General features: G+C 41.2%; 7 protein-coding genes across 11 annotated transcripts; all 7 read right to left on the reverse strand.

The window, feature by feature from the left end:
- Positions 1 to 10,171: 10,171 nt before the first annotated feature.
- Positions 10,172 to 37,485, reverse strand: LOC117723174 (liver carboxylesterase 1-like). Of its 2 annotated transcripts, XM_034522629.2 has the most exons (14): positions 37,244 to 37,377; positions 34,072 to 34,276; positions 31,177 to 31,321; positions 29,021 to 29,154; positions 26,161 to 26,314; positions 24,289 to 24,393; positions 23,409 to 23,513; positions 21,896 to 21,934; positions 18,232 to 18,372; positions 16,465 to 16,545; positions 16,080 to 16,227; positions 12,493 to 12,624; positions 10,842 to 10,914; positions 10,172 to 10,546 (listed from the first exon to the last, which is right to left on the reverse strand). In XM_034522629.2, the coding sequence occupies exons 1-14, from the start codon at positions 37,293 to 37,295 to the stop codon at positions 10,369 to 10,371; spliced, it is 1,692 nt and encodes a 563-aa protein (XP_034378520.1). In that variant the 5' UTR covers positions 37,296 to 37,377; the 3' UTR covers positions 10,172 to 10,368. The 2 variants fall into 2 exon arrangements, with proteins under 2 accessions (XP_034378520.1, XP_076771735.1); XM_076915620.1 differs by lacking the exon at positions 34,072 to 34,276 and having other exon boundaries at positions 37,244 to 37,485.
- A 4,047-nt stretch (positions 37,486 to 41,532) lies between these two features.
- Positions 41,533 to 62,194, reverse strand: LOC117723470 (carboxylesterase 1C-like). The gene is given in 13 exon segments (XM_034523079.3): positions 41,533 to 41,887; positions 42,175 to 42,247; positions 46,385 to 46,532; positions 47,390 to 47,454; positions 47,457 to 47,469; positions 48,253 to 48,393; positions 51,318 to 51,428; positions 52,685 to 52,789; positions 54,574 to 54,727; positions 55,252 to 55,385; positions 58,550 to 58,694; positions 61,514 to 61,718; positions 62,022 to 62,194. Coding segments are annotated over 13 exon segments (1,647 nt in total). The 5' UTR covers positions 62,182 to 62,194; the 3' UTR covers positions 41,533 to 41,694.
- Positions 62,195 to 78,818: 16,624 nt separating this feature from the next.
- On the reverse strand, positions 78,819 to 103,354 carry LOC117722886 (carboxylesterase 1C-like). 2 transcript variants are annotated; one of them, XM_034522154.2, is made up of 13 exons: positions 103,190 to 103,352; positions 102,677 to 102,881; positions 99,779 to 99,923; positions 93,752 to 93,885; positions 93,074 to 93,227; positions 90,450 to 90,554; positions 89,085 to 89,195; positions 85,975 to 86,115; positions 85,100 to 85,180; positions 84,093 to 84,240; positions 82,506 to 82,637; positions 79,461 to 79,533; positions 78,819 to 79,173 (listed from the first exon to the last, which is right to left on the reverse strand). In XM_034522154.2, exons 1-13 carry the CDS (start codon positions 103,347 to 103,349, stop codon positions 78,981 to 78,983), a joined length of 1,782 nt encoding a protein of 593 aa, XP_034378045.2. In that variant the 5' UTR covers positions 103,350 to 103,352; the 3' UTR covers positions 78,819 to 78,980. The 2 variants fall into 2 exon arrangements, with proteins under 2 accessions (XP_034378045.2, XP_076771737.1); XM_076915622.1 differs by lacking the exon at positions 85,100 to 85,180 and having other exon boundaries at positions 103,190 to 103,354.
- A 9,948-nt stretch (positions 103,355 to 113,302) lies between these two features.
- LOC117722885 (carboxylesterase 1C) lies at positions 113,303 to 137,614 on the reverse strand. The gene is made up of 13 exons (XM_034522152.2): positions 137,455 to 137,614; positions 136,905 to 137,109; positions 134,013 to 134,157; positions 130,134 to 130,267; positions 129,460 to 129,613; positions 126,871 to 126,975; positions 125,550 to 125,660; positions 122,462 to 122,602; positions 121,585 to 121,665; positions 120,573 to 120,720; positions 118,722 to 118,853; positions 113,944 to 114,016; positions 113,303 to 113,656 (listed from the first exon to the last, which is right to left on the reverse strand). Exons 1-13 carry the CDS (start codon positions 137,612 to 137,614, stop codon positions 113,464 to 113,466), a joined length of 1,782 nt encoding a protein of 593 aa, XP_034378043.2. The 3' UTR covers positions 113,303 to 113,463.
- Positions 137,615 to 146,056: 8,442 nt separating this feature from the next.
- LOC117722882 (carboxylesterase 1D) lies at positions 146,057 to 176,786 on the reverse strand. Its single transcript, XM_034522148.2, has 14 exons — positions 176,628 to 176,786; positions 173,833 to 174,037; positions 171,730 to 171,874; positions 170,532 to 170,665; positions 169,077 to 169,230; positions 167,399 to 167,503; positions 166,312 to 166,416; positions 162,833 to 162,871; positions 159,479 to 159,619; positions 158,091 to 158,171; positions 157,020 to 157,167; positions 150,003 to 150,134; positions 148,942 to 149,014; positions 146,057 to 146,430 (listed from the first exon to the last, which is right to left on the reverse strand). Exons 1-14 carry the CDS (start codon positions 176,677 to 176,679, stop codon positions 146,247 to 146,249), a joined length of 1,698 nt encoding a protein of 565 aa, XP_034378039.1. The 5' UTR covers positions 176,680 to 176,786; the 3' UTR covers positions 146,057 to 146,246.
- A 5,420-nt stretch (positions 176,787 to 182,206) lies between these two features.
- LOC117722884 (carboxylesterase 1E) lies at positions 182,207 to 212,306 on the reverse strand. Of its 2 annotated transcripts, none has more exons than XM_034522150.2 (14): positions 212,043 to 212,306; positions 207,599 to 207,803; positions 205,439 to 205,583; positions 202,561 to 202,694; positions 200,718 to 200,871; positions 197,835 to 197,939; positions 196,935 to 197,039; positions 195,364 to 195,402; positions 193,308 to 193,448; positions 191,829 to 191,909; positions 191,445 to 191,592; positions 184,303 to 184,434; positions 183,282 to 183,354; positions 182,207 to 183,012 (listed from the first exon to the last, which is right to left on the reverse strand). In XM_034522150.2, exons 1-14 carry the CDS (start codon positions 212,092 to 212,094, stop codon positions 182,841 to 182,843), a joined length of 1,686 nt encoding a protein of 561 aa, XP_034378041.1. In that variant the 5' UTR covers positions 212,095 to 212,306; the 3' UTR covers positions 182,207 to 182,840. The 2 variants fall into 2 exon arrangements, with proteins under 2 accessions (XP_034378041.1, XP_034378040.1); XM_034522149.2 differs by having other exon boundaries at positions 207,599 to 207,806.
- A 29,145-nt stretch (positions 212,307 to 241,451) lies between these two features.
- LOC117723120 (carboxylesterase 1F-like) lies at positions 241,452 to 265,820 on the reverse strand. Of its 2 annotated transcripts, XM_076915623.1 has the most exons (15): positions 265,729 to 265,746; positions 264,514 to 264,643; positions 261,251 to 261,455; positions 260,106 to 260,250; positions 258,127 to 258,260; positions 256,211 to 256,364; positions 254,208 to 254,312; positions 253,505 to 253,609; positions 252,568 to 252,603; positions 250,489 to 250,620; positions 248,064 to 248,144; positions 247,731 to 247,878; positions 243,434 to 243,565; positions 242,081 to 242,153; positions 241,452 to 241,818 (listed from the first exon to the last, which is right to left on the reverse strand). In XM_076915623.1, coding segments are annotated over exons 3-15 (1,419 nt in total). In that variant the 5' UTR covers positions 261,253 to 261,455; positions 264,514 to 264,643; positions 265,729 to 265,746; the 3' UTR covers positions 241,452 to 241,646. The 2 variants fall into 2 exon arrangements, with proteins under 2 accessions (XP_076771738.1, XP_034378428.1); XM_034522537.2 differs by lacking the exon at positions 264,514 to 264,643 and having other exon boundaries at positions 265,729 to 265,820.
- Positions 265,821 to 274,318: the final 8,498 nt, after the last annotated feature.

Here is a 274,318-nt window from a genome sequence, read left to right on the forward strand (position 1 = left end):
ACACTAAGCTGGGCCTTTGCGATGCTATTAGCTATTGTAGATAAACTGTAGTAGCTTCTTAGTGAATTGACGTGCTGATACCCACCCCCTTTCCTTTGTAACACTGGTTCATGGAATATTAATATAATCACCGAATCTGCCCTTTGAGTACCTGGGTTGTGTAGTTTATCTTTCCTCCTACTGTAAATATAAGTATAAACATATAAATGCATACACACACACACACACACACACTGTAGAGAGGTTTTTTTTTTTTTGTTTTATTTTGCTTTTTTTTTTTTTTTTTTTTTTAACATACTCAGTTGAAGTGCAAGGCAGGCCTGTCAATCAACTCTAACAAGGTCTGAAAGGAAAGGATTAGGACTTTTCAGGTTGGGGCTGAGTCCGGGGTGAGCTTGTGAGGTTTGGATCTTACCCTGGCACCGAGATGGGAAATGCTCAGGCTTTCTAATCAGCTTCTCCAGATAAGGAGCCAGCGGGGAAGACGATTGGCCAGACTCAAAAGCCATCGGTGGTCAGAGGTCACAGAGTAGAGCCGCATTCTGCCTTCTGTAAGGTGGAGTTGGGGCTTACTTTTTAAATCCAGTCTCACAAATCTCTTGATGAATATACTCAAGCATTTTAATTCCACGTAATTACTGCTATGAGCAGATTAAGATGTCTCCGAATCTTTTTCTGCTTGTTGATGTTCTATTTTTTCCTGTTTGGCTATTTGCTTTTGGACTGAGAGGTTTTTTTGATTAGTTTTATCTTCACTATTGAACTTTTTTTTTATCCCTCTTTAAGGAGGCTTTAGTGCAGATTGTGGGCATACAGTACTCTGGTGTGTTTTACTTTCAAATAATACAGTATTGTTAGCACCTAAGGGAAGAAGACTTTTTTTCCTCAGGTAGGTTTTTCAGGTGAATATTGTGTACAACAAGGAGGACTCCTGACTGCTACATTCATGACTGGGACAGAAGAGACACCAATGTCTTTCTGTGCACCATGATATTCTTTCAAATATCCATCCATGACCTCGAAGGAAGCATCCTCCAGAATGTGCCTACCATTTTTCCTTCTTGAATCTCCCTTAAACTGAGCGTGCCTAGCAATGTGCTTCTTAATTGAGCATGCTCAGTGATATGCCCTTTTCTTAACAGTGTGTTCTGTAATGTGCTTCTTAATTGAGCATGCTCAGTGATGTGCTTCTTCATTGAGCATGCTCAGGAAGTGCTTACCTCTAAAGCGATTTCTATATAACTGTGTATGGGGGTCCCTGAATAAAATCCTCATTTTTCCTTTGTTCTGGGAGGGCGCTGCTTTGGAAATGACTCCCAAGTCTCCTTGCCTACTGAAGATGATCAACCTTTCTCTCTCTTTGAGTTCTAGACTGTGTTTGGTTTTGACACTGCACTCAGCACACTGACATACGTTGCATTCAGATCTAGTACCAATTATGAAGCATAAGAGGCTCATAATAATAACTTATTCTTCAAGCCCCCATTGCTATTGTGTTTTTCCTGTGTTGTAGATATTTTTAATCCCAATCCAGGGTTTCTATCTTGCCTTGATCATTCAGTTCCCTGATAAAAGACACACAACCTTTATGTTTACAATAAGCCTCAAACAGCACCCGAGCTAGGCAGATGTCTGCCCTCCATGCTATTAAAATCTATTTTACGATCAGTAACCCTGAATTATTACTTATTATATTTCATTTGGGCTGCTCTTAACTCCAATTGGCCAGCCCGGAGAGGCTCTCCTAACCCATGGCAGCTTCTCCTTCCTCCTTCTCCCTCATGGTTCTCCTCCAACCCCAAGTCCAGGAATCCTACACCCTACTGGTGTCTCTTCTGCCCAGCTATTGGCTGTCAGCATCTCTATTTATCTGTCAAAAATAACTTGGAGGCAGGGTCACTTGGATCTTTGTGCTGATTTCAGGTCTTGGGGGTCCACACTTAGCATTACAATACACAGAAGACCAAACCTCAACATCACTGCATGCATGTATGTGCACCACATGCAGGCCTGGTGCCCGTGGTGGTCAGAAGAAGAAGTTGGTACCCTAGAACCAGCGTTCCAGGCTGTTGTGAACTGCATTGTGGGTACGAGGAGTCAAACCTGTCCCTCTGCAAGAGCAGGCAGTGCTCTTAACTGCTGACTGCGGATTCAACTTCCTAGGTCCTTTTGTCAGGTCTTGATGTGACATACTCCTTAAGTCCACAGGTCACTGGCATTTTTTTTCCCCTTTGGATAATCAATGAACTGAATTAAATGAAAAAGTTGCATTTACTTTTTAAAAAAATTTTTTTTGTTGTTAGTGTTGTTAGTTGTTTATGTCCATCCTAGTTAGTGTTTCTTTTCGTCAGGTGGACACAAGCTAGAGGCATTTGAGAAGGGGGTGGGCTCAACTGAGAGAATTTCCTCAGCAGAATGGCTTGTGGGCAAGGCTGTGGATATAGTTTCCCCAATAAAGACTGATGTGGAGGGCCAAGCCTAAGGTGGTGCTTACTCCTCAAAAGGTGGCCCTGAGTTATACAAGAAAGCAGGGTGATAAAGCCATGGAGAGCAAGCCTGTCAGCAAACAGAGTTTCTCCATGGCTATGGCTCCAGTTCTGGCCTTGAGTTCCTGTCTGACTTCCCTCAGTGATGAATTATGACTTGAGATTGTAAACTGAAATAATCGTCTCCCCCCCACCCCGCCCTCCAGCCCCCGGCAACAGAAACCTAACTGGGACAAACCTGTGGATGTAAACATTTTGCCGTGCATAATTATTTTCTCTGCATGATAGTCTTCCTTTAATATTTCTTCTTGCATAGGCCTGACAATTAGTTCTCTCTCTTGTTTTTCTGCTGTCCTCAAAATACGTTTGTGAAGCTAGGATTCCAAGTTGAAGGCCCCACCCCTCCTGGGTATTGAGTCTTGGTTTTCATCTATGTCAGGTAAACACTCTACCACTGAGTTATAACTTTATTTATTCATTTGTCTCTTTCTTTGTTTTGAGACAAGTTGCCCAGGCTTGCTTTAGACTGCTGCCTCAGCCTCCCCTGTAGCTGTTATCATGGGGCCTACACCACCAGGCCTGGTGAAACCATTTCCTCTCAGCTCTCTAAAGTGGGTGAATTAATATTTTGTGAGTTGCACAGTATCAACTTAAAAACATAACTCTCATCTCAAAGGGTGAGTAAAAGACAGGACATTCTGAAGCCCAATATGAGCAGCCAGCTGTGTCCTGGGAACATAGATTCAGGTTATTCTAAATTCTCTGTTCCAACGTGGTAACAATTTGATGAAGTCTTTGTAGGACCAGAAAAAGGAACATCACAATCAAGGCATTGTTTTTTTATTTCAAAAAAATTTTATACACTATATTTTGATCATATTTTCCATCCTCTCCGAGTCCTCCCATATGCTTTTAAACTCCCAACCCCCCACTTAAGTGTTTTCTCTTTCTTTCTGGAAAAATACCAAACCAAACCAAATAAAACAAAAAAGACCAAGGAAACAAAATAAAACCCAAAATAAAAACAAAAAAACCCTAAAACAATAGTAGCAACACCCTACCCCAACATCACCACAACAAAAAAAAAGAACACACACAAAAAAATCATAGCTGCCATTTCGTGCAGGCCTGCCCTAGGGTGTTGTTGATATATGCAGTGATGCTCCATTGAAGAAAACTAAGTTCTCTCCTCCCAGTAGCTGTCTACTAATTGCAACTAGCTTCTAGGTCCAGGGTGGGACTTTGTGCCTATCTCTCGTTCTCTGTGCTGGGATTTCCTCTGGCTTGAAGTTGTGTAGGTGTTGTGCATACTACCACAGTCTCTCTGAGTTCATATGCTAAAGCAGTTTAAAAACACATTAATGGAAGTCATTTCAGAATAATGGGAAAATCTCAGCAATAGAGTTCTGGTATGACCTGACCATATATAACCATATATAACCTGACCATATAATAAGACACTAACATCTTAGTTGGTATAAACCAGGGTTCTGTTATTGTATTCTAATGGATTTACCCAATGACCACCAAAGATGTTAATTCACAAACAGAGGCTAATAAATAAATCAAGGGAGTCTAAAGACTGGTCCAAAATAATTTGGCTCTGGACCTGTTACATTCCAACCCCCCACATCACTGAAGTTATAGTCAATTTATCAGCACTGGAGGAGCCTCGGTGTAAGGTGAGGTTGTTTCTAGGAGCCTTTACTCCCAATAGTTTTCAATACAAAATCTTCCATAAGTATCGTCCATGATACAGGTCAGGAAGGACCTGAATAGGATTCCCTTCACTCAGAAACTAATGCCAACAATTGACACATGGAATCTCGTAAAACTAAAAAGTTTTGTACAGCAAAGAATTTCATGAAGAGGAAGCACACAGAGTAAGCAAGAGTCCTTGCCAACTGCACATCCCAGAGATGACTCATCTCTAGGATGCACAAAGAAGTCAAAATAACAAAGAATAATGAATACAAAAGAACTCCTTTTTTTAAAAAAAAAAATAGCTGTGGATCAAAAGAGGGATTTCTCAAAAGACTTAAACTTGACTAAGAAATATCTTTTTTTTTTTTTTTTAAAAAGTGCTCAACATCCTTAGCTATCAGGGAAATGTCTATAAAGACTGATTATTTTGCCTTACCCCAGTTGGAATGGCTAAGATTAAAGAAGAAGCTGGCAGCAAATGTCGGTGGGAATGTGGGGAAGTGGGAAGTTCTCTGTTGGTGGATGAATGCAGACCGGAGCAGCCACTGTGGAAATCAGCGTGGAAAATTCTCAAAAAGCTAAAAATAGATTTACCTAATGACATAGCCATACCAACCCTTGGCAGGTATCCAAAGGCCCGAGCATCCTACTCCACAGATGCATGCTCAGCCATGTCTGTTGCTGGCTCTTTCCAGGAAATGGAGACAACCAAAATACCCTTCAACTGATGAATGGATAATGAAAATGTAGTACAGATATACAGTGAAATATTATTCAATAGTAAGGATAATGAAATTGGCAGGCAAATGGATGAAACTGGAAAATACTGAGTGTAATAACCCAGACCCCAAAAAGCAAAAGTCACATCTTTTTTCTTATTTGTAAGTCCGAGCTCCAAGTCTTTAGCTGTGAGTGTATAACCTGGAGTAACTGGGAATAACTGCAGAAGTCAGGAGAAGCGGCAAGAGCCATGGTGGAGGGGTAAGGTGCTCTCTAGAGGGCGGGTAATGCGATGAAGGTTCTAAGAAGGGGAAAGGGGAGAAAGTCAAGAGGAGGGGAGGTAACACAAAAGAAGGGGGAGGTAGAAAAAGAGATAAAAGGCAGTAAAGACCAAATAAGGCCATAGGGATATGTTATTTTATAAGCTTACTTGAAATCACACATATGCATTATACATGTACTAAATGGAATTACATCACACAGAATGACAATGCTCTTCCCCAAAGCCATAGACCATCTAAACAATCCCAGTGTCTGAGCCTGGGAAACCTCCCTTCTAGATGTTATCCTAAGGAGGATGTACCAAGAGATTCCTAAAACAACATAAGCTATTCCCATTGCCTTCTTTGCCTCCAGGAAGTTGAAGATAAGTCCCTATTGCTAATAACACCACATATTTTGGACATAAGACTTTGGAGTATTGAACTAGATCCAATTGAACTGACCCCCAAAACCTCCTGCCTCATATCTCCCTAACTCTCAAGTACTGAAGAAGCTGTGCAAGCTGCCGAGGGAGAAAAACCAATCAATACTCCTATACAACTGAACGTTTGTGAACCACAACAATAATTGGTCCAGCGAGATCTCTCCCCAAACGCAATAGTAGTACTTATGTCTTGGGAAGCAACCAACAGCTGTCTAATTGGATTTATGGCCCACTCAATAGGAGAGAAATCATGTCTGGTTATGTAACTGTAGCCAACTACAAGTGGCTGGAGAGGGCATAGAGCCTAAGAACCCACTACTGCCATTTTCTCTAATATAATTTCTAACTGTATTTTAAATATGTTTATCTACAGATAAGTATAGCTCTCACCCTTTCTCAAAGAAACTTTCTTTCTACACAGACCCATAGTCAAGATGCAGGTAGATGATAAATGATTGTGGGGTGCCCAGACACCACTCACAGTTGTCACATCAGATGACATCACAGAAGCGAGGTTAGAGACTGTAGGAATGAGAGCAGGAGGGCAGTTTCTGCTAAGTAGTGTATTCCAGACATGACATAGAAGCTGAATTCATGAAATCCTAGTAATATGGTCACTTAAACAAGGCCTACACAGTGATAACACCAGTTGACCTGCCAAGGTGGATCTTACAGGTCCCCACCCCCAGATGAAGAGCTAGGGTGATCAATGGCTGCTGAGAGAGAACCAGTTTTCTACAGGGAGAAGACCCCTGATAGCTTATCAAATATGTAATAATCATCCCTAAACACAGGTATATAAGAACCACATTAAAAGAGTGTAGTCGGTGTTAGGCTATAAATAGAAATATTAATCTATACATACATGGTGTCTTAGTTAGGGTTTACCGTTGCTATGATGAAATACCATGAACAAAAGCAAGTTGTGGAGGAAAGAGTTCATTTTGCTTATGATTCTGCAGCACATTCATCATCAAAGGAAGTCAGGACAGGAGCTCAGACAAGGCAGAAACCTGGAGGCAGGAGCTGAAGTGGAAGTTGGTCATGGAGGAGTGCTGCTTACGGACTTGCTCCTTATGGCTCATTCAAGCCATAGACTTTCTTATAGAATCCAGTCCAGGGATGGATGGCACCACCCAGGATGGGCTGGTCCCTCCTCTGTCAATCAGTGTGTTTCAGGCTTGTCTACAGCCTAATGCTGTGAAGTCGTTTACTCCATTGAGATTCTCTCCTTTCAAATGAGTCAAGCCTGTTGGCATAAAGCAAGTCAACACACACACACACACACACACACACCACTAGTAAATAAAGAAATAGAAAATGTCATGAATTTGAGAAAGGGAGCACAATGGAAATGTTGCAAATACGTTATTGATGTAAGATTTTTTTAAAAAAAACTAAATAAAAATAAGAAAATTTCCATAATCCCTTCTTTGGCACTCTGCGTGTACGGCCCTTTCCCCGGGCCGCTTTCAATATCGCTTGTCCATGTAAGCTTTCCGTACGATCCTTTGGCTCCTCCCACCCCGGATGTTAGTTCTAATAGGTGTAAGGTTCACTCTGCATTTGCCTCTGATGTCTTGTTAATCGTGGTTTCTTGCTTTTCTGAGTTCTCCGCGTTGCATTAAATGTTTTACACCATGTGTAGGCATATGGAAATGGTATCGAACTGTATGAGTAGAAACAGACATGCCTTCTTTGTGGGGGTACAAAAGTCCTTGCGCTCACAAACAGCACTGGGGAAACCAGATATGTTAAACACGCAGGGCTGTCTTTTCAAAGGAAAAAGTGTAGAACCCATTTCCACTGGAAACGGAGGTGGCTAACAGCCTAGGCAATCCCTGCCCTATCTATAAGACCGGGCCATATCTGGCTCTTCCCAAAGCTCCCCAAAAACCAGGACCAGAGGTGGCTAACAGTTTAGGTGACCTTTGAGCTATCTGTATGATCAAGGCTCCTCCAAGCGCCTCCAAGCAGGACCGGAGGTGCCTAATAGTTCAGATGACCTCTGAGCTATCCCCAGGCTCTCACAAAAGGACCAGAGATGGTTAATAGCCTAGGTGACGTCTGCACTACCTGTATGACTGACACCACACCGGATACTTCCCTACGCCCTTAAGATAAGATATACCCTATCTATACAACCCATCTCCATGAAAGAAGTGACATGTTCTTTGAGAAGAGTGCCTACATAATTATGCCTCTTTGTGCCCACAGGTTTGTGTTACAACAGGAAACTTTCCCCCAAATTGTACAGTATTTAAATATGCCTAAAGTAAGCTGCCCAGAAGCAGACTTTACAGGACTAAAACTGAGCTACTGAGTCATGTTGAATCAGATTTCCCCCTTATCTCACACAAAGTGTTGGATTATTATTCTGCAGGCCCTGGTTTGCAGAGACTTTTCCTCCACAACTTCTGCTCAGTTTACTCTATGTGTGTGTGTGTGTGTGTGTGTGTGTGTGTGTGTGTGTGTGTGTGTGTGCCTATACATGTGCATGTGGGCTGTGTGTACTCCATCCCTATTCAGACACCATCCCATGGGTATCTGAAATGCATGTTGCTTCACACTTTCTAGTATCGCCAGATGCTCTGCATGCTCTAGTGTGCTTATATGAGGGCTGGCTTCTGATTTGAAAGGCTGTCGAAATGCACTGTTCCACCTTCAACTTCAGGCTGCCCTGTGCTTTTGCCTCTCACAGTAATTTCTTACTCAGTGGTAGCATCAGTTTTTAATGGTCTGGTCCAGTTTCAACCTTAGTGAATCCTTGGGGACAGAGTCCTCTCAGAGGTCATACCCCTCCCTAACATTAAAATATCTCTTATGACCTTGATCTAGGACAAGCTTCCCATTTCACACTGAGAGTGATAAAATTGCTGTGCTACTCCCTATGGGATGGTTGAAAATTTTTCTTCTTTAAGAGGGAAGGATCTGCGTGGGATTCCTGCCTGGAGGCAGCTTTTCTCATTTCTTTCATGAACTTCCGCTCAATAAAGGTCCATGGAGAAGAATTTCTGAGGGTGTCAACTCATCCTTGGGTCCGTGGTTCCAGGACATCGTGGTACTGGCCTTTGTTCCCATTTTCTGGCATAAAACTTAAACACTGGCGCCATGTATGCTGCCTAGCTTTATGTGAACTTACTACAAGCTAGAGTAGCCTCAATTGAGGAAATGCCTCCATAAACTCTATCTGTAGGGCATTTTCTTAATTACGGGGGAGGTCCCAGCCCATTGTGAGTGGTGCCATCCCTGGGCTGGTGGTCCTGGGTTCTATAAGAAAAAAAGGCTGAGCAAACTGGTGAACAAGCCAGTAAGTAACACCCTTCCATGGCCTCTGCATCATCTCTTGCCTCCAGGATCCTGTCCTGTTTGAATTCCTGTCTTGACATCCTTCAATCATGGGCTGTGATGTGGAAGTGTAAGTCAAATAACATGCCCCCCTTCTCTCTAATTTGCTTTTGGGTGTTGGTCTTTCACCACAATGACAGAACCCCTAAAACACTGCGTTCTGTATGCTAATGATTTGACTCAGACAGAGAGATTAGAGGTAGGATTTAGGGCCTCAAGGCCCAGCCTCCTGGGGGAGTAAGACTAAAGGTTGAGTTAATCACAGATGGGCAGTGGTTTAAGAATTCATGACTAACAATGAAGCTTCCAAACCCCTGCAGGCCAGCATTTGATGAGCATTGAGATGGCTGAATATATTCAGGGTCTTGGGATTCTATGATTCTTGAGATGTGTGGCTGTTCCAGGATTTATATCGAACCCCTTCTGGCTCCAAAACAACAACAACAACACAAACAAAACAAAAAACAAACTATTTTCAAGTTCAAAATTAGAATGTGAAGAACAAGATGTGGTAGTGGTCTCTAGCCGGATCAGGGACCTCCTCATTAGGGCACCATGGGCTGAGCAGTGTCATCTTTACCCTAGTGAAGTCTGAGTCCCTGCACATGTTCTTCCATCTTATATAATTACACATAACAGTCTGAATCTTGGTAGAATGTACTTCCAAGAAGGAAACACCTCCTTCCTGGAAAGGCCCATCCTGGAGGAAGCAAGAAGGAGAGGAAATAGGTAGAGGAAAAAATATAAGCCCCATATCTGCTGGGGTTGGGTTCATCGCTTCTCAGCTCAGTTCATGCTTTTTCTGAAGTGTATTCTTGTTTCTTTGTTTGTTGTGATTAAGTTCTTGACTACTCAGTCTACTCTTGTGTCCCATCTGAATTATTCTTTTTTTGGGAACACAAGAGCAGAGATTGCTGGGGGGGGGGGGGGGGGGGGGGAGGAGGAAGACCAGAGGAAACAGAGCTTTCCAGAACACTTACAAGTACATTGTTATTCTGTAATGCCCCTGGCTTCCCGTGTTTCATTGTTGAGTGTGGTTCAGATACATCCGAAGTCCCCATTAGTATGCTGGGGTTCAGCATGTATACAGGCCAAGCTATTCCTACAAGGGGCAGTCTCCCGGCTGATGGCTGATGGTCACTTCTCTTTACCTTTCTCTGGGGAAGAAGGGCTAATCTGTAGTTCAAGACACAGACACTGATTTGGTTTGGTTCCCCTCAAAAAAATTATTTTATTTATTTTACAAATTAAAACCACAGCTACAAACATTTCACTGGCTTCTGCCTACTTCCAACACAGTTCTTCAGCCTCTGTGATGAGAAAGCTCTCTGGGCTACAGACATCTTCTGTGGAATAGCATTGACTGGGATGCTAATGGCTTCCAGTGTTGTGCTGCCTTCAACTTCATTTCTGAGTGTCTCCCTTGGTTGCCTCCTCCACCTCCATAGCCTGGAGGTTGGTCCAGAAAGCTACTTCCTTGTCTTTGAGCTTCTGGGCTTGCTGGGTGGTGGCCCCAATCTGAAGATAACTTTCCTTCTCGTCATACTCTGGCCAGTGTGGCAGTCCCTCCCCATTTGGGTTCCTGAGAACAGAATCAAATAGGGCTTTGCAAAGCTACCCTGTGGTCCTCAGGTTTCTCTGAGGGTTTTAGAAATTCCTTGGCATATGCATTGCCAAGAGGCCACACAGCCCCTGAGACACCTACTCACGTTCTGCAGGGAAGCCTGCCCATTCCTTGAGAGTTCTCATTGTTAGAATACTACAGCCATTGTTTTGGTCATTTAGACGTTAGAAATTGTCCTTTCCCATCGGGAGGGAGTGTCCCCAGCACCCCACATCACCCACCAAACCTGCTTTGTATTTTTCACCAGCCTTACCCATTCCGAGCAAAATTGCCCCAAAACTTCATCATCATTGTGCTGAGGTTGATCTCCTCCTCTGAGGCACCCTCTGTGGGGAAGAAGACAAGAGTCCTTTCCTGCTCATGGTGTGTTTCATGGGCAGTGTTAGTATCAATTGGGAGTGTTTAGAAATGCAGTCTCCACTATTACCATACACCTGCATTCATAGAAGAGTTAGGCTGAGTGTTTTGTTTAAGCCTGGACTATCTAGGACTCACAAATGGGCACATAGTTCACCCATGAGTGGGCTGCCTTTGTTTCTCATAGTCATCTGCTCTTCTTCTCTACTCAGTGCCACAACACCAAACCCCAGAGCTTCTTCTGCTTCATATGTTGCTGACTTCTGGATCTTTTCACATTCTCTCATTTATATAGATTCTGAAATATATCAGAACTATTGGTGTTTTAAGGATTCACCAGGGTTGGAGGCACCCACAGACTGATGTACTATGAATAGTCATGATATGGGTCACAGGTCACCTACACATGCTGAGAGTCAAGATGCTGAAGATATTTGTGAGAAGCTTTTTTTTAAAAAAATATTATGTTATTAGGGCTGGAGAGATGGCTCAGTGGTTAAGAGCACTGACTGCTCTGCCAGAGGTCCTGAGTTCAATTCCCAGCAGCCATATGGGGGCTCATAACCATCTGTAATGGAGATCTGATGCACTCTTCTGGTGTGTCTGAAGAGAGCTACAGTGTACTCACATACATAAAATAAATAAATAAACAAATAAATAAATAAATAAAATCTTTAAAAAATATTATGTTATTATATGTTAAATATATTACATATATTATATTTAATGTGTTAAATATATATTTAATATATGATTATCTTTAATATATTATAGAAACATATATAAAACTATATATATTATATAAAATTTTGATATTTGACCTGTAGGCAGAGATATGGGAAGATATATATTAGACCCCATCCAAGCTTAACACCAACACTAATTGTCTCCCATCCTATATGCTCCTGGGATTAGAAATTCAAACAGTGGTATTCTTGCCTGAGACAGAGGCCTGCAGGTAACCTGCCAATTGTCTTAGTGATGTCATGGGTCAGGATCATGGGGGTGACTACTTTGGCTGGGGTACAGCTTCCTTTATGCCTGTTAGAGAAGGGGGAACAACAGACTGGTGGATGTAGTGCTGTCTTTGTTGTAGTTAGAACATGAAACGTCTCCAGTATGCTCGTGTGTTGGAACACTAGGTCTCCAACTGGTGGCCCTGAATGGGACAGCTGTAGAACATTTAGGAGGTAGAGACTGGGAGGGAGCAGGTCACTGTGGGTGACTCGAGGCTGATAGCCTAGATCTACTTTCTAGTAGCTTTCTGATTCCTAACTTCTAGAGCAGTGTGACCAGCAAACCTAATGGCCCTGCCACCATGCATTCCTCACTGTAGAAGGTGGTGGCCTTTGAAACTGTGAGTGTGAATAAACCCTTTCTCCTTAAGTTGCTTTGGGTGGGCATTTTGACATAGAAATTATGAAATAACTAACACGTTCTTGTTAGGAAACTAGGGTTAGAAAGAGAGACACTTACTTAAGGGCACCAAGCCAGGACTAAACCCCAAGGCTCTTAACTTGAAGTTCAAGCCAACAGTGAGCCATTACCTTTTAAAAATGGTGTCCCCCAAACAGAGTAAACTTCATCTCCGTGGTCTGCAATCACCGTCTTGGGTCTCATGCTGGACACGAAGCTTGGGCGATACTTAAACTCATACATGTAGGTGGGGGCTCCGGCATCTGAGAAGACATGGATTCAGTTATGCATATTACCAGGTACACACAGATGGTATAAGGATTCAGAAAATCCACAGCTAGGAGGGGAACAGCTTTAAGGGATCCTAGGAACTTGCTTGATACTTGGGGCTACTGTTGGTAGTTCTGAGATTTAAATAAGTTTTTGGTTTTGTTGTTGGTTGGATTGATTGATTGATTGATTGATTGATTGATTGAAATACCCAAGCTGCCTGCCTGAGCATTAAATGCAAGTCTAGAAAGAGCATGAGCAGTCTGTCTCTTAGGTTTCATGAGACCATGAAACTTGAGGTTCTTGTTTGAGTCTTGCTTGGATGCGAGTGTTAAGACCATCAGGCATGGAGGGAGGGTGAGCTTGCCTCTCTTCTGCCCTTTGTCTTCCTCTCTTACCACCAAAGATGTCTTATCTAAGCCCACACAGCATTGCTCCCTCCCACTAGACCATTGTATCAGCTAATACTTCTGCTTATGTACTAAGCCTTTCATCCCAGGGACCACAGTACCAGTGGTCAGAGGACAGCACAGACCCTAACAGAGGAGTGCTTCTGAACAAAAGGATAAGGCCTCAAATCAGAGTGGTAGAAAAAAATCTGACTCTTTTTCCCTATTGCTTTCTGTAAGAATCTTGAAAAACAGAAAGAAAGAAAAACATTTCTCATGATCCCACCACCTAGACAGTCCCTTGATGTTTAAACATATATCCTTCTCTATATAAACTGGGATAATAGTATCCAAGACATTTTATAGCATACTGCAATCATTTTTCATGTTACTAAATATTCATCCATAAAATAGAAGACAATTATGACAACCTTGCCTGAGGACATAAAGTTGGCTTTGCTAAATTTCCTTCTCAGCCACCTCCATTGTCCTGTGGTTTAGCAAGAATTAGTGTTTTGAACAAGTATCCTTTCTGGCCCTGTGATCTACTTATTAAACAGCCACTATAAGGTCATGAACAATTTGCTGAGAAAAGAGTAACCTAGCCACCTACAAGAGGGAAATGACTGCAAAAGGAACCGCGAGTCCTAGCCTGGAGAGAACATTTCCTTTAGTCAGTGTGACTGGTTACACTTAAGCCTCTTGCCTCAAACCACTGAGATGAGATCAATAAAATTTGTACAATTAGGACAAGTGAATCATAGGCAGAGTCATAGTGACCTGACCCCTGAACCTTCACCCAGCTGATATCCTGTTCTGAAAGATATCTGTACCCTCCCTGAACACCTATGCTCCTGTGTCATCCCCTTCCCCACATCCTGCATTTTCGTGTTTATAACCCCTGTGTTAAAAAGTAAAACTTATGATTTGATAATAAAGAAAAAAAAAAAAAGAAAAAAAGAAAGAAATAACACACAGTGTCCCCCTGGCTCTGCTGACTTAGCTCTGACAATCTATTTTCTTGTTCTCAGAAATGCTTTGAATTATAAAATGTTATTGTGGTTTTTGTTAGTATGATGGGTAAAATAATTTTTATTGATTTCATTTTAAACTGCAAAGTTTGTAGTGAGTTAAAATGTCCTTCAACATAATTATAGGTCATATTTATCTTCATATTGTAAAATGCTAGTTAATCTGTTGAACATTTTAAAAAATTGGATTCCTTTTTGAGAATTTCATATATGAGTACTGTATTTACATAAATTTTCCTTTCTCTCATTCCTCCCACTCTTCCCAACCTCCCATACTTTTTAAATACATCTTATTATTTAATTATTGTTCATATATGTATGTATATATGTATACATGTATAAGTATATATGCATATACAAATACTGATAAATAAAGTATTTTGAGAAAAAAAATTTGTACAATCATAAAACGACTCATCAATGGGAAGTAGGGCATAGATACTTGGGTAACAAGAGTCAGGAACAAGAAAGGATCCTGGGAGGCTCCGCAAATGGCACCTGGAAGAACACATCTCACTTTTAGGTGGGTGCAGGCTTCCATACCATCCAACCTTACCTACATAGCCTTGGGATAACATTGGGAAGTCCCAGAGAAGACCCACTTCAGCCCTCAAAGTACTCACACTTCTATGTGCTGAGCTGGACAAAGGCCAGGTGTGGACAATTGTCCCCCGATCCTCCTTCTACCCTCTGCCTCCGAGCTTTGGGTCCTGTGTAGCCTTTAATCCTGTGTGGCTTGTTCCACTTTTCCTCCAGCCCTAGTATAAGCTACCTTATAGCACCCTCTGACCCGGAGCAGGTTCTCTGAAAGTTACTTTCAGGCATCATTTTGAGTGGATTAAGGACTACTAGAAAACCATAGTAGACAATTTCGACACCTCAGCATGAGGACATAGAGTGGCCTCTAGAAACCATAAAGTATATTTCTGGGTGTGATCAGGGTCTTTAGGGGAGACTGGAGTATGACTTGGTACATTAAAGGGGGAAGGTCCACTCTCAGTATGGACAGGTGTCATCTGACTTGCTGGACATCACAGAGAAAAGAACAGAGAGAACATGATGTCCTCTCCCCTGGAGCTTCTTCTCTTGACCTTGGACTCCTTCCCAGAACACCAGGGTGTTCACATCTGGACTTTGAGACTTACACCAAGGCTCCTCAAGGGCCTCTGGCTGCCACTCTAGACTGAAAAGCACTATTAGCTACTTAGGCCATAAGGCTTCCAATCCTGTAGTCACTTTACCAGAACCCCAGAGTCTCCAAACTGTTTCTAAAATCAAAATTCTTGGTTTTAATAATCCTACAATATAATCCTCCCAATATAGCCCCTCTCATCTGTCTGATTGTCTGTCTGCCTGACTGCCTATCAGTTATCTATCTCCTACTGGTTAAGACTCTTGGCAGACCTTGCCAAACTTGCCAAGTGTTTGCACTTTATCTCTATATACACCAGCGTAAGTTCAGATCAGAGACCCAAGCAGATGCCACTATGCCTCATATATGCTTCTTGTTTACAGGCGCATCAGCTCCAGTACCTGGATCTCTTTGTCTGAGGCTTTGCCTATTGCCACAGGTTGCCTTGCCCATGTATGCAACAGGTCAGTGAATCAAGGAACTAACTTACTGAAATTGTGTTCAACCATTAGCAAGTATGTGCTGAAGGATGCACCTACTTCCTTTGCCACTCAGATAGGGTAACCCTGAGATGTGTCTTCTGCATGATTCTGAGAACTCCCTGCCAACTCCCTCCATCTACAGGAGGCAAATTCTTGGTAGTGAATCACTGACTGGTCTCTTTCCAATATCATATCCTCATCTCTCTATGAGTGTTTAATGAGATTAACTCTCATATTGACAACCTGCATTGTGTCCAGGCATAGAGATTCACGTAAAAGAGAAATAATGTAGAATATACTCCATACCACCTCCAGACCATATGAAATGAGCCTTTGAGTCCTGACCCTCATCATTTTCCACATTTGACTATACTGGGGTGAGAGTCCCTCTGTTGTCCAGCCCCAAGGACTTACCTCTGTGATAGCGAGCCACAATCACAGATGGCACAGCAAATAACACATCTCCCATCATGTCTAAAAAGAGGTCTTTCTTTTTGTCAGGGCAGTCTGATATTCCCAAATACTTCTCAGTGGCCACTGGAGTCAGTTCCTTAGAGATGTTCTGAAATAAACCAAGAAAGAGCCCACCCCCACCCAGTGAGCAATGTGTGTTTTCCAGCCTATTAGGAAGACCCTGATTAACTATGACCATCTTTAGTGCTGTGCTAATCCTTACTCTAGGGTGGAAACTCCAGAATCTAGTTCCCGTTTACTCTACCGTTTAATTGACCTGTGTGACTCAGGGTGAGCCCTCAGCCTTTCCTTGAATCTCAACCTCCCAGATTCCATTGATACTTACAGCAAGTGGGTAGGACTTCCACAGGAGGGATGTGGCTGTCTTCTGGTCCAGTTTGCCTTCAGAGAGTGGATAGCCCATCATCTGTTAAAGAATGGTTAGTCATTTGTCAATTGTTGGGAATTAATGGGAATAACCAAACCAGCTAACGAGTCAACCAAACTGATGCAGAATGGAAATGTTTGCAAGCCTTGATGTGCATGTGTTCTAATGAATTAGACAATAGTAGTTAACTTGATAGATTTATCCAGAAACTGAAAGAATGCAAAAAAGATTTAAAACATGTTTATCAAAAGTTGACTCTTAGTGTCTGTGTGTATATGTGTGTATAGTGTGCGGATGTGTATATAAGTGTATATGTATTTGTAAGTATCTGTGGGTGTGAGTATATGCTTGTTTATAAAGCTGGAATCCTATAGACAGTGAGAAAAAATCAAGGGCAGGTACTTAGAAGCCAAGCACTAGTGGATAGTGGTCACAGACATCCCACTACCAAATGGAATGACTGAAGAATCCACCAGCAACCATTATGGCTGTGTCATTTGATAACATCTGAAATATTTCTGTATTGAGAGTTGTAGAACTTATCATGTGATGATGTGTGCAAACCTCTGCAAGCAGGGACAATCCAACATCAGCACGGTTGTAGAAGTATGAGCCATCCCCTGCCATGCTTACTTGGGAAGCTCAGTGCTGCCAGGAGAAAACCTGAGGTTGAGCAGACTGTCCCTGGCTTCTGTTGAAGCAGCTACTACAGAATGCTTGCAGTTACCAATCTCCTTGATGCTATTAATGATGCTCCTTGAGCTATTAATGTCCCAGTCAAAGTAGTTTCCTCAAGGACCAGAGGCAATTTTCTCTAAGTTTTGAAGCCTCTTTGAAGTAAAAATAAATAAATAAATAAATAAATAAATAAATAAATAAATAAGGGATATTGCTCTAGTTTTCTCTTCTAGTCTTTATGGAAGGAAAAAAAATCCCTAATTCTGATATCAGTTCTACTTTAACTTTACAGATCTGAATCCTTCCACAAAGAGCAGGATGTTTCTTCTGCAGATGAGTGTGGACCAACAATTCTGTTTCTGGCCACACAGATTCACCCCTCCTAGCACACTGGCTCTTGGAAAACATCACAACATTGAAATCTCTCCCACTATTGGTGGAAGGGATCTGAATTGATTCTGTAGTCCATCTCTTCCCTATAATAGTCTTGCTACTAAATGAACAGCATTATTCTACTTGAATATGCATTTTCATTGTTTATTTTTAGCACAAGGAACTCCCATTTTCCTTTTGAATGCCAATAGAGCCAATCTTCTCTAGGATTTGTAATGAAACAACTTAGTGTGCTTGTGGAGATCTATGGGGCATGTGAGTCAAACTTCAAGGTAGAAGCAGCTGTGTCTCAGCCTGACTCCTGAACTCCCAGCTCCCTCTCCTTTCTGGGTGTCCTTAATTATTTCAACTGAACAATTTCCATCACTTCCTGGATTTTGGGCTAACAAGAACAGCTGGCAGTTATCATTTTTACAGACCTCTCACTTGAAGCTTGTCAGGATTCTTTAGAGAAAGGCAAAGAATGTGGAGAGAGGAGATCCTAGGACCGCACTTCCCAGGGCACAACAAGACCATCTTGGAGACAGTTTCCACGGAGATGTCTACTTGTGTCAATGGGAACAGCTTTCATGGATTCAAAGGAAAAGGAAGAAGTCCTGGGCACAAATAAAGATGGGTTCTAGAGTTAGGTTTATGAAATGACTATTTTTTCACCGTTGGAATAAACCAGCCAAACTCTTGTTTGTTGATTCCCACGATGTAGGGGACAGCGTTGAAACTCTTCTCAGCTAGGATCTCTTCTGGGGCCTTTGGCAGCACCACTCCATCAATCACAGTGGTCAGGAAAGGGTAGCTCTGGGGAACAAAGCAGCATGTGGTTACTTATTCCACAGAACCCCTGTTGTTCTGTGTCCTTTATTGTCTGTCTGATGGTAAAACCCACACTATCAAACTACATGAGCATGGGCAGTGACCCTCGAATTTCAAGGCCCCCAAAGTGATTAAGTTTCTGCAAGGGGATAGAACTCTGACTTGTGGGTATCACTGGTAAGGTGGTACATTCTGGAGTATTTGTGTGTGTGTGTGTGTGTATGTTATATACATATACACATATGCATATGTGTATGTGTATACATATACATTATATACGTCAATCCTATCAATCATATACATGCACATACACATATACACACACACACACACACACACACACACACACATATCAAAGTTCCATAGAGATGGGATCCACGAGGAAACATGAAATTCACTAATGAATTTTTAAAAGATTTATTTTGACTTTAATTATATGCCTATAATTTATCATTTAATTTAATTATATGCCTATAATCTGTGTGGGGGCACACACATGTAAGTGCATGTGCCCACAGAGGCCAGAAGAGGCACTGGATGCCCTGGAGATGGAGTTACAGGTGGTTGTGAGCCAACATTGGCCCTAAGAACCAAACTCAACCCTTGCAACAGTTCTAAGTGCTCTTAATCTCCAAGCCATCTTTTTATTTCTCTCACTTGAAGATTGATAACACCTACTACATAACATTTTGACTATAACTTGCTATAGAAGCCTATTTGTGGAATTTTCTGCTGACCGTGGAGCATTGTGCTAATTAAGAGAAGTGGATCACTTTGCACTGGGTGTCTCGAGGAAAGGCTTATCATTTTCCTGGTGCCAAGGAACATAACTGTTGATTTCTCTGGCTTCCTTTTTCACAGCCGTATTGTGTACTACACATTTTTAATATCCTTCTTCATGTCATGAACTCATAGATTTAGCTTCTTTCTCCTCTTTCTGTAGCTTCATCAGCCATTATAGGTGTCACATTAGTACCTTGTGGGATAGCCTCACTTACATGTAGACAAGACTCTTCTTGTGGATCTAATAATGTATTGTTGACATTGTCACCAAACTCATACCCAATAGTTCTGTAACTAAAACATGAAACAATCTCACCTGACACCTTTTTCATAAAGTATATCACAGCAATTGTGTATTTAGTTGCAGCAGCCCCTTCCCTACTCCCTGGAGCCCTTTAAACAAGAAATCAGTAGAATCATCAAAGTATGGGAAATTATTCAGTAAAACAAAAGAGAAGGAGCACTTCCTTGGGAGGTACATGGAGCACTGCTTTGATTCTAGATGGGAATTTGGGTCCCATGTGACTCAGACACTCAAGGCTCTGCCTGGGAGCAGGCACACATGCTTTAAGTTTATCTGGGGACTTAGAAACACATTTTTACAAAAAGCTCAACTCACAAGCACATAAGATCAACTTCACCCATCTGTCTATAATTTAAATGTGACCTCTCCCTGAGGACCAGAGCCCCTCCCCTCCAAGATACTTGTTGAGAGCCACAGAAATTGGAATTGGCTGTACTACATTGATAGACGTCTCGATTTTATATCTTAGCTTTGATTAAAAAAATATTTACAAGATTAAGTGGAGCCTGGTTTACATGTCACCAGCTAGGAAGCTGGTTGTGTGTTTGGGTAAATATGACATCTAGAACTCTGGTATGTTTGGGACTTGTGTTTTGGATTCAGGCTACCTGAGTCTGAAAATTGGCTCTACTATTCACTAGCTGTTCACTGGGGGCAGTAATGTACCTGCATATGCTACAGATTTCTTATCTGGGAACCAACTGAAGTAAGCAATTGAACATGGGCAATGTTTAGCACAATAGTTGTACTGGGAAAGGCTCAATAATAGTAGATATTATTTTCATTGGTAGAGTTATTTTATCAGTGGGGTCACTGTGACACTATTTTTGTGCCATCTTGCTAGCTTCATGTTCCATGTACAACATTTCTCTATTTGGAGAACAGAGGACTGGAAGATGCCCAAACTGAAGATCATGATTTCAAGGACGTAGGTCCTTGAATGAATGATGAATGAATGACTGGCTAGCTCTTGCTTTATGAAGTTCAATAAAATAAAGCAGACCTATTCCAAAGGTCCAGAATTCTAGTCCATGCTGGCTAACACTAGAGAGCAGTTTCCGAGTGCCACTAGTGCTGCCTTAGAAAAAGTACAGAATGCAGAGAGGGCTGACGAAGAAGGCTGCAGAGGAACAAGATAATCGGAATGGAGCAGGTGCATTTGACCTTGACAGTGGTCTTTGGGAATGAGGGATGTTGGCAGGAAAGGAGGGTTGGATTTCCCAACAGAGGTCAGGGCATGCAGAAACAGATTGGAGTGCTACTATGCAGGGCTATTCCCAGAAATGCCAAGAAGTTTGGGTATGGCTGAGTGAGAACATCAGAGAGAGGATCACAGGGCAGATCACGTTTTCTGGCACATGACAAGCATTCAGATATGTTTTGAGTGTAGTTGTTTTCAATGAAGGTAGGGAGGTTTGTGCTATAAACAAGGTCCTGTTTTAAGAAAGGAGGTAGCATACTTTGGCTTGTGTTGTGGATGGCAATTTTGATGATTCTATGACATGGGGGCAGGAGAGGAAGTAGATATAGAGAATAGAAAAGAGTTCAGAAGACAGGAAGTGAGGGTCCTCTGGACGTAGCATCTTCAGAGGGACCATCAGCAACAGTAAGGATTACAGTGACAGCCTTGGGCCTCAGCAATGCTGGTGTCTGTGCTATGACATCCAGACTCATTGTCACCTTTGGTTAGACAAGAGGGACAGTCTTTCTTCTTCTCATTATCTCTTAGTCTATAGCCCCCCCCCACCGGTTGTTATTCTGTTGGGTGCACCCCTCCCCTTGGAATGGGAAGGTTCCAGGAAGATCAGGAGTACTATCTGTTTACTGCTCTATCCCAGTTGCAGAGCAATTTCTTGCCTCATTGTAAAACCTTGATGAATGAATGAAGGAATCTCACATCATCCTTATAAGTGAATTGCTAAGACACCCAGGGAGAGAGCATGAAACAGGACTATAGATATTTGACATTTGCACAGCAAATGTCACGGGTCAAAGGGCACTGCTAGAAGGTGGGAAGGCAGGGCTGGAGCTGGAGAGCCAAGTTGGAGTTCCCGTTGAGTGTATCAGTCCTGAGCATCTCAATGAAGGCTCCTAAGATCCTTATTCAAGTACCTTTGCCCCTTCCAGGAAAGGTTCTAGTCTAGTTTCCTCCTACAGGGCCATATAGTGAGCAGGAAATGTAAATGAGAAGGAAACACCTGAGCCCAGGAGGCCAAGCTACTCCTTAGTCACACTGTGACTATGATGCCTGTGGTTTTCCTGGCTATGTTATTCTGGCAAGGAACTACCTTCTCTGGAATTCTTCGATACGCATGCTGAGAATAACTAGTATTTTACAAGAATAATTCTTTGCTCTGCAGTTAATTGATGCTTAAAGGTGTTGAGACTCAGAACCTATAATGGAAAAGCAAAGATCCTTACCTCTCTGGGGTCTCCAAGCAAATCAAGAGCAAAGAATTTCTGTGAAGGCAAAGGCAGAAGATGTGGTGAGCAAGGGTCCCTGTACGAAGGCTGACCTTTAGCTACCCTCCTGAGTTGTCAGGTTCTCAGTTCTGGCCCCTCCTTGCCTGAGCCCAGAAGACCTGAGCTCTACTAGACATGAGAACATGACAGTGGAAATAAGACAAAGATGAATAGGCACAAGAAAAGAGACAGACCCTTAGACCCAGAGTGAGGACCCCTAGCTTTGGAGATGACACAGTTGGTGTGCTCACTTTTCCTTGTGTGCTTTTATATTCTTGTGTTATGGAAGTATTTGTCTCCAAGCTTTAGAAACCAATCATGTTTTGTTCCAACAGTTTGATCATTTTATGAGAACCTGATATGCCAGGGCAGACAGGTAGTGCCCAGTGCTAATGGGATATTATGGGGTCCAGAATTATCCTCCAGCCAGCTAGCAATGAGAAAGAATGAAAGCAAGAACAGGAGGAAGGGAATTCAAAGTTTTAAGTTTCTCTGACCTCTCACTCACATCTTCCTAATGAAGGGACTAGGTCATATGGCCCCAGATGTTGTGTTTTCTGCATGTTTGCTCTGACAAGCTTCCCTATGGTAACAGCATTGTCTTTCTTTCAAGCATCCTAGCTGGGTGTAATGAATGCACAATCTATATTCTTAGCTCATCTGGGTAGACATCTGAATGGATGGATGGTCATATAGTATATGATGGTCATATTGGTGAATGCATAGAGAGTGATAATGATCAGGCAACAATAATATATCCTTGTTTGGTTGGAAAGGATGGTGTGGTGTAAATAAACAGTGGCTGGATGATGCATAGGTATTAAAGTTGTCAAAAAAGGGTAAATGAAGCAACACAGATAGATTGATATTGCATTTGTGGAAGTACATCATACTTAGATAGATAAGTGGCTAGATAAATGGATGATGGATGGATAGATGAAGAAATGAATGAATGTGTTGGTTATCCTGGAATTAGACCACTACTAACTTATAATTGATAGTTTCTTGTTTTTCATTGTTAATTATGTATTGTTATACTTGATTCTTCCTGATTGAAAACTTAAAGAAAGAGTAAGGGAAAGACTGAAATTAGGAAAAATACTTGCCAAGTTCTATTTCATAAAGTCAATTAACCAAGTGTTAGACAAATTATAACAGTTCTGAAAACCTTCATGCTTAGTATTTCCAGCCCTAAAATTTAGAATGGTTGTCACTTTTGTGAAGAGAGAATACTTGACTTATTACAAACATTCACCTATTATGATAGCAAAACTATTGTTTTGAGAACCCTGAGTTTTTCAACATAATATTTTTGAACACTTTTGACATTTGTATTATTTGACAGTAAAAACATCTAACTTATATCAGAGGCTGACAGTGTCCATGAAAAGTCCCCACGTAGTTGTTCAGGACACGAGGAGCACTGCACCTAGGACAGAAGTGTGGGGAGCATTGGCTTAGTCACACCTACCATCTTCAGGGTTGTTGCCAAGAGTTCCTCTTCCGTTTTCTCACGCAGACAGTGAACTATATCGGCTGATGTAGTGGCCGCACACCCCGTAGCAATGGCAACTTGCTGCAGCGATCACAGGGAACAACAGAAATAAATGGCATTGTCTCTCACCTCCATGAACACAGAGAGGGATTCTATCTCGAGCCCAGTTGTGGGATGTGATTATTCTCCCTCACAGGATTCCCCTTTGCACAGAACATTTGTATATGCTGTTCCTTTTTGAGATATCTTCTGCTTGCCAGGTAAATATGTCACTTCTTTCTGATCTCTCTGATTCTTACTTATTGATCATGTTCTCACTAACTGTTCACTTTGAATTCTTGGGATTTTATCAGAACTGTTTATTTTAATTCCTTTATGCATCTTCTTATTGTTGAAATCTTACCACTGATCACACAATTTAAAAAAATTAATATTTTTTACTAGAATAGATGCTTTCTAGGTTGCAAGGTTACCTAGGGCCTTAGGGAGGAATCATCTCAGATTCATAAACTGCAAGCAGAACACTGGAACTCAGATTCTAACAAATATGTAATTATAGGCCATTGATCTCTGTCCAGCCTAGCCTTCCTTGGTACACTTGGGCTAGTGTGCTCAGTGGGCATTGCAGTGAGCTGGCAATCCATTTTCTTGAGCTTGGCTCTCAGCATGGCCATGATGACTTAGTGATCTCAATACATCACTTGTGTATTCTCATCTCATTTTCTAACTAGACACTGAGAGAATGATGCTGTCTCTAACACTCTTCCAACACTTGTAGCTAGCACCTAAATAACTCAATGGAAAATTTCCTTGAAGGATCTTGCAGAGCTTAGAATGGGCTACCCAGATGACGTACCTCAGCCCCACGCCTTGTATTCTCCCTGAACAGACATGGCGTGAGGGCCACACCACTCTCAGAAATGGCCCTGTGGAAGAGGTTCTTGGTGAGTGGAGATAAAACCTGGGAAGGAAGAGAGGAGAGTTTATACTCAAGGGAGATGGCCACCGACCTGCTCATCTCATGAGGTTTCCTCCACCTATACATACCCCTTGCCTGCAGACTCTGTTTCTCAGTGGATGTGACAGCTCCTTACCTGCCTCTGTTTGCTTCCCAGCTTTCCTCAGAGTCAGGGCTAGAGTTGCAAATATGTGGCATGGACCTATTATGATAATCAACAACACTGGAAATAAAGGTTTTGCAGTTTCGAGCTACAAGCTCTATTTCAGTGTCCCTAATACTCAGAAAGTGTCCCAGAGAAAATGACCATGGGCATCCGTAAAATTATTTTAAAGACATTTTCTTGATGAGGGGTAAGGATTATACTTATCTGTAGGACAGATATTTAGAAGTTAGGGCTTTCTCCAGTGGAGTGACACTGGGTACATATCAAGTACAGAGCGAACACCCTGCAGAGCAGGTCCCGTGCTTAGGAGCAAACAGCCAAGAACACAAGAAGAAAGTCAAGTTTTTTTGGTTGTTGTTGTTTGTTTGTTTTGGTATGGGGATGCTTTTTATTTATTTATTTATTTTTTTGTTCTTTGTATTTTTGCCTTTGTTTTTTTTTTTTGTTTGTTTGTTTGTTTGATTTGGTTTCTTTTGAGGCAAAGAACATAAAGTTGTATGGGCAGGAGTTGGGAAGATCTGGGAGGAATTCGGGGAGGGAAAGAACCTGATCAAAATATAGTGTATGAAAAATAATTTATAAAAACCCAACAAATACAAACTAAATCAAGTAAAAAGAAACAAAATTCATGGTGTATGTGATAATAAAAATAAGAGACAACTTTAAAAGTTCTACTATAATACTGGGTAATCAAAAATGTTTTATAATTACCATGGGATACTATGCTATTGTAAAAGCAAGTACTAAAGAAAGGCACTTAGCATTTTAGGGAGTGGTTTTGGTGGTGAAATACTGAGGGAAGCTTTTCTTTAAAAGTTACATGATACATGAAAGAGATAGAGAGGTGGGGTGGGAGATGGTAAATAGAGGCCGGGGATCGAGGTAAAGTTGTCAGAGAAAGACAAGAGAAATGAATGTTAAGATGCCACAGAGACATCGCCTGGGGGCTGGGACTGTGAATATCTTCTTTCTCTTTTGACATTGTCTTTCCCCCCTCCTTTTAAATCTTTTAAAAATATAAAATATTATCTGGTGAGTATTCAACTATGAATCTGTTACATTTTTAAAAGATAATATGGCTGATCAACCCAACTCAGAGATGCCTGGAGGATTTTGTACAGCCCCCAGGAGGGTCATCTCACTGTACAGCTCCCATTGTTTCTCTATAGCTTCCTTCAGTGTACCCATCTCTACACCGGCAGGTTCACTCACATCATCGGTTGTCTCTACCTGTAAATCAAGTTTTCAGCAAACAATGAACTTCTAGCTGACTGCCGGCATCTCTTTATTTACCCCAAGTTAGGTGAACTGCAGAACCAAAGTGATTAGGAAGAAGAGAGAACTCAGCCAAGAGAGGAATAGGAATGGTATTGTCAAAGGCTCAGCTGGATATTCTTTTGGCTGAAGGACATAAAGCAGAGGTCTGAGCTTCTTGGGAGCTCTTGGTATTTAGTTCTGTGCTGCCTAATACTGAATCATGACAACAATCAATCTAAATCCAGGTCTTGTCAGCCAATGTGCCCCGTGGTTAGATTCAATGGTCTTCAAGAGCATCAGCAGCCACATCGACCCTAGACATGGGGTTTGGTTCAAGGAATACTTACAAGGACAGACACACTTTCCCCTCCTGCTGACTCGCCAAAGAGGGTTACAGAGCTTGGGTCCCCTCCAAAGTTAGCAATGTTGTTCTGGACCCACTGCAGGGCAGCCACTTGGTCAAAGTGACCCCAGTTTCCTCTGCTGTGTTCATCTCCTGTGCTGTAAAGAAAGGGTGAGAGTAAGAGTCGGAGCCATTATAGCTGGGCTATGATGGGTTGGAAGCTGGCAGTGGCTAAGGTGTGGATTGTCCTTCATTGTTTTATATGTTAAAAGCTTCATCTCCAATGTGGGGATGCTGGGATTTGGTGTAACCTTTAAAGGGTCTATTGTTAGGTGGTTGAGCATTGAGGTTACTAGCATGAAGAGTGTCCTAGTAGCATTCTGGTTAGCTTTTATGAGAAAGTTATAGAGATCAAGCTTGACCCTCTACATGCTCTCTGGCTTCCTGATATGCCCCATTGTCACAATATCGTCTGCCACAATGTGACACAGTCCAGAGGTTCCACGATTGAAATCATGGTGCTTGGACTTTCAGCCTTTAAAGCCCTGTGATAAATAAACTTCACTTAAAAATTGATATTTATTTTATTTTTAGTTGTGTGTGTGTGTGTGTGTGTGTGTGTGTGCAGGGATCTATGCATGTGAGGACGCTGGCGACAGCAAGAAGCCAGAAGCGTGGGATCCCCCTGGAGCTAGAGTTATAGGCAATTGTCAGCTGCCCAGTGTGGGTGCTAGGAATTGAACTTGGGTCCTGTGCAAGAGCAATATTTACTGTTAACCACTGATATATCTCTGCAGTCCACCCTCATATTTTACAAAATACTGAACTTTGGGTTTTGTTATACACATGGAAAATAGCCTAATACAGAAAATTGGTCCCAAAGAATTGGTCCACTGATATAACTATACTAGACTATGTGAAAGTGGCTTTGGGGAAAATGTAAAGAATTTGGAGGAGTGGGCTGGTCATCCTAAAGTGCTGTTTTAAGGGGATGCTATAGATGACTCAAGTGACAAGGAGGTTAGGGGAGTAATTATAAAAGGGTACAATCTCTGATTACAATAAAGACTACTCTGAACATCTGTTCTCTGAACAGAGAACTTGGATGAGCTAAATGCATGCCCTAAAGCTCTATGGGAGGCTAACATTAAGACTGATGAAGTACTTTACATGGTGGAAACAATTCCTAAACAGTAAAGCCTTCAGGACACGGTGTAGACATTGTTGACTGCTGGAGATTTTCAGTAGGACTAAAGAGCAAAGCTAGAGAGACTGGAAATACTAGCATGTGGTTAGAGAAGGAACAGAGAAAAAAGTATTTAGGGGCAGAGCCAAGAGATCACCCACTAAAGAGATGGGCAGGAGGCTGATCATCAGGATAACAAGAACAAGGCTTGAGACCACCCATCACAGGCACAAACGCCTTCCAAGACATGATGACTTCAAGGGAAGAGTTCAAGACCTTTCCTTGGATTTTCAACTCAAAGTCATCTCAAGATTTTGTTCCTAGCTGATAGGCTCTTCAACCATAAGAGCTATAAACACACTTGTTAGAAAGGTGGGAGCCCTCTGTGGAGGTGAATGTGGCCCAATATGGGACAGTCACTGCATTAGAAGCAGTGAGAAAACTAAATGGTCACTATAGCAACTTAGGTCAGGGACACAGAACTTGGATGTTTGTAGGAATAAGGAATGGATGAGTAGCTGGGCTCTGGATCTGAAAAGAAGAGCTAGGAAGATTTGCTGGCCACACAGGTGTGGAATATGAAATAAAGCAGACTCTAGATTTTCACAAGGACTTTACTATGAGAAATCAAAAGCATAAAAGCTAGGATACCCACTGGGGAGAGCCTAAGGAAAACAGGAAGAAAGATTTTGTGGTCTAGGTAAGTTGTCAAGAGTTTGCATTGTCTCTGTGAAGTAGGACAGTTGTAGATAGACATTGCAGGATACATGAGGACACAGTTAAAGATGGTATCTTGGCTTCAAAGGAAAGGCTTGTGTCTTAGTTATTTTTCTCTTCCTGTGAAGACTCCATGACCAAGACAACTTATAAAAGAAAGATATAATTGGGGGCTTGCTTACAACTGTTTCAGAGGGCCAGTCTCTATCATGGTGGGAAGGATGATGGCAGGCAGGCAGGCAGGCAAGGAGGCAGGTAGGCAGGCAGGACACTGGAGCAGCATTTGAAAGTTTACATCATACCCACAAGCATCAGGCAGAGAGAGAGAGAGAGAGAGAGAGAGAGAGAGAGAGAGAGAGAGAGAGAGAGAGAGAGAGAGAGAGAGAGTGTTTTAATGCAGGAAACCTGGTCCTGATCTCACAGATCTGATGGAGAGATTGTAGCCTGGACTCCCGAGTTTGCCAGATGTTAAGGAGGAAGTGAGCTGCATGCACCCTAACACTCTCCAGGGAACATTGTTCCCTGGGGTCAGATCCTCTGACAGCTTCCACCAACCCCAGTCACTCATTTCCTAAGACACACGCATTCTCGAAATTCTTTTGTGCCTCCTGTCCCAAGAGATGTGTGACACTGAACACAGTGACTGTTGTCAGGAATTCAGTGTGCCGGGCAGCACTAGTGGGTGGAGATGTGTGTTTCAGTGCTGTTTAAATGGCTGCCAGGCTTTGAAAGATGAATGAGTTTAAAAGCAGGTCTTTCAGGAAAGGAGAACAGTAAGAACAAAATCCCAGGGCACAAGTGTGGTTGAGGAAAGAAAAGATTGACGGGGTCCAAACTGAAGAAACAGAGACGATGTAAGGAGCTCATCACAGATCTCTCAGAGGATGAAATTATCAGGGGTGAGCCCTAATGTCCTGACAAGGCAATGTTAATGCAATCTGACAAGGGTCTGTCATCTTACCTGAGGAATCCCCAGATGCCCAGGCGGTATTGAATGACTACGACTACTACTTTTTCACGGGTAGACAGGGCCAGTCCATCAAAAGTTGATGCTCCACCAGATAGTAAACCTCCTCCATGGACCCATACCATCACCTGGGCAGGCAGCAAGGAACCATGCGGGTTATAAGAAGTAGAGAAAGAACAATATTTGATGACTTATTTATTTCTTGATCATGATTAAGGAAACCATTATCTAAAGTTTACGAGCGCCTACTATGGCTACAAAAGGTGTGTGTGTGTGTGTGTGTGTGTGTGTCTGTGTGTGTGTGTGTGTGTGTGTGTGTGTGTGTGTGTGTGTGTAGCCTTCTTAACTTCCTAAGCTTGCTCTCAGATCACAATCCCACTCAAGGCAGCCTAATTACTTATTGCTCTCCTTCTCTCAAGTCTCAAGGAACACATCTTTCAATAGTTCTTCCAACTGAGACTGTCATTAGGTATCTGCAGAAGCCACGGATGTCTCTACCCAACACACCACCCCTCTCCTGTCTGGACATAACATCTCAGTTCAGTGGTGAGTTAGCCTTCCCTGGGACTGAAATATTATCTCAAGAAATACACATGTCCCCAGTAGTACCACTTCCTAAGATGTCTCCTCAAGCCTCTCTGTCTCCCAAGCCTAACTACCAATCATACTTCCTAGAAATCTTTATACATTGACTTTACCTGAGAGCCCACTACCTACCAGGCACTGCCATATAGATTAAGGATCAGGAGAAAAGGGAATACAATTTCTGATTAATGGCTCCTGGAGATCACATTTCAAGGAAGAACCAAAAGGATAAAGTTGTATAATGTTGCTAATAAAATATAAGAGAACTAACAAACTGTAGACTAATTACTGTTCAAAGTACTTATTCATGCAACAGATAGGCAGTCTGCTTGAGGCTCCACAGAGCATGAGAGACAGACGTAAGACTTGACTCAGAGCCTATTGAATTCCTAACTCCTGTAGCCCACAGCTACATTTCAGTGAGTTAGCAGTGAGGCAACTAGGGCAAAAGGCAGATGTTCTTGCTTCCTTGTGTGAGCTCATTCAGGACTAAATCATGTCTTCAAAGTCACTTCTGTGTGTGCACACAGAACAGTATCCATCTGAAGAAGCAGAGTCTGAGAAAGTAAGAAATATCCCACTCTCTCACCTTCTTAAAAGCACATTCAGAATTAACTCTGTGTTCTAGGACTTGTGTGTATAGCTGGAGCATCTCCTGCCTTCAGACTCCCATATCCCCTGTTTTTTCTTCTCTTGGGTACCCTGCCACCTTGAGGGAAGGTCTGAGGCAAGGTCATCTCAGAGTGAAGACAAAGGCTGGTGGGCACTGACAGACTGAAGAACCTACCACATTTCATCTTCTGTCCCAAGGTTCACCTTCTCCAGACGCCCACCTCTATCCTGTGACCTATAGCTAGCAGCCTGCCCCATCCTCCATCCTGTGACCTGTCACTAGCAGCCTGCTCCATCTTCTATCCTGTGACCTGTAACTAACAGGCTGCCCATCTTTGAGCCTTTGTTTATGTGGAAATGCTGACTCACTGAGCCATCAGTTCTTGCCAAAGGCAACCAAGAAAAGAACCAAATTAGAGTGAAGTCCCAGATGTTTGGCAAAGGAAATGCTTCTGGGATTGTCCCAGTCTGCATACCTTCATCATGGGACCATGAAAGTGTTCACAGATGGACCCCGGTTTATTTGGAAGGCCATTTGTTCCAAGTCCATATTTAAAAACGTGGTTTGAAGGTCAGAGACCCAAGTTCTTGGTCCATCAACCCTAATTTATAGATCCCACTTCTGACTTAACTAGAAATTATGTTTTATTTCCCCAGAATTCAGATTCTCAAAACAGCAAATAAGAGAACAAGCATTACTTTCCTAATGTCCATTGTGAGAGAGCATGCAAGAATTAAGATGTGTTTACCAGATATACTCCACTCTCCCACATATGCCTAGAATATACTGAGTATAACTGAAGTACCCAAACCATATTTTTCTGTGGTCAAGAGAAGTCAGAGACATGGCTAACAATACCTATACTGCTAGAATCCTTTATCCCCTCTAATCTGCACTGGAAGATCCAGGATGCTGAAGCTTCTGGGTGCTCACTGTTATTCTGAGTGCTTACCGGCAGCCTGTCTTTACTTGTCAGGTCAGTAGGGGAGTAAATGTTTAGGTAAAGGCAGTCTTCAGAATACTCAAGAGATACGTTTTCTAGTTGATTAGTGAAGACATCAGAGAGGACTGGCCCCACTCCTGTAATTTGGGAGCACCTAGGAAGGGGAGAAAGAAGAACCCTAAGATTCAAATAAACAAGTAAAACCCAGGGAAGGCCTTCTATTATGTAGTGTAAGCTCACAAACTGAATTTCCGTTACTAGGCTTGAGACACTGGTATGGATAGGAAACTATCTGGGAGTCCTAGTAAGAATCCTGAGATTCCATGAAGACCATGCAGAGGCACTGGCACCCATTACAGTCAAACAGCAGATCCAAAGGGGATCTAATGTCAACTCTACGCCTTGTGTTTGTGAAACAGCAATCATGTCTGTACAAGTAACTGCTAGGGATGGAAACCCATCAGATCCAATGAGCAAAATCTCCAGCATTTGACTCATACAGGTACTGAGGTAGGCTGGTGTCAACTCTAGCTTCCCTTACTGTGGTAGGCATCTGTCTCCTCCATGTAGGGACAGTCTCCTCCACAGGAACATGATTTTAGGCTTAAATACCTGGGAAGATTGGTCACGCAGTCCTGGAATTCTTTTTCTGTGTGTTCTGGGGCCATGTAGTCTGGAAAGCCTCAGGACGCTGTAGCTCTCAGGGACTCACAGCAAGCCTAGGTTGAAGCGCCCTCTACTGCTGAGATGTGTGCAGTTACCACAGGCTTAAGGAACACAGCACCTACCCTACCTGAATCTCCTGGAGAATTCAGGTACAAAAGTGATTGCAGGGACTACTTGGGCCTTCTATGTGTAGACACTGAACAACACATCAAGAACAGCCACAGCAGCATAACCTCAATAAATATATAAAGTAAGGCTCCAGAGACTGACCAACAAATGACAAGGATGTGCAATCTCCCAGAGCTCTGCCTCTAAATAGCTGTTTTCTGTTCTAAGGAAGAACAACAGACTTCAAGGAAACACAAAGAAGTAGCTCATAAATTCATCCTAAAATGTTTTCTTTTAGGGTGGGAGAAGTAAAGTTGCCTATATGGAAATATTTCTAATCACTTGTGGTTAAGAAGATACAGTGGGCGTCGTCACCACAGAAAATTTAATGTTGAGATGAAATGTCTAAAAAAATCAAACAGGAAGACTGAAAAATACAAAGAATGAAGTGGAAAAAGAGCCAACAGCAAATGAACGAGAGAGCATATCAGTGTGCTTCAGGGCCAGCTAGCTCATTCTTCTTCTTCTTCTTCTTCTTCTTCTTCTTCTTCTTCTTCTTCTTCTTCTTCTTCTTCTTCTTCTTCTTCTTCTTCTTCTTCTTCTTTTTCTCTTCCTCCTCCTCCTCCTTCTCCTCCTTCTTCTCTCTCTGTCTCTCTCTGTCTCTCTGTCTCTGTCTCTGTCTCTCTCTCTCTCTCTCTCTCTCTCTCTCTCTCTCTCTCTCTCTTTCTGGTCATTTTTATAGTGCTAAGAGCTTTTGAACTCACTAAGCAGTTTACCACTGAGCTGTAACCACTGCCCCAGGCAGTTTATTTGAAAGTACACAGAGTGAGAAAAGAACAGGAATGAAGGAAGACGGCTTACAGACCCATTAGGAACATCAAAAGAGCAAACATGGCAGTTATTGGGGAGAGTCAACAAAGACAAAGAACAGAGAGGCTTTCTCAAAGAGAGTAACAGAGATTGCTGCAGCCGGGTGGGAGATACTAATGTCCAGATATAAGGTCAAAGGTCACATGTTTGATCAAACCCCCAAAAGTCACCTATGACATATTATAAACAAACCCAACAGCCAAAGATAAAAGGGAAAAAACCCAGTAAGTAAAGCAAGTAACACATAAAGGATTGCTACCAGCTCTACCATACAAGAAAGACTAGATAGAAGTTCCAGGTAGAAGATAGCATGTAACAGGGTTGCTAGCCTTCGTTGGTAGACATAAACCCAGAGATGTTTAGATAGCACTGCAATTGTGTGGAGTATTCACACCTATCTGTAAACTGGCAAAACTATTTTTATTTTATTAAAAATAATACTCACTGAATTTTTTATTAATAGGTAAGACAGAGATGCGTTCTGTGGCATCAAAAATTCAAAATGGAAGAAAAAAGTTGACATGTAGAGTGTGAGTTTTCCTTTTGGTTAATGGTAGAGTCTTGTCAATTTAATACTGTAAGTACAAGGTGTTAATTGTAAGCTCCACAGTGACTACAAAGCAAGAGATTATCATAGAGACACTGAAAAAAAAGTCAAAGGTACAAAGAACACTACTTGAGAAAACTACCTAACTACCAAGAAAGATAATGAGAGGGAAGAAAGAAAGAACAGGATGTGGGAGTGCCAGGTGCCTTTCTTGTGAGACTATCTGGGCACTCTGGACTGTGTTCAGCTCACTACACTCACCTCCAACATCAGCAGCTTCCACCATGAAAAGTTCAAGACAGGAGGAGAGACACAATCCTCACATCATACCTTCCTATCAGCATTGTTATCCAATGAATGGATCACCAATCATTCTTACCCATTACATAACTCATTTTCTTGCTTTTCAATTAGTCATTCTATCTCCTCTCTTAATACACAAACTCTATGAAGATAGGGGATCTTTATTCTGTTCACTGATGAATTATCAGAACCTAGAATATGTCTGGAATATAACCGGTGTTCAATAAATATGTGTTTGAGAAAAGACTCTAGAGCACTCTGACTGTTATGGAACATCTTTGGGACCTTAGAGTATAGTAAGGATACATAAACAAAGTCTAATCAATCAGAGACGTGCCTCAACTCTTTCCAACAGCTCTCTGTGGCAGATATCCTATGGAAAGAGAACCAGGCCCACCCCAATGGCTTACATAGGAGGGTAGGAGGTGGCATTCTTCACGAAGCTCCAGGGCTCTGCAGGCTCTGGAGGAGCAAATCTCAGGGGCCCAAGAGGGGGCTTGGCAAAGGGGACTCCCAGGAAGACGGCCACAGGCTGTTCGAATCCTTCTAAGCTGATGTACTTCCCCAGGACTTTGCCTTGAGTGGTGTCCACCACGGGTGGTGAAGATAGGTGCCCTGGTGAAAATGGGGTCAAAATAAGAACACACCAGAGTGGATGTCTTAGAGCTGACTTCAAGGGGGTGTTTACTATTTTTAGGTGTATGGTCATGAATAAGCTACCATAGCCACATAGACATCAATTGTTTCTAATATAAAATTATGATGAGAAAAACCATCCTTTCCAATTCGGAGGGATGGCAGAAGGGGTGAACTAGAACTGGAAGCAGAAAAGCATCCATGCCATGGAGGTTGGGAGATAGCCCAGTCAGTGAAGTGCTGGATGTTGGTGTTAGATGTTAGGCTAGAGGATGAAGGAGAGGTGGTCCCTTACCCCTTTATCACTGATTACTTATGGTCCCCAGCACTGAAAGGACCAGGAAAGAAACCAAAGTCAATCAGTAGGGTGAGGCAGAGGGATTGTAAGAAAGAAGAAGGAGGAGGAAGCTAGTCTGCATCATTCTTCGAAGCTCAAGGGCTGCCCTCAGTTGTCTGGTGCCTGGCTCTGGGTGACTAAGTTGGATAGGTGGTAGGCTATAAGGACCCCATACTGGAGGTGGCTAGGGTACAGGCTCTGCACTTGTTGGACCCTGTGAATGCCAGAGTCTTCAGATCGACAAGGCTTTGTGTTTGAAAGGCTCAAATACAGAAAAGCCAATTCATGGGTATTGCAGGACAGCTCAGGACTTCCATTTGCTTCCATACCGTTTGATGCGCTGAGAAAGCAAGACTCGTTAGGATGTTTATTACCACAGTGTCACCTGCCAAACTGTGTCTTGTTAATTTCTGCCATCTGAATCCAGAATCAGTCTTTGGCCATCAGAGCCCTGGCAACCCCCACTGGGTCTAGATTCTGTCTCCTTTCTGTCCCTGGGACACTGTGTCAGAGTAAAGGGAATGTAAGGCAGAATGAGACTAGATGAATCTGGAGTGGCACACTGTTTTGTTGCTGATTATCCTGGCAACCTCACCTTAATTCATCTTCAGGAAGTCCATTCAGGATTCTCTCAATCCCTCCATGTCCTCATCTGTAATGTGGCCATGTATGTTAGTGCCTCCTTAGCAAGGCTTCTTTGTGGATGATTATAAAGTGCCTTAGAATGTTCAGCCGGTGTCCAGTAATTCTCCATCTGTGTACCTCCCAGCTGATAAGTTGTAACCTTTGTATTTCTTTTACTATTTTCTCAACTCAACTGTCCACTTCCCACCTTCTGGTACTGGCTTCTACCCACTTCAGGTGGCAGAAGAGCATCACTGAGTTAACATAGACCACAGGTAGTGATTTGGGCTCGGATGTTGCTCTCATACTCTCTCTTCCCCTCCTCCACATCTCCCTGGACTTCCATGGTGCTTCACCCTTCCTCCTGGGACCACTCCAGTGGGTGTTCTCTAGCTGGGACTGTTTCCATCACTTGGAGTGGGCCCTGATCTGTTTTGCAATTTGATTTCCTATAAAGACCTTCTGGGGATATTGGCTGTTCTTTTTGGTATAACCAATTTTAAATCATTATTTATTTCTGACCACACACTTGAGTGCAGATGTTGCCATATTGTCTGTGCTCAATGGCAACAATTGGAGAAGGAGAGATAGAATCCCATTCTGAGAAGGCTGCTCTGAGACACTGACACCTTGAAACCACACAGGAGAGCATATTATCCATAGCCATGGTCAAGAATGCCAAAGTCCTTTAGCATCAGGACAGAGGGTCAGTTTGGCTCTGTATAGAGCCACACCAAGGAGGACCAACACAGGAGCAAAGTTGTAGAAAGTCAGGGAAGAACTGTATGTGCCACAAGAATGGAACTCACAGGCTAGGCAGGAGCCTAGCTGGGGTGACCATGTTAAGAACTACCAAAAGAATATTCCTGACTCCAGAATTGTCCCTGTTGTTTACTTGACCACTGAGCAAATTTCAGTCCTTTAGGTAGGGATTTGAGAGCCTCTGCATCACACACCTGTACATTTCAGAATTTCCCCCACCCCCATTTCCCATGGTCTCTACTTAGCAGTATTTGTAACCTATTCGTTCTTCCCAGGCAGGGCTAACATCTTGGTATCTGAATCTCTGAACTCTTCTCTTTCACGTATGCAACTCCTTTTCACCTCCCCTTGTTTACTCATCCCCACACTACAAGTCCCAGCTCCCCCTGGTGATCTGAAGGTCTCACGCTCTCCTCCAACTCCTTGCAGCCCCTAGCCCCTTCCCTCTATATCTAGGTGTGTCTGTGGTCCTTCTCCTACAAGGTCAGGCTCGAGTCTAAGGGCTACCTCTTATTCACCTTCTCACCCAACATACAGGTCATACCAACATCTCTTGGAGACTGAGGAACAAATTATCTTCTCAGTAGCCATTGGCTCTTAACATGTTGGCTTGACCATATTTAAAATTTTTATTAATATACCCAGTAAAAATATTACCCCTTTAAATCCATCCATTTATTGTGCTTTTTAGAACAGACACTATGCTAAGAGCTATAAAAACAATGAACTATGTTATCCTCAGTATAGCCCAATAAGGAAGGTTCTATTGCTTTTCATTTTCCAGATTCATCACTTAGACACTGCAAAGTTGAAGTGTCTTTCCCAAAGTCACAGGGATCAGAAGAGCTGAGCTAGGCTCTTGTCCTGCACCTTGGCTCCTGATTCAGTGCTGTTAAAACTCTGCTGAGTTTCTCTCCATATCTGCCTGGAGATGGAGTAAGACCTGGGAGGTAGCTAGGCGCTCTCTTAACTCATCATACTAGCTCAATGACCTCTTAGTACCTGCAGCTGGGGTATCATCATGGTTTTCTTTCCCTGGATCTCTGTGATAGGAGGAGCTTGCAGGGTTCTTCGGCTCCAAGCCCTTTTAGAAATTGTGCTGGTGATCCCTGATATAGAATGGAGCCTGGCATCTCTTCTCTTTATACACATTTTCACTCATATTAGCCCAGGCCTAGGAGCTTCAAAAGGGCTCCCACTATGTGTATTTTGGAAGAACTCACCCAAAGCCATGCAAGTGTTGAGGGAAGCCAGGGCCAGAGCAAAGAGCCACATGGTGGAAAGCCAGTTGCTCAAGGGCCCTGTGACGGGGTCTCGGTGCTCTTCTGAAGGGCTTTGTATAACCCTTCTTAGATTGTGAGGCCGTGTTACAATACCCATCCATGTGCAGACCAGTAGCCTAATCATGAGATGACACAGTGCTCTCCCTGTTCCAAAGAGTTCCCAGGAGTCTGATGGCAAGCCAAGCCAGACTCAACCTCAGTTCAAGTTCTTATAATTGGTTCCAGACTCAACTATCAGATTACAGATGATCTCAAACTTGTCCAACAACTTCTTACATAAGGTCTCTCCTGGTGGCCCTCTAAGTCCAGTCACCTTGAGCTTCCCAAAGGCAGGCACAGCAAACCGCACCTTCAGTCAGGGCTAAGCTTTGGTCTGAGACCTTCAGGAAAGGCTGGAAATTTGAGAGCAATGCACAGCTCCAGAACTGCTGCCCTGTGAGGTTAGAACACATCCACAACTTCCCTGGGCCAGTAGGTCAGAGAATTCTGTGTTCTCAAGACTGCAAGTGAAGTGAAATTGTGCACAGTTCTCTTTCTGATGCCTAAACTTGGATCCTATGCTCCTGCCAAGTGGCCAGACCATCTGCTATCTGCATGTATACTCAGAGAACTCACTACTTTTAAATATCTTTGGGACAGATGCTTATTGGGTTTTTTTTATTTATTTACATTTCAAATGTTAACCCCTTTCCTGGTTTCCCCTCCACAAACCACCTATCCCATCCTCCCTACCCTTGCTCTATGAGGGTGCTCTCCCACCCACTCATGGTCACCTCCCTGCCTTGGCATTCCCCTACACTGGGACATCAAGCCTTCACAGGACCAAGAGCCTCTCCTCCCGTTGATGCCAGATAAAGCCATTCTCTGCTACATATGCAGCTGGAGCCATGCAAACCCCTTCAGTTCCTTCAGTCATTTAACTCCTCCATTGGAGTCCCTGTGCTCAGTCTAGGGGTTGGCTGCCAGCATCTGCATCTGTATTTGTCAGGTTCTGGCAGAGCCACTCAGGGGACAGCTAAATCAGGCTCCTGTCAGCAAGCACTTCTTGGCATCCACAATAGTGTCTGGGTTTTGTGTCTGCATATGAGATGGGTTCCCAGGTGGGACAGTCACTGGATGACCTTTCCTTCAGTCTCTGCTCCACACTTTGGGACAAGTATTTCTATGCTAAATCCATTTTATCTCTTCACAGTATTCGTCATTTGTCAGAATTTGCCAAAATGTACTTTTTCTCCATAGTAAAATAAAATGTAAAGATTTGAAATTAGAAACTTGTGGGTCTTCAGTCTCTGATGCTTGTGAAACATGCATCTTCTCACCTTTCCCTACTTCCACATGTTCCAGAGAAAATGGCCAACCCATTTGATGATACTCATTTCTCATTTTTGTTTTGAGGCAGGGTTTCATGCATGGCTGGCCTTGAACTTCTGATTCTCCCATCTCTACTTCCTAGGTGTTGAGATTAAAGCCATGTATCACCACACTGAGGTTTTGTTTCTAAAGTGTCTTTGTGTTAAGGCTTCTTTCTAGTCTTGTCTGGATCTGTACCATCTCAGTCACACCAGCAGCCTCCCTTGTTCTGTGAAGGAAAACATGTTTTTTTCTTCCCTGTGTTGCCCTCTGCTGGACACTGGGAAATACTCAGGCCAATGTGACCATGGTGTTGGTTCTGGTTGATGTCATGGAACAAGGGAACAAGACCAACACTGGTCAGGGGTAAGGGAAGCTTTCTCAGAAAAAAAAAATAAAATTCTACTGTGATGGAAAATAGGACAAGTTGTTGCTTGACGAACTGAAGAAGCTCTTTAGGGATATGTGCTTGCAGGATTTCGGAGTGGCTGGAAAGGCCTGGCTTTGGTCTTTCCTTATCTCCTGAAAATGTGGAGATGCCTTAAATCACCTTGAAAGATGAAGGTATCATTTTAAAAGTTTTAAAAGTGCATCTTCAATGCCAAGGACATTAAAGCAGTGATTTGGAGAACTTTTAGAAATGTAGGCAATGCTTGTACTGCTCTGTTCATACAGGATTCTTCAATAAGATTGGATCAGAATGCCCAAGGAAGTAGATGTCCAAGTCTCATTCATGAAGATTCCAGTTAGCTAGAATGGACTCTGCCCTGGCCATGGGATTCTGAAAAATCCTCCAAGCAATCCTTCAACATTTACCTAATGGAAAAATCTTAAAATAAGCAAGGAAACAGAAAATTGGATAGCAAGCATAATTTATAGCTGGGCACCTAGTAAGACACATGTGAAAAAGAGAACCACACTCAGGATTCCTAGGGCTGTGAACAGCAGGCACACTATGGCTGTATACATGGGCTTCCTGGCTTTCCCTCATGTGTCTTGGGGCTCTTCCTAGGGCCCTAAAACTGCCTTCAATCGTGTGTAGATGGGAGCAGGTACACACATAACTCACCATCTTTAGCTCTGGGGAACCATGGCCACATGATACCACCTACCATCGGTACCATGGGCCGCCTTATTCTTCCACTAGAACCCTTCTGCTCCACACTGCCAATGGATGACCTCTGGCCAATCTGGTTGCTTCCCTTCCATGACATCCTGAGTACTTCCCAAAACAACAAGAGCACTCAAATTTTTCTTGGGATTGGTGTGTGTGTGTGTGTGTGTGTGTGTGTGTGTGTGTGTGTGTGTGTGTGTATGTCTCCACTTGGAGAGTATACTAATCGCACCTCCCTCCACCCAAATAAACTGCACAGTCTTCTACCATGCAGACTGGAGGTCTTAGTCACAGTGTAGGGGACATGACAGAGCTTTCAATCAGAAAGGAAATGCTACTGGCTTAGGAGTTTTGGAGTTAGTGGTGGGACCAGGGAAAGATTGTGATGCTTGGATCCTACCCTGGCACCAAGACAGGAGGTGCCCAGGCCTTCTATTCACCTGTACCAGATATGGAGCAAGAGGGGAAGGAAACAGGTGAAGCTTAAAAACCACCAGGAATTATAGGTCACAAAGTAGAGTCAGAGTCTGTGTTGCTCAGCACACAATTGGGGTTTGGCTTTTAAATCCAGTCTGGAGATTGTTGTTAAGTAATATGTCTAAGGCTTTTTTATTTCGCAAAATTATTCACAAGGTGAATTCATCTCATTACTTTCTGGAAAATTAGTTGATTCCTTGCACAATTTCCTTGTCAGCTTTCTTTGAGAGTGACAAATTCATTTCATCTCCAACACTCAATTAATATGTAAACCTCTTCTTAATAGTTTTTTGTTGTTGTTTGTTTGTTTGTTTTAAATATGAGGCCTGGCACTGTAAAAAAATTTTTAGGAATTGCCCTTTGTTATATAATGTTCATATCTTGTTATATTAGATATTGTATCTTTAAGCAGCATCATACCAATTACCCGAAGCTGAATAATTGCCTGTTACTGTAAATTATTCTCTCCTTTTTCCTATTTTTCCAGGTTCTTCCAGCCTGTTCTCCTGCCTCTCACAGAGGGTCTCTCTCCATATTTTCACTTTTTACTCCAAGTAAATTTCTGGTAGATGGTACCTTGTATCTGTTGATGAAGTGGCAGGTTCTGGAAGCAGTCTCTATATCTCTGTTATCATTTTAATTTTAGTGAGACCTCACATCCCAAGTCTTGGATTTGGGGTCTTCTCAGTAATCCTGCCTCTTCCAGGTACTGAAAGATCCCTAGTGCTTTCACCCAGGAATGTGTCCTGCACTCCACTTAGGGAAAGTAAAACATCACAGCTCTGTTTGCCTGGCCTCAATGGGTCTTCACAAGAGCTCTGGGAACAGCAGCTCCCATGCTATTTTTACAGAGGTAGTAGGATTTTGTCTCTTTATGTAAATGAGTTTGTGCAGTATTGTGTGCCTGGCCCCTCAGAGACAGGCTTGGTCCAGCCTTGTTATCTGCTGTCAATCATACTCAAGAGCACTTTGCTGACCTCTGTGGAGAAGTCAGTGATGGTTGGAAAGTCCCCTGTGTTTGTGGTTCTCAGGAAAGTTATGGTCCTACACTTGCCCAAAAGTTGTGTTTGGCATGGCAATGTGACAATGATGTCTACTTAGAGGTGAATCATGAGGTAATAGTCACATCTTACCTCTTCTCCAATAAGCTGTCTTCCCTCACATTCCAGAAAACATGCACCAAAACTTCCTCTGAAAAGATGTCTTTCTATGTCACCATCTCTCCTCATGCTCCTACCTCTACACTTATGAGGATAGATTCATCTTCAGCCCAAGACTCAACTCCTGATTTGATTTCTAAAAGGAAATTTATTTTCAAGTTGAGATACAAATATCCCCACTGTACAGTTGTGCAGTTTCCTCTGTAAGATCCATCTTTGGTGAATAGGCATCTTTTGTGGATTAGCTCCATCTTTGCTTCTCTGGTCCTGAGGCTGGCAGGACCTCCCATTCATTTGTGTTCAGTGTGTTCTGTGTGTTCAGGATGTTCTGTCTGAGGCGGATTCTTAGCCAGGAGCTCAGTCCAGAAAGCCACTTTCTCCCCTTTCAGTCTCTGGGCTTGCTGGGTGGTGGCTCCAATCTGCAGATAACCTTCAGTCTGATCATACAGTGGCCAGTGTGGCAATCCCTCCCCATTAGGGTTCCTGGGAAAAGAATCAAATAGAATTGCTCAGGACTTTTCTGTGGCCCTCCATCTTTCTGAGGTCTGAATGCATGTGTGGTTTATCTCAGCAGAGAGTCTGACAACCTCCATATAGAGCTTACATCTTTTGTTACCGCCCTTCTGATTCTAGAAAACTCTCGATATAGAACTCTGAGGTTACACAGAATGGTCAGGTCTTTTATCACTCAGACTTCAGAAGTCATCGTTTCTAAAAGATATGCCCGGGCACACCCTATCCAAAGTTTACATCTTTGCCACAAGCCTCACCCATTTCGAGCAAAGTTGGCCCAGAATTTCATCACCATCTTGCTGAGGTTGGTCTCCTCTTCTGAGGCACCCTCTGTGGAGAAGGGAAAAAACGTTTTGCTGCTGGAAGTGTGAACCAGATGTAGCTTCATCTAGGAGGTTGTTAGAAAGGCAGAAAGAGATGCTCAGTCCTTAACCACTCTGTCAACAGCTCCAGTGTGAGAAGACCCTGGACATTCACTGTGCATGTTTGGGGGTTGAGGGGAGTGACTGATCTGTGACCCTGCATTGGGAATATGAGTATGTACCATGAATCTCCTTTGTTGTTCATGTTGATCTGCCTTCCCTTCCTTCCTTGAGATCAAAATGTCATATTCAGAGTTCCCTTTGTTTTGGAGATTTTCTTCTGAGTCACTTACACATAGTATTAATATTAATAGACTATAAAAGATATCAGAACTACAAAAGACTAAGAAGAATTCCAGCTAGCAAATTCACATAAGTAGCCATAACCTGGGGTCATAAGTTTATGCAAATGATAAGGGTTAAGACACTAAATACATCTGTAAAAAGATTTTTTAAATAACACATTATTGGGCTGGAGAAATGGTTTAGTGGGTCAAGGCACTTGCCACAATTAAAATGTGGGAATCTGAGTTGTACTGCTCAGACTCAGAGTAGAAGGTAAGGAACTACTCCCACAAGTTGTTCTCTGATCTCTATAAACAAGAGTGTGCACACAGTCACACACACACACACACACACACACACACACACACACACATACAAATATACACACATATACTTACATACACACACTCACATTCACTTACACACACATACACAATGAACACACACAGAAAGGCCCACACATACATGTATGCACACACACAAATTTAAATTTAAATATCATGTTATTAACTATATCATAGATCTCCTGCAAAGGTGCTAGCCACACTTTCTGGGAAATGGAAGTAGAAAAGACAGTTATGGAAAGATGAGGGTAAGGAGAAGGGTGGAAATAAGATGATCAAGTGAAGAGAGGGAGGCAAGAAGAGGGTGAGGAAGGTAAAGTGGGAGAGAGGCAGTTTAATTAAGGGCCATTTGAGATGTAGTATGGAAACCTAATACAGTAGAAGCTCCCTAAAATGTATGCATACATGAAGTCAATCTGAATAAAATTGATGACAAGTAAGGGCAGAGATAAAACCCTAACTCGGCAACCCTTGTCATCAAAAGAAGCTTCCAGTACTAGGATTGGGTTACATCCAATTGAGATGTTTTCCAAAGGGGTCTCATGGGAAACCCAAAACAACCCAGTCTCTTGTCAAGACTCTAGGTTGCTCTCCACAGGTTAATGGGAGGCCCCATTGCTGAAGACAATACTCATACAACTCACTACCTTGACCACAGAGATGTCAAGGTAGTGCCTACAGAAAGCCTTCACCCCTCCACTTTAGTGTCTTTGGTACAGGAAGGTGTTCTTATGTTCCCAAAAGAGCAACACAAACCCCAAGCCAGTTACAACCCCTTTGATTTATAATGATGTCATGTCTGCCAGATGGCACAAAGCTTGTGGGAGAAAGCAACCAATATCTGATCTGACATAAGGTCCATTCCATAAGATGATAGAACCCATACCTGTCACTGCTTGAATGAAGAAGAACCTGAAACTAGATACCCAAGGCTCTGGGCAAAGGTAAATACTACTGTTGTAAAAAACTAAAAAAGTTAATAAATAAATAAAATTTAAAATGTAGCAACAAAAAGACTCCTGATTGCTTTCTGCCATACTCATAGATCAGTTTCTTGCACAGCCACCATCAAAAAAGCTTCCTCCAGCAGAATATTGGAACAAATACAGAGACCCACAGCCAGACATTAATCAGAGAATGTTCTGGAACATTAAATGGATTGTCTTTTTGAAATCCCTTACCGTAGGATTCAGGGAACAGTCCTGAAGAGGAGGTGGAAAGAATATAAGAGTCAGAGGTTGTGGAGGACACTAAGGAGACAAGACCCTCGAATCAACAGGGTGGACACACATGTGAACTCTCAGAGACTGAGGCAGCATGCACAGTGCCTTCACAGGCCCCCACCAGATGGCGGCACAGAGCTGAAAAAAGTGAACACATGTCCCCATCCCTAACCCAGTAGCCATCTTTAATTGATAACCTCTTGCAAATGAAAATTTAATTTCCTCCAAGGGAGTCTTACTGAGGAAACAAACTTCTTTTAAGGTTAGGCTGCGTACAGGAGATGGCCAATGTGAAACAAACTCAGTGACATCTCTGGAGGTTCCTTGTCTTCTAATGACATTTTAGGGCTCCTACTTTATTTAAAAAACAACATTTTACTTTTATTTTAATTTAATTTTATTGATATGTATTTTTGTTTTTTCTTTCATCCTACAGATCCTTTGACTATATATTATGTCTTTCAGGTCAATGTTTAAAGGAATTCTTGAGTGTACAAATGAGAAATTCTCTGTTTCTTGTGCATTCTCTTGGGCTCTTTTCCTTCTGCCTGTTTTGTTCTTTTCCAATGTGTTAGTTTTTATTATATTTATTTTATTATTATTCCTTAAAAGCCTGTTTGTTTTCTAATGAGTGACAGAAAGTGGGTGGAGCTACATGGGAGAAGAGGTGTGGAGGAACTTGGATGGGTGAGGGAGAGGAAACTGAAATCAGGATATAGTATGGAAGGAAAAAATATGCACATAAAATAAAAAAATATTTTTAAATGTAAATAATAGATAAAATTGTACAATTGTTATATGAAATCAAATTACATTGTTATTAACTTAAAGCTGGTTCTACGGGAATAGGGCCTCATGAAAACCACAATATGATTTTTTTTTAGCAAGGCATAAAATAAAAATAAATAATTCAAAGCATGTAAGTCATTCAAGCTATCAAGACATCTTAAAGTGACCGAGAGAGTGAGGTAGAAAGAATATATTTACAAAACTAACAGAAAAAACTGCCATGACTGGTGTTAATAAGTCTTTGCCTATCATGAATTCCCTTCAGTGTAAATTCTCCAATGAAAGGTCATGTATTGAATTAGGAAGCTTTTTAAAGACCTGAGATTATATAGTCTTAAAATAAACTTTCAGAACTTTTAATGCATATATAGCCTGCACTTGAAAGGAAATTAGATATTATGCACAAAGCGGAATCAAAGGAGAAAAGAAATGGGTATAGTTGCCTCAAAATTTAGTTTAAGTAAAAAGTATAAAAAGGAAAACAAAACATCATATACTTGTGAGAGGTGAGTTCACCAATGCATTATAACTATGGTAATTACAGATCTAATGCAAAGTACATAAATGTATAAAATAAATATTAAAGAAGCTGGAGGGGAGAGATTAAAATATCAAAGCAGTAGTGAACTGCCTTACCCCACTTTCAGCAATAATTGGGTCATATAGACAGAAAATCTATAATAAAACACTGAACTTGAACAAAGGTTTTAGACCCAGGGGCAGGATGGAACTGTAAAGAAGGACCACAGCTTAACTCCAACAAGACATACATTCTTTCTCAGCACTCACAGGCCATTTGCTGGAATGCATAGGCAGAGAGAATCTTGCCTACTTTAGGAAGAACTATGTGTAGCCTCCACTCTTTCTACGCAGGCCTGAGTCACTGAAGGATTATCCTGTGAGAGAGCCAAACCCATTTCTCACCTTCTCTAACCAGTGCACACTAAGATGGACAAAGTCATGCCAATGAAATTGAAGGTCTCTACACTTCCTCTCCCTGTGCTTCCTTCTACTCTTTCTGGACTTTCTCATTAGGAAGGGGCTCTGTTGAACCTTAATCCTGTTCCTGGCCCTGGATTTTTATTCTTTTTGTTGGTTGGTTTTTGCAAGGAAGTACTTCATGTAACACAGTCTGGAATTGACCTACTTTTGTAGCCAAAAAAGATCTAGTCTTTTCTCCCCAGTGCCTAAGTGCTGAAATTACAAACATGTACCACTAGGTCTGACTTATAAGGTTACTCAGGATTGAATGCAAGGTATCCTACATTCCAGTCAGACACTCTATCAACTGAGTTACATTCCTAACCTCCTGTTCTATAAAGGTATACCTACATATATGAACACAGACACACAGACACACAGACATATATCACATAGACAAACACACACACTTGTACTGAAAAGTAGGTAAACCAGAGATGTGTTATTGAGTTCATGTCCTCCAATTTAACACATAAGACTCACCTCTGAGGCTACGGGACATGAGCACAGATGGGATACCATACAATATATCTCCAAACATGTCCAGAAGAAGGTCTCTCTTTTTGCCAGGGTCATCTGCTCCTCTTAATTACTTCTCAATGACTGCTGAAATCACACTTTCAGAGATGTTCTAAAATGGATCAGAAAATGACCACTTCCACCTGGAATCACTGCATCTGCTGCAGTTAAGTTGAAGTCATAACTCTTAGAACAATTGCACTGTGTAAAACCAGCCTGCTATAATACGGAAGATTTTCTAGATCTACCTGCTGTATGTCGTTATGTTTGGAGGTCAAGTGCCTCATAATTATGTTCTTTCATTTGCTGTGTTGGGAGAGACCCATTTTCCTGGTACTACCTGACAGCATAGAAACTGTTGTCTAGTGAATAGTATGGCCAGTTGTCTCTAGAGGAAGTAAATATTCAGTATCATCCCATGTTCTATAGGTGAAAGACACCTTTTGTACCCTAGCAAGTAGAATAGGCTACATCTAGGGAATGGAATAAAAAGAGACATGATTCATGAGGTTGGCTAGTCAGCAAATATTTTGTTTTAGATGTACAGAGTCCAGAATATCTGTTCACTGATCTACTGATAATAGAATCTCATGCATCAGAAAAGCAGGGAACCTACAATTAGTAACAGGCACAGTGGCCACCTATCTGATATTCTTCCTAGCTACTTGGTCTTAGACCTCCAATGTATAAACCTGATGGTCTTTGTTGGTCACAGAATCACTCTTTTCAGGTATAAAGATTTCCAAATAAATCTTTTTTCTAGAAACTTGTCCTGAACCCATGGGGAGTTTTGATTGGTGAACAAGGAATGTAAGTTTGTTACATTAGGATGCAAAGAAGATGAAGTAGAAAAGTGGGAGGGTACCCCAGTCACCACCATTGTTTGTAGCGATTGAATCTGTCTGTGCTTAAAGCAAGTCATTGACTTTTTCCCCCCTAACCAATTCCCATGATTCCCTAGACACTTACAAGGTCAGCATAGAACTTCTTCAAGAGGAAACTGGCCGTTTTCTCATTCATTTTGTCTTCAGAGTGTAATTTCCCATCATCTGTTAAACACATGGTAAAACATTGGTGAATCCCAGTAAATTAAGAAGAACCAAATAGACCAAACAAGAAAACCCAATGAAATAAAGGTGCTTAGGAGACAGTGCTAACAGATATGGAAGTTTATGATTCTGAAAAAAAAAATCAGCAAGCAAAAGAAATAAATTTATATGAATAAAGCTAAGACATATAAAGAACACAGTCAAGTGACTGTATTTATTACACTAGGAGGAACAAGGTTCATCAAGGCAGTAGAGCATTCAGGTCAGGGTCATGTAGAAGCCAAAAGCTCAAGGACAGAGGACATAGGCCACACACCCTCAGACTCCAGTGACATGGGAAAGAAGAGCTAGCATTGTGTTTGTGTCTATGTTTCTGTGATGCCTCATGAGGTCCTTCTTCAGAACTCTAGGAATGTGCTGACCCTGTCCACATTTTCACTCAGAAATCTGCTCTGGTGTCAGTATGTCTTTTAGCACTGGAAGTCACACTGCAATCTGATACCAGGGCTCTAATATGCCTGCTTGAGAGGTCTCAGCATTGCTGAGTTTTTTGGTAGACAGTCAGGGCCCTAAGTCTTCTTGAAAATTTACTTTAGAAAGTTCCCAATTATTATATCCTCTGGCCCAGATATAAATTAGCACTCCAAAGGACTTCATCAAGGACTCTCAGAACAAATTTACATGGAAAGTTTTAAGCCTCTTTGAATGGTAGTCATCTGGGTGCATAACCCTTGATCAGGGCAGGGAGGATGATGGTTGAGTAAGAGGTCTGTATATTCTTACCTTAGGAATGATCCAGCCAAACTCTCGCTTGTTGATGCCCACTATGTAGGGCACAGTGTTGAAACTCTTCTCAGCCAGGATCTCTTCTGGGGCCTTTGGTAGCACCTCTCCATCAATCACGTTAGACAGGGATATATTGTACTGGGAAAAACATAAATACAGTACTTATGAACATCATACCTTACCTTTGATCCATATCAAAGAGTGGTTCAGACCCTCTTTGCTTGTCTGAGAGCTTGCTAAGCAAAAGACTCCTGTGGCTATGGCCACAGAAACCCTAAAGACAGTGGCTAAGCCTAAAAGACTTCAAGATCAGAACTGTGAGGTGGAGGCCACCAGTGGCAATGCAATGGTGGTAGGGAATTCTCACTTATTAATAAGGGCTGATTACCTATAATTATTCATATCTAAATCTGCTTGCTTGGGATATATAGTTGGATTTGAGAATTACTGAGCTTATCACTTGAGGAGTCTAACCTGAAACCTTGTTTCTATTTAGAGAAATAAAATAACATGGCAAGTACCAGATTCTCTTCAATAAGCTGATAATAGAAAATACCACCTAGGCATAACCATTGCCACCTTGAAAAAACTAATTAGTGAAAAGAGAATATTCTAAATCTCATGAGAGGAACTGATTTCTGAAGGAAGATGACACACTGGAAACACAAAGCTGGTCTTTTTGATATCTGGAGTGGTATCTTTGCAAGGACACGATAGACAACTGAAGAAAAGACTGGGCATTTCTAAGCAGTAGGAAGGAAATACATTAAATGAGTAAGGGGTCAGTATAAAAGGGATCATTCCAGAAAAGTCACAGTGGCCTGGATTTGATGGACTTCTCTGGAATAGTGTTAGAGAAGGGGGGTCTCAGAATGAAATTATTTTTTATGTATAATATATTTTACACATTTTTACACTTGAGTAAAGTTCCATTGTGTATGCATAATACATTTTCATTATCCATAGACAGACATGTGATTCAATTTCTTTGCTATTTTGAATAGTGCAGTAACAAATTTAGAAGTAGACAGGCAGAAAACAACAAAAATTTATCATTTGAAATGTTTAATAATAAGTCCTAATTCATTGATACGTATTCCTAGTTAGCTTTAACAGCCTAGTTTCATCTGAGAAGGGAGTCACAATTAGGAAATTGTCAGGATCATATTGGTTTGTGAGCATGTCTGTGGGTGAATGTTTTGTTGTCCACAGTGGGCAGCATCATTCCCTAAGCTATGAAAGAAAACTAGCCAAGTATGTGTCTTTCCATGAGCCATCAAACAGCCTTCCTCCATAGATTCTGCTATACTTATTTTCCTAGCTGAACAGGCCTGTTTGAGATCCTGCTTCATGTCTGCCCTCAATGATGAACCATAGCCTAGAGGTGTAACACAAATAAACCCTTTACTCCACCAAACTGCTTTAGATCTGAGGGTTTTAATCACAGCAACAGAAAGAAAAGTGGAGCAGAAATATATATGGCACCTTCCTGGAGCTCAGAGCTGTTTGAGGGGAGGGCACTATCTCAATGCAGAGAATGGACTTAATCCTGTAAGCAAAGTTGGGCTTTTAAGAAGGGAAATGGCTTTTATTCTCAAGGAGCAAAGAGAGTAAGAAGGAAAAGCAGAGGCAGAAGATTTCAGGAAGACAGACAGGAAGGTCCTGCATGAATGGGCTCCTGGGAGTCAAAGGAAGACACTGGCATCTGCAACATCAGACCCACAAAAGGGCCACTACTGCTCAGGAATACAGATAGCTGTCCTGTCACATTCTTTGCCCTCTTGAGTCAGGGAAGCCAAAGGCATCTTCTCTTCTGTTTATCTCATGCCCCACAAACAACTTATCAATAAGTCCAGTTGGAATTCTTTCAAAGGTTTCTTCACTCCAGCCACATCTCATCACCCAACTCCTCAGTCCCTGGGGTGATGCAGAATGCCTGCAGTGCAAAGACCTGACCCCTGCAGTGCAAAGCCTTCCCATCAATCTCCTTGCACTTTCCCAGGCATTGGTTTCAATAGTGCATTTCTTCATTGCACTTAGTGTTAAGGTTTATACCTACAAATTTGGGAGGCTGACATAGGCAGATCACATATTTCCAGAGTAAAAATTAGGACCCTGTCTCAAAACAACAAATAAACACAAGACATTAAAAAGAAAAAGACCAGTATTCAGAGCTCACTGATCATGTCTCATGTTGATTCATAGTCCAACTTTCTTGGCTGAAGCAGACCCTCCCACATTGGTGACTTCTTTAAGCCTGCTTCTTCCTCATTGCCTTTGAAAATGAAGGGAGGAAAGCAAAGGGAGAAATGTAATTATAATATCAAAAATAAAAATAATACAATTGGTGAGTGGTATGTATATATTGACAAAGAGACAAAAACGTTTTTTCATAGGTGAAGAATGATGCATTGTTTGGACAGTTGAAGGAATGAGAGATATGTGTTTATCAGCTCATTCATGAATGGGGGACATACTGAAAATGTAGTAAGAAAATTATAAATATATTTCTACACAATTGATGAAAAGATATGAATGAATGGGTTGATCGGCAGCATGAATGAATGAATCAGCACATGATAGATGAATGTCAGGGAAATAGACAGCTATCCTAGGACCATAATAGAGGCAACATCTCATACATTCTAGAGATGTTGGCTACTGCTGTTACAACTTAATTTCTATATCAACCAATAGATAATGTGACACTTTTCTGAAAAAACTCCTTATTGAATATCCCTAAAATTCATGATAGTTTTTGGTTTTAGGACTATGGAATGTCTAATTTATGAAAATGTGACAGTAATATTGAAAAAGCAAGCTTTGAAGGATTTGAAAGATAGTCATGTAATTCTTCATCATAGGATACATAATTGAACACATTTTGACATTTAAGGCATTTTATAATAGGAAATGATGTTCCCAGTTGGTGTCAGGACGTTGGCACTTTTTCCAAGAGCTAAGAAATTGTCCCCTTAGAGTCTATCCAGGGCAAGAACAGGAAAAGAACTAGCATTTGGGGCCAAGGATACAGAATAGTGGCTACTAGAAGGGATACACACGTTTTTCAGTTTCACAGTGATCTCCAAGAGCTCACGCTCTGTCTTCTGGCGCAAGCACTGAACCATGGCAACTGATGAGGTGTCATTACACCCAGAAAGAGTAGCAATTATCTGAAAAAATCACAGGCAGCATCAGAAGTCAAGAGTAATGACTATATTCTCTGTCAATGTAGACAGTAGATTGTAGCTTATTCTCCTCGTCCTCTTCCTCCTCGTTCTGCTCTCCCTCTTTCACCCCACCTCTCTCCTCACTCCCCCTCTCTTTTTTCTTTCATTCATTCTTATTTATGATGATGATGATGGTAATGATTATGATGATGATGATGAAGTTTTTGTGATAAGATTCTACTAAGTACCATGGCTAGCCCAGGACTTACATCTTAGATCAGGCTGACCTCAATCTTTCATTTCTTCTTTCTCTCTTAGCTTCCCCAAGTATTTGGATTATAGTCATTCATCACCAGGTTTTTCTCTCCCATTGTATTTTGTTAGGTGCTAGAGGGTTTGTAATATGCATAAATAGGCATTTCTCAATTTATGGCTTTTGACCCCTTTGAGACAGTTTGTAAAGATGTAAATGTATCCCTCATATCAGATATTTACATTATCATTCACAACATTAGCAAGATTACAGTTGCAAAGTAGCAGCAAAAATAATCATATGGTTGAGTGTCAGCCCTACATGAAGAACTGTATTAAAGGTTTTCAGCACTAGAAAGATCGAGAACCACTGCTCTAAATTAGCAGATGTAGATACTATATCCCACAGAGTATTGCTTTTGTTACTAAATGGAATAAATAGATGAGCTGGTTATGTCACATGCATGCCTTCAAGTGTATGTGTGAACATGTACACACACACACACACACACACACACGCACGCACACACACACCATTGGGCACAATGTTCTCTAACTTGAATGCATCAAAAGAGGCCATTTGAAATAAAGCATGAAGTCTGTTTGGTTTCATACACTACCTCTCCTACTCACTAACTACTTGCCCCAGGTGATATATATATCATATCTATATATCTATATCTATATATCACATATATATGTGTGTATGTAGATAGATAGATAGATAGATAGATAGATAGATAGATAGATAGATAGTGTGTATAAAACCCTTATATTTCAGTTTCTATGCAGAATCACAGGACGTCTGAGCAACATGATTCACATGAAGATATGTTAGAACTTGCAGAATGTGCCTTTTCTCTGAGACAAAAGGTAGTCCTTCTGCCCAGCTATTGTTACTTTAAGAATTGATTGAGTATCTCAGCTGCACCTCACAGTCAGAAAAGCCAGAGGAGATTCAAGAAAAACTCAGAAAGCAATGCAGAAATGCCCAGATTGAGACCTACTTCATTCACAGCCTGGATATTCTTCTTGGCCAGGTTTTTAGAGAGGACCACACCACTTTTAGAAATGCCTCTGTGGAAGAGGTTCTTGCCCAGAGGAGATAAGACCTGGCAGGGAGAGAAGATTTTATTCTCCTAAGATGGGTTTTGTGGTTAACATTAAATTGAAAAAGAAAATACAGATCACCTAGGAGATAAAACTGCTAGCATATCTGTGGGGGAGTTTCTGTAACAGATTAATTGATGTTGGAAGATGTCTTATGGCAGCACCATTCCTGTGACATGTGACTAGCAGCCTATCCAATACCTAGGCCTGATTTACATAGGAATGCTGACTTACTGGGTCATCAGCCCAAGCTAAAGGCAACCAGGGAGTAAAACAAGCTACAGTTAAATCCCAGATGTTTGATCAAAGCTAAAGTGGATTGCCCCAATCTGGAGCTTCCCAGTCTGCATCCCATATACCCTTTTGATCTTGCAAGTTACTGCAGATGAATTCTGTTGCACTTGGAAAGATATCACACTTGCTTGATTTCCTCATCCATGTTAAAAGACATGGTTTTGAAGACCAAAAGCTGTCAATGAGCTGGGCAGTAGCATTTTTGCTTCTGATCTGAATCCTCTCTATTGGTCCATGTGTAGGAGGAACTAAGGTGGGAGGAGTAAGGTAAGGAAGAGGAAAAGGAAGAGGAGAAGCAAGGCAAGTGATCGAGCAGAGATGTAGGAGGATGGAGAGCCACACAGGTATAGAGAACAGTCCTGGGTAACAACTTATATTTAGGTTAGCTAATTGGGAAACACCTCTAATTGTATGGTCATATTGTTACTGAGCATTACCAAACATATAAAGCCTTTGATTGATATTTAAGCATTAGAGTCCCACTTCCTACTAGGCCCTCATGGATGGCAGGATGGTCGGGGAACAGCCTAGTCTTGAGGAGACAGAGTGGAAGATTGACAGAGACATCTCCCAATCTGGCATCACATGGTGGCAGGGCCACTGTCTGCTGCTGCCTTAGCCATGGCAGCAGCAAAAACACACCTCCTCTGCTGGCTCCTGGCTGCAGGCCTAGGCTAGTCAGGAACATGGCGGCTGATTAAGAAAAGCCAGGTTGAATGTCGCCATTTTAAATATCTCCTGCAACATCCATGTGACCAATCACCTAAGCTCTCGTTGTCATGACTTCCCTTCTGTGGTAAATTGCATCATTAAACTGGGAATCAAAATGAACTCCTCCTTAAATTGCTTTGATGGCTATTTCTCCATAGTAAGGAGAAAAGTCACAGATCATAGGAATCATGGCACACATGCTGTTTAGGGCTCCTCCTATATCCTGACTATGCATTTGATGACCTAGGTGCTCCACGAATAAGAATGCTTCTTACCCATTCTAGCCCATCTCCTCGACAGCTTATTATTCTGATGTTTCCCAGGAGCATCTCAGCAGAGTGTGTCATGGATTCAGAGACAGAAACAGAGCAGAAACACACTACAAGTACCTCTCAGGGCAAATCCAAACTATTGGAAAGACAAAACCAATAAAAGGTTTGGTAACCCCTACCTGTACAAAGTGCTTGTCTCTCCACCCTTCAGAATTTATTCTAACAGTAAAGATCACAGAGGCCTGTGAATATTTCTCAGAAAGAACATGCATTTTTCAAATAGTAAAAATTAGATTTAGCCCAAGGTATTAATATACCATTAAGTAAAACTTAGATTCATTTCTACAATATAGTATTACTCAATTATAGACAGATAATAATACAAAAGAGGTCTTACTAATAAGAACAAAATTTATATGTTACTATATGACAAGAAGCTATTTTTGGAAAATGGAACTAAAAAGCCAACATCCCTGCATAGGAAGGGGTATGGTGACAAGAATACTTACAAGAACAGAGACACTGACACCTCCTGCTGACTCTCCAAAGATGGTCACTGAATCTGGGTTCCCTCCAAAGTTCGCTATGTTATCCTGGACCCAGCGTAGTGCAGCCAGCTGATTCAAGTGAGCCCAGTTCCCTGGACTGTGTTCACCACCTGTGCTGCAAGGTAGCAGAACAGATTGGGGACAGAGATTTCATGGCAGAAATCACAAGAGGCAGATAGTCTGGAGATGTTCAATGAACTTTTCAGAATCAGGTTGGACAGTACATCACACATCTGGGGGACTTTACCTGCTTGTATTCCCAACAGCATTGCTTTATGTGGGTCTCTACACTCATATTCTAGAAACCATGTACTGCACTGAGGAGCCATAGTGCATCCAACATTGCCCAAACAGATAAAGAACAAGACAAACAAAACCTCTGACTATGCTCAGCTCACAGTGGAGAACAGAATCAAGTAGACTAGAAGAGAGTATGTCAGCTAGCTGAGAAAATACAATGTGGCCAATGAGGGTCTGTAAGGTAACATTTCATCTGGGAATATCCTGTTTGAAGCAGTAACTGTTGGGAATGAGAAATGATATCTAGCCAATCTTGGGTGTTTGTTTCATTAATTGAGCAAAATGAACCAAAGCAAAGACTAATTAATATGCAAAGAGGAAAAAAATCTAGTCTCTTACCTAAATAATCCCCAAATACCCAGGCAATATTGAATGGTTACCACCACCACGTTTTCATGGGCAGAGAGAGCAAGTCCATTATACGTTGATGCTCCACGTATTATCAATCCACCTCCATGGATCCACACCATCACCTGGACAACAATAAAGCCACACAGATAATAGATTGAAGAATTGGGACCACCACTGAGTTTGTCTGAATTGGTTGTCCTTATCTGGGCTGTGACTGGAGGTCATTGATCAAACCACACCAGTTCCTAGGAAGGTTGTAAAAGCCTGATTCTTTTTTTCTCTTAAAACTCTCCAAGATGAGGTCCAGGATGCCATGCCCCTCAATAACCCCACCCTTTCTTCTCATCCTCCTAAGACACAGAATTGAGATTATCATGTAAAGGCCAAGGGTGCTGTCATCAGCCTGCAATCACATCATTTCACAGCAAGAACTTCAGGCAACTGGGCATGAACTGTTGGGAGCAGACTCGTAGCAGAAAGTGGCTATCAGCTTTGCGACCATCTTGAGCCATATACCCTGACATGAGACTTGTTTTTCAACAGCCTACAACAGCTGAAGCACACTCTGATATCCCACATATCTTGTTTTACTGTTTAGTGCCCCCCAGCTGCAAGGCGCATGTGGTATCCACGTCTGCAAGGCACTATCCACACACCTACAAGGCACGTGGCAAAAGTGTATAAATACCCCAGATTTCTTTTCAATAAAGGAGACTTGATCAGAACCTCTGTCTTGTCTCCATTCTTTGCATCTCTTCCCCTTTATCCCCCCCCCCCCTCTCTCGATAGACGCTAGACCCTGACCTGCAGACTGAAGCCGCAGAGCGGTCCTGGACATTTTAGCCTCCCAGCGTGGAGCTGAGAGGGCTGCAGCAACAATGAACAAGAGACAGACTTTGTATTTCAGCTCAGTCTCATCCCATTTAACTCATTAAACTTCTCTATGGTAAGGGATTGTCTGGGAAGACACCTGCTGTCCTGATGGCATCCCTTCCTAGAGCACTTGACCTTAAGCCTGAATCTTCCCACTATGCTACTCCCAGCTCACATCCATTTCATTCAAGGTGTCTTTGGTCACTTGGCTAGCATTATCTCAGAATCTACAGTGTTTCAGACTCTCTGATGAAACTTGAGTAGAAGAAGGGATATAATGTTTCATATGTAATCCATGTTTTTTGATTAAATAGCATGTAGATCAGGAAAGAAATGAGGGTGTGTAAGATAACATTGTGATAATGCAATCAATTTGAGAGAATATCTTAAGGATACAATGAACCAAGAACTGATCTATGCACTATAAATGATAACCTCTCCGTATGGTAAGGAATAATATTGTCCTGTGTGATAGATAAGAAAAGGAGGAGAAGCTTCCTGCTGAGAAACTACAGCCAAAAGGAAAATGATATAGGGCTTGATCCTGATGCTAGTTCCTATCAGCCAGATGCTGAGCAGATCAACACCTGCAGTCCATGACCAGAGTGTAATGAGACAGCTCTTGAGTCATGAGGCAGACCCTCCTGTAGGTCTGATTAGTGTGTCAGCCTGGATGTTGGCTCTCAGGCAGAACTGTGATCTAGTGTGACACTCATTGAACTTTTGTATGACAATTCCAATGTGAGGAAACAGGCTGAGAGGTTAAGTAAAGGTGCTGTTCTCTCATCTTTTACAAGGCAGATTCAGGTTTAATATTCAGAACTCATGGCTCTAGTACTTGTGTCTGAAGCTAGAGGGTCTCCTGTTTCCATGATCTCAAGATTCCATTTTCTCAATCTGTAGCCTCCAAGAGAGATGAATCCTGCATATCTAAGAGTGAAGACTGAGTCTGAGTATGATGGTTAATGATGTCTTGAAGAGGTTATGATGTAGTTATGTAGACCAGTTGGAATGGTCCTTGAAAGCATGGGTATGTGGGAACAGATTAATTGTTCCCTTTCTCAGGCCCCAAGTTTGACTGTTTAGGTACCTGAATCTGTGCATCAGGGTAGGGAGGGTAAAGCTTCCAAAGGTCTTATTGCCTGGCCTGCTAAGGTTCTACCATCTTCCTATTCTAAGGATTGCTGTTGGCTTCCTGATAAAGGGTGTCAATGGTCTAATGTTGAGTGGAGCTGATAACAACCATGGAGAATCATGAACAGATGTAAGTTCTCCTTGTGCAGGAAGGTATCTCAGACACAGCATCCTCAGGTATTTCTTGCTATTCACAGTTTACAAATGAGGGGCTGGATGCACAGAGAGATTGACAGCTTCCCCAAGGACACATATCCAGAAAAACCCATGGTGGGTAGTACTTCTATTTCCAAGTCCATTATAAACAACATCCTGGGTCCCTTTCTAATGAAAAGGCCAGATAAGGCAGGCTCTTGGGATGCTCATTTTTATATGACTTAAAGAGTGGGAGTCACCAAGTTTTGTTTTTCTGGTTACTTCCCAGGGACTTCTGAACACAGGTAACACCAAATTTTAGCATGCAATTCCACAGCTTTGTTCCCCATTCCTAGGTCTCACACAAATGTCTTCTAGGAAGTTTGTTGGGTGTTGATGTGGTACAAACCCAGGATTACCTTCTCTAGAAAACTCTTTCCCAAACTTATCATCTGTATGTGGTAGCCTGCCCCCTCTCCTGCACTGTGTGTCTATGTGAAATGCTGAATCATTTGGTCATCAGACTGTGCCAAAGGGATGGAAAATGAGCTACAGTGAAATCCCTGGGGTGCTGCCTCCAGGCAGAGAACATGCTTTTGAGATTGTTGTAGCATCCTCCCTCTTCCCTCCCCTTCATGGGAAAGTGAAATTTTCATCTGGCAATGAATCTGTCACAGGCAATCTGAGAATAAAGCCATCTCCCCGATGCTGCAGGTCCTGTCTATGAGCAACCACATGAAAACCAGAAGATCTGAGTCTCCCCTTCCTTGTGCTCTATTATTCTTTCCCATTGGAACCTCAGTTTCTCTATCTATATCATGTCGGCTTGTTTGGGTTCCCTCTAAGATTCCTCCCAGTTGTAAATTTATTGGAAATCATGACTTAACTGCCATGAGGATAGGATTCTCAGAAGTAAGATTAACCATTCTTTTCCTTCTGTCCCATGAAGACTTGGGAAATTACATGTGAGCTGTCTACAAAAGTCTGACACCACTGGGAAACAACCTAAATGAAAACTGGAAGCTGTTGTCCCTTATCACTCCTGGCCTATGTGATCTTGACCTTGCTGCCTTTATCACTTTCTAATCCCACAGAAGGTCTAGATGCTCAGACTTAAAGTCTGGAACAATCATTCTGTACTCACAGGCAATCGGCTGCTTTTTGTCAAATCAGCAGGGCTGTAAATATTCAGGTAGAGACAGTCTTCAGAAAACTCGAGAGGTATGCTCTCCTTTTTGGTGCTGAACATATCTGAGAGGATCTGTACTGCAACTCCATCTTGGGAGCACCTGGGAGGGGAGAGAACATTTGAGTTTCCACCAGAGTGAGCATGCCATCCAGACCTGATCATGCACTGAGAGATTTGAATCTATAAAAGTAGTTCCTATTATTTCCCTGGAGTCATTGCCATGTGAAATGTGGGAACCCTGGACATCTCTAGGGTCTCTAAGTCCTATGGAGGGAGAAGCAATTGGTACCTCTTCTCTTCTTGGAGTTTTTTGGGATGTTCTGGACTAAGGAGAAAGATGATTGTGTGGTGACCTGCCTTAGGAGATGTCACTTCCTGCAGTGCCTGTACAGGGCTTTTTCCTTCTGGGCTTTGAATGGTGATATTGGTGGCTTTGAATAGTTGACTATGCTCCTCCACCAGGTAAACATGCTATATAGTACTCAGAAGACATTCATGAACCAAGACAGTTAGCTGCAAATGATAGACAACCTATTGTAGGTTGAGGTAGGGGAGGGCATTGTAGTAGGAGAACCTCAGGAAAGCTAAATTCTAGCCTTGTCTCAGACATGATGTGCTGTGTGGCCTAATGTAAATTCCTTTCCTAATTTGTCCCCAAGCTTCCAGGTTCAGGTGGAGTGAGCAAAGTCTCCAAAGGTCTTGCTGTGTGGCCTGCTAAGGTCCAATATCTTCCTGTTCCAACATCTAATGTCAACTTCTGGAAAAGGCTCTTAAAGGTACAGTGTAGCATGGCATTGAGAGCAGTTACTGAGTCCTCCCAGAGTATTAGGAAGATATTCAGGTTCTTCTTGTATATGAAGCCATTTAAGGTCAGTTCAGCCACAGGCATCTATTATTGTTTCTGTTTTACAGCTGAGGAATTGGAGGCACAGAGAGGTTTAACAGCTGGCCCAAGGACATAGAGCCAAGAAGATCATGTTAGGTAGTGCTCACACTTCAGGTACATTACAAGCAACATTCCAGGTCTATTTGCAATGAGAAGGTGTGCTATCACCATCCCTGATGTGTAGAAGTGATGCTGTGTAGGGCCAGCAAGACACAAACCACATCAAAAGTAGAGATGCCTAAATCTCTGTCCTGGGAATGCCTAATTCTCTGTTCTGTAGGGAAACTACATCACTCAGAATAGTGCATGGTATTCATAAACATATAAATTCACATGCCAAATATAATCTTATTATATATTATATTATTATGTTATATTAGTGATTATACAGTTATATTTTATATTATATATTATAATATAAAATATATTTTTCCTACCACATATATGTATAATATTTATATTATATATATGTTCAAAGGATGCTGATGCATACATATGAATGTACCAGGTTACCTCTGACACTGTATTTATGAGCTCTGTTTTATTTACACAGACAAAGGCCTTGAAAGCATGAACTCAATTGTTAATAGCAGTTCTCTCTGAGCTGTTGAATTGCACATGATTGCAACTCTCTTTCACTTCTCTCTCTCTCTCTCTCTCTCTCTCTCTCTCTCTCTCTCTCTCTCTCTCTGTGTGTGTGTGTGTGTGTGTGTTTGTGATAATACTGTCTTACTTTGCAAGCATAATTAAATGTAGCACATAGCAGATATTATTTGTAGGGGAAAGGCATGAAATGGTAAGAAGACAGCCAGGCTTAGAATCCTGGAAACTCTCAGAGGAACCTTGGGGTAGACACAAATGCTGTCTGATCTGACATTTCTAGGTGTTTGAGGTTCTCTGAGGTGGCTGTGGGGTCATTTGGATTTCTTGGGCTTGTTTACTCAGTTGCCAATGGTGATGTATCAAACCCTTGATAACTGCTTTTGAGTAGGTAGCTATGTAGATCTGAGTATGAGAACTTGCAGGCATCTTTACTATTGTCTTTACCCACAAGTCCACACCCACAGCACTCCTAAGTAACAGTAAAGTTTAAATTAGAATAATATAGCATCTCACTTCTCATTCCCCTCATTGATCAATTGCTATTTTCCAAATCATTGAGGATATTCTAGGATATTATATACATGATGTACTAATCCACAGACCTCTCATTTTCTCTTCCCATTGAATAGGATAAAAGATTCATCAAGTATAGTTTTGTTTCCCTTAATGATGTTTGAAGCCCAAAAGATTACTGTTTCACCATAGGTGCTTAGCAAGTTTGTGTTAAATAAAGAATTTGGAAAACTACAAAAGTGCTTAGAAACAAGACCATCTTTAAGGACTCAGGATGCTCTCAGGGATGCCAGTAATTGTTGTTAATATAATTAGTCAAAGGATTGCTTTGTCTCCATCCTACCTATATCACTGAGATCTCACAGTGAGGTTTGGTGTGTTGCTATCTATGTATTGTAAAGCTAAGTAATGGCTCCGTTTGACTCAGGGAAGAGGAGATCCTCAGGTATAACAAGTGATGCTATGTAAACTTGTCTCCCAAATTATCCTTGATTTGTCAATAGAAATGCCTTCAGCTTATAGCTAGGAAGAAGAAAGGTTGGCAGAATTTCAGTTTCTGGGCTTGGCATCTGAGGCAGGAGCAGACAAAGCAAGAGAAGAAGGAGAGAATGTGGAGAGACGATGAGATACCATTGGGTAGTTAAATCATGAAAACGTGGCCATGAGGGCTGGACAATTGGTGTAAAAGCAGCCCAGGAAAGTTTTATCAGGGTTATTGATAGGGTAGTAGAAAAAATAATTTAGAGATGAGATATCTGCCCAGTTCTAGTACATTAAAGTCTTACTGTAAATATAAAGCTTTTATGTCTTCTATCTAGGAACTAAATGATCCAAGGCATGGTAGAAACCCCCAATTAACATTATGTATTTCCCACAGCACATACCTACTGAAACAGTTCCCAATCCCAGTGGCTTACACAGGAGGGTAGGAGGTGACATTCTTCACCAAGCTCCAGGGCTCTACAGGCTGTGGTGGAGCAAATCTCAGGGATCCAAGAGGGGGCTTGGCAAAGGGGACTCCCAGGAAGATGGCCACTGGCTGTTCAAATCCTTCTAAGCTGATGTACTTCCCCAGGACTTTGCCTTGAGTGGTGTCCACCATGGGTGGTGAGGATGAGTGTCCTGATAGTCAAGAAAACATGAGGATACATCAGAGGGGAAAGAGCAAACCTGGATTCATGGTTGGTTTAGTCACTTTTAGGCTTGCCCCATTGATAGTTTTTTGAATCTTCTAAGGTCTCATTTCCTTCTGAAATTAAAGAGAGTGCCAACTAAAAAGTCATGTGTTTGGAGGTGTAAAAGTAGCCAGCCTAAGTACAGGCGTTATTGCAGTGTTTTGTGCTTGGCCTGTGTACATTTCACCCACTTCATCAAAGACAGACTTGCAAATGTGCAACCCAATGTTTGTAATCTAGAAGAACTTACCCCATATTGGGCAAGCAGCAAGAGAAGCCCAGACCAGAGCACAGAGCCACATGGTGATGGAAGAACAGGAGCTCTGGGAGACAAGGAGGTGTCTGCTGTTCAAATAGAAAGCCGTGTTCCTGCCTCTTTGCTGTGGATCTGGCTCTATAGCCATTAGCATAATTACATAAAGCTCTCCCTCCTCCAAAGAGCTCCCAGATGCTTGTTAGGACCTCCAAGCCACACCTACTAAGAATTTACTCTTCTTTATCTTTAAAGACACTACCCACTCTCTGATCCAAAATGGCCATGAACTCATCCAACCTCTTATTCAAACACTTCTAGTTCAGCAGTTCAGTGCACCTTGAACTTCCCAAGGTAAGCACCAGCAAGCAGATGCATAGAGTCAGGAAGAAGCCTTGAGTTAGAATTCCCACCACAAGCTGGAAAAGTAAGAGCATGTTACATCCCCAGAGTTGCCCAGCTGGGAACATTGCACACTTCCCAGCTTCCATGCACTGTTATTTCCTAGAAGACAGGCTCTCAACATTGGAAGTTTGCTAATCTCACCCTTCAGCCAACATTTTTTTTTTCTGATGCTATTTCTGCCAGGTGGCCTGGCTTGCCAATGTACACCTTCTCTGTTAATGATCTCACTGCTTTCAGAGCAGGTGTGTTTAGACTGAATGTTTGTATTAGTTACTTCTCGGTGCTGTGATGAAACACAAAGAGCAAAGGCAATGTTAGGAAGAGAGAGTGTCCAGAGGGAGAGCAGTCTATGATGGCAGAGCAGAACCATGGTGACACATGGCAAGTAGGATGGTTGGAAAGGAAGCCAGGGGCTCATAATACGTACATGCAAGCTCACTAGCAGAGAGTGAACTAGAGATGATGAGATGCTTTAAACTCTCAAAGCCTACCTCCACTGACGTACTTCCTCCAACAAGGCTACATTTCCTACATATCCCCAAACAGCACCAACTGTGGATCAAGTGTTTGAATGCCTGAGACTATAGGAATAGTTCTCAGTCAAACACCACATTGTTCTCATGGCAAATAAACTCTATCCACCACAATCCTTTCTCTAATCATCTACACATGCATCTATCTATGAATTCTTTCTTTCTTGCTGATTTTATTCATTTTTATTTTATGTGTATGAGTATTTTTCTGCATATGTATCCACACACCTTGTGCATGCAATGCCCATGGTGGCCAGAAGAAGAAGTGCTCAAAGACTTTGGGGAATGGAGTTATAGATTATGAAACAATGTATGGCTCCTGGAAATTAAACACCTGTCCTCTAGAAAAGCAGCCATTGATTTTGATGGCCGAGACACATCTACAGCCCTTATCTATAAATTCTTTAAAATGACCAAACTGTCTGGCATTAAGGACACCAGAATGTACCTAAGTGGGACAAGCAAGATAAAAGGGGATATGTCCTGTTTGATTTCAGGTTAATTATGTGGTGTTATTTCTGTTTCTCAATCCCGGCAGCCCTGGAGCTTTGGAAGGAAGCATGTGTCTCTTTTACAGTGCCGCTTTCTGCAGGACATTTGGAATTTTTTGGTGCAGGGTGGTGTGATTATAAAGCTTTGCTTTGGCCCTGGTGGCACACACCTTTAATCACAGCACTTGGGAGGCAGAGGCAGGTGGTTTCTGAGTTCAAGGCCAGCCTGATCTACAGAGCGAGTTCCAGGACAGCCAGGGCTGTAGAGTGAAACCTTGTCAAAAAAACCCCCCAAAAAACAACAACAACAACAAAAAACAAAATAAAAACAAAACAAACAAAAAATCCAAAGAAATCAAGTCAAACTCTTTGTGGAGGCCTGGAAAGGGCAGTCTTGGTGGGGTGAGGAATAGTGGTGTCTGGAGTGGGTAAGTAAAATAAGACTTTTACTTTTTCTTTCCCAGGTTTGCTTGGGAATGGAGAGATTGGCTCCATGGTTAAGAGGTAGAGCCCTGGCTGCTATTGTATAGGGCCTAATATTTCCTAGTAGGGAATCCCTTATTTATTTATTTATTTTTCTGAGACAGGGTTTCTCTGTGTAGCCCTGGCTGTCCTGGAACTCACTCTGTAGACCAGGTGGGCCTTGAACTCAGAAATCCACCTGCCTCTGCCTCCCAAGTGTTGGGATTAAAGGTGTATGCCACCACTGTCCAGCAAGGGAATCCCTATTTAAGCATCCATATTGGGCAACTCACAACTACAGTTACTCTAGCTCCAGGGAATCTGGCATCCTCTTCTGGCTTCCAGGGGCACTTGCAAACACCAACACAGACACACACACAGACACACACACACACACACACACACACAGAGAGAGAGAGAGAGAGAGAGAGAGAGAGAGAGAGAGAGAGAGAGAGAGAGACTCATGTGCATGCATGTGTGTGTGTAAAATTTAAAATCTTTAAAAGAAATCCAGTTGCTTCCTTTACAAGAAGAAAATGGCAACCCATTTTGTATTTTGCAATGACAGCAAAGTAGAGGTAACTATAAGAGAGGCTATTTGCATACTGATGGGTCTGAGTGTCATGGCTCTTTGGCAAAGTTAATGGAACAATTCAGTGACCAAGATCCTCCATTTTTCTCTCTCATGACACATCAACAGCTCAGGTTTCACCCACCAAAGTGTCCTTATAAGAGTTAAGGAAATCTAGGAAGCCCTGCAGAGTGTTTGATTTTAGTATGTGAAGAAATACTCTGAAGAAGGCTGGAAGGGGATATGCAATCAAGTCCAAGCACCCAGAGAAGAGGGTCCTCTTCACCCAGAGAGAGAGGGAGATCTAAATCCAGCCCTTAGCCTTCAAACAATGTGTTTCTTCAACTCAAAAATTGCAACTGTCTAGGAAGAGAATTAGCACGAACTTTATAGACCTAAAGGCAAGAACGGAGACCGCCCTAGTGTGAAGAAGGATGGGAATGTGGATATCTGTAGACAGATGAAAGTGACAGACTATGTCTCCACCAAACTTGTGATCTCAAAGCTTATAAAGGAAATTTTCAAATTGAAATAGAGCTATGTTAAGGAGTAAAAAGAAAATAAAATTGTGGACAGAAATAAAAGAGATGGCTCAGAAATTATTATACAAAGAAACCCAAATGTTCTAATATAAATTTGGTGTATAAACCATTCATATATTTACTATAAGAACTAAAAAAACTGGAATAACTGGAATAAAATCTTCATTAATATGGTGGTGTGGTGGTTTGAATATGCTTGGCCCAGGTAGTGGCACTAATAGGAAGTGTGGCCTTGTTGGAGTAGGTGTGGCCTTGTTGGAGGAAGTGTGTCACTGTGGGGGTGGCCTTTGAGACCTTCCTCCTAGCCGCCCAGAAGATAGTCTTTTCCAGTCTGTCTAGAACAAGATGTAGACCTCTCAGCTCTTCCAGTGCTATGCCTACCTAGATGCTACCATGCTTCCAGCCATGGTGACAATGGACTGAACCTCTGAACCTGTAAGCCAGCCCCAATTAAGTATTGCCCTTTATAATAGTTGTCTTGGTCATGGCATCTGTTCACAGCAGTAAAACCTGCACTAAGACAGTAAGCTAGATATAAGCTGATACATGAACAATTCAAAATGTGGGAGGAATAAAGTATAGTGAGACATATTCATGAGTAAATTTCTGCTTTCCTTTAGCGTAATTTTTACTATCAATGTTGTATTATTACAGAATATATGAATATAATCAAAATCTCTATTAATAATTCTCATAGTAGCCAGGAAAGAAACAGGTACACTGAATGAACCATGGGTAATTAGTAAGCAATCAAAATATGCCAGGTAAAATAACATACAGTGCAGTCACACCAGCATCCTCTCCCTTGACCCTTGACCCTTGACTTCCTCAGTTACCCAAAGTGTTCTCTGATAGCACCGTCCCCTATGCAAATTGCACTTAAACCTGCGTCAAGGCCTGCCTTTTGGGAATCAAACTCAAGATATCCTGTTGAACATTTGTGTGTCTGTTATTAGCCATCTACATACATAGGATTGTCATGTTTTCCTGGTGAGTTGACCCTTTCGTCATATTTAAGGCTCCTATTTTTTCCTCTGTATTATTTTATCCAATATTAATGTTGAGACCTGAATTTCCTTTTGAGGATCTATGGGTTATGTCTGGTGCCCCCCTTTTACTTTTAACTTATCTAGACCTCTGTGTACTTATATTTACATTGCCTTAGAAGTTATCATTTATATACCTGCAATACAGACACAGATGCACAGACACACAGGCAAACAGACAATGACATAGACACTCAGACACATAAACACATATAGACAAGCACAGACAAAGATACAGACCCCCCCACACACACACTTACATGTGCATGTGTGTTCCACAAATGCTGTGAACAGTTTTTTTTCATGCATTATTGAGCTTTGTGAGAGGCAAACTGGGCCTCCTAAGCAGATCTACCATGTCTTTGGAAATGACACTAGTCAGAGTGCACTGTGTGGTTAAGGAGAGGGTGTCTGCATATTTTGCTGGCACCAAAATAAGAACCTGCTATTTTCTTGCTTACTAAATTTCCTAGAAAAGCAAGAAAGAAATGCGTGAGTATGGAGACCAAGAGCCACTAGCAGTTAAGTACAACAAACATAAGATTGGACTCGTTACACACTGTTGGGTCACAAGAGCATAGTAGAACACCATTTGGGAAAACCTTAACGTTTTCCCATTCTTAGATAACAAAACACTCAGTTTCCACAATTTTATAATCATACTGTTAGTTATGACATTTAAAGTTCATCATCCCATGTAACTAAATAACTGAGCTGCTTCCCCATCCTTTCAGCAGCGTTGTCACACACTAGAGGTAGCACATGTTCATTCTCCAGCATGGCCTCCCCTATAGCTAGGAAACAGCTATGGAAATCTCTCTCTCTCTCTCTCTCTCTCTCTCTCTCTCTCTCTCTCTCTCTCTCTCTCTTTCCCACTCTCTCTTCTCTCTGGATGTACTGTCTTGTTGATTCATCAACACTGACTTTATGGCCTAAAGCATCTTTGTTGGGGTCCAGCCTCCACACAGGATCGGAGTTCTCAACTGGAAGAAGGGTATCAGGAAGGCGCATAATAGATATACACAGACTACTTTTTGGGTACAAGGTGACAGGGAATTTTTCAAGGCTTAAAGTTTCTCTCTCTTCTCTCTCACTCTCTGCTTTCTTTCTTGCTCATTCACTCGCAGCTTGAGGCTGCACACACTCTGTATTCTCCTGTGCACTCTGCTTTTCTCCGGTGCACTTTTCTTGAACTCCCACACTCCTACACACCTCTGTGTGTTCCCCTCTTACTCTCACATACACTCTTCACACACATCTCACACACACCACATGCACTCTCCTTTCACTCACACATACACTCTCCATACACACCTTACATTTTTCACTCACTCTTCACATTCTCTCTTCACTCAATCTTCACATGCTCTTCTCATGCTCTCTCACTCGCCCTCTGCATGCTCTTTTATTTGCTCTCTCACTCACTCTCTCTCTCTCTCTCACCACATTCACCTCACATGCTACCTCACCTTTCTCTTGCCCCAGTCTTTTATTGATACTCCAAAGGCAGGTAGAAAAAAGACATTGTGTAATCATTGCCAAATCAAATTCAAAGGAATAACCACATCCCACAAAGAATCAAGAATTACAATTGTCCCCCAAAGTTTCAAGCTTCCCTATCCCCAGGCCTGTGGCCAAAATAGTAACAATTGCAAACTTATTATTATTTAAACTTTAACTTGTAACTTATACTTCAGAGCTCAGAGCTCCGAGGTCAGCTACTTGCATTTTCCTGTCAATCTCTAATGATAAATGACATGGGCAAAGCTGCCAGGCAGTGGCCAGAAAGAATCAAATTAACCTTTAACTCAATAGCTCCACTAACTTTCTACTTCTATGCATTGCACACAATGACTTTCCTCAGAGTCCCAATGACTTAGTTTTAGTAGTATAAGATTTTGTATATTCTATACTTCCTTATCTAGAAGCCACTCTTTTTTGTTTGTTTGTTTGTTTTTTGTTTTTCGAGACAGAGTTATCTCTGTGTAGCCCTGGCTGTCCTGGAACTCACTCTGTAGACCAGGCTCGCCTCGAACTCAGAAATCCACCTGCCTCTGCCTCCCAAGTGCTGGGATTAAAGGCGTGCGCCACCACTGCCTGGCTTATGGCTGAAGAGCTGGCTCAGGGGTTAAGAGCACTGACTGCTCTTCCAGAGGTACTGAGTTCAATTCCCAGCAACCACATGGTGGCTCACAACCATCTGTAATGAGATCTGATGCCCTCTCCTGGTGTGTGTCTAAAGACAGCTACGGTGTGCTCAAATAAATACAAAATAAATCTTAAAAAAAAAATAGAAGCCACTCTCAAACGTTGTGTAAAACTTATTTCATAACCTCAATAGATTTTTCCTTTCTTGGGATCCCAGTGTTGGCTCTATTTCACTGTGCGCAGGGAGTATCAGCAGAGGCAGTGGACCAGGAAATGGAAATGGGATAGACAAAATGGAGATGGGCACAGGAACCTGAAACTGATCCCTGGCTTCAGAGAGGCTCCCATCCCTTTGTTGGCTTGCGAGGCAAAACAGAGTGGTAAAGTGCTGACCTTAGAACAGCTAAGAAATACAACACAAAAGGCCTTTTGTCTAAATTCTACTAGGAATCTGTGAACTCACAAATCAAGTCTGATGGGTTTGGACTTGAGCTGTACACTGTACCTGCTACACCACACCGACACAGTCTGCTATAGGACACATCCCAGGGAGAGAGAGAATTCAAATGCTCCCCCGCCAACGAAGAAATTAGCAGAGGTTTATTGTACATTTTTAAATCAATTGAACTTTTATATCATTTTGTCTTTTGTTTCCTTTCATTTGTTTGTTTTTTTTTTTTTTTCCACTTTCTTTCATTTCTTTGTTTCTGTTTGTTTGGTTGTGTGTTTCCTGAGACAGGGTCTACTAGGCGTCCTTGGTATCCTGGGACTCACTATATACATCAGTTATACAGAAGGCTACCTTTAACGTTGCCTGTCTCTAGCTCCTGAATGCTGGGATTAAAGTCCTGTGACACCACAGCAGGAATCTTTTTGTTTGGTTATTATATTTTTCAATCTTTATCCTTTCATGAATATTTCTTACTGCCTTTGTTTAGTTTTATGTTTTTTGTTAGATCTTAAGACTGATCATTCTGGTTTTTACATCCATCCTATTGTTGACTTCTACTGTTCTCTTTCCTACCTCATCTCTCTCTTACTCTTTCTCATTCCTTCTTCTTTTTTGCTTCTTAACTATAACTTTGTATCACTTTAATCATCTTTAAGTCCTGAGGTTGCTAATAACATCCTAGCTTCATTTTTTATCTACATTCCTGCCTCTATATTTTCCTTCAGTTGATATAATATCTATATTTCCACAGCCCGTTTCCATTCTATCCCCAACCTTATCAAATAACAGCTCAGTCCATATCATAATATTCATGTTCCTCTTCCCTCCAACAGCTACGAAGCCCCAAGGAAGAATGTTCTGAAGTGGCTATTGATGTGTTTATAAAAACATAAAGAGTAAAAGAATAAGTTCTATGGTGGGTGTAATGAGGTATGGGGGAAGGAGATGTCTCTGTGGGCCCATGATGAGGCATCCCTTCCCCCTGAGGGACCAGCTACATGATGGTATAATATAGAATAGGGTTTACTCAGGGAATGGGGTGGTGAAGTAGAAGGCAGAGAAAGTAAGAGGGAAGTAGAGGCAGAGAAAGGCAGAGAGAGTAGAGAGTTAGAGGCTGGCCATGAGCACATGGAGGTTGGGGGGGGGGCAGGGAAGGGAATGGGGAAGGAGCAAGGGGATAGAGCAGGAGCAAGAGGGCAAGAGAGGAGCAAGAGATCAAGAGAACAAGAGAGGGAGGAGGAGGCAAGCCCTCCTTTTACAGTGGGTCAGCCCTACGCGGCTGTTGCCAGGTAACTGTAGGGGTAGAGTTTAGACAGGATGCCAACATTCCCCTGTTTTGGTTTAATCAAAAATGGAAAAAAATTAGAAAAAGGCAATGGTAGAGCAGGAATAGGATCAATGAGATATCTCACTCCTTCATGCTGACATTGGGGTAGCATGTTTCTAGGGAACCTAGAAGAATGGGTATGGGGGCTGTTTTTCCAGTCTTGGGAGAGTTGGCTGTTTCCTTGGTGTCCAGGGTTAGTGGAGCCATCTGAGGATAGGTCAGAAGCAATGGGTTTGGTAGAAGCATCTGTGTCTGAGAGGAGATTGGAGCATCTGAAGGTTGCTTCTCTGGAGCTGTCCTAGATGTGGTAAGCCCCTGGATTTGACAAGATGTTATCTGGGTGGATCTATTTGGTCCATGAGAGGTAGATCTGAGTGGATTTCCTGTAGCTTTTATGTTTACAAAAGAGATAACAACATGAGTTAACAACACTAACAGTCTGTAAGATGAGCCTTTTGTGGAGCAGAAGGAACAAGAATTCGTGATTAAAAAGTTGAATTGTGGGGCTGGAGAGATGGCTCAGAGGTTAAAAGCACTGACTGCTCTTCAGGAGGTCCTGAGTTCAACTCTCAGAAACCACATGGTGGCTCACAGCCATTTGTAATGGGTTCTGATGTCCTCTTCTGCTGTGTCTGAAGATAGCAACAATGTACTCACATCTATAAAATAAATCTTTTTTAAAAAAAGTTGGATTGTATAGGGGTGTGTTTTATTAGAGTTTGGAAAATTTATAAGAATTCGAATAATCTTAGGACAGTGGCATAGCAAGAGGAGGAAATATGAAGCACTTAATTAATGGGAACAAAGTAAGGAGATAACATTACACCTGTTAAAGCCTTTTCTAGCTGCCAAGCTACAGTTATCTTAGCGGACAATGTAGTCAGAAGTCTGAGAAAGAATAAAGTATAATCTATTAGTCATGTTATTTTTTAAAAAATGATAGCATCTTCAGAACTAAATGTTTTAGTTAGGATAAATGACAGAGGTGCTGGTTAGTCAACAAAAGGATGGACGGGGTATTAGGACTATCTTGTACCTCACTGGTACAAATTGGCATAATTATGCTCTAATTGTATTTTGAGAGAAAAGTTTCATTTTAACAGGAAGGGTGATGTGTAGGAGGAGCTAAGGTAGGAGGAGTACTGAGAGAAAGAAAAGGAGTAAGAAGAGGGGAAAGAGGAGAGGAGAAGCTAGGTGATGAAAGAGAGAAAGAGGGGGGAGACAGGGAGGCAGATATTCATGTATCTCCACCAGTCAAAGATAGTTGTTATATCTAGGTTGGTCAGTGGGTTACACCTCTGATTGAACAATTCCAAACTTATAACGCTTATGATTAACATTATTTTAAAAAAATGTATAAATGCAAAAAGGAAAAGGAGGCATGGGATAGGGGTTTTCTAAGGGGGGGAAATGGGGAAAGGGGATGGCATCTGAAGTGTAAATAAAATATCTAATAAAAAAAAAAGATAGCATCTACTAGCCGACAGTTCCCTGTGGTCTCTATGGTATCCATGGCAACAGGGTTGAGTCAGTCTGGCTTTCAAGAGCAGAAGATGTAGGACTTTTTCTCTGTGGAATGGATATGTGTGACATGAGAAATGGCTTACCTTGATTTAGCTAAGTCATTTGACTCAGGGTATCCAGTTTTGTCCACTGTGTTTTTTCAGTGATTACCATATCACAATCCAGGCAGTATCTTGTAGCTGTGTCCTCATCTTCTGCATTCTCGTGGGGTTAACTGTTAAGGGCTTCAGCAGATCCTGTCTGTCATAAACTTAGACTTCTGACAGGATTGAGGGCTATATCGATTGGTTATAATGGAATAGAATTTAATGGCAGCAGTAAAAATCATCATCCATCAAGACAGGATAGGAATGAAAATCTTGAGTAACTTTGGCAGGTTGTGTTGGTAGAGAAAAGCACATTTTACATTAGCGAAGAAACATTTGGCTAGAACTAGACTAAGAAAGCTGGCAGCAGCGGCATAAGACTGTGGTAACAGAAAATAAGTCTGTTCAGGCAGGTTCAGTCCTGTGACATAAACTTAGCACTTGGTGGTGAGAGCAGGCCAGGGATGTGGGAGCGTGGACAGGTAGGGAGCCTCTTTCCATTTATCAGACCACTGTAGTTACGTATGGAGATCTCTTAAAATAATTGGATCTAGTGTGCCATTTGGAGCTATTATCTAGTGGGTACTGAATCCAGATCGTATTGCAGAGGTGTACTAGTTTTGATGCCCTCAAGTTGGGCATTAACTCCAGAGATTTGAGATTTTCCAGGAGACATTCCAGTGAGGAGCCTAGAGATATGTTGGAAGACAATTTAGTGCCCATTGACTGATGAGGATATTGCTGAACTATTCATATAGGCATCCTGAGAAGAATTCAATTATGGGTCATGAGAGTACAGTCAAGCTATAAATGCAGGTCATCAGGTGAATAACTAGGGGCTACGAAGATGTCCTGGAATTGCCTGAAAGCAATCCAACCTAGATCTAGGAATTCTGGAACAGCTGCAAGAACCCAAGGGATTATGAACTGCTTTTGAGAAGGGAAGTCACCCAAGGCTCTGGATGGGGCATTGAAATGTGTGTGTTTGAGTTTTCCTTTTTGTTTGTTTGTTTGTTTGTTTGTTTTCTTTATTTGTTTTTTTGTGGTGTGGTAGCAGGAAATTTGGAACTGAGTGGTTGGTATGGGCCCATCTGACTGAGTAACTCACATGGCAGAGGCTAGGTCCAAGTGGTGGACCACGGCAGGCATCAGCAGATCCCATGGTAGAGGTCTATGACTCCCACAGTGGCCAGTAGGTGGCAGTGGTTCTGTGTGGCAGGGCCTCGGCTTCAGTGGCTGTAGCTGCACATTGGCACACAGGTTGTGGCCCAGCGGCAGCTGAGGCAGAGGAGCTGCTGCGGGTTGGGTGACCAACAGGTCAGTCAGGTCCACATTACTGTGGTGTGGCACCTGAGGCAGTGGCACCAGCATTGAGGGTTGGGTGGCAGTAGCTGTGCAGCTCAGTTGGTGGGTTGGGGCGGCACTGTGGTCTGCAGGTCTTGGCCATGCAGCCAGTGGGTTGGGGCAGCTGAGGCAGAGCCGCCTTGGCTCAGGGGGCCCGTGGGTTGGGTCTGTGCCACTGCAGGGTGGTGGCTGCTGCAACAGTGTGTTTACCTTGACCAGCTGCTTGGTGGAACTTCCTACTAGCAACCTGAGGCAGAGACCCCGTGCTTCAAGCTGTCAGAATCCTAGATGGGTGGGGAAAGGAAGCTCCCAAAGTAGCATCCTGTATCACAGCAACATGCAAGCTATTCTTGTGGCTCCAGTAGTCTTCACTTTATAAGTCGCAGTGTCAGGGTGGGGGCAAAGAGGAAGGGGTTCTCTCTTGGGTGCAGGAAAATGATTTCTCAGACAAGGCAAAAGCTGTTTTAGGGGCAGATGGGACAGTCAGGGCCAAAGCAGCATTTCCTGCAGCTGCGAGATTTTGTGAGGGATGGCAGGTGGTTGCCCGCATGGGAAAGCAAGTCTCTCAAAGGGAGCCATTGGCAAAACACAAGGGTCAGGGCCAGTCCCACTTTTAAGGCAAGGAATGGACTGAACCAGCAGCCACAAAGGGAGGGTGCAACCAAAGGAGGGGGAGTAGAAAATCTACTGTTTGGGTCACTAGAGAGAAAGTACCAGTTTAGCAGCCATGGATTAGACCAAGACATACCAGTAAATAGGGACAAGGTAGCGAAAGACTCACTTCTGGCTGAGACAACTGGGGACTAAGGCTCAGAACCTGTGCTCCTGAGCCACAGACAGCAGTTTGTCCAGGCCCTGCCTGGGATTCTCAGCCACGTGAAAGAAACTGTTTCAAAAGGAAAGAGGAAAAGTCTCACCAAGGAAAGGAATCCTAGAACAAGGGTCAGGGCAGCACAAGGGTAGCTTTCTTGGGACCTGTGGACTTTTATAAGGTTGGGAGTTTCTAAGGTTTGAGTAAGAGGAGGAAGGACCTAGGTTTCCTCATCAGTTTTTCCACACCTGAGGAAGAGGGGAAAAAGAAAAGTTAGGGGCTCCATATAAAAACCTGAGCCAGTCAGGGGAATATTACTTCATCTCCAAGACTAAATTTACTCCTTTCTAGGGTGGCTTCTTCCTGCTTTGAATTCCTATCTTTGCGTTCCTCACCAGACCGATCCAGCAACTGGCTTCAGGGACCTCATGATTCTGTCAAACTGCGCAGCTCCTACCAGAAGGTGTTCTTTCTCCTTACAACACCTTTAACTCTTTCTCCACCCTAGCTTTGCCTGATCCATTTAAACCATCCCACCTTAGACTCCGTGCTCACTGAGGTTCCACACTGGGATACTGGAGGCAATGGCATGGATCTGATATGCAGGTAATTGCTTATCTTTCCAAACAGTTAAAGTATTCTAGGATAACCTTGTCTAGCAATTTTAATGGCAACAGTGCTCCTGACCTAAGAAACTTAAGCTGTTTCATTCCTCCTTTTACACCTCCACATAGCTCATCTTTAGTTTTAAAACATATTTTATTGCATATTTTATGTAGTTACATTTCAAATGTTATCATCTTGCCTTGTTTCCTCTCTGGAAAACCCCTATCCTATACCCCTCCCCCTGCTTCTATGAGGGTGCTCCCCCTCCAACTCACCCATACCTACCTTACTACCCAGCACCCCCCGCCCCCCACTGGGGCATCAAGCCTTCACAGAACCACGGGTCTCCTCCTATTGATGCCAGATAATACCACCTTCTGCTACATTTATGGCTGGAGCCATAGGTCTTTCCATGTCTACTCTTTGGTTGGTGGCATAGTCCCTGGGAGCTCTGCAGGGTCTCATTGCTTGATATTGTTGTTCTCCCTATGAGGTTGCAAACCACTTCAGCTCCTTTAGTCCTTTCTCTAACTCCTCCATTGGGGTCGCCATGCTCAGTCCAAAGGTTGGCTGAGAGCATCCTCCTCTGTTTTTGTCAGATTCTGGCCGAGCCTCTCCAGGGACAACTATCTTAGACTCCTGTCAGCAAGCACTTCTTGGCATCCGCAATAGTGTCTGCATTTGGTGTCTGTATATGGGATGGATCCCCAGGTGGGGCAGTCTATGAATGGCTTTTGCTTCAGTCTCTGCTCTATACTTTGGGACAAATGTTCCTATGCTAAATCAATTCCATCTCTCCACAGTATTTGTCATTTATCAGAATTTGCCAAAAATGTACTTTTTCTCCATAGTAAAATAAAATGCATAGATTTGAAATTAGAAACTTGTGGGTCTTCAGTCTCTGATGCTTGTGAAACATGCATCTTCTCACCTTTCCCTACTTCCACATGTTCCAGAGAAAACAGCCAACCCATTTGATGATACTCATTTCTCATTTTTGTCTTGAGGCAGGGTTTCATGCATGGCTGGCCTTGAACTTCTGATTCTCCCATCTCTACTTCCTAGGTGCTGAGATTAAAACTATGTATCACCACACTGAGGTTTTGTTTCTAAAGTGTCTTTGTGTTAAGGCTTCTTTCTAGTCTTCTCTGGATCTGCACCATCTCAGTCACAGCAGCAGCCTCCCTGGTGCTGTGAAGGAAAACATGTTTTTTCTTCCCTGTGTTGCCCTCTGCTGGACACTGGGAACTACTCAGGCCAACGAGACTGTGGTGTTGGTTCTGGTTGATGTCATGGAACAAGGGAACAAGACCAACACTGGTCAGGGGTAGGGGAAGCTTTCTCAAAAAAATAAAATAAAATAAAATAAAATAAAATAAAATAAAATAAAATAAAATAAAATTCTACTGTGGTTGAAAATACAACGAGTTGTTGCTTGATAAAGTGAGGAAGTCCTGTAGCTACATGTGCTTGCAGGATTTAGGAGTGACTGAAAAGCCCTGGCCTTGGATTCACCCCATCTTCTGAAAATGTAGAGACACCTTAAATCACATTGAAGATGAAGGTATCATTTTAAAAGTTGTTAGTTAAAGTGCATCTTCAGTGCCAAGAACGTTAAAGCAGTGATTTGGAGAACTTTGTAGAAACTAAAGCAATATGTATATTACTCAGTTCATACAGTGATCTTCAACAAGGAGTCTGGATCTGAATGCCTAAGTATATAGCTGTTCAGGTCCCATTCATGAAGATTCCAGTCAGCTGGAATGGACTCTGCCAGGGCCATTGGAATTCTGGGAAAGTCCACAAACAATGCTTCATCTTTTAGCTAATAGAAAAACGATCTTAAAATAAGCAAGGAAACAGAAAATTGGATGGCAAGTGTATAATATAGTTGGACATGTAGTAAGACACTCATGAAAAAGAGAATCACACCCAGGATTCCTAGGGCTGTAAACAGCAGGCACACTAATGGCTGTTTACATGGGCTTCCTGGTTTCTCCTCATGTGTCTTGGGGCTCTTCCTAGGGCCCTAAATCTGCCCTCAATCGTGTGTAGATGAAAGCAGGTACATATATAACTCCCCTTCTGCTCTCAGGAACCCTGGCCAAGTTATACCACCTACCATTGGTCCAATGGGCTGCCTCATTCTTCCCCAAGAACCCTTCTGCTCCACACTGCCAATGGCTGACCTCTGGCCTATCTGGTTGGTCCATGACATCCTGAGTACTTCTCAAAACCACAACAGCACTCAAATTTGTCTTGGGGGTCTCTCTCTCTCTCTCTCTCTCTCTCTCTCTCTCTCTCTCTGTGTGTGTGTGTGTGTGTGTGTGTGTGTGTGTGTGTTAATGAGGGAGGTTGCAAAGATACCATGCAAAACCTTTATGACTATGATTACATGTACACACATTGAAGACTGTCATGACTTCTTGGAGAATGGACCCTATTTTATTCTATAATCCATTTCTTGCAGTATCTGTTAACATGATATTCATGTAGTCCCCACATGTTCTTCCAGTGTCTGTTTAGTATACTTGTCTCCTGCTTTTGGCTTTTCTCTCTGTCTTTTTCAATCTGTGTGTGTCTCCACTTGGAGTGTATTCTAATCACACCTCAACTCACCCAAATAAACTGCACAGTCTTCTACTATACAGAGTGGAGGTCTTAGCCACAGTGTAGGGGACATGACATAGCTTTCAATCAGAAAAGAAATGCTTAGAAGTTTTGTATTTAGTGGTGGGACCAGGGAAAGATTGTGATGCTTGGATCTTACCCTGGTACCAAGACAGGAGGTGCCCAAGCCTTCTAATAATTGTTATCAGATATGGAGCCAAAGGGGAAGGCGACAGGTGAGACTTAAAACCCACCAGGAATCATAGGTCACAAAGTGGAGTCAGAGTCTGTGTTGCTCAGCACACAACTGGGTTTTTGTTTTTAAATCTAGTCTGGAGATTGTTGTTAATTAATATGTTTAAGGCTTTTATATTTAGCAAAATTATTCACAAGGTGAATTCAACTCATTACTTTCTGGAATATTAGTTGATTCCTTGCATGATTTCCATGTCAGCTTTCTTTGAGAGTGACAAATTCATTTCATCTCCAACACTGTAAACCTCTTCTTAAAAGAGTTTTTTTGTTGTTGTTGTTTGTTTGCTTTAAATCTGAGGCCAGGCACTGTAAAAATTTTTTTTAGGAATTGCCCTTTGTTATACAATATTCATAATGTGCTATATTATATATTATGTATTATATGTTATATATTATGTATTTATTATATATTATATATTATATATTATATATTGTATATTGTATATTGTATATTGTATATTGTATATTGTATATTGTATATTATATATTGTATATGGTATATGGTATATGATATATGATATATGATATATTATACATTATATATTAGTTATATATTTTATACATCAGATATCATACATCATATATCATCATATATCATATACCATATATCATATATCATATATCAATCATATATCATATATATCATATATATCAATCATATCATATATCATATATCATATATTATTTATATATTGTATCATCAAGCAGCATCATACCAATTACACAAAGCTGAATTATTGCCTGTTACTGTAACTAATTCTCTCCCATCTTTTTCCTATTTTTCCAGGTTCTTCCAACCTGTTCTGCCTCTCACAGAGGGTCTCTCTCTGTACTTTCACTTTTTACTACAAGTAAATTTCTGGTAGATGGTACCTTGTATCTGTTGATGAAGTGGCAGGTTCTGGAAGCAGTCTCCATAGCTCTGATCTAATCCTAACCTTAGTGATACCTCATGTTCCCAGTCTTGGAATTAGGGTCTTCTCAATAATCCTGCCTCTCCCAGGTACTGAAAGATCTCTAATGCCTTCACTCAGAACTGTGTCCTGCACTCCACTCAGGGAAATTAAAACATCACAGCCGTTTACCTGGCCTCAATTAGTCTTCACAAGAGTTCTGGCAACAGAGTCTCCCATGCTATTTTTGCAGAGGTAGTAGGATTTTGCCTCTTTATGTAAAAGAGTTTGTGCAGTATTGTGTGCCTGGACCGTCAGAGACAGGCTTGGTCCAGCCTTGTAATCTGCTGCTAATCTTGCTCAGGAACACCTTGCTGATCTCTGTAGAAAAGTCGGTGATGACTGGAATGTCCCCTGGCTTTGTGGTTCTCAGGAAATTTATGGTCCTACACTTTGCCCACAAATGGTGTTTGGCATGGCAATGTGACAATGTTGTCTACTTAGAGGTGAATCATGAGGTAATAATCACATCCAACTCTCCTCCAATCAGCTGTCTTCCCTCACATTCCAGCAAACATTCCCCAAATCTTCCTCTGAAAAGATGTCTTTCTATGTCACCATCTCTCCTCATCCTCCTATCCCAACACCCATGAGGATAGATTCCTCTTCAGCCCAAGAACAACTCCTGATTTGATTTCTAAAAGGAAATTTATTTTCAAGTTAAGATACAAATATCCCCACTGTACAGTTGTACAGTTTCCTCTGTAAGATCCATCTTTGGTGAATAGGCATCTTTTGTGGAATAGCTCCATCTTTGCTTCTCTGGTCCTGAGGCTGGCAGGATCTCCCATTCATTTGTGTTCAGTGTGTTCTGTGTGTTCAGGATGTTCTTTCTGAGGTGGATTCTTAGCCAGGAGCTCAGTCCAGAAAGCCACTTTCTCCCCTTTCAGTCTCTGGGCTTGCTGGGTGGTGGCTCCAATCTGCAGATAACCTTCAGTCTGATCATACTGTGGCCAGTGTGGCAATCCCTCCCCATTAGGGTTCCTGGGAAAAGAATCAAATAGAATTGCTTGAGACTGCTCTGTGGTCCTCCATCTCTCTGAGGTCTGAATGCATGTGTGGTTTATCTCAGCAGAGACTCTGACAACCTTCATATAGAGCTTACATCTTGTTGAACAGCCCTTCTGGTTCTAGAAAACTCTCCCTATAGAACTCTGAGGTTACACAGAATGGTCAGGTCTTTTATCACTCAGACTTCAGAAATCATCTTTCCTAAAAGATATGCCCAGCCACACCCTATCCACCCTTTTAATCTTTGCCACAAGCCTCACCCATTTCGAGCAAAGTTGGCCCAGAATTTCATCACCATCTTGCTGAGGTTGGTCTCCTCTTCTGAGGCACCCTCTGTGGAGAAGGGAAAAAAGTTTTGCTGGTGGAAGTGTGAACCAGATGTAGCTTCATCTGGGAGGTTGTTAGAAAGGCAGAAAGAGATGCTCAGTCCTTAACCACTCTGTCAACAGCTCCAGTGTGAGAAGACCCTGGACATTCACTGTGCATGTTTGGGGGTTGAAGGGAGTGACTGATCTGTGACCCAGCAGTGGGGATGTGTGCATGCACCCTGAGTCTCCTTTGTTGTTCATGTTCATCTACCTTCCCTTTCTTCTTTGGGGTCAAAATGTCATATTCAGAGTGCCCTTTGTTTTGGAGATTTGTTTCTGAGTCACTTACACACAGTATTATTATTAATAGACTGTAAAAGGTATCAGAACTACAAAAGACTAAGAAGAATTTTAGCTAGCAAATTCCTATAAGTAGCCATGAGTTGTGATCATAATCTTATGCAAATGATAAAGGCTAAGACACTAAATACATCTGCGAAAAGATTTTTTAAAATAACACATTATTGGGCTGGAGAAATGGCTTAGTGGGTCAAGGCACTTGTTACAATTAAAATGTGAGAATCTGAGTTGTACTACTCAGACTCAGAGTAGAAGGTAAGGAACTACTCCCACAAGTTGTTCTCTGATCTCTATAAGCAAGGGTGTGCACAGAGTAACACAGGCACATACATGCACATATACACATATAAATATACACACATATACACATATATACACACACATGTACTTAAACACACATACACATATGTACACACACAGAAAGGCCCACATATACATGTATGCACACACACAAAAATTTAAATTTAAACATCATGTTATTAACTATATCATAGATCTCCTGTGAAGGTGCCAGCCACACTTTCTGGGAAATGGAAGTAGAACAGACAGTTATGGAAAGATGAGGGTAAGGAGAAGGGTGGAAATAAGATGATCAAGTGAAGAGAGGGAGGCAAGAAGAGGATGAGGAAGTTAAAGTGGGAGAGAGACAGTTAAATTAAGGGCTATTTGAGATGTAGAATGGAAACCTAATACAGTCTAAGCTCCCTAAAATGTATGCATACATGAAGTCAATCTAAATAAAATTGATGACAAGTAAGGGCAGAGGCAAAACACCAAACTCTTGTCACCAAAAGAAGCTTCCAGTACTAGGATTGGGTTACATCCAATTGAGATGTTGTCCAAAGGGGTCTCATGGGAAACCCAAAACAACCCAATCTCTTATCAAAACTCTAGGTTGCTCTCCACAGGTTAATGGGAGGCCCCAATGCTGAAGACAATAACCATACGACTCATTAACCATGGAGATGTCAAGGTAGTGCCTACAGAGAGCCTTCACCACTCCATCTAGTGTCTTTGGTACAGGAAGGTGTTCTGATGTTCCCAAAAGAGCAACACAAACCCCAAGCCAGTTACAACCCCTTTGATCTACAATGATGTCATGTCTGCCAGATGGCACAAAGCTTATGGGAGCAAGCAACCAATATCTGATTTGACCAAGGTCCACTCCGTAAGATGATGGAACCCATATCTGTCACTGCTTGAATGAAGAAGAACCTGAAACTAGATGCCCAAGGCCCTGGGCAAAGGCAAATACTACTGGTGTGAAAAAATAAAAAAGTTAATAAATAAATAAAATTTAAAATGCAGCAACAAAAAGACTCCTAAAGATGTTCTGTCATACTTGTAGATCAGTTTCTTGCACAGCCACCATCAAAGAAGCTTCCTCCAGCAGAAGATTGGAACAAATACAGAGACCCACAGCCAGACATTAAGCAGAGAATGTTCTGGAATATTAAATGGGTTGTCTTTTTGAAATCCCTCTCCGTAGGATTCAGGGAACAGTCCTGAAGAGGAGGTGGAAAGAATATAAGAGGTTGTGGAGGACACTAAGGAGACAAGACCCTCGAATCAACAGGATGGACACACATGTGAACTCACAGACTGAGGCAGCATGCACAGCGCCTTCACAGGCCCCCACTGGATGGCAGCATAGAGCTGAAAAAAAGTGAACACATGCCCCCATCCTTAACCCAGAAGCCATCTTTAATTGATAACCTCTTGCAAATGAAAAATTAATTTCCTCCAAGGGAGTCTTACTGAGGAAACAAACTTCTTTTAAGGTTAGGCTGCGTACAGGAGATGGCCAATGTGAAACAAACTCAATGACATCTCTGGAGGTTCCTTGTCTTCTAATGACATTTTAGGGCTCCTCCTTTATTTAAAAAACAACATTTTACTTTTACTTTTATTTATTTTTATTGATATGTATTTTTCTATTTTTTCATCCTACAGATCCTTTGAGTATGTATTATGGCTTTCAGGTAAATGTTTTAATAGAATTCTTGAGTGTGCAAATGAGAAATTCTCTGTTTCTTGTGCATTCTCTTTGGCTCCTTTCTTTCTGCTTGTTTTGTTCTTTTCCAATGTGTTAGTTTTTATTATATTTATTTTATTATTATTCCTTAAAAGCCTGTTTGTTTTCTAATGAGAGACAGAAAGTGGGTGGAGCTACATGGGAGAAGAGGTGTGGAGGAACTTGGGTGGGTGAGGGAGGGGAAACTGAAATCAGGATATAGTATGGGAGGAAAAAAGTCTATGCTCAATAAAAGGAAAAATATACATCGTATGCATGAGAAATATTTAGGTACATAAATAGATAGATCATGCAACACTTCAACGTTTTGTGCAAAATTAAATTATGGTAATCTAGACCTAGACCTTGTGGGTGATCCACCACCTCTCTTATACTTCAGGTCATGATTCTTAGAATGACTATGGCTGGGTACACATGACCTATCTTTATGTGTGATAGAACAGGAGAATGTTTGGGGACTACCTAACGGAGCTCAGTTCTGCTATAAAATGCCAGGAAACTAACATTAGGAGAAAAAGAGAAACTTGCTGAAGACCCCCAAACCAAGACAGGAGAACCCAGTCCTCCTGACTCCCAGAGCACACCTGGCCAAGACCCAATACCTTTTAAAAATGGAGTCCCAAATACAGAGAAGATTTCATCTCCATGATCTCCCTGAATCATCTGGGGTCTCTTGTCAGACACGAAGCTTGGGCGATACTGAAACTCATACATGTAGGTGGGCACTCCAGCATCTGAGGAGACATGGATTTGCATACAGTTCATGTTAGCAGACACAGACCTGGATGGCATTGAGGTCTCCATCCCTGAAGTTGATAGTTGGTTCCTAGTAAAATACAGAAGCAGCTTTTGGAAAGCCCTGTGACCTGCTTGTTTTGCACAGCTGGTTGAGGTAGACCTGGGATCTGAGTCAGGTGTTTATGGAATGCAGAATGAGTGGATGCAATGCAGGCAGTGAGGACTTGGATGTGTTCAGTGATGATCCATAGTGCGCTGTCATTCTGAGAAGATCTGCACCTCCTCATACTCATCCTGGTTTTGAGCATTTTCATTCAAAAAAGATACAAATTGTGACACAAAAAATGTAAAAAAAAAAAAAAATGCTGGGCTGGAGAGATGACTCAGTGATGAAAAGAACTGAATACTCTTCCAGAGGACCTGAGTTCAGTTCTCAGCACACACACAGCAACTTATGACAATCTCTTAACTGAAGTTCCAGGTTCTGATGAACTCTTCTGGCCTTTGTTGGCATCAGACACAACTTATGGTTCACAGACTTATATAGGCAAATAAACTCATACAGATAAAATAAAAATATATTTTTAAATGAAAAAAAATTGTACAATTGTTATATGAAATCAAATTATATTGTTATCAACTTAAAGCGGGTTCTATGGGTATGTACAACAAGGTTTCCATCCTTTTTGCGTGCTCACAGCTTATTTGCTGGAATATATCATGCGCAGGCACAAGAAATTCTTGCCTACTTTCAGAAGACCTATGTGTAGTCTCCACTCTGCCTATGCAGGCCTGCGTCAGTGATGGACAAACTTGTGGAAGATCCAAACCCAGTTCTCACCTTCTCTAACCGGTGCACACCAAGATGGACAAAGGCATGCCAATGAAATTGAAGGTCTCTACACTTCCTCTCCCCATGCTTCTTTTTACTCTTTCTGGACTTTCTCATTAGGAAGGGGCTCTTTTGAACCTTAATCCTGTTCCTGACCCTGGATTTTTATTCTTTTTGTTGGTTGGTTTTTGCAAGAATGTACTTCATGTTACACAGGCTAGAATTGAACTCTCTATGTAGCCAAAGAAGACCTCGTCTTCACTCCCCAGCTCCTAAATGCTGCAATTACAAACATGTACCACTAGGTCTGACTGATAAGCTTACACAGGATTGAATGCAGGGTATCCTACATTCCAGTCAGATACTCTATCAACAGAGTTACATTCCTAACCTTGTGTTCTATAAATATATACCTACATATATAAAACACAAAGACATACAAACACAGACACACAGACGCAGACACAGACACATAGACACACAGACACACAGACACACAGACACACAGACACACACACACACACACACACACAAACTGTGCTGAGAAGTGGGTAAATCAGAGACGTGTTATTGAGTTCATGTCCTCCAATTTAACACATAAGACTCACATAAGACTCACCTCTGAGGCTATGGGACAAGAGCACAGATGGGATACCAAAAAATAAATCTCCAAACATGTCCAGAAGAAGGTCTTTCTTTTTGCCAGGGTCATCTGTTCCTCTTAAGTACTTCTCAATGATTGGTGGAATCATACTTTCAGAGATGTTCTAAAATGGATCAGAAAATGACCACTCACACCTGCAATCAATGCAGCTGATGCAGTTAAGATGAGGTGATGACTCGTGGACCAATGGGCTTTGTACCAAACCAGCCTGCTATACTAAGAAAGATTTTCTAGATCCACCTGCTGTATGTCATTACATTTGGAGGTCAGGTGTCTGATAATTATGTTCTCTCATTTGCTATGTTGAAAAAGACCCCTTTGCCTGGTACTACCTGACAGCATAGAAACTGTTGTCTAGTGAATAGTATGGTCAGTTGTCTCTAGAGGAAGTCAATATTCAGTATCATCCCCTGTTCTATAGGTGAAAGACACCTTTTGTACCCTAGCAAGTAGAATACAAGGCATCTAGGGAAGGAAATAAAGAGAGGCATGATTCATGAGATTGGCTAGTCAGAAAATATTTTGTTTTAGATGTACAGAGTCTAGAATATCTGTTCACTGATCTACTGATAACAGTATCTCATGCATCAGAAAAGCAGGGAACCTACATTTAGTAACAGTCACAATGCCCACCTATCTGATATTCTTTCTAACTACTTGGTCTTAGACCTCTAATGTATAAACCTGATGTTCTTTGTTAGTCACGGAATCACTCTTTCCAGGTATAAAGATTTCCAAATAAATCTTTTTCCCCTAGAAACTTGTCCTGAACATATGGGGAGTTTTGATTGGTAAACAAGGAATGTAAGTTTGTTACATTGGGGTGAAAAAAGATGGAGTGGAAAAGTGGGAGGGGTACCCCAGTCACCACCATTGTTTGCAGTGATTGAATCTGTCTGTGCTCAAAGCAAGTCACTGACTTTTTTTCCCCAACCAATTCCCATGACTCCATAGACTCTTACAAGTTCAGAGTGGAACGTCTTCAAGAGGAAACTGGCCGTTTGCTCATTCATTTTGAGTTTAGAGTGTAGATTTCCCATCATCTGTTAAACACATGGTAAAACATTGGTGAATCCCAGTAAATTAAGAAGAACCAAACAGGCCAACTAAGAAAACCCAATGAAATAAAGGTGCTTAGGAGACAGTGCTAACAGATACGGGAGTTTATGATTTTGAAAAAAAATCAGCAAGCAAAAGAAATAAATTTATATGAATAAAGCTAAGCCATACAAAGAACACAGTCAAATGACTGTATTTATTACACTAGGAGTCGAATCAAGACAGTAGAGCATTCAGGTCAGCGTCATGTAGAAGCCAAAAGCTCAGGGACAGAGGACACAGGCCACACACCCTCAGACTCCGGTGACATGGGAAAGAAGACCTAGCATTGTGTTTGTGTCTATGTTTCTGTGATGCCCCATGAGGTCCTTCTGCAGAACTCTGGAAATGTGCTGACCCTGTCCACATTTGCACTCAGAGAACTGCTTGGGTCTCAGTGTGTCTTTTAGCACTGGAAGCCACAGTGCAGTCTGATACCAAGGCCCTAAAATGCCTACTTGAGAGGTCTCAGCATTGCTGAGTTTGGTGGTGGGAAATCAGGGCCCTAAGTTCTCTTGAAAAATTACTTTAGAATGTTTCCAATTATTAATCCTTCCTCTGGCCCAGATATAAATTAGCACTCCAAAGAACTTCATCAAGGACTCTCAGAACAAGTTTACATGGAAAGTTTTAAGCCTCTTTGAATGGTAGTCATCTGGGTGCACAAGCCTTGATCAGAACAGGGAGGATGATTGTTGAGCTTCTGTGGAGTGTATCTAAAAGGTCTGTATATTCTCACCGTTGGGATGGCCCAAGCAAACTCATGCTTGTTGATGCCCACTATGTAGGGCACAGTGTTCAAGCTCTTCTCAGCCAGGATCTCTTCTGGGTCCTTTGGCAGCACCTTTCCATCAATCACAGTGAAAATCGAGGTATTGCACTGGAAAAAAACATAAATACAGTACTTATGAATATCATACCTTACCTTTGATCCATATTAGAGAGGGATGCAGAGCCTCCTTGCTTGTCTGAGAGCTTGCTAAGCATAAAGACCCCTGTGTCCATGGCCACAGAAACCCTAGAGACAGTAGCTTAGCCTAAGAGACTTCAAGATCAAAAATGTGAGGTGGGGGCCAGCAGTTGCAATGCAATGGTGGTAGGAAATTTGGGAGAGAATTCTCACTTATTAGTAAGGGCTGATTACCTCTAATTATTCATATCTAAATCTGCTTGCTTGGGATATATAGTTGGCTTTTAGAAGTACTGAGCATATCACTTGAGGAGACTGACTTGAAACCTTGTTTCTATTTAGAGAAATAAAATACCACAGCAAGCAACAGATTCTCTCCAATAGGCTGATAATAGAAAATAGAAAATACCACCTAGGCATAACCATTGCCACTTTGATAAATCTGATTATTGAAAAGAGAATATTCTAAATCTCATGAGAGGAACTGATTTCTGAAGGAAGATGACACAGTGGACGCACAAAGCCAGTCTTTTTGATATCTGGAGTGGTATCTTTGCAAAAACACCATACACAACTGAGGAAAAGACTGGACATTTCTAAACAGTAGGAAGGAAATAGATCTAGTGAGCGAGGAGCCTGTGAACAAGGTTCATTTCAGGAAAGTCACCGTGGCCTGGACTTCATGGACTTCTCTGGGATAGTGTTAGAGAGGGCAGGGTCTCAGAGTGAAAATATTTTTTATGTATAATATATGCACATTTTTATACTTTGCTAAAATTCCATTGGGTATGCATAATATATTTTCATTATCCATTCTTCTCTTGATAGACAGACATGTGATTCCATTTCTATGCTATTATGAATAGTGAGATAACAAATATAGAAGTGGACAGGCAGAAAACAACAAAAACTAATTGTTTGAAATGTTTCATAATAAATCCTAATTCATTGATACATATTCCTACTTAGCTTTACTAGCCTAGTTTCACCTGAGAAGGGAGTCACAATTAGGAAATTGTCAAGATCATATTGGTTTGTGTGCATGTCTATGGATGAATTTTTGGTTGTCCATGGAGTACAGCATCATTTCCTGGAAGCTGTGTCCTAAGCTGTGAAAGAAAACTAGCCAAGTATGTGTCTTTCCACGAGCCATCAAGCAGCCTTCCTCCATAGATTCTGCTATATTTATTTCCCTAGCTGAACAGGCCTGTTTGAGATCCTGCTTCATGTCTGCCCTCAATGATGAACCATAGCCTAGCGGTGTAACACAAATAAACCCTTTACTCCACCAAACTGCTTTAAATCTGAGGGTTTTAATCACAGCAACAGAAAGGAAAGTCGAGCAGAAATATATGTGGCACCTTTCTGGAGCTCAGAGCTGTTTGAGGGGAGGGTACTATCTCATTGCAGAGAATGGCCTTATTCCTGTAAGCAAAGTCTGGCTTTTAAGAAGGGAAATGGCTTTTATTCTCAAGGAGAAAAGAAAGTGAGAAGGGAAAGCAGAGGCAGAAGATTTCAGGAAGACAGACAGGAAAGACCTGCATGAATGGGCTCCTGGGAGTCAAAGAAAGAAACCGGCATCTAAAACCATCAGATCCACATAAGGACTATTGCTCAGAAATATGGATAGCTGCATGTCAGGCCACATCCTTTGCCCTCTTGAGTCAGGGAAGCCAAAGACATCTTCTCTTCTGTTTATCTCATGGCCCACAACTTACTTTTCAATAAATCCAGTTGGAAATTCCTTCAAAGGTTTCTTCACTCCAGCCTCATCCCATCACCTAACTCCTCAGTCCCTGGTATGATACTGAATGCCTGCAGTGTAAAGATCTGCCCTCCTGCAGTGTAAAGCCTTCCCATCAATCTCCTTGCACCTCCCAGGCCTTTGTTTGTATAGTGCATTTCTTCATTGCACTTAGTGTTAAGGTTTATACCTACAAATTTGGGAGGCTGACATAGGCAGATCACAATTTTCTAGACTACTGAGTAGGATCCTGTCTCAAAAGAACAAATAATCACAAGACATTAAAATGAAAAAGACCAGTGTTCAGAGCTCACTGATCATGTATCATGTTGATTCATAGTCCAACTTTCTTAGTTGAAGCAGCCCCTCCCATTTTGGTGATTTCCTTAAGCCTGCTTCTTCCTCATTGTCTTTGAATTTGAAAGGAGGAAAGCAAAGTGAGAAATGTAATTATAGTATCAAAAAAATAATTCAATTGGTGAGTGGTATGCATATATTGACAAACAGACAAAAACATTTTTTCATAGGTGAAAAATGATGCATTGTTTGGACGGTTGAAGGAATGAAAGATATGTGTTTATCAGCTCATTCTTGAATGGGGGACATACTGAAAATGTAGTAAGAAAATTACAGATATTTTTCTACCCAATTGATGAAAAGATATGAATGAATGGGATGGTTGGCAGCATGAACGAATGAACCAGCACATGATAGATGAATGACAGGGAAATAGATGGCTATCCTAGGACCATAATAGAGGCAACATCTCATACATTCTAGAGAAGTTGGCTACTACTATGTTATAACTTAATTTCTATATTAACAATAGATATGTGACACTTTTCTGAAGAACTCCTAATTGAATATCCCTGAAATTCAAGATAGTAGTTTTTTGTTTTAAAACTGTGGAAAGTCTTATTCACAAAAATGTGACAAGAATGTTCAATAAGCAAGCTTTGATAAATTTGAAAGACTTCCATGCAATTCTTCATCAGGGGATATATAATTAGACTAAGTTTTGACATTTAAGGTGTTTCCAAAATAGGAAATGAAATTCCCAGTTGGGGTCAAGAGGTTGACACTGTTTCCAAGAGCTAAGAAATTGTTCCCTTAGAGTCTATCCAGGGCAAGAATATCAAAAGAAATAGTTTGGGGCCAAGGACACAGAACAGTGGTGAGTATAAGGGATACACACTTGTATCAGTCTTGCTGAGATCTCCAAGAGCTCACGCTCTGTCTTCTGGCGTAAGCACTGAACCATGGCAGCTGATGAGGTGTCATTACACCGAGAAAGAGTAGCAATTATCTGAAAAACATCACAAGCAACATCAGAGGTCAAAAGTAATGACTATATGTTCTGTCAATGTAGACAATAGATTTTAGTTTATTCTCCTTCTTCTCTTCCTCCTCCTTCTGCTCTCCCTCATCCATTTGCCACTCCTCTTCCCCCACTACTTCCTTCTTTTTTCTTTTATTCATTCTTATTTATGATGATGATGACGATTATGAAGTTTTTGTGATAGGGTTTTACTAAGTACCATGGACTTACAACGTAGATCAGGCTGACCTCAATCTTTCATTTCTTCTTTCTGTCTTTGCTTCCCTAGTTATTTGAATTATAGTCATGCAACACCAGGTTTTACTCTCACATCTTATTTCATAAGGTGATAGAGGGTTTGTAATGTACATAAATAGGCATTTCTCAATTTATGGTTTTTGAACCCTTTGGGTCAGTTTACAAAGTTGTAAATGTATTCTCTATATCAGATATTTATATTACAATTCACAACATTAGCAAGATTCCAGTTATTAAGTGACAGCAAAAATAATTATATGGTTGAGGGTCAACCTGACATTAGGAACTATATTTAAGGGTCTCAGCATTAGAAAGGTTGAGAACCAGTGCTCTAAATTAGCATATTTAGATACTATATCCCACAGAGTATTGCTTTTGTTACTAATTGGAATAATGAGATGAGCTGGTTATGTCACATATGTGCCTGCAAGTGTCTGTGTGCATGTATGCACACATGCCTACACACAGACACAAATGCGCACACACACACACACACACACACACACACACACCCCACTGGGCACAATGTTCTCTAACTTGAATGCATCTATAGAAGCCATTTGAAATAAAGGATGAATTCTGTTTGGTTTCATACACTACCTCTCCCACTCACTAACTACTTTGCTTCAGGTGAGCTACAAATGTGTGTGTGTGTGTGTGTGTGCACATGCATATGTGTATATACATATATGTGGATAGATTATAGATATAGATAGATATAGATACAGATATAGATAGATACATATCCTCATATTTCACTTCTTGTGCAGAATCACAGGGCGTCTGAGCAACATGATTCACATAAAGATACATTAGAACTCGCAGAATGTGCCTTTGCTCTAAACCAAAGGTCGTCCTTCTGCCCAGCTATTGTTACTTTAAGAATTGATTGAGTATCTCAGATGCACCCCACAGTCAGAAAAACCAGAGGAGACCCAAGAAAAACTCAGAAAGCAATGCAGAAATGCCCAGATTGAGACCTACTTCATTCACAGCCTGGATATTCTTCTTGACCAGGTTTGTAGTGAAGACCACACCACTTTCAGAAATGGCTCTGTGGAAGAGGTTTTTGCCCAGAGGAGATAAGACCTGGCAGGGGAGAGAAGATTTTATTCTCCTAAGATGAGTTTTGTGGTTAACATCAAATTGAAAGGGAAAATCTATAATCACCTAGGAGATAAACCTATTAGCATATCTGTGGGGGAGTTTCTGTAACAGATTAACTGATGTTGGAAGATGTCTTATGGCAGCACCATTCCTGTGATATGTGACTAGCAGCCTATCCAATACCTAGGCCTGATTTACATAGGAATGCTGACTTACTGGGTCATCTGCCCAAGCTAAAGGCAACCAGGGAGTTAAACAAGCTACAGTTAAATCCCAAATGTTTGATCAAAGCTAAAGTGGATTGCCCCAATCTGGAGTTTCCCAGTCCCATATACCCTTGTGATCTTGCAAGTTACTGCAGATGAATTCTGTTGCACTTGGAAAGATATCACACTTGTTTGATATCCTCATACATAGTTATGAGGAAATCATAAAACACATAGTTAAAACACATAGTTTTGAAGACCAGAAGCTGTCAATGAGTTGGGCAATAGCATTTTTGCTTCTGATCTGAATCCTCTTTATGGGTTCACGTGACCAATCACCTAAGCTCTCGTTGTCATGACTTCCCTTCTGTGGTAAATTGCATCCTTAAACTGTGAATCAAAATAAACTCCTCCTTAAGTTGCTTTGATGGCTATTTCTCCATAGTAAGGAGAAAAGTCACAGATCATAGGAATCATGGCACACATGCTGTTTAGGACTCCCCCTATCTCCTAGCCATGCATTTAGTGACCTTGGTGCTTCATGAATAAGACTGCTTCTCACCTATTCTAGCCCAACTCCTGGACAGCTTATTATTCTGATGTTTCCCAGCAGCATCTCAGCAGAGTGTGTCATGAATTCAGAGACAGAGACAGACTGGAAACGCACTACAAGTACCTATCATGGAAAATCCAAACTATTGGAAAGACATTACCAATGAAAGGCTTGGTAATGCGTACCCATACAAAGTGTCTTACTCTCCAATGTTCAGAATTTATCCTAACACTAAAGATCACAGAGACCTGTGAACATTTCTCAGAAAGTATATTCATTCTTCAAATAGTAAAAATTGTATTTACCCAAGGTATTTATATACCCTTAGGTAAAAATTAGATTCATTTTTACAATGCAGTATTACTCAACTATAGACAGGTAGTAATATAGAAGTGGGATTACTAATAAGGACAATATTTATATGTTAGTATATTACAAGAAGCCTTTTTTGAACAAAGCAACTAAAAAGCCAACATTGCTGCATATGTACAGAAAAGGAGGCAGACCTTATGAATGAAGGATAGATGATGCATGATGAATAAAGAGAAAGGTATGATATCTCATATAATTCTGTATATGTCCATGAATGTATATGAAACTTTAGAAAACACTGAAAAAAAATAAATGTAACAACCATGTGACAATCCCTGAGTAGGTTGTTATGTCAGACTTTATACTTCACTGGGTGTTTAATAAAGTTTTCTTCCTTACTTAAGAATCTTTCTTAATCCAGGAGGTTGTTATCTGTGAATGTGGCTGCTAGAAACCTAACTTGGGTTTTTTGGAAGAGTAGACAGTCGGTCACTGAGCCATCTCTCCAGCCTGCCCACACCTCTTCTTACATTCTAAATACTGATCATGTTCTTTCCTTACTAAATCTTATGTCAATATTGCATGAAATGGTTAATCATTTTTATTAATGTTGTGTGCAAATGCTCACACTTTAAAACATTGCAACTCAAATACAATACCCGAATAATATTCTAAATTTTTTCCTCTGAGAATTTAAGTAGAAAGCCAGTGTGTGTTTGTTCTGTGGCTAAATATCTGCTTAACTTTGAGGAAAGTAAGAATTTTTTTAAAACTCCCAGAAAATCCATAGCTTCTGTCACTGTCCCCATGGATCAATTCCACACACCGCAAGACACTTCATGTGCCCAGCCTATGTCTGTGATCCACATCTTCTACTCTACCCTTCCCCACTGGATCTTCCATCTCTCCTAACCTTCTTTTCTTTCATCTGTAAGATAACCTGATGCTGCCTTCTTAAGCTCAGGGGAAGGCCCACTCGGATCTTGGGTCTTGAATTTTGTTCATATAATGATGCAACTTCAACCAAAACAAGGACACTTGGTCCAACTTATTGCTCCTCTCCTCTCATTTGTAGTGGATACCCATCATTGCATCTCAGAATTTGTAGAATGAGACCTAATATTAAAATGATTAGGAAGGAGAATGAGATCAACCAAGTGAGAAGAGAAGCTGGAGGTGTTCATGGCTCTAGGACTAAAAATAAATAATAATAACTAAAGTAAGCTTATAAGCAAAAGAGAGCTAACTATACACCTGAAGCTGTTCATCATCTAATGCTGTGAATCAAGTCAACCTGTACAAATAAATGAAAAGATGTATTGGACTGGCTGCTTTCTAACAGGTTCCCTCCCATGTATTATACCCATTTATTCTAGCCCCCAGTAGCCATATCAATCCCCAGCAAGGGGTATGGTGACAAGAATACTTACAAGAACAGAGACACTGATACCTCCTGCTGACTGTCCGAAGATGGTCACTGAATCTGGGTTCCCTCCAAAGTTCGCAATGTTATCCTGGACCCAGCGTAGTGCAGCCAGCTGATCCAAGTGAGCCCAGTTCCCCGGACTGTGTTCATCACCTGTGCTGCAAGGTAACAGAGTAGATTGCTGACAGAGATGTCATGGCAAAAATCACTAGAGGCAGATAGCCTGGAGATGTTCAATGAGCTTTTCAGAATCAGGTTGGACAGTACATCACACATCTGGGGGACTTTACCTGCTTGTATTCCCAACAGCATTGCTTTATGTGGGTCTCTACACTCATATTCTAGAAACTATGTACTGCACTGAGGAGCCATAGTGCATCCAACATTTTCTAAACAGATAAAGAACAAGACAAACAAAACCTCTGACTATGCTCAGCTCACAGTGGAGAACAGAATCAAGTAGACTAGAAGAGAGTATGTCAGCTAGCAGAGAAAATACAATGTGGCCAATGAGGGTCTGTAGGGTAACATTTCATCTGGGAAAATCCTGTTTGAAGGGATATCTATTGGGAATGAGAAATGATATCTAGCCGATCTTGGGTGTTTGTTTCAGTAATTGAGCAAAATAAACCAAAGCAAAGACTAATTAATATGCAGAGAGGAAAAAAATCTAGTCTCTTACCTAAATAATCCCCAAATACCTAGGCGATATTGAATGGTTACCACCACCACGTTTTCATGGGCAGAGAGAGCAAGTCCATCATAGGTTGATGCTCCACCTATCATCAATCCACCTCCATGGATCCACACCATCACCTGGACAACAATAAAGCCACACAGACAATAGATTGAAGAATTGAGACCACCATTGAGTTCGTCTGAATCTGTTGTCTGTATCTAGGCTGTGACTGGAGGTCATTGACCAACCCACAGTAGTTCCCAGGAAAGATGTAAAAGGCTGATTGTCTGCCTAAACTTTCCAAGATGAGGTCCAGGATGACATGCCCCTCAATAACCCCACCCTTTCTTCTCATCTCTCACATCCTCCTAAGACACAGAATTGAGATTATCATGGGACATGTAAACTACAAGGGTGCTGTTATCACCCTGCAATCACTTCATTTCACAGAAAGAACTTCAGGCAACTGGACATGAACAACAGACAGACTATGTGTTTCATCTTAGTCTCATCCCATTTAACTCATTAAACTTTTTTATGTTCAAGGATTGTCTGGAAAAACACCTGCTACCCTAATGGCATCCCTTCCTAGTGCACCTGTTCTTAAGCCTGAGTCTTCCCGCTGTGCTACTCCCAGCTCACATCCACTTCATTCAAGGTGTCTTTGGACATTTGGCTAGCATTGTCTCATAATCTACAGTGTTTCAGGCTCTCTGATGAAACTTGAGTAGAAGAAGGGATATAATCATTTAGAATTCATGTTCTTTGACTTAACTAGCATGTAGATCGGGAAAGAAATGAGGGTGTGTAAAATAGTATTGTGATAATGCAATTAATTTGAGAGAATATCTTGGGGATACAATGAACCAAGAACTTATCTATGTAATATAAATAGTAGCTCTCCATTTGATAAGGAATAATATTTTCTTGTGTGACAGATAAGAAAAGGAGGATAAGCTTCCTGCTAAGAAACTACAACCAGTAAGAGAATGATGCAGGGCTTGATCATGATGCTAGTTCCTATCAGCCAGATGCTGAGCTGATCAACACCTGCAATCCATGACCAGAGTGCAGTGAGACAGCTCTTGAATCATGAGGCAGACCCTCCTGTAGGTCTGACTAGTGTGTCAGCCTGGATATTGGCTCTCAGGCAGAACTGTGATCTAGTGTGACACTCATTGAACTTTTATGTGACAATTCCAATGTGAGGAAACAGGCTGAGAGGTTGAGTAAAGGCACTGTTTTCTCATCTTTTTCAGGGCAGATCCAGGTTTAATACTCAGAACTCGGGCTCTAGTACTTGTGTCTGAAGCTAGAGGGTCTCCTGTTTCCATGATCTCAAGAATTTTTTCCCCTCTGGATGACTGTAGCCTCCAAGAAAGATGAATCCTGCATATATAAGAGTGAAGACTGAGTCTGAGTATGATGGTTAATGATGTCTTGAAGGGGTTATGATGTAGTTATGTAGACCAGTTGGAATGGTCCTTGAAAGCACGGGTATGTAGGAACAGATTAATTGTTTCCTTTCTCAGCCCCCAAGTTTGACTGTTTAGGTACCTGAATCTGTGGATCAGGTAGGGAGAGTAAAGATTCCAAAGGTCTTATTGCCTGGCCTGCTAAGGTTCTATCATCTTCCTATTCCAACAATTGCTGTTGGCTTCCTGATAAAGGGTGTCAATGGTCTAATGTTGAGTGGAGCTGATAACAACCATGGAGAATCATGAACAGATGCAGGTTCTCCTTGTGCAGGAAGCCATCTCAGACACAGCATCCTCAGGCATTTATTGCTATTACCATTTTCCAAATGAGGGACTGGATGCACAGAGAGGATTGACAGCTTCCCCAAGGACACATATCCAAAAAAACCCATGGTAGGTAGTACTTCTATTTCCAAATCCATTATAAACAACATCATGGGTCCCTTTCCAATGAGAAGGCCAGATAAGGTAGGCTCCTGGGATGCTCACTTTTTATGACTTAAAGAGTGGGAGTCACCAAGTTTTTTTTTTTTCCTTTTTTTTTTTTTTTTTTTTTCTTACTTCCAGAGACTTCTGAACACAGATAACACCAAATCTTAGCATACATTTCCACAACTTTGTCACCCATTCCTGGGCCTCACATAGAGGGCTTTCGAGAAGTTTGTTGGGTGCTGACATGGTACAAACCCAGGATTACCTTCTCTAGAAAACTCTTTCCCAAACTTGTCATCTGTACCTGGCAACCTGCCCCTTCTTCTGTACTGTGTTTTCATATGAAATGCTGAATCATTTGGTCATTGGACTGTGCCAAAGGCAGCCAGACATGGAAATGGGCCACAGTGAAATCCTGGGGTGCTGTTTCCAGGCAGGGAACATGCTTTTGAGATTGTCCCAACATCCCCACTCTTCCCTCCCCTTCATGGGAGAGTAAAATTTTTTATCTGTCAATAAAGCTATCACAGGTGACCTGAGAATAAACCCGTCTCACCGGCCTTATTTATGAGCATCCACATGAACACCAGGAACCGGTACTCAACATTCTCAACTTCACTAGGATACTTTCCACCACTTATGCATTGCACACTTCCCCTCCAAACCTTAAGCTTCAGCTTCAAAACATTCCTAAACCTCTTAGACTTAATTTGATTAGAAAAACCAATCCCTAATTCCACCTCAACTATACACACTAACTCATCCAAACTACTAATCAATCAAAAACATATAGTAAAATTATTCTTTATTTCATTCCTAATTTCCTTAGTTCTCATCACTATCCTATACACTATTAGTCCCGAGTAATCTCAATGATAATAAAAATACCAGCAGAGATCACCCAGCCACTACCATTATTCAAGTCACACAACTATACATTGCTGCAACCCCAATACCACCTTCTAACATTATACCTACATCATCAATATAATATATTATTCATTCATCTAAATTACCCAAATCAACCAACTCAACCTAATCATAATAATTGAGCAAATACATTAAAGACAACTCCATAATAAAAAACAATAAAAAAACTAAAAATTAATCAATTAGAACCCCAAGTCTCAGGATACAATAGCCATAGCAGTTGTATACCCAAACACAGCTATTATCCCCCCTAAAAAAAATTAAAAACACTATTAGCCCTAAAAATGAACACCCAAGACCTAAAACTATTAAACAATCCATGAACCCACTAATAATTAACCCAACCCAATAATAAATAGGTGAAGGTTTCAATGCTAGCCCAAGGCACCCAGTTAAAAATGATACACTTAAAACAAAAATATAATTAGTCATTATTTCTACTCAGCACTTAACCGTGGCTAATGACATGAAAAACCATCCTTGTAATTCAACTATAGAAACCGAATGACAAACATCCGAAAACCCCACCCTTTACTCAAAATTATTAACCACTCATTTATTGACCTCCCTGCCCCATCTAACATCTCATCATGATGAAACTTCGGCTCACTACTAGGAATCTACAAATCACCACAGGCTTATTTCTAGCTATACATTATACATTAGACACAACAACACCATTTTCATCAGTAACTTATGTCTGCTGAGACATGAACTACAGATGGTTAATTCGATATATACATGCAAATAGAGCTTCAATATTCTTCATCTGCTTATTCCTCCATGTGGAACGAGGTATATATTATGAATCTTACACATTCCTAGAAACATGACATATCGGTGTAATTCTGTTACTTGCAGTTATAGCAACTGCATTTATAGGTTATGTACTTCCATGAGGACAAATATCATTCTGAGGGGCAACAGTAATTACAAACCTAATTTCAGCCATTGCATACATTGGTGCCACCCTAGTAGCATGAATCTGAGGCAGCTTCTCAGTAGACAAAGCTACCCTAACCCGCTTCTTCGCAGTCCATTTCATTTTACCATTCATTATTACAGCTCTTGTAATTGTTCACCTACTATTCCTCCGAGAAACAGGCTCAAACAATCCAACCCGCCTAAATTCAGACTCAGACAAAATCCCATTTCACCCATATTATACTATCAAGGATATCCTAGGAGTCCTAATCATAATTCTAGTCTAAATAATCCTAGTATTATTTTTTCCAGACCTATTAGGGGACCCTGACAACTACATGCCAGCTAACCCACTCAACACTCTTCGCCATATTAAACCAGAATGGTATTTCCTATTTGCCTCCACTATCCTTTGTTCCATTCGTAATAAGTTAGGAGGTGTATTAGCCCTAATCCTATCTATTGTAATCTTAGCTTTCCTATCTTTTCTCCACACCTCAAAACAATGTAGCCTAATTTTTCACCCAATCACCCAAACCCTATATTGAATTCTAGTAGTAAACCTACTTGTCTTAACCTGAATCGGAGGTCAACCCATAGAACACCCATTCATCATTATTGGTTAATTGGCTTCCATTAGCTACTTCTCCATTATCCTCATCCTAATGCCAATTTCAGGTATTATTGAAGACAAAATATTAAAATGAAGTTCATGCCCTGATGGTATAAACATTACTTTGGTCTTGTAAACCAAAAATGAGGAGCCTATTCTCTCAAGGCATCAAGAAGAAGGAATGTATCTCCCCACCATCAACACCCAAAGCTGATATTCTAATTAAACTACGTCTTGACACAGTACATAAAATTACATAGTACAATAGAACGTTTATGTATATTATACATTAACTTATTTACCCCTGGCATATAAGCAACTAAATACTATTAATGCATCAAGACATTACACTAAACTCAACTTAAATTCTATCAACCATGACTATTAAGACCTACACATCTTAATTAATGTTTTAAGGACATATCTGTGTTATCATACATACACCATTAAGTCATAAACTCTTCTCTTCCATATGACTACCCCCTCCACATTTAGTCTATATTTCTACCATCCTCCATGAAACCAACAACCCACCCACCTATGCCCCTCTTCTCGCTCTGGGCCCATTAAGCTTGTGGGTAGCTAGACTTGAAACTTTATCAGACATCTGGTTCTTACTTCAGGGCCAACAATTGCGTTATCGCCCGTATGTCCCTGTTAAATAAGACATCTCGATGGTATCGGGTCTAATCAACCAATGCCCAACGTAACTGTGGTGTCATGCATTTGATATTTTTTAATTTTTAGGATGCTGTGACTCAGCATAGCCATCAAGGTATGAAGGTCAACTTATCTTGTAGCTGGACTTCTCATTCAAGTGTCATTAATCCTCATATCCAGTTCACCAAAGACTATAGATTAATGCTTGATAGACATATAATTATAGCATACCTGAAAACCACTTACCAAAACCACTTTCCCTCATCTTATTGCCAAACCCCAAAAGCATTAAGGACATAACTCGAATTCTATATGATCCCATTCCATTCTAGTGGTTCGCAAAAAACAACTTAAATTTTAGTATTCGTAAAATTTTCATAAAACTAAATTTCACTTGACTAAAGTTAATCTCATTTTACACCCCTACTGGATTCATATTACTAAGTTAATTTAGCTTAACAGTAAAGCAAAGCACTGAAAATGCTTAGATGGGTAGTTAATCTCATAAACACAAAGGTTTGGTCCTGGCCTTATAATTAATTGGAGGTAAGATTACACATGCAAATATCTATGAAGTGGTGTAGAGGTTCTCCTTTCTGGTGCCCTATTATTTTTCCCTACCAGAACCTCAGTTTCTCTATCTGTATAATGTAGGGTTATTTTGTTTTCCCCTAAGATTCCTCCCAGTTGTGAATTTATAGGAAAATCATGACTTAACTGCCATGTGGATAGGATTCTCATAAGAAGATTAGCCATTCTTTTCCTTCCGTCCTGTGAAGACTTGGGAAATTCCATATGAGCTGTATAAGTGCTCTCTACAAAAGTCTGACATCACTTGGAAAGAAACTCAAGTGAAAATTGGAAGGAAGCTGTGGTCCCTGAATCACTTCTGACCTATGTGCTCCTGACCCCTGCTGCCTTTATTACCTTCTAATCCCACAGAAGATCTAGATGCTCAGACTTAAAGTATGGACCAATGGTTCCAACACTTACTGGCAATTGACTGTTTTTTGTCAAGTCGGCAGGAGTGTAAATATTCAGGTAGAGACAGTCTTCAGAAAACTCAAGAGGTACACTCTCCTTTTTGGTGTTGAACATATCTGAGAATAGCTGTGCCATAGATGCCTCTTGGGAGCACCTGGGAGGGGAGAGAATGTCTGAGATTCCACCAGACTGAGCATGGCATCCAGGCCTGATCATGCACTGAGAGATTTGAATCTATAAAAGTAGTTCCTATTATTTCCCTGGAGTCATTGCCATGTGAGAGGTGGGAGCCCTGGAAATCTCTAGGGTCTCTAAGTCCTATGGAGGGAGGAGCAATTGGTACATCTTTTCTACCTTGAGTATTTTGGGATTTTCTGGACCAAGGAGTAAGATAACTGGTGACCCCCCACCCCCCCACCCCTCAGGAGATGTTACTTCCTGCAGTGCCTGAACAGGGCTTTGTCCTTCTTGGCTTAGGTGGTCCACAGTTGAGTATGCTTTTCCACCAGGTAGACATGCTTTATAGTTCTCAGAAGACATTCATTAACCAAGAGAGTTACATACAATGATAGGCAGCCTGTTGTAGATTGAGATAGGGAAGGGCATTGTAGTGGGAGAACCTCAGGGAAGCTAAATTCTGGCCCTGTCTCAGACATGATGTGCTGTGTGGCCTAATGTAAATTCCTTTCCTAATTTGACCCCAAGCTTCCAGGTTCAGGTAGAGTGAGCAAAGTCTCCAAAGGTCTTGCTGTGTGGCCTGCTAAGGTCCAACATCTTCCTGTTCCAACACCTAATGTCAACTTCTGGAAAAGGCTCTTAAAGTTACAGTGTAGCATGGGATTGAGAGCAGTTACTGAGTTCTCCCAGAGTATTAGGAAGATATTCAGGTTCTCCTTGTATATGAAGCCATTTAAGGTCAGTTCAGCCTCAGGCATCTATTATTGTTTTTGTTTTACAGCTGAGGAATTGGAGGCAGAGAGCGGTTTGACAGCTGGCTCAAGGACACAGAGGCAGGAATATCATGTTAGGCAGTGTTTACACTTCAGGTAGATTATAAGCAACAGTCCATGTCTCTTGGCAATGAGATGGTGTGCTATCACCATCACTGATGTGTAGAAGTGATGCTGTGTAGGGCCAGCAAGACACAAACCACATCAAAAGTAGAGATGCCTAAATCTCTGTCCTGGGAATGCCTAATTCTCTGTTCTGTAGGGAAACTACATCACTCAGAATAGTGCATGGTATTCACAAAATATAAATTCACATGTCAAATATAACCTTATTTTATTATTATGTTATATATGTATATAGTTACCACATACAATTATATTATATATTATATATTATAATATAAAATACATTTTCCTACCACAGACATATATATTGAAAGGATGCTGATGCATATATATGAATGTGCCAGGTTACCTCCAACACTGTATTTATGAGCTCTGTTTTATTTATACAGACAAAGGCCTTGAAAGCATGAACTCAATTGTTAATAGCAGTTCTCTCTGAGCTGTTGAGTTGCACACAATTGTAACTCTCTTTCACTTCTCTCTCTCTCTCTGTGTATGTGTGTGTGTGTGATAATACTGTCTTACTTTGCATGCATAATGTAAATGTAGCACATAGCAGATATAATTTGCTGTTGAAAGGCATTGGATGGTAAGAAGGCAGACAGGCTCAGAATCTTGGACACTCTCAGAGAAACCTTGGGGAAGACACAAATGCTGTCTGATCTGACATTTGTAGGTGTTTGAGGTTCTCTGAGGTGGCTGTGAGGCCATCTGGAATACTTAGGCTTGTTCACTCAGTTGCCAGTGGTGATGTATCAAACCCTTGATAATTGCTTGTGAGTAGGTAACTAGGTAGATCTGGGTGTGAGAACTTGCAGTCATCTTTACTATTCTCTTCACCAACAAGTCCACATCCACCACACTCCTAAGCAACACTAAAGTTAAAATCAGAATAATATAGCATCTCACTTCTCATTCCCCTCATCTGATCAATTACTATTCTCCAAATCATTGAGGATATTCTAGGATATTATATATTTGATCCACATACTTCTCATTTTCTCTTTCCATTAAATAGGATAAAAGATTAACAAGTACAGTTTTATTTCCCTTAGTGGTTTCTGAAAATCAACAACATTACTTTTTCACCATAGGTTCTCAGTAAGTTTATGCTAAGTAAAGGGTTTGGAAAACTACAAAAGTACTTTTCAACTAAAAGGACTCATGATGCTCTCAGGGATACCAGTAATTGCTGTTAATATAGTTAGTCAGAGGATTGCCTTGTCTCCATCCTACATCACCGAGATCTCACAGTGAGGTTTGGTGTGTTGCTATCTATGTATTGTAAAGCTAAATACTGGCTCTTTTTGACTCAGGGAAGAGGAGATCCTCAGGTATAGCAAGTGATGCTATGTAAACTTGTCTCCCAAATTATCCTTGATTTGTCAATAGTGATGCCTACAGCCCATAGTGGGAAGAGAGGTAACAGAATTTCAGTTCCTGGGCTTGGTGTCTGAAGCAGGAGGAGACAAAGCAGGAGAGGGAAAAGAGATAGGAGAGAATGTGGAAAGAGGATAAGATGCCATTGGGGAGATAAATCATGAAATGATAAATCATGATAAATCATGAGGGCTGGACAATTGGTGTGAGAACAGCCCAGGAAGAAGATGTAAAATTATATCTCAGGGTTATAGATATAATAGTAAAAAAATAACTTAGAGATGAGATACCTACCCCGCTCTAGTGCTTTAAAATCTTACTATAAATTTAAAGTTTTTATGTCTTCTATCTAGGAACTAAATGATCCAAGGCATGGTAGAAACCCCCAATTAACATTACATGTTTCCCACAGCACATACCCATGGAAAGAGTTCCCATCCCTGTGGCTTACATAGCAGGGTAGGAGGTGGCATTCTTCACGAAGCTCCAGGGCTCTGCAGGCTGTGGTGGAGCAAACCTCAGGGATCCAAGAGGGGGCTTGGCAAAGGGGACTCCCAGGAAGACGGCCACTGGCTGTTCAAATCCTTCTAAGCTGATGTACTTCCCCAGGACTTTGCCTTGAGTGGTGTCCACCACGGGTGGTGAGGATGAGTGTCCTGATGGTCAAGAAAACATGAGAATACATCAGAGGGGAAAGAGCAAACCTGGATTCATGGTTGGTTTAGTTACTTTAGGCTTGCTCCATTGATAGTCATTTGAATCTTCTAAGGTCTCATTTCCTTCTGACATTAAAGAGAGTGCCAACTAAAAAGTAATTTGTTTAAAGGTATAAAAGTAGCCAGCTTATGCCAGTACTAGGGTTATTGCTCTGCTTTGTGCCTGCCCTATATATATGTATCCCTACATATTTCTAGGACAGAGTTGCAAATGAGCAACCCAGTGTTTGTAATCCAAAAGAACTTACCCCATATTGGGCAAGCAGCAAGAGAAGCCCAGACCAGAGCACAGAGCCACATGGTGGTGGAAGAACAGGAGCTCTGGGAGACAAGGAGGTGTCTGCTGCTCAAATAGAAAGCTGTGTTCCTGCCTCTTTGCTGTGGACCTGCCTCTATAGCCATTAGCATAATTACATAAAGCTCTCCCTCCTCCAAAGAGCTCCCAGATGCTTGTTAGGACCTCCAAGCCACACCCACTAAGAATTTACTCTTCTTTATCTTTAAAGACACTACCCACTCTCTGATCCAAAATGGCCATGAACTCACCCAACCTCTTATGCAAACATTTCTAGTTCAGCAGTTCAGTGCACCTTGAACTTCCCAAGGTAAGCACCAGCAAGCAGACACATAGAGTCAGGAAGAAACCTTGAGTTAGGATTCCCACCACAAGCTTGAAAATTAAGAGCATGTTACATCCCCAGAGTTGCCTAGCTGGGCACACTTCCCAGCTTCCATGCACTGTTATTTCCTAGAAGACAGGCTCTCAACATTGGAAGTTTGCTAATCTCACCCTTCAGCCAACATTTTTTTTTCTGATGCTGACTATTTCTGCCAGGTTGCCTGGCTTGCCAATGTACACCTTCTCTGTTAATGATCTCACTGCTTTCAGAGCAGGTGTGTTTAGACTGAATGTTTGTATTAGTTACTTCTCGGTGCTGTGATGAAACACAAAGAGCAAAGGCAATGTTAGGAAGAGAGAGTGTCCCTAGAAAGAGAAGTCCATGATGGCAGAGCAGAACATGGTGACACCTGGCAAGCAGGATGGTTGGAAAGGAAAGCCAAAAGCTCACAATATGTACATGCAATCTCACAGCAGAGAGTGAACTAGAAACGATGAGAGGCTTTAAACTATCAAAACCTACCTCTGTTGGCATACTTCTTCTAACATGGCTACATCTCCTAAATATCCTCAAACAGCACCAGAAACCTGAAACTGATCTCTGGATTCTGAGGAGGCTCCCATCACTTTCTTGGTATGTGAGGCAAAACTGACCAGTAAAAACCTGATCTTAGCACAGCTAAGAAACACAATACAAAAGGCATTTTGTCTAAATTCTACTAGGAATCTGTGAACTCACAAATCAAGTCTGATGGGTTTGGACTGTAGCTGCAAATTGTACCTGCTACACCACACCAACACAGCCTGCTGTAGGGCATACCCAGGTAGAGAGAGAATTCAAACTCTCCCAATAAGTCAGCTGAGGTCTAATATTTATTTTTAAATCAACTGTACTTTTATATCATTTTGTGTTTTGTTTACTTTTACTTTGTTCTTTTCACTTTTCTTTTTCCTTTCTTTGTTTCTGTTTGTTTGTTTCTTTGTTTTCTGAGACAGGGTCTACTAGGTGTCCTTGGTATCCTGGGACTCACTATATACATCAATTATACAGAAGGCTGCCTTTAACTTTGCAGATCTCTAGCTCCTGAATGCTGGGATTAAAAGTCCCATGACACCACAGTAGGTCTTTTTGTTTTGGTTATTATATTTTTCAATCTTTATTCTTTCATGAATATTTCTTACTGGTTTTGCTTTAGTTTTATGATTCTTGTTATATCTTAAGACTGATCATTCTGGTTTTATTGACTTTCTACTGTTCTATCTTTTCCCTACTTCATCTCTCTCTTACTCTTTCTTATTCCCCCCTTTTTTTGTTTCTTAACTATAACTTTGTATAGTTTTAATCATCTTCAAGCCCCAAGGATGCTAAGAATATCCTAGCTTCATTTTTTATCTACATTCCTGCCTCTATATTTTCCTTCAGTTCATATAATATCTATTATTCCACAGCCTGTTTCCATTCTATCCCCAACCTTATCAAATAATAGCTCAGTCCATACCATAATATCCTTGTTCCTCTACCCTCCTCCAGCTACTAAGCCCCAAAGATGAAGTTTCTGAAGTGGCTATTATGACATTGGCATGTTGGGTCCATCCAGATGTTAGGGTGGCTTCCGTAGTAATATTCTCCTCTCAGAGTAGTATTTTGGTATTGAATTTGTTGCCCTGAATCAAGGGTGTAGCTACTGATCACACCCTTTATCCCTCAAGAAAGAACAGCAGCTCAAACTACTGTAGTCTAGTCTTCTGTAAGTGCTACAAAGACTTCAGCCAAAACAATATAGTCAATACTCATATCCAGCCCATGAAATACACAGTTGAGTAAGTCTTGGCTTAAAAATCTCCAAGAAATACCAAGCCTATAGTAATAAAGTTCAATACACATGAGTTAGATGAAATTTCCAAGAATTCAAATGAATAGTTATGAGAAATTTTGACAAAAGTAAGGCAGATACAGATAAACTCCTAAATGAATTGAAATCTCATGGGACCTTATCCCAAGACAAAAAAAAAAGCTGCAGGCAACAAAGAAATGCCAGGAGTGAGAAAAACAGTCTTTATCAGAAAGGATCCCCTGTTGGTTATTTAACACCTGGTAATCAGCTTTTATATTGTGCTTGTGTGTGTGTGTGTGTGGGATATGTATATATTGCCAAACAAATTATATTTTGTATATATTTAGGAATGTGTGTGTATGTGTTATATGTGTGTATGTATATATATTTAACAATTAAATAATCTGAGAGAAAACAAGGAGGTACATGAGAAGTGTTGGAGGAAGAAAAGGAAAGGCAAAAATAATGTAATTATATTTTAATTTTAAAAATGGTTGGACATGGAGAAGGCAGGAAAGAATACTGGTGGTACTTTGATAAAAGAAGTTATATATGGAATTATAAAAGCTAAATAAATGAATTCTTAAAAGAGCGCAGAAAACATTTGGATGAAATAAGAAATTCAGTGTGGTATATGAAAAAAATTTAATGAGAAATAATGAAAAATATCAAACTAAAATGTTAAACGTGAAATTACCCCACTTCAAATATATCATCTTTCTAATACAATGGGTCAAGTAGAACATAGACTATCAGGAATAGATCACAAGAAAACTGAATCAGAATGAGAAGACATTGACTAAGATTCCTAATGAACCTTTAAGTACTGGAGAGGAAGATAAACACAGCCAAGAGCCCTCAGTGTTGCGAAATGCTCTACACCATGCTTGGGGGCCAAAGTATCTCGGGCCGCTCAATCAATATTGGAACTGGCACTCCCAAAAGCCTTGGGGGCTAAATTATTCCGGCTCATACTGCCCCAAGCTGCTCTGGTCTGAGGGTCGGGGTTCAGCAAGAGAGAGAGGATGGACTCAGGGAATGGAGACCAGACAGAATGTGATTCAATCCCGTTTATTCTTCAGTATCTCTCCCTAGTCCAAGTCCCTAGTTCCAAGTACCAAGACTCAGGTCCTAATATCAGTCCTAAATTGCTAGTCTCTTTCCCAGTTCTAAATTACTTCTTCCAAGTGCTAAGTGCCTAATCTCTAGTTCTAAGTTACCTGTCTCAAGTCCCAAGTGCCTACTAATTTCTTCTGTCTACCTCTAGCCTTTTATATGTCTCACTTCTAAGCCATGCCTTTAAGTCACACACTTAGGTCTTATCTCTAAATCACATCTTTAAGTCAAGCCCTTAAGTCACACACCTTTAAGTCTCACACACCCAAGGGAAGATCCTGGGTATCTAAAAACAAGATGTTATCAGAGTGTGCTCAACTGTTGTAGGCTATTGTAAACAAGTCTCTTGTCAGGGTATATGGCTCAAGATGGCTGCAAGGATAATAGCCTCCTTCTGTCAGCTCCCCACACCTCAGGAAAGAACAAATTATACCAGTTAACCAAAAAAAGAGGAGGGATACCAAACATTACAAAATCAACAAATGAACAGGAATTCAATTCCCTAACCCAAGGACACAGATTAGGTGATTAGATAAAAAAGAAATTGAATGCAGCTCTTTTTTTTTGCCTCCAAGAAGATTGTGTTACCGTTGAAGACAAAGACAACCTAGAATCAAATGATGTAGAAGGCTTCTCAAGAAGGTGGAAACAAAAGGAAGAAGTTCTCTTTGTTCTGACAAATAAGTCACAGAAAAGGTTACTTTATATTGATTAAGGGAAAAATTCATTATGAAGATGTAACAATTCTAAATATTTATGTACCAAAACATCAGCACGACAAGTTTCAAAATGAAAAAAATGTTAATAAACAGATTAAACTCAAGAAAATTATAGTGGGTAACATAAGCACTCCACTGTCATCAATATATAGATTATCCTGACCAAGAAACAGAGAACCATCTGAAGTAGATGACATTAATATAAGTCAAATGGACATAATATACTTCTGCAGAGCATCCCATCCAAATGCTGAAGAACCCACTTTCTTCTCAGCAGCTCACGAGACTTCCTCTATAACAGATAATATAATACCCAAAACATAAACTTGTGGATATTGACCAACACCTATGGATGATAATGAATCATTAACAAAGTTGATAAGAAAAGTTGGAATTTCTCAAAAACTCAACACACCTAAACCTCATGGTCATGATGAAGGCAGTCCTAATGAGGTTTAAGAAAAGGAAGGGACATTTTGTACCTGCATATTTTCCCCAAAGTTGGGAGGAGCTAAGGTGGGAGGAGTAAGGAGAGGAAGAGGAGAAGGGAGAGGAGGAGCTAGGGGAGAGAGGAGCAGAGAGAGGGGAACATGGCAGTGGAGATGCTCATGTCTCTAGCAGTCGAAGGTAGTTGATATATCTAGGTAGGGAATGGGGTTACACCTCTAATTGTGTGGGCATCTTCTTATTGAGCATTACCAAACATAAAGCCTTTGGATAATTTAAGCATTAGAGTCTCATTTCTACCAGGTACCACGTGGATGGTGGGATGGTCTGGGCTCAGCCCAGCCTTGTGAAGACAGTGTGGAAGATTGGCAGAGCTCTCTCCCACACTGGCATCTTGAGGGTGGCAGGGCTGGTGTTTCAGGCCACCTGGGCCAGTGGCCTGAGCTGAATGGCAGTGACATATTCTCAGGCCTAGGCTACTTGGGAAGATGGCAGCTGATTAAGAACAAGTCAAGTTTGGGTGTTGCTGTTTTTAAATAATTACCGCAGCACATTTTCCAGTGGACTTTTATAAGGTTGGGAGCTTTCTGGGGCTTGAGTAAGAGGAGGAAGTTTCTAGGTTTCCTCATCAGTTTTTCCACATCCGGGGAAGAGGGTAAAAGGAGAAGTTAGGGGCTCTATATAAAAACCTGAGCCAGTCAGAGGAATATAACTCCATCTCCAAGATTAATTTACTCCTTTCTAGGGCGGCTTCTTCCATCTTTGGATTCCTACCTTTGTGTTCCTCACCAGACCGTTCCAGCAACTGGCTTCAGGGACCCCATGAACATCTCAAACTGCACAGCTCCTACCAGAAGGTTTTCTTTCTCCTCAAAACACCTTTAACTCTTTCTCCACCCTAGCTTTGCCTGATCCATCTAAACCATCCCACCTTAGTCTCTGTGCTCACTGAGGGTCCACACTGGGATACTCAGTGCAATGGCATGAATCTAATATGCAAGTAATTGCTTATCTTTCCAAACAGTTAGATGAAAGTATCCTAGGATAACCTTGTCTAACAATTTTAATGGCAACAGTGCTCCTGACCTAAGAAACTTAAGCTGTTTCATTCCTCCTTTTACACCTCCACATAGCTCATCTTTAGTTTTAAAACATATTTTATTGCATATTTTATGTAGTTACATTTCAAATGTTATCATCTTTCCTTGTTTCCCCTCTGGGACCCCCCTATCCTATATCCCTCCCACTGCTTCTATGAGGGTGCTCCCCCTCCAACTCACCCATACCCACCTCACTACCCAGCCCCCCCCCTAAACTGGGGCATCAAGCCTTCAAAGAACCAAGGGTCTCTCCTCCTATTGATGCCTGACAATACTATCTTCTGCTACATCTATGGCTGGATGTGGGTAGCTGACAGAAGACAGCTATCATTCTTGTAGCCATCTTGAGCCATATACCCTGACAAAAGAGTTGTTTTCAACAGCCTACAACAGCTGAGCACACTCTGATAACATCTTGTTTTATATACCCAGGATTTTCCCTTGGACGTGTGTGACTTAAAGGCATGACTTGAGAAGTCAGACTTATAAAAGGCGAGAGGCAGAGAGAAGAGACAACTGGAAACTTGGAACTTGGAGACACTAAGGACTAGAAACTAGGGACTAGGAAGTCGGGACTTGGGACTTGGACTAGGAACGAGGGACTTGGAAAGAGAGAAGAGAGACTTGAGAATAAATGGGACTGAATCACACTCTGTCTGGTCTCCATTCTTCGTGTCCGTCCTCACACTCTGTCTTGCTGAACCCTGACCTGCAGACCAGAGCAGCTTGGGGCAGTGTGGGCTCTAACAATTTAGCCCCCAAAGCTTTTGGCAGTGCAAGTTCCAACAATGATAGAGCGGTCCCCGACAGCTGGAGCCATGGGTCTTTCCATGTCTACTCTTTGGTTGGTGACTTAGTCCCTGGAAGCTCTGCAGGGTCTGCTTGTTTGATATTGTTGTTCTCCCTATGAGGTTGCAAACCACTTCAGCTCCTTTAGTCCTTTCTCTAACTCCTCCATTGGGGTCGCCATGCTCAGTCCAAAGGTTGGCTGAGAGCATCCTCCTCTGTTTTTGTCAGATTCTGGCCGAGCCTCTCCAGGGAAAACTATGTCAGACTCCTGTCAGCAAGCACTTCTTGGCATCCACAATAGTGTCTGCATTTGGTGTCTGTATATGGGATGGATCCCCAGGTGGGGCAGTCTATGAATGGCTTTTGCTTCAGTCTCTGCTCTATACTTTGGGACAAATGTTCCTATGCTAAATCAATTCCATTTCTCCACAGTATTTGTCATTTATCAGAATTTTCCAAAATGTACTTTTTCTCCATAGTAAAATAAAATGCATAGATTTGAAATTAGAAACTTGTGGGTCTTCAGTCTCTGATGTTTGTGAAACATGCATCTTCTCACCTTTTCCTACTTCCACATATTCCAGAGAAAATGACCAACCCATTTGATGATACTCATTTCTAATATTTGTTTTGAGGCAGGGTTTCATGCATGGCTGGCCTTGAACTTCTGATTCTCCCATCTCTACTTCCTAGGTGCTGAGATTAAAACCATGTATCACCACACTGAGGTTTTGTTTCTAAAGTGTCTTTGTGTTAAGGCTTCTTTCTAGTCTTCTCTGGATCTGCACCATCTCAGTCACAGCAGCAGCCTCCCTGGTGCTGTGAAGGAAAACATGTTTTTTCTTCCCTGTATTGCCCTCTGCTGGACACTGGGAAATACTCAGACCAATGTGACCATGGTGTTGGTTCTGGTTGATGTCATGGAACAAGGGAACAAAACCAACACTGGTCTTGGGTAGGGGAAGCTTTCTCAGAAAAAAATAAATAAAATTCTACTGTGGTTGAAAATACGAGTTGTTGCTTGATGAACTGAGGAAGCCCTGTAGCTACATGTGCTTGCAGGATTTAGGAGTGACTGAAAAGCCCTGGCCTTGGATTCACCCCATCTTCTGAAAATGTAGAGACACCTTAAATCACATTGAAGATGAAGATATCATTTTAAAAGTTGTCAGTTAAAGTGCATCTTCAGTGCCAAGAACATTAAAGCAGTGATTTGGAGAACTTTGTAGAAACTAAAGGAATATGTATATTACTCAGTTCATACAGTGATCTTCAACAAGAAGTCTGGATCAGAATGCCTAAGTATATAGCTGTTCAGGTCCCATTCATGAAGATTCCAATCAGCTGTGATGGACTCTGCCAGGGCCATTGGAATTCCGGGAAAGTCCACAAACAATGCTTTGTTTTTTAGCTAATAGAAAAACAATCTTAAAATAAGCAAGGGAACAGAAAATTGGATGGTAAGTGTAATTTATAGCTGGGTACCTAGTAAGACACGTGTGAAAAAGAGAATCACACCCAGGATTCCTAGGGCCGTGAACAGCAGGCAGACTAGGGGTGTATACATGGGCTTCCTGGTTTCCCCTCATGTGTCTTGGGGCTCTTCCTAGGGCCCTAAAGCTGCCCTCAATCATGTGTAGATGGGAGCAGGTACACACATTACTCACCATCTTTAGCTCTGGGGAACCTTGGCCACATTATACCACCTCCCATTGGTTCCATGGGCTGCCTCATTCTTCCCCTATCACCCTTTTGCTCCACACTGCCAATGGCTGACCTATCTGGCCTATCTGGTTGCTTTCCTTCCATGTTATCCTGAGGACTTCCCAAAATCACACCAGCACTCAAATTTGTCTTGGAATCTCTCTCTCTCTCTCTCTCTCTCTCTCTCTCTCTCTCTCTCTCTCTCTCTCTCTCTCTTTGTGTGTGTGTGTGTGTTAATGAGGGAGGTTGCAAAGATATCATGCAAAACCTGTATGACTATGATTATGTGTACACACACTGAGGACTGTCATGACTTCTTGGAGACTGGACCCTATTTTATTCTATAATCCACTTCTTGCAGTATCTGTTAACATGATATTCATGTAGTCCCCACACGTTCTTCCTGTGTCTGTCTAGTATACTTGTCTCCTGCTTATGGATTTTCACTCTGTGTTTTCCAGTGTGTGTGTGTCTCTACTTGGAGTGTACACTAATCACATCTCCCATCACCCAAATAAACTGCACAGTCTTCTACCATGCAGACTGGAGGTCTTAGCCACAGTGTAGGGGACATGACAGAGCTTTCAATCAGAAAGGAAATGCTACTGTCTTAGGAGTTTTGGAGTTAGTGGTGGGACCAGGGAAAGATTGTGATGCTTGGATCTTACCCTGGTACCAAGACAGGTGGTGCCCAGGCCTTCTATTCACCTGTACCAGATATGGAGCCAGAGGAGAAGGAAACAGGTCAGGCTTAAAAACCACCAGGAATCAGAGGTCACAAAGTAGAGTCAGAATCCGTCTTGCTCAGCACATAATTGTGTTTTGGCTTTTAAATCCAGTCTGGAGATTGTTGTTAAGTAATATGTCTAAGGCTTTTTTATTTAGCAAAATTATTCACATGGTGAATTCAACTCATTACTTTCTAGAACATTAATTTATTCCTTGCATGATTTCCATGTCAGCTTTCTTTGAGCGTGACAAATTCATTTCATCTCCAACACTCAATTAATATGTAAACCTCTTCTTAAAAGTTTTTTCTGTTTGTTTGTTTGTTTTAAATCTGAGGCCAGGCACTGTAAAAAAAATTTTTATGAATTGACCTTTGTTATATAATATTCATATCTTGCTATATTAGATATTGTATCTTCAAGCAGCATTATACCAATTACCCGAAGCTGAATAATTGCCTGTTACTGTAAATTATTCTCTCCCATCTTTTTCCTATTTTTCCAGGTTCTTCCAGCCTGTTCTCCTGCCTCTCACAGAGGGTGTCTCTTTACGCTCAATTTTTACTCGAAGTAAATTTATGGTAGACGTTACCTTCTATCTGTTGATGAAGTGGCAGGTTCTGGAAGCAGTCTTCATAGCTCTGATATAATTCTAATCTTAGTGAGACCTCACATCCCAAGTCTTGAATTTGGGGTCTTCTTAGTAATCTTGCTTCTCCCAGGTACTGAAAGATCCCTAGTGCCTTCACCCAGGACTGTGTCCTGCACTCCACTTAGGGAAAGTAACACATCATAGCTCTGTTTGCCTGGCCTCAATGGGTCTTCACAAGAGCTCTGGGAACAGCGGCTCCCATGCTATTTTTGCAGAGGTAGTAGGATTTTGTCTCTTTATGTAAAAGAGTTTGTGCAGTATTGTGTGCCTGGCCCCTCAGAGACAGGCTTGGTCCAGCCTTATTATCTGCTGTCAATCTTACTCAGGAACACCTTGCTGACCTCTGTGGAGAAGTCAGTGATGGTTGGAAAGTCCCCTGGCTTTGTGGTTCTCAGGAAATTTATGGTCCTACATTTTCCCACAAGTGGTGTTTGGCATGGGAATGTGACAATGTTGTCTACTTAGAGGTGAATCATGAGGTAATAGTCACATCCAACCACTTCTCCAATCAGCTGTCTTCTCTCACATTCCAGCAAACATTCCCCAAATCTTCCTCTGAACAGATACCTCTCTATGTCAACATCTCTCCTCATCCTCCTACCCCCACACTCATGAGAATAGATTCATCTTCAGGCCAAGACACAACTCCTGATTTGATTTCTAAAAGGAAATTTATTTTCAAGTTGAGATACAAATATCCCCACTGTATAGTTGTGCAGTTTCCTCTGTAAGATCCATCTTTGGTGAATAGCCATCCTTTGTGGAATAGCTCCATCTTTGCTTCTCTGGTCCTGAGCTGGCTGGACCTCCCATTCATTTGTGTTCAGTGTGCTCTGTATGTTCAGGGTGTTCTTTCTGAGGTGGATTCTTAGCCAGGAGCTCAGTCCAGAAAGCTACTTCCTCCCCTTTTAGTTTCTGGGCTTGCTGGGTGGTGGCTCCAATCTGCAGATAACCTTCAGTCTGATCATACTGTGGCCAGTGTGGCAATCCCTCCCCATTAGGGTTCCTGGGAACAGAATCAAATAGAATTGCTCAAGACTGCTCTGTGGCCCTCCATCTCTCTGAGGTCTGAATGCATCCATGGTTTATCTCAGCAGAGACTCTGACAACCTCCATATAGAGCTTACATCTTGTTGAACGGCCCTTCTGGTTCTAGAAAACTCTGAATATAGAACACTGAGGTTTCACAGAATGGTCAGGTCTTTTATCACTCAGACTTCAGAAGTCATCTTTTCTAAAAGGTATGCCCAGCCACACCCTATCCAGCCTTTTAATCTTTGCCACAAGCCTCACCCATTTCGAGCAAAGTTGGCCCAGAATTTCATCACCATCTTGCTGAGGTTGGTCTCCTCTTCTGAGGCACCCTCTGTGGAGAAGGGAAAAAAGTTTTGCTGGTGGAAGTGTGAACCAGATGTAGCTTCATCTGGGAGGTTGTTAGAAAGGCAGAAAGAGATGCTCAGTTCTTAACCACTCTGTCAACAGCTCCAATGTGAGAAGACCCTGGATATTCACTGTGCATGTTTGGGGATTCAGGGGAGTGACTGATCTGTGACCCAGCAGTGGGGATGTGTGCATGCACCCTGAGTCTCCTTTGTTGTTCATGTTCATCTACCTTCCCTTTCTTCTTTGGGGTCAAAATGTCATATTCAGAGTGCCCTTTGTTTTGGAGATTTGTTTCTGAGTCACTTACACACAGTATTATTATTAATAGACTATAAAAGGTATCAGAACTACAAACTATTTCAGCTAGCAAATTCCCATAAGTAGCAAATGATAAGGGTTAAGATACTAAATACATCCGTGAAAAGATTTTTTTAAAAATAACACATTATTGGGCTGGAGAAATGGTTTAGTGGGTCAAGGCACTTGCCACAATTAAAATGTTAGAATCTGAGTTGTACTGCTCAGACTCAGAGTTGAAGGTAAGAAACTTCTCCCACAAGTTGTTCTCTGATCTCTATAAACAAGGGTATGCACACAGTAACACACATACTTACATGCACTTACACACATATAAATATACACATATATACATACATACACACATGTGCACTTACACACATACACACATGTAAACACACTGAAAGGCCCACACATACATTTTTGCACACACACACAAATTTAAATTTAAACATCATGTTATTAACTATATCATAGATCTCCTGTGAAGGTGCCAGCCACACTTTCTGGGAAATGGAAGTAAAACAGACAGTTATGGAAAGATGAGGGTAAGGAGAAGGGTGAAAATAAGATGATCAAGTGAAGAGAGGGAGGCAAGAAGAGGATGAGGAAGGTAATGTGGGGAGAGGCAGTTAAATTAAGGGCCATTTGAGATGTAGAATGGAAACCTAATACAGTCAAAGCTCCCTAAAATGTCTGCATACATGAAGTCAATCTAAATAAAATTGATGACAAGTAAGGGCAGAGACAAAACTCCAAACTCTTGTCACTAAAAGAAGCTTCCAGTACTAGGATTGGGTTACATCCCATTGAGATGTTGTCCAAAGGGGTCTCATGGGAAACCCAAAACAACCCAGTCTCTTATCATAACTCTAGGTTGCTCTCCACAGGTTAATGGGAGGCCCCATTGCTGAAGACAATAACCATACAATTCACTACCTTGACCACAGAGATGTCAAGGTAGTGCCTACAGAAAGCCTTCACCACTCCAGTCTAGTGTCTTTGGTACAGGAAGGTGTTCTAATGTTCCCCAAAGAGCAACACAAACCCCAAGCCAGTTACAACCCCTTTGATCTACAATGATGCCATGTCTGCCAGATGGCACAAAACTTGTGGGAGCAAGCAACCAATGTCTGATTTGACATAAGGTCCATTCCATAAGATGATGGAACCCATACCTGTCACTGCTTGAATGATGAAGAACCTGAAACTAGATAGCCCAAGGCCCTGGGCAAAGGCAAATACTACTGTTGTAAAAAACAAAAAAAGTTAATATATAAATAAAATTTAAAATGTAGCAACAAAAAGATTCCTAATTGCTTTCTGCCATACTCATAGATCAGTTTCTTGCACAGTCACCATCAAAGAAGCTTCCTCCAGCAGAATATTGGAACAAATACAGAGACCTACAGCCAGACATTAATCAGAGAATGTTCTGGAATATTAAATGTGTTGTCTCCACCAAATCCCTCTCTGTAGGATTCAGGGAGCACTTCTGAGGTGGAGATGGAATGAATATAAGTGTCAGAGGTCGTGGAGGACAGTAAGGAGACAAGACCCTAGAATCAACAGGATGGACACACATGTGAACTCACAGACTGAGGCAGCACACACGGTGCCTTCACAGTCGTCCACCAGATGGCAGCCTAGAGCTGAAAAAAGTGGACACTTGCCCCATCCCTAACCCAGTAGCCATCTTTAATTGATAACCACTTGCAAATGAAAATTTAATTTCCTCCAAGGGAGTCTTACTGAGGAAACAAACTTCTTTTAAGGTTAGGCTGCGTACAGGAGATGGCCAATGTGGAACAAACTCAGTGACATCTCTGGAGGTTTTTGGTCTTCTTATGACATTATTATTTTTCTTTAGGAATGTACTCTTTAATTTGTTTCTAGTAATAATATCACACTGTAAGAATATACCTATCACCATGTTGAAGAGCTTAAATAGTAAGTCTATAATAAAAGGCAAACACTAAATACATTGGGAAACAGACTAGAGAGAAGATGGATGTGAACATTTGAAACTATTAGGGCATTTTTGCTATCAAATCTAAAATTTTTGCAATAAAGTATTTTAAAATGAAACAAATCTTTTCTGATAATGTAATCTATAAAGTTACTGTACATAAAATTATTCTTTTCTTATTTTAATATATTTTCTTTTTTTATATTTTATTTACATTTCAGATGCCATGCCCTTTCCCCATTTCCCCTCCCTAGAAATCCCCTATCCCATGCCCCCTTTTCCTTTTTGCTTTTATACAATTTTTAAAAAATATTAATCAAAGGCTTTATAAGTTTGGTAATGCTCAATCAGAAGTGTAACCCAATACCCAACCTAGATATATAAACTATCTTTGACTGGTGGAGACATGTGAACATCTGCCTCCATGCCCCCCCCTCTCTTTCTCTCTCTCTTTCTCTCTCATCACCTAACTTCTCTCCTTCATCTTCTCTCCTCCTTACTCCATCTCTTCCTCTCGGTACTCCTTCCCCCTTAGCTCCTCCTACATATCACCCTTCCTGTTAAAATAAAACTTTTTTCTCACAATACAATTAGAGCATACTTATTCCTAATTGTACCAGTGTGGTACAAGATAGTCCTAATAGGAGACTTAATAACACAAAAGGAAGGATTTAGAAATTTAGGAGGCAGTTTACGTTAATGAAAACAACATCATAGAAACTGGAAAATCACACCCTCATAGAAGCACAAAGAGGGGGGATGGGATAAGGGGTTCCTGGGTGGTGGGGTGAATGGGATAAGGGGATAAAATTTGAAATGTAAATATTACAACCAATTTTAAAAAGGAAAAAAAAGAGAAAAGTTGTTAGAACCAACATCTTGAAAAAAATGTCAGCCCTCTAGGAAAAAAAATTTTTTTTGATACTAAAACTTGTTCTGAGAATTGTATATTGCAGAATACACAGCCTTGGTGTATCTACTCATCAAGCATACTGAGCAGACCTGTCCAAACCTCCGATGTCCTGGAATTCCATCTGGATGCAGTGAAGACACAGCGTCAGAGGCTTGTCAATTTACTCTTCCCCCCAACCCCTTCTAATATCTCAATGCCAGTAATCAGCTTGAAGAAGTTAAAGAAGAGTCAGCGCCCCTATTCCCTGGGCTTGGGGAGTAAGGTGGTTAATATGGGTCTGTCTTTCTAGGGAAAAGTAGTGGATTTGTTGGAACAGGGAGGACTAGCTAGGACTTATTGCATAGCCATAACCTATTGGTAGAAATCTGTATAATTAATATCAAGATGAAGCTATAATTTCTTAAATGATAAAAAATTTACTTTGATTTCAAATTTAAGGTTTTCATTGGTACGGGCTTCTTATTGATATAAAAGTGAGATGAATATTGATACTCTCATGGGCATTGTGCCTGTATAACACATTAGGAATACAAGGCTTAGACCCAGTCCTTCTTTAACTTTTTTAACTGATTTGGGATGGTTAGCCTATGAGTTAAGGGACTATAGCAAATTCATGGTGTTGAGTTTATTGTTAGGGTGTTTTCCATATTTTATTTAGAAATAGCTGAGAGGAGTTAACAGACAACAGTCCAGGTTACCTTACATGGGTAGTTGGTTTTCTTATGACATTTTAAGGCTCCGCCTTTATTTAAAAACCAACATGTTACTTTTACTTTTATTTATTTTTATTGATATGTATTTTTCTTTTTTCTTTCATCCTACAGATCCTGAATATATATTATGGCTTTCATGTCAATGTTTTAATAGAATTCTTGAGTGTGCAAATGAGAAATTCTCTGTTTCTTGTGCATTCTCTTGGGCTCTTTTCCTTCAGCTTGTTTTATCCTTTTCCAATGTGTTAGTTTTTATTATATTTATTTTATTATTATTCCTTAGAAGCCTGTTTGTTTTCTAATGAGAGACAGAAAGTGGGTGGAGCTACATGGGAGAAGAGGTGTGGAGGAACTTGGGTGGGTGAGGGAGGGGAAACTGAAATCAGAATATAGTATGGGAGGAGAAGAGTCTATGCTCAATAAAAGGAAAATATACATTGTATGTATGAGATATATTTAGGTAGATAAATAGATAGATCATGCAACACTTCAACATATTGTGAGAAATTAAATTGTGGTAATCTAGACCTAGACTTTGTGGGTGATCCACCACCTCTCTTATTGATACCTCAGGTCATGATTCTTAGAATGACTATGGCTGGGTACACATGACCTATCTTTATGTGTGATAGAACAGGAGAATGTTTGGGGACTACCTAATGGAGATCAGTTCTGCTATAAAATGCCAGGAAACTAACATTAGGAGAAAAGGAGAAACTTGCTGAAGACCCCCAAACCAAGACAGGAGAACCCAGTCCTCCTGACTCCCAGAGCACACCTGGCCAAGACCCAATACCTTTTAAAAATGGAGTCCCAAATACAGAGAAGATTTCATCTCCATGATCTCCCTGAATCGTCTGGGGTCTCTTGTCAGACACGAAGCTTGGGCGATACTGAAACTCATACATGTAGGTGGGCACTCCAGCATCTGAGGAGACATGGATTTGCATATGGTTCATGTTATCAGACAAAGACCTGGGTGGCATTGAGGTCTTCATTCCTGAAGAAAACCATTGGTTCCTAGTATAGGACAGAAGCAGATTTTGGAAAGCCTGGTGACCTGCTTGTTTTGCACAGCTGGTTGAGGTAGACCTGGGATGTGAGCCTGATGTTTATGGAATGCAGAATGAGTGGATGCAATGCAGGCAGTTAGCACTTGGTTATGTTCAGTGATGACACATAGTGCCCTTTAATTCTGAGAAGATCTGCACCTGCTCATACTCATCCTTGTTTTGAGCATCTCGAGTGCTAAGATGTATTTCGGAAATGAGGGAGAGATATCAGTTTCCCAGAGAAAAACTTGTGGAGCTTGTTGTCTCTGCTGCCGCCTTGTGAGCACTTGCTGGGTTCCATTAAACTGAAAGATAAGTGTATTGATGAATAACATGGAGGTCAGTGGAGGAAACTTGTGAAGCCATGTTCAGGACAATTTGAGATGGTAATCTTAATTTTTAGGGCATTTTTTTTTATAATGTAGCACAGAAGTTCTGTACAAAAATATTGCTAACAATATGCGTTAAATTTTTCATTCAAAAAAGATATAAACTGTGACACAAAAAAATATATAAAAAAAATCTGGGCTGGAGGGATGACTCAATGATGAAAAGAACTGAATACTCTTCCAGAGGACCTGAGTTCAGATCTCAGCACACACACAGCAACTTACCACAATCTCTTAACTGAAGCTCCAGAATCTGCTGAACTCTTCTGGCCTTTGTTGGTACCAGACACAAATTATGGTGCACAGATTTATAGGCAAATAAACTCATACACATAAACTAAAAAAATATTTTTAAATGAAAAAGATAAAATTGTACATTTGTTATATGAAATCAAAGTATTTTTTTATCAACTTAAAGCCGGTTCTATGGGTATGTACATTAAGACGTACGTTCCTTCTCAGCACTCACAAGTCATTTGCTGGAATGCATAGGCACGAGAGAATCTTGCCTACTTTAGGAAGAACTATGTGTAGTCTCCACTCTGTCTATGCAGGCCTGAGTTACTGATGGACAATCCTGTGAGAGATCCAAACCCAGTTCTCACCATCCCTAACCAGTGCACACCAAGATAGACAAAGGCATACCAAGGAAATTGAAGGTCTCTACACTTCCTCTCCTCATGCTTCTTTCTACTTTTTCTGGACTTTCTCATTAGGAAGGGGCTCTGTTGAAAGTTAATCCTGTTCCTGACCCTGGATTTTTATTCATTTTTTTTGGGGGGGGTTGGTTTTTGCAAGGAAATACTTCATGTAACACAGTCTGGAATTAAACTCCCTCTGTAGCCAAAGAAGATCTAGTCTTCTCTCCCCGGCTCCTAAATGCTGGAATTACAAACATGTACCACTAGGTCTGACTTATAAGGTTACTCAGGCTTGAATGCAGGGTATCCTACATTCCAGTCAGACACTCTATCAACTGAGTTACATTCCTAACTTTATGGTCTATAAAGGTATATCTACATATATAAACACATAGACACAAAAACACAGACACACCTACACACATACATACATACATACATACATACATACATACACACACACACACACACACACACACAACTGTGCTGAGAAGTGGGTAAATCATAGACATGTTATTGTGTTCATGTCCTCTAATTTAACACATAAGACTCACATAAGACTCACCTCTGAGGCTATGGGACAATAGCACAGATGGGATACCAAAAAATATATCTCCAAACATTTCCAGGAGAAGGTCTCTCTTTTTGCCAGGGTCATCTGTTCCTTTTAAGTACTTCTCAATGACTGCTGGAATCATACTTTCAGAGATGTTCTAAAATGGATCAGAAAATGACCACTCCCACCTGGATTCAATGCACCTGCTGCAGTTAAGATGAAGTCATGACTCATGGACCAATTGGGCTTTGTGCCAAACTAGCCTGCTATACTAGGGAAGATTTTTTTAGATCCACCTGCTGTATGTCATTACATTTGGAGGTCAGGTGTCTGATAATTATGTTCTTTCATTTGCTGTGTTGAAAAAGACCCCTTTGCCTGGTACTACCTGACAGCATAGAAACTGTTGTCTAGTGAATAGTATGGCCAGTTGTCTCTAGAGGAAGTCAATATTCAGTATCATCCCCTGTTCTATAGGTGAAAGACACCTTTTGTACCCTAGCAAGTAGAATAGGCTACATCTAGGGAATGGAATAAAAAGAGACATGATTCATGAGGGTGGCTAGTCAGCAAATATTTTGTTTTAGCTGTACAGAGTCCAGTATATCTATTCATCGATCTACTGATAACAGTATCTCGTGCATCAGAAAAGCAGGGAATCTACAATTTGTAACAGTCACAATACCCAACTATCTGATATTCTTTCTAACTACTTGGTCTTAGACCTCTAATGTATAAACCTGATGGTCTTTGTTGGTCACAGAATCACTCTTTCCAGGTATAAAGATTTCCAAATAAATCTTTTCCCCCTAGAAACTTGTCCTGAACATATGGGGAGCTTTGATTGGTGAACAAGGAATGTAAGTTTGTTACATTGGGATTCAAAGAAGATGGAGTAGAAAAGTGGGATGGGGTATCCCAGTCATCACCATGGTTTGAAGCCATTGAATTTGTCAGTGCTTAAAATATATAACAGACTCTTTTTCCCCCAACCAATTCCCATGATTCCCTAGACTCTTACAAGTTCAGAGTGGAACCTCTTCAAGAGGAAACTGGCCATTTTCTCATTCATATTGTCTTCAGAGTGTAGATTTCCCATCATCTGTTAAACACATGGTAAAACATTAGTGAATCCCAGTAAATTAAGAAAAACCAAACAGACCAACCAAGAAAACCCAATGAAATAAAGGTGCTTAGGGGACAGTGCTAACAGATATGGGAGTTTATGATTCTGAAAAAAAAATCAACAAGCAAAAGAAATAAATTTATATGAATAAAGCTAAGCCATACAAAGAACACAGTCAAGTGACTGTATTTATTACACTAGGAGTCGAATCAAGACAGTAGAGCATTCAGGTCAGCGTCATGTAGAAGCCAAAAGCTCAGGGACAGAGGACACAGGCCACACACCCTCAGACTCCAGTGACATGGGAAAGAAGACCTAGCATTGTGTTTGTGTCTATGTTTCTGTGATGCCCCATGAGGTCCTTCTGCAGAACTCTGGAAATGTGCTGACCCTGTCCACATTTGCACTCAGAGAACTGCTTGGGTCTCAGTGTGTCTTTTAGCACTGGAAGCCACAGTGCAGTCTGATACCAGGGCCCTAAAATGCCTACTTGAGAGGTCTCAGCATTGCTGAGTTTGATGGTGGTCAGTCAGGGCCCTAAGTCCTCTTGAAAAATTACTTTAGAATGTTTCCAATTATTAATCCTTCCTCTGGCCCAGATATAAATTAGCACTCCAAAGAACTTCATCAAGGACTCTCAGAACAAGTTTACATGGAAAGTTTTAAGCGTCTTTGAATGGTAGTCATCTGGGTGCCCAAGCCCAAGATCAGAACAGGGAGGATGATTATTGAGCTTCTGTAGAGTGTATCTAAAAGGTCTGTATATTCTCACCGTTGGAATAATCCAACCAAACTCTTGCTTGTTGAAGCCCACTATGTAGGGCACAGCATTGAAACTCTTCTCAGCCAAGATCTCTTCTGGGTCCTTTGGCAGCACCTTTCCATCAATCACAGTGAACATCGAGGTATTGTACTAGAAAAAACATAAATACAGTACATATGAATATCATACCTTTGATCCATATCAAAGAGGGGTGCAGAGCCTCCTTGCTTGTCTGAGAGCTTGATAAGCATAAAGACCCCTGTGTCTATGGCCACAGAAACCCTAGAGACAGTGGCTGAGCCTAAGAGACTTCAAGATCAGAACTATGAGGTGGGGGCCAGCAGTGGCAATGCAATGGTGCTAGGAAATTGGGGAGAGAATTCTCACTTATTAATAAGGACTGATTACCTATAATTATTAATATCTAAGTCTGTTTGCTTCTTGGGATATATAGTTGGCTTTGAGAAGTACTGAGCTCATCACTTGAGAAGACTGACCTGAAACCTTGTTTCTATTTAGAGAACTAAAATACCACAGCAAGCAGCAGATTCTCTCCTATAGGCTGATAATAGAAAATAGAAAATATTACCTAGGCATAATCATTGCCACCTTAAAAAAAGCTGATTAGTGAAAAGAGAATATTCTATATCTCATGAGAGGAACTGATTTCTGAAGGTAGATGACACACTAGACACACAAAGCCAGTCTTTTTGATATCTGGAGTGGTATCTTTGCAAGAACACCATACACAACTGAAGAAAAGACTGGGCATTTCTAAACAGTAGGAAGGAAATAGATCTAGTGAGCTAGAAGCGTTTGTACAGGGCTCATTTCAGGAAAGTCACAGTGGCCTGGACTTGGAGGAATTCTCTGAGATAGTGTTGGGGGGGGGGTCTCAGAGTAGAAATATTTTTTATGTATAATATATGCACATTTTTATACTTTGCTAAAATTCCATTGTGCATGCATAATATAATTTCATTATTCATTCTTCTCTTGGTAGACAGACATGTGATTCCATTTCTATGCTATTATGAACACTGAGGTAACAAATATAGAAGTGGACAGGCAGAAAACAACAAAAATTAATTGTTTAAAATGTTTCAAAATAAAACCTAATTCATTTATATATATTCCTAGTTAGCCTTTAACAGCCTAGTTTCACCCGAGAAGGGATTCACAATTAGGAAACTATCAGAATAATATTGGTTTGTGTTTTGTTGTCCACAGTGGGCAGCATCATTCCCTAAGCTATATAAGAAAACTAGCTAAGTATGTGTCTTTCCATGAGCCAGCAAGCAGCCTTCCTCCATAGATTCTGCTATATTTATTTCCTTAGCTGAACAGGCCTGTTTGAGATCCTGCTTCATGTCTGCCCTCAATGATGAACCATAGCCTAGCGGTGTAACACAAATAAACCCTTTACTCCACCAAACTGCTTTAGATCTGAGGGTTTTAATCACAGCAACAGAAAGGAAAGTAGAACAGAAATATACGTGGCACCTTCCTGGAGCTTAGAGCTGTTTGAGGGGAGGGTACTATCTCAATGCACGGAATGTATGGACTTAATGTTGTAAGCAAAGTTGGGCTTTTAAGAAGGGAAATGGCTTTTATTCTCAAGGAGCAAAGAGAGTAAAAAGGGAAAGCAGAGGCAGAAGATTTCAGGAAGACAGACAGGAAGGGCCTGCATGAATGGGCACCTGGGAGTCAAAGGAAGACACTGGCATCTGCAACCATCAAACCCACAGAAGGGCCACTACTGCTCAGGAATATGGATAGCTGCTTGTTGGGCCACATGGTTTGTCCTCTTGAGTCAGGGAAGCTAAAGACATCTTCTCTTCTGTATATCTCACACCCCACAACCTACTTTTCAATAAGTTTAGCCAGAAATTCCTTCAAAGATTTCTTTACTCCAGCCACATCTCATCATCTAACTCCTCAGTCCCTGGTATGATGCAGAATGCCTGCAATGCAAAGACCTGACCCCTGCAGTGCAGAGATCTGCCCTCCTGCAGTGCAAAGCCTTCCCATCAATCTCCTTGCACTTTCCCAGGCATTGGTTTCTATAGTGCATTTCTTCATTGCACTTTGTGTTAAGGTTTATACCTACAAATTTGGGAGGCTGACATAGGCAGATCACAAATTTCTAGACTACTGAGTAAGATCCTGTCTCAAAAGAACAAATAAACACAAGACATTAAAATGAAAAAGACCAGTGTTCAGAGCTCACTGATCATGTCTCATGTTGATTCATAATCCAACTTTCTTAGCTGAAGCAGACCCTTCTACATTGGTAACTTCTTTAAGCCTGCTTCTTCCTCATTGCATTTGAATTTGAAGGGAGGAAAGCAAAGGGAGAAATGTAATTATAATATCAAAAATAAAAAAATAATACAATTGGTGAGTGGTATGTATATATTGACAAACAGACAAAAACGCTTTTTCATAGGTGAAGAATGATACATTGTTTGGATGGTTGAAGGAATGAAAGATATGTGTTTATCAGCTCATTCATGAATGAGGGACATACTGAAAATGTAGTAAGAAAATTATAGATATATTTCTACCCAATTGATGAAAAGATATGAATGAACAGAATGTTTGGCAGTATGAATGAATGAATCAGATGAATAGATGAATGACAGGGAAATAGGCGGCTATCCTAGGACCATACATTCTAGAGATGTTGGCTACTACTATGTTATAACTTAATTTATATATTAACCCATAGATATGTGACACTTTTCTGAAGAACTCCTAATTGAATATTTTTGAAAGTCATGATAGTAGTGTTTGGTTTTAAAACTATGGAAAGTCTTATTCATGAAAATGTGACAAGAATGTTCAATAAGCAAGCTTTGATAAATTTGAAAGATTTTCATATAATTCTTCATCATGGGATATGTAATTAGACTAAGTTTTGACATTTAAGGTGTTTCCAAAATAGGAAATGAAATTCCCAGTTGGGGTCAAGGTGTTGACACTGTTTCCAAGAGCTAAGAAATTGTCCGCTTAGAGTCTATCCAGAGCAATAACAGCAAAAGAAATAGTTTGGGGCCAAGGACACAGAACAGTGGTGAGAATAAAGGATACACACTAGTATCAGTCTTGCTGAGATCTCCAAGAGCTCGTGCTCTGTCTTCTGGCGTAAGCACTGAACCATGGCAGCTGATGAGGTGTCATTACACCCAGAAAGAGTAGCAATTATCTGAAAAAGATCACAAGCAACATCAGAGGTCAAGAGTAATGACTATATGTTCTGTCAATGTAGACAGTAGATTCTAGTTTATTCTCCTCCTTCTGCTTTCCCTCTTCCATTCACCCCACCTCTCCCCTCACTACTTCCTTCTTTTTTCTTTCATTCATTCTTATTTACGTTGATGATGATGATTATGAAGTTTTTGTGATAAAATTCTACTAAGTACTATGGCTAGCCTAGGACTTACAACGTAGATCAGGCTGACCTCAATCTTTCATTTTTTCTTTCTGTCTTTGTTTCCCTAGGTATTTGGATTATAGTCATGCATCACCAGGTTTTTTCTCCCATTGTATTTTGTTAGGTGCTAGAGGGTTTGTTTTGTACATAAATAGGCATTTCTCAATTTATGGCTTTTGACCGCTTTGGTTTAGTTTGCAAAGATGTAAATGTATCCCACATATTAGATATTTACATTACAATTTCCAACATTAGCATGATTACTGTTATGAAGTAGCAGCAAAAATAATCATATGGTTGAGAGTCAACCCTACATGAGAAACTGAATTAAAGGTTCTCAGGACTAGAAATATTGAGAACCACTGCTCTAAATTAGCAGATGTAGATACTATATCCCACAGAGTATTGCTTTTGTTACTAATTGGAATAATGAGATGAGCTTGTTATGTCACCTATGTGCCTGCAAGTGTCTGTGTGCGAGTGTGCATGTGCATACATGCCTACACACACACACATCATACACACACACACACACACACACACACACACACCCCACTGGGCACCATGTTCTCTAACTTGAATGCATCAAAAGAGGCCATTTGAGGTCTGTTTGGTTTCATACACTACCTCTCCTGCTCACTAACTACTTGGCTTCAGGTGAGCTACAAATATGTGTGTGTTTGTGTGTGTGTGTATGTGTATAGATTATAGATATACATTGATATAGATACAGATATAGATAGATATCCTCATATTCCAGTTCCTGTGCAGAATCACAGGGCGTCTGAGCAACATGATTCACATGAAGATACATTAGAACTCGCAGAATGTGCCTTTGCTCTGAACCAAAAGGTAGTCCTTCTGCCCAGCTATTGTTACTTTAAGAATTGATTATCTCAGCTACACCCCACAGTCAGAAAATCCAGAGGAGATCCAAGAAAAACTCAGAAAGCAATGCAGATATGCCCAGATTGAGACCTACTTCATTCACAGTCTGGATATTCTTCTTGGCCAGGGTTGAAGTGAGGATCACACCACTTTCAGAAATGGCTCTGTGGAAGAGGTTTTTGCCCAGAGGAGACAAGACCTGACAGGGAGAGAAGATTTTATTCTCCTAAGATGAGTTTTGTGGTTAACATCAAATTAAAAGGGAAAATCTACAATCACCTAGGAGTAAACCTGTTAACAAATCTGTGGGGGAGTTTCTGTATCAGATTAATTGATGTTGGAAGATGTCTTATGGCAGCACCATTCCTATCCAATACCTAGGCCTGATTTACATAGGAATGCTGACTTACAGGTTCATCTGACCAAGCTAAAGGCAACCAGAGAATAAAACAAGCTACAGTTAAATCCCAGATGTTTGAGCAAAACTAAAGTGGATTGCCCCAATCTGGAGTTTCCCAGTCTGCATCCCATATACCCTTGTGATCTTGCAAGTTCCTACAGATGAATTCTGTTACACTTGGAAAGATATCACACTTGTTTGATTTCCTCATACATGTTAAAACACATAGTTTTGAAGACCAGAAGCTGTCAATGAGTTGGGCAATAGCATTTTTGCTTCTGATCTGAATCCTCTTTATGGGTTCACGTGACCAATCACCTAAGCTCTCATTGTCATGACTTCCATTCTGTGGTAAATTGCATCCTTAAACTGTGAATCAAAATAAACTCCTCCTTAAGTTGCTTTGATGGCTATTTCTCCATAGTAAGGAGAAAAGTCACAGATCATAGGAATCATGGCACACTTGCTGTTTAGGGCTCCCCCTATCTCCTAGCCATGCATTTGGTGACCTTGGTGCTTCATGAATAAGACTGCTTCTCACCTATTCTAGCCCAACTCCTGGACAGCTTATTATTCTGATGTTTCCCAGCAGCATCTCAGCAGAGTGTGTCATGAATTCAGAGACAGAGACAGACTGGAAACGCACTACAAGTACCTATCATGGCAAATCCAAACTATTGGAAAGACATTACCAATGAAAGGCTTGGTAATGCGTACCCATACAAAGTGTCTTACTCTCCAATGTTCAGAATTTATCCTAACACTAAAGATCACAGAGACCTGTGAACATTTCTCAGAAAGTATATGCATTTTTCAAATAGTAAACATTGTATTTAGCCTAGGGTATTAATATACTCATGTAAAAATTAGATTCATTTTTATAATGCCGTATTACTCAATTATCGACAGGTAGTAATATAGAAGTGGGGTTACTAATAAGGACAATATTTATATGTTAGTATATTACAAGAAGCCTTTTTTGGACAAAGGAACTAAAAAGCCGACATTGCTGCATATGTACAGAAAATGAGGCAGAGGTTATGGATGGAGGATAGATGATGCATGATGAATAAAGAGAAAGGTATGGTATCTCATGTAATTCTATATATGTCCATGAATGTATATGAAACTTTAGAAAAGACTGAAAAAAATGTAACAGCCATGTGACAATCCCTGAGTAGGTTGTTATGTCAGACTTTATACTTCACTGGGTGTTTAATAGAGTTTTTTCCTTACTTAAAAATCTTTCTGAATCCAGGGGGTTGTTATCTGTGGATGTGGCCACTAGAAACCTAACTTGGGTTTTTTGGAGGAAGTGCAGGCAGTCAGTCACTGAGCCATGTCGTCAGCCTTCCCACACCTCTTCTTACATTCTTCTAAATACTGATCATGTTCTTTTCTTACTAAGACTTATGTCTATATTGCATGAAATAGTTAATCATTTATTTTAATGTTGTGTGCAAACAAACGTTCACACTTTAAAACATTGCAACTCAAATACAATAACCGATTAATATTCTAATTTTTTCCTCTGAGAAATTAAGTAGAAAGCCAGTGTGTATTAGTTCAATGGCTAAATATCTGCTCAACTTTGAGGAAGGTAAGTTTTTTTTTTTTTACAGCTCCCAGAACATCTGTAGCTTCTGTCACTGTTCCTATGGATCAATTCCACACAGCAGCAAGACACTTCATGTGCCCAGCCTATGTCTGTGTTCCACATCTTCTGCTCTACCCTTCCCCACTGGATCTTCCATCTTTCCTAACCTTCTTTTCTTTCATCTGTAAGATAACCTGATGCTGCCTTCTTAAGCTCAGGGGAAGGCCCACTCGGATCTTGGGTCTTGAATTTTGTTCATGTAATGATGCAACTTCAACCAAAATAAGGACACTTGGTCCAACTTATTGCTCCTCTCCTCTCATTTGTAGTGGATACCCATCATTGCATCTCAGAATTTGTAGAGTGAGACCTAATATTAAAATGATTAGGAAGGAGAATGAGATCAACCAAGTGAGAAGAGAAGCTGGAGGTGTTCATGGCTCTAGGACTAAAAATAAATAATAATAACTAAAGTAAGCTTATAAGCAAAAGAGAGCTAACTATACACCTGAAGCTGTTCATCATCTGATGCTGTACAGAAAATAGAGTCAACCTGTACACAGGTGTTAAATGAAAGATGTATTGGGCTGGCTGATTTTTAATAGGTTCCCTCCTATTTATTCCACCTCTAGTCCCCAGTAGCCATATCAATCCCCAGCAAGGGGTATGGTGACAAGAATACTTACAAGAACAGAGACACTGACACCTCCTGATGACTCTCCAAAGATGGTCACTGAATCTGGGTTCCCTCCAAAGTTCGCAATGTTATCCTGGACCCAGCGTAGTGCAGCCAGCTGATCCAAGTGAGCCCAGTTCCCCGGACTGTGTTCATCACCCGTGCTGCAAGGTGACAGGGTAGAATGGGGTCAGAGATTTCAGGGCAAAAGTCAGAAGAGGCAGATAGCCTGGAGATGTTCAATGAGCTTTTCAGAATCAGGTTGGACAGTACATCACACATCTGGGGGACTTTACCTGCTTGTATTCCCAACAGCGTTGCTTTATGTGGGTCTCTACACTCATTCTAGAAACTATGTACTGCACTGAGGAGCCATAGTGCATCCAACATTGCCCAAACAGATAAAGAACAAGACAAACAAAACCTCTGACTATGCTCAGCTCACAGTGGAGAACAGAATCAAGTAGACTAGAAGAGAGTATGTCAGCTAGCAGAAAAAATACAATGTGACCAATGAGGGTCTGTAAGGTAGCATTTCATCTGGGAATATCCTGTTTGAAGCAGTAACTATTGGGAATGAGAAATAATATCTAGCCAATCTTGGGTGTTTGTTTCATTAATTGAGCAAAATGAACCAAAGCAAAGACTAATTAATATGCAGAGAGGAAAAATCTAGTCTCTTACCTAAATAATCCCCAAATACCCAGGCGATATTGAATGGTTACCACCACCACGTTTTCATGAGCAGAGAGAGCTAGTCCATCATAGGTTGATGCTCCACCTATCATCAATCCACCTCCATGGATCCACACCATTACCTGGACAACAATAAAGCCACACAGACAATAGATTGAAGAATTGGGACCACTACTGAGTTCGTCTGAATTGTTTGCCTGTATCTAGGCTGTGACTGGAGGTCATTGACCAAACCACACTAGTTCCCAGGAAGATTGCAAAAGGCTGACTCTTTTTTTTTCTCTTAAAACTCTCCAAGATGAGGTCCAGGATGACATGACACTCGGTAACCCCACCCTTTCTTCTCATCTCTCACATCCTCCTAAGACACAGCATTGAGATTATCATGAGACCTGTAAAGGACAAGGGTGCTGTCATCAGCCTGCAATCATATCATTTCACAGAAAGAACTTCAGGCAACTGGACGTGAACAAGAGACAGACTTTGTGGTTCATCTTAGTCTCATCCTATTTAACTCATTAAATTTTTTTTATGTTCAGGGATTGTCTGGGAAAACACCTGCTACCCTAATGGCATCCCTTCCTAGTGCACCTGTTCTTAAGCCTGAATCTTCCCACTATGCTACTCCCATCTCACATCCACTTCATTCAAGATGTCATTGGTCATTTGGCTACCATTATCTCAGAATCTACAGTGTTTCAGACTCTCTGATGAAACTTGAGTAGAAGAAGGAATATAATAATTTAGAATTCATGTTCTTTGACTTAAATAGCATGTAGATCAGGAAAGAAATGAGGGTATTTAAAATAGTATTGTGATAATGCAATTAATTTGAGAGAATATCTTGGGGATACAATGAACCAAGGACTGGTCTATGCACTATAAATAGTAACCTCTTCATATGGTAAGGAATAATATTTTCTTGTGTGACAGATAAGAAAAGGAGGAGAAGCTTCCTGCTAAGAAACTACAACCAGTAAGAGAATGCTGCAGGGCTTGATCCTGATGCTAGTTCCTATCAGCCAGATGCTGAGCTGATCAACACCTGCAGTCCATGACCAGAGTGTAGTGAGACAGCTCTTGAATCATGAGGCAGACCCTCCTGTAGGTCTGACTAGTGTGTCAGCCTGGATATTGGCTCTCAGGCAGAACTGTGATCTAGTGTGTCACTCATTGAACTTTTATGTGACAATTCCAATGTGAGGAAACAGGCTGAGAGGTTGAGTAAAGGCGCTGTTCTCTCATCTTTTTCAGGGCAGATCCAGGTTTAATACTCAGAACTCGGGCTCTAGTACTTGTGTCTGAAGCTAGAGGGTCTCCTGTTTCCATGATCTCAAGAATTTTTTCCCCTCTGGATGACTATAGCCTCCAAGAAAGTTAAATCCTGCATATCTAGGAGTGAAGACTGAGTCTGAGTGTAATGGTTAATGATGTCTTGAAGAGGTTATGATGTACTTATTTAGATCAGTTGGAATGGTCCCTGAAAGCATGGGTATGTGGGAACAGATCAGGCCCCAAATTTGACTGTTTAGGTACCTGAATCTGTGGATCAGGTAGGGTGAGTAAAGCTTCCAAAGGTCTTATTGCCTGGCCTGCTAAGGTTCTACCATCTTCTTATTCCAACAATTGCTGTTGGCTTCCTGATAAAGGGTGTCAATGGTCTAATGTTGAGTGGAGCTGATAACAACCATGGAGAATCATGAACAGATGCATGTTCTCCTTGTGCAGGAAGCCATCTCAGACACAGTATCCTCAGGCATTTATTGCTATTACCATTTTCCAAATGAGGGACTGGATGCACAGAGAGGATTGACAGCTTCCCCAAGGACATATATCCAGAAAAATCCATGGTGGGTAGTACTTCTATTTCCAAGTCCATTATAAACAACATCATGGGTCCCTTTCCCCATGAGAAGGCCAGATAAGGCAGGCTCCTGTGATGCTCACTTTTTATGACTTAAGGAGTGGGAGTCACCAAGGGTTTTGTTTGTTTGTTTGTTTGTTTGTTTGCTTACTTCCAGGGACTTCTGAACACAGATAACACCAAATCTTAGCATACATTTCCACAACTTTGTCACCCATTCCTGGGCCTCACATAGAGGGTTTTCGAGAAGTATGTTGGGTGCTGACATGGTACAAACCCAGGATTACCTTCTCTAGAAAACTCTTTCCCAAACTTGTCATCTGTACCTGGCAACCTGCCCCTTCTTCTGTACTGTGTTTTCATATGAAATGCTGAATCATTTGGTCATTGGACTGTGCCAAAGACAGCCAGACATGGAAATGGGCCACAGTGAAATCCTGGGGTGCTGTTTCCAGGCAAGGAACATGCTTTTGAGATTGTCCCAACATCCTCCCTTTTCCCTCCCCTTCATGGGAGAGTAAAATTTTTTATCTGTCAATAAAGCTGTCACAGGTGACCTGAGAATAAACCTGTCTCCCCATTCCACAGGCCTTATGAGCATCCACATGAACACCAGGAACCGGTACTCAACATTCTCAGCCTCACTAGGATACTTTCCACCAATTATGCATTGCGCACTTCCCCACCAATCCTTAAGCTCCAGCTTCAAACCATCCCTAAACCTTAATTTAATCCCTTAGACTTAATTTGATTAGAAAAACCAATCCCTAATTCCACCTCAACTATACACACTAACTCATCCAAACTACTAATCAATCAAAAATATATAATAAAATTATTCTTTATTTCATTCCTAATTTCCTTAGTTCTCCTCACTATCCTATACTCTATTAGTCCTGAGTAATCTCAATGATAATAAAAATACCATCAAACAAAGATTACCCAGCCTCTACTATTATTCAAGTCACACAACTATATATTGCTGCAGCCTTAATATCACCTTCTAACATTACACCAACATCATCAATATCATATATTATTCAATCACCTAAGTTACCTAAATCAACCAACTCAACCTCATCATAATAATCGAGCAAATACATTAAAGACAGCTTCACAAAAATCCTACAATAAAAAAACTAAAAAGTAATCAATTAGAACCCCAAGTCTCAGGATACTCCTCAGTAGCCATAGCAGTTGTCTACCCAAACAAAACTATCACCCCCTATATAAATTAAAAACACTATCAGCCCTAAAAATGAACCCCCAAGCCCTAAAACTATTAAACAACCCATGAACTCACTAATAATTATCCCAAGCCCTCCATAAATAGTAAATGTTTCAATGCTAACCCAAGGCACCCAGTTAAAAATGATACACTTAAAACAAAAATATAATTAGTCATTATTTCGACACAGCACTTAACTGTGGCTAATGACATGAAAAACCATTGTTGTAATTCAACTATAGAAACCGAATGACAAACATCCGAAAACCCCACCCTTTACTCAAAATTATTAACCACGCATTTATTGACCTCCCTGCCCCATCTAACATCTCATCATGATGAAACTTCGGCTCACTACTAGGAATCTTCAAATCACCACAGGCTTATTTCTAGCTATACATTATACATCAGACACAACAACACCATTTTCATCAGTAACCCATGTCTGCCGAGACATGAACTACAGATGGTTAATTAGATATATACATGCAAATGGAGCCTCAATATTATTCATCTGCTTATTCCTCCATGTGGGTCGAGGTATGTGTTATGAATCTTACACATTCCTAGAAACATGAGATATCGGTGTAATTCTGTTATTTGCAGTTATAGCAACTGCATATGTAGGTTATGTACTTCCATGAGGACAAACATCATTCTGAGGGCAACAGTAATTACAAACCTACTTTCAGCCATGGCATACATGGCTACCACCCTAGTAGAATGAATCTAGATGCCCAAACTTAAAGTCTGGTCCAATGGTTCCAACACTTACTGGCAATTGACTGTTTTTTGTCAAGTCGGCAGGAGTGTAAATATTCAGGTAGAGACAGTCTTCAGAAAACTCAAGAGGTACACTCTCCTTTCTGGTTTTGAACATATCTGAGAGTAGCTGTGCCATAGATGCCTCTTGGGAGCACCTGGGAGGGGAGAGAATGTGTGAGATTTCATCAGACTGAGCATGCCATCCAGGCCTGATCATGCACTGAGAGATTTGAATCTATAAAAGTAGTTCCTATTATTTCCCTGGAGTCATTGCCATGTGAGAGGTGGGAGCCCTGGAAATCTCTAGGGTCTCTAAGTCCTATGGAGGGAGGAGCAATTGGTACATCTTTTCTACCTTGAGTATTTTGGGATTTTCTGGACCAAGGAGTAAGATAACTGGTGACCCCCCACCCCCCCACCCCTCAGGAGATGTTACTTCTTGCAGTGCCTGAACAGGGCTTTGTCCTTCTTGGCTTTGAATGGTGGTTCATAGTTTATTATGCTCCTCCACAGGTAAACATGATTTATAGTTCTCAGAAGACATTCATTAACCAAGAGAGTTACCTACAATGATAGGCAGCCTGTTGTAGATTGAGATAGGGGAGGACATTGTAGTGGGAGAACCTCAGGAAAGCTAAATTCTGGCCCTGTCTCAAAGATGATGTGCTGTGTGGCCTAATGTAAATTCCTTTCCTAATTTGACCCCAAGCTTCCAGGTTCAGGTGGAGTGAGCAAAGTCTCCAAAGGTTATGTTGAGTGGCCTGCTAAGGTCCAATATCTTCCTGTTCCAACAGCCATTGTCAACTTCTGGATAAAGGCTCTTAAAGTTACAGTGTAGCATGGGATTGAGAGCAGTTACTGAGTTCTCCCAGAGTATTAGGAAGATATTCAGGTTCTCCTTGCATTTGAAGCCATTTAAGGTCAGTTCAGCCTCAGGCATCTATTATTGTTTTTGTTTTACAGCTGAGGAATTGGAGGCAGAGAGCGGTTTGACAGCTGGCTCAAGGACACAGAGGCAGGAATATCATGTTAGGCAGTGTTTACACTTCAGGTAGATTATAAGCAACAGTCCATGTCTCTTGGCAATGAGAAGGTGTGCTTTCACCATCCCTGATGTGTAGAAGTGATGCTGTGTAGGGCCACCATGGCACTAATAACAATCAAAAGTAGAGATGCCTAAATCTCTGTCCTGGGAATGCCTAATTCTCTGTTCTGTAGGGAAACTACATCACTCAGAATAGTGCATTGTATTCATAAACATAGAAATTCACATGTCAAACATGATCATATTTTATTATCATAATAGTTACTATATACAATTATATTATATGTTAAAATATAAAATACATTTTCCTACCATATATATATATATATATATATATATATATATATATATATATATATATGATGCTGATGCATATATATGAATGTGCCAGGTTACCTCCAACACTGTATTTATGAGCTCTGTTTTATTTACACAGACAAAGGCCTTGAAAGCATGAACTCAATTGTTAATAGCAGTTCTCTCTGAGCTGTTGAGTTGCACATGATTGTAACTCTCTTTCACTTCTCTCTCTCTGTGTATGTGTGTGTGTGATAATACTGTCTTACTTTGCATGCATAATGTAAATGCAGCACAGAACAGATATTATTTGCTGTTGAAAGCCATGGAGTGGTAAAAAGGCAGCCAGACTCAGAATTCTGGAAAATGTCAGAGAAACCTTGGGGAAGACACAAATGCTGTCTGATCTGACATTTGTAGGTGTTTGAGGTTCTCTGAGGTGGCTGTGAGGCCATCTGGAATACTTAGGCTTGTTCACTCAGTTGCCAGTGGTGATGTATCAAACCCTTGATAATTGCTTGTGAGTAGGTAACTAGGTAGATCTGGGTGTGAGAACTTGCAGTCATCTTTACTATTCTCTTCACCCACAAGTCCACATCCACCACACTCCTAAGCAACACTAAAGTTAAAATCAGAATACTGTAGCATCTCACTTCTCATTCCCCTCATCCGATCAATTACTATTCTCCAAATCATTGAGGATATTCTAGGATATTATATATTTGATCCACATACTTCTCATTTTCTCTTTCCATTAAATAAGATAAAAGATTAACAATACAGTTTTGTTTCCCTTAGTGGTTTCTGAAAATCAAGAACATTACTGTTTCACCATAGGTTCTCAGTAAGTTTGTGCTAAGTAAATGGTTTGGAAAACTACAAATGTACTTTTTAACTAAACCATCTTTAAGGACTCATGATGCTCTCAGGGATACCAGTAATTGCTGTTAATATAGTTAGTCAGAGGATTGCCTTGTCTCCATCCTACATCACCGAGATCTCACAGTGAGGTTTGGTGTGTTGCTATCTATGTATTGTAAAGCTAAATACTGACTCTTTTTGACTCAGGGAAGAGGGGATCCTCAGGTATAGCAAGTGATGCTATGTAAACTTGTCTCCCAAATTATCCTTGATTTGTTAATAGTGATGCCTACAGCCCATAGTGGGAAGAGAGGTAAACAAAATTTCAGTTCCTGGGCTTGGTGTCTGAAGCAGGAGGAGACAAAGCAGGAGAGGGAGAAGAGATAGGAGAGAATGTGGAGAGAGGATAAGATGCCATTGGGGAGATAAATCATGAAAGTGTGTCCATGAGGGCTGGACAATTGGTGTGAGAGCAGCCCAGGGTTATTTATATCTCAGGGTTATTGATATGTAAAAAAATAACTTAGAGATGAGATACCTACCCTGCTCTAGTGCTTTAAAATCTTACTATAAATTTAAAGTTTTTATGTCTTCTATCTAGGAACTAAATGATCCAAGGCATGGTAGAAACCCCCAATTAACATTACATGTTTCCCACAGCACAAACCCACGGAAACAGTTCCCATCCCTGTGGCTTACATAGCAGGGTAGGAGGTGGCATTCTTCACGAAGCTCCAGGGCTCTACAGGCTCTGGTGGAGCAAACCTCAGGGATCCAAGAGGGGGCTTGGCAAAGGGGACTCCCAGGAAGACGGCCACTGGCTGTTCAAATCCTTCTAAGCTGATGTACTTCCCCAGGACTTTGCCTTGAGTGGTGTCCACCACGGGTGGTGAGGATGAGTGTCCTGATAGTCAAGAAAACAAGAGAACACATCAGAGGGGAAAGAGCAAACCTGGATTCATGGTTGGTTTAGTCACTTTTAGGCTTGCTCCATTGATAGTCATTTGAATCTTCTAAGGTTTCATTTCCTTCTGAGATTAAAGATAGTGCCAACTAAATAGTAATCTGTTTAAAGGTATAAAAATAGCCAGCTTATGCCAGTACAAGGGTTATTGCTCTCCTTTGTGCCTGCCATATATATATATATATATATATATATATATATATATATATATATATATATCCCTGTATATTTCGAGGACAGAGTTGCAAATGAGCAACCCAGTGTTTGTAATCCAAAAGAACTTACCCCATATTGGGCAAGCAGCAAGAGAAACCCAGACCAGAGCACAGAGCCACATGGTGGTAGAAGAACAGGAGCTCTGGGAGACAAGGAGGTGTCTGCTGCTCAAATAGAAAGCTGTGTTCCTGCCTCTTTGCTGTGGACCTGCCTCTATAGCCATTAGCATAATTACATAAAGCTCTCCCTCCTCCAAAGAGCTCCCAGATGCTTGTTAGGACCTCCAAGCCACACCCACTAAGAATTTACTCTTCTTTATCTTTAAAGACACTACCCATGCTCTGATCCAAAATGGCCATGAACTCATCCAACCTCTTATGCAAACACTTTTAGTTCAGTGCACCTTGAACTTCCCAAGGTAAGCACCAGCAAGCAGATGCATAGAGTCAGGAAGAAGCCTTGAGTTAGGATTCCCACCACAAGCTTGAAAATTAAGAGCATGTTACATCCCCAGAGTTGTCCAGCTGGGAACAATACACAATTCCCAGCTTCCATGGAGTGCCATTTTTTAGAAAACAGGCTCTCAAGATTAGAAGTTTTCTAATTCCACTTTTCTGCCAATGTCTTTTCTGATGCTATTTCTGCCAGGTGGCCTGGCTTGCCAATGTATACCTTCTCTGTTAATGATCTCACTGCTTTCAGAGCAGGTGTGTTTAGACATAATGTTTGTATTAGTTACTTCTGGTTGTTGTGATGAAACACAAAGAGCAAAGGCAATGTAAGGAAGAGAGAGTGTCCCTAGAAAGAGAAGTCCATGATGGCAGAGCAGAACCATGGGGACACCTGGCAAGCAGGATGCTTGGAAAGGAAAGTCAAAAGCTCATAATACGTACATGCAAGCTCACAGCAGAGAGTGAACTAGAAACGATGAGAGGCTTTAAACTATCAAAACCTACCTCTGTTGGCATACTTCTTCTAACATGGCTACATCTCCTAAATATCCTCAAACAGCACCAGAAACCTGAAACTGATCTCTGGATTTTGAGGAGGCTCCCATCACTTTCTTGGTATGCGAGGCAAAACCGACCAGTAAAGTGCTAAACTTAGCACAGCTAAGAAACACAATACAAAAAGCATTTTTGTCTAATTCTACTAGGAATCTGCGAACTCACACATCAAGTCTGATGGGTTTGGACTGTATCTGCAAATTGTACCTGCTACACCACTCCAACACAGCCTGCTGTAGGACACATCCCAGGTAGAGAGAGAATTCAAAACTTTCCCAACAAATCAGCTAAGGTCTAATATATATTTTTAAATCACTTGTACTTTTATATCATTTTGTGTTTTGTTTACTTTTATTTTGTTTTTCACTTTTCTTTTTCCTTTCTTTGTTTCTGTTTCTTTGTTTCTTTATTTTCTGAGACAGGGTCTACTAGGTGTCCTTGGTTACCTGGGACTCATTATATACATCAATTATACAGAAGGCTGCCTTTAACTTTGCAGATCTCTAGCTCCCGAATGCTGGGATTAGAGTCCCATGACACCACAGCAGAATATAATTATTTTTCAATTTTTATTTTTTCATGAATATTTCTTACTGCTTTTGTTTAGTTTTATGATTCTTGTTAGATCTTAAGACTGATCATTCTGGTTTTTACACCCATCGTATTATTGACTTTCTACTGTTCTATCTTTTCCCTACCTCATCTCTCTCTTACTGTTTCTCATTCCCCCTTTTTTTGCCTCTTAACTATAACTTTGTATAGCTTTAATCATCTTTAAGCCCTGAGAATGCTAAGAATATCCTAGCTTCATTTTTTATCTACATTCCTGCCTCTATATTTTCCTTCAGTTCATATAATATCTATTATTCCACAGCCTGTTTCCATTCTATCCCCAACCTTATCAAATAATAGCTCATTCCATACCATAATATCCTTGTTCCTCTACCCTCCTCCAGCTACTAAGCCCCAAAGATGAATGTTCTGAAGTGGCTATTATGACATTGGCATGTTGGGTCCATCCAGATGTTGGGGTGGCTTCCATAGTTAATATTTTCCTCTCAGAGTAGTATTTTGGTATTGAATTTGTTGCCCTGGATCAAGGGTGTAGCTACTGATCACACCCTTTATCCCTCAAGGAAGAACAGCAGCTCAAACTACTGCAGTCTAGTCTTCTGTGAGTGCTACAAAGACTTCAGCCAAAACAATATAGTCAATACTCATATCCAGCCCATGAAATACACAGGTGTGTAAGTCATGGCTTAAAAATCTCCAAGAAATACCAAGTCTATAATAATAAAGTTCAATACAAATGAGTTAGATGAAATTTCCAAGAATTCAAATGAATAGTTATGAGAAATTTTGGCAAAAGTAAGGCAGATACAGGTAAACTCCTAAATGAATTGAAATATCATGGGACCTTATCCCAAGACAAGACAAAAAAAAAAAAAAGAGCTGCAGGCAACAAAGAAATGCCAAGAATGAGAAAAACAGTCTTTATCAGAGAGGATCCCCTGCTGGTTTTTTAACACCTAATAGTCAGCTCTTATATCGTGTGTGTGTGTGTGTGTGTGTGTGTGTGTGTGTGTGTGTGTGTGTGTGTGTTTGGAGATATGTGTATATTGCCAAACAAATTATATTTTGTATATATTTGGGAATGTGTCTGTGTGTGTGTATGTGTGGTATATGTGTGTATGTATATATATTCAATAATTAAATAAATTGAGAGAAATCAAGGAGGTACATGAAAAGTACCTTCCTTGGAGGAAGAAAAGGAAAGGGGAAATTATGTAATTATATTTTAATTTTAAAAATGGTTGGACATGGAGAAGGCAGGAAAGAATACTGGTGGTACTTTGATAAAACAAGTTATATATGGAATTATAAAAACTAAATAAATTAATTCTTAAAAGAGCAGACAAAACATTTGGATGAAATAAGGAATTCAGTGTGGTATTTGAAAGAAGTTTCATAAGAAATAATGAAAACAATCAAACTAAAATGTTAAAAGTGAAATGACCCCAAGTCAAATATATCATCTTTCTAATACAGTGGGTCAAGTAGCACATAGACTATCAGGAATAGATCACAAGAAAACTGAATTAGAATGAGAAGACATTGACTAAGATACCTAAAGAACCTCTACATACTGGAGAGGAAGATGAATACATCTAAGAGACCTCAGGAAAGAACAAATTACACCAGTTAACCAAATAAAGAGGAGGGATACCAAACATTACAAAATCAACAAATGAGCAAGAATTCAATTCCCTAACCAAAGGACACAGACTGGGTGATTAGATAAAAAAGAAATTAAATTCATCTCTTTGTTGTCTCCAAGGAGATTGTGTTACCGTTGAAGACAAAGACATCCTAGGATCAAATGATGGAGAAGGCTTGTCAAGAAGGTGGAAACAAAAAGAAAGAAATTCTCTTTGTTCTGACAAATTGATATTTGTCAGAAGTCACAGAAAAAGTTACTTTATATTGATTAAGGGAAAAATTCATTATGAAGATGTAACAATTCTAAATATTTATGCACCAAAACATCAGAACTACAAGTTTCAAAATGAAAAAAAAATTAATAAACAGATTAAACTCAAGGGAATTGTAGTGGGTAATATTAGCTGTCATCAATATATAGATTATCCTGACCAAAAAACAGAGAACCATCTGAGGTAAATGACATTACTATAAGTCAAATGGACCTAATATACTTCTGCAGAACATCCCATCCAAATGCTGCAGAACCCACATTCTCAGCAGCTCATGAGACTTCCTCTAAAATAGATAATATAATACCCAAAACATAAACTTGTGGATATTGACCAACACACCTTTAGATGATAAGGAATCATTAACAAAGTTGATAAGGAAAGTTGAAATTCCTCAAAAACTCAACACACCTAAACCTCATGGTCATGATGAAGGCAGTCCTAATGAGGTTTAAGAGAAGGAAAGAACATTTTTGTAGCTGTAGTGGCATATTTTCCCCCAACTTGGGAGGACCTAAGGTGGGAGGAGTAAGGAGAGAAAGAGCTAGGTGAGAGAGGAGTAGAGAGAGAGAGGGAAACATGGCAGCAGACATGTGCATGTCTCTAGCAGTTAAAGGTAGTTGATATATCTAGGTTGGGTATGGGGTTACACCTCTAATTGTGTGGGCATCTTCTTATTGAGCGTTACCAAACATAAAGCCTTTGGATAATTTAAGCATTAGTCTCATTTCTACCAGGTACCACGGGGATGGTGGGATGGTCTGGGCTCAGCCCAGCCTTGTGAAAACAGTGTGGATGACTGGCAGAGCTCTCTCCCACACTGGCATCTTGAGGGTGGCAGAGCTGGTATCTCAGGCCACCTGAGCCAGTGGCCTGAGCTGGTGGCCTGAGCCAAATGGCAGTGACATATTCTCAGGCCTAGGCTACTTGGGAAGATGGTGGCTGATTAAGAACAAGCCGAGCTTGGGTGTTGCTATTTTTAAATAATTACTACAACACATTTTCCAGTGAACTTTTATAAGGTTGGGAGCCTTCTGAGGCTTGAGTAAGAGGAGGAAGTCCCTAGGTGTCCTCATCAGTTTTTCCACATCTGGGGAAGAGGGGAAAAGGAGAAGTTAGGGGCTCCATATAAAAACCTGAGCCAGTCAGAGGAATATAACTCCATCTCCAAGATTAATTTACTCCTTTCTAGGGCGGCTTCTTCCATCTTTGGGTTCCTACCTTTGTGTTCCTCACCAGACCATTCCAGCAACTGGCTTCAGAGACCTCATGATTCTCTCAAACTGCACAGTTCCTACCAGAAGGTTTTCTTTCTCCTCAAAACACCTTTAACTCTTTCTCCACCCTAGCTTTGCCTGATGCATCTAAACCATCCCATCTTAGTCTCCGTGCTCACCGATGTTCCACACTGGGATACTGGTGGCAATGGCATGGATCTGATATACAGGCAATTGCTTATCTTTCCAGTTAGATGAAATTGTCCTAGGATAACCTTGTTTAAGAATTTAATGGCAACAGTGCTCCTGACCCAAGAAACTTAAACTGTTGCCTCCTTCCTTTTACACCTTCATATGTCTCATCTTAACAACTTCTTTTAACTCATCAGGCAATCTCTGTGCTCTCTCCCACTCACCCTCAATGATATACACACCTTTCAACTACAAACTTCCTCAGCCTTCCCACACTGATGCTACCCCAACTCAATTACACTTGTTCTCCTTTGCGATTCTCCAAAGCCACAAAAGACTCATTCTCATGATTGCTGAGCTATTAGACTACTTTCTTTACCTTTCTGACTCCTCCTTGCCTGGCCTGGCCTGGCCTGGCCCTAACATCGTTTATACAGAGCTCAACCAAAGTGCAAGAAGGCACACAAGACATACCCTATTGCCAGCTAGAATGTAACTGTAGAGTCAAGGCCCTTCTCATCCACGACTACCAACACGCAGAACATATTGTACTAACTAGGGCACAGACCCTACCCTAAGAATCACTCCTGGGAACATTGTGACTTATGTGAACACCTCCTGCTGGTGTAAGAGACATTGTAAGAGATTCCAAATTTGCTGGCGTTATAGTTGCTTATTGTTGAACACCACAACCAGATGAAGGGGAACCAGGTTGGTCAATATGTGGTCATTGACCTTATTATTCCTCTGTGCTTAGTCCTGTGAAGCCTTGTTGGGAATAAAAGAGGCTACTGCTAGCTGCCCAGAGACCTCTCTGGACATCCTTTTTAACTAGGTCAAAGGGGTCCAGAAACTTCCTTTTAACCTGGAAGATAATGTTGTTGAGATTGCCTCTGGAAAAAGCATCTCTTTGGACCTTCTATTGAGTTTCTGCTTCCATAGCGTTGTACTTGATATGACTGAGTTTGTACTCGAGGAGCCGGTGATATTGCTGGATTAATGCACTGACATAGATTTCCTGATTAGAATTGGTGGTCTAGCCTCCACCCAACTCCACTCCCCAAATCCTCCAATGATAGCATCCTCCAACCATTCTTGAAGGTAATTATCAGAGGCTATATGTACCTGCAATAATTTTATTGTTCATTATCATAATCATTAATACAGAATCATGTGGAGACAGCATGGCAAACTTCACAAGGTGATTTTCTTTTTTTTATGAGAACTTCTGCCCTGGTTCATATATTCATAGTCGAATCAAATTTTTGTAAAAGAATCTACAAATCTGTACGAACATTAGGATGGTAATTGTACCTAGATAATAATGTGATAGGAGTCACAGAGTGAGAAGGAATGAATAACAAGAGCTCTTTCCTAGAATTTTATGTTTAAAAATGGGAGTTGGTGGGTATTTATTGGACATGCCCTTTTGCACCTCAAAATTCATGAATCACTGTTTGTTGAACTCTGTCCATTTGAAAAGGTTGCTGACCTCTTATTTGGAAATTTTACCAAAATCTGAGCCTAGTTCAACCATGAGCAGAGATCTGAAGATCTTGTCCTTCAGAGGCTGGCATTGCTCAAAGGGCATGGTGTTCCCATGGGTTACCACGCACATGTCCATATGTGGGGAGTCAACTGCTGGGAAGATTTTCAATTCCAGTCCATGTGGACATTGGACCCTCCCAGATGGCCTTGGATGACTCCACCACTTTGGGTGCAATCTTTTCTTTTTCCTAGCAGATAACTGTGTTGACCACTCAGTTGTTAAAGAAAAAGTCCTTGTTGGTCCATTTGGCATGGCCACAGAGGGGTCAGCATGGGCAATAGTCTTGGTAGTGTTGGACTTGCTGGTGGTGGCAGGTCCATAAAGTGTACTCAGGTGATGTTTCTTCTGGAGCTCTCCTAACACCATCCTACCAAGATTCTGGGCTGTAGCCACTCAGCTAAAGGAGTTGGTTGAAGCGTCCCTCACTTGTCCTTTTACACCCATTTCATGATTAATGATTAACCACTATTATTTAATCTGATTTGATATCAATGAAAGCATTACAAATGATGTCTTTCTAGCATTCCCTTGCCTTCTAGAAGCTCTAAGTTGTTTTCAGGCCATGCAGCCTGCCCTGCTCTGGTTTCCCCAGAAAGAGACTATTTATTCCTCAGTCATTTTCCCACTTGCTCACTTGGACTGGCCCCATGAGAGTGGATAATGAAAATGTGGGCTATATACACATTGTATATGTAGACTGTTCCTCATGCTTGAGAATAAAATTATGTGCTTTGCAAAAAGATAAATAAATGGAACTGGGGAAGAACATATGAAGTTAGATCAGGCAGATGCAGAAAGACAATGATCAAAGGTTGAAACATCGTTAATGGTTGACTCGAGCTTTCAGTACTCAGAATCCCAAAGACAAATTTTATCCCAGTCTTGCAACATGTCCTCAGACTTATTCATAAACACCTGGTAGACATCTGCAGAGGAGTATGGGATGGATGTCAGCTTCTTATTGGGTCTGTGGTTCTCAATCAATTTTGTATTCTTATTTAGACCACCACACGTTGCCTTTAGCACTTAGAAAACTCTGGTCATTCTCATTATATTTATGAGACCATCTCCCTGGAAAGGGAAGGTGAGACATGTTCAAATCTGCTGTGAAAAAGTGTCTCCTGAGCAGGACAGCGTTTTAATGAGAGAGGCTAAGAATATCTGTAAAAGGTTCCTCAGGACCCTCTAAAAGACGAAGAGATGCAGATGGTCACTAGACTATCATTTTTGAGTCCAGCCACTCTCTGTATCCTCATACAGTCTCTGTGCAGTTCTGCAAGAGTTGTACTGGGTTCTTGGAGGTGCTAGATTATGCATAGGGTGGACAGTTAACCAAAGGAGGGATTACATTGATGCAGCTATGGGGAAGTCTTTGTTGGAAAAGGTATTTGGAGACACAGCTGCTTTCTAAGTAATCCTGTTAGTAACTCCTCACTTATGCTAAATAAGCCAAATACAAGGTGACTCAAAGTGCACTCAGTGGATCCTCTCCTCCCCCAACTCTTGTTCTTTCATGCTCTATCTGGGGTGAGTAGATACTTGCTCATGTCTCCCATAAAATTTTTAATACAACAGCTCACGTTTCCTTCATGTTTGTCTTTCTTTAGATTTTAGGGTAATTGTTTCTCCATCCATCTCCTGTAGAGACTTTTTTTTATGGTTCCTCTCTCTTCATCCATCCCTCTCTGAGGCATGTAAATTAATTTTGAGCCAAAGAAATTGTATTAGTTAGGTTTCTATCGGTTCAATAAAGACCATGACCAAAAATAATTTGAAGAGGAAAAGGTTTATTTAGCTTATGCATCCCGAGTCATAGTTCAGTAATGGAAGCCATGGCAAGAACTCATGGTAGGAACCTGGAAGGAGGAACTGAATCAGAGAAACCATGGCAGAATGCTGCTTGCTGGCTTGCTCCGCATGGATTGCTTAGATTGCTTTCCTGTACAACCCAGGCCCCCAAGCCCCAGGGTAGCACCACCCATAGAGGACTGGGCTCTCCCTAATCAATCATTAATCAAGAAAAATGCACTACAAGCTTGCCTATAGGCAGTCTGAAGGAGGCATTTTCTCAAACTTCTCTGCACACACACAAATATACACAAACCAAAGAAACAAGCAAACAAGCATACAAATAAATAAATAAATAAATAAATCAAAAAATGAAAAAAAAAAAAAAAAACCAACTAAAACCTTCCAAGACAGATATTGACCCAATTCTGATTTTCAAAACAATGTTTTATTTTTACACATTGAAGAGGATAAATATTTCCTCTTTAATACATTTGTATAAAATGCCATATTAAGGTTATAGCCTCAAAGATAAGAAGTGTTATTTCTCTACAAAATCGTCTGTGGAATAATACTTCTTGGGCTCCAGGTTCTTAAACACAGCTGATTCTCCTGATCAGAGTTCAACATGTTCCCTGTGGGATGGCCTCTCTGCTGCCTCCTTGGCCCTGAGCTCAGTCCAAAAAGCCACTTCTTTGTCCTTCAGCCTCTGGGCTGCCTGAGTTGAGGCACCAATCTTCAGGTACCCTTCCTTCTGGTCATATTCTGGCCAATGAGGCAGTCCTCCCCCATTAGGGTTCCTGTGGACAGAATTAAAAGAAAAGAAAAGAAAAGAAATTCACCAAAGCAAGTGTGCTGTCCCTACGGTGCTCAGATCTTTTAAGGAAGCCTTGGCGGATCTCTGCCAAAAAGCAACCTTTCATACCTGTGCCAATTCTTTACCTCCTAGGGCAGCCTGCTCATGTTTAAAGAGTCCTATGTTATTTAGATCTTAACTCTTCTCCAAATCCTCATGTGTTAAAAGCTGATGCCCAACTAATTCCTCTGTTAGGGCTAATGTGGCATTTACTTGGGAGGAGTGGGTCACTGAAGGTCTGCTTTTCACCATGTTGGGTCTCCAGTCCTTTATCTCAGTGCTTCTCGACTGCACACATGCATGCGCGCGCGAACACACACACACACACACACACACACACACCAAAAAAGAAACAAGCAAACAAAACAAAACAACTAAGTCAGTTTCCTGAGTGCCAAGAAACCAGGCTCTCACCTAAAGCCGCCACAGTCCATTTTGTCACAGGCTCAAAGTGAACTTTCAAGAGAAAGTCAGAGCCAAAATTAAACCTTCATCCTTTAAGTTGATGAACCTTGGGCATTTTGTCTCAGCAATTGAAAGATGATAACACACAGGATTACTACTAAAAATATTTCTAAAAAGTAGATCTCTGTAAGATTAATACCCCGCCCCCCAATCTTGTGGTTCTGGAGAACTGTTTTTCTTTTTCTTTTTTTTTCTTTTTTTTCCCTCTGGTTTGTGAAGGAGTTGGGAAGTTTGGAGTGTACTGTATAGAATGCAGAATGCAGTGAGTGGGGCTTATGGGGAATTCTTATTTATGAATTTATTTATTTTTCTGGTTTGTGAAGGAGTTTGGGAAGTTTGGAGTGTACTGTATAGAATGCAGAATGCAGTGAGTGGGGCTTATGGGGAATTCTAATTATGGGGAATTAGAATTGTAGATTCTAAGAGGAAAGAAAGATAGAGAAGCCAAGCTCATGATGGTTCAGAAGAGAAGGACATCTGGATCAGAGGCCATTCTCACAATGGATTTGCCTGTTTTTGTCCATTTTGTTATTTCTATGGGGTACTGAGTTTAAAGAGTATTCACTGGTGGAGAACATTCAAAGGTACAATAGCATCTAGGTAATACGGTAAGGTTTGTTTTGTTCTGATCTTAATTATATTTGCAGTGAGATTCACAAGCAAAAACAACAACTCGAAGATTAGAAAAACACAATCTTGCCAAACAATAACAACAAAAACCAAGGAAATCCACAAAAAACAACCCTCTTGACACCCCTACCACAATAGCCAAGAATTCTTATTAAGGCTTTGTGGAAGCAGAGTGCCATTATCAAGAAGATTGCTTCATTAAGAGAATCCAGAGTTGCATGCACCAGGATGAAAATGAAAGCTGCTCCAGGGACTTCTCAGAAGTTGGCCCCTGTCTTTCTTTTTGTCATTTATACTCGGAGCTGTTTCTCTACTTTCAGACCACAGCTATCATAGAGATATGATGTAAAGGTCTGAACTTCTTCCAAAGATGCTTTTTAAAGAAAGTTACACTAGAGATCCCTGCCCTCAGGGTGGCCTGGAGAATTAATTCTCTGATTTTTTTCCCTTTATGTTTGGATACTTAGAGGTTATTGAAGAGGATGGCCCATAGAATCTGGGAACACCTGACACTGGAGGTAAACCTTGGTGTTATTCACATGGGTGTGGTTTTGCAGGCATGCAGAATACAAGATCAGTGAGGTCATCAAGGCTTCTGCATAGATTGCAAAGGAAAGAGCTGGGGGCCAGAAGGTTTGAAGACCCTGCTAACAGCATTTAAAAAAGCATGATGATCCTTCAAGCTGTGAGAGTAAAGTTGATGTGACTCAGTATAGAGAGTCTAGTGAGTTAGGAGGGCCAGGACTTGAACCTTCTACCTAGGGTTTGATCAGGCCATGAGCACAACTAACTCTAGAGAGGCTGTGGAGCCAAAGGCTTTGGGGGAAGGGCTTCCTAAGCCGTTTGGAACTCACACCAACCAAAAGATGTCTGGATGCCAGACATGGAGCCTCAGGGATTAATATTAGCCCGATTGGACTTGATTCTCAGCTGAAAGTGCTCCTGGGACATGGTGGGAGCTCTAAAAGGTAGGCTTAGTTGAAAGTAGCTGATCCTAAGGGACATGACCCTGATGAGTATCTTGGGACCCCCCATCTTTTTTTCTATCTCTACTGTCTGCCAGTGAGCTAGAAAGACAAAGAGATCTAGGCATTACACTAACCCACCATGTTCTATACTGACAAAAAACCTGAGCAAGTAGGTCAAATGGCTGAGAATTGAACCCTCTGAGTCTGTGAGCCAAAATTTACATCCCCCTCCTTTAAGCTGAACACAGCTCCAAATCTGATTAGTTTAGCCTTCATTGGAGTGCTACACAGGGACAGGCGGTTGGCCACACAAACATTAGAAAACACCCCTCTCCAACAAATATGACCACACCACACCCCCAGATCTGTCCTTTCTTTGTTACAAGACTCACCCATTCCGAGCAAAGTTGGCCCAGAATTTCATCACCATCTTGCTGAGGTTGGTCTCCTCTTCTGAGGCGCCATCTGTCCAGAAAAAAAGAGTAAGTAAGCTTCAGCTCCTTACCAAGTGACTTTCTTGTTTGTTTGTTTAGCAGTCACATAGCAGGAGGGATTCTGATCGTTGTCATCATCTGGGGAGCTTGTTAGAAGTTCAAAGTCTTGTTGGAGGCCAGCCTGGTCTACAGAGTGAGTTCCAGGACAGCCAGGCCTACACAGAGAAACCCTGTCTCAAAAAAACAAAAAACAAACTACAACAACAAAAATAGAAGTTCAGAGTCTTGACCTTTTCCACATCTTACTATGTTAAAACCTACCTTTTAAGAACGTGCTGGCTGATAGTCTAAACTTCACATTGAGAATAGCTTCCCACCTACTGGCTTTGTCACCCATGACCCAAACCCACAACTGTGAGTTTTCTCAGTCTTTGTAGAATTGCTCTTGGGTCTTTTCTTAATCTCCCTCTCTAAACTTCCTGAGACATCCCCAAACAGGGAGAGGCCCAGAGAAACAGGAGTTAAATTGCTAGTTACATAGAACTACTGTAAAGCAATGCATTAAAGACAGCTGTGAAATCTTCCCTTAGGTATCACATTACAAAAGATGGCAAAAATATGACCCAGATATATAGATAGACAGATGAGTAAAATATTATAGACCTTGTTCAAGGTTAGGAATTAACTGTTTCCTCACTCATATCCCAGCATGCTCTTTCAGGAGGAAAGTCCATCAGTGGCCCCATTCCCCAAAAGTGAAGCCCCTGGCTGGCCTATCATCCCTCTTACTGGTATTGTGGAACATGATTCTGAGAGTAACTATGGCTGGAGACACATGAACGAACACAAGCTTTCTTCATATGTGTGAAAGCTCGGGACTGACTCCCAGTATAGCTTAACCCAGGAACAGGATGGCTGGAAAGCTAACTGGAGAAAAAGAGAAACTAGGACAAGAGTTTGGCAAGGGTCCAAATTCAGGCCTCCTAATGCTCAGGCCACAGGCAGCAAACAAACATTACCTTTTAAAAATGGAGATCCAAATACTGAGAAGATTTCATCACCGTGGTCTCCTAACACCTCCTTGGGTCTCATGGCTGATACAAAGCTTGGGCGATACTCAAATTCATACATGTAGGTGGAGGCTCCAGCATCTGTGAAGACATGGATTCATGCAGGGTTCACAATGTCCACTACACACCTGCTCAGTGCCAAGACTTCAAACCCTGCACTGTTTATGTGCACAGTATTTCAGGGAAGCCCAAAGACTTGATCATGGCTGTACAACTAGCCCAGTTGGAATAAAGGCAGTTAAAAACACAAATACGGGAGCAAACTGAATAAGTATCATCTCTTTTCTTTCACGGAAATGCAAAGCTTGGAGTTCATGTTTCATACCCTGTTACTTTCTTGCTCAGGAAGTATTAAGCATTTAAGATGCAAGGTGGCATCAAAGGAAGAAGCCCAAGGGAAAGAGAATTTGTCTTCTGACTTGCTCCTCCTCTTCTCTGTCTCCCCTCTCATCACTAGAGATGTCCTGTCCATGGGCTAAGATGCTTCAGTGTTCTCTTGTCCACAGAACACTGTTGCTGCCAACCACTGCCTCTTATGGACAATCCCATGTTCCCACTCTCAACCTTGGAACCTCAGAAATTTTCAGAATTCTCAACAGAGGATAGTTCCTGCAGTAGGGTAATTCAGAAAAGTTTCAGATTCCAGAGCAGCAAAGTGGGGAGACTGTACAGCTTTGCCCCTTGGGAGATAGTAAGAAATAAACACACACACGCACACACACACGCACACACACACACAGGGAAAATGCTTAACTTTGTCTATACACATTTGTAATAATATTATATATATATTTCATACACTACTATCATTGTTTCACATTATGAGATACTCATTCGCAAGTTAAAAACATTTATTACTAGTAAGGTATATGAGTATGATGTGTCATGTTGGTTTTCTCTGTGACACTGCCTATGTTGAGGTCAGTGGACGATATTTTGGAGTCCTCCCTTCTACCTTCACAGAGGTACTGGAATCTAAACTCAGGTTGTGGGCATTGTGTACCAAGGGCTTTGCCCACTGAGTCCCTACAAAGGTTTTAAATAGCATATGCCATCCCACCAGAGGATGAAGAATAATCTGTCTGATTGTGTCTCAGACTAACCACAGGATCAGTCTCATGACCTTAGTTCACCTAAGAAGCAGCTCTTCAAGGCCAAGGAATGCAGACCTCAGCTATGCAGAACTTTGTGAATGAGGCAACATGTTTTACACTGTATACCGCTCAAGCTGTTTTTCCCCTGAACTCCTGATGTTTATAAAAATTCTTCTTATCACAATCACAAATATTTTCATAGTTTAAGCTGGAAATTTAAGAAAAGCAAAGACAACAGGATTTGTCATCAGGTTACGCATCTGAATGGCAAGAAGCAGAAGGCAAAAAAAATTGGAAGGAGACAGAAGGATTATTTCAAGAGATTGGAGCTGAAAATGCTCCCAGTCTGGGCTAGGTTCCCAGCATTAGGTCAGGAGGCGCAGCAGCCTCCCATTTATCATAGCCAGGATACAAAGTACTCACAATATTAATCACCAAGAAGAAGGAAAAACCCCAGGAGCATCAAAGAGAACAGCTTTACAATCAAGGAAGTATCTTAGAGAAAATCCCATGGGCAGGGAGAGCAGGGGGGGCATAGACAGTGTGCTGGAGGAAAGTAACCCCTAGCTTTGAGCACTGTGCTCAGGACAGGAGCCCTCAGAAGTGAGGGAGACATAGCAGCTCTCCCTGTCAGAAGCTGTGGATCTTTAGCTGTGGCTAAAGCAGTCTCTTAAACTAAAGATCCAAGATAGCAATAAATAGCATGAGATATCAAAGCCATATGGGTAAAGATAGCCACAGGCAGGACACACTAGGAGTCTAGTGATGATAGAGACAATATTTTATCTTTCTCATCATGAGGGGTCAGCAGAGAATTCCTGCTGATGATTATAGCTGGATAGACCATCAACCAACTAGATTTACAATAAACTGCCACCCAGATGATGCAAATTCTGATATCGAGCATATAAAAAGTGTGTGTATGTGTGTGTGTGTGTGTGTGTGTGTGTGTGTGTGTGTGTGTGTGTGTGGTATGTATAATGTGTTTTCAGGGGCAAAAATATAGAGTTTTTACCCCAAATCAACGTTACACTATTACTAGCTTAATACAGTCTGATGGAAGAGGTTACACAAAAGCCTAAGGGTAGACAGGAACCAAAACCATTCAGTAGAAATACAACAAAAATACAGAAAAGATTCAAGACATGCCCTTACATAACAGCAGAAAGCCCCAAGGGAAGATACCAAGAAAGGAGGGACATGTCCACAAAACAACCAAACAACAATTCCAAAACAGTACTTGTAAGCCCTTGATATCAAACGTTATCTTCTGAAATACAAGAGACTGTCAGCAAGCATGTTTAAACAGCCCAAGTACAGGTTCCCACAAACCCCCTTACCTTTAAAGAGGTACATAGATTAGAAATAAATGAATGAAAATAGGTATTACATACAAAGAAAAAATAGAGAGAAATAGTAACTACCGTCATATCAGACAGAAAGTTGAGGTCAAACAGTGCAAGAATCTGGGCCTAATACTAGTAGTAGTTTAACGTAAGAGGATTGCTGTAAGACTGAGGTCAGTTCTAAAACAGTAAGTTTTAGAATACTCTGGGTTACAGAATGAGAACTTCCCTGGAGGAGGGCATGACCAGAGACAGATTCAGAGCATCAATGACAGGGTCAAATCACTCACAACACACCAATGGTAAACACACACTCACAACACACAACAATGGTAAACGAAGACACATCAGAGCCATTAGATAAACAAAACAAATAATAGAGGCCCTGAAGGAAGACACAGTACACAGTAGACTCCAGTTAGCTGGGATATACTTCCCAGTGATGCCGCCTGGTCTTGAAACATTAGGTACAGCTAAAGAGTTCTCCAGTCTGTGCCTAGTCAGTCTGTGGGCCAAGCTGGTCACATAAAAAAGGAAGCACCCTAAACAGCAAGACAGGAGCAACTGCAGAAGGAAGAGTACATCAGTGGCAGAGACAGCTGAGCTGCAAAAGTGCACACAGCTCAACAGCTTGAGAACAGTCAGTGTGGGAGGAAGATTTTCAGAATTAATGAGGTCAAGAGCTTGATGAAATGAAAGGGGGCCAGGGCTAGAGAAGAGCATGCCAGATTGTTGACGAGTCTGGATTGACAAGTGTCTAAACTCTGGGTCAGAACCTTTAACACTAGCCAGTATTTAGGGCTAAGGAATTCTGATCTCCTGAGTTTACAGAATGTAGCTGAATGCCATGCATGTACAGGCATACACAAGAACTATAATCTATCTAACTAGAGGATTCAGTGGGGGGGGGGGGGAAGAGAGGAGTTGGAGAGAAGAAAAGGATGAAGACAGGGAAAACGATGTAAATACAGATCTTACATAGGTAATTTCAAAAACGAATAAAGTTAGAAAAACTAAGATGCGGTGAAAGCAAATGCAAGATGAATCATGAAGGAAGAAGTATGCGACTTTGCCCTAAGCTCTGATATGCAACGGAAACAAATGGGATGGCAGCAAGGCCAAGAGTTTTCACACCAACAGAACCTACTAGCAATGCATAGAGATAAACCATGGGGTGGGAATGTGTTTGTAATCTGCACATGTAGTGTGTGTCTATTTAAAAAAATATTTAAGGGAAGACCAGACGATTCCACAGTTAAAGCTATTTTCTGTCAAATCAGATGACCTGTCTTCAATACAAGAGGAGAGCCCCAACTTCCATAAGTTGTCCTTCTACCTCCACGTGCATGCTATGTATGCACCTACATGTATGCATATAGAAAAAAAATATAGAAAATTTAGAAGTGTATACAAACAACAATTAATCAATAAAACAAACAAAATGAAAAGGGCCCCACCAGACATTCCTCTAAAGAAGACTCTCGGGCTCAGGCTGCAGATGGTTCAAGGAAATCATGACAGTGACACATAGGGAAGCTCAGGGGTGAGACAATGGGGCAAGCTATACCCAGTGGGGGGCAGGTAGCTTGGACCAGGACCTAGTTACAAGGGAGCACAGAGCCATAAAACTCAGTGTCCTCTCAGTATACAAAGGACACGCAGCTTGATTTCACTGTTCTTTAAAGCCTCCCAGGTTTCTGTCCTCCTGAGGAAGCTGATATAAAGAACATTCATAGTAGTGGGAGGAAACCTCCACCCTAACGCTGAGGGAAAAAGTTGGACTAGTTTTCAGGTTATGTGCATGAATATGTGTGCACACATATACTTGTTTTAGGTATAATTCCATTACCTGACTTTTTTTATTGTTGGTTTTGCTTTGCTTTATTTTATTTTTTAATAACATTTCAGAAAGCTTAGTTCTCTTCATAATTGTTCTTTGATATAATTACTTGCAATTTTTACATTCGTTTTACATTCATTCAGAAGGTACAGTATATTGTACCTTCTGCCTCACCAGAATAGACCTTCTGAGGCTGTCCCTCAGCTTTCTGTACCCTGAGAAACCTTCTCCTCTTCACTTCCTTGCCCACTACAGCCTTCCTTCTACCTCCCATATTTTTGTCCCATATACATCCCTCTGACTTATGTTTACCCCCTTTCCTTATTCATCACTCCTTCTTTATTTCACTAATTAATAATGGCACCCCATTACACAATCTGTAAGACAAACCTTTCTCCAACTAGTACCCAGCTACATCCTCTGAATCCAGATGGAGACACAAGTACCAGGTATTGTCGTTTCCAACAGGTAGGCTAAAGTGATACTGGAAATGGTCATTCATTGCAACAAGTTAAAGCTTAGCGGGAAGCCGTGTTAATAGACCAGATCATGAGGAGGACAAAATATCAGGGCTTGAAGAAAAGCTAGAGGAATCAGAGCAGTCAGTTAAGTTTAATGATACCGATTTTAAAACCCCATAAACAGACCCAAAGCATAGAGAGATGGAGACCCAAGAGATTTAGGGCTTCTAGAGAAGACAAGATATGTAAATAATGAGCATATAAGGAGATTTCCAAGTATAAAGCACAGAAAATATTTTCAATAAACACATAGGAGAAAATATCCCCAAATCTAAAGAAATGCCTATTAGCATACAAGAGTCTCACCAAACAGAAGATGAGGATATACCAAATAGGGGAAAGTAAAAAAAATCTTTCTCCGTCATATTATAATTGAAGTGGTGAAAAAAAAGAAACAGAACAAAAAATGATATTGGACAATGTAAGAGAGAATGTCGAATCATATATAAAGGAAGGCCATTTGGATTTATAGCTGATTATTTAACCAAATATGTTCAATCCAGGAAAGATCAGAAAGATGGATATCCGCTTCTGAAAGACAACAGCTGCAAACTCAACAAACTATCTGTTACAGCTGAAGGGAAACCCCAAACTTTCCATTCCAGAAGCAGGCCAATGGAATTAATGAGCACTGAGATACCTCTTCAAAGGGTACCATAAGGAGTACTTCAGACTGAAGAGAAGGATGAACACCTTGAAGAGACCACTGGAACAAAATAATAGTAGTACAGTCAGCAAACAGGAAGCAAAACACCACCACAGAACCAGCAATGAGAGGCATCAATATACCATACACCCTTGAAAATAAAGTCAATGCTCTTTATTATCCAAACAAAAAGACATCAATAGAAAAACACACCTTCTATCAAGATAGACACCACTTTGGGGTGAAAGGGTAGGGAGAAAAATGTTTTAAGTGACTGAAACCAGGAAAACAAAAGGTCTAGCTATTCTATTTTAGACAAAATAGACTTCAAACCAAAAGAAGTCAGAAGAGACAAAGAAGATCACTTCATACTGATCAGGAGAACAAACTACCAAGAGGACATTTCAATTCTAAACATTGTGCCAAAAAAAGTATACCCAATTTCTAAGACAAATTCTGTTAGGTATAAGCTACCTATTGATCTTAACACAGTAGGTAACAACAATACGCCATTCTCACTCATGGACGACAAGTCATCTAGATGAAAGAAAATGAAACCAAGATGCATTAGAGTCAAATCATAAATAGACCAATTGGACACCTAGAGGCGACCCACCCAAACACTTCAGGAAAAAACACTCTCATGAAACTTTTCTAAAGTAGTTTATGGTTTGGTACACAAGTCAAGTATTGACATGCATAAGAAAATCAAAAGGCTCCTTGTATTTCTTCTGACAATGGAATAAAGTTAGGAATCAACAGCAAGAAAAACTATAGAGAATGCCCAAACTTAAACAAAGAGATTAAGTAATCTACTATTCAATGATGAATGCATCATTGAAGAAGTCAAGGAGTTAAAAAAAAATTCCTAGAACTAAATAGAATGAGACTACAATATACCAAAGCCTACTTGATAAAGTGAAGACAGTCCTAAGAGGAAAGTTCTTTAGCTCTAAGTGCCTACAGTAAAAATCAGAGAGGGACTATTAAGACAGTTCAGCAGGTTATGATGCTTGAAGCACAGACGAAATGATCTGAGCTCAACCTCCAGAACCCAGGCAAAGATGGAAGGAGAGAAGCAACTCCTTGTCTTTTGACCTAGATAAGCACATCATGGTACCTGTGAGATATGGCTGCCAGTGGGTAAACACATACCTGTTTTGCCTTTCCAGAAAAGGAACCTAAGGTACTCCTTCTCCTTGTGCTCTAGAGCTCCCCAGTTGCAGCTAAGATGGACACATGCTGGGCAGCTCTCCAGATTGAGATCTGTATTTTCTCCACATCATCTTACCTCCCGATGGTGTTCTCTGGCAGTATCTACTAATCAAAGCTGCATGTGGACCTTTTCTTCACAGATCTTTACTAGCAGAAAAGGCAAAACAGCATTGCTGGCTATATGGAATCAACTTTTGAGGCCTGATCTCAACGGCTTTCATATCTGCCTATGCCAAGAGGTAGGCAGACCAGAGACCTAGAAGTTGAAATTGTATTCATCTTCTGTCTGATACCTGAAACTCACCTCTGTGGCTTCGAGACACCAACACTGATGGGACACCAAATATCACATCTGCAATCAAGTCCTGGAACAGGTCTTTCTTTTTGGCAGGGTCATCTGTCCCTCCTAAATACTTCTCAGCAACCACTGGAATCATATTCTCAGAGATTTTCTGAAATGGATCAGAAAGTGACTATCTAGACGGATGAGGGATGGGGCTTCTACAGCCAGTTAAGAAGAGTTTATTAATTCTAAACTACCTTAGTGGTTACCAAATCCTCCAGGTTGCCCATGGAAGACTGGAATAAACTCTTTAGCTCTTTGGCTTCACTTTCTCTTAATGTTGATGTTCATTAACTGTTATTTTGGTTCAGGTATCTACTCTGTGTCACTGGTTGTGGTGGAAGAGACTCACGTGCCTGAAGAGACCTCATATATTAAAAACCTGTTCTTCAGTGGACATTTTTTTCAGCTGTTCCTACAGAAGAACATGGCTTGATTTTTTTTTTTTATCTCACTCGTGGTGCTCTTGAGAAAAGTAATTTATTTCTATTTTCCCATGTTCTCTGGGGAAAACACATAATTTATATCCACACCATGAAGTTTAGAATTAACCTTTCTTAGAAAATGAAAGCAAGGAATACATGGGTCATATGATTTGCTAGTTAGTAATTTTTCTTTAAAATTTTAAAGCTTATAATATCTATTAACCTATAGATTACACAAGCCATATGTCATAAAAACAAAAATGTAAAATAAGGAGCCAGGTGTCTACCTCTCTGATTTGCATCCAAATATCTCCATAAGGAAGTCTTGTGCATCCAGTGTCTAGATGCTTGTTTGCGACAGTCTCCATGGTCTTAGTTTGGCTAACTTTAAAAATAAGTCTTTTCCTCTAAAAGGTATCCTGAACTGAACTGATTTTTGACATGGGAGTCACAAATATGCGTTCAACGCATCTGGATGTTTAAATGGGTTAATAAAAAAATAGGAGCTTGAGCATAGGTTTTCCACCATCGAACTGGTCTGTGATTAGAGAACACCACCAACCTTCTTTCCTTCTTAACCAAGTCCCACAACTCCCCAGAGTCTTACAAGTGTTGGGTAGGACTTCCACAAGAGGGAATTGGCTGTCTTCTGGTCCAGTTTGCCTTCAGAGAGTGGATAGCCCATAAGCTGTTAAACAAATGATTAAGTGTTGTGAATTATGGAAAAGTAAAAAGACCCAAAGACCAACCAAGTAAACCAAAGTGCAATGAGGTGGAGCTGGGGGGTCTTGACAGGCATGGGGGTTTAAGTTTTTGAGAAAATTCAACAAAACCAATGCACATGTATAAATGAATACAACTAACCCAGAGAGGACACTTAATAAAGGCACTGATCACGTCAGAAGCTACAATGTTCCTCAAGGCAGTGGGCGAACATTCAGGCCAGGGTCATATAGAAGCTAAAGGGTCAGAGATACAGGACATAAGCCACACCCCTGACACCACCAGACTCAGGTGAAAAGAGAAAACAAAACCAAACATTATGTTTGTGTGCCTATGTTCCTATGATGCCTCCCTGAGGTCCTTCTGTATTGGGAACCTTGCTATTAAGGTAGCAGTCCCTTATTTTCCCATGACTGGATGACTTTCTGAGGTTGGTGTGAAATGGGGGACTCCCTTTTTCAGTGGGTTTCCCTGCCTCTTTCTATTTTTTCTGGACAGTGTCCCTGGACACAGGTGGCTGGCCTTGTCTGGCCTTGTCTGGCCTTGTCTGAAAAGTTATTTTGTACAGACCTCTCTTGTACAAGGCTGCATAACTTAGTACACATGTCCCACTCTGGCTCCCAGCCTCCATGATACTTAGGTGATGTACTATAACCAATCAGCTCTTTCAGCTCACTTGATGTCATGGTCAATTAGCCCTTTCTAGTCATAACCTTAAAAAGCCCTTATATACCCTACTCTATCTCTGAAACAATAAAGTAGACTCATCACAGCAGTGGCCTCTAGAGGTCATTCCATTGATACTCGTGGCCTTGCTCTTCACCTCTGCCCCCTTTCTCCCATCAGGCTGATAACCAACAGCCTCCAGGGAGAAAGGGGGAGCACACTTCTGCAAAACTCTTGGAAGGTGCTGACCCTGTCCATGTTTGTGCACTCAGAGATCTGCTATGGTTTCAGCATGCCTTCTAACATGGAATACACACCCCAGGACCCTAAAATGCCTGCTTGAGAGAGCTCAGTATTGCCAATAGAAAGCTGTTTGTAGGCAAACAGAGCTCCGAGCCACTAGAGTAGTTACTTTAGAAAGTTTTCAATTATTAATCCCTTCTCTGGCCCAGATATAAATGAGCACTTCAAAAGGCTTCATCAAGGACTCTCAAAACAAATTTACTTGGAAAGTTTAGGCCTCTTTGAATGGTAGTCATCTTGGTGCATAAGCCTTGATCAGAGCAGGGAGGATGATGGTTGAGTAAGAGGTCTGTATATTCTCACCGTTGGAATGATCCAGCCAAACTCTTGCTTGTTGATGCCCACCATGTAGGGGACAGTGTTGAAACTCTTCTCAGCCAGGATCTCTTCTGGGGCCTTTGGCAGCACCACTCCATCAATCACAGTAGGGAGGAAGGGATAGCTCTAGGGAAGACAGAAATTTAACCTCTAATATTTTGCTGTCTGTCACATCTGTGCTCTCTTCGGACATTTGAGAGCTTGATCAGCTCAAAGACCCCTGTGGCTATGGCCACAGAAACTCAGTGTCTTAAGATGGATGAAATCTAGGATTCTCTAAGGGGTCAGTACTGCTCGGATCATGGTGGTAGGGAGGACAAGAGGCCAATTTTCACTGCAAGAAAAATATATACCTTAGAAAAGTGTGTTTCAAAGTTTAGACTACATGTTGAATTAAAAATATCCAGTTATATGTTAATGCGGGCTAACATGTTAGATTGGGATAACTGGATTATTGTAGATAATATGTAATCTGTAAGCTTGCTGAAAACATTGACTTAGCAAATGCTGAGCCATTTCTCCAAGGGGAATTAAGAGTTAGTTCCTGGGAGCCTCTAGGCACACATTTTCCATCATTCTTCTTTATGAGTTAGTTTCTATTTAGTGACACCTTGTATAACACACACCTTTTACTAATTCTTAGTTAAAAATCATGTTAGTTTATAACAAAGGATGGTTTGGAAAAGACTTAAAATGTCTCTGATCATACTTTAAGTGAGTATAAATTTTTGGGGTTATGTTTCACAATCCTGCTTTCTTTTCTCTTTTTCTTTTTCATTTTCCCCCTTTCCTCTCCTTTCCAATCTTTATCATCCACACGATCGCTTTTCAGAATGATGCCCTCCCTCTGCCTCCTGACAGCATTGCAAGTCTGTGTTCTCTTTTGTATTCCCTGGGATGTTGCCTCATCAACACTGAATTCCAAGACCAAAAGCATCACAGCTGAAGGAAGCTCACTCCCTACATGTGTTTCCTCTGTGATATGCTTCCCATTCAGCCATGTTGGGGAAGGAAGCTCTTCATTGCTAGGTTTGAGAACATCTTAAACAGATAAATTACTTGTCAAGATACAATGCTGTCAGGAGGCAAAGGGAGGGTATCATTCTGAAGAGTGATCATGTGGGTAATAAACATTGGAACGGAGAGGAAAGGGGGAAATGAGAAAGAAAAAGAGAAAAGAAAGTAGAGCATGAAGAGGCTATTTCTGAATTTGAGAAAGAAATCAAGAAGATACAGTATTTCTTCTTTGACTTTTGACAGGAGCTTGAGCATGACATGACTTGTGCTTCTTGCTACCCCAGTGCATATGGTGCAAAAGACTCTGACTGTGTCATAAGTGTTGAATTGAGGTTGCATGTATGTTTTAGCAAGTGAGTTTACGAATACAGACTTGATGATTAATGAAAGCAGACTGAGTGTGTTTATCTCTAAACATGAATAAGGGAAAGGCAAGATTTCCACACAGGAGAAAGGGCACAAGTCAAGGGAGCAGAGTCAGTGTGCTGAGCTCACCCAGGACAGTCAAAAAGGCCTAAACTTGGAGGCCTGGCCTTCACAGGATTATACAGAGAGTTAGAAGGCAGCACACCCTTTCTCTCCAATATATGGCCCATCTCTGGTATTCAGAGATGTGTTCAAGTCCTAGTCTCATGAAAGAAAGGTGTTTTTTCTTCATTCAACATCTGTAATCCAGAAAGCAAAAGTTCTTACCACTTTAGGGTCTTCAAACAAAGTCAAGAGTTTGTCATCAGAAGGAAAATGCCATGTTATCATATGTGTTTACATAGACAGATCTGTTAACCTTATGAGGAATGGGCATGAATAAAGAACATGGAGGTAGGGATAGAAAAACTGCAGAGGCCAGACAGTGAAGGACCACATGGAGCAGCGGATGCACGGAAGATTGATATTAGATACCACAAAACACACAGTAATTGCTAACACTACCCATGAATAACCAAAGCTACTCTGTGAGGTCAAGCGCTTGACTTAGATGCCAGTGGTGTCTTTCCTCCTCCTTCTCATGACACTGATGGTCAGCGAGTTATCTCAGAAATTTCTTTAAAAAAAAAAACATCCTGACTCCAATCACATCTCACTACTCTGGTGTAGTGTAAGTCTTCCTACCTGGTCTTCCTGAACTTGTCCTGCCCCTGGCTTATACAGAGAATTTCTACACTGCTGTCCAAATGGACTCCATAGCTAGATATATTGCCCTATGATTCCAATCACAGAAAATTGAAAAGCAGAGACAGGAGGATAATAACTTCAATGACAGCCTGGATTTTATAGTAAGACTATGTCTCAAATCAAAACAAATAAAACCAAGATAGCATAAATATCAAAGATCACTTTTTGAAGCTCGCTGAAAAACTACCACTTGCTGAATCAAAAATACAAGCCTTTCAAATGCTACCACACTTTCTTTACCTCCTGAACCAGAAGCCCAAGCTTTCTTCACCATCTCCCCTCCCAGCACACTGCCTTCCTGCAGCAGGCTTTTGCAGCTGCTCTCTCCTCTGCCTGTAATATTTTCTCCAAAATTGCCAACATCTGGCTTTCTTCATAGTCAAGCCATCTATTTTCTGGGTATATCAAACTACTAGCCAGCTCTGTCCCCATCTCCTAATTTATCTTCTGTTTTCTGACTACCATCACATACACCACATATTTATCTGCTGTTGTGCTCTCTCAGCTCCAGAATGGAAGCCACCCAAAAGACACAGAGTACCGTTTGTGTCACTGCTTTACCCGAGTTGCTAAATCACCTCTTGCCAAATAATGGTTAGCTTACTCTTATTTCATTCTCCGGGGTTTACAGGGAGAACTCTAGATAGAACTGTTTAACTGCCCAGATAAGGTGGAAACCACTGCTGAGAGGGAGGAGCGGGAGATGTTGCACACTGCTGGTGTTTCCTGGGTAGAAGGAGAAGGCTGGCTTCTTTGGCTTCCACATGCTCCTTATATTGTTCACCACCCCTATGTCCTGTCAAAACTCTGGCCCTTAGTAAAGACTCTTCAGATCTTTCCACAGGCATTTGGCAGTAGAAGGTTCCATTACAGTATCCTCCCATAGGCCATTATGGGATGTAAATGAAAAATGAGAGGTGAGCCCAGAAGACACACAGTTGCTGCCCAGTAGCCCTGTACTACATGAGTCAGGCTAGCCACACATCTGGTCTTTCTGTCTTTGTTACCAGTGCAGGCACCTTCCCCTCTTAAGGGCACACAAAATATGATTATTATACCACTGTGGAGATTTTACATTCAAACTTAATGGGAACTAAAAACTGTTAAGACTCAAAGTTTGTAATCCAAGTGGTGGTAGAAGATTCTTACCTCTTTTGGGTTTCCAAGTAAGTCCAGTTTAAAAAGATTCTATGAAGATAAAGACAGATAATAGGTTAAAAGCCTTTCATATACAAAATGTGTTCATTTGAATTGTGCCTCCAAGGTACAAGGGTACCCCCTTCTCCAGCTCTCCCCCTCTCTGTGTCATGTGGCAATGAGCCCAGGGTGAAACAGGGTGAAGAAGGAGTATCAGAAGCAAAGGAGAAAAGCCATAGAACACAGAGTCAGTATTGCTGAGTCCTGGAGAGGATGTCTGCTGTCTGTGTCTATTTTTCTCTACATTCTGCCTGCCAATGCTTTCCTTCTGGTAACAATACCCCAACTTTCCTCAAGGGAACAGTGGAATAATAAGAAAGTGATGGCAGGAACTGGGTAATCTCAAGGGGAGATGGGGTTGGATGTAAGATAGACCAGAAGAACAGGATGCTTCCCTCTCCCTCATTTCTCAATTCAAGAGTTTGGGTATTGATGTGTGACTTAGAGTGACCATGTCCCTGAATGCAGAGAACAGCTCAAGAATGGATATATGATAGTGTCTATCCAAAAAAATCCTGCAAATCTATTGCTGACATCTGGGTTAGAGATGGTTTCTAAGCAAGTTGGATATAAAATTAAAATGCTATTATCTTTTACTTCCCTAAGAGACATGATTATTTGGATAGAAGACAACAAAGAATGGTGAGCTGACATAGACATAGGCAAATTCTCAGCAATATATTTACGACATCTGGATCCAGCCATGTTTTGAATTCTCTATTCAGAATATCTCAGTTACCTGAAAATTCTGTTATAACCCATTCTTTTTCTTCTGTTCTAGAATCATTGAATTGAGTGTTTTCATCCTGTATCCAAAAATTCTGGCGTCCACAGGCTTGATAGCACTCCTTCCAGCCCACCCTTTTCCTTCCTGTGTTTGCTGAAGCTTCTGTGGTTATGATGATGAGGCAGGCAAGCATATGGAATAGCTTAACAACCGTAACTCTGCTTGACTTGAGCTATGGTTTAATTATGCACATGGAAAGCCAGGATTCTTACCTTCAGCTACTTTATGCACACATTCTTCATCTAACAATGCACCTACGATTGATTGACAACCTAGAACTCCCACCTGCACTGAGCCGCAGGTACATAGCACTCAAAACAAGGGGATACATTTTTCTAACCCTAACAACCATAAAATCTACCCTTTAATGGACAGCTTCTATTCAAATATTGTGGTGGTTTGAATTCACTTGGCCCATGGGAACTGGCACTATTAGGAGGTGTGGACTTATTAGAGGATGTGTAGTCTTATTAGAGGAAGTGTGTCACTGTGGAGGTGGGGCACATACATATGGCCTGTATTACACAGTTCCCTTCTGCCCTTCTGCTGTCTGTCCATCAAGATGTAGAACTCTTGGCTCCTCCAGCACTAAGTCTGCTTGCATACTGTCATGCTTCCCAGCACATGATGATAATGACCTGAACCTCTGAAGCTGTAAGCCAGCCCAAATTAATTTTTTAAAAAATAACAGTTGTCTAACAGTTGTCTTGTTTATGGTGTCTCTTCACAGCAATAAAACTCTAAGGCAGAGGAATTTCAGAACATATCTAGGTATAGAATGTAGGAGCTGATTGGGCCTGAACTAGTTTTTGTTGCATATGCTATAATGTAAATAGTTCCCATTGAGGGGACAATTAGGAGAAACCTTCTGTGTGCTATCTTATGCTCAAGAATACTTGGGCATGTATATTATAAAAATCATATGCATCGTGGGATGGAACAAGCACTGTTAGAAAAGGCTTACATAATCCAAGTCTGTCAATCAAAATAGGGATGTACCCAATTTATGTCACCTAGCAACTGAACTCTTTCTTTTGGTCCTCATGAAAGAAAGCCCCAAACATTTCTTGGGACCCTTAAGTACTTTCACCCATGTGGTCCATTGTCAACTCTTTATTCATTCTGATAATATGTTATCATTTCACCTTTGAGTAAAGTTTCCTTCCTTGCTATTATGAAATCTGTGAGGGCTTGCATTTCAGTTTATTGAATAAAAGGCCAATGACAGACTCCCCCGTACAGATCTCAACTATCAATAATTACACTATACTTTAGCTATTAGGTATCACCTATATGGTGAAGTAACTGTTAAGATCCCCTTCACTGTGGGGACATGCCTCCATCAGTGAGGGGTACACTGTCTGTGTGTGTCTGTGAGCATGTGCACATGCATATTGGCACAATGGATAAGCAAATGGAAGCACCACCTCAAGATGTCAGATAATCTCAAGGTGTCCTGGAATCTTAGGTTCCCTGAGTTTTCCAAAGTCACCAACTATTTTTGAATAAAAATATCAATTTTTATTCAATGATATCTAATTATCTTGCATCACACAGAGAAACTTGAAATACTTGCTTTCTTCTACTGTTAGAATATAGATGTCTAAATTCTGTGAATATCTTGGGCTCCTTTTTTGACTCTAATGACCAAAGCACAAAGACCATATTGACTCAGTTCATAGACAAACAGGGAGAATCCTGTTGGGGTTGGGGACAGAAGTAAATGGAGTATTCATTGTCCAGATAGATAGGCCAAGAGCTCAGTTGATTCTTGAGCTTATATCAATGCTCAATCCCTCCGCCCGCCCCCCCCCCACATAAATGTGGTAGTTCTTAAGAACTTGCATTCTCTTTTCTTTGGATATTTGTCCTGCTATGTTTCTTTGTGATAGAAGATTCCTATGACTGTCTATCAATTCTCAAATGTGACTTCTCCAAGAACTATCCCAGATATCTATATTGAATGTGTTCTCTATCTGTAATGTCACTCCTAACTCAGTAAATGCATGCCTGGGTCTCTCTATGAGTAGATCTCTGTAAGACAGCAAAACGTTAAATTTTTGTCTGCATTACTTTCACGTACTTTGGATGGATGATTGATTGACAGATGAATGGGTGGATGGGTAAATTTGGCCAATACATGTAAGGATGTTAAAGAGTGAGAAAGAAATGTAGATATGAATTGGATGGATGGTTCATGGATTATGGACACATTGAAAAATAGGTGAAGAAAAAGGGATATACTACTAACATTCGATGAATACATACATATATATATGTGTGTGTATATATACATATATATGGATGAACTAATATAGTAGTATTATAGTATATGAATGAATGGGGAGATAGATAGCTATTTTAATACTCCATTTAGGCAGTGTAAAAATATAGAAAATTGGGCTAGAAAATTATAAATTACATTATAAATTAGTTTCCATATCAAATAATGTTGTGATGCTTTTCTGAAAAACATGCTGAATACCCTCAACCTGCAAATCCAGAATGGTGTTTATTTGCAGGTCATTAAGATACATCTTATAGAGGGATATCACACTTTTCATTATGCTATTATTGGAATACTTTTATCTGAACTCAACTACATAGATCGACTATTGCTAGAATGTAGAATGGATATACTTGCCAATTTTAGTGAGGTCTCCAGGAGTTCGTCCTCTGTCTTCTGGCGCAGGCAATGAACCATAACAGCTGATGTGGTAGTTTTACACCCAGAAAGAATAGCAACCAGCTGTCAGAGATTGCAGGCAACAGCAGAGGTTTAAAACAATGACTACATCTTCCATTGATGTTCATAATTGAGTCTATCCCATATTCATTTTTTCTCTCTCCCTCTATCTCCATCCCTCCCTATTTCTATCTATCTATCTATCTATCTATCTATCTATCTATCTATCTATCGCTCATCTCTCACCTATCTACTTATCATCTATCTATCTACCTATTTATCATCTATATCTATTGAGAAGATCATGCAGTTTTGGATGGTCTTGAATGTTTTTCTGTAGACTAGGTTTGTCTAAAACTTATAGCAATCTTCCTGCCTCTGTTTCTCAAAGTGCTGGTATTAAAGGCAAATATCACTATGCTTGGGTCCCACAATCAAATTCTAAACACCAGAGAAGTTTGGATAATGTACTCTAGTCCAGTAAGTCTGGATCATGATCCTATAGAATGTTGTCTCTACTACTAACCAGGATAGTGAAATGAGTTTAATACATAACTAGTATCTCCATTACTGTTATTTATTCTCATTAATACACTTATCTCTAATAGCACAAAATATACATATGTTCTTGAATCTCAGTGCTTCTATGCAGGTCCTTTGTTATGAAGGTTTGTCTGCTGTTAAATATCACTTTCTTTGCTTCCTAAGTAGTTAGCTATAAGTAAGCCATGAAAACGTCTCTTTTAACCTCAGTTTCTCCACACATAGATGAGGATGATAATGTTGGTATTTGGGGGTGAGCTGATGTATGTGATGTGGCTAACCATACTAAATCATGTGCAGAATTGCAGGACATCTTCATAGTATGATTCACACAAATACAGAACCTGCATAGTGGGATTTAGATAGAGCCATGGCAGTCGCTCTTCCTCAACCATTCTCCCTTCAAGCCTCTCCTGAGCATTTAAGTTGAACTCCATGAAAAGAATAACTTTAGAACCCCAGGAGAGTAAAGGACAAAGGTTCTGTTTATAGCAGTACTTACATCAGCAATGGGTTTGGCATCTGTTGTAATCAGAGCAGCAGTGAGGGACACGCCACTCTCAGAAATGGCCCTGTGGAAGAGGTTCTTGGCCAGAGGAGATAAGACCTGGCAGGGGAAAGAAGAGGAAGGCAGTATATGCTTACAAGAGTGGCCAGTGGTTCACTTGCTCTTTGAGGCTTCCTCCAGCTTCTCTCTGCCTTTGCCACTCATTTGGGGACTATGGTGCTGTGGACATGACAGCTCCTCATGTCTCTTGATATGCTTCCCAGACTTCTTTTGGTTTTACATTCCTTTGAGAGGACATCAATGAGATGGAAATAGTGACCAGAGTAAGAAATAGAATAGGAATCAGGTGACAGATGCTCATAAAAAAAAACTGGGAAGACTTAACCCTGAGCTACATACTCTGTCCCATCACTCCCATTCTTCTGAATATACCCTAAGAATAAGTATCATGGGAGCCTGTAAAAATGTCAAAGAATGCTTACTCTTTCTTAATAATAAAACTTGGAAACAACGCAAGATATTATAAAATTTGGTGATAAGTATTTATCCCTACCATGTAATATTATGCAATTATAAAAGATAATACCAAAAAGTGTCTTATTTTTAGGAAAATATTTATGTTCTATTACTGCATGTTACATTTTATTTTGGATAAAAGAACTGAAGATCAAATGTAGTCACATACTAAGGAGAAAGAAAAGAGATTGTGCATGAATGGAAGAAGACAGACAGATACACAGACACACAGATGATATGGACAGTTAAATAAAATTGTGGGGAAAGATTAGAGAAATAAACATAAAAATCTTAGAGTAATAATCTTTGGGTAGCAGGGAGACAGACAACTTTATTTTTGGCGTTAATTTGTATTTTCTTTTTCTCTACTTAAACATTTCTCCCTTTGAATATGAAACCAATATAGGTTTGAAATATACATTAATATTGGTTATTCTCTACTCAGTCCCAAGGCAGTATCTTATGGCTTATAGAACCATCTTTAAATATCCATCTGACTCAGTCTCATGCACCAAGACATTTTACATCCCCCATCTGCATCTGTGATTCACAATTGTGTTCCATCCCTCCCCCATTCCACCTCCTCTCCCTCAGCCCCCAGAGCTCCTTCCCTAGGACATCCAAGTTCTTTAAAATTGGCTGCCTTCCCTCTTAGGCATGCAAAAGCTGTCAGACCTCCTCAGGGAAGTTCCATTCTGTTTTTGGACTTAAACTTTTTTCAATGAGTAGTTCCGGCCTGAAGTCAAACAAGGATACCTGCTCTAACTTATGCTGAAATTTATACTCCTATTTGCACTTTTTACCTATGGCTATAGTGCATGAAAATTGTGTGCGTGCGTACGTGTGTGTGTGTGTGTGTGTGTGTGTGAAAGAGAGACAGACAGACAGACAGACAGACACATACATACACATACGGGGGGCGAGGGGCAGAGAGAGAAAGAGAAGCTGGAAATTCTTGAGTGCCCATATGTGAAACTAAGTTTGAGCTTCCCAAGGGCAAATGGGTGCTTGGTCCTTAGCTGTCTGCCTTCTGATGCTGTGTTGTGAAAACAGTATTGTAAGCAAAGCTGCTCATGGCTGAATTGGATGGTGGATGGTTTTGGGGAGGTTTAGACACATAAACTTGGGGGTTTTACCTGTTGCTAGGAACACTTACAAGAACAGAGACACTGAAACCTCCTGCTGACTCTCCAAAGATGGTCACAGAGCCTGGGTTGCCCCCAAAGTTGGCAATATTGTCCTGGACCCAGTGTAATGCAGCCACCTGGTCCAAGTGACCCCAGTTGCCCTGGCTGTGTTCATCCCCAGTGCTGCAAGAGAATGGCTTAGAGTCAAAGCTGCAATGTCATGGCAAGGCTAGCAAGGATCTCATCCTCAAATGGGCTGGGGACCCCCAACCACCCCAGAATCAGGCTGTGCATTGCATCCCTAACAAGGAAGTCTATCTCGTTCTCATTTCTGCAGTGCTGTTCTATGCGGGGCTCTATGCTCAGTTTCCAGCACCTAAATAACAAGGAGCCAGTATTTCATCCAGTAATGCTCAGACCTAGAGCACAGCGGAGAAGAAACCTCAAATCTCTGACTACACTCAAACCACACTGCAAACCATGAACTGATAGGTGAATAGAGAATGATTCCAGGTAGTAGAAAAGGAAAACCACGCACATCCCATAGCAAATGCAGGCTGGTGAAAGCAGCGTTTTAGGTCTTTTTTCACTGGAAAAGACCTATTGAAGGCAGTGGGTTGGGTGGAGACCCGAATAAAATGAAGACTCAGGTCTCCTGAATATCTAAGCAATGGAATTTTACCCAAGAGTAGCTGCAGGTGTAAAGGTCCACGGAGTGAGAATAACAATATAAACGTAGCTGCTGTGATCTTTGGAAAGCACTGCTGTATTATTGTAAGTAATGGTCTCAAGTGATAGTATAGGAATCATTACTTTATAAGTATAGGTCTCAATGACCTAGAGACATTGTCCAGAGACATGACAGTCTTCTGTCTTGTAGAACACTGAAACAAGCGTAGTACTAAAACGGCAAGTGTGTAATAACAAATGGCTCTAATAATTATCCCTGCCCCAGACTCAGGGCTTAGATTAGAGTGTTAGCAGAGGGTTATAGTAGCCACTTTGGCATAGATATGGGCTGTTTCCAGGTAGTTCCTTGCTAGGATTCTGGCTTCTTTTGTGGCATACTATTTATCTGTGAAAGAGCACGTAATGGGTATGGTCAAGGGCAAGGTGATTATGTTCCTGAGAGCACAGCTCTCAGAAGGGATCTGTACAGCATTCATAGAACCTAGTTCATCAGAAAGTACTTTGCTATAAAGAAAATTACAAGGTCTGGGCTGGAGACATGGCTCATTGGATAGTAGTATTTACTGCTTATATTGTATATCGAAGTTTGATTCCTAGCACCCAGTGACATCCCACAATACACCATAACTCCAGTTCTAGGAGATCTGAAGCCTTCTTCTAGCCTCTGTAGGCATCTGTTATACAGTGCACAGGCATATATGTAGACAAAACACCCATATGCATAAATAAAACATATAAATCTTTAAAAATTAAAGTAGCAAGATTTCCCCTGCCCCTACATTCCAGTATCTTACCTGAAGAATCCCCAGATGCCAAGGCGATACTGAATGGTCACCACCACCACATTTTCATGGGCGGAGAGGGCCAGTCCATCATAGGTAGATGCCCCACCCACTACCAGTCCACCTCCATGGATCCACACCATCACCTGGACAAAAGCATAACCAATCCTGCAGCCCATAGGCTCATGTACTGAGCCAGCCTTTGGTGCTGCTGGGGAGTTAAGTCATACATAGAAAACTTGGAAACACAGCAAAGGTTATTTGATTTGGTCACCAGCCTCTAAGTTATGGTCACTGTGGTCACCACTCAAATCACACCAACACACAGCAAGGCTATAACCTATCTCTCTCTGTGTGTGTGTCTCTCTCTGTCTCTCTCTCTCTCTCTGTCTCTCTCTCTCTCTCTCTCTCTCTCTCTCTCTCTCTCTCTCTCTCTCTCTCTCTCTTTCTCTCTTTCAGATTCCTCCCTCAGCTCCTGCCAGGAATATAATAGAACATGGTACTCTGCTGTGTTTTTCATTTCTCACATCCTCCCAAGATGCTCAAACTGACATTACCATGGAAACAGCTCAAAGGTCAAAGATATTGATATCCTTCCCCTGCTCTTATCACCCATGCCTGAATAAACATAAAAGGGTCAGCTCTTGTATTTCTTCTTCATTCCATCCCAGATAACTCCTCACTGGTAAAGTAGACTTTCCCACAGGTAGTGATTATCTGATGAGACACACAGTGCCCTAATGGTGCACCTTCCAAAGGTGCCTCCTTTCTAGCACACTCAAATCCAGCACGTTGCTAATTCTTGCTTTCTCCATAAAGTCTTCAGTCTTTTGCTAGCATTATCTCTAAACCTATTATGTACCTCTGAGCACCTCTGCCATATGTTCTCCCATCTCTATTACAGCCTCAGTTTCTTTAACTGCACAGAGATTTAGTCTCTCTGGGGATGAGAACCTAACCCAATAACAACACCAACTCATTCTTTTCCTTCTATCTGTGTGAGAAAATTTAGGAATCTAGGATGTACATTCCAAATGTAATCTCCACACGAAACTGATGTCACTGGAAAAATCTGAGGCCTCCCTGTTCTTGAATCAGCTCTGGCTCATGAGCTCCTGCTGCTACCAGCTGTCTCCAACCCCTTTCTTGTTGCCCACGAAGAGTCAGAGGCTGGAATTCAGATTTCTGGTCCAGTGGTTCCCATACGTACTGGTAGCCTGCTGTTCTTTGTCAAGTCAGCGGGAGTGTAAATATTCAGGTAGAGGCAGTCTTCAGAAAACTGTAAAGGAATGTTCTCCTTTCTGTTGGTGAAAAGCTCTGAGAGAACCTGCCCTCCAACAGCATCTTGAGAGCACCTGGAAGGGAAGAGAGCATATATGAGGTTCCACTAGATTGAACCTTGGATATATTACCCAGGACCCGACCTTGTACTTGGAGTTTTGAGCACATAGCTGAAGTTATCCTCATTGGATTGGAGTCATTGTTAGGGATAATAGTCTTTAGATTCCTGGTGGAACTACTAAGACTCCAGATTCTCCGAATCATTCAGAGGGAGGACTTGGCATCTCTCTCTTCTTGAAGCCTTTGGAACACTGTGCACCATAAAAAGAGGCATTCATATGCTGCCCTCATATTCCCTAGACAATAGTGTTCTCTGCACTGTTTGGATAGGGCCCTGTACCATGCTAGACAGGTTCAGTGGGTTGTGGCAATGTTGGTAAACATGCTTTCATCCTTGGGAGATTTCTATCAACCAGAAAAATGACCTGTTATAGGCTAGAGGTGTTATATTTGGCAGACACATAAGAAGATATCACTCTGGTCCTGCCTCCACCACTGACATGTTGGGTAATCTTTGCTGAATTTCTTGCTTGCTCTGGCTTTAGCCTGCAGGACCAGGCAAGGTGAGTAATGTCTTTTAGAGTCTTACCATCTGGCCTGCCAAGGTTCTTTCATCTTTGTATCCCATCAACAACCATTGTGAGCTCTTTTGATTAAGGGCCCCATAAGCCCATTGTATAGTGGAATTCTTAGCAATTAATTGAGTTCTTCAGAGTTCCAGGCACTGATCACCTTCTCCTGGAGTAGGAGTCACTTAAGACACATCAGCCCCAGGTATTAATTATCCTGTTTCACAGATGGTACCTGGCTTCCAGTATGTCAAAGAGAGAATAGAGATGCTCAAATGCTAAGCCTCCACAGATGTCAGATGGCAGAAGTGGAATAGAAAAGGTGACCTTCATGTCTCTAGCCTAGGTAATTTTCCACCCAATGGGAGAAAGGAGCATAATTCATAGAACTAGGAACTGAATGAGCAATGAGAGGTGAAGGGTTCAACTTTACTAGTGTTTAGAACTCTCAAATAAATTAAATTCTCTTCAGTTCAAGCTACTTATCTGACACACACATGGTTTGAGCAAGGCAAAGCATGGGGAGAGTTCCTCTGAACAGGGGTTTTCATGTTTGCCTGGGAGAAGAGTGTGCAGTTTAGATATTTCTGGAGATAAACTTAATCAAATTCCTACTCTTTGATTCATAAATGTTACTTCTTAAATTTCTCTCCAAATCCTGATGATTACGTATAATGATTTGGCGACAAATTCATCACCGTGTTGTCTTACTGTCAATAACATAAAAAGAACTTAACCCAAGTAAAAGATTGGATGTATAAAGTGTAATTTAATATCCAGTTAATATAATTTCTATCCATTGGCTGTTGCATTGATAGTGTAGAATAATATTGATGTTATAAATGTGCAAATAGTCATTCAAATTTTCCATAATCATAATCCCTGTATAAAGGGAGGACAAACACATGACTGGAAATCTGACCTCAAACGCTGCCACTAATTCTCAGTAATTGGATTGTACCTAATTTTTAACTTCGTTACATTTGCTTCTGTGTATTCCCCTGCCTTTTTGGTTTTCAGTATTTGTGTCTTACATTTGCAATTACCAAATGATATTTTTAGGAGAAAAGTATGCAATAGTAAGGTCGCTGCCAGGAGTGGAATCCTTGAATCCTCACAAGTACCTTGCCAAGGGAAGAAACACTGCCTGCACTGATGTTTTTAGGCTATCTGGACTCTTTGGGCTTCTCAGTTGGCTCCAAGATTGAGTGGGGGACAGGTACTGTTCAGTGGTGACTATGTGGCTAGATAGACCTGAGCATGAGAACTTAAAGTCACCCTCAACTGTTCTTGTCACTCATGTAGTCCCACCCGCCATTCTCAAGCAGCATGAAGGCTTAAGACAGAAGAATAAAGCACCTTCATCCCCTTTACATTGAAGCAAGCCTACCCCAGTGGCTTACATAGGAGGGTAGGAGGTGGTGTTCTTCACAAAGCTCCAGGGTTCTGCAGGCTGTGGTGGAGCAAACCTCAAGGAACCAAGAGGGGGCTTGGCAAAGGGGACTCCCAGGAAAACAGCTACAGGCTGTGCAAATCCTTCCAAATTGATATACTTCCCCAGGACTTTGCCTTTAACGGTGTTCACCACAGGTGGTGAGGATGGATACCCTGTTGGACAAGAGAAAATAAGGACAGTAAGGAAAAGGTAGACTTGCATTCTTGGAGGGTTTGTCACCCACCCATCAGGACTGATGACATTGCTAAAGTCACCCAACCCCTTCCAGGTCTTATTCCCTTCTTACATAAAATTAGAGTGAAGAAAATTGTCTTCATCTCAGAGAGCTGATTAAAGACTAAAGTGTATCGGTGTCTTAAAAGTATCCAGCCTAAGTCACTGCAGAAAGAGAGGTACCAAGCATGAAAATGAGTTTTGATTTCCGCTGGAAATGTTCATCCACTAGAATCCTGGTGCTGAGCTGCAAGATGGGTGAGAAGATGGGCAAGAGGTGGTCCCTGTCCTTGGGAGGGCTCACCTTATAGACAGAGCAGTAGACACAATCAACTTGATATTGAGATGCATGATATTTTATCCTGGGGTAGAGCCAGGTAGGGGACACAGAAGTTGGAAGAGAGAGCGAGGACTCCTGATTGGTCACACAAGGGTTGTGATTTACAGTGTGGGGAGTGGCTAAGGGAATGGGAGGGGTAGGAATGACATTGCAGGAATGAGAACGAGTGCTGTGGCTCACAGACAGCACACACAATCCAGCTGGGAAGGGTGGGTGTCCTATGACTGCCACCAGGAGTAGTCCATGACAGACAAAGCTAATCCTGGAAGAGAAAGTGCACACCAGGGAAGACCCTGGATGACTGAGTAAGGGACTGGGTTTTTACAAATAAGCAGCAGAAATAGCTCTGTGGTAAAGCAGACAACACACTTCTAGAACATTCTTTTTGGGGGTTCTGAGCATGGTCTTCCAGATAAGAGAGACTGAGCATCAAATTCATTTGCCCTATTGCCTCACTCTTATAGAACAGACAGTTTTTGCAGCTTCCTCACTCTTCTCTTTCTATGCATTGTGGGACCTGCACAAACCAACCTGGTCCTTCTTTATATGGTTGGTGGACTTAGAGACACGTGGTCATGCCCCCATGATGTCCTTTTTTGTCCAACCTCAGGAGCCTCAGTTTGTAAGAACATCCCTCATTGGGCAGGACCTTTGAACTTGGACACATTGTCATTTTCCTCAAAGCTTGTGGCCAGAAAAGACAGAAAAATTCCAAATTTAGTGGGAAGTGGTCGATAGAACTGAAAACTCCTCATCAGAATTCAGCCTCTATGTCTCATGCTATCAACAGCCAGATGCATATTGTGAATATTCAAGCTGTTGTTACTAGTTATTACAAAGAATGATGAACTTTCTGATAGACATGTACACACAAATCTACTTTAGGATATTCTGGAAGACCATGGAGAATGGGGTGAGATGTTGACATGTGTTCAGCACTTCTAAGAGGTGAAGGAGGGTAAAGCCTGAGAAGAAATAGCCTGGGGTAGCCTTTATCAGCTCAGTGATGGTCCACCCTGAAGTGGGTAGAAACAGATTACCTGGAGTCATATTACTGTGTCAAGTGCATACACAGCAGTGGCACAAGCATTATGTAATTATGTATTTAAAATTGTGTAATATCAGAGTGCAAAACTGAACATTTACTGTGTGCCAAAGGACTTTCATTCTTTTTACATAATTCCTCAAAGAAGCTTTGCCAGGTAAACAGGCGAGATTTCAAAGCACCAAGCATCAACCATAAAAAGGTGAAAACAAAGTGACATCGCAGGCTGGGGGAACTGGGATCATCAGGGTTTAACTAGTGGGGATCCCATCCCCCACCTTATCTAAGTCTCTTGCCTGGGCCACCCCACCTGTCCTAATCTCCAAGATCTAGACATCAAAAAACCCGAACACAGCCCCATATCCCCACAAACCTCCAAAAATCCTCCATGAACTCCCCCACCCCACCACCACCTCACTCCTCCCTTCTTTCCAGGTGAAACTACAACTATGGCTGTTGTCCCCGTCTCTGCACTGTCCTGGCCTTCTGACTAGCCTCATTGTTTCCTCTTTTACATTGTCCCTGTGGCCTGTCCCTGCCTTGTGGGAGCTTCAGAAAAACATCATCATCTCAATTGTCTGATTTAAGCATGTTGAAATTTCTATTAACTCATTAAGTTTTCAGCTAAACCTTTTGCGTACTTCTTAACCTAACTTATCCTCCAGATCCAGAGCAGAAGCAAACACTCATTATGTCTTCAGTGAAAAGGGTGCTCCTGTCATCTCTGCTTTTGAGGTGGGGTCCTCTAGGCACTGTATCACCCAGGCATTGCAAACTTTAGGATATCAAGTAGGAGTTATTGATTAAGAACCAGCCTTATATCTGGCTCCTGAGTTTATGCTTCCAATGATCCGGTCAGCCTCTCTCTATGACCTGCTTGCAACTTGACTCAGAACCACAGGAAAACAGACTGAGCTTTCTACAGTTCTCCTGTGCCTCTTATAGCTGAGTATCCGTGTGTCTGACCTCTTTCATGTCTCTGTGAGAGTCAAATTCTTTGGACTTCGATGTACCCCTTCAAGTGCAGAAAGCAAAACTCACCAAGAGACCGGGACTATTTTGTCCACAGCATTGCCCATTGTGCCCAGAACAAAGACTGAAAATGTACACACACACAGACATTTGTAACCCAGAAAGAACTTACCCCAAGCTGTACATGCAGCAAGAAAAAGCCAGACGAGAGGATAGAGGCCCATTGTAGAAGGACAAGGGCACCGTGGGTCTGTGAGCTAACTGCTGCTTTAGAATTGCTTCTGTTGTGGACCTGGGGGCCCGCCTCCTTAAGTCTTGCTCAACCAGCTCAGTTATGTAATCTAAGATGAAAAAAAGTTCTCCCTTGCAAATAGCTCCCTGGGTGTCAGTCAGGACCTCCAAGCCACGCCTACTAAGACTTTACCCACTTTTATTGAAACAGTCAGTGCCCCATACTCAGATTACAAATGACCAGAAACCCATCCAACAGCTTCTTACATAAGCAAGTCTCCCTGCAGCGCTCTCACCTCAATCCAATGCACCTTGACCTATCGAGAGCAGACAGCAGTAGGCAGGTGTCCTTTTACAAAGCTGAACATTTTAGAATACTCCACATTCCCACTCTGCTCATTTCTTGACCTCCCTGGACTGGCATTTCCTAGAGTCCATATTCTCAAGTTAGGAAGGAAACTTACCTTCAAATGATCCCTAAATTATCTTTGTACTATTCTTGTCATGTGACTAGGCTGGGCACAGTGCATACTCAGGTTCAAGGAAATTTACCCTTCAGAGAAAGAACCTTTGGATGTAATGTTCATATAATAAACAAACTCTGATGGCAACAGCCCCTGTTTCTAACCATCCATGCATGCACGTATACACCGATTCTTCAAACATGTGCCAAAGTGCACGCCCTCCCATTTTATGGCAGTGTACAACAGTGGGTGAGTTGGTGCATCTCTGTAATTGCTGGCCCTAGCCTGTTCCAACTGTGTAGCCTCTTCATGCTTTTGTGATTGGGTACCTCTTTTCATTCCCTTGTTGTGTATTTAGTTGTTTTACCTAATCATTTAGTTTTAAGTTCTCGGTGTGCATTACTAAGTTATTTGTTTGATTTTAGAAATCTTTAATTTCTTTAAGATCAAATCTCTTCAGCAGATCCGTTTTGGAAAAAGTTTCCATAAGCTGATAAAATAATAGCCATTCTACAGCTCTGGGAGAGACTATTCTGTGAATTTAAGTCCACTTGATGCATAATTATATCTTCTAAAAGACATAGACCGTAGTTAGTCACGAGGTAGAATTTTCTCCAGAACTACTTTTGTTTTATCTGGGTCCTGTATGTTGCATTTGCATTTTCATTTCATTTAGGGAATTTTATACTTTCTCCTTCTTCCCCCTATTTCTTCAATGAATGAATTTAAATTCACACAGTGGAAAGAGACAACAGAATCCCACAAATTATATTTGTGTTGCTCACCATGAGCAGCAGAGTGCTTTGTGGGTGGAGTCAATTATAACCCCTCAGAAACCTTGATCACCAGAATAAGCTGGCGTGGGCAGCACCACTGTTGTTTTTACAGCCATACCCGGCGGAACTGTTGGTGGTGTGCATCAAGGTGGTACGCATAGGTTTGTTTTGCCTGCTAGGAGGAGTGGAGTTGTGGTATGCTGTGCTGTTACAACATACACACAGAGTGTGATGGGTGGAAATGTAGAGCTGAAACTGTATCCTTCCCAGCCAATGCTGGTACTGGCAAGTCTCCAGCTCAATCACATTGCCTCACTTCCTATCAGATCTGGCTGGTTTCCTGCTGCACATTTCTCTTGGTAGGCTGCTGCAACTTTGTGTTTTGTTTTGTTAGGCTTTGCTTCACTTGTTTGTTTTTCTTTTCCTCCAGAGTAAACAGGTTCTCAAGGCTGACTCCAAGGAAGTCCCTAAACAGAATTTTGCTGTGAGTTCATGGAGACATGAAAAGAATTTCTGGAAGAATTTCTCTCAGAGTAGCAGTTTAAGACTCCAATTCTTTTTTTTTAAAGGTATTTTCTTTATTTACATTTCAAATGTTATCCCCTTTCCCACTTTCTCCCCTAGAATTCCCCTATCCCACCCCACTCTCCCTTCTTCTATGAGGGTGCTCCCCCACCCCACCCAGCCACTCATGCATCCCTGCCCCGACAATTCCCTACCCTGGGGCATCTAGCTTTCACAGAACCAAGGGTCTCTCCTGCCACTGATGCCCAACAAGACCATCCTCTACTACATACATGGCTGGAGTCATGAGTCCTTCCATGTGTACCCCTTTGTTGGTGGTTTAGTTCCTGGGAGCTGTGTGTGTGTGTGGGGGGGTCTGACTGGTTGATATTATTGTTCTTCCTATGGAGTTGCAAACCCCTTAAGCTCCTGCAGTTCCTTCAGTCCTTTCTCTAACTCCTTCATTGGGGACCCTGTGCTCAGTCCAATGATTGGCTGTAAGCATCTGCCTCTGGATTTGTCAGGCTCCGGCAGAGCCTCTCAGGAGACAGCTATATTAGGCTCCTGTCAACATGTACTTCTTGGCATCCACAATAGTGTATGGGTTTGGTGACTGTATATGAGATGGATCCCCAGGTGGAGCAGTCTCTGGATGGCCTTTACTTCTGTCTCTGCTCCATACTTTGTTTCCGTATTTCCTCCTGTGAATATTTTGTTCCCCTTTAAAGAAGGACTGAGCATCGACACTTTGGTTTTCCTTCTTCTTGAGTTTCATGTGATCTGTAAACTGTATCTTGGCTAAGCTTTTGTGTTAATATCCACTAATACCTTGGTGTGACACTAACCAAGAAAGTGGAAGATCTATATGACAAGAACTTCAAGTCTCTGAAGAAAGAAATTGAAGATCTCAGAAGATGGAAAGATCTCCCATGTTCATGGATTGGCAGGATTAATATAGTAAAAATGGTCATCTTGCTAAAAGCAATCTACAGATTCAATGCAATCTCCATCAAAATTCCAACTCAATTCTTTATAGAGTTAGAAAGAGCAATTCTCAAATTCATTGGGAATAACAAAAACCCAGGATAGTAAAAACTATTCTCAACAATAAAAGAACATCTGGGGGAATCTCCACCCCTGACCTCAAGCTGTATTACAGGGCAATACAGATAAAAACTGTATAGTATTAGTACAGAGACAGGCAGGTGGATTGATTAATGGAATAGAATTGAAGACCCAGAAATGAACCTACGTACCTATGGTCACTTGATCTTTGACAAAGGAGCTAAAACCAGCAAGCATTTTCAACAAATGGTACTGGTTCAACTGGTGGTCAGCATGTAGAAGAATGCAAATTGATCCATTCTTATCTCCTTGTACAAAGCTCAAGCCCAAATGGATCAAGGACCTTTACATAAAACCAGATACACTGAAACTAATATAAAAGAAAGTGGGGAAGAGCCTTGAACATGTTGGCACAGGGGAAATTTTCCTGAACAGAACATCAATGGCTTATGCTCTAAGATTAACAATGGACAAATGGTATCTCGTAAAATTTCAAAGCTTCTGTAAGGCAAAGAACACTGTTAATAGGACAAAACAGCAATCAACAGATTGGGAAAAGATTTTTACCAATCCTACATCCAATAGAGGGCTAATATCCAATATATACAAAGAACTCAAGAAATTAGACTCCAGACAACCAAATAACCCTATTAAAAATGGGGTACAGAACTAAACAAAGCATTCTCAACTGAGGAATACTGAATGACTGAAAAGCACCTAAAGAAATGTTCAACATCCTTAGTCATCAGGGAAATGCAAATCAAAACAACCCTGAGATTCCACCTCACACCAGTCAGAATGGCCAAGATAAAAGACTTAGATGACAGCAGATGCTGGCGAGGATGTGGAGAAAGAGGAACACTCCTGCATTGTTGGTGGGATTGCAAGCTGCATTATTGGTGGGATTGCAACCACTCTGGAAATCAGTCTGGTGGTTCCTCAGAAAATTGAATGTAGTATTGTCTGAGGATCCAGCTATACCATTTCTGGTCATATACCCAGAAGATGTTTCAACATATAACAAAGACATATGCTCCACTATGTTCATAGCAGCCTTATTTATAATAGCCAGAAGCTGGAAAGAACCCAGATGTGCTTCAGCAGTGGAATGGATACAGAAAACGTGGTACATTTACACAATGGAATACTATTGAGCTATGAAAAGCAATGACTTCATGAAATTCTTAGGCTAATGGATGAAACTAGAAAATATCACTACGAGTGAGGTAACCCAATTCCAAAAGAACATACATGGTATGTGATATCCACTGATAAGTGGATATTAACCCCAAAGCTCTAATTCTTTCTTATTGTGTCTGTGTCACTGCTGAAAAAAAACCCATGATCAGAGCATGAGTTTCCTATACACTTACTTGAAATCCCCAGTCTGTTCCATCCAACAGTTGTGCTATTACTCAGTCTACATGGGCTGATCATTTTGTCTCTTGTTAGTGGGATTTTTCTTTTCTGAGGCTGTAAATTTTGTATTTATTAATTGATACAATGTCTACAAAACTAGAAACTAAATAGATGCTATCTGTGAGTAAATAGAAGCATGGTTGGGTTTTGTTAGTCTGATGAAATCCCCATTCTTTTATGTGGTGTATGTGTGTATACACAAGTGTGGGTGCTTCTGTGTGTTTTAAAGAGCTTGAATATTTGTGGTACAGTATACAAGTAGTATAAGATATATATAGCATAGGATTTTTGTTCTCTTTCTAGCTACCACAGTCCTCCCGACTATGCTCATGTTAGCCAGCCCTTTGTTTATGCTTATTCTGAAGGGCTTATGTCTTGCTCAGTACATATACCCTTCACAGGCATCTTTCCCATGCTTTAATTTTCTTCAGTCAGATTTCTGAGACTTGGTATCCAGGAGCTGCTAATTTGAATGTGGTACTCAGTCCAGTTACCAGAATTTTTAAGAGGATCCTGTGGGTCCCTGTTCTGGAGGGTGTCCCACGAAGATCTCCAGCCCGGCTGGGTACAGGAGTTTGGGCCAAGGGGATAGAGTGTGAGCAGGGAGGGGGAGTTGCCTTCTCTGCTGCTGCCTCCCAGTCACTCCCAGGTGCTGCACTTGTCCCTCTGCACTGAGCCAGTAAGAAGCTGGCTAGGTCCTAAAGGCGCTTCGGTAGAGCAGATCTCTTCCCAAGTGTTACAGCTCTTGCTACAGAAACTCTCTGACACATAGATAATTCTCGCATACCTTTACTTCTCCCAAATAGAGCTCTTATATACAGTTTTGGGGTGGGTCAGGGTCTGGTAGCAGATAACGCCTATTGGCTTGGTCTGAGAGTTTGAAGATACCTCATCTACATGTGGGAGAGCCTGAGGCACTGTTCCTCATGACTGATGTCCATAGACCTCTCTGTGGGAGGGGCTGTGGAGGGCTGAAGCTAAATGAAAGGAACCAGGGCCCGGGAGCAGAGCCAAACACCTGCCATCTGATTGGGGTCTGGGATTCCAGGCCTGTGCTCGACCAGGCGCCCAGCTGCCTCTCACAGCCCACTGCCCCACAGGAAACCATGGTTTTATATATTGGACTGCAGATTTCTCTGTGACCTTGCCCTTCCTGAACATCAAAAGACAGCTAGTAACACTACCCAGGACAGTTTCCTATACATCTCTCCCCAAGCTGTATGCTTAATGCCCCACCCCCAAGCCTCAATAAGTCTTCACCAAACCTTCACAAACAAACAAACAAACAAACAACAACAACAAAAGCCTGTACTTTTTAATTTCATTTTTCATTTCAGATTTCATTCATTAGGATTAGAAAATCTGAGCAGGGCCTCATGCCTTTCTGATGTTTCATACCTGCTCTGGATTTTTCTCATACACTTATCATAGATATACACGGAAAAATCAGTTTATGTGTGTAACTTCTGCTTGGATCTGTGATTCCAGGAGCTCTCCTATTATCCCCCACTTCCCCTTAACAACTCACCAAACCCTTTAAAGTAAATGTCTTCATGTATTGATGTCATCACTCAGAAGCAAAGAGAAAGTGAACCAAAATCCCCACTCCTTTCCCCTGTGCTTGTCTTTAGGTTTCTGGATAATCAAAAGCTTTCTCTGCAGAGGTATCTTCCTGTGACATTGCCTCTCTCTGAGGAGCACAGATTCATCTCCAATCTAGGATCTAGGATATTTATTTGATTTATGAAACAAAATTTATTTTTCAAATTGAGTCCACATGTGCAAATATTCTCTCCCTGGCCTCTGCCCACTCCCACCACACAATTCTGCAGTCTCCCCAAACCCTTGGCCACAATCATCTTCCATGTGAAGTAGTCTCATTTAGACTCCCCTGAGACTGAGGCTGAGGCTGGCATAGCCTCCCATTCACAGCTCAGTGTGTCCTGTCTGCAGTGGCTTCTTAGCCAGAAGCTCAGTCCAGAAGGCCACTTCTTTATCTTTCAGTCTTTGGGCTTGTTGGGTGGTGGCTCCAATCTGCAGATAACCTTCCTTCTGGTCATACTCTGGCCAATGCGGCAGCCCCTGACCATTGGGATTCCTGGGAATAGAATCAAATAGAATTCCTTAAAGCTGTTATGTATTCCCTACATTCCTGTGATATTTATAGAGTTCTCTGGTTTATCTTTTCTAAAGACCTGTGCACCACAAAAAAAAAAAAAAAAAAAAAAAAAGGAGCATCATTGTCAGAGCCCTGGGTCACAGGGTCGGAGACAATCACTTAAGTTTTAAAAGCCACCTCTTCCTTAAGAGTACCCTATTATGTCATCTCACCCATCAACTTGGCTCCATCTGGGTCACCAGACTCACCCATTCCTAGCAAAGTTTGCCCAGAATTTCATCATCATCTTGCTGAGACTGATCTCTTTTTCTGAGGTTCCACCTGTGAGGAATAAGAATAATCTTTTTGATTCAGTTCATGGTTCATGAGCTAACAAGAGCTGTATTACTCAGGAGATTTCTAAAAGAGTAGAGTCTGGGCTTTTACACCAAAGCTGAGGAATCAAAATCTTCATTGCTAGGGGATTGTGCTTAGCTGGTCTGTATTTTCTGTTTGAGAATAGCTGATCTACCACACAGCAGGCATATGGTATATTCTGGTGTGTGATCATCCATGTCCAATTTTTATCTACTTGATATGAAAATGCCACAGATGAAGAATTCTGTGGATCACAGGGCCAATGGGATTGCTGGGCCTTGCATCTTTTCTTATGCATTCCCTACAAACCCACAATTAGATGGACAATGGCCCTAAGATATGATCTTGGGAGCTACAGAGTATGCCATAAAAAGCCATGAGGTGGCTCACAGCCATGAATTATAGCCATTACTGAAAGTTGAGGTACTGAAAACATTTAGAAATGTTTTCTTAAATATTGTATTATTAATAACAATATAGGTAAAATATCACATGTAGCTAGGTATGCATATGGGCAGATCGATGCACATGACATTTGACTCATTCTTTACTCATATTCTGGTATGCATGTTGAGTAGGGACAGCTCGATCTCATCTTCACTCACATTCTGAAATGTCATTATGGATGGGAAATTCTTGTCTTCAAATGGAACACTTGGATGACTCATTTCTCTTGGTGCATTACTGATTAGGATCTTGATATAGAGTATTGCTGGCTGCCCAGGAGTATGTACCTTTTCTTATGTATGTTGGAGTGGGAGAAAGCCTGGGAACTTGATACCTGCGCTCATTTCTATTACACTGAGTTGAGAAACAAACATCAAGAAAGGAGAAGAAATGTGCTCAAGGTCACAGAAGCCTTGGAACCCGAAGCTCCTGATCACAAAATCAAAAGCAACAAAGCACCATTACCTCTTAAAATTGGGGCACCAAAGACAGAGTAGATTTCATCTCCATGGTCTCCTACCACAGTATCTGGTTTCATTTCCGATGAGAAGCTTGGGCGATATTGAAACTCATACATGTATGTGACAGCTCCAGCATCTGAGAAGACACAGGTTCACCCACCATTCATATTGCAAGACACAAACTTGGATGGTATCAAGGCCTTTGTAATCCAGGAGACCTCTGAGTATCAGTGCGAACAGAAAAACAATTCAACAAAAGGTTCTTAATGTGCTTAGCACTGTGTAGTTAGTGGAAGGAAGCAGTGATATTCATGTAAGGGGAAAGATTTATGAATGTACTTCACCCAGAAAGTACACTGGGTTGTTCACTGATGAGCCACTAGTGTCCATTCATTTCAAGATCCACACTTTGCTAGGTGTCCTCCATTCAGACCTGTTTTAACCATTCTTGGTGGTTTTTCCCCCCACCTGTTCAGAAAAACGTGAGGCACTTCCAAGATATTTGTCTGAAAGAGAGGGGTTCTAAAGATAAATACATGCAAACATGGAGCTCTCCGTCACTTTTGCCTCAGGAGTACAATGCTGGAGAAAGCTGTCTTTCATACGTAAGAGAGTAACAGCTTTCTCAGACAAGTCAAATCTTACAAACTCACCACTTACTCTTCTCTTTAAACACAAAGATAGAGATCGATAATGTGAGACAAATGAAAACACAAAGGTCAATGACACAGAACAGAGAACAATATTCAGAAATGGCCATGATGGTGAGCAGAGCAAGCTTATTCTCAGTACAGGGACAAAACAATGGGATCGTGAAATATAACTAAATCAAATGATAGTTATAGCCAGAATATCATCATTACAATGGGATGTACATTCCTGATCTCAAAGATATAAAAGTGTACAGTAGAGGGGGATGAAGTGTAGAGTTGTTCAAGGCATCCTAGACCAGAGCATCTATATGTTAGAGGATCTGAAGCACCAGAGAGGTAGGGTGTAATAAAATCACAAAGGGACTTCAATACCACTGTTAATGATGGCTCATTCAGATAGAAAATCCCCAAGGAAACAGATCTTTATCAGTATTTTGGGAAGAATCAATTTAATAGCTTTGCATGTAATGTTCCACCCAACAATACATATTATTTTCAAGCACTCATAGAACATTCTGTTGAACAGATCTTATGTGAGAACACAATGCAGTACTCAGATAATACAAGAAGACTGGAATCAGAGACAATGGTTTGAATTCTGATCACAATGGTTTGAAATCAGACATTAACACCAGAAACAATTTTGGACAGACTTACAGACTCTTAAAAAGAAACATGGTCCCGAGCCACTAATATTTCTGTTATGAAACTAAGGGGAAAATTTAAAGCATTTTGAAACAAGGGGAAACATTGGTGAAGAGCTTGCCACACACATGTGAGAATGAGTGTTTGGATACCCAATATGCATGTAAATATAGCCTGCCTATGGCATTACAGACTGGTGTGATTCTAACATGCTGGAGGCATAGATGGGGAATCTCTGGGGCGCTCTGACTAGTTAGAGCAGCTGAACTATCAAGTCCTGAGTTCAAGCCAGAGGCCCTATCTCGGGATATAAGGTAGAGAACAACAGAGGTCTGGCATTCTCATTCACACACACACACAGGTGTCTGCCCACACATATATAAACATTCATGGACATGTGTGTATATCACATACATGCATTTTTGTGCATGTGTGTGTACAAAAATGGTGCCATAGCTTGTCAAAACTAATGAGATATAGCAAAAACAGTTGTATGAGAAACATTCATAGCATTAAAAAACTACATTCTAAAAAGAAGAAAACTATCAAACAATCTACAGTTACACTAATGGGATCTAAAAGAACAACAAAGTAAGCCCAAGGATAGAAGAAAGAAAAAATAATCATGCTTGGTAAAAAGCAAGGGCCTGGAGAGTTGGCTCAGCAGTTAAGAGCACTGGCTGCCCTTCTAGGGGACCCGGGTTCAATTCTTAGCATCCAATTCTCAGCATCCACATGGAGGCCCACAACAACCATAGGCTGCTGTAGTTCCAGGAGATCTGATATCCTCTCCTGGCTTCCATGGACACAAGGCATACATACATAGACATACATGAAGATAAAACACCAACAAACATAAAACTAAGTAAGTTTTTTTAAGTGAGTTCTGAAGCTATATGAAAATGTCAAGGAAAGTCAAGACAATCAAGAGGTTTTTTTTTTTCTTTTTTAAGAAAAGCCAAACTAACAAACTTAGTTGAACTAAGAAAAAGAGAATATTTACACAAAGGAAAGACTTGGTGCCAGGGAAGTAGAGTGGAGTCTAAGAGAGTAGTACAGACTATTTTAAGACAAAATAATATGTTGTCCATCCAGTATAGTCTACCAAAAATGAAATAAGGGCTGAAGGGTTGGCTTAGTAGAAATGAGGAATGGTGTTCTTCCTCAGGACCTGAGTCCTCAACACCCACATAGGGCATCTCCAAAAGATTCAATACAGTCTTCTGACTTTTACAGGCACCTGTACATGTACACACACACACACACACACACACACACACACACACGATCAAATCAGTGACAACATTAACCTCCTATCAGTGAACATTCCAAGTTCTGATGACTTCCCTTATGGGTCAAACTAATCACTTAGAGAAACCAGTATCAGTCCAAATATTCTCTTTAAATTTCTTTTAAAAACAAAGAAGTGAGAATAGTTCCAGGACAGCATTACCTTCAAACTAAAATAAGCGAAAACATTATAAGAAAAACACACCATATTTTCTATAAGTGTACATGCAAAAGCACTCAAGAAAATGCTAGTAAGTAAAATGTAAAGGCACAGCTAAGGGCTAATCCAGTTTCATGCAGTAATATTTATTACTGAGATATAAAAAATGATTCATTCTTGTGATGTCTAGCATTACAGACTGGTGTACAAAAACCAGGTGGTCATCTTAATTAAGGCCAACCTGGTCTACATAGAGAGTTCTGAGCCAGCCTACATAGTAAGGCCCTGTCTAAAAAAGTAAAAACGAAGTAGACACAATACCCACATTACACAAAGTGTTCTGCCAGTTCTGTGTAGTTCCATAAAAATTACAATGTCAATATTCGCAGATATAGAAAAAGTAATTCTAAATTCATATGAAATCACATTGCTGAGAGTAAACATGGACACATATGGGCATGTGTGCACGCACGTACCTGCACATGCACCTGCAAGCACTCACGCATGCACACACACAAATGCATGCATGCATGCACATGCTAAAGGCAATCATGGGTAATAAGAACAATGCTTAATGTCTCATCTAGTATTTCCATGCTGTGTTAAACCTCACATACTTAGAATAACAAATTAATTGCACAACCACCACCACCAACAACAACAAAAGGTAGACACACTGACCAGTAGAACCCCAAATGGAGCACAACATGTACCCAAGAACACAGGTAATTTGATTAGAATATGGCATGACTCTCCATTTCATTAGAAAAATTAGTGTTTGATGTGTCTTTCACCTAAAATTAGCATAGTCTGTATCATGGATTTTCCATTGTTGCTATACATTCCAAGAAAAAAGAACACACAATTAGAAAAAGAAAGTCACTTCAGTAATCGATGTTCAAAAAAGTGGATCGCCACATGCAGAAGTGTTAGACTGGACATTTATCTTGAGTGATTTACAAAAGAAAAAAAGATAGAAAATTGGTTTGTAAGTCTAGTTCCCATAGGGAAACTAAAACAGCTATAAGAAAACATAAAGAAAAACTACATGACGTTGGCTAGAACATGGCTCTCTGGGTTTGATCCCAAAAGTGGAGACCACCCAGGCAAAAACTGTAAAATCAAATAAATATTCCACTGCAAAACTTATTCACAGGTGGGAAACATAATGAATAATTCATGTCTGATTGTGTACATGCATGACTGCATGCATCGAGTGTGAGTGTGTGTGGTGTGTGTGTGTGTGTGTGTGTGTGTGTGTGTGTGTGTGTGAAAGGTGGGGCATATTTTCAAATGATACAGGCTATAGAGAATTACTTTACAAAGTATTTAAGGAATGTAAAGAATCAACAGCAAGAAAAAAGCAAGCAAACCACCCATTTACTTGGATAAGGATCCAGAGCAGGGTGTGGAGTGAAGGGCACACCTGTAATCTAGCACTTGGGACACAAAGACATGAGGATGCCTTGGCCTTGTCTAAATAGAGAGACCTTGTTTCACAGAGAAAAGAAAATGGTAAGGACCTGAGTAGACATTTTTTGAAAGAGGGATAAAAGTAAAAATAGACAGTAAATCAATAAAAATTGTTCATATATCAATGATCATTTATATAATACAAATTAGCACCACACTGAGCTAGCATCTTTCCATGACTGAAAAGCTAATAACAACAAGTAGTGTTGGCAAGGGTAAAAAAACAAGGAAACTCCCTCATACAATGAGTGTGCTACAAAACACAAGGACAGTGTTTGAGGCATGTTAAAAATGGAATTGCCACATTACAGATCAATCCCAGTTCTGGCACTTATCCCAAAGATTTGAAACCACTGTGTTGAAATTATATCTGATCCATAATTATACTGCTCATCAAAATCAAGTTATGGTATTACTATGTGTCCACTAATAGATGAATGCATAAAGACTGTGTGGCATAGTGTGGATGGAATAATGCATGCTCTTAAACAGGAAGATGCATAGCCATTACAGCAAAGCACGTAAAGATGGAGAATTATATGCTAAGTGCACTAAGTCAGATCTAGATAGCTAAATACACACATTATGTACATGGGGCTACAAGAAAGAGCTCAAAACGTCAAAGAAGAAAGGGTCAGAGGCTGGAAGTCAGAAATGGGTAGATTATCATAAAATCAGAATCATTCTGTTCATCTTTAACCTTTTTTATTAAAGTTGTCTATTTGTGTTTTATATTGGAGTTGGCAGATCACAGTGCATGTGTGGTCATAGGACAACCATGTGAGTCCCAGGGACTGACCCCAGGTCATCAGGCTTGGCAGCAAGAACCGCTTCTGCTGAGCCATCTCACTCACTCACTCACTGTTTTATTTTTGAGTTACATTCTACAATATGATAAACACTGTTGATAAAGAGTATTTAAAAATGGTGAGAGAAAATGTCATTTTCACTAAGCACAAAATTTGCTGTGGTAGAAAATTTACAGTAACTGTCTTACATTGACTCATAAACTGCAATATCACTTAGTATTTATATTATTAAATATTTTTTATTATTGTTGCATTTGGATAATAGCTGTCATATGACTACATAGGGTCATTCCCTGTCTCTCTCCTCATTGCAGTATTGGGTTCACCCCTTTTCTTCTCACCCACAACTGGGGAAACTGAAATAGCAGCAGGTGACGCCCATAGCTACTTTAAGTTATGGGTGCAAATAGAAAATGTAAACCTCCTTGGAGGGGTAGATAGATGCTTCAGTGGTCAAGAGGACTGGCTTCTCTTCTAGAGGATCCAGGTTTGGTTCCCATGACTTTCTTCTGGCCTTTGCCAGAACCAGCAGAAACAGGACATATACACACAGAGAGAAACACACTTGAACATGAATATATTATATAACTATATATAAATTATTAACCAGCAGTAATTATTAACATTAATTTTTAATTAATAGTAGCATCAATATAAGCTATCAATCAATAATTAACATTTATGTCAATATTAACAATTATTTACTGATATTAATCATTAATACCAATTATTATTAGTTGGTATTAATTAATTTTAATTAATACCAATGTATTAATAATGCAATCCACATGGAAATAAATTATAATATAATTATAAATGAAATATAATATTAAATGTTTAAAAAATTCTCCCAGAAAGTTAGGGTTGTGATTAAGTGATCAAAAGTTGGGAGTGAAGAAGGGCTCCACAAATGGCAACCCCAGAGGTCCTCATCCCTAGGGTGAACTTATTATCCCGAGGTTCACACCCATGCCCAGTTGTTGCGCGCACCTCTTCTGTGTCCCCTTCGCCCGCGAATAAGGACACGGAGGCAGTAATCGGGTATCACTACAGACAAGGCTTTACTTCTTGTAACAGCAAAAGTGGAAAAGCCCCCAAGCCCAGGAATGGCACTGCTATATATACCCTAGAGTGGTGTGTTCACTTCTGATTGGCTGTTCACTCATCACCCCATATTACTCCCCGGGATGGGCAGTGACTTTGGCGCGCCTTTTGCCTTTTGCACCTGCACAGTCAGTTGTTTACAAGTGGGAGGACAGGATGTCCTGCCATCTTAGCATTGCGGCTCCCAACACCCAGTACTTGGTCACACAAGAAGGTTCTGTGACAGACCTCAGCCTGCACACAGTGGCACACTAAGATGGACAGAAGCTAGCCAAGAACACAGAGTGTCTACATTCGTACCCTACAGGGGTTTCCTCCCTCATTGACCTCCTCGGTTGTAAACAGCCTTCCTGATTCTAATTCTGCCCTCTGTTACTACTCTAAAACTAGCTTTGTATCAAACCCCTGTAAAACCTCACCCAGTATTTGGTCTCTAAACCCATGTACTAGCCTAATTTCAGATAAGGAACCTGTGACCGATGCTACTGATACGACACTTCTTCCTGTTCAGTCTGGCTTCTGTTTACATCCACCATCTGTCTCTTTACACCTAAGGGCTCTTTGTCTGGTTACCACACACTGTTCTGCTGACCTGTACAGCAGGTCATCTGGATCAGGTTTAGCCTAATGGCAAGTGGTCACTGGTAGATTAAATACTCTATTCGCTTACTATTCAGATGGGATTGCCTTGGGTTATGTGTTCTGCTGGTTTTTCAGCCTTCCCCAGCCCCAGCTCCAGTGAATCTATGCTTAGCCAGGTATCAGCCTCTGTGCCTTCCTCTGTCACTACCTCCTGTTCCAACTCATATTTTCAGGAATTAACTCCCATTTACTCCATTGCATTTCAGTGAGTTCCACAGATGATACTGGCACAAATACCAAGATAAGGCAAAGATGCAGTCTTAAAGGCTTGATGTTGGCAGTTTCACATCTGTAAATGTTTGGGGGTAAGCCAGTCACAGAGAAAAGGGTAAAATAAGTGTCTCTCTCCTGTTCAACCTCAGGGACTCACCTCTATGTCCACGGGAGATAATCACAGATGGGACACCGAATACCACATCCCCAATCAATTCTAGAAATTGGTCTTTATTTCTCCTTGGGTCATCTGCATCTCTTAAATATTTCTCAATGGCCACTGGAATCGTATCCTCAGGGAGGTTCTAGAATGGATAAGGAAAGTGACAACATGACTTGTATGACTCCTCTGGCTCACTCATTGACTATGAATCTCTTGAGCCCTGAACAAATCCTTGGTAAGGATATGGGAACATCAGAAAATTGGGCAAAGTAAGAGGACTCTATTCTTCTCCTGACATTCTGTAGGTTTATAATTTGGGGCAAGTTCTCAGCTTTTCTTTGTTTCTCAACCAGTTGCCACAGTCCCAAGAGTACTTACAAGAAGAAAAGATGACTTTTTCAAGAGCGATGTGGCCGTCATCTGGTTCAATTTCACATCAGAGGGGGGATAGTTCATCATCTATTTAAAAACAGACATTATCAGAATGAACCAAATAGGCAAACTATAACAAAGCAAAGCAAATTAAGATATTAGGTTGGGCTTTGATGGGTATGGCTGCTTATGAGCTTTAAAACAATCAGGGAAACGTGGATTTATACAGAAATCCCCTCATGAAAATTGATACTCTAAAGATGTGTATTGATCAGGCCAGGGGGCACAAGGACCCTCAAAGCAGAGAGGAAAGAAAACCTCACAGACATAAAAGAGAAAGCAAAAGCCATCCATTGCATTCTTTGAAAACCCTTCTGCAGTGAGAGCCCTGAAACTCTCAGACTGTCACAGTCCTATACAGAGATTGGTCTAATTCTAGAATAGCTTCTAGCATCTGAAAGCCACGTGAGGGATAATACTAGTCTCTCTATAATGACTGTGCTGGAAAAGTCTGCTGCTTTCAGAAATTAATTTTCAGCAGAGACATAGTATGAATAGACAGCCATCAACACCTGCTCCAGACTGACTGTGGAAACCTTGGGGTTAGCCTCACCTCTCACCTATGGAAACCTCACACCCAAAGACCCAAATGCTTAAGAATAAATACTGCTCATCTTTTATGTAACCTCCCTGGAATGTAAACGCACAAGGTGGCAATTATTTTTCCATCTCAACCATGTTGGTCGCCTTACTTCATCTTGATCTTCTGCCTGTCACGAGTGTGTTTCTCCTGAAGATGAGGTTTGAATATGAAATCTAATGTCTGGCTACACAGACTCTCCACTCACTCCACAGTTCCTTTCCCAGCCTTGAAACATCTTCAGGGTTAGTGATGTTTCTATCTGGGACTTGAGTTCAAGTCATGTTTGAGCTTCTTCCTCTTGCCACCCTATTAGAAAAGGAAACCTGCCTTATTCTTGAACCTAATGTCTGGCTTTTGTTATTATCTTTGAAAAGGAAAAGCCCTTCTTTCCCTTTAAGAGGGTATTCTAAGTCATGACTGAGTGACTTTGAATCATTCAGTGATGTAAAATGAGAAGATGTGGGGAGATTTATTCAAAATGTATCCAGGTTCATGGTAGAAGCTGTGCTTCCCAGTCAGACTCCTCTGAACTTCCAGCCCTTTCCCACTTAGAGACACCCATGTTTATCTGATTGCCTGGATCATTTTGTGTAGGCCTTCTCAGCCTGCACATTCTGAGCACCTAAATTTAATGAAGTGACAAACTGTTCATTGAGCTAAGATTCCCAGGACTGAACCACTCAGGCTTAAAGTTAGCTCAGGCAGAAAATGTCTCCATGGAAGTATTTATGTATAACAAGAGACAGAGGCCCTAGGCACAAGCAGAGGTCCAGGAAGAAAGAACATGTTGGAGGAGTGATGGGTAGGGAATGGTCTGATCTAAGAGGTCTGTTTATGCTCACAGTTGGTAGAATCCAGCCAAACTCTTGCTTGTTGAGTCCCACGATGTACGGCACAGTGTTGAAACTTTTCTCAGCCAGGATTTCCTCAGGCATCTTTGGCAGCAACACTCCGTCAAGCACAGTGGGAACAAAGGGATGGCTCTGGGGAAGAGAGCAACACAGTGCCAGGGATGACACATCTCTCTCTCTGTGTGTGTGACTTTCTAAGGGAGAAGCCAGAAAATGGACATCCTGGCTTGGGTAGGGGCTGTGGGGACTTAGGATACTAAGAAGGAAATTAATGGTGTATGTGCCACTAAGGCCTGATTTGGGGTATCTCAGTAATAAGTGGAGGGTGGCAAGGAAGAAGAGGGGCCCTTAGCTAAAATTAAATGTATATTATTGTAGAATATGTATTTCTATCTATAGTAGATTATTATATCAGTCAGGATGATTCTTACTATTCCTGATAGTTATGCCTGTGAAGTTGACACTAATAAATTCTGCATCAGTGAATCCTGAGCCACTGTTGCTGGGGACTTACAGAGCTAGGCTCCAGGGAACCTGCTCCTAACATTCTAAACATTATATGTGGGTCCCAGTTTTAAAACCATGTTATATAACAACTTTATTGCAAATAATCAACATGTAGAACTTATTTATAATAAAACACCAGATTAATAGGGCTTAGCATTTCCCCAACCAAGAGTAACATAAAAATAAATTTTTTTGGCTTCAGATTCACAATCATGAGGTCTACTGTGATTGCCCCATGAATTCATCAATTTACCTAGTTTCCAATATCTTCCTGTTCTTTTTTTTTTTTTTCACACACTAGAGGTATCACATGACTACTCTTCAGCATGGCTTCCCCAAGAGCTAGGCAATTCTCCTCTTTCTTCTTTGGGTGTAGTGTCATGTTGACTCATCAACACTGACTTCAAGGTCAAGAGGTACCAGAACTCAAGCCTGGCAGAAGGCCACCTATCTCTCTGGTTTTCTCCCCAGGGTTTCTCACAGCCTGTCGTGTCTGGGGACGCTGGGTATATCAGCATCACTATATTCTAGAGCATCTTAAGCAGAGAAATAACTTATAGCAGCAAACATTAAAAATGGTAGTAAATAGCTTACAAAGTGGACATATGTGATTATCAGTGATGAGACAAGAAGATAAAGCCTTACTCCAAATGGGATGCTCGCCTGACAGGACTCCAAATGGCTCCCACCTCTCATTGCCATACCTCCCAATCAACTTAATTCTAATCTATAGAAAACATATATGATTACACATTATTACATATTTTTTCTTCTGCTACATGCCTCCCCTACTAGGACAGAAATCTCCAAAAAAGCAGATTACATATGCTTCATTGTCATTCTTCAACTGTTAAATCAGCTCCAGACACAAAGTGAGTCCTTAGTAAGTCATTATTGGGTGGTTGAAGGAATTTCATTTTATTCTCATAAGATCTTATAAGGAAGTTCTGGAATCCACAGAGAGTTAATCACAGAAGACAGGACCATAGGTGACAGTAGCTGGGTATTGAAAAGGTGAGAGGGAGGAGAAGGAGAGTAATGGTGGATTTTCTTAGGTCATAGAAGAATGAACTTCTAGGCTCCTCCCTGCATGGCTCATCAGCTTGTTCCTTTCACAAAACACTTAGTGATCAGCTTGTTCCTTTCACAAAACACTTAGTGATCAGCTTGTTCCTTTCACAAAACACTTAGTGCCATCTCTGCCTCCTGATAGTGGGGCATTCTAATAAAGCCTGTTCCTGCAGGCTCCTTTTGGGAATTCGGAATATGAATGAGAAGGGGTCAAGGGGTCAAATAAACCCATGGTACAGAGTTGTTGACCAAAGTCCTCTACAGAGAGTTGTGGGTAAGTTCAATTCCAGCCTCTAATCCTTCTGTCTATGCTGACAAGTGAATGAGTGATTTCTCCTCTCTCAGCCTCCACAATACACACACAGAAATAACCAGAATTCCACAGACAGAAGTCTTATTCATAGTTATTTGGAGTAGAAGCACTGTTAAAACTCAAGAGGAGTTTAATCCAGAAGGCGATAATCCTTACCTGTCTGGAGTCTCCGTGCAAATCCAGCTTAAAAAGATTCTGTAAAGATAAGATAACGGTTGTGTTAGGAAGCCATTCTGGTGCAAAGCTGATTCTCTGACTTGGGTTTAGAGCATGACCAGTCTCTCCTTCCTGATTCCTACAGTGTTCTCTGACTAACTGTACTGTGTGTGTTCGAGCATTGTGTGTGTGGGGGGGTGGTGGGGTGGCAGAGTCAGGGTCATTGGAGCTCTGGAAAGGCATCTTCTATGGGTACCAGTCCTTCTTTTCATCTTTCCACCTATGTGTTCTCCAACACCCCATGGTTCCTCTGCAGAAAACAGTGAATCTATTCAGGACATTTTCTTGCCTCTTGGCAACAGTGGCAGCCTTCTGTATTATTGAGATTGTTTCTCTCTCTCTCTCTCTCTCTCTCTCTCTCTCTCTCTCTCTCTCTCTCTCTTAGAGTGAAAAGCCATCAGTATTTTTTTCATTATAAAGCACCATTTGGCTGATTTAGAAGCTATCTAAATTATAACAGTTCCTACCTACCTTTCCTTGTTTCCAGAGACTACTTCTATAGATTTAAGGATAATCACCTGCCTATTTATTATCTTCCAGATATTCATCCCTCCATCCAATTCACTGAATCCAGTCCATTGGTGTAGTGTAGATACATCATAACCTGTCACTTACTTTCAGTTTGTCTACAATCTATGAATCATTCAGTGAGCATCTGTAACTTTTCACCCAATCCTTTAAGCAGTTGTTCTTTCCAATCCACCAACAATGTGTATACTGGCCTTCTCCATAAATCCAACCAAGATAATTTAGGGAGCATGGTGTCAGGGTAGGAGATGTAGAATAGACTGAATATTTTCTATTTGCCAGAATAATCCAAAGAGGAAAACAATCATATATCAAATGGGTTAAGTGTATGGGGAATACAGAGAGTGTAGCAAGAATAGCTGGGCCACCTCTATGTAAATACCTGGGGACACACAGCCTCAAAAGCATCTCCTGTAGAAGGACCTAATTGAGGACTGCCTGAGAAACCAAGGATTGCTGATGCAGACAATGCCAGCCAATTGGGAACTGCTGTTTAGAAGAGATGCTTTCTTGGGACCAATGGGGCTCAGGTCAACGGTATTAAAGGAGTTTGCAGCAGCATTCAGATGAGCTTGCAGCAGTGTTTCTCACTTGCTCTTGGAGTCTGTGTCACTGACTCTGCAATACCTCACCTCCAACCCCCAAGGGCAGGTAGGGTCAGCAGGGATTAGTCCAGGGCCCAGGCAGCAAGAGAGGAATTACATCATTATAGCCATCTAAGAGGTGTTACTCAGAGGTAACATTTGAGGACTGACTGGTGCTTTTGGTAGTTGGTTATCACAGGGAACCCCACAGGACACATCCAAAAAGCAGAGGATGTAGGGATGTGATAAATATTCCCTTTGTGGGGACACATGTGAATGATGTCTCAGGATTCATCTGAGAAATAGATTCTCCAAAATTGCAGAAGAGTTGAAGTGAAGAAGTCTGGGGTAAAGTACAAGGCTGGGGAGCATTGAGAGAGGCCAACCAATTTCACCTACCAATTTTAGTGTGGTTTCCAAGAGGTCTTCCTCTGTCTTCTGGCGAAGGCAGTGAACCATAGCAGCTGAAGTGGTGTTTTTACAACCAGATATGACAGCAATTTTCTTCAACAGATCACAGGCCACAGTAAAGGTCAAGAGTAGTATTTATACCTCTGTCAATACAGCCTAGTGTTCTATTTAATACCCACTTTCTACTGATGATACATGATTGCCCCAAATTCTCAATACCAGCAGGTGGGGGTTCTGGGCTCCTCAGAGTGTTGTCTCTGTCAGTAATTGAGATTTGATACAGACTATTTAAATATTTGAGCCTATGTTACTTTATAATTTGTTAAGTGGAATCAGGTGTGGTTGCACATTCCTTTAATCCCAGCACTTGTGAGGCCAAAACAGGTGGATCTTGGTGAGTTCTAGGCCAGCTTGGTCTATAGAGTGAGTTTCAGGGCAACCAGGGTTACATAGTGAAACCCTGTCTTAAAAAAGAAAACTAATTTGTTAAGTGGGCATAATATTGTGAATGTGGATGTGTTAAGAGAAGCCGTGTCCAGTGTGGTAAGGAAAAAGAACTAAGAATTCTGTCTGGTGTAGAGCTACTTCCTCCATGCTCTGTCCAAGTGTCTTTTGCCACTCATATGAATTATATCTTTTCTATGAGGAAAAATAATGCATGTGATGTGCTCAGGGAAATGCTTGCTGCACACTAAAACTTGTACTGAGCTGTCAGGTGTCTAAGGAACATAATTCACAGAAAATCACTTCAGAACTTGCAGAGCTTGGCCTAGCTGTGATCTTTAAACAAGCTCTAGCCGTTGAAAGTATCAACTGCATCCCATAGCAAGAGAGATTTGTGAGGAGGCAAGGCAAAAGGACACAGGAATTGCTCAGTGTGGAATTTACCTCAGCCAAGGGCCTGGTGTTCTTCTTGACCAGACCTGCAGTGAGGGCCACACCACTTTCAGAAATGGCCCTGTGGAAGAGATTCTTGGCCAAGGGAGACAACACCTGGCAGAGACAAGTAGAGAAAGAGATTTTATACTCACAGTGACCCATAGGATTCTGTGGGACCAGCGTTTGGACTCTGATCACCTTGATGACTGGCATGAAGCCTCCCTCTTGGTTCTGCTGGCTCCTGGCCAACGTGGGATGGCCTCGTTGGCCCCACATGGCAGCCAGCACCAAATTTTACCTGACCCTGTAGCTGAACTTCATTTTGACATCCCTCTGGAAACATTGACAGAAAACATCCAAAGAGAGTCAGAAGAAGGAAAAACTGAAAGACAAGTCCATTTCAACAGACGGGTGTTACACACTGAGTACCAAAGCAGAGAAAGCAGATTACCAAGCAAAAGGAAACTGCAAACAAGCAGGCATAGCTACCCTTATAGCTGATAAAGTATATTTCAATCTAAAGCTAATTATAAGAGATAGGGAACACTACATATTAATAGGGGAAGAATTCATCTAGAAGGTACCACAATTATGAGCAAACATTTGTGGTCTCTTAATTTCATAAAACAATCACTAAGGGACATGAAAGGCCACCTAGGATATGATGCAATAGTATTGGTGGACTTCAATAAGCAGCCCTCATATTTGGAAAAGTCTTCCAAACTAAAAATCAGCAAAGAAATCTCAGCGCTAAAATATACCGTGGATCAACTGGACTTAACAGATTTATACAAATATCCCACCCAATACATAAGGAATATAAAACTTCTCAATTGCAAATGGAAACTTCTCCAAAATTATTGTATCACAGTCCACAAATAAAGCATTAAAAAGGACTGAAAAATTGAAGTTATTTCTTGTTTCTAATGAGTTCTCAATGAAATAAAAGTAGAATCAATAACAACTATTTTAAAATATCTCATCTAAAGCATATTACAATATCAATATCCTTGTAAATATGTTGAAATTAATTAAATTTGTCCTTCGACCAATTCCAATTTATCATCAGATTGTAAGTAATATATGGAGGAAATTAAAGTTATTTGATTGTAAGCATGAAATCAATGTATCATATGAAAACATTGAAACCCAGGAATTAATAAAGAAAATGAACTGCAATGCTTTTATATAAATTAGGAAATTATTTATAATATTTAGTTATCTCATCAAGGGGATAGCATGAAAAAGACCTTGAACTCTCTTTCTAGAACCAAAATATTTCAGTTACTGAAGAAAATCATCCTATGTGATAAAGAATCCAAAATAAGCCATATGTAGAAGTATATAAACAAAGAATGCACAAGCTAAAGCTTGTTTTTAGGGTTTCTTTAGGGTCAGAATTGAAGACAGAAGCTATAACTCTATATAATTGTTGTGCAAGGGAAAATCATGGCAGAATTAAACTAAAATTCAAAAACTGAAAAAAGTTATGCAACATAAATAAGTGAAAGAGACACAGGAACATCACAATGAAAAGGAAAGAGGATGGAAGGCAGGTCTACAGGAGAGAAATGGTAGACACATACAGAGATGAATAAAAGTTGTAGAATTACTACAGTAATACAAGTCTAAATGACCTCCTTGGATTTATCTACTTTTCCTTATCTCTGAGGAAAACAAGACCATTTTCCTCTATTCAGTCACATGTTTGAAAATTATGTTGGGTTTGTGCTGTGATCAGTTCTCAGGGAGCGGGAGGGTCACTGAGAACTCCCAGAAGTTTCCATAGATTCCTACAGTTTCTCCTACTCCTTGTCTCCTCACCAAATTGATTCCTTATCAGAATGTGTCTGAGCATCTGTCCATCCTTCCTCACAACTGACCATCTTTCCATTCCCACCTGGACCCTGAGTCACAGACACTGTTGCCCTTTTATTGGGTTTTCAAAGCCATGAAGCCACTAAGTTGACCCCTGACAGCTCCGAGTGCTCTAGTTCCCTCAGTGTGTAGGTCTACCTTGGAGCCTAATAGTGATACCTGATCTACCTCACACCCTTCTCTTTTGTGATCTGTAGTTTACTTTCAACACTTATCTGCCCTCCCCAAGTGAATTATATGTTAATGTGGTGAGCAAACAGAAAGATAACAATTAATTGAGAAAAGAAAAATAATATATAGCAGGTGCTTTTTATGGTGGGGTGTAAAAGTACTTCTTAGAAGCCAATGAGGGCTTGGTTTTTTGTAGGAGGGGTTAAGGTGGGAGGAGTAAGGAGAGGAAGAGGAAAAGGAAGAGGAGGAACTAGGGAGAGAGAAGTGTCAGAGCAATGGAGAGCCAGGCAGGTATGGAGAGCAGTATCAGGTAACAACTTTTATTTAAAGTTAGCTAATTGGGAAACAACTCTCTTTGTATGGGCATATTGTTATTTAGCATTACCAAACATATACAGCCTTTGATTATTTTTTAAGTATTAGAGTCTCATTTTCTTACTGGGCCCGCATGGATGATGGGATGGTCTGGGCAATGCCTAGCCATGCAGAGACAGCATGGAAGATTAGCAGAGCCATCTCCCACGCTGGCATCTCATGGGTGGCAGGGCTGGTGTTTCTGGCTGGCTGTTTCTAGCTGTGGCACACATGTGGCCTCTGGCCATAGAATATGGTGGCTGAGCTAAGCAGAGCCACTGCAACTTAGATAGTCGGCTTGACCAGTGGCCAATTTTAAATAATTACTACAACAGGTTTTATTCTTCCACTGTCTAATGCTGAACAATTAAAGTACCAACCTGAATCTAGATATTGAAAGCAAAGCTCCTGTGGCTAGGCTATCTGGTCTCCAAGGGATCCTATCAGCAGATATCACACTTAGTAAGTCCTGGTGCCAGGGACACTTACAAGAACAGAGACACTTTCACCTCCTGCTGACTCTCCAAAGATGGTCACAGAGCCTGGATCCCCTCCAAAATTGGCAATGTTGTCTTGGACCCAACGCAGTGCAGCCACTTGGTCCAAGTGTCCCCAGTTCCCCTGGCTGTGTTCATCCCCTGTGCTGAAAGAAACCAGGGTGAAGGTAGATATGTCATGGCTGGATTCTCAGACCTAGAAGAGTGCTGATGCTCTTAGTGAAATAAGCTGTGCTCTGCGGTCCTGCTGTATGTCTTCACCTGCCTCTCATCTCTATATCAACGTGCTACCCGGTACTATACACTCATCTTCCAGAAACTGTGTAGCCTAAGAGCTAGTTAGTGCTTATTTGGAAACAAGACAGTCAAAATCTCCAACTTCTGAGTGTATTCAGTTCACACTGCAGAGCATAATAAACTGGTGGGGGAACGTTTTAGTATCAAGTAATGAAAGTTCTTTGAAAATGGAAATAAAACCAGTTTACAAAAGATGTAGGAATTGGAGCGGGGGGAGGCTGTGAGTGATGCTTCAGACTGCAGGACCAAGAACGGCCTCATGGGGGCAGTGCTAGCCAATAGAGACCTGAGTATAATGACCATATAGGCTTATGAGTATCATGAGATATTACTGCTTGTTATAAGAAGCAGCAGCTACAAAGGACCTTGGGGCCGTGGAAACAAATGTCTGAGTGTAGCTAGCAGCAGACACAAGCAGAGCAGGTGCCAAGAGCCTTGGCAAGAGATTTAACACATGCATGGAAACGATCTGTAGGAGCAAGATGTGATTCAGTTCATGTCTGTCATAGCATTCTGGCTACACTGTAGAAAACTCATGCCTTAAAAGTAACAGGCTTATAAAAAAATACTGGTTATAACAATAATCTAGTCCTAAACTGTAAGGCATTGATCAGAGTGGAAGCAGGCAGTGGATGATAAGTAGATGAAGTCAATTTGTTTTGAAGGTGGAGCCAAAAGAACTGGTTCATTGGTTAGATGTTGAGTTTAAGAAAACGTGGAGTCCAAAGTATCCTCCAGGCTTTTATGTCAAGTGAGCAGGAGGTAGCATGGCCAGCACCAGCAGAGGGATGCAGGAAAAGGAGGAAGGTTTTGTTCTTTTCCCTCTGCTCAAAATAGCAGGAGCATGGCATAACTCAGTCCATCTCCTACAGCAATGTGCCCACTCTGCAAAAGGTGGTTCAGAAGTAGCTGTTATTTATGCCTGGAATTACAGAGGGAACAACACATAAATCAGCTTAGAAGCAGTGTAATAGGTGAAGAATTAATGGATAGGTGAGGTCCATCAGCGGAGGAGAGGAATGCATTCTGAAGGAGCCTGGCAGAGGTCTATAGATGCTTGGCATCACTAGGACTGAGTCCTGGCATCTTTGATCTGGCAGTTGTTATATTTGGATGTGCTCATCTGAAAGAATGATGGAGTACTAGAGCCTGTAATGTGTGAGGTCCAGTGAAAGGCCATTAAGCCACTGTGTGCACTGCCCTTGGTGAGTTCATAGCACCAGGGTTAGTTCCCCAGTGAGTCATGTATAAAAATAGTAAGGCTTCCCCACCATCTCCCTCCAGCTTTGTGTCTCATATGTGATCTATTCTGCATCCTGAAGATTCCATTTCTGTCTTTCTACCACATTGATCTCAATATGAGGGCCCACACCAGACCTCAAACAGAAGGAAAAAATTTATCTTGGATGACCAGCCTCTGAAATTCTTAACTCAATAAGATTTTCCTTATAAATATCCCAAGTATTGATCTGGTATTCTGATGCATAATAAGAAAACAGACTAACATGGGGACTAGTTGTGGAAGAATTCAACTCTACCTGAAGAATCCCCAGATGCCCAGACGGTATTGAATGACCACCACCACCACATTCTCATGAGTAGACAGGGCCAGTCCATCATAGGTTGATGCCCCACCTAACACTAGTCCACCTCCATGGATCCAGACCATCACCTGGAAAAGGACGCAACAACACAGATTATCAGAAAGCTCCTCAGAAGGGCCGTAAAAGTTGTCTAGTTTGGTTGCCTTAATCTAAGATGACTCGAGTATGACATCCCCGAAACAGTACTAGTACTGAACAAGGTTACAACAGGCAGCCTTTCCTACCCAGTGCTGAGGCCTAAAATAATCATCTACTTCATCATTTCTTGCCTTTCTCCAAACACTCATGGGTCCTGTCTTTACAGGGCTCCTTAAACTGAAAACATCTCTGTAGGAAACATCCGCGGCCAATGGTGTCATGCTCACCCCAGAACCCCACCCTCCTCATGCCAGGGCTTTATGTCAATGGCTCATGTTCATCTTTCTCAAACTCCGTGTCTGACTGTGCATATGGTGACACTGAATACAACCACAAGATGAAGGAACAAGTGACCCAGTGAGGAGACTCCCATAGTCCCACCCTGACCCTCTAGAGTAGGCCCATTAAAAGGTTTCTCCTCTTTCTCCTCCTCCTTACTCCTTCCACTTCCTCTTCCTCTTCTTCCCCACTCCTCTCAGATTGGGGTTTGGTTTTTAAGACAAAGCAACCATAGATGGCCAGGTACTTGCTATGTAGCCCAGGCTAACATCAAACCTGCTCAAATGCTTCTGACTCAATATTTTCAGTGCTGGGGTTGCATATGTGAGCCAAAGGCTTCTCTAGAGTGGACTTTTCTTAACTAGTTTTTTTTTTTTTTTTCTGATGCAGGGTATCACACTCAAGGCCTTGAGCATCCAGGCAGCTACTCTACCACCAAGCTACACTGTTGTCCCCTTACCTATCTTGATATCCTCCATTAGTCCAATAGGCTGAGGTGGTGGTCAGAAGAAAGAAGAGGAATCAGTGACAGGAAAGAACAGCAGCAGCGCCAGGGGAACAACCTGTAGCTATTACAGTGCCAGCAGCAGGCACTGTGACACTTGGGGACAACACAGCTGTGTCCAAAGAATGGCAGAGTTGACAGCAGAAGCACATCAGAAGCACAGCAGTAACAGAGCCAGCAGGGGTCATGACATTAGCAATGTCAGCAGAAGCATCAATAGTTGCAAAATTGCAGCGGTAGCTACCACTCTAGAAATAGCAGTCTCAATAGTGGCTATAGCAGTGAGAGGCAGATGAAATATTCCAGAGATTAGTAAGGACAGACACAAGAGGAACCAGAGAAGTAAAGAGGAGTGTGGAGACCTAAGGCTTGTAGAGAAATAGGACTAAGAAAGCCAAAGAAGAGAAGGTACCAGTCTTGTCTGCTATAAGAGTTCTCTGAGCTGCTAGGTCTTACAGACCCCGAATCTCAGCGACTCTTGTTCCTAGCTGGACCAGTAGCAATAGCTGCTATCAGGGGCTGGGGAATCCTGATATACAGGTCTGAAATCTGTAATTCTTGCTGTGCTGTAGTGCTGGGGAATCCCAACAACTAACTAAATTGGAAGTTACAATGCTAGTCCTTGCCCAGGGCATGGAGTATAGCCTGGAAGCTACTCTCTGGGGGAAGGGACCCCCGACTTCTGTAACTGCCAATGAACTATTATGTGTCATTATAGGGCTAATAACTCCTGTTTCAGAAACATTCTCAACATCTGTAACACAGCAGGACATCTGCCCCTACTGTGGCTACTGCCACAGATGTTCTCAGAAGCAGTTCTTCTTACTGACTCACAATTCCTAGGGCAAAGGAACTTCCATCAGAAAACTGGCAAATAACTGTAGGTAATCAGTTTTTCCTTCTATTTGTGTGAGAAAACCAGAGAAGATTAAATTCTAACTATTGTGCAGTCACCAAAGGCACATGCTGAAGTGGATGCCAGGAAGTGCATGCTGACAGAAGCCTGATATAACCGTCTCCTTAGAGGTCTGCCAGAGCCTGACATATACAAAGGCAGGTGCTCACAACTAACCCTTGACCTGATTGGGAACTTGGGGTTTCCAATGGAGGAGTTAGAGAGAAGACTAAAGGAGCTGAAGGAGCTTGTGGCCCTATGGGGAGAGCAACAATAGCAACCAAACAGAGCTCCCAGGGTCTAAACCACCAGCCTGGGAGCACATAGGGAGAGACCCATGGCTCCAGCTGTATATGTAGGGGAGGATGGCCTTGTCTGGCATAGGTGGGACCCATGGCTCCAGCTGTATATGTAGGGGAGGATGGCCTTGTCTGGCATAGGTGGGAGAATAGGTCCTTTGTCCAGTGAAGGCTAGATGCCCCAATGTGGGGGAATATGAGGGCAGGGAAGATGGAGTGGGTGGGTTGGGGCACATTCTCATAGAAGCAGGAGGAGGGAGATGGGATGGGGGTTTCTGGGTGGGTGGGGGAATGGGGAAAGTGGATAACATCTGAAATGTAAATAAAATATCCAATAAAAAAATTAATTAAAAAAAAAAAGGCCATCTTCCCCAAACACCAGTTTAATACATGAGGAAATAAAGTCACAGAGGGTTAGAGAAGCTACTCAATGTTGCACTGCTTTGGAGACTCATGCAATGAACAGTACATCACAAACAACATTCCCAGATTTCAGTGGACCCAGAAGTAAGGTACCATTGCTTGATATTCCTGGGGAAAATCAAGGGAGAAGGTCTTCTATGATGGACAAAAGTCCTGGGCCTCTGAATTGGTTCATTGCTGTGGTGCCCTGCCTCTAGCTGTTTTAAGCCCTTCTGGTTGCACTAAGGAGCCAGATGTTGAAATTCAGAAGGCTAGAACAGTTCCACAGCTTACCGGCAGTCTGTCACTCTTTGTCAAGTTAGCAGGAGTGTAAATATTTAGGTAGAGACAGTCTTCAGAAAACTGGAGAGAAATGGCCTCTCTTCGGTTCGTTAGGAGGTCATTGACTATTTGCCCTGTCACTGGGTCTTGGGAGCACCTGTAGAAGGAAAGAAAACATTGACGTTCTACCAGATGCAAACTGGAAACATTACCTGGCATTCAGAATGCACTAGGAGATGTAATTCTGTGAATTGCTATCAGCCAATGGGGACACTGGAATGGAGATACACCAGGAGCTGTGGGAACTGCAGTCTGGAACATAGTCTCCTTGTCCTACAGCAAATGAAGAACTTACTATGTCTCCCTTCCCAGAGTCTTAGATCTGCTCTGGCCAAAAAGAACATAGGCGCTCATATGTTGGCTTGCCCTTGGAGATGACACTCCTTGAACTACCTAGACAGAGTCCTGTGCTCTGCTGAGCTTTGTACAGTGGGCTGAAAAGTTGACTGAGGTTCTCTACCAGGTGAACATGGTCTAGTCCTGGGGTGACTGCCATCAGCCACAGAAATTCTCTCAACTGGCAGACCTGTTGAGGTATCAGCATCTCACCAGTAACTTGCTTACTTTCCAGGTCAGCTTCACCCACGCTTAAGCTAGGTGACCCTGGGGAATTTCCTGACCCGGATCTCAATCTGCCAGGTCTCAATAAGGAGACTGCTATGTGCAAGAGCTTTGCAGCCCTGGCTTGCTAGGATTCTATCATCAGCTATTGAAGTAATCATTGCTGCTCTCATAAAAGATTTCGAAGGCCATTGAAGATCGGAGTTAGTAATACTTCTGATGTCTTCTAGTGAAGAAGACTGATTTACATTATATGCTCACACAGTAATACCTTAGGTGAGCCCCTGGGCGGGTTCCACCTTTATCTGTATTTCATAGATGAGAAGACAGGGCACAGAGTGGTCAGAGAACTGATTAAACATCTTACAACCTCAAAGATTCATACTGGGTAGTGCTTATATTCTCAGTACATTATAAGCCATGTTCCCAGATCTCAATGGACCGAGGAGCCAAGCATTATTGGCTTGTAGAAGCATCATGTAGAAGCAGCTGTTAAGACCTCAGATATCAGGATGACACAGAAATGAATGTTAGGTACAGAAATGAATCAATGAAAATGGTTCTACATTTCATTCTGGGAACTTTTCTTCCACCATGGAGGGAAAAGGTGTAATAGTCATAAAGCAGTAACTTGAATGTCAAAAGAGGAATCCGTTAAGTTCATGAGGATTTCAACACACAATAAAGATTGACTTTACATTTATTATTGCTATGATCATTTCATATTATTTGTTTCCTCAAATGCAGAATAAAATTGTTTCACTAAGTCTAAGGTTTAGGCAGAGTTTGTCAATGGAGATGCTCTGGAGAAAATTTAAGAATAGGTTCGTAGTCTTTGGTTCAATAATTCTATTTCTTGGGACTTATCCTAAAGTGTTCATGAATATGTGGAGTAGTTCCAACAGTTCACCCTGATCAGATGTTAAAGAATTGGTGTGTGTCATGCAGCGTAATGTTGAAAGTAAGGTGATTAAAAGCAACAGTATAAGAGTCAGTGGCAGAGGGTGACTGAGGCTGCCAGCATATTCATAAGTGAGGGAGGCATTCATCAAAAGCTGCAGAGGCCTGTGGCAGACAAGAGATTGGAAATGTATCAGATGGCAGTGACAGCTGCTTCTGAATAGCAACCTGTATCGGGTCACGTTCCTCAGCTTGGCACCTTGTATTTCCTAAATCTTTCTTCTGTACTAAGCACTCATTAAATAAACAACAAAAACATGTAAATCAGCAGGAGCTCAAGTAGTACATCATGAAGAAAGGGTTCTAGGAGACTGGGCAGTTCTAAGTGTTTCAACTTTCCACCATGTTCTTCTATTTCTAGCAGTCGGAAGGCTTGCATTAGGGATGAGGAAACACAAACTACAAGCACACAGAGCAAAAGATCCTCTGCAAAACAGAGCGGGGCCTTGGGGAGGCTGAAGTCCTCCACAATGTTTCTGGTTCCAGAATAAAGTAGAAGCCAGCTTAGAAGACATGACCCTTCTTATGTTGCTGTGAGGCAGGTTTCCTCCAAAAGAGGCACAGGCCCACCCTTGCGACTTACACACTTACATAGGAGGGTAGGAGGTAGCGTTCTTCACAGAGCTCCAGGACTCTGCAGGTTGTGGTGGAGCAAACCTCAGAGATCCAAGAGGGGGCTTGGCAAAGGGGACTCCCAGGAAGACGGCCACAGGCTGTGTGAATCCTTCTAAGCTGACATACTTTCCCAGGACTTTGCCTTGTAGGGTGTCCACCATGGGTGGTGAGGATGGGTGTCCTGCTGGACAAGAGAAAAAGACAGCACATCAGGAAGGAAAACTCAGACCAGGGTTTCTAATAGGTTTCCCGTTTTCTAAGCATGATATCTTGAATTAGCTGCCACAGCCCTGTAAGCCTCGGTATCTTCTCACACATAAGATAATGATGAAGAAAACAGACCTTAATTTAGAGGGCTGATATAAGGGACAAATGGAAATGGCAGAAGAAAAGCATTTAAACAAAGAGTAGTGGCTACTATCAATGTCTGTGACCTGGAGTATAATCCTCAAAAGTCTCTGGAAACATGTACCCATTAAGGACTTGGTACTGCCCTATCATAGTTGCACATATATTTAATTCAAACACTCAAGGGGCAGAGGCAGAGACAGACATATCTCTGTGCATTTTAGGCTAGCCTAGTCTACATAGAGAGTTCCAGGACATCCAGAGCTACACAACCAGATCTCGTCTTTAAAAAATAATAATAAAAAGAAGATCCCAGAGCTGAGCTGCATGGTGGACGAGAGGATGAGCAAGAGATCTCTACTCCTCTCAGGAAGCCGACCTCATGGGAAAGGACCATAAGAGACACTTGGCCTAATGCTGAGTTGAAATATGTGTCCTACAATGAACACTTCTGATTTTTGTCTCAAAAGAAGAACTGCTGCTTATGGCAGGTGCAAGAATGAATGGGGGAAGGTGTAGAACATACAGAAAATGTAGATTCAAGAACACACAGAACAGCAACAGCACATAGAGTAGAACAGAGGGTCTGCTGGGAGGGCTGAGTAGCACACTGCCAAGCAGACCCTGTTAACAGTTGTACAGCGGTGAGAAGGTCCCTGCAAAGGAGGGCTGTAAAGTCCAGGCTTTGGTCTTACCCAATGGACAAATACAAAGTCTGAACAATTGCAGAGTAAAGAAAATTATCAAGTTCTAGGCTATTCCTCCATTGGCTCTGAGTTGGGTCATCCAGAGTAGAGCCTTTTATGTATTCCACTATGTCTATATAAACTTCTACATATTCTGTATGCTTCCATATACCTCATTTTACAGAGTAGACAATCTTTTTTCATTTCTCTGTTTCTTTTTTTCTGTCCCAACTTTATTGTTGGGTCTGAGAGAATCAGCCTGATCTTCCTTAAAGAGACAGGGCACTTGTACACACCTTTTCATGATCACCCATGTCTGCACTTACATGGTTAACCACCTCAGTGCCTCAGAGCATCCTTATCAGTAAGTCCTTTACTCTCACTTTTACAACTGCTCCCATGTTTGTACAGAAAACATACCTCCTTCTGTATGTGTGGCATAGTAGAAAATGACTCCAGGATTCCATCTAACAGAAGAATAACCCACTTTATTGGAAACCTTGTACTGAAAACAGTGAATGAAACAGGGATCTAGGATGCTAGCTATCTACAAATTACTGAAAAATTTAAGTTGTCTCCTGCTGTTATTCCCTGCTAATTAGTATAAAATACTAAGTTAATTTTTGGAAGAAAGTTATGTATCCTCAGATTATGTTTTGATGACTTTTATTTTACTTAACATTAGGTCATCAGGACAAAAACCCATTATAAGTTGAAATTATATTTATATAAAGAAGAACAGCCATTAATACTGGAAAACCTTTATGTAAAGTAGGTTACAACTGTAACGATGCTTTGTGTAACTAAAGCAAACTCAATGTTTCCTTCCTTTCCTTGTTGTTAATTATCAGCCATTTAGAGAGGAATTTTCTGGAAAATTTACATATTAGGATGTCTGTGGATGGTGGCAATGTGAGCTGCTTTGTATTAGGAACTGTCTATTTTTTTATAACTAGGAGAAAATTTTGTAAATTAATATGAAGATATAAATGAGAAAGGAAGAACTGATCCCTGCCTGATGTTAAGGTCACAGGGAAGAAAGAAGACTAGGTACCAGGATCTGATTCTGGCTCAGTGAGAGGCAGGTCCTATTGAGAAGCTGGTGAGGTATTCTAGGATGATACTGTGAGACACAATTGTTCCACAATGAAAGTTGATAAGAGGCGAGTGAAGTTCAATGTACATGGCAGGGATGTGTGCGACCACTCTGCCAGTGCCACTGTGGAGTAACAGGAAGGCTGAAAGCAAGAATGCAGCAACAGCCACAAATGGGTGTAAGAATGTCTACCATAGGGCATCAGGACAAGAGCACAGCCTCATAGGAGGACTGGGATAAGAGGAATAGGTTGCAGAAGATGCTGAGTGCTTTGAAGAGGTGAAGGGAGCAATGTCTGAGCAGATTTGAGCATAACCTCCATCAGGCCAATACCAACCTCCCACTGAGTTAGAGTGGGTAGGAACCAGACTTGTCAGCATAAGAAGTGTTTGGCTCAGGTGGGAGTTATGAACAAGGCCAGATATAGTAGTTGTCACTTACATTGTGTGGAGTGTGCACAAATCAACATCACAAGCAATCACCAGTATGATGGAGATTCTTTTCAGTTTCTTTAAAGTATGTCTCCAAGAAAGTTTACTAGGTAATTACAAATGATCCCACTTATGAGAAGAACACAAGCTTGCAAATAGCTTCTGTCACACATGCACACGCACACGCACGATGGAAATGGCATGACCAGCAGCAAAAAGTGCTCCACCCCAAACCTGGTTCCTTTCTCTGCTTTACTCTCATCTCCTGGCTTCTCACATAGCCACAAGTAGAGATAGAAGATAAAATCTAAACATATTCTAGGCTGTCAGTGTTTTTGTAGACAAGTAATGGCTCTGAACTTAGAAGTCATAGATAGGCTAAGGTGGTGTTTGTGGTGTGCATGGTCCTATGGATCGCAACTCAATTGCTGAGATGTCAGAGATAAACACTGAGATCCAATATGTAGTCTTGTATTAACCATGAATTTAATTTGCTCATCTGTTGTATTAGCATCTGTTACTTTCCTGACTCTGTGGGAACTGTGGTTCCTGGGGTACATCAAATCCAGCACCACTATCCCATACACCTCTTTCATTCATGTCTCCCCTCCTGGGCTATTGTCTTATGGGCTGTAGTCACTTACAACCATGTACAAGGCAACTAAGATAGCCTGTGACCAAGAATCTCTTGAAAAAAAGGGGGGGGGGATATTTGCAAGATGCCTCAAGAAAGCACCTGTCTATAGTTTACCCATCCTTCTACCTCCTAACTGACCCTAGACCTTTCTTCTTGTCATACTCCACCCCAGTGGTGAACCCTTCCTTTGAGAGTGAGAATTAGCAGACTATTATCTTAACATCCATTATCTCTAATGCGATGACCTGACCACACCTCCAATTTCCTATTAACATGTTCCATTTTATTTTACTATAATTTTAGTATATGTGTACATATGATGTATGTGCACGTATGTGCACATTTGTGAGTGTGTAAGTAAGGGCGTGTGCCTGCAGTGGTTCACATGTGGAGGTCAGAGGACCACTTTACACACTGCCCACCCTACCTGGTTTAAAATATGGTGCCCTTTTTCTTTCCTAGGTCCCTTATATACTAGACTAGCTGGTACAGGAGCCTCTGGGCATTCTCCTGTCTCCACCTCCCATCTTGGCATAGGAGCACTGAGACTGCAGTCTCACCACCTATGTCATGTGGACACTGGGGATTCAAACTTAAGTCCTGGTGCTTACACGGCAGTTGCTTGACCCTGCAATCTAGCTCCTCAGACCTGATACACTTCATTTCAAATCAACCCTCTGATTTATCTACCTCCTTTCCTTACCTTCTCTCACCTAGGCCCACTCTAAATACTATAGAAAAAAACCACCTAAGACATCTTCATAGTGACTCAGTGGGGGAGGACTGTCACCACTTCTGTAGAGACAGGATGACACAAGTTCACCATATGAGTACTTTGCCTGAAGACAAGTGGTTTGGAAGTATTTAGCTGAGATTCCAAATTTTCCACCAAGCTTTTTTCCATGATCAGGCAAAAATGTAGATGAACAGTTAAGGAGGAAACAGACAGATTTCCTAACCCCTTTTGTGACACATGGGGTTATCTCATTGCCCTCTGTACCTGCCATGTGATCTTAAATCTCAGAGTGTTTGTTTTTCTCTGACTCAGCATGTCCACTCACTCCAATAGCTGGTCTGGATGAGATATTTGTCTAGAGAGCGAAAATGGCTATGAATGAAAGCTCGCTACAGTTTTATACTTTTGTCACCTCTGCCCACCTCTACCTGGTATTAACTTTTGATATGTACGCCCACCACCTGAATATTTGTATTCCATACTCACCCCCTGCTGTGAACGCTGCAAGAGACACCAGGATCAGAGCATAGAGGCACATGGTAGAAAGCTATAGGCTTGGGGGACTGAGAGATCTCCAGCCTATGACAAAGGGGACACACAGATCCTGCCCCACTCCTGGAGATTACCAGGAAATTTCTCTCACTCAATTGTATGATACCAGAAAAGAACAATCTTTCTATTCCAAAGAGCTCTGCGGGTTTCTCGTTTCTCAGGATATCACTAAGCCACCCCCACTCAGAGTTTGCCCTGCTTTATCTAAATTGTTTGGACTCTACACTTAGACTGCAGGAGTCCACAAACTGGCCTGACAACTTCTTACATAAGTATCTCTCAGCAGGGCATTCACACCTCTGTGCTCTCTTATTTCCCAAACCCAGGCACCAGCTCAGTCAACACCTTCAAGCAAGGTGACTCTTTGGTCTTGGGTCTTCACATCAAGCTTGAAAAATTCAGAGCCCCTCACAGCCACACAGTTGACCACCAGAGAGGTCAGGGCACACCTCCCAGCTTCTGTTTGCTGATAGCATTTTAGATCTCATTTTGGTAACACTTTTACGTTTCATCGTTTTCTTTTTTGCCGAAGTTATCTTTATAAGATTCCTGTCAAGTGGTCTAGCCTTCTGTCATGCACTGACATAGTCAAGGATCTCACAGTCTTTCAGAGGAGAAATGGAGAAATTTGAGGATAGGCATTCTTATATAAATGGATAATGTATTTTTGTTTTAATACTGTTTTAAATTACTCTCCATAGTAATGGGCTTTATCTTTTTCTAGTTTTCTCCATCCCTTTGTATCTCTCAGCTCATCCTTTCCACACTAATAGTCCCCTTTTGTACTTTTCTCCTCCTCCTCTTCTTTCTCCTCCTTCTTTTTCTCTTCTTCCTCTTCTTCCTCCTTCTTCCTCTCTCTCTCTCTCTCTCTCTCTCTCTCTCTCTCTCTCTCTCTCTCTCTCTCTTTCTCTCTCTCTCTCACACACACTCACACACACACACACACACACACACACACACACATCATACACATACATACACACACATCTCTCCTTTTCTCTCATGGACTCTTCTAGCTTCATGACCAATTGACAATATACATACAAAAATATAAACATTAATATCTAAAACCAAGTATGAGAGAAAAGGTGGTATTTATCTTTCTGAGTCTAGTTTTGATTAACAGAATGATTTTCATTTGCTATGATTTTTTTATAGTTGAATAAAATTCCATTGTGTAAATGTGCCCCATTTTCTTCATCCAAATGTATATGTTTGGGTATCTGGGCTGACTAATTTCTTAGCTACTATGAGGAGTACAGCAATAAGTATGAACTGTAGATGCCACTTTGGCAGGATTTATAGTCTTTGAGGCATATATCCCAGGGCAGTTTAGTTGGATCATACAGTTCTGCTTTAAACTTATGAGAAACCTCTATTTTCATTTCCATAAGTTGTTACATCAATATATACCCACAAATAATTATTTGTCCTTCCAAACAACTTCACCCATTTTCATTGTCATCTATTTACTTTTGTTGCAAACAAAAGGGAACACTACCAAACTCATTTTGTAGAGTTATTTTTGCCTTGATACTCAAAACACATAAGGAGACAATAACAAAACAGTAGCATGATCTATTTATTGTCCATAGATATAAAACACTCAACAAGACATTCATAACTGAATTCAAGAACATGTTAAGGGGCTGGAGAGATGGCTCGGCAGTTAAGAGCATTTCTTGCTCTTGCAGAGGTCATGGGTTCAGTTCCCAGTACTCATGCCACCTATAATCCAGGCTCCAGGAGGATCTGATACCCTCTTCAGATCCCTTCATGTATGAGGCATGCATGTGACACACATATGTACATAGAGGCAATACATTCATACACATAAAGTAAAAATATAAAATTATTTTAAAAGAAACTAAAAATAGTTGTTTTTTTTTGGGGGGGGGGGAACGGAACCTGGGTGGATAGGAAGATAAAAAAGAAGCTGAGAGGGGAGAAACATTAAAATACATTGTGTGAAAAATTAAATAAATAGAAGATAAACTTTAAAAAACAGTTTAAAAAAATACATTAACCAAGCTGTTTGATCTCAGGGAGGCAAATTCAGCATATTCAAATCAATAAACGTAACACAGCATGTAAATAATTGAAGATAGGTGCAGAAAAACTAAGTGCAAGGCTATAAAATCTTGCTGAGAGGAGAAGGGATACATCTCAGCATAGTAAAGGCTGTAGGGCAGACCCATAGCCAGCATTATACTGAGCGGAAGACGTTGAGAACATCCCCCCTAATATCTAGAAGGAAAACATAGTAAACACTTCCTTTACTCTCAATCAATATGAGTGTTTGGAGTTTATCTGTATAGATAAGGGTAAGACGAGAGAAAGGTGAGAAGGTACAGAGTTAGCATGTAACAGTCAAATTATTCCCATTTACAGGTGACATGATCCTATACTCAAGTGTACTTAAAAGTTCTATCAGAAATCTCTTAGCTCTCATTCGTACTTCTGTCAGATTTATAGGACATAAAACTAATAATATATACGGTTTAGCAATTTTTCGGCATACCAATTATAACTCACTGAGATAGAACCAGGAAAAAAATCCCATTTATAATAGCTTTAAAACTACCTAGGGATAAATATAACCAAGGAGGCCTAAAAAGACTTCTGCGATGAAAACCTTAAAACACTAAAGAATGAAACTGAAGAAGATGCTAAAAGATAGAAATACACCTAATATCATGGCTGTTTTGGGAGTATTGTCAGTTTCACTGGATAAACATAAATTCCAACATGACTTGGCAATTTCAGTTCTATAGAATTGAAAACAGGAGCCACACAAAAACTAGTCCACAAACAGCAATCTGACTTCTTGTAGTCAAAAGGGGAAAGCACAAATTTTATCAACCAATAAATCAATCAGTCAAACTGACAGTCTAGAGTACAGAATACTATTGAGCCATAGAAACATACAAACAAAGATAGAACTTCAAGGTATGGTAAATGAAAGAAGCCAGACTGAAGAGTCAAAGGCTGTGTGTAAGTATATTTATATTAAATGTCCAGAAAAGAAATCTTTGCATTAATTTGAGGACATACAGTGTTTTGACATGTTAGTGGATCCAGGCTCAGTTAACCTTGTGATTCATGTTAGTGGATCCGGGCTCAGTGTGGCTGAGGGACTGCCCACATCATGTCATATGAACAGCTGATATCAAGAAACCCTGTGTGATCATAGAACTATATTCTCGAGCACTGTGCCCTGGTGTTAAATGTTTGGGAATAACCAACTTTTCAGGGTACTAAGGACATATATTACTGAACAGTGAGACAGCCGGGGTGTCTTCCCTGTGATCTCTATAATCCTTCCCTAATAAGTATGAGTCTAGCATTTCTACTGACCTTTTCTGCATCCTTCAAGATTAGAGTAAGGATGGGCAATAGATGTTATGTGGTCTATCAGAAGGGTAGATGATTAGACAGGAACCCTGTTCCATAAAGAGGCAATGGCTAGGTGACAGGAAAGCTCTCAAGATTTCTGTTTTCTGTCTCCCAGCATGGATTTTTATGGAGACATCTTCAGAAGCCAGAATTCATCAGTTTTTCATTCACTTAACTGGAGAATGAAATTAGTTCATGGCATTTTCTAGTTCCATCCATTTGCCTGCAAAACTCATGTCCTCATTCTTAATAGCTGAGTAGTCTTCCACTGTGTAAATGAACCACATTTTCTGTATCCATTCTTTTGCTGTGGGACATCTGGATTGTTTCCAGCTTCTGTCTGTCACAAATAAGGCTGCTGTGAACATAGTGGAATACATGCCCCTGTGGCATGGTGGGGCATCTTTTGGGTATATGCCCAAGAGTAGTATAGCTAGGTCTTCAGGTAGATCTATTTCCAATTTTCTGAGAAACCTCCAGATTGATTTCCAGATTGGTTGTACCAGTTTGCAACCCCACCAACAATGTAGAAATGTTCCTTTTTCACCACATCCTCGACAACAAGTGCTGTCACCCGAGTGAGGTAATTCAGACCCAAAAGGACATGCATGGTATGTACTCACTAATAAGTGGGCATTAGTAAAAAAAAAAAAATACAGAATACTCAGGATACAATCCACAGAACTCAAGAAACCTAACAAGTCGAATAGCCCAAGAGAGGATGCCTCAATCTCACTTTGGAGGGAGAAGAAAGCAATCACAGGAGGGGAGAGGGAGGGAGAGCCCTGGGTGAGGGAACAAGGAGGGGTAGAGGAGGACATGATCAGGTATGTGGCAGAAGAGGACTGATGCCATGAGGGCCAGCAGAAAGAATGGAAACAGGTAACCACAAGAGGTAGGAGGTAGGGGGGACCTACCTAGAATGTACCAGAGACCTGGGAGGTGAGAGACTCTCAAGACTCAAAGAGAGAGACCTTAGATGAAATGTCCTTCAGTGGGGAGAGGAAACCTGTAGAGTCTTCCTCCAGTAGAAAGACAGGGCATCAAGTGGATGGATGGGGTTGCCATCCCACAGTCAAAAACTCTGACCCAGAATTGTTCCTGTCTAAAAGAACTGCAGGGACAAAACTGGAGAAGAGCCTGAGAAAAAAAGATGTCCAGTGGCAGCCCTAAATTGGGATTCAGCTCAGGGGGAGGCCCCAGGCTTGACACTATTACTAATGTTATTGTGTGCTTACAGACAGGAGCCTAGCATGGCGGCCCTCCAAAAGGCCCAACAAGCAGCTGAAAGAGTCAGATGCAGATACTTATACCCAACCAATGGACAGAAACTTGGGATCCCTGTAGTTGAATTGATGAAACGCTGGAGGAAGCTGAGGAGAAGAATGACCCCCTAGGAAGACCAGCAGTCTCAACTAACCTGGACCCCCAGGATCTCTGACACTGTGCCACCAACCAGGCAGCATACACCAGCTGATAAGAGGCTCCCAACACATATACATCAGGACTGCCTGGTCTAGCCTCAGTGAGAGAAGATGCATCTAAACCTGGAAAGACTTGAGGCCTCAGGGAATGGGGAGGCCTGGTGGAGTGGGGGTGGGGTGGAGGGTTGGGACATCCTCTTAGAGACAAGGGAGAAGGTATTGGATGAGGTACAGTCAGAGGGGGATAATAACTGAACTGCAAAAAAAAGATTAAAGACTACTACTACTAGTACGAGTAGAAGTAGTAGTCGTCAAATAAAATTTCAATCCCTTTAAAATATCCAATATCTTTTAAAATTCAAAGCCTTTTTGTAATTCAAAGTCTCTTAACTGTGAGCTCCAATAAATTACTTTCTTCAAGAGCGAAAAATATTAGGGCACAATCACAATCAAAAGCAAAATCAAACTCTAACCATCCAACGTTTGGGGTCCACTCATGATCTTCTGGGCTCCTCCAAGGGCTTGAGTCACTTCTCGAGCTCTGCCCTTTCTAGACACACACTGTCTTCTAGGCTCCAGCTGCCTGTACACCACTGCAGCTGCTGTTCTTGGTGGTCATCTCATGGTACTGGCATCTTCAAATACTGTTGTCTTCTGCTGCAACTGGACTAAATTTTCACAAATAGCCTCTCATAGGCTCTTTTCGTGGTTCTAAGCCTCAATTTCTCTGTATGACCCCTTCGGTCCCGGGCCTTTAACTGCCATTGAGGCTGCACCTTCACCAATGGCCTCTTCTGGCCTATCACATTGCCAATCACCAGATGCTACTCCTTTATGTTTCAAAACCAGTACCACCTGGGTGACTCTTACACATTACCAAGTCTGGCTGCCAACATGAGGTACAACCGTGGCTGCCTCTGGAACATAGCTTCTCTGTGCTCTCAGGAAACACTTGCCAGAAGATTTCACCTTAGTGATGCTGGTCTCTTTTTAATCACTGCTAACTTCTTAGCTCCAGCTAACCAGCATCAATCATCCCAGTAATGCAAAGGTTTTAATTTAGTTGTACTGGTATCTTGTTAATCATAGCTGATTCTTCAGCCACAGCTAACCAAAACCACATAATCTTCACAATCAAAACAGAAAAGGCCCTGATAAGAGTCTGTAATCTTTCCTCTGAAATTTCATAAGCCAGGTCTCCATTGTTTTCCCTATTGTCAACATTATCTTCAAAGCTCCTACAGCACATCCCACAGAGCTCTTAACATACCAATGTCTCTTCTAGCTCAAAGTTCCACAGTCCTTCCAAAAACATGTTCACGCTGTCACAAAAATGCTCCACTATGCTGGTACCAATTTGTCTTAGTCAGGGTTTCTATTCCTGCACAAAACGTCATGACCAAAAAGCAAGTTGGAGAGGAAAGAGTCTACTCAGCTTAGACTTCCACATTGCTGTTCATCACCAAAGGAAGTCAGAACAGGAATTTATGCAGGGCAGGAACTTGGAGGCAGGAGCTGATGCAGAGGCCATGGAAGGTACTGCTTACTGGCTTGCTTCCCCTGACTTGCTCAGCTTGGTTTCTTATAGAACCCAGGACACAGGACATTCAGCCCAGGGATGGCACCACCCACAGTGGGCCCTCCCATCTTTGATCACTAATTGAGAAAATAAAGTTGGATCTCATGGAAGCATTTCCTCAAGAGAGGCTCCCTTCTCTGTGATAACTCTAGTGTGTGTCAACTTGACACACAAAACCAGCCAGTACAAAAACAAGACTTCTTGTATTTGAATACTTGTCTCAAAGATGCTTTTGAAGAAACCCAAAGACATTGTGTCCAAAGTTCCTTAGTTACTTTACCCTTGTGTTTGCTATGAATCAAAGTTAGTATCCCTTAGAATTTATATGCTGAGGCTTTATCCCCAAACATTATAATGTGACTGCAGTTGGATATAAAGTCTTTAAAGCAGTTATAACAACCCTGTTTGCCTCTTGATCTTGAACAGCCAGACTCCATAAAGGTGAAAAGATCAGTATCTCTTGTGTATCCATCTAGTCTGTAATATATCTCTCTTGCAGCCCAATGGACTAGCATCAAAACTGCTCAGCAGAAGCTAAGGCTGAGCCTTGAGTAGGGGATACTTAACATCCTACAGAAGGTCAAACTCAAAGGCAGGAACACAACCAGAGACAGCCAACTTCCACTCTGTAGTAGCTGCTAGCTACTTCTCATTCTTAAGGTACTAGGAAGATGTCCTAACTGGCAACAGGCAGCTTTATCATGAGAAAAAATACATTGATCATGTAAACAATTACAGCATCAATTCACCTGGCCAAAGGTTGGGGGTGGAGTGGGGCTGAAGGCTTTAAAAAAGGTGGATAGAAGAGGCAGGTTGCCTTCTTTTCACCATGGTCATTTGGCAAGTCTACTCTTGTCCAGATCAGACTAATGTCAATACCAAAAATAGAGCTCTGTACCAATATTCAAAGAGTTCTATATCAACACACAATGCCCAGAGATCATGAGTTCTTCTCCCAATGTATTTGATGACATTTCTGGAGACCAAAAATTCAAAAAGGGATGTAAGGCATTCATTTGCTAACTGGCAGGATGTTGAGCCCTATACAGAAGGCAAGCACTCAGTGAGAGAATCAGAATCAATTCAAGTGAATGATTGACCAGATCTTGAGGTCCTCCCTCTTATCAGGAAAGACATTTGCTCTTTAGAGAAAATGTAAACCCCCCTCCCTGCATCTCTGTCCACATGAGCAATATCAATGTTGTCCTAACAAGTCAGGGCAGTATCCAACTATTTAGCAACACATACATACACTTATTAGCGATGCTGTCTTTGCCCTAGCTGGCTGGCCTTTGAAACCTGGCAAACATCCCTGGCATTTGAGTTATGAAAACTATTGTGAGTTTTCCTAAGAAAACATAAAACATAGGAATGGATTGTGTTCAGTACATGTTAAATCTCAGCACCATTTGAGAACCAAGCAAAAAGAAGAGGCCACATCTAGAACTTGCCTGTTCCTGCTGCAATTGCTGCTGCTGTTCCTACTGTATAATGACTTTGTAGCAGTGGTCAGTGAAGTTCTTTCTACCAAACCCCATACCAGACCTTAGGTCTGCCCAATAATTCCAACGTCCCTGTGTCACATGAGCTGGAGGGACACCTCTCTTTTTGTTTACATGTAAGCAGTTGATATAGGATTACTATTTCACCCTTGGATTTTTCTGTGTGGAAACCAACATTCTAAGAAGCAACCTGAAGTCCTAAGAAGTTGGAAGAACATGGCAGCATAGATGTCTCTGGAGGCTTCAAACAACCTCCCACAAGCCAGTTCATGCCCATTAATTTTAATGGATGTAAGGACACGACATGTTAAAACAGGATTTGTGCAAAAGCAAGCACTGTAGCACTGGCCTATCCTCCAGCTTTGCTTGTTAGTTCCGTGATTACTTAAGGGCGACTGAAGTGGAGAACACTCCACTCGCTTGGAATCCACCACTAGCTTTTGTTACTCTTTTGTAGGAAGGGTTTAAGTCGAGGGTGGTTCCAGATGAAGAACTGGTTCACACCATGCTCTATGGCTCACCCTGCACAGAATCTAAAATTATGAGGCAGCTTCCAATGCACTCCAGACATATGCTAACATTTTGAAGCCTTGTATGTGTTTATTTTAATGCCAATGTGCCTTTTATTTGACATTATGAGAGTTGTCAGAAAGCCTTAGCTGCACCCAACAACAAAATACTTAGAGATGACAGAAAGGATGCTGTCGTTTTTTAGTCGGAATATCCCAAGACTCTAACAAATCATGACTTTGTATAGAGGCAACCACCAGATCCTGAAAATAACATTTTTCTCAGGCTGCCAAGTCGGCAACTGACTATTCAGCTTTGGACTTGAGCCACCCTTGCCTTTGACCTTGCAATTCTGCTACAAAACCTTGTGCTTAAGGATTTCTCATTTAAAGGTTTTGTATAACTCTCTGGCTGCTTGTCGGCTTCTGTATTCTAGACATTCATGTCTTCTAGTTTGTCTCTGCTCCTCAGTTAATTCTCCCTTTTATTTCCCCATGAAAATATGAATGCTTCCTCTGTCCTTCTCAGGTGATCGCCCATCTCTGCATATCACTCACGTCATTAGTTTTGTCTAAATGCATTAAATGTTTTTACTCCAACAAATTTATTTAAAGGGGGGGGCTTTTATATCACATTCATAAATGGAGGAATATGTTAAAAATATAATAATAATTAAAGATAAGCATGGTACTATTTTTATAAGGGTAAATAATAGCAAAATTAAAGAAAAACTATAATATATGATTAACCACCCAGTTGTAAAAGTATATACTGAAAACTAAGTCACTCAGTGTGGAAACTGACCAACTATGAATATTCAGGAATTATGGATGGTGTCTCTTATGATCTTCTATTGTCATCCTTGCAACTCCCAAAGGGTTTCATTTAATCTTGACTTCCTGAGGTTGATATCTGTGTTTTCTTTTCAAATACATTTCTGTAAGTCAATTCAATGTAGCTGAAAAGAGGAGAGATCTTTACAGTCACTTCTCTTTAGAATATAGATATCATGTAAAGGTCTCTAGTCTTTATAAAGTCAGGAAAATTATTAAGAAAGTTAAGATGGGTGGTGTCCTAATTTCATTGTTAGTGCTGTGATGAAACACCATGACCAAAAGCAACTTGAGGAGGAAAGGGTTTGTTTCATCTTACACTTTATTGTGAAGGAAAGTCAGGGAAAGAGCTCAAGGCAGGATACTGAAGGCAGGACCGAAGCAGAGACCGTGGAGTAATGCTGCTTACTGGCTTGCTCAACCTGCTTTATTACACATTTCAGGACCACATACTCAGATGTGGTACATAATGTCAACCCAGTGCTGGAGATACACGTGTGCTATAGCACAGACTGTGGTCATTCTTTCTCCCTCATGTTCCAACCTGTTTTAGACCTCATTTGAAGCTTCAATTATAGGGGATACTCTGAGGCCATAGACAAGACTAGATTGTCTGGCATTAAAGAAAACTCTTGCTGAGAATGGCAGATGTCATTTGAGATTTCTACAAACAAGATAAAATTGCACTTACCCATAGTCCCCTCTCAAGAGACAGGCTGTCATGTTCATTGTCCTGGTCTTAGACCTAAGCAAGCAGTTCTCAACTTATGGGTTGCAAGCACTTATTAGGGGAGGACAAGTGGTTCTTTCATGAGGCACCTAATACCACCAGAAAACACAGATGTTTACATTATGATTCAAAACAGTAGCAAAACTACAGTTCTGGAATAGCAATGAAATAATTTTATAGCTGGTGCTCACCAACAACATGAGAAACTGTGCTAATAGTGTGTAGCCTTAAAAAGTTGAGAACTACTGGCCCAAGCATTCTGGTTCCTCTTAGGAAAAGAGAAGAAAGAACTTAGACTGTGTGATTCTCTTTTCACCTATGATTGCATCCATGGGATTTGCTGCCATTCAAGAGTATGTGAGAGGTGAAATAATACCCTGAAGTTAGATCTTTGGGCTAGGAAATGTACCCATACCTCAGCTCAGCTCTACCCACTGAGGCAGAAAATCCTTCCATACTCTGATCTCAATTTTTAGTCACCATCTGAGGTAGGCAGTGCACTGAGACATCAGTCACCATTTCAGGTTACTCTAGGACAGTTGTTCTCAACCTTGCTAATGCTGTGATCCTTTAATGCAGTTCCCTATGTTATGGTGTATCTCAAGCAGGCTGATTAACTTTGCAATGAGTAAGAGTCTTCCACTGGTTTTTGAAGGTGTAAGAAATCCAAGATTGAGGGGGTCATGGAAATCAGCTGAGGCTCAGCACCCTGTGGCACGGTCAGAGTTCCTGAAGAGATACAGGAAAGGCCATGAATTAAGTTGCAGCTTCAGATACAAAGAAGACCCCCAGGATATTGGAGATTATATGTGATGATAACCTAAGACAGAGGCAGATGTGGAGTGGAGATGACCTAAGTCACAAGACAAGCTGTATATGTTGTAAATGGCAGAAAAGAACCCAGAAGATCCTAAGTCTCCAGATGAAAGCCATGGAGCTATACTGCTGGAATGGTTTTCCCTTTAGCAAAACAAATTATCAAACTCTTCAGTCATTTTTCTCACAAGCATAAAAATAACTTCTACTTGGGGTAAGATGAGCCAAGGTTTATGTTGTGGGATATCATCATCTAAGCACAGTAGATGTTAACTTCTTAATTAGATCACCTACGACTGACTACAAGAAAATCTGGGCTGATGATGTTTCATCAAAGGGAGAACAGTTGGCAGAGTTATTAGACCCTCACCTGAGATTCCAGCCACTCTTTTCTTTAACACCCACCCAGATACACACACACACACACACACACACACACACACACACACACACACACAATTTTACTCCAGCTACATACTGAAGTGCTAGTCTATACAGAAGGTTGAAAGTTAGCTAAAATTGGAAATTCATCTATGGAAAGGTTCTCACCCATGCTGGAGTAGAACTTTTTGATGATAAAGCCTCTTTGTAAGTAACTCCAACATAAGCCAAACATTGGGTTGAATTAGCTCTGTTTTGTTGTTCGTGTCATATCTGAGGTTAACAGATGTCTGTTTGTGACTCCCAGGGAAGTTAACAAAGCAATATCTCATGTATCCTCCAAGGTACTCATCTTCCATTAGATGTCAGACGAAACCTTCATCCAGCCAACATGTGTGTAACAACTCTTTACAGTGTTGCCTCTCTCTTCATCCTTCCCTCTCTGAGGAATATAGGTTCATCTTGAGTGAAAGAAACAAAACATGATTTGATTCCACAGAATATTTTTTCAATTTCTTTACAAATTGAGATAATAAAAAAAGTATATAACCTTTTATTACCTTTGTGCAATGTACCCACCACCCTGGGGGCTTTATAGTTTAACAATAAGATGACTCAGAGCTCATCATGTCCCCCTGAGTTTGCCTCTTTGCTGACTCCTTTTCTCTGACCTCCATCAAAAAGCCACTTCCTTGCCTTTTTTTCCCATGGGCTTCCTGTGTTGGGTCTTCAGCCTGCAGGTACCCTTCCTTCTGGTCATACTCTGGCTAATAGCGCAAATTTCACAATTAGTGTTCCAGCAAACAGAACAAAGAGAAATTCAATAAACAACTGTACTGTTTCTAGAGTGCTCTCAGATTTGCAAGGATGACCTCTGTCTGCAACCTTCCACAAATGTACCATCCTCCAGCTCCTGGAACAGCCTATACCTTGTTGTACAGTTGTTACTGAACATGGATTATTTTGTGACTAACTCAATGATGTGATTCAGAAGTCATTTTAACTATTTTTCAAAGAAATTTGGAAATATTTGGAGAAGTGTGCTGTTGAACTCCAGAGGGCAGTGAGTGAGGCTTATGGGGGATACAGGCGGGTACTAATGAAAAAGAAGACAATGGAGCCAAGTTCCTGATGGTTCAGATGGGAATGACGACTTTATTAGGGACCAGAGTCAAGATCACCCATATTTAAATTTGTTGAATTCTGGGAGCATGGCGGAATAGATGCCCGCCCCTTGCAGGGTTTCTGGGCTACTTCCAGCCAGCGCTTCTACCAAAAAAATAAGATCCTTCTGCCTGTCCACACTCTGTTTCTATCTCTGCAGCATGTTGTAACACCACCTAGGTGTCTCATTAATAGCTCATCTGGAAATTACAGTCTTGGACTTTTAGCTTCTAGGACTCTGGATTAAATAAATTAAATTTTTCATAATCACCCCAGCTCAAGCCATGTTATACAAAACAAACAAACAAAAATACAGACCAATGCAGGGACTAATATGCAGAGAAGAGGCTGGTGTCTTACCTGTAGCAGACTCAGATGCCCAGGCAATACTGAATGACAATTTTCATGAGCCAAGAGGGGCAGTCCATCATAGACTGATGTCCTACCCAACACCAGTCCACCTCTATGGATCCACACCATCACCTAAACAAGGATAACCTAACCACATAAGTTTTAGGGAGCAAACTTGGGGAAAAATGCTAAAGTTATCTGGTTTGGTCACTTACATCTAGGCTATGAGGCAAGGAGGATATCACTAACCACACACTAGTTCCTGGCAAGGCTTTAGCAGGCAATCTATCTCCTTTCCAACTTTCCTAACTCAGACTTAGAGTGTAATATAACTCAATGCAGCTGCATTCTCACTTCTTTCTCCTCCCAAGCCTCTTCAAATAGATGACATCAACAAGGTAACAATTAATCACAAAGATATCATGTTCTCTCCCTTCACCTGGTGCCTAGATTGTGGGCATCTCTGCATCTCATCAGCTTCATCTCATCTCAGTTATCTACTTAGAGATCCTCTGTGCATGAGTGGTTAGCCAAAAAGACACATGATACCCTGATGATGCCCCTTCCTAATGTGACTCCTCTGCACATCAAATTCTCCCACTGCTAAATTCACCCCGTACCCGTGTCCTCCAGAAAGCCTTCAGCCATTTAGCCAACATTATCAAAGAACATTATATGCACCCAATAAGACTTGAAGATACAGGGAATACAATAATTTATAAATCTGGTTATTTTTCATTGAAGACACAGAACAGGGCAGAATAAGAATATGTTAAATAATATTGTAATAATCTTGTTAATAAAATGAAACCATAGTAGGTACCATGAACCAATAATTGTCCCAAATGTTAAGAATAGCCTTTCTGTGAGGAGGAAAGTAATACTTTCCCCTGTGGCAGAGAAGAAACGAGCCTGGTAAGATTCTACTGCTAAGAAGTAGATGCAGGGCTTGACCAAAGTCATCTGGTTTACAAGCCCTAAACAGGAAGCCCATGGGCACAGCACAGGGTGCTGGCTGTTGAAGGAGAACTCAGAGCACTCTGCAAGTCTAAATAATGCATAGGTGTTGTTGTGTGTGCTGAGCCAGAGACAGCAGACATGGTGCTCTCTGTAGAAAACTGAGATACAGCTTGACAGTCATCATTGAACACTCATATAATTATCCCCGTTTGAGGCAGCAGAGGCTGACAAAGTAAGAAATGGTCCCTGTCTCCTATTTTCTCAAAGGTAGAGCCAGGATTTTAGCCTGGATCCTGTGGCTCTAAGACCTATTTCCAGAGCTGGAATATTTCCAGGATAGAGTTCCTGTTCCTCCTACCCCTTGGGTTCTCTACTACTTTCAGAGAGGGACTGAATCAAGGTCAGCTCAGAGTAAAGACTCAATTTAGGGGCTACTGGGATGTAGAAGAACTTATGATGTGTTTGTTTCTACAGGCAAGATGGCAACATCCTTGAGGCAAGGCCATGTGGGAATGGTTTCTGTTCCTCCTTTTTCTGATTCTCAAGTTTGACTGTGTCTAAGGACACTGAATTCACAATAGATGGATGAAGAAATCAGTGGTTGAGTGAATGAAACTTTGTCCTCATCTCCTTCTCATGTGTAGAAATTATGTGTAGGGACCTAAGTAATCCAGAAATCAAAATTTCTTTCTGTATACCTTGAATCCATGCTATGGTGCTCTGAAAAGATAGGAAGAATGTTGATGCCATATAGAATCCAGGGATTATATTATATTATATTGTATTATATTAATTATATTTTCAAGCAGCCACTTCCTAATCCATGACGTATAAATAAAGCTTGTTCTATCTTGAGCCCTTCATTTATGTGTAAAATACTAACTCATTAGGTCATCAATAAGTGCCAAAGGCAATTACTGATAGAAATGACCTACAATAAAATCAGAGAATAATGACAGAAGGCAAAAGAAACCGTTACTGAGATTACCTCATGCTCTTCCCCCCACCCCATCTTTACCATAGGTCAGCAGGTGTTGTCACAGGTACTACAAACAGAAGGGAGACACACTGGCTGCCATGCCTAGCCCATATGAAAATGCACGATTTGAAAGATCAAAAGAGTCAGGCTATTGCCCTATTTATTGTGTGTCCCAGCTTTCCCAATCAGAACTGTAGTTTCTCTTTATATAAATGATCATTCATTTGGGTTGTTGGATTTTCTTCTATGTATTGTCAACATAAGTTTAATCAAATTATGTCTCAGCTGCTCTGGGGTCAGGCTCTCTGGTAACTGAGACTAGAGACTACTGCCCTTGTTACTGTGAGAGAGCTTTGAAGAGTAAGATATGTATCTCAGATGCAGGGGAAACTGCACCAAAGTCTGATGAAGCTCTGGGACGGAGAGGCAAGGAAACTTGCTTGTCTCGTGGTCAGTGGAAGGGTTGGACCTCTGAGTCAGTTCATCTGCGTTGGGGCTCCTTACTCAACTGCTCTCATCTCCTTCCTCTTGCACAAAAATCTAAATGCTGGGACTCAAACATCTGTACCAGCTGTTCCCTTGGGCTTACAAGCAGCCTCTTGTTCTTTATTCAGTCAGCAGGAGCATAAACACAAACTTGAGGCTGTATGTAGAGCTGATATCAGTGGGTAATTGAGTCTCTGGGGATCCTGGAAATAACTTTAGGACTCCAGATCTTCCCAATCCTGTAGGGGAAAAACTTGATACTTTATCCTTCCCTGAGCCCTTGAATTGTTCTTGCCATGGGAAAAAATAATGTACATTCTGACCTGCCCTGCTCATGACATTTCATCCTGGACTACACAGGATTCTGCCCTCTGATGGTCTTCGTATAGTGCACTCGAGGGTAACCAAACTCTATCAGGTAAACATGCTTTAGGAGATTTCTACCAACCAAAGCCACTACTTATAGTAGTGTACTTATAGTGTCAGTCACCCTGTCAAAAGTCAGGAGCAGCAACTTTGTGGGACAGCCTCAGAGAATGACATACTAGTACTATCTTGGTGAATGTGATGGGTAACTTTGAATAAATTATTTTCCTGTACTGGAGGTCAGTCTTCTCTGTTCAGATGAGGCAGATACTATTCTTAAGGGCTTTGCTGCCCTGGTCAGCTAAGACTCTACTTTTCTCCCATCTCAACAGTCACTGTCTTCCCTGATAAGATATCTCAACGGTACAATCAGAGTAGATATTGCCAACAATTACTGAGTATTCCAAGAGAATTTAGCATTGATTTCAAATCTCCTTATGTGCAGAGTCATTTAAGACCTATACCAGGCCCAGACATCTACTGTGGCTGCCATACAGATGAGGAAAGTTTGATACAAGAAAGATACACAATTGGCCCAAAGACACTTAACCAGGATCACGGTGCTTGTAATTCCAAATCCATTATAAGCCACATCCCCAGATCGCTTGTCACTGAGAAGGCTAAGAAACATCATTGGACCTGGTGTACAGAAGAGGAAACCCCATCTCTCAGGTGCCAAGAAGACACGGCTGCCTAGTGATAAAAATGAAGGAAGCAGGTCCATGTTCTACATCTCCACTCTGGGCAAACTCTCTTTGATCGGCAAGGATACAAATAGTAATATTTATCAAACTAGAAAAAAGAAATTTAAAGTTTAAAACATGGAAGAACCCATCATTACTAATATTTAGAGGCATGCCAAGAAAAGAGAGAGATGATGATTTTTATTGTTATGATTGTTATACGATGATTTTATTTGTCCAGTAAACAAATTCAGATAAGATCAAGAAGAGGTGAGTGCCTTTGCTGTGTGGATGTTGTTATATTTCTATGGATGGAGTGTATGCTGTTGGGAATTCTGGACACAAAGTTACTAACAGCTGCATACTCTGACTCAGAAATCTCATTCCTTGGTACTTATCCTAAATGGTCTGTGATTGTGTGTAGTTATTTAGCTATAATTCCACCACAGCATTTGTTATGTCAAGAATATAAGAACATTGATGTCCCCAAATAAGAGTCTAGATATAAATTGAAGCAATATACAAATTTAAAACTTTTAATTAATGGCTTAGAATGATGTACAAGACAGTCACACAGATTTTCCATATTCATGACTTATTTGAAACAAAGCATGAAAAACCTAATTTCAAATGCTAGCAGTAATTTAGAGTGTGCGAACTGCAAATGATCTTATTGTGTATGAATTACATTAAAAATCAGCATGCAAACACAGCAAATGCTATTTTTAGAAGAAAAGAATTAGTAAGAAGACAACCAGAAGGAGGATCCTGGGAGTCAGTTTATGGGACGGTGATGACTGTCTGAGTTGGCAGGTGATAAGTGTCTGAGGGGCTCCAGTAGCTGTTGGGAGGCCACCTAGATTTGTTGGGTACCTGAACTAAGCCTACCAGAGTGACCATGACACCCAAAATATTACTCAGATCGAAAGTAAGCAGCTAAAGACATCATTACTTTGTTCTTTCCTGTACAGTGTCAACAATCAAGACAGGACAATAACTTGATTAAATATTCTTTCAACTTTACTGAATGAGCATTTTCAAACACTGGTCACATTGTGACCCTGTATATAATTATTTTATTAATTCATATACAGTACATAATCTTTCTCCACCTGTTGAATATAAACTTCATGAGGATAAGAGTCATTGGTTTATTCCCTAATAGAATCTAAACCAGGCATATTGCAGGTGCTCAATTTATACACATCTAGTAAAGGACTCCAGAAAGCTATGACCATTCTAGAATGTCTTTATCCTTGAGAATTTTAGGATAAAGTACAGCTGACCAGAGGATTACCTTGTCTCTCTTTTTTTTTCTTTTTCTTTTTTTTTATTAGATATTTTATTTACACTTCAGATGGCATCCCCTTTCCCCATTCCCCCCCTTAGAAAACCCCTATCCCATGCCCCCTTTTCCTTTTTGCATTTATACTTTTTTTTAAATAATGTTAATCATAAGCGTTATAAGTTTGGAATTGTTCAATCAGAGGTGTAACCCACTGACCGACCTAGATATAACAACTATCTTTGACTGGTGGAGATACATGAATATCTGCCTCCCTGTCTCCCCCCTCTTTCTCTCTTTCATCACCTAGCTTCTCCTATCCTTCTTCTCCTCCTCTTCTTACTCCTTTTCTTCCTCTCAGTACTCCTCCTACCTTAGCTCCTCCTACACATCACCCTTCCTGTTAAAATGAAACTTTTCTCTCAAAATACAATTAGAGCATAATTATGCCAATTTGTACCAGTGAGGTACAAGATAGTCCTAATACCCAGTCCATCATTTTGTTGACTAACCAGCACCTCTGTCATCTATCCTAACTAAAACATTTAGTTCTGAACCCGGATTTAGGATGAATGTCAGCTGACGACCATCCACTCAAATCTTTTCTCTTACGGTAAATAGCTATAAGTTTTCAACCCCGTCAGAAATCCAGAATGACTGAGTTAACTATAATTGTGGGAAGCACAAAGCATAGCTTCTAAAACTTAGCCAATTTATAGAGACCTCTGAACACCTGAAAAGCCCCTATACTACCGAACGTTGGAGCATCAAATCTTCAGCCTTCTGGCCCAGAATCATCTGACAGACCTTGGTGATGCAGGATTATTAAGGACTGATTACTCTGTCTAGGCAGATATAATCAGTCAACTATTCTGCATGTGTGTCCTTTTCTGGACAGTAATTTGTCTGTAGATGGAGAGAGTCAATTCTTGCCTAGTGGCTGTTACCACACAACTGGAGTAACTCCAAGGATGCTCAATTTCTTCTTAGAATCCACAACAGGAAGCTGTCAGGAGCAGACAGGTCTCTAATCAATATGAACATTAATATATAAATATTTGTAGCATCAGTTCTATGGACTTCTGATGTTTTGAGAACCAACTATCCATGTAAGGTAACCTGGACTGTTTTCTGTTAACTCCTCTCAGCTATTTCTAAGTAAAATATGGAAAGCACCCTAACAATAAACTCAAAAATATGAATTTGCTATAGTCCCTTAACTCATAGGTTAACCGTCCCAAATCAGACAAAAAAGTTTAAAAAGGGCTGGGTCTAGGCATTGTATTCCTAAATGTGTTATACAGGCACAATGCCCATGAGTGTATCAATATTCATCTCATTTCTATATTAATAAGAGGCTCGTACCAATGAAAACCTTAAATTTGAGATCAAAGTAAATTTTGTACCATTTAAGAATTTATAACTTCATCTTGATAATAATTATACAGATTTCTACCAGTAGGTTATGGCTATGCAGTAAGTCCTAGCTAATCCCCCCTGTTCCAACAAAACCACTACTTGTCCCTAGAAAGACAGACCATTATTAACCACATTAGTCCCCAAGTTCAGGGAATAGGGGCTCTGACTCTTCTTTAACTTCTTCAAGCTGATTAAGGGCGTTGAGATTTTAGAAGAGGGGTGGGGGGAGAGTAAGTTGATAAGCCTCTGATGCTGTGTCTTCACTGAATCCAGATGGAATTCCAGGACATCAGAGGTTTGGGCAGGTCTGCTCAGTATGCTTGATGAGTCGATACACCAAGGCTGTGTATTCTGCAATATACAATTCTCAGAACAAGTTTTAGTATCAAGAAAAAAAAATTCCCACCCCCAGGGGGCTGACATTTTTTTTTAAAGATGTTGGTTCTGAAGACTTTTTTTTTCCCGCTTCTTAAAATTGGTTGTAGTATTTACGTTTCAGATTTTATCCCCTTAGCCTACTTTCTCCCACCATCCAGAAACCTATCCCATCCCCCTCCTCATGCTTCTATGAGGCAGTGAACACACCTACCCCCTCACTATCCCCTCCCCGCCCTCACATCCCCCCCCCACTGTGTGTTCATTCATTCATTTTTCATTCATTTTTTTTATGGGACCAAGAAACTCCTCTCCCACGTATGTCTGACAGGGCCATCCTCCCCTACATATACCTCTGGAGTCTTGGGTTCCTCCCTATGTGTTCCCAGGCTGGTGGTTTAGACCCTGGGGGGCTCTGGTTGTTTGGTATTGTTGCTTTCCACCTGGGGGTCAATAACCCTTTCTGCTCCTTCAGTCCTCTCACTAAGTTCTCCATTGGGAAACCCCTGATCATATCAGTGGTTAATTGTGAACATTGTCCTCTGAGTGTTTTAGTCTTTGGCTGACCTCTAAGGAGACAGCTATATTATGTTCCTCACATTATGCACTTCCAGCCATCCACAACAGTGTTTAGATTAGGTGGCTGTACATGGGGTGAATACCCAGGTGGAAAGGTCTCTTGATGGCCCCTCCTTCAGTTTCTGTTCCATGTTTTGTTTCCCTATTTGCTCCCTTGAGCATTTTTATTTCTCGTTCTAAGTAGAACTGAGGCATCCCCTCTTGGTCTTCCTTCTTCATGAGCTTCATGTGGTCTGTGGGTTGAGTGTTTGCTAATCCAAGCTTTTGGGCTAACATCCGTGGAGATATGTTTGTGTAACTATCTTCTTTTGGGGTTTTTGGAAGATTACTTTCTTGCTTTTTCTAGGTTGTACTTTCCCTCCTTGTGTTGGAGTTTTCCACCAATTATTCTTTGAAGTGCTGGATTTGTGTTGAGATACTGTGTAAATTTGGATTTGTCATGGAATATTTTGGTTTCTCCATCAATAATGATTGACAGGTTTGCTGGGTATAGTAGTCTGGGCTGGCATTTGTGTTCTCTTAGGGTCTGTATGATATCGGTCCAGGATCTTCTGGCTTTAATGGTCTCTGGTGAGAAGTCTGGTGTAATTCTTATAGGTCTGCCTTTATATGTTACTTTGCCTTTTTCCATTACTGCTTTTAGTATTTTTTTCTTTGTTTTGTACATTTGATGTTTTGACTATTATATGGCGGGAAGTATTTCTTTTCTGGTCTAAACTATTTGGAGTTCTGTAAGCTTCTTGTATATTTATGGACATCTCTTTCTTTAGGTTAGGGAAGTTTTCCTCTATAATTTTGTTGAGGATATTTACTGGTCCTTTTAGTTGGGAGTCTTCCCCCTCATCTATACCTATTATCCTTAGGTTTGGCCTTCTCATTGTGTCTTGGATTTCTTGTATATTTTGGGTTAGTGGCTTTTTGTATTTTGCATTTTCTTTGACAGTTGTGTCAATGTTTTCCATGGTATCTTCTGCACATGAGATTCTCTCTTCTATCTCTTGTATTCTGTTGGTGATACTTGTGTCTATGACTCCTGATCTTTTTTTTAGGTTTTCTATCTCCAGGGTATTGTCCCTTTGTGATTTCTTTATTGTTTCTACTTCCATTTTTAGATCCTGCATGGTTCTGTTTAATTCCTTCTCCCGTTTGGTTGCATTTTCTTACAATTCCTTAAGGAATTTTTGTGTTTCTTCTTTAAGGGTTTCTATCTGTCTACCAGTGCTCTCCTTAAGTTCTTTGAGAGTGTTATTTATGTCTTTCTTAAAGCCCTCTATCATCATCATGAGAAGTGATTTTAATTCTGATTCCTGCTTTTCTGGTGTGATGGGGTGTTCAGGGCTTGCTCTGATGGGGGAGCTGGGTTCTGATGATGCCATGTAACTTTGGTTTCTGTTGCTTACATTCTTGCTCTTGCCTTTTGCCATCTGGTTAACTCTAGTGCTGCCTGTACTTGCTGTCTCTGACTGAAGCCTGTCTTTCTAGTTATCTAGCTTGTGTCTGATCTCCTAGGGGTCCAGATGTCTCTGTGATCTTTTCCAGCTGCACTGATTACAGTGGTACCTCTAGGATGCCTCAGGATATGGTGCCTCCAAGGTAGTAGTACAGCTAGGTGTCTGCTGTTCTGGGTGCAGTGTCTCCTCTAGAATATCTCAGGATACGTTGTCTGAAGCTCTGAGTTCATTTGTTCCTCTGTGGATCTGGATTGAGTGGACCTTCCAGTATGTCTCAGGTGGAATCCGGGGTCCACACAACAGCAGACCTGGCAGAGGTCTGATCTAGGCCTCAGATCTGAGAACTAGTTTCTAAGACACTGTCCAAGTTAGAGCGCCTGGGATTCCTGCTTCCTCTGGGTTCTTGGAGGTTGGGGACAGAGCTGCCACCCAAGATCTGCTCAGTGTTCTGGCCCAGACCGGAAGGAACCAGTGTTCCGGGCCAGGAGTAACTTCCTGGGTCCTTTAGGTTCCCAGTTACTCCCTGTTTAGGGCGGGCCCTGCTGTCTGCTTACCTAGGATACTGCCTGAGTTCGAGTGCCTGGGATCCCTGCTTCTTCTGGGTTCTTGGATGTCGGGGGCAGAGCTGCCACCCAAGATCTGCTCAGTGCTCTGGTCCAGACAGGAAGGAACCAGTGTTCCAGGCCGGGAGTGACTTCCTGGGTCCTTTTGGTTCCCAGTTACTCCCTGTTTAGGGCGGGCCCTGCTGTCTGCTTACCTAGGATACTGCCTGAGTTCGAGTGCCTGGGATCCCTGCTTCCTCTGGGTTCTTGGATGTTGGGGGCAGAGCTGCCACCCAAGATCTGCTCAGTGCTCTGGCCCAGACCGGAAGGAACCAGTGTTACCTTGTCTCTTTACTGCTGCACACTACTACACATTTCCACTTAAAGAGACCCAGGCCTATCCCCGCAACTTACATGAGTGGATAGGAGGTGACATTCTTCACAAAGCTCCAGGGCACTTTGGTTGGGTTTGTCTGGTGGAGAAAACCATTGGGATCCAAGATGGGCTTGGCAAAAGGGACTCCCAGGAATATGGCCACAGGCTGTGCAAATCCTTCTAAGCTAACATATGTGTCCAGAGCTTTGCCATGAATGGTGAAGAGAGGTGCCCTGCTGGTCAAGATGAAATGAAGACATTTTTGAGGAGAAGGTCCAGACCTATATTCCATGTGGGTTTTGTCACTTTCCAGGCATGTGACCTTGAACAAGTCATCTCAGTCCTCTAGACCTCAGATTCTTCTCCTGTAAAATAAAGATAAGGAAAACTGTTCTTCCAAAGCTGGATGAGCAGGAGTGAACTCCAGTTTGAATTAGAAATATGGAAGCATTCATATTTTACACATAGTCACAAAAATACTGTTGGGAATAAACAAAACCTTTGTTTCCTTCTCAGAAGCCTCTGTAAATATTTATCCATTAAGATCCTGAGGTTTTGACCCACATGTTGGGTGAGGCAATAGATGAGAAGTGTACCCCAGTCTCAGGAGAGGTGACCTAGTAGTGCTTCTCAACCTTCCTAATGTTATGACCCTTTAATACAGTTACTCATGTTGTGGTGACCCCAAATTTTCAAATTATTTCATTGCTATTTCATAACTATAACTTCTGCTACTGTTATAAATCATAATGCAAATATTTGATATGCAGGATACCTTGTGAAAGGTTTGTTTAATTTCTTGGAAGGGTCCAGACACACAGGTTGAGAACCACTGCTGCTGTAGAGGAAGGACCATGGGCACATTTAATCCACTTTTCAGAAGGAAGTTATGAACCAGGAGAGAGACATGGAAAAAATACAGAAGTTGGAAGGAATGAAGTCCTCTGTTGGTATTATCATGAAGGACCTCTGACTTATAGCTGGGGGAAGAGTAATAGCAGGAGATGAAAAAAAAAGGGGGGGGGAATCATCAAGAATAAACTTTAAGTGTAAAAGCCTAGAGATTGCATAACACAGGGCCATTCTGAGAAGGGTGGATGGCACATGAATATTACCAGCTGAAGTTCAAGGAAAGCAGATGAAAATCTTGGACTATCATGTGTGTGTCAGGAAGAACACAGGCTGGGGGACTAGCCTTTATTTAGTTGGCAAATAAGTAGGATAAATAGATATGGGATCAATAATCCAATAAGATTCTACAATATTCTTCTCCTAACTCTAGATGACTTTGTCATCTAGAGAGCGAAAAACTGGGCATCAGGAGATGGGATAAACATTGACTCCATTCTTGCTCAGCAGATAGTTCTTCCTCCTCTCCCTGCAGCTTCACACCTGTCCTCATTCTAGCCGCTGTGAAACTGGAATGAATGGCCCTGAACCCCCTTTGGGAGGCAGGAGGCTATCCATACATTAGGTCATGGTTATTATTGGTAACCCCTGTTTGCTCTCAAAAGCACATTTTGGACATTATTCTAATCCCTAATTCTCCAACTCTTTGCAGCAAGCTATCTCACCCAGAATAGATCTTCAGAAAGGGAAAGACTGATTTAGATTTCTCTACCAGAAAAAATGCTGTGTAGAGTTAGGTTGATGCTGTTATTCATGTTTAACAAACAACAGAATAACCAAGGTGGCTTTATGGAAGTTATGCATAGATGGACTCCAATTATATATATTTTCACATGATTTTTTTTAACTTCAAGATCATGAGTTTACCACTGGCGTAACCTCATATTAATTTGGAGAGCATGTTTATATCAAGAATAGACAATAACACTATAAAGTCTGTGGAAAATTACATGATAAAGGCTTTTCCATCTCCTTTTTTGGAATTAAGAGCAAACGTCATGCCTACTCTTTAGTTTTTACCTTACCATTCTCACTGAAATAGCTTTCTTGAGAAGCATGTATATTAAAATGTTCATTGTCAGAAGCCATAATGGGACAAGCTAATAACTAGCATGTGATCTTCCTGAGATGGTCTGCCTTGGGTTATTATATAATCTGCAATAGTTTGACTCTTATTCTGAAAGGCTGTAAAAGAATTTATTTTAGGAAAGATTCCTTCTATTAATATGCTTTTCCTGTTATTATTAAACACATATAACAATAACTAGGTATTATCCTATCCCTTTGGGGAGCAGATCTCTGCAGATCTATGAAGATGTACTATCTAGCAGTGATGCTATATAGACAAATAGATGACTTCTTAAGTCTTAATGATGATCCTATAAGAATTCCTAAAATTATATCAGTGATTATTAAGCTCTTTTAGAGTAGGACTGCTATTATAGGTCCTTTTCTGATAGTCAAAACTGCAATGAGAACTCTTCTTGTCTCCCATGTGTCACCAGTTAATTGCTCTTAGATAGTAACCAGACTTTCTCCTACTCAGAGCATGTTCCAAAAGGTTGCAAAAACAATTAACCAAAGGTCATAGAAAGGGAGCTAGCAATTTTATACTAGGACAGAAGATAAAATATTGACTGGGCTTATTGATACAAAACTTCACTAATAACTTAGTTATGGTTTTAAACCTTCAGTGAACCTGTGGCGCTGTGACATGTGTTGAATGTTTAGCCAGAAAGTTACTCCTAATGGATATGCATGTAAACATTCTCTGTTGTAAACTTCTATTTCTTTTTATGATTTGATTTTTTGTGTGAACTTGTGATGAACTTATAAACATGTGATCATGTATTCTGAAAGATGTGTAAGTATTGAGAACAAAGGGATGAGAAATAGATAGAGAAGAAATGTAGATAGAGAAGAAATGTTCCCTTACTAGAATTTTTTTTCCTTTCCCTGCTTAGAGAAGAATTTTTTGCTTTCCCCCCACTTAGGAAGAATTTTTTTCCCTTTCCCCACTTAGAAGAGTTTTTTCCCTTCCCCTGCTTAGGATCTTTCAGCTTTCCCCCTTAGATAGCTTTCATAGGAAACTTTTTACAACTTAGTAATAAACACTATAATCACTTTTCAAAGTGTCCCTTTGTCTTTCTGCTAGCAGGCTGAAAGTTAGTCTCTGCAATTCCTACTGAGCTAGAACAAAAGCCACATTACTTAATCCCTTGCTGTTAGGTTATAAGTGTCAATTGTCTAGGCCAGCAGCTTTTTACCCCTAGAAAGAGCAAGAAAGTTTTTAGGATTTTTTAGAAGTTATCATCAGCATTTCAGTATAGTTACAGAGGTAGACTGACTGGAAGCCCTCAGACTTTAAAGCCATCACCAGAGTCTTACTCTGTGCCTTTGCCACTACCCTTTCCAGTCCAGGGGGCTCCTGGCATTATAGCATTGATCATACCATATTGGACCCATTTATAACCTGGGAAAATCTTGTGAAGAAATATGAGATATACTAGGGACAGCATACAATGACAGGGACTACCTGCTGTAGGCAGGGATGAAAACATCTCAGAAGCTCTCAGCATTTCCTTGTAAAGATGATGCTGTCTGGGACCATGAGAAGCAGGAGACACATCTCTCCAGGGGACCCGCTATCTGAAATAAGGGACTGTCTGCAATAGGCAGGAGTGGAGACATCTGAGTAGCCTGCTGCAGCTCTGTGTTTAAAAACAGTTGTTCCCATTTCTCCTACCTTAGGCCTGGACAACAGCTGTATAGATTTCATTTGTGCATGACTGTTTTTCAGTTGGCCTTGGTGTGCATAATTATTCTATTATATCTGACTTTCTTACTTCTTTCTCCTTTTGCTCTGGTGAATTCTGTGAAACTAGATTTTCCTCGATGTAATCATTCTTAAACCATTAAAAATTGAGGCATAGGGCACAACACAGTACAGTCCTAATGGCCCAGGTGCATGCTGTGTGTTCTCATCTTGAAAACAATGCAATAAGTGCACAATAGTAGTTTCAGATTAATGCTTGACTTGAAAAGAAAGTTTGAAAAAATTATTAGAAAATAAAATAGAGCCAACACTGGGATCCCAAGAAAGGAAAAATCTATTGAAGTTATGAAGTAAGTTTTGCACAACATTTAAGAGTGGTTCCTAGATAAGAAAGTATAGAATATATAAAATCTTATACTACTAAAACTAAGTCAAAACACTGAGACTCTTAGGAGTCATTATGTGCAATGCATAGAAGTAGAAAGTTAGTGGAACTATTGAGTTAATGGTTAATTAGATTCTTTCTGGCCACTTCCTGGCAGCTTTGCCCATGTCTTTTATTATTAGAGATTCCAAGAAAAATGCAAGTAGCTGACCTCGGAGCTCTGAGCTCTGAAGTATAATAAGTTAAAAGTTAAAGTTTAAATAATGATGAGTTTGCAATTATTATTATTTTGGCTACAGGCCTGGGAATAGGGAAGCTTGAAACTTGGGGGGAAATTTTTAATTATTAATTCTTTGTGGTAATGTGGTTATTCTTTTGAATTTGATTTGGCAATGATTATACAATGTCTTTATTTCTATCCACTTTTGAAGTATCAATAAAAGACTGGGGCAAGAAAAAGACGAGAGAGAATAGAAGAGCATGTGAAGAGTGAGTGAAGAGAGAATGTGAGGTGTGTATGGAGAGCTTGTATGTGAGTGAAAGGAGAGTACATGTGGTATTTGTGAGATGTGTGTGAAGAGTGTGTGTGAGAGTGAAATGGGAAAACACAGAGGTGTGTAGGAGTGTGGGAGTTCAAGAAAAGAAAAGTGCACAGGAGAAAAGCAGAGTGCATAGGAGAATGAAGAGTGTGTGCAGCCTCAAATTCTGTGAGAGAATCAGAAAACAGAGAGTGAGAGAGAAGAGAATCCTTAAGCTTTGAAAAATTGCCTGTCATCTTGTACCCAAAAAGCAGTCTGTGTATATTTATTATGCACCTTCCAGATATCCCTGCTTCCAGTTGAGAACTCTGATTTTGTGTCGAGGCTGGACCCCTACAGAGATATATATGGGAAATTTAAATGGTAGACTTGTCCTTGACTAGATAAATATAGGGGCTATGAAAGAGAAAGAATACAAAGGGAGGATATATATTGTTGGCTTCTTGAGAGAAGGCTACCATTGTGATATATCCTCACAGGAAGATGCCACCAGACATGGGGACTTCACTATTGTAAGGACATTAGTTAGAGCAAGGGAGCATTAACCACATAAAGGCAAGGGTATTTATCACAGGTATGTATGACATTCAGGGGCCAGTATGAGAATGGAGAAAAATACAAAGTTAAACCCAGGGAAAGTTACAGATGTGAGTGAGACACCTACCAAAGTGGCAGAACAAGAAAGAGGGGACAGTACCAGGGAAGCCCAAGGAGATACAGGGACTCACAGGGTGATGAGAAGGGGGGTCCAGTCTGAGCGGATTTCACCAAGCATGACCTGTGTTATCTCAATGGTGATGTTCTACCAAGATGAAGTGGGCAGGAGCTAGGTTGCTCTGGATAGAAAAGTGGACATATGGGATGGAGTCATGAGTAGAAATGAAGTAACTGACACTGTACAACATGGCTTCTGCACATATTAACCACATACTGTGTGCCAGATGCATAGTTTCAGTGTTTTTATTCCTTAGAAAAACTTCATTGGGTCGTTGATGATTTTAGTGTCTTGCTAAGCCTTCCATTATCTGTCCAGAAGTAGGCTACAAATCAAGAGGAAAATAAAATGACTTCTCTCAATTCTTCATGCTTCATTTCATTGTCCTCCTGTGCCAGGCAGCTATAGTTGGGGTCTTAAGCATTTGCCATCATCCTCTCTGTCTTTGGAAAGCTGGAGCTGGCTGAATCTGCCTGCTCCAGGCTCAAGTCCAAGTCTGGAGGGCAGCTGCCTTTGAGAGACAAACCTGCTTTCTTGTTGCTTGACTTGCATCTCCACTGACCTATGCTCAGGGCAAAGAATGCTAAACATGCACCCAGATATTTACACTCACTCATGCAAACAGTGAGAGAGATCAGGACCAAAGCCCAAAGCCACACCATTGGAGGATAATAGCTCTGGGGTCCCCTGGGGTGTCTGGTGCTGGGAGGAAATACATTAATTCTGCCACATGCCTATAGACGTACTCCTGAAACTGTTACTATTGAGACCAGTTACATCATCTAAAATGGTAGAAAGCCTCCCACCTTCCCTGGAGCTCCCTGGATGCCTAATGGCACCACTAAGCCACACCCATATACAATTTTCCATCTTTTAGTTGAGCAGTCATTACTCAACTCTTAGATTACAACCATTATTCAACTTTCAGATTACAGAGATCCACAGTTACCCAATGACTTCTTACCTAAAGATTTTTTTCCTGTAGCATTCCAATCTCTGTAGCCACCAGTGGCCACCGACAAACTGGGTTCACCTGAAAAGAGGGCTGGAAATGAAAGAGAGACGAGGTGGTAAGAGAAACACGGAGCCAAGACAAAGTTCTCTGATCAAGACTCAAAGTTTAATATTCAGCACTGCATTTATATAGGGGAAGCCCACCAAAACCCATCCTTTGTTTCAGCTGGATAATGTTGCATAGCAGACTCAGCGGGCAGTCTCTTCTTCTAAGTTCTGGCAGGAAGTTGCAAGTGTAAACAAAACAGTTGACTTCACCTATGTATTAAGTAAGGTCCTGCAGGAAGTTGCAAGTGTAAACCAAATAGATGACTTCTCCTAGATGTTAAGGTCCTGTGTGGCAAACAAGATCTGTTCAGACTGCTCAATGCTGGGAAGGGCACAACTCCCCTTTTAAGGTCTTAAACATGCATCTGAATTTTTTCATGAGCACCTGATAATATACATAGAGAAGTCTGTAGTTGGCATAAATCCCTCCATCAATCTGCAGTTCCTGTGGCTTTCAAACTCTCATATTAGCCCCCACTTTGTCTCTAGAACTTTAGCAATTGTTCCTAGTGTTCTCCTCGATGCTGGATGATGTCTTCCATCTGAGGTATATGACAAGCCTAAATTCAAAACCTGTTTTTTCTGCAGCATGTTTCCTTTCTCTTTGATTTCAAAGTAACTATTTTGCTATGGTATCTTTTGTGAAAGATCTTTTTTATGAAATCTCTCTCCCTCTTTCTCTCTCTTTTTTCATTTCTCTCTCTCTCCCCTCATCTTTTAACACTCTTTCTGGGGTACATGCATTTATAGTCAGTCCAAAACACAGATACTTATTTGACCATTAAAAAGAACATTTATTCTTTAAATTGAGGCCATAAGTACAAACATTTCCCTTCCCTGGGCCCTGCCTGTATCTATGACAAAGTTCTTCAGGATCCTTCAAGATCCATCTTTGATTTATATACACCTTTAGTGGAAGAACCATATCTTGGCCTCTCTGGCAGGAGTCTGGCAGAGCCTTGCATTCACAGCTCATTGTGCTTTTGCTGGGGTTGCTTCTTGGCTAAGGGCTGGGTCCAGAAAGTCACTTCCTCCCCTTTCAGTCTCTGGGCTTGCTGGGTGGTGGCACCAATCTTCAGATATCCTTCTTTCTGGTCATACTCTGGCCAATGAGGCAGCCCTTTGCCATTAGGGTTTCTGGGAACAGAATCAAATAGAATTCCTCAAAGCTACTCTGTGATCTCCGCATTTTAATAAGATTTATAGTGATTCCTGGATTATCTGTGCCCAACCATCTGCATATCACAAGAGATAGGGAGAAACAATGTAAGAGCAATGGTTTAGAGTGACTGGATTTGAGTGTGTACCTAGCCTTTAAAATCTACTCTTCATCCCAGTGAAGACCTTGGAGGTCTGGTCTTGTCCAATACCCCATACCCATCTTTGCCTCCATCCTTACCCATTCCGAGCAAAGTTGGCCCAAAATTTCATCATCATCTTGCTGAGTTTGATCTCCTCTTCAGAAGCACCATCTATGAGGAAAAGTGTGGGGTGGGGAGGTTAAAAACAGAACTCAGGGCACTGTTTAGAAAGGCAGAACTCTGAACCCTATTCCATACCGACTTAGTCAAAAGTCTACAGAATCCTAGTTAACTAGTACACACTTTCAGACTGAGGAGAACTGATCTAGGATTTATCAGCAGAATGCCCATCCAATACTGACTTCATTTTCCATGCCTACCCATTTGTTCTTCCACACTCAGGGTAGAAAGATAACACCGTGGGGTTTCCTCTATCCCATAATATTGTTGGCTCTTAGGTATTTTCTTAGTCTTGTAAACTTATGAGTGTTGAAAAATATAAAAATACAGATGTGGTAAGTCTTTAACTGGGAGCTTACCATGACAGCTGATGTGCCCTGAGCAGCTAGAGAGTGGGTTAGGAGTCCCATGCAGTTTCTGAAATTCATAGATTTAGAAAGGTTTTCTCCAAATATTAACTGTGTCAGAGCATCATATTGCATTATTAATTATAATAAAGATAAAAATTCACATACATGAATATTAAATGTCTACATAGATTGGTAGACATACTATGTGTTTTGAATATGCTTGGCCCAGAGAGTGGCACCATTAAGAAGTGTGGTCTTGTTGAAGTAGTTTTGACCTTGTTGAAGGAAGTGTGTCACTGTAGTGATGGGCAATGAGACACTCCTAACCACATGAGAGCTAGTCTCCTCTTGTTTGCCTTTGGAACAAGATGTTGAACTCTCAGCTTCTCCTGTGCCATGCCTTCCTGGGCTGCCATGCACCTGCCTTAATGATAACATACTGAATCTCTGATCCTGTAGGCCAGCCCCAATTAAAAGTTGTCCTTATAAGAGTTGCCTTGGTCATGGTCTCTGTTCACAGCAGTAAAACCCCAACTAACATACATACCAATATATGTGACTCTGATTCACAATTTGCACCAATTCTGAACCTACCTTCGGTTATGTTCTGGTATATTATTTTGATTATAAATTGAAGAATGATTCTTGTCATCAAGTGGGCTATGTATGATATACAGCATCTCAATCTCTTGTCAATGGTCAGGAATGTGAGAGAAGTTATGCTGGGGACACAGTAATACATATTCTCCTTCATGTATTTTATACCAGAGGAAAGAGTGGCCACATCCATGTGTACCTCACCCCCATTATACTAAATTAAGAAATTAAGATCAAGACTGGAGAAACTTTTTCAAGAATATGAAACCAAGATTGGAGCCCAGCCCTATTAATTCTACGTGCATATGAGCAAAGAGCTATCACCTCTTAAAATTGGAGCACCAAAGACAGAGTAGACTTCATCTGCGTGGTCTCCTACTACATTCTTGGGTCTTTGGGGTGATGAGAAGCTTGGGTGGTATTCATACTCATACATGTAGGTGGGAGTGCCAGTATCTGGAAAGACATGAATTCATAACAGTTCATGTTAGTTGACATACACCTAGATGTAATCAAGGCTCCTATCTTCAAAGGAAACCCCTATTCATAAGCACATCAGAAATCATCTTCAAGAAAACCCATTGATTTCCTAATATTTGCAACTAGTTAACAAAAATAAAAGTGATATTTGAGTCTTATGTTAATACAATCATCATAACAATTATATAATGAATGTTGCAATGAACTTGGTAAATATGCTTTATAGGTGTTAATGGTAACACACTAGTGTTTGTTCATTTCAAGAAGATTTATGACACACTAAGTGGCTCCATTCAGCTTGGCCTTAAAAATTTCTAGAAACTGAACCAAATCTAAGTGTGTGCCTGACAATAATGTTATTTATTTCTTGTTAAATTGCTGTTTAAGTTATCGGGCAAGTGGGTGGGCTCTGGTACAGAACTCTCCAGAACTTTGCTTTATTCACCTTCTTTCTCATTTCCTCCCTCCCTCTTTCTGGAACTTCCTCCTCCAATAAACTACTCTGCATTTATGTCACCTGTATTCTATTGCCCTCTTTTACTCCTCCCCTCTCTTCAGACCTCTTCTTCCTATCTCATGCTTCCCTTTCTAGTCACACACACAGAGACACAGACAAACAGACACAGATACACACACAAACACACAGACATTCACAAGCACACACAGAGGCACAAACAGACACACCCACACACAGATAACATGTACAGACACAGGCATTACACACATACACACAGACACACAGACACACAAAAATCTAGGCTTTACCTGTGACAAAGATGTGCTATTTGTTTTTCTGAGTCTGAATGTTTCCTTATGGCGGAAATCATAAAGATTTCCGTCCATTTTCCTACGAGTGCTGTCATTTTATTTTTCTTTATGGCTGAGGAAAATTTCATTGTTTATGTATACTATATGTCCTTTAGCCATGCATCTGTTGATAAACCCGGAAGATAGCTCTATACCTTAGCTGTCACAGTAGATAGCTCCATGCCTCAGCTATTGTGAATAACACGGTAATAAACATGGGCAAGTAAGTACCTCTGTGATAGAAATCACTTCAGCACAAACTTGTTCAGAGATATATCTTTTGTGTATTAGTAAGGATGTCTGAAAGAAATGGGGCATTCAGAAATGAGAAACAGATGTATAAATGAAAGCTTATGGCATAACTTACTTCTAGACAGGCCTTGCAAAAATTATTGAATTCTTTAAAATGAAGCAGAAAGATGCTAGTGAGTAGCAGGAAGCATGACAGCACAGATAACATATCATAAAGTTAACATACCAGTCCTCAGATACTGGAGGATGTAATGATGTAATTAATGATGTAATGTGTGAGACTCTATCTTCAGGCCACTCCAGTTATGTAATGATGGTGTGAGAGACTCTGTGTCCTCAGTTCAAAGGGTAACAATGAAAACAGCACCAACAAATGCAGCTGAAAAGTACGAGCCTTAGCTCAAAGAAAGTGCTCTCCACAAAAAATGTAAACTCTGATGTCAACGTTGTAAAGTGCACATAGGATGAAGAAAGTAGGGGACTCCTACATGCAAACAAGGACCAACTGTTACCAGCAATATGGAAGGCTGCTGTGTGTGAGAGATTCTTGATTGTAACCACAAGGCAATTACATGTAAAAATTAGTAAGAGGCACAAAATCAAAGCAGAAAAGACTAAGCATTCCACTATGGAGAGCCATCAAGCCACAAGAAAGGACAGCCAGGTAGGTAGAAACAAAGTGATCCTTTCAAAACAATGACAACAAAACCATCCCAAGAAAATAACACTCTTAAGTCTTTGCCTATCAATAACTCTCTCTAATATACTCTCAAAACAAAACAAACAAAGAGACTTGCCTGATTTTAAAGCCTTGTATCTTCTGAAGGTGAAGGAACAGGAAGAGATATTATTCAATGATAGAAACTATCACAAAGGAGAGTAGCTACAGTTACATAAAATGATAAAGTTCAAGCTAAAACTGAAAAGGCAGAGAAATAAATATATTGCATGTTGAATTCATGGGTTGATCTTAGGGAGGATAAAGATTGCAATAACAGGATGAACTTCAATATCCCCACCTTTAAAACTAGGCAGATCATTCACATAGAAAAATAAAGAAGAAACACCAGGCTCAAGTGGCTTAGGGATAAAACAGATAAATATTCCAGCAAAAATGTACAGATTATGAAAACAAATTTCAACAAAAGACTGATGTTTTTAAAACTCCTATACAACATTCTTCAGAAAATCTCCATTAAAGTTAACAGGAATGAAATTATAGCAAATATGTTTTCTGAAAGGAATAGAGAAAACCAAAATCAAAAGAGAGATGGATTTTAGAATTGTTATTTTTTAACTATAAAAGTTTAAATATTCATGCTGAAGTCAGAGAAATAGACAAGTGAAGAGCAGATCAGAAGTAACTTATAAAGATTTGGAAAATATTTTACTAATACAGTGCTAGCCTAGCATACTGGAGGATCTAGGTTCTACTCCCAGCACCACACACACACACACACATACATATACACATAGAAACACACACACACAGTTTCTCTCTCTCTCTCTCTCTCACACACACACATTCTCTCACATGTAGACACAGAGAGAGAGACAGAGACAGACAGACAGAGAGAGAGAGAGAGAGAAAGAGAGAGAGAGAGAGAGAGAGAGAGAGGCAGATACAAAGACAGACAAACAGACAGGAGAGAAATTTGTAAAAGTATAAAAATGTACAAAAAGTTGCCTACCTTTGGACCTTTGCCTGCCTGCTGGACTAGAGGAGGCCAGAGTAGAATTCAGGGATCTGAGAGAAGTTCCAGGAAATTATTCACAACCTTCTCTCCCCTGTATTCCAGAACCCTAAGGACACTGCAGTTACAGAGGCAATGACTCCCTATTTACCCTTCCTGGGCACCGCACTGTGTGGGGCCTGCTAGAGCAATCCCATTCACAATCCAAATGACATTTCTTTTAGCAAAACAGACAGAGCAATCTTAACATTCATAATGGAGCACAAGAAACCCTGGATAGCCAAAGCAATGTTGAGTAGTGGGAATACTGCTCCTGGAGGTATCACAATACTTGATTTCAAATTATCCTTCAGAACCATGGCATTGAAAATAGAAAGGTGCAGAAAGAGATACATGGATGAATGAGATAGAACAGTGGACCCAGATATAATACCACATGACTACAAACACCTGGCTTTAAAAGTCTCCCAAAATACACGTGATAGGATAACCAGATATCTCTTTATTGAAGAATGAAACTTAATCTTTATTTCTCAACTTGCACAGAACAACTCCCAATGGGTGAAGGGCTTCAACCTAAGATTTGAAACAGTGAAACAGCGAGAGGAAAATATAGAGTATATGTGTCAAGATGTATGTACAGGACTTCATTTTTGAATAGGATGGTAATTGTTGAACAAATAAAACTAGTAATAAACAAAAAAAACTTAATAAAGTTACAAATAGATTTTGTACAGCAAAGGAAACTCAGTCAACTGAAAAAGCAGCCTACACATGGGGAAAACTCTGCCATTTATATCTGATATAGGATTAATACATAGAATATACAAAAAAAATCTGAGAAACTAAGTATCTGGAAAAGAAATGTAATAAAAAATAGGCCAGGGAACTGAAATATTGTGTTACAAAAGATGATCTTGAACTTCTGATCCTTCTGCCTCTCATCTTTATTAATGCCTGCATCTTTATTGATGGTCTAAAAGCAGTCATCAATAAAGAAAGAGTTCAAACTCAACATTAAAAAAATTCTAATACTATAATTCAAGTGGTGCGATTAAAGGTATATATTCTATCCCAGTTTGTAGGGTGCTGGGGATTGAACCCATGGCTTTGTGCATGCTAAGCAAGCATTCTAGCAACTAGTATGAACATCCTACACATACCTGGTGTTGTTTACTGCTATTAACTACCAAGTTAACTATTTGCATTTGCACCTCATCCTCAGAGTCTATAGATTGGAAGAAAAAAAAATAACAGGACCTCTGCTGAATCAGATTTTGCACACTGACTATAGGATCTTTTCAATCTGTCTATCCTAGGGAGTATGCAGGATAGGGGCCACAGCAGGTGAATCTTCATCACTCTCCTATCCAATTTCTGTGACTCACCTCTGTGGTCACGGGACACAATTACCGATGGGACACCAAATGACACATCCCCAAACAAGTCGAGGAGTCCATCTCTGATCTTAACGGGGTCATCACTACCTTTTGTGTACTTCTCAACAGCATCTGGAATTCTATCCTCTGGTATGACCTGAAATAGATGTCAAATATGATCACCAGCCTCTCCTGCAGGTTGAGGCTTCATTGAGGCTGACGCTCCTGTGGACTGTGTAAATCCTTCCTGGGGTGAAGCAGTGGAAGACATCTGAAATTTGGCCCAATCCCTCCAAATATCTGTATTTCTAAACCAGTGGCCATGAATCCCTAGATGCTTACCAAAAAGGAAGTAATTTTCTCCAGAAATTCAATGGCCATCTTCTTGTCCATTTTTACATCAGCTGGTAGAAATCCCATCATCTGTTAAAAGAAATGATTAAGAATTTGTGAGTCCTCAGGAATGAACAGAAAATGACAATCAGGAAAACCATCCTCTTACTGTGTGGTGAAGGCTCTAGCTGTTCATCCAGTGGGTTTGGGTCTCTCACGAGTTTAACAAAAAGAAATTAATGAAGCAAATGTTTTATACAGAGAAAGTCAAGAAAGAAACTGAAGGCACCCCTAAATACTTATGTATGTCTGGAAACAAGTTCCCCAGAAAACAATTATTCGAAGTTAAAACAGAAGCAAGAAGCTCAGAAACAGATGCACAGGTTATACCCTTCCCACAAGACCCAGTTTCTGATGTTTGTGTCCAGGAATTGCCTCACAAACCACAAGAACAGTCAGCCAGACAGGGATAGTTTATTGATCATATGCCCCAGGAATGATTGAACAGGGCCACAGGTTAGATTTGGGAACTGAACCATGACCCTGAGTTAAGGTCCTACAGTGCTTTTAAAGCGTGAGATCTACAAACATCTGTACCAAGTTATTCCATCAGTCAGGATTTAGGAATAGGGAATTTCCTTAGGAGCACGTCTCTGTTGTACACTTACCCTGCTCCTATTGGTTGGGGTATTCAGTTGTGGCATGGGACTTGCTTTGTCCAATATTCATGTCTTAACTTGTCTACCAGGATGGGACTTGTAACATTCATGTCTTAACAACAAGGATGTCAGTAACCTACATACATGTTTCTTTCTGCCAAGTAGGATGTCAGCCCAAGGAGGTCATGGGAACTTAAACTTTACTTACCTGCTACTTAAAATGGAAGTCTTATCTTAAACAGTTCCTTATGTCTCTTATGTTGGAGTCCATCTAGGGGTATCTTATACCATAAGATCTTATACACAGGTGCAGGAAGTAGTGCTGGTGGTTGGTTCGGGGCCAAGCTTATTGTGGATAACTATACAAGATGATTTTAATGACTTCTATTGTGATCGGTTTTTAAGGGCACAGAACATAATAGAATATGTAATCAATTTGGCATTATAAAATTTCCTATTAGCAGTAGAAACATATGAGAAAGTTTCCTTATAATGGCAGGCTAGCCAGATAACAGTTACCTAGGCCTTAACATTCCATTTAGTCCTTACTATTTTACCTAGGCTTTAACATCTGAATCAATAGCTATGCCTGTGCTCTTTGATCTCTGCAATCCTTCTGCAGAGCGGTAGAACTCTCAGCTGAGACTAATTCCCTTCTAATGTCTAAGCTTGACTCCAATGACAGAATAAGGCACTTCCTAAGATACACACAACCCTATAAAATGCCTATTTGAGAAAGTTCAATGGTTTGGGGTGAAATTCCTCTTTCCCCCAGCAAAACGCTGTTGAGAAGTCTGACCCTGAAATGTACCCTCTCTTAGAGCTACGACTATACACAATTCTCAGCCAGCCTCCAATCATTTCTTTCAGTTTTGAAATATAAAACATCAAAACAAAACTTTTAGCTCAAGAGCTTAAAGGTAAATTTTAAAGTATTATCCATAGTGTGGGATAAAAGCTTGGGAAACTAACTGTTGTTTCCTTCTTTCAGTCCTTGGGAAAGACAGAGACCTGACTCCTTTAAGGCTCTTACTTTACCTCAGACCTCTGCCTGTTATCACAAAGAGGAGTCTTTCTCTTCTTCCTACATCCCGGAGATATAGTGGTGTGGACTCATCATCACACCACAGTACCTTGCAGTGTTCTCAACAGTCTGGAGATACCTCTGGATTTAGGGTTAGGGAGGTAGTTCAGATAATGCTTTATCATTTTATCCCTGTTGTCCTATTACTGATTAAAATATGCCCCTCTTTTTTTTTTTTTTACTATTAGCAGTGAGTATTTTAATCTTTAAAAGAATCTATTTCTCCTCCATTCAAAATAAACAATAACCCAGAAACCCCTTCTTTTGAAAAGTGGCAATGAACCACCAAGTATCCCTGTGGAGATCTATAGGGTTGGAGAGTCTAAGCACAAGGAGGGAGATGATATATGTACCTCAGCCCAGCTCTCCTGAACTCCCAGGTCTTCTCTCACTTTCTACTTGACCTTGGTTATTCAGGCTACAAAAGGGTTATAGCAACAGACCCTTACCTAGACCAAGAACTTCATAATTCATTAAGAAAAGACGAGCAAGTAATATAGAGTTCCCAAGCCTGTGCATCTCAGTTGGGCCATACCAGAGAAAGTTTGTTTGGGTGAATACACTAGAGTGATGGGAACAGCTGCCTCAGACACAAGGCAGGGCTTAAAGACAAAACTGATGAGAGCACAAAGTAGAGGTATGATAGCAGCATGTTAGTAAACAACCATCTGTCTAAGAGGTTCATGCTCACTGTTGGCAGAAGCCAGCCAAATTCTTGCTTGTTGATGCCCACAATGTAGGGCACAGTGTTGAAACTCTTCCCAGCCAGGATCTCTTTTGGGTCCTTTGGCAGCACCACTCCATCGAGCACTGTTGACACAAACTGGTGGAAGAGAGCAGTACAGAGTCAGAAATCCCCCACATCTCTCACTATACCTCTGTAAGGGAGCAGCTGGAACACAGATTCCATGACCGGGAAGTGCTCAGAAATCTTTATCTTTTAGAAGGCCTGTGAGCCACAGAGACCAAATTTTTAGCATTTGTGAATGATAAGACTAAAAGAAATAGTTAAGTGAAGGGAGGGAGGCATTTTCATTAGATACATAGCAAATATAAATATTTTATATATTCATAAATGTATATATTGAAACACATATAATAAATATTTCAATCATGAATATTCACTAGAATTGATTTTTGCTATTTCTAATGGTTAGGTCTATAAAGTTCCCATGGATTCTGAATTTGTGAATCCTTGGCCTCAGTTACATTGGAATTTCAGAGCTAGGTTCTTGGGAACCACTGGTCACAATATTGTCATCATCCTTATATATGGAACCTTGTTTAAATGTACCTTATATAACATATATTTCTCACCAAGAACTAGCATAGGCAAGATTTAATCATAATATAATAAAATGCCATTTGAGCAAGGATTGATACTTCTTCAACCCTGGGTAAGAAAACACTTTCTTTAGCTTCAGCTGCAATTCGTTACTGGCATGTGGATGCTAAATACTGGAAATCCACAAGTTTAGATATTTTACTACCTTTTCCACAGGTTTATTATACACAGTAGCTATCACAGGACCATCCCCCCTAAATTATAAAATGGAAAAAATGCAAATTCTATTAGGTTTGCTGTATTGCTGTCAGGATGTCAATGTGAGCATCATAGTCAAGGGCATGATGTCCAGATGGAAAAGGCTGTGGGTCAAGGAAAGAGATGCTGCCATTTGGAGCTTAATCCAAGACAGTGCAAGTCGGAGCCTGAAGGAATGAATGTCCCAAAGCAAGATTAGAGAGAAAAGGGGTCACAAAGTGAGATATCCTGCACACCCTATTGAAGATAGAACTCAATAGAGTGGCTATGCTTTGAATCTTAAGTATCCCTAAAGGCCAATGTGGTATAAGTTTGGTCTCCAGACTGTATTGCCAAGAAGAGGTGGTAGATTCTTTAGGAAATGGGGTTAAGTAGGGTTTGAGGTAATGGAAGTGTCAATTTAAGGAAAACTGTGAACCCCTGTCTCTTTCCTACTTCCCTCTTGGCTTCCTCTAATTCTGTCCCATTTCCATTTTCTACTTTTTTTTTTCTTTTTTTTAACCTTACCTCTGATTGTAATGAGACATAACATATTGCTAATTTATTTTTGCTATACCTTGCCTGAAAGATGGAATTCTTTGAGAGACACTTTTCTGCTTTCCATCTCTGAAACCATAAGCTGTTACATAGTAACATCTTCTTTAAAAATGCTAAACTTCTGAAAGAATTGAGACTCTTTAAATTTCGTAGTCATTTAAGGGATGGGGGGGTGTCAAGAGGGCAGGGCTATAAAATTTAGCATGGCTAATGTCACAAGACCCTGACTACTGATGGGAAGTGAGAAGAGGGGAGACCATGGAGGTCACTACTGGGTCACTACTGGAGTTTTTATGGGTTCAAGAAAGAAGGTGCTACATCTCCCTGTGTAGCTTATGACTTATGTTCCTCAACAATGGTTTCCACCACCCTTAGTTAAGCAACTCAGCCATATGGCAGTATAGCCTCTTTTCATTGGCCCTTCTAGTATAATAGTTATAATTGAAAAGATAAAAGGTTGCTGACTGGTAGCACTAAACTAGCACTCAGAGGAGGAGTGTCAACACTGCCTCTGGTTTTCTTGGCTCTGCTAACCTGTTGCTCTGGACCTCAACAGGAGAGAGAAAGAGAGAGAGAAAAAGAGAGAGAGAGAGAGAGAGAGAGAGAGAGAGAGAGAGAGAGAGAGAGAGAGAGAGAAGTTTTTGCAATCACAGTCTAAAACTGCAGCTACAAACCTTAGAAGGTACTTACATTTTTGGTATCTTGCTGATTGAGTTTAAACAGATTCTGTGGAGACAAAGAAAATGATTATGGTTAGAGTCTTCCTGGTATAAAGCACATTTTCAGACCTGTGTTCCCAGTTTCTTCTCAAGCAGGATAAAAGAAACCTGTATGGCATCTTCTCAGTCCATGCAGATGATGGATAAAAATGAGGTCCTTGGAGGGGCAGCAGTCAGAATTAACTAGTGCTAAGACACAGCATCAGAGTCACTGAGGCTCGGAGTAGGTGCCTGCCTCTGTGCTGGCATCCTCCTTCAGCCCTACCCCTATCTCCTCTGGTAACAACACCTCAATTTTTCTGTTTAGAGAATGTGTGAACAAGGTGACTTCGGTGGCAGGATGTTTTAACTTTGATGGGAGACTAAGCAGGATGGATGGTGGATCGGCAGAATGGGATGCATCCTCTGCTCCTGCCCTTTTGCTTCTGTGTCTTTATGAGTTCAGAACATGAACTGGATCACTATGACTCAGAACACAGGGGACAGCTCAAAAATGGATACAAGACAGTGCTAGTCAAACAGACTTTGACTCTACAGGAGTATTGAAAGGAATAGATAAAAAAACAACAAAACAATGAAAAACTAGGGTGTAAACTCTTTAGAGCACCTGGAACAAGCTACACTCTTATATTTGAGTTATTTGATGTTTTTACAATCCATTCATTTTCCTGTTTAAGGCTTCTAACTTGAGGGTTTGTTTACAATAGTAAACCCAACTCCTACACGCTCACTGGTGCTCACTATAGCCCACCATGATGCAGGTAATTTCAATGCTACTCCATCTAATGGGTCTGGCCTAAGTGTGTTATGGTTAGAATATCACATGATCCACATTGGCTAAAGAACAGCTGAATAAATGAAGCTTGTGTGCAAGCCGGTAGAGGAAGTTCACTAGACTACACACCCACCATTTTCTGTGCAACCTCTAAGAGCTCCTCCTCTGACTTCTGGCGCAGGCAGTGAACAATGACTGCAGATGTGGTGGTTTTACAACCAGCAATAACAGCAATTTGCTGCAAGAGATAACAGGCAACCATGTCAGTATCTTCCACTGATGTAGACAGGTGTTCTACTCTGCCTACCTAAATGCCATTTCTAAAGATAGAAAAGATTTCCTGAAAGCATTCTAGATCAATAGACTTTCCATACAGGCACAAAATGTTGCCTCTGTTACTGGTATTAACGTGGGTAATGAACACATCTGAGCCTGTTGTCTTAACTTTTAAAATACAATGGTCCAAAAATGTATTATCTTAAGAGAAGCCCTATGCAGTGGATAAAAGGCAAGGAATCCATAATTCCACTGTCCACTCCATTTACAGGCCTATCAACCTCTAGCTTCCAACATCTGTTATATAAAGAGAACTAATGCATGTGTCATGTTTCAAAGGGCATCCTGTCTTTCCACACAACTCATGCAGAATGGCAGAGCATGTGAATAACATGACTCGTAGGAAGAAACTTCAGAACCTACTAAATATAGTTTAGATGGAGCTCTGTTCAGCCATTCTCACATTGGAAATCTCTGGAGCACATAGCCGAGTCCTATGATCAGAAGGACCCCTGAGGACTCCAAGAAGGAGTATAGTGATTTTCCAGGGTAGGACCTACCTTAGTCACTGGCCTGACATCCCTGATATACAATCCAGGAGTGAGGGCCACACCACTCTCAGAAATGGCCCTGTGGTAGAGGTTCTTAGACAATGGGGACAGCATCTGTCATGAAGAGAAAAGGGGAGTTTATGCTTACAGGGGTAACAATGTCATCCACTTACCTTCTGAATTCTCCCCTGCCCTGGTCATTCTTGGAGACTCTGGATCTAAGACTCCACAAAAGAAACTCAGAGGAGTGGAACTAGGGCGCAGAGTAAGAAATAGCAGAGAATGTGGGCAGAAGTGCCTGTGGTGACAAGAAAAACTACTTGAAAGACATTTTGACAATTCCTAGTCACAAATTCTGTCTGAGATTTTTGTTGTTGTTGTTATTTTGATGTTATCCTAAAAAAATAATGATCATGGCAAAAAAAATGAGGAGTCAGCTTTGGACTAATGTTTCAAGTTAACATGAAATATGGGACAAAGAGAGAAAAGAGGGGGGAAGGAAATGGTGGTATTATCACAGAAGTAGCCAAAGATATATACTTCATATCTTATTGTGTATAATGGAAACAATGGAAGATACCGCAAGATCCTGACACTTGGGATATTCAATAAATAATCAATTCATATCTTACCATGGAACTTTGCAATTATGAGTGATAACACTGTGTGAGTATTTAATGCTTGGGGAGATATTTATGTCATACTGCACTTTAAAGAAGAGTTTCATTGTTAAACAAAAAGCACAATTCGATTATAAGATTCAGAAGGTGCATGGAAAAATAATAAATAAATGATAGATGAATATATAGACTGGAAAATAGGTAAGTTTGCAGAAACTGTAAGAGATAGATAGGGCAAGATATCCACAGTGACCATACAAGAGTGTAAGAGCCACAGCGCTATACATGACATTTTTCTTCTTAATGTTTATCTGCAATTTTTCTTTCTTTCAATTTAAATATGTATGTGTAAAATGCAGTCACTGAGTTTGCATTTTGTTTAACTCTGTGTTTTCCTATGGCTACCAGAACTTTCTTTAACATCTCCTTAACTCCCATTTTCCATATAAGAATTTTTCTCACCTCAGTTTCCATGTTTTGCACAGTCGCTACCCATTCTTCACTGTCCCAATCCTCGTCTCAGCCACTTCCCACAAAAGAACTCACCCTTCTGCTCCAAACTCTGATGCCCACCCTAGTAGTTATAGACAAGCCATAAGGCCACCTCATATAAAATCGTTTCTTCTCTCCACACTTGAGTTCCCTACCATGTAGATCTACTTGGATCCAAACAATTACTTCTTCCAACTTGTAATTTATCATCAACCTTATTTCTCAACAGACACAAGGTAAGCCTCAACCCTAGCTAAGAAGATACAGGTAGTCAATAGTACCCAAGAGAGGGAGGGCTGCTTTCTGTAAGAGTGTGATCCTGATGGGTTAACCACACCCCAGTGAAGGCCACACCTCCAAGAATACATGGACAACATAAACTATGTATTATGAGTTTAAAATTAAAAATGAAAAGAGGACACAAAGTTAAATAGGGACTGGGAAGCAGGAGGCCAAGCAGGAGATGGGGAATGGGGAATAATGAATACCATCCAAATTCACTGCGTGAAATGCTCAAAGACTAATAACAAAAACATTACAAAGCCAAAGCCTTCTGTACAAAATGAGATTCAATTTTTTTTTATTGAATAAACATTCTTAAAGACTTCTGGTGGGTTAAGGGAAAAAGAACTCAATTAAGTGAAGAGGCCAAGGCTGTCATTGATCCAAGCTAGAACTGGAGCTGTCTACAACTCTGGGGACACCAAGTAAAATTTTGAGCTTCCTAGGAACCAAATACCATCAGTTTGGTTGTAGGCAACTGACCATCTAATGTTGTGCAGGAAGTAAAATCAACACCAAATCCAGGTTTTGGACCAGCAGTTGGCTGGTCTCTGAGAGATCTTATCAACAGACATATTAGCAAGACGGGGCATGAGGCATGGAACCCAAGATACTTACAAGAATAGAGACACTGAAACTTCCTGCTGACTCTCCAAAGATGGTCACAGAGCCTGGGTCCCCTCCAAAGTTGGCAATGTTGTCCTGGACCCAGTGCAGTGCAGCCACTTGGTCCAAATGACCCCAGTTTCCCCGGCTGTGTTCATCCCCTGTGCTGCAAGTGACATAGAAGGTACACATTGCATGACAGGGATCTTAGGACCATAAATAAACTGGGGGTGGGTCCTTTGCAGCTTTCTGGAATCCAGGTGAGATCAGCATCCCTGACATAGGAATCTTCATCTGCATTAGGCTGTCACTCATTATTCTGACAACTATATACTAAGAGTCCAACAGACATCCAACTATGGTGTGAGGGCCACAGCATCTCTTGAAACAAAGTAAAAACAAAAATGGCAACATTCAGCTTACAGCACAGAGCACAAACTAACAGATAAAATGAGAATATGGTATAAGGGACTGGGGAAAGAAAATCAGGTAAGGAAAGAAGCAACGGTGGGTCTGGGATGTGTTTTAGGCTCATAACCAAAGAAACTCTCTTGAGTTGGCTGCATTGCTAGAGTCATAAGTAAAATGGGCACACAGAGCTTTGTAAATATCAAAAGAAGAGAATTTCAATTAAGATGAGCAGCAAAAATAAAGTACCTGGGACTTGGGGGACAAAACTGTGTGCAACTTCTGTGTGGTTCAGGTAGAGGCAATGCTATGAGCCTTGGTGTGGCTTCTGTGTCATTGCAATTCATATGAGTATTATGCAAAGGCATGACACGGATCAGACAGTCATTGTTTCATTAACTGTTCTGGTCATAGTATGCAGCAGTTATCATGTAAAAGTTGTAAGTTTGATTAAAATGACCCTTATAACATTGACCTATTCCAAGGCTTTGCTAGGTGGTAAAATGGATCCAAAGCAAGTGGATGGACCATATTTTAAAGATAAACTTGCAAGGATCTTTTGCCTGGCTGGGGGAAAATGGCATGAGCCAAGAGTCCAGGATGAATGCAAACCCTTGTGAGTATATGGGTGCTTGCAACAGCAGTAGCTATATAGGTGCCTTGTGGAAGACAGATGAAGACTTTGGTTGGTATCAGTAGTCCAGCTTCTCCCTGTGAAGTGGGAGAACTCTGTACATGTGTAGAGAAGACCTGGAGGTAGGTAAAAGGACTACGTAGGATTTAAAGGAGAATGGGGGTCATAAATTGGGTAGAAGTGTTGCTGGAATCACTCAGAGTATTTATAGACAGTGAGAAGGAAGCACACAGTCACCAAGTCAAGAAGAAAGGGACAGAAAAGTAGTCGACATGGTAGCAAGGAGGACAGTTGCAAAATCAGGGCAAGGAACCTTCTCATTGTAGCCAGTGTTATAAGCCATATGAGATTGGGATGAGCACCAGTAAAGTCTCAGCTAGCTTCTAGAATGACAACTTGGCTGCATACATATTCAATGGTTTGGATCTGCTCTTTGCCACAAGAGCTCATGTGCAGGGGCTTCAGCACATTAGGATGTGCTAGGTTTCTTTGGTGTTAGAATTTGTAGAAGGTGAGGTCTTTCACTGGGTGCACTGTATTTTGAAGCAGTCTGTATGCTCAGTAAAATCATGCTATATCCCAAGAAAGTGAGTTGTTACCAAAAAGGCAAGATCAACTTTCCATTTTCTTGAACTTTCTGATTTACCATATGGTTGGCTCTTTGTCCCATAGACTCAGTTTCTATTCTTCCATCATGATGCAGTATAGCTTAGGGCCTCACCCTATACCCAAGTCGAAATAATGGTGTAGTCCTTGGTATTCTGTCACCCCAAACACTGACCTAAATAGTTCTGCTTTCCTTATTACTGACACATTTCAAATACATTTCCATAGAGCTAATCAATATAGTAGCCAATATGCAGAGAGGCGTGTCCACAAACCTTACCTGAGAAATCCCCAGATGCTCAGGCGGTACTGAATAACCACCACCACCACGTTTTCATATGCAGTGAGGGTCCGTCCATCAAAGGTTGATGCCCCACCCACCGTCAGACCACCTCCATGGATCCATACCATCACCTAGTTAGCAAAAAAAAAAAGAGTCATACTTGTTCTAGAAAATGGAATTGGGAAGGGACTCAGAAGATGTCTGGTTTGATTTTCCTGCTCTGGCCCTGATTCAGAGCATCACACTCAAAGTTTACCAGGGTCTAGCTGGGTTGCAAAGGTAGTATTGACTTTCATTGTTGACTTAGCTGGCTGGAAGCCAGGATGTCACCTCATTCAATGTCCCCACCTTTCTTCTTAGACCTATGTGCCAAGTCTTCCCAGGGTTCTTCTAATTGAAAGCATCATCATGTGAACAACAATGGCCTGGCCGAAGGTGTTATCTTTTCCTAGCACTCTGACATCCTGACATGTGGTCCATTCTTACAGCTGAGTCTTTTAGCTTCCATCCCTATTACCTGTGATGTGCCTACATGCTCATTTCTAGACCCCGATTGGTACTCTCTCAGGTGCCTTTACTTCTCCACCTCCCCATCTTGCTAATCCAAGTTTACATCCACTTTTTCTGTCAAGCCTTCAGCCATCTGACTATTAAGAGTTGACTATACCAGGTTGTTTTAGAGAACTTGAGGCTGATCAGGGATATAATAACCTTTAATTTATGGCTTCAGAATTTAAAGAGGTCACATTTCATAGAACTGAGAGAAGATAAAGTTGAAATCTTATACAACACTATATGGCACTGCTAATAAGGAAAGAGAAAGCAAGGATAATGTGAGCAGTGCTTCTGTGGTCTTTGCCAGGACTCAGGTGCAGCTCAGCAACCACTAAGGAACATTTACAATATGTGAGGGAAAATGAAGCTAGAAAGGCCCATGATTCCTGCTCTTTCAGCAAGTAGAAACAGACCCAGAATATATGCCCACATCCCATGTCCCTACAGCCTGTGTACATAGCTTGATAGTTCCTTGCTTTTCAAACTCCATGAGCTTCTATTTCTTCTCCTCTTGGGCTCTCTACAACATACATGGAGGGTCAAACTCATCTTAGAGTAAAGATGAACCAACAGGTTGGCCAATAAAATGTTGAAGCTGTTATCTTGTATGTCTGTAAGGACTTGCATGCCATATTCCATGAAGGCAAAGCTATACAAAACTGTCCATGTTCTTACTTCTTATCCTCATTCTTAAGTCTGGCTGTATGGATGGGGAGTCCAAAACAGAAGGTGAACAAATGAGTGGGAGTGAGATTTGTTCTTACCTCCTTACACAATGCAAATATATTTAGGAAGAAATATGATTCTGGTGACTTCTGCTTCCTCCTACACATCTGAGTTCTGTCCCAGATGCTGCCAGGAGTCTGAGTGGATGCTCATACCCTGTCTTATTCCACTTCAAAGATATCTCTTTTATAGTAGCTTCTCCTCGGGACTCTACCCTGTAACTGGCAGCCTGCCCTTCCATGGCCTCTTTATTTCTATGGCAAATGCTGACTCATTAGGCCACCAGCAAGTGCCAAAGGCAACCAGGGAGGAGAAAGAGCTACATACAATACAGTCACAGATGGGTGGCAAAGGACATGAAAAGTGCTTATGAGATTGCGTCAGACTCCTCCCTCCACACTGCTGTTATGGAGCATGAGAGTTTACCCATGGCAGTGAAAGTTGTCTTAAGTAACATGAGGAGAAAGGCAGCCCACATCTCCCTTGCCAGTCCCTGCCTAAGAGCATACACAAGTGTGAAGATTAAAGACCCAAGCAATTTTCCTGCCACTCCTTCTGGTGGAAGGAAGCTCTTGGACCCTGACTCAGTCCTGGCATGTCTGCTCTTATGTCTAGCTACCTTCATTTCCTTCCAGTCACACCAAAGACCCGGATGCTGTAGCACATGGGACTAGATTAGTGGTTTCCAAACTTACCGGTAGCCTGCTGTTCTTTGAAAAGTCTGCAGGGGTGTAAATATTTAGGTAGAGACAATCTTCAGAAAACTCAAGATAGATTTTCTCCTTCCTATTCGTCATGAGGTCATTGACCCTCTGCCCTCTTGCTGCATCTTGGGAACACCTAGAGGGGAGAGTGAACACCTGAGATTCCAACATATAGAAATGGGAGATGTCACCTGAGCTTCAACCTTGCACCAGGATGTTTGTGTTTGTAAATGGAGGGCTAGAATCCAGTGTCATTAGTAAGAGGGACTTTGTGGTTAAGTGGTGCGAACCTGGAGACCATCAACCCAGTAGAGAAGTACTTGGCATCTCTCCATTTATTCAAGCCTTTGAGACACCCTGGGTAATGGAGAGATGTTCGTAGTCTGACCTACCTGGGATATGACAATCTCACCAGTGTTTGTGTAGTGCTTTGCTCTTGGCTAGCCCTAGTTCAGTGAGCTGAGGGTGACTCTGATCGTTCACCAGAAGGCCTTCTTCTAGTGCTTATGAGATTTCTGTGAATCCAAGAGCTATACCAATAACTCTTTATCCTGTTGCAAGTCATGGCTGACATCTTTATGGGATGATCCCAAAGACCTGTAATCTAGTATTTAGTCACTGACATGCTAGATGATACTAATTCAGTTGTATTTCCTGCTCTTTGCCCAAATCTCCAGGCACAAGAAAAGCCAGTGGTATCTGTAATGACCTCTATCCGCCTCTTATGCAAGAATAACTGTTGACTTCTCTGTCAAGAGATCACAAAGGACAAATGTAGAATAGATAAAGAATTGGTGGGAGTTAGTGAGTCACGCTGGAGTCCCAGGCACAGATTTTAATTTTCCTTGTATACTAACTCATTTAAGCTAACACACAAGTAAATAACTTAGTTAGCTACTAACTAATTAGTGTGGCCTGCCTATCCGTAGTTCTGTTTAATACTGTCACTTTAGAGAGGGTTCTGAACAGAGGACTCTAGAAAAGAATGAAAGGTCTAAATTAAGGTCTAAATGTTTCTAAATTACTCTTGAGGCTTCCAGAAGAACAGCTATCTGGCCAGAGGATGACTCCCTCCTCCATCACATAAAGACAAATCCTCTCTCAGAATGAGGCCCAGACCCATGCCAGCAGCTTACATTGGTGGGTAGGAGGTGGCGTTCTTCACGAAGCTCCAGGGCTCTGCAGGCTGTGGTGGAGCAAACCTCAAGGATCCAAGAGGGGGTTTGGCAAAGGGGACTCCCAAGAAGACAGCCACAGGCTGTGTGAATCCTTCTACATTGATGTATTTCCCCAGGACTTTGCCTTGAACAGTGTCTACCACAGGTGGTGAAGATGGGTTTCCTAGTGGACACAGAGGAGTGATCAGATCAGACCTGGATCCCAAAGTCATGAAGGAAAAAGAACTGCCAGGATGAACAGAACTTTTGGTTTCCCTTTTAGAAATTTCTCAGAACTCTTACATTTTTGGCTGTAAGCCTAGCCTTTAATGCCTGAGCCATCTCTCCTGCTTATTAAATCAGATGCAGAGGCCCACGGCCAAACATTGAACAGATCTTGGGGTTTCTTATGGAAGAGTTATGGGGAAGGTTGAGGGCTCCAAAAGGTATAGAAACTCTACAGGAATATCAAAGTCAACTAACATGGACCCTTGGGGCTCTCAGAGACTGAACCACCAACCAAAGAGCATGCACAGACCAGACCTAGCCCTCTCTTCCCCTGCACATATGAGACAGATGTGCAGCTCAGTCTTCATCAGGTTCCCCCAACAACTGGAGCAGGCTGCTCCTAACTCTATTACCTGTCTGTGGATCCAGTTCACCCAACTAGGCTCCCCTGTTTGTCCTCAGTAAGAAAGGGTGCACTTAGCCTGCAGAAACTCAATGTGGCATGGTAAAAGATATCCAGGGAAGACCTCCACACTCACAGAGAAGGGGAGGAAAGTGTAGGGGAGAGACTATAGGAGGGTGGGGACTGAGGAGGGACAGTGATCAGGATATAAAGTGAATGAATAAATAAATTAATGAAAAAATGGAGCCCTCTAGAAACCTGTATCCATCAGAACTCTGGTGCTGAGCAACATGCTGAACTATAGGATGAAAAAGAAGTGGCCCCTTGTCTCTAGAAGGTGAGCCTTATAGGAAAACAGACATGCTTGTGTTGGAAGATATGAGGTCTTCTGATTGGTGACATTATGGAGGAGCTGAAAAGCTGAGCAAGAGGTGAGATGACTATGAACAATGAAAATATAGAGCAATTAAACAGGGGACAAAATCAAGAGGTCCAAACAAAATAAGTGCCCGGCTAGGAAGGATAAACAGCCTATGGGTGGAGTTTATAGGGAGAAGATAATCCATAGAATTCAATGTGTATCAGGGAGGGCACTGAATGCCTGGTTAAATGATTAGAGTTTACATGGTGGGCAAACATGGAAAAGAAGTTTTTCTGGAATTGAGAACACAATGATCTAAAGTACTCTGGTCTGTCTGTGTAGGATCCTCTAAGGGGAAGAGGAAATGGAATGATATCCATCTGACCTTTGGTTCCATTCTTCAACAGCAGACAATCTTCCCAAATCTCTCACAGCTTCCTTATCTATTTTTCCACCTTCTGTGAGACCAGAAAGAACTACCCTAAGCATCAGGAGGATGTTCACACATTTCATCACAACTAATCCTGGTGTTTCTTTGTTTGGTTAATAGCCTTCTTGTCAGAGCATTGTTTTAAACGTGTGATTTCTATCTTCTGGTCCTGTTTCCCTTTAGCTGCAGAAAGTATGTCAATTCCTCCTCAATAAGGAGAGAGAGAGAGAGAGAGAGAGAGAGAACATGACCTGGGCCTGGGGTGGGTAGGATGGTGGGAAAGGACTCAGGGTAGTTTGGAAGGGTAAAGAATATGATCAGTATTGTATAAATTTTTATATAGTAATAATAATAAGGTTTGTCAGAAAAGAAAATTCCAGATTTTTCTTTCAAAAATAGCTTTGGCACCAGAAAGTCCTTATGGGGATCAAACTTACAAAATAGTTACCTATGAGGCATGAGCTCATTTACCAGTTCCATAATATGGACATTTGGTTGTTTTTATTTCTGATGCTAGTTATTGTAAACGAAAGCAAGGGAACGCCTGGAATCACAGGTACATTTGCCCCTCAACTTATCCTGTTTTGACATAATGGCATTTGATTAACGATGTGTGTGTGTGCGTGTGTGTGTGTGTGTGTGTATGTGTGTTACTTTAAGATCATTAAATTATCAGATTGAGACCTCTTCCTAAGTCTGAGATGAGCTTTATAGAGAAGAGCCATTAACACTGGGGACTCTTTTGGGAATTCCTATTAGAAGCTTGAGGTCATGCCTGGTGTTATTAGAAGTCAATCCCCTGCTTGTGTTCTTATGTCATGGCTGTTAATTATTATTATTTTGTTTAACTTTTTATTTTTAAACCCACCACTGGGAAACCTGGATTATGAAGTGATCCATAGATTGAAACATGGAGTGTTGATATTTCCATTTCCTTCGTGAATTCAAGAGTTATTTTCTGTGCTTGGGCCCTGTTTATAATCAGAAAGAAAGTGGTTTAAAAGATACGGAGTTATGTATGAGGAATGGGGACTTGCTTCCTGCCCTGATATGATGCTAAGGAGAAAAAGAAGGCAACAGGTGAATTGTTTTTACCTACAGTGAATCTGTAACATCAGCTCTCTATGGGATGGGTACAAGGAGAAGGAAGTGAGATAGCCTGGCAAGTGAACCAGGGCTGTTGGGGTGCACTTATGACCCCATTGCTTGGGAGACTGAGGCAGGGGGAACCACCTTAATTTCTAGACAAGCTTGGGCTATATAGCAAGTGAAAGTATAACCTGAACTGTGTAGTAAGGCAAACATAAAAAACATAAACAAACAAAAACAGCATTGCATGTGATCATCTCCATATTAAAAATCAGAAAGGGGCAGATGGCTCTGTCCAATTGAGCTGAGGGTATGCAGCGTGAGTGTGTGTGTGTGTGTGTGTGTGTGTGTGTGTGTGTGTGTGTGTGTGTGTGACTCCACTATAGGAGCATAACATAAGAGAGAGAGCCAAGATCCTAGAGAGACACAGCTACAGCTGAATGAGAACACCCACCAAGAGTTTTGACAGGAGAAGGCATGAACCATGGAAGCTTTAGGAGAAGGAAGAGGAAGAGGAGGAGGAGGAAGATGAGGAAGAGGAAGAGGAGGAAGAGGAGGAAGAGGGATAAAAATAATGATTCATAGATGAAAGAGGGCAAAGTCTGATTACAAATGATCAGGCATGGCTAAATTAACTGTGAACTTTCAACCATATCACCTAGAACAAAGTGTGCTTGCATGCAAGGGGTAGGGGTTGGGGGAGGATATTGCCAACAGAAGTTATGACTTACATCATTGCACACATATGTGATGCCTACTGTATACCAGAAGTACATCCCAGTTTTTTGTACTTATAACAATAGTCTTTCCAGGTAACTATTGGTATGCCCACTTAATTTGGAAGTATCCTGTGTGAAGTTCCTAAAGACAGAAAGAGAGTGGCATTGCCAGGGTGACCAGCAGCAAAGGCATGTTCTTCTTCAAATCTGGGTCCTTCAGTTCCAGGCCTCTCTCAATATCACCTAACCACGCAGGATGAGGCATTTGGGGAATTGATTGCTGAGTACTGGCTTTGGATTCAAGAGCTAGAGACAGCCCGGGACACAATTTGCCAGGCAAACTTGGAAGAGCATACCAGTCTCTGCAGGCCACTTATCTCAGCCAATAAAATGGCACAGATATACAGCAAAATCAATGCTATAACCACATATTCACCATGAATTTAATTTGTATGTCTGATGTTTAGGAGGCTATCATGACCTGTGGGAACTGTCCCTCTCAGAGTCTATTTCAGTAATGACCCTAAACGTTTCCTTTATGATAACATGGACTACTTGTCCATCTGGCCTCATCACCCTGAACCTGGTACCAGACTCTTAAAATGTGCACTGTTCCCTAGAGTCCCCTGAAATGTTAACCAAAGAGGCATTTGCTACAGGTTCCCCCATCCTGAGCCTCCTCACGGATCTGGCACTTCCTGGTCATCCCCACCTTAGTACTATGTCTTTCTTCTTGGAAATAATGAGTAACAAAGTGTTTTTTCAATGGCTATTGGGTCCTGATGTGCTAGCTTGACTATACTCCATGTTTTCCAATAATCCATCTTATATTTATGTATTAATAGAAAATATGCATAGAGGGCCCACTACATGTAAAGGCATGATGAATGGGCACCTTATTGCAAGTGTACCTCTCCTCTAGAAAACTTTATGAATGAAACCAACTAATCCTCTACAATCCAGTGAAGTAAGGAAACCGACCTGTCTTGATTCCTTTTGTACCAGAGTTGGCTCCTTGTCCTCTGCACCTATAGTGTGCTGTAGGGTCTTAGGGATTTTATTGTCTCCTGATCTCAGTGTGTCCTGTACCATGGTCTGGGCCACTTGGAGGCAAATCCAAGTGAGGAGAGTGAATTCTCCTGTAGAACTAAATCTGTCTTGTCTGTGCTCTAGGCACAACCCTGCAACTCTTGTGTGCCCACAAATTTGTATTTCAAAAGTACTCACCGCAAACCACGCAGGCTGCTAGAGACACGAGGAACAGAGCACAGAGGCACATCTTGCATGGACAGGCTCCCAAGTCAATGAGGTTTCTGACTCTGATCCGCAAGGAAAGGGAGTGTAAAGTCCTGCCCACAAACTGGGAACCTGCCCAAGAGACCTGCCCACAGAGCCCAATTACACAATGCAGAACTACACACACACACACACACACACACACACACACACACACACACAAAACCCTCTTCCCCTTCCTTAGCCATGGCTCTTCCAAGTTTACCCTGCTTTATCTGAACACTCATCCACCCAGCATTTGCTGTCTTATATAAACAGTTAGTATGGAAATCTCAGATAACAGATGGCCATAAATGCAATCCACAGCTTCTTACGTAAGCATTTTCCCCTGTAACACTCTTACTTCAGAGTGCCAGGAGTTCTCAGACTCTAGCAAATACCTCCAGGGAGTTATTTAGTGAGGTCGGGAGCTTCTTGTAACAGGCTGGAAATTTTTGGAGACTCTCATGGCTGCACAGTTGTTCACCAGGGAGATCTCTCCGCTTCACTTTTCTAGAGTTTTGGACTTTTGTGTCTGGAAACAATGTTAAGCTTCAACTACCCTCCTTGGAGAAGTCTTGATTAGTTACTAATCTTGCCAAGTAGCCCTGTCTTAGGCCACACACAACCAAGTTTGGAAGCTCACTTGTTCAGGACGGAGATTTAGGTATAGAACTTTCTTACATGAATTGAACTCTATTTCAAAACACTTGGTTTTTACCACTTACCAGTTCATTGATTCATGCATACTTTGAACATTAACCAGACCAGATGTGAGGTCAGGGAGAGACTGGCACACACGTGAAAGCTCCAAACCATGGGGGATATGGTGTAAGCATGCAACTGGAAGAGGGTCCTTCACAAAGTGCTGATGAAGAAAGCTGCTGGGATCCCCTTTCTAGTATCACCAAGTGCCTTAGGGCAGTACTTTGATTGAATACAACCTGGTACAGCTGGCTAAGCAAATGTCATATCCTCTCTCAAGATAGTTGTGAGAATCACTGTGTGATCCATGGAAATCCAGAGGATCAGCTCTGGAGAGGGAAACACAGATTAGAGATTATCATTTAGTTTAAAGACTTAGTTTCTCTGACAGCTAAGCAGAGATTTCATGTCCTATTAACATACCTACAATAATTAAAACCATGAGCGGTACAAAAATGCCTCTGCAAAGAGCCTCCAAAAAGGATGAGCACAGAGAAACCTATGGAGAGGTCAAGGGGTCATCAGGCTGAAAGCAAGACCCATAGGATTCCAGGGAGGGACTGCGGCAGGGTGACAGAAGAAACTGGGTTGATTCTGTCAGTGTGGATTTCTTTCTGGAAAAGCACTGCTTAGCTAGGAGTCACAAAGTCCAGCCCTTCTGGCATTTAACTGGAGATTTGTTTATAGCCAATGATGTAAAGTGACATTGTGGGGGTGAATCCTGTGTGGAGAAAGCTCACCTCCATTACATTACAAACCAATGTAATGGAGGTGAGCTTTCTCCACACAGGATTTTTCCTGCAAATAGCTGGAAACCCCAGCTGTGAGACTAAAGAGATAAGGCAGTCTACACAGTGATTGTACCTAAGTCCTCAGTCTGAACCTGGATAACAGCTGCTCTGGAGTTTCCAAAAGTGGTGTGGGCTTCCTGAGATCAAGAACTTAATCTCCTACATACATACACATACATACATACACAAACACAGACACACACACACATACATCATATATATGTATGTGCATGTTCATGTGTATTTGATATATATGGATGTATATGTTTTGGGACAGCCATTCTCAAGAGGTACAGATATAATGCAAGTACTTTTACACAGTAGCATAGGAGACTTTATTAACTTGACTTCTAGTCTCTCACCTAAGCTGCAGCACAGACGCTCACTCCTACAGCCTCTTTTAGAGATCTCAGAGTGGAAATGGTAGTGCGGACGCCATCAGTGATGGCAGGTGTCCTAGAACCACACAGTACCAGTGTTCCTCTGTGAATTCCCCCTTCTAAAAACAGCTACCCATCCATGTTAGAAGGTTTTCTGAAGTAGAACAATGCCGTCCAGAGTCCTCTAGCTCGAGAGTGATTCTCAGTCATTGACTGAGTAGAGCTGGCAGTAAGTATCAAGAATCCTCTTTGCTGGAGTAGCTGTGAAACCCAGTCTTTGCCCCACTTTTTCTTCTGGCGTTGACCTTGATCACACACAGTGCTAGATGCTGAGTAGTCAGCCCTTCCCTGGTCCTTTTCCTCCCTGCTCTCTCCATCTCATTATTTATCACCATTCCCTGCGACTCCCAAAGTAAACTTCTACTGCAGTACTTATCACGAGTTCCTTAAGACAACCCAACATAGGACAGAGGATTCATGATTTCCTATTCCAAGATTTGAGATCAAATCACTATGTGTCTGCTGAAAGTTGAGTTGTGCAGGACCTACCCTCAAACTTCCTACCTAATGTGATTGTGTTTAGACATAGGCCCATTAAAAGAATAGACAGTAGAATAAGGCCATGATAGTGGATGCTAATCCCGTTTGACTGATGTCATCATGGAAGGAATTTAGAGTATGCAAAATGATATCACTTAGCAAGTGTGCACAGAGGACTTGGCATATGTATAGAGGAATGGGGGGAGGGGCCCCTGAAAAGAATAAAAGCAGGCTTGAAAGAAAACCAACCATAGTGGCAACTTGAACTTGGATGATCAGCCTCCATGTACAAAAGACATGAAACTAATAGTCTGTATTCAGCCCTGTTTTCCACCAAGCCTGAGTCACCTTACTAAGACAGCCCAAATAGAATAATATATGAGCACAAGCTGATTTTTTTGTTGTTGTTGGCCACGGTGTGAGAGGGCATGCCAAATAGTACAAAGTAACTCAATCTCAAAATCAGAAATGAACTCCCCTGCAAATGACTTCTATACAGTCCAGATTAGTAATCACCCACCCTGCCTGATTTATTAGGGCAGTGGAGCAACTGACAGACTTCTCACAAGACAAACTGCCTTGACCTTTTGCATAGTGACACTGTCAGTTCAATGGTCAAAGATAAGGAGGGAATGGCTAGGTGTTAGAAAGGTTGACAGGAGAAAACAGGAGCCTAGAAAGGAGAGTTTCCTTCACTAGGTCAGACTAATGTTGATAAGAAGCAACACCAAGCCAGCATTCCACCACTCCAGACATGCTCCTGAGAGCTTCCCCAAGACCAGTGTCTTTATCTGCAGTGAAGTTTCCAGAGACCTCAGGTTTAAAAGATGTTCTTTCACACTCTGTGACAAGGTGTGGAGACCTTCAATGAGTGTGGGGATTTAGTAAAAGAACTTATGTAGACAAGCTCTACTTCGAAAAGATTGGTATGAGTTTACATTCCTCTCTTATTTTTATCCAAGAAGAAAATGTGGTCTTAAAGAGCAAGCACTCTGATAAAAAAAAAAAAAAAAAAAAAAAAATGCTTTCCTCATCAACTCCAGTTCCTGTTTTCCAGATATTTTTGGGAGTGGAGCCTGACCTGGCAATAATGAAAAGAGCCATGGAAGAGGAAATAAACACCTTCAGATTTTTAAAAATAAGAATTTTTAAGTTCTATACATCCCTATTTACATGGGATGGTCTCTCTGGGCCTCCTAATTAAACATAAAGTCTGTTTCCAATTACAGAACACACACACATGCACATGCACGCACACACACACATGTACATGTATGCGCACATGTGCTCATGCACACACACACACACACACACACACACACACACACATCTTACTTTCCCTAGCTAACTGAAGTTTGAATTCTGGCAAACAGCTCTGGCGTTCCATTTGAAAAGACTGTACAGTGCTTTTCTAGCAAGACATGAAAGATAAGAATAAATTATTTTTCCAGCCCTTGTTGAGTCAAAGGACTACCTTTACTCCAGGGAATTTGACATACATAGTTGGCCACACGTATAGCTTGCCTGTACCTGGGCATAGACGTCCTGTCTTAGGGTGACTTCGTTTTTTCAGAAATGATTGGTGACTTGGGTCTAACAAGCCTCACACAACTTCTCAGAGATGTTCCTGAAGTCTAATTTGCATTATTTCAGCTGACGGTGACTCATCTAAGTGTCAATTAATTGATATCATTGCTTCTCCATTAGAGGACCCTCAGAAGATTCCTATGTCTAACTGTATGAACTGGAGAGAAAACAGCAAGGAACTGAGTTAAATATTAAGATCTCTGAGGGATACAAATTAACCTGACAAGCTTTCTTATGCCCATTTATGCATTTGGCAGGTTAATGGGGACCCATATTAGAGTAGGCATTAGACAAGAGCAAACCACACATGATGCTTTACCTACTTGTCCTGGGACTAATCACTGGTATGCTGTGGAGAGAGACACTGTCCAACATCTGAGAAACTGTCATGTCCCATTGCAGATGCACACTGCCTGAGGGCTCAAGGGAAAGGCAGTTTGGATCAGCCACACACTCATGCACTGTCCACCACTGGGCAGCGTACATAGCCTGCAATTATCAAACATCTTCCCATATACTCTCGCACATAAGCTGTGCCTGTGTAGCCTTGACTAATATTACTCTCTCACTTATTTAATTATTTAGAAATCATCCAGAATCTTTAAAAAAAAAAAAACAAACATAAGTTAAAGCTAGAAAATTACACAAGAGAGGACATTGCAAACTTTGGCCAGATAACGAGACTATCTAGGAAAAAAAGACTAACAAAGTCACAACCTCGCACTAAGGTCACCGCAATAACTTGGGAACAAAACTTCCCGTAGGATAGCATTGTGACATCTTAATATTTTACCTTAAACTGGGGCCAATATAAAAGTCATTCAGACAGTTGATCCTTGGAAACTACTTCCAATCTTTAGTCATGGACTTTTATTTTAAAATAGCTTACACAATCATCTGTTGAACTTTTAAAATGATATTTTTATTTATTCTTTGAAATTTTCATTTGATCATAGCATCCACCACTCTGTCCCTCCAAATACTTTTAGAGCCTCCATTCTGTTTTCTTCCCTTTTTGTCTTCCTCTTTTTATTATTAATAACATGAGTCCAGGTAGCACTACATTTGGACATGGGCATGGGGCCACCCATGGGGACATGGGCAACCTGTATCAACCATGTCCCCAAAGGATAATGGACTTCCTTCCCTCAACAATCATAAACTCTCAATAGCTCCTCTGCCAGGGGCTACAGTTTCAAGGACCCTTCCCAGTGCATGCTAGAATTATGGCTGCCTTGATCTTGTGCAAGTAACCACAACTGCTAAGAGGTGACATGTGCAATCATTCTTACATTCTAATCTAGGTAGTCCTTCTAATAAGATAATGAAGCTGTCTCCAATTAATTCCTGAGCACCAAGCCTTACCCTCACCCCCATTAACTATCTTGCTGACGTTTGAAACCTGGCTGATGGTCGTGGCACCTCATCCCATAAAATTGTATGGCACATTCTCAAGTAAACACCAACCATCACATATAAAACACACCTTTATAATTGAGAAGAATGAATTATTTGCCATCCACTGTTGAATCACAGGACCACATGCAACATCACCCTATTAGGCAACTATAGGTAGCCACACTTAGAGCTTTTCTGCACCTGGCTGTAGCCTCTGGAGCAGTTCCTGACCCATAGTCACCTTGCAGAAGTGATGTGTGAAACTGAGATCTAGAGAGCCTCACACCAGAACCCAGAGCAGGCTAACAGGTCCATTTTCCCCATGTCACATTGGCTGTAGATGCCACATCTTTCTGTTTATGTGTCAGTAAGCTGAGATGCTTTCCCCTAAAGATTCCTGTGTCGAATCCTTATGACTATATGATAAAATGAGTAAAATCCTGGGAAGTGACCAGTTAAGACATCAAATGGGCTTCTGCTAGCAAACTGCGCATTTTCTTACTGCATTTTGCTGTTGGCTTCTACTGCAAGAATAGCTAACAACCTCTTCCGATAACCAGTCCCCATCTGAATGCTGTTCTGTTGAAAGTTCCACCACCAGCTTAGTTAAACCTGCTTTAAACTTAGTCTCACACACACAAAAAAATCCCAGGCTAGGAAGACAATGTAGACAATCTCTTTGCCAAAATAAAACAAACTACCCTCTACTAGGCATTTCCAATGTCTTAAATGTAAAACATGACATTATTTACAGAGATCACATTCTATAATTAGGCAATCGAGTTACCAAAAAAAAAAAAAAAAACAAAAAAAAACCAACAACAACAATGAAAAAAAAATAAAATAAACACCAAAATATCGTAGTACTTTCAGCAAGTTTAAATTTTGGTTATGCCCCTTTAGCAGGTATCCCTTGCCAGATGTCTGGCAGTTCAGCTCCCAACAGAGTCTCATTGCCACATGAAGCCTAATGTTCCACATACTTATTTACATTCTAGTTCTGCTTAGAACAGGCTCTTCTCCATATCTCCAATTTCTTTAATGTCCTTGTAGACTTTATATAATAAATACACACATATATATAATAAACAATATATTATATACATATATAATAAATAATAAATATGTAGACTTTAAATAATAAATAGTAGCCCTATGCCTACTATGAATGTTTTTAATCAGACTTGGTGTCACCATGACAAACACTTGAAGAACTTAGAAGAAAGAACTTTTATTTTGGTTGGTGAGTTTGGCAGTCTCTGTCTATCATGGGAAGGCACAGCCCTGCTGAGCATCATGCTCCATGGTGGCCAGGACCATAGAGGATGCCTGTGCGGGTTGGCTCTTCCTTCATCCTCTTTTATTCCATGTGGGATGGTTCGAGCCACACTCAGGGGGAGTCATCTCCTTTGCAGACAGAGCTGCTTGAGATCTCTTCCTTCCATGTTAGCACATCTATTTCTTGTATCATTGTTCCAGGCTTGTTTTGGCAGCCAAATTGGTGAGGTATCATAGGTGTAACTTCCCTGTTGTCTCTAGCAAATGCAATTTCCATTCCTGGCCCACAGGCTGTTACAATCTTTCTGCCTCCTCTTCCAAATATTCCCTGGACCTTAGATGTAAGAGTTATTTTGTAGATGTATCTGTTGGTTGTATATTTTGTTGAACATGGCTTCTCTATCTGATAGAAGCTCAAATACCAATTCTTGTTTTTATTTCCTGTGTCCTATTTGAGAAATAACTGCAGCCAGGCATGCTGCATCTCTATTATGTCCTTGTTCTTCAGTTTTGTATAGTTCAGCAAGACTATTTTTCTATTTTAAGTTGAGTTTTCTACAGGGCAGAAACAGGTAATTAGTTTCTAACTTCTAAATACACATACCCATTGTCCTAGTTAGGGTTTTGTTACTATGAAGAGATACCATAACCAAGGCATCTCTTATATTGAGACAATATTTAATTCTATCTGGCTCACAGTGACAGAGGTTCAGTCTGTTGTCATGATGGCAGGAAGCATGGCAAGCAGTGTCCATATAGACATGCTGCTAGAAAAGGAGCTGAGAGTTCTACATCCTTGATCCAAGTACAGGAAAGGACTATCTCCCAGGCCACTAGGATGAGAGTCTCAAAGCCCACCCCCACAGTGATACACTTTCTCCAATAAAGCCACACCTATTCCAACAAAGCCACACACACACCCTCCTAATAGTGCCACTCCCTGGGCCAAGCATACTCAAACCACCAAAGCCATTTTCCCCAGCACCACTTAAAAACTGTCTTTCTCCAGCGTATATTTTTAGTGCTTTGTCAAGAAACAATTAGCTATAGATACATAGAGTTGTCCTCCCATTTCATTCCACGGGGCTAGGTATCTATTTTAATGCCACCACCATGCTCATTTTGTTACTAAGGTTCTGTAATATGTTTTAGAATCATGCTTTGTCATTCTCTAGCATTCTTATTTTTACATAGTTGTTGCTTTGTCCATACAGTGAGTCTTACGTTTCTGTATCAACTTCAGAATTTCTTTCTGCATATCATAATGTCATATGAATTTTGTTGGGGATTATTCTGAATCTGTATCTTTCTTTCTGCATATTATGGCCACTTAGACAATACAAATTCTCCCTATTCATGAACATGGGAGGTCTTTGCACTTTCTAGTGTCTCCTTAAATTTCCTTCTTGAGTTTATGATTTTCTGTTAGCCTCAGGGATTTCAGATTGTTCTCATTTTACACCTGGTCCTCTTCTCACCAATTGATTCTTTCTGATCAGTCTAGGATGATCCTCTGGTGTTCTGCATGGCCAGGGTTCCTGTATTTTATGCCCCTCGAGATGGCCAGTTGTATGCATGGAGAGAGCAGCCCTTCCTATGGGTCTCATTGATGTATAAAAAATTCTGTCATTTAGTCTTGAGACAAGATTGACTCCAGGGAGACTAACCTTCTCTATGTCAGAAAAAGCCATTCTCTGAAGCTCAAGGAAATGACTTCAGTGATCATTACTCTTGTTAGATAATTGCCTGTCACAATGATGTACAAGACAGGCACTCTTTATTTTACTAAATGACTATCAGTGATTCAGTTTCTATACCAGATGACTTTTTTTTGGACAAGGCATTATTTTATTTTGTGTGTTA

This window comes from Arvicanthis niloticus, chromosome 18 (assembly GCF_011762505.2).
Source record: "Arvicanthis niloticus isolate mArvNil1 chromosome 18, mArvNil1.pat.X, whole genome shotgun sequence".
NCBI classification, from domain to species: Eukaryota; Metazoa; Chordata; class Mammalia; order Rodentia; family Muridae; genus Arvicanthis; species Arvicanthis niloticus.

What these genes read in the sequence shown, in the direction of transcription:
- LOC117723120 (XM_034522537.2), bottom strand. Translation starts at nt 265,780, where the DNA reads ATGTGCCTCTGTGCTCTGTTCCTCGTGTCTCTAGCAGCCTGCGTGGTT. An exon ending in GTTTCAGTGTCTCTATTCTT is followed by an intron (nt 254,313 to 256,210) that starts GTAAGTATCTTG and finishes TCTTCATGACAG; the next exon opens with ATGCTGTCCCCATTGTCTAA. An exon ending in ATGTCAGGCCAGTGACTAAG is followed by an intron (nt 253,610 to 254,207) that starts GTAGGTCCTACC and finishes TATCTCTTGCAG; the next exon opens with CAAATTGCTGTTATTGCTGG.
- LOC117722886 (XM_034522154.2), bottom strand. Translation starts at nt 103,349, where the DNA reads ATGCTAATGGCTATAGAGGCAGGTCCACAGCAAAGAGGCAGGAACACA. An exon ending in GTATCAGTGTCTCTGTTCTT is followed by an intron (nt 90,555 to 93,073) that starts GTAAGTATTCTT and finishes CTCCCCTGCCAG; the next exon opens with GTCTTATCTCCTCTGGGCAA. An exon ending in CTTGTCCCATAGCCTCAGAG is followed by an intron (nt 82,638 to 84,092) that starts GTGAGTCTTATG and finishes ATGTCTCCTCAG; the next exon opens with ATGCTGGAGTGCCCACCTAC.
- LOC117722884 (XM_034522149.2), bottom strand. Translation starts at nt 212,094, where the DNA reads ATGTGCCTCTATGCTCTGATCCTGGTGTCTCTTGCAGCGTTCACAGCA. An exon ending in TGCAGCGTTCACAGCAGGGG is followed by an intron (nt 207,807 to 212,042) that starts GTGAGTATGGAA and finishes TCTCTTGTCCAG; the next exon opens with CAGGACACCCATCCTCACCA. An exon ending in GCTACCTCCTACCCTCCTAT is followed by an intron (nt 205,584 to 207,598) that starts GTAAGTGTGTAA and finishes TTCCTTCTACAG; the next exon opens with GTGCTCCCAAGACCCAGTGA.
- LOC117722882 (XM_034522148.2), bottom strand. Translation starts at nt 176,679, where the DNA reads ATGGGCCTCTATCCTCTCGTCTGGCTTTTTCTTGCTGCATGTACAGCT. An exon ending in CAAAGAACAGCAGGCTACCA is followed by an intron (nt 170,666 to 171,729) that starts GTACGTATGGGA and finishes GCTTTTGTCCAG; the next exon opens with GTGATGGTGTGGATCCATGG. An exon ending in GCCAACTTTGCTCGGAATGG is followed by an intron (nt 146,431 to 148,941) that starts GTGAGTCTTGTA and finishes TTCTGTCCACAG; the next exon opens with GAACCCTAATGGGGGAGGAC.
- LOC117723174 (XM_034522629.2), bottom strand. Translation starts at nt 37,295, where the DNA reads ATGTGGCTCTTTGCTCTGGCCCTGGCTTCCCTCAACACTTGCATGGCT. An exon ending in CAAGTAAAGACAGGCTGCCG is followed by an intron (nt 29,155 to 31,176) that starts GTAAGCACTCAG and finishes CTGCCTGCCCAG; the next exon opens with GTGATGGTATGGGTCCATGG. An exon ending in ATACAAGGCGTGGGGCTGAG is followed by an intron (nt 23,514 to 24,288) that starts GTACGTCATCTG and finishes TGATCGCTGCAG; the next exon opens with CAAGTTGCCATTGCTACGGG.
- LOC117722885 (XM_034522152.2), bottom strand. Translation starts at nt 137,614, where the DNA reads ATGCTAATGGCTATAGAGGCAGGTCCACAGCAAAGAGGCAGGAACACA. An exon ending in GTGTCAGTGTCTCTGTTCTT is followed by an intron (nt 126,976 to 129,459) that starts GTAAGTATTCTT and finishes TCTCCCTGTCAG; the next exon opens with GTCTTGTCTCCTCTGGGCAA. An exon ending in GCCAACTTTGCTCGAAATGG is followed by an intron (nt 113,657 to 113,943) that starts GTGAGGCTTGTG and finishes TTCTGTTCCCAG; the next exon opens with GAACCCTAATGGGGAGGGAT.